Source organism: Varroa destructor, unplaced genomic scaffold (assembly GCF_002443255.2).
Source record: "Varroa destructor unplaced genomic scaffold, Vdes_3.0 BEIS01000001.1, whole genome shotgun sequence".
In the NCBI taxonomy this organism is placed as follows: Eukaryota; Metazoa; Arthropoda; class Arachnida; order Mesostigmata; family Varroidae; genus Varroa; species Varroa destructor.
In genome coordinates this window covers 47,007,220-47,295,577 of record NW_019211454.1, presented here as the reverse complement: position 1 = coordinate 47,295,577, position 288,358 = coordinate 47,007,220, and the positions used below count along the sequence as shown (strand labels likewise).

The 288,358-nt window shown below is 43.0% G+C and overlaps 6 protein-coding genes, 4 long non-coding RNA genes and 1 pseudogene across 33 annotated transcripts in view; 6 read left to right on the top strand and 5 right to left on the bottom strand.

Annotated features, from left to right (window-relative positions):
• The window catches only part of LOC111246944 (uncharacterized), an 85,179-nt gene extending 49,663 nt beyond the window's left edge, over positions 1-35,516 (top strand). For 2 of the 6 annotated variants that reach the window (XM_086977657.1, XM_086977660.1), the window contains 2 exons: positions 23,467-23,620; positions 26,528-35,516. In XM_086977657.1, coding sequence (XP_086833783.1) covers positions 30,958-33,024 — 2,067 coding nt within the window. In that variant the 5' untranslated portion in view covers positions 23,467-23,620; positions 26,528-30,957 and the 3' untranslated portion in view covers positions 33,025-35,516. Of the gene's footprint in view, positions 1-9,105; positions 9,245-9,480; positions 10,098-10,876; positions 10,964-23,466; positions 23,621-26,527 lie in introns of those variants that run through there. The other 4 variants (XM_086977658.1, XM_086977656.1, XM_086977655.1 and 1 more) reach the window with 4 other exon arrangements.
• Positions 35,517-37,635: 2,119 nt separating this feature from the next.
• Positions 37,636-41,169, bottom strand: Cog2 (conserved oligomeric Golgi complex subunit 2). The gene is made up of 2 exons (XM_022797409.2): positions 40,892-41,169; positions 37,636-40,242 (listed from the first exon to the last, which is right to left on the bottom strand). Exon 2 carries the CDS (start codon positions 40,240-40,242, stop codon positions 38,287-38,289), a length of 1,956 nt encoding a protein of 651 aa, XP_022653144.1. The 5' UTR covers positions 40,892-41,169; the 3' UTR covers positions 37,636-38,286.
• A 1,576-nt stretch (positions 41,170-42,745) lies between these two features.
• On the bottom strand, positions 42,746-46,174 carry Droj2 (DnaJ heat shock protein family (Hsp40) member A4-like). Its single transcript, XM_022797424.2, has 2 exons — positions 45,983-46,174; positions 42,746-44,566 (listed from the first exon to the last, which is right to left on the bottom strand). The coding sequence occupies exons 1-2, from the start codon at positions 46,060-46,062 to the stop codon at positions 43,438-43,440; spliced, it is 1,209 nt and encodes a 402-aa protein (XP_022653159.1). The 5' UTR covers positions 46,063-46,174; the 3' UTR covers positions 42,746-43,437.
• A 113-nt stretch (positions 46,175-46,287) lies between these two features.
• On the top strand, positions 46,288-51,241 carry mus81 (mus81 structure-specific endonuclease subunit). Of its 3 annotated transcripts, none has more exons than XM_022797359.2 (4): positions 46,288-46,655; positions 47,475-49,370; positions 49,577-49,735; positions 50,105-51,241. In XM_022797359.2, exons 2-4 carry the CDS (start codon positions 47,516-47,518, stop codon positions 50,869-50,871), a joined length of 2,781 nt encoding a protein of 926 aa, XP_022653094.1. In that variant the 5' UTR covers positions 46,288-46,655; positions 47,475-47,515; the 3' UTR covers positions 50,872-51,241. The 3 variants fall into 3 exon arrangements, with proteins under 3 accessions (XP_022653094.1, XP_022653084.1, XP_086833780.1); XM_022797349.2 differs by having other exon boundaries at positions 49,526-49,735; XM_086977654.1 differs by lacking the exon at positions 46,288-46,655 and adding an exon at positions 46,660-46,720 and having other exon boundaries at positions 49,526-49,735.
• Positions 51,242-52,952: 1,711 nt separating this feature from the next.
• Positions 52,953-91,756, top strand: LOC111251526 (uncharacterized). Of its 9 annotated transcripts, XR_015319274.1 has the most exons (5): positions 52,953-53,256; positions 55,957-56,024; positions 88,549-88,748; positions 90,072-90,447; positions 90,671-91,756. It is a non-coding gene; the product is annotated as an uncharacterized LOC111251526 (long non-coding RNA). The 9 variants fall into 9 exon arrangements; XR_015319273.1 differs by lacking the exon at positions 52,953-53,256 and having other exon boundaries at positions 55,606-56,024; XR_015319276.1 differs by lacking the exons at positions 52,953-53,256; positions 55,957-56,024 and adding an exon at positions 72,449-72,500.
• Positions 57,884-61,135, bottom strand: LOC111255472 (innexin inx1 pseudogene; annotated as a pseudogene).
• LOC147758728 (uncharacterized) lies at positions 66,678-74,951 on the bottom strand. Its single transcript, XR_015319278.1, has 3 exons — positions 74,437-74,951; positions 72,052-73,945; positions 66,678-67,895 (listed from the first exon to the last, which is right to left on the bottom strand). It is a non-coding gene; the product is annotated as an uncharacterized LOC147758728 (long non-coding RNA).
• An 8,287-nt stretch (positions 91,757-100,043) lies between the features above and the next one.
• Positions 100,044-143,967, top strand: LOC147758727 (uncharacterized). Of its 2 annotated transcripts, XR_015319574.1 has the most exons (3): positions 100,044-100,353; positions 142,029-142,105; positions 143,072-143,967. It is a non-coding gene; the product is annotated as an uncharacterized LOC147758727 (long non-coding RNA). The 2 variants fall into 2 exon arrangements; XR_015319570.1 differs by lacking the exon at positions 142,029-142,105.
• A 3,771-nt stretch (positions 143,968-147,738) lies between these two features.
• Positions 147,739-199,078, top strand: LOC111243313 (innexin shaking-B-like). 5 transcript variants are annotated; one of them, XM_086978129.1, is made up of 3 exons: positions 147,739-151,270; positions 151,444-161,865; positions 180,835-199,078. In XM_086978129.1, the coding sequence occupies exon 2, from the start codon at positions 152,051-152,053 to the stop codon at positions 153,158-153,160; it is 1,110 nt and encodes a 369-aa protein (XP_086834255.1). In that variant the 5' UTR covers positions 147,739-151,270; positions 151,444-152,050; the 3' UTR covers positions 153,161-161,865; positions 180,835-199,078. The 5 variants fall into 5 exon arrangements, with proteins under 5 accessions (XP_086834255.1, XP_022644399.1, XP_086834260.1 ...); XM_022788664.2 differs by having other exon boundaries at positions 147,742-151,270; positions 160,773-161,865; XM_086978121.1 differs by lacking the exon at positions 147,739-151,270 and having other exon boundaries at positions 151,277-161,865; positions 180,835-181,688; positions 181,935-199,078.
• A 2,346-nt stretch (positions 199,079-201,424) lies between these two features.
• LOC111243314 (uncharacterized) lies at positions 201,425-218,677 on the bottom strand. Of its 3 annotated transcripts, none has more exons than XR_015318561.1 (4): positions 214,910-215,410; positions 213,473-213,579; positions 213,139-213,228; positions 201,425-202,314 (listed from the first exon to the last, which is right to left on the bottom strand). XR_015318561.1 is itself a non-coding variant. In XM_086976761.1 (4 exons), the coding sequence occupies exons 1-4, from the start codon at positions 218,374-218,376 to the stop codon at positions 202,252-202,254; spliced, it is 321 nt and encodes a 106-aa protein (XP_086832887.1). In that variant the 5' UTR covers positions 218,377-218,677; the 3' UTR covers positions 201,425-202,251. The 3 variants fall into 3 exon arrangements, 1 of the variants encoding a protein (XP_086832887.1); XM_086976761.1 differs by lacking the exon at positions 214,910-215,410 and adding an exon at positions 218,316-218,677; XR_002670421.2 differs by having other exon boundaries at positions 213,139-213,579.
• Positions 218,678-253,101: 34,424 nt separating this feature from the next.
• On the top strand, positions 253,102-270,487 carry LOC147758726 (uncharacterized). 2 transcript variants are annotated; one of them, XR_015318743.1, is made up of 3 exons: positions 253,102-255,948; positions 256,195-256,426; positions 269,981-270,487. It is a non-coding gene; the product is annotated as an uncharacterized LOC147758726 (long non-coding RNA). The 2 variants fall into 2 exon arrangements; XR_015318742.1 differs by lacking the exon at positions 269,981-270,487 and adding an exon at positions 264,889-268,220.
• The last annotated feature ends 17,871 nt before the right edge of the window (positions 270,488-288,358 follow it).

Sequence of the window (288,358 nt, the reverse complement as noted above, 5' to 3'; positions counted from 1 at the left end):
TCCATAACATTCATATCGGTTTTCGTCGATATGTGTCACTGCTCCATGTTTTCCAAATTTTGTCGTTTAAGTGAATCGTGTAACGAAGTTAGTGGCGGTGACACCAAAGTTGAAATAGTTGTGTCATCTCAATACAAGCAAAGTGAGTAAAGTGGTCTTTTATATTTTATCAAACAAACAGGCCATGTTAAAATTACATTTTGTAGCTCGTCTCCGTGGCATTTGCAACCGGCGTCGTTGACATCAATAACTGCGTCGACTGCAATAGTTAAAATCAAAACATATTCAATATTGACCATCGTCATAGGGCAAACCGAAAAATCATCAAATACAGGTTTGAAGTGAATGACGTGTGCACCTAATTAATAAGCCATTATTACACGCACGTCGTAATAGTTAGTTAAATGTTCTAAGGAGGCCACATTTTGTTTTTCAAAGCCTCAAACCAGCATGCTTATTAAGACTTCGGAATTTACTTGTAAGTGGCTATCTCAGGGCAGTCCTGCTTCCCTTCTCAGGGCAGTCCAACGAGCCCAGTAGGCCTGGGTTGCACTGGCTAAGACCCCATTCTAGGTCGGAGGGAGAGATGAGCCCGTCTGGGCATGCGCCTCAAAGCTCCGCAACTACGAGCCCTGCGTGTGCATGAGTCCCTGTATATGTGAGTCTAATTAAGTGCGCGTTGCTGGATCTATTTTTTGTTTTGCGAGTCTACTTGCCGTCTAGCAACGTCACTAAATCTATAATTCGCAGTTTCCTGACAGAGAACGACGTTCCAACACCAGGTGGAGCAGGTTTGCGAAGGCGACCCAAAGTACTGACACGGTGAAGTCAACATATTTGTCGGTCTTCATGCTAGAGTGGGCAAAACGCATTAGAACGAAAGCATTTTTATAGCATAACTGCAACTGAAAACTGTCTTAATAACTAAATTGGATATGTTGTTCCTTGGAATTTTGAACGAAATGATGAATTTACTACGAAACATGATGTGATGATGGTTCATTTAGCTACGCATGTTCTCTACATGTATCGTGCGACGTATGCTTCTAATTTTCGTTTTTCAACGACCTATCAGCGATACGAGTAGATCGTGTGGGCGCATCGCATATTTCAGCTTTCGTGCTGTGCCAGTTAGCTGGCAAGTAAGGCTCTCTTCCTTCACAGGAACCAGCGCCTACAACTGTGGTCATGACGTCAGCAGCTTTGCTAGACTTTCTCAATGAACGTAGTAGAGGCTACGTACCCCACCCCGCGGTTGGCAGGACGGTGACCGCGCGTGACTCCGTTACATCAGCCATAAATACTGTCACCTAGGCCCTTAGCGTTTAATGCGCATGCGTCGTTTTTTGCAGCAAGAAACGGGCCTGGATATTGTAGATAGACCAGCTGAGCCAAGGTGCGTCGACCCCACAGGGCCCCACCAGACGAGAGAGAGCGGCTGCAGTAGACGGTCAAAGAGAGGAGGCTTTTGATAGAAAGGTAAGCTGGGTAGTAGGATGGGTGGGGTGTGTTGGCCAAGTCCAATGGGCCACTAGGGCCTCACCGGATTTATCCAGCGGCTCTTCGTACCCACCTTTGTATGTACCTCCGTTCAGCTCTCGCCAGTGAACTCATAGATGGTAGATCAATCATTAAAGCAGCAGTTAGAGGGCGTTACACTCGCAGAGGAAGTCGCCATTTCGTTCGGGATGGTTCGTTCTCAGGAACATAGCGAGATGGAGCAGGTGGTGATCAACAATTACAATATAACAAAAACATGTCCATCTTGAAATCTCCATGAAATTATGCGTTGCAATATGCTTTTGCAGCATATCTGCGAAAAAATTCACATACTACCCTAGTAAATACAGTTTAAACATGTAAAAGTGAATGCGAAAAATAGATTAACACTGACAGGTGGTTTCAAAATGGTCATTCTCGTTCTCAAGCACAGATCACACATCATCCTTTGAATGCCTCCCATCTCATGATTGTATCGACCCAAAGTTTGTAAACACCAAGCAAAAAGTTAGTACCATGCTAAGGACAAACCAATGGTCTCCACCAAAAATCGCACACTAATTCCTTCGACGAATTTCTTTTCAATATTCAACCCGATCAATCACAATATTTTCCTTTATAGCAATGCGCTCCGACAAACGGAAGTAGCGTATCCACGACATAAACGCTTTGTTGTGAATCGGTGGGAACAGCTACCGGAAAATCGAAAATTAGTATATTTCTGCTCTACGATGAGAAACTGAAACATCTACAAGCAGAGATATTGTTGGACATTCACCATACCCCCATAATGAATACCTTCCTTAAACTGACAACATTCAACATCAGTTATCTGAAGTCTTTATATCGAATTGCTATCTGGTACACTGATTAAAGCGTACAACTTAAAATGTAAACAATGCTCTTTTTACAGCAAACAAATTGAACAGTCATGAATAGATGACGCTATTTTCATTGTCTCAATTAGGTTATGGGAGACATGCCGGGGTCATCCGGCCCAACTCAGAAAGCTAAAGCTATGAAAAGGCGTAAACGATGCAATTTGTTTCCACTTGATGCCTTCCGCTCCGAGATGCAGACATTGTAACCGTTCTTCTAGCTCATCTTGTGTTTAGTCGTCACAGAGGACATCGTGCAGAATACGCTAGGATTTCTTCTGGATACAGAATTTGCAATTAACAATGTGCACACTATAAGACGGAGACAACCGAACATCAGGATCATAAATCGGATTTGCCTGAATCATTCTAAACGTTCTTACCAGCCGAAAGTAAGTGTTCACAAATCAGCAGAAGCAGCGCGTCCTACAGCCATCATCTCTACGTCGAGACTGCGGCGAAGGGCTGTTTACCAGCTTTCTAGTAATATAAGAACGAAGACTAACATTTTTTACAATTTCTGACCACTGTGTAATTAAATTTGAAGCTTTTTTATCTTGTATTTTCTACGGATTGAATTAGAGCTGTAATGGACTGAATGTTTTACAAAACTTCTAAATTAACAACGAGGTATAGGTAAGTTGGTCACAAAAACGCAAAAGTCATGCGTCATTTGCCAACAATTTCGGTGTCTTGGGGTAGACCTATTCATGTGGCCTTACATGAACCTTGAAAATTCTTGTTTGCAGCAGTGTAACCGAGCTGCAACGAGGTACAGCCTTGGTAGTCCCCTATTCTTGTATGTGCAACAGACCCAAAATGACTTTTCGTATGAGTTAGAGCTAGATGAAAGAATTATCCAGTTGGATTCAAGTTCAGATTGCACGCTGTAAAAGCTCATAGTTTCTATAAAAGTAATTCTATACATTTTTGGTTTATTGATTGAAGGTACTCAGTGCACGTTTTTTGTGCCTACGAAACTTTCAGTCAAAACAAAAGCCTTAAGCACTATCTGAATTGCTTAGGCTTATATTTTTACTTATCGAATCTAGACAAATTCGTTTATTTTTGACCTATTTCAAGATTTCAAATAAGCAAAAGAGCTTTTCGAGCTTGGTACCTGTAAAAAAACAATCGAGAACTAGCACCTAGAACTATTTTTTCGCCAAAAAGTAAATAGAGTTTTCCTTGATTATGCACTTCAATATCCACGATAAATATGAGAAAACGATGCACTAAACGATATGATATAAACTACTGTGATTATTTATATTTCATTCATAGTTTTCCTCACTTCAAAAGCAGGCGCTCTTTTATACATGGCAACAGAGCGAACTCGCCCGCATCCTCAATGGGTCTATGAGTCTGTGAAGCATTGTGTCAATCAAAAGCTTAACAGAACATGAGTTCCACAGCAACGTTGAACACTCATAGCATTTCTGTTCACCACCGTAGATAAAGCTGGCGGTGGATTAAAAAGTTAAGAGATAAATATTCCCAACCTACTAGCAACACAAAGAAACTTCAAACGTTCTTCTAAAATAACGTTGTTCCACTTACTAGGCTACGCGTTTATAAAGATGCGCTGGGCCTCAAACCTAAGTAACTTAATAAACGACCCTTACGCTGTCAGTTGCTTTTAGTTAAATGCGTGTTGCAAAAAACGTGCCGGAACTTAGCAGTATAGTCCCTCTTTTGTTTATCTTCGCATAATTTGTATCATTGGATATTTTGCTTATATGAACTTGAGGGACCCGATGGCTAGGTTCTGTTAGCTAGTAGCTTTCTAAAAAGGCGAAAATTTCCAGCAGGCCGATTGAGAGATACTCAACAGAGTTTGGCTTATAAGAACACATCGAAACAGCCGAAGAACATATTGATACATGTATTATATATAAATTAATGGTCAGTCTAAAGGGCAGAACATCACTGCTAATTACGGCATTCAAATAAAATTCCAACAGTCCTTTTAAGATTCTGCGCCTTTTTAGACCTTTTCAACCCTGCACATTTAAGAGCATTGGGCCCAAAACAATCCTACGGACATTTGTTGTATACGGCTTATGTGGGCAACACTGAGACGAGTTTACACTTAACAATGTCACTTAAGACACGATTACTATTAAAAAGTTATTTGCAGACTAAAAAAAGAACCTTTTGAGAATAAGTGGGGTAATTCTTAAACTAAACACGTAATCGCGATGAATAATGGCTACCTAGAACGGATATGACGGTCAAAAACACACGCAAAGAATTTCGTCGAAACACGTGATTTTCTTTAGGTGCAGTCTTAAAAGACAAAAAAAACGTCCAAAAATGCTTCGTTTTCTATCTACATCTGTAGCTCTTTGCCGTCTGTTACATGTTATTCAGCTACGAACCGAATGGAAACCAGCTTAATGGCCAACTCACGTAGACGGTCACTATATTTCATAAGTTTATCCACAAAACGAACGTTTACAGAACGCGTGAATAAAGGAAATCTCTTAAAGTTTGTTTCTAAGCAGCATCAATGGAAATTTTCTATCAGTTGAATGTTATTTGCAAGCTCTTTTCTTACTTATTGCACGCTCGGTATTTCCAAAAACCTTCCAAAACGTCTCTCGGCGGCCCTATGCTGGTTATATCTTTAGAACAATCACTTCTCATTCGATGTGTAGAGACAGCTACGGGTTTGTTCCGATTCTCGTTGCGGCACGATGATCTGCGGGCATCAATATGGCTGGCATTCCGCTAAAATCCAAAAGCTTGCCGCGTACCTAAACGGCGCTACAGTTCGCGCCCGCTTTACTTCATCCGCTCAGTGACCACACGAAAGCATTTTTAGAGACAAACAGTAGTGATTTCGGATGGGGTCGCCCCTTTGATGACGAAACACCCCCGTAGCCTAGTGCAAGTATCTCTCATACCACATGCCCATCCCTTGACACAATCCGTACGCAATTTGCGCTGCCCGTAGCAACAATAGACATGGCGTCGTTTCAGAAACACCGACCACATCCGACCCCAATGGGTGACGCTGGCTGTTTAAGCTTCTTGCGATTCCTTCAAGGGCTAGCTCTATCATATAAATTTTAAAAGCTGAACAGCGTGTTTGGCAAATAGGTTCGCTGCTAACTTTGCGCGTATCATCCTAAATTTAATCTTAAGTAATATGTGTGTAACAAGCAAAATTATGGGATACCTTTGCAATATGTCTTTAACGTTTTTTGCAGCTATACAGCGCAAAATGTGCGTTTTTCAAAAAGTGTTTTTGAATCCGATTTTCCGTCAGTATGAAACGAGGAACGAAAGCGACAATAGTGACCGCGTCTACCAAGACATATATACATGTCCGCATAAATTTAAGCCTGGCTACGATAAACTCCGTTGGTGTTGTTAGTTAGCAATATATGATACGCGTGCGTCCTATCGAGCCGTCGAACGCTGTCGCACAAGTTAGAGGTACGCCGGGGGCCTCCCATTCGCTCGCGAACCCCACAGCGAGCGTATACGTTAACGTCCAAGCCAAAGCCGAGAAAGGGCGGGACGGGGGCGGGGGGAGGCGAATAGACCTGGGGAAGGAATATTCCCGCAAGAATGATATGGAAGAAGAGTCTCTGATAAGCTGTATACACAGTAGTGGCTCCAGCGTGAATACAATTCGCAGCAAAAATAAGCGGCATTCACTAGCGCCACTCCCCTCAAAATTCCACATAACCACCGTAGATCACGACAGGCCCCACTTCAATAGCACTTCTCTTACTGTCTTCTAGCCAAGTTGTCCCACGATTTATCTTTAGATATACACCAAGTTACAACGTAGCCCTAACAGGCAAATACAGCCTGTAGTCGAGAAGATGCGCCTTCCGACAGTTACCTATGTTCACGCGATGAATTTGTATTCAGACCGTTTCTGTCCTCTGCGGGCGAGTGAAAAAAACTAACATAGCGTACATTTCGCATAGCACAGTAATTGGTGTATTTGTTAATACATACTGATAGAGGTACCTCCATATTATGTGACGCATGTTGCAACGCTGGATATGTACCGAACCCGTGGCGAAACAAACACCTTCATCCACTATTTTTTAAGTAAACTATCTGCAAAAAGCTTGTAATTTACAGCTTTTATTTAATTTGATAGTGTCAACAAATAAATAAGAATGTCCTTTTAAAAACTGCCGCGTTGACTATATTCAAAAACGGTAATTTTTCATATATATATATATATATGCAGATATAAAAGAGATTCTCGACTACACGGAATATTGAAGATTAGCAATAATTTAGTTTTCACGGGCTAATTTGTTGAAAGCATAGTATTTTTTAGGAGCTTGAAGGTTGATGATTATGAAAACTCACTACTAATAAGATATATTCGGTTGGTAGAGTGAGGCTTTCAGCCATGCACTTCGTATCAATATTACGTATACACAAAATTAATTTTTTTTCAATCAGTTGTCTGAGGCAAACTTGCTCCAACGTTGAATTGGAACAAGAACGAGGAGGATCCTTGGAAATCGAATCAGGTGTGTATAAGTAGAAACGAGTATGCCTATGAACAGGCAGATGTTAGTGATGTGTCGTGCTCTTCACACACACACCACAAAAGTGTGTTGGCAACAGTCACTTGGTATTCATGGTATATATTCCGTGTGTTTGAATCGACGATCTTAAAAACGGCTACAAAGATTATGGCTATCCATTATGGTGACAAAGCTTGGCTATGTGAAAAGAAAAAAAACATTTGCAATACGAAACCCATAGTTTATTCAAAAATTTAACACCCGGAAAGCCATTGTAAACAATAAAATTGCTCGTGCCAGATCTCTCCAAGTATTTGTTCAATATTTAATACAAATTGTGTCACCCACATACACGTTTAGTTATGACAAATTAAGAAAAATCATATTTATGAATTATTGTCATCGGTAGGTGTACATGTAATAATTGTTAAAGGGTGAGTTGTTCAATAATGCCCGATAAATTGAGCCTTGCCATTATAGTTATTACCACAGATATTCTCGGAAAGAAAAAAGAGAAAAGAAAGAAACTACGGCACGAGAATCTTGCTAACTCTTTGTAAACGAAAGTTGGTTAGAGTCACATCAGATGAGACAAAATAGCGAATGATGCATATCGAACAGCCTGCTTTTTCTGGTTTGCTTGTATAGAGATCGACTAGTGAGGGTGAGCAGCAAGTAAGCTACACAAAAAACGATCGATCATCCAATAGGACCTTCTGGTTCTGTACATAGGTTATATATAATTTGTTGCATAAAACCTTGGTGAGGTGAAAAACTCTATTTCAGGGGTAAACCATAGATTGCGAGAGATACCTATCGGGTGGCTATGACAGCTCGCTTGTGTTATTAAAAAGGCAAATTGTCTAATTGCTATGGCTTGTTTCAATAGGTAACTAATGGGCGTCGTAGAACTTATTTCGTCAAGTGGAATTCAGACGTTGACATCCCCCAGATATTCAGAGAGTACTAGTCCTAATACTTCGTTCCAAGAATTAGACGAGGCAACTCAACTGAAACTACAACTAAATTGTCTCATGGTTAGTTTCAAATGGCTAGTGATGCGCGTTTTGTGAAATTTTTTAAAAACATTATTGCTTCGGTACTCGATATACACACATTAAGCAATTTCGCATATTTTAACCAAACAAACAAGGCTGATCATTGTATTGTGGCTACACCATTGTCAATTCTAGTTAACGAAGGCCGACGCAATCACTGTCTTTCGTTCTTGAGTGCTTAATGCCCCTTGTCGCTGATGGCTCCGTTTTCTCTACTAGTCGACTGAGAAATCGTTGGATGAACCAAGAGGACAAGCGATCGTAACAGTAACTAAGTTGTTGGGCTGACTGTGGGTTTGTGAACGAACGATAGATGTTGCCATATCTAAACCCGTGAACCGGCCACAATAGTGTAACTGGCATTTAATGCTGCTAACCAGATGCTGTGTTCCTCTATAGAGTAGACGGACCATGATAAGATGCAAGAGATCCATCGGTACATCTGCATCGTAAGACGCTTCATATTGGCTTAAGCTTCTTAGTAATCGATAATAAAATTAAAAAAAAAAAGTGAAACTAACGAGATCATGGTTTGTATGGATGGGACTACGAGCCTTAGTACTTTCGGTTGTATCTTTTTTCAGCTGAACGACACGAATGTCAATGCCATATTCAATTCTATAAAAATGTATGTATCATGCAGATAGCGCCAGGAGAAAGAAGAATAACATAATTAAAAGAAATACGTTTTTAAGTTCATTGTATATTTTGTTTGTTGATCCATCAACCAACGGTACGATCTCCCTTTAGCTCACCGCGGATGATAGAAGTGTTAAGCTCCAACCATTTGCTCGGCACCAGCACCGCCGATCGAAGTTCAACCACCGACTGAATTGTCGCTATCGTGGCGGTAGACCTGCCATTATTCCACGAAAGAGAACATCATAAGGGACGTAATAGTGACGGCCATGTTCAAATATTCATCGGCCATCAAACTAGAATGCGATCGTATGATACCAGTATATCATATGTTTGGTGCAATTGGTGCCAAGTGAAACTAAGCATAGTTCGTATCGTGGATGCTATCAGAAAGTACAAACAGTACTGTAGAATTAACCTATCTAAAAGAATACCTGATAGCACGGTACCTGTGTGAGGATCAATGGAGCCTCAGTTTGAAGCCAAACAGATGCTTTTAACTGCAGTGGTCTCATAGCTGGCGTAATCGTGCTAGTGGCAGTGGCATATTGTTCATTATATAAACCCGTTTTGAAGTCTATGAGTTATTATTTATCGAGTTTCGTGTCCGGTATCGCCCTTTCGCGTTCCATCAGACGGCTGGCTCCCAGTACGGAACGAAGTATGTCTGTCCCGGGTTCGAACCAATGCCACAACGTGTCCACAAGGCAAATGCATTACCCCATTAATCTATCACATATGTTGTATATGTGATATATTACGTATTGTATTATATGTTATATATTGTTGTTATAGATATGTTATGGTACCTAACGCTCGCAAACGACTTAACCAGTGGCTCAAATCTAAATTTATCTAAATAATATTACAGACTGTGATTACTGATAACTCAGGAGTAAGGCAGTTCATACTCTGCCAAATGCGTCGGAGATGAGATTAAAGCAACTTCTTTATGAAAAGTAGTCCACTGTCCCGTGCAATGATCGACTGAAACAATAACATTACCTAACAAAGACTAACATCAGAAAATTGCATCAAGTACAATTTTGGTTTCGTTGATACATATTGATACGTAAACCGGGAACAGTTTCGCTAGATACCTATTTTATATAAAAAAAAAAAATAAATAAAAAGAAGTATTTAAATTGGGGCAAACTTTGGCGGGCTATTTGTTGCTATGGCTTGTTTTGGCGGACTATGTTTTCTGCTAGTAGAGAATCAGTTCTGTTTAGAACTCTCACTAACAGACTCATCATAGAAAAAGTACTGGTTTATCTTTGTAATTTAAGCAAAGATGAGGTATCATCCATTCTCATCGTGCTGGACGTAGCGTTAACAGAATTGAAAACGTTCGCTTTTGTTGAAAATTGGTAGACTACGTGATCACGGGCTCTTGTGTGGCTTCTGAAAACGATTTACATAAGTCGAACCGAAACAAAAAAAAAACACTTGGATCTTTAATACGGATATGAGAGTATCAGTTGTAAATTGTGTCATCTAGATAATCTCCCACGGTTAGTCTCATCGAGACTCAATAGCCGTTTTGAATGTTTGCATTTTTTGGGTTCTCGGTCTGCTGTTAACCTAAGATTTAATTCCGCTTGTATATACTAAATTTAAGCGGCACTTCAATGAATGTACACCTATCGACATCACTTGACGCACGATTATTACTATGAAATTATTTGCCACTTAAGAGGAATATTATGATAATGATTACTGAAAAAAACTGAGATAAATATGAATTGTATTTAATTATAGTGACCATAAAGAATTTCACATGGCTAAAATATCTTTTCTTTTTTTCGAAATGACTCACCAAAATGTTTAAATGACCCCCGTTCCATGTATAAGTACGTACACATGAGTAAGATAATGTCTTCAGTGATTTACTAATTGATATTTGATCACGGGTGGCAAACTGCATGAGATTTATTAGGTTCGAGAAATAAGTTTTAAAGATTTCTGTTTTTGAAGGATTGTTTTCATTCAAAATACTAACTTTAGTACTACCCGTTTATAATATATCTGGATTTTTACGTATTCCGAATAAGCGAATATAGCAACAGACGGTATGCCGTGTGCGACTCAAACAGATAATTCTTATTAACACCTAAACTTTCGCAGCATGCATATAATAAAATATTTTGTTATATGTAGCTTTGAGCTAAAAATGCAGTGACTTCTTTATATATAAATTTCTGTTGACGACTAGATAAGGTAAGTGAGATATCATAAAAAAGACATATTAACTGATTTAATATCATGTTAATATCGGATTAATATCTTTTAGGTAAGTGACTATCGCTGGTTTGGCAAAACGGAGTCAGCAGCTGAGATTTGCTTCAAGAATGTCCTGAGTCGTTGTTGATAACCAATGGTAGGGAACCGCCTCCGATGAAGACGTTCACCAAATATGTGACACTCGTTCTGCTTAGAAAAGCCTCTTTGATAGCTGCTATACTTCAGAGGGCATAACATGAAAAATCTGATAATGATAATTTAGCAAACTGTCCAGCACGTGGCAAAGTTAGCTTGTTTGTAGATCCTCTCAAGGGTAAGTTCCGCTCGAAAGCAAGCCGCATGCCGCTTTTCAATGGCAGAGATTTCAAGTGGCGTTCTTGCTTTTTATTTTTACTACTTTTGTCAAAGCAATATTTAGCGTTTCAAATGTGCACAACGCTGTTGAGACTTCCGGATCGCTTTTGACAAAGACACATGATCTATTAGGCCTGTCTCGTTTATGAGTGGGTGGGTGATCTGCTTGAAAGTTACCGTGTCCGCCGTATCAGCTGGGCCGTTAACTGCGCTTCAGATGTGTTTGTGTTTAAGACGTCGGAGAAAATCCGGTGAAATCGATTATAAATAACAACGGCTTAATACTTATGTTATGAGTGATGTTTTTAAAAGTAATTATCATAATTTGTTTGGACTAATTAAGTATACTTGGTTAAGTGTTTTGGGACCAATCCACTCGATTAGGAACTGGTTTTCAAGGCCTTGAATAAAGCGCCTGTTTAAATAAACTATATTTCATTAAGTATATATATATACACATATATATGCTTCTGAAGGTTATTAACAACGCTACAATCTTATTTATGATCTTGCTAGTGAAATTTACAATTGGGGTTACTTAAGTTCGCTTGAAATAATTGTAAGTAGTTGGACTGATGCAGCGTTTACTGTCAGAAGTTAATGACACATTTCCAGCGATAGGCTCTAGAGATAAGTGTTAAATGATTCACAAAATAATTAATACGTAATACATGTCTTCCATTCTCATACCGGAATTTTGCAGTTTTAGTCGATGGGTCGCCCAGTCCATAACAAAACAAAAACCACTGAAGACTAAAGGAATCCAAGATCTTTAATGTTGACATGTTTTAAAGAGTGTATCATCAATTAAGGTCAAAGCTAATAGGCTCACTTGCCGCGTGCCCGTTCCGCGGCGAAATATTCTGATACGTCACTGGGCCTCTGGTTATCTTGATACGTATAAGAATATCCAAAGAAGGAAATTTAAGTTCGATACTTTTCTGGTACAGTGCGCACTTTCTGAAGCTTTTGTCTTACGGAAGTGGTGTGTTAAAATATATTAGTTTTCGCAAAATACTTCATATTCAAGATCTGGCTTCCTAAATATTTTAACTGGGTTGCTTTCAAAATATAGATTATAGTGTGAAGTGTAATAATATCAATATCTAAAAATCACGAATACCTCAAACAAATGCTCTATTCTACTGAAAATTGTACCAGTTGCTTCAGTGACCATAGCAACTTCTCCTTAAATTTTACTCCAAAACTTTTCGAATCAGGAAAAATGAGTGAGCTTGTCGCACCTATAGGGCAGTATTGACAATTGTTACCTTTTTTTTTAATGTTTTCGTAGACATCGCCGGTACAAGCAGTAGTATACCTAAAAAAAATACCTGTAATACCACTTTAAAGAGCAACTGCGATTGACAAAGATCTACCGAGTCTCGCGCATCTGTGTTCTAATGCGTGACCGCTAAAAGAGTAGGGCACTGTTCATGACCGCAAATAGCAATGCGATGAATGACCACTTCGATTTTGAAACTGGTTATGGACGCTAATCGGCAACCGTCTGAGGGTCTTGCCAAGTGACGTAATTGATGATGTTATTACATGCGTGATTATTCTAAGATCTGAGATGAAGGTGTTTTAAAACATTTTTGCAACTTTAACACAAGTTTTTAACATTTGTTTTCTTAAATTATTAGCAAACACTAGTGTCGTTACATAATTAATGAGTGTATTTTTAATCGACTGCGTCCTTGCGGTCTGAAAACTGATTCACCTGATGACAATATCACCATTGAAGGAATGTCGGTCAAATTCAAAAGCAATAACCATCTGGACCTCAAAAATAAACGAATTGAGCCTTCCCACAAAAAAACGGAAGGTGTATAAAGTACATCAAAATATATGATTTCAAATGGAGATATGGTGGAGGTAATGGGGTTGTACAGATGCAGCAGGGTAACGTCTGCGAACAGCATCGAGAGAATTTCCATTCGGTAGACTCTATGTGCTAAAAACATGCCTGGCGTTAACCCTAGACCCTCCCCACGACCAGCCATGGCTTTGGTCGATCGCGCAACAACCAGATGCGGTACAGTTGACTCACTGTTTATTTGAAGGCTCACAAAAACAAATGTAAAAAAAATCATAGGAAAAGGTCTGTGCTTTGAATGTATGTAGGTGCTATGGAGAACTTGGGGGTTGACAAGGCCGTTTAGAAGCTTGTACACCAAGGGGGGAGTCGCACCTGTACAAAATGTGTTACTATAGATTTGATCAAGCTTAACACAAATATATTCAACAAAATATCTAGGTATAATAAGTAGTATTTAGTTCAGAAAGGGCTGATCACGCCTCTAGTGCCAAAGGGCTGTACTGGTTTTTTGTAGTAGTAATGTTTTGGGTGCTGGTGTTTGAATGTAAAAGAACAGAATAGGGAAATTAGGGTAGCGAAGTTTTCCACCAGACAGACGTCCTAACACGTACGCTTAATAATCGCCTCTATGTTTCGAGGCACGCGCTTGATTGATAGCGCGATTCAATCACATCGAAGCTAACTCTGGGGTATTGCCAACATGGCGTATACCAGCTAAGACAATGCACACCAAATATTTTGTTAGGGTGTACCAGTATAGGTATAAAGCCTGGCCGTATGATCTTGTTTTGCAAAGTGGAACGCTTCTCAAATCAATTACAGCTTTGCCTTTGACAACTTGTCTATATAAAGAATACAGTTAAATTGGATGAGCTTGATTACTCCGTCAAAACTCACGGTAGCAGAGCTAATATTTCCCTATCTCTAAAAGGTTACCGAATATCCTGCAAATGTCAAAGGGAAACCAACCAAATAAATATATTTAATCGGGCAACAATTTTCGTCATTATGACAGCAAAATATGATGAACAAGTGGCTCTGCATTAGGAGTTACCTTTGCAAGGTTTCATCAGACAGGAGATTGTTGAGGCTAAGATAGAGGACAGACATTTTCTAGGCACTTCCGCATTTTCATGTGAAGGTGTGTAAGAGGATAAATAAAGCTATGCTGGAAAGGGAAAGATTGAACTTGGTGTTTACCTTGTGCTTGGTTTCAGGTAGCTAGCAAACACATGTGCACATTAAACACAAATTGATTGATTAATATTTCTAATAATGTGATAATAATTCAGCAAAAAGCCAAATTATGCAGTTCTGCGTCAACGCAGGGAAACGGGGAAGGCCGGAAAATCTGATTGCAGCGTTCTGTAGGTAGGATAGCCTTTATGTAAGATGGTATCGACTTATATGACCGCATTGCTTACTTCACACGGAAGCAAAAATGCAAATGTAACCGGCTGATTTCAGATTTGCGTTATTCACGGTAGGAGAATTACGTCCAATCGGCGGCATCTCTCTGTAACAGGCAGTCAATAAGTGTGCATAAACACATTCAACCCAGTTGAAATAAAATTAGGGGTGACTTTAGGTGACTTCTGACCTTACGCGTGTGATCACAAACACTTGACGCTGTCTTCCGGAAAGAAAGCAGAAGAATTTTACGCGTAACTATGACAGTTCAAATGTTCCTTTTGAATCCGGTAAAATAAGGAGAATCATACCAATTCTTAAAAACGTATCACTCTAGTTGTTACAAGCAATCTCTTTGTTCGTTTTACTCTTAAACATTTAGTAGTGTTTTTTTACAAGCAATCTATCAACAAATGTATAAAACGTTAAATACACGTTTAACTTGGGGACACCAATTAGAAGAAATTCGCAGCTTTCCATCCTTTTAAACTCTCGAAGTTCTTATTCTGTATTCCATAGACGAGAGCAAAATAACATGGTAGAGTAATATGTCCAGTCTTCGTCGGGGTATGCTGTAATAGAAGCTAGCTAAATAGGAAGTGCCATTACGCCCAGGCTCGATTAGGGACTTGTACTCTTACTGACCTGCTAGTGCTGTGAAAAAAAGCTTTCGTAAGGAGAACAACTGTTTGTTTCTGTATATCAACATTAATCGGCAACAACAGTAGTATGCTAAATTCTAACTGATGCACATAGCACCAGTGTAGTAGTCTTCTAAACTAGGTAGTCAAGCAGAGATGAAACAACCTGTTTATTTTTTATAAAATCTTATTTGTATTCGAGATACAGTGAACGTGCGAAAAGTGTGAGCATACGTTATTCATTGTGCGAACTCACATATGCGATCATATGCGCTGAACCTGAGGACTTCGCCAAATACCCTATAAGCATGTCATGGCTGGTAAATACTAGAAAGACAGTATCACCTGTCAGGCGTTGCAATTCGTCCCGCCTTTGGCTCGACTTTCCCGCGTCGAGAAGATTTAAAAGGCAAATATTGCGAAAGATCATTATCTCCTTGCTGCGTCGTAACGGTACAACTGGTATCGGCAACTTGACCAGCATAAGTGGCAGAATTCAGTCAATCATGTCTCAGCCAACTTTCACCCTTCATCAGACACATCATAACCAGAAGTACAATTGTTAAAGTACGTACAGCTAATCGTCTTTAGCACTTCTAGCAGCGGTATTGTTGCTAATGGCGATAGCAATAACCGTGGCAACGATGATTAAAGGATGGCGGCGAGTTATCATCTCCAGCGACTCGAGGGGTGCACCGCCGTGACCAATAACACCTATCCTAAACCTGATTGACTATTGCAGCGGCAGTAACAATGATTAATAATCTAGTTGAAAAACAACAGTGCTGGCTGTTTTCGACTTCATCTATATCTGGCAGCGTTTTCTCGTATGAAAAAAAAGTGCAAAAGATGACACGATGATCGATTATTAATGCTCATTTTCATCGCACAATGCGCCTACACTAAAAACAACAAAAACGGCAGTAGCGTCAACGTTGGAACCGTCAAATTACAATGTTATTATCACATCTTAGGGACAACTGACGGCGCCATCGTTGGTCCGGGTTGCATTTATCATTTTCTCGCACGAACACGCGGTAAGACATGCCATTTTTCGTGCCTTTTCGATTCGAGGAGTTGCAAGTGCGAGGTAATGTCACACACAGCGCTGATTTAAATTGTCGGTCTACATGGAGCCAACATTCAGTTCTGGGGCTTTGACATGTCTGTGTGTTCCTGCCTGTCCGTGAGTAAGTTGCTATTTAAGGACTGGTGCTTTATTCGGATATTGTGATATAACTTAAGCGTCGCAAGTAAAAAGAAACGAAATTGCAAATAGTTTACGGGAAAGCTAATGGACTGATGTCAACTTGTTTGACTTGAGTCAAAGAGTTGCCCTTTGCAACCAGCTGCAATTAGCACCACTTACCTGGTCGAAGATAAGCAGACAAAGAAAGAAGGGTGATCCTTCCAGCACTGGTGTAGATAAACAATTAAAAGAAAGAAACGTTAATCGAGGGTGGTAAGCGACCCGGCAAACGTGGATGAATAACCAGCGAATTGCCAATGCTAACAGATATTTTATCCAAAAAGTCGTTTCTGAGACAAACGTTATACCGCACAACCTAATACATCACATCTTGCCACTTGCCAAAGCAAAGATTTATCCTAAAAACCCTAACTACGTTTTAAGACGACAATCAGAAAAGCCATAGTAATTAATATTGTTTAGGATTCGCCACATGTACGGTAGCGACCTGCATACTTGTGACTTAACGTTTGACAGGCAAATTTTATTGCTAAATGTCTTAGACCATCGAGTTAGGTGGTATATTAGACTACTGGCTCGAAACCCAGCTTCGGTGCAATAGGTTTCCAGCGACCGGTCCGTTTCATGCCATGCTTATGTATAGTAGTCAAGCGTGTGTTCTTATCTTTCCCTAGCACACCAGTTAAATGGGCAACCTGACCATCAACGAGAAGGAACTCGAACGGAAAAGGTTATTTTCGAGCAGTTTACTTGTCCATCTTGTTCAAGATGTTCGGCCACCCACATAAAGTCCTGAGAGGGTTTTGGAAGTATTGGACTAAGGATATAAGTCATATTCTTCACGTTCTTTTTCTTAAAGAAAGTGCCATAGTAGGACTAGGTTTAGGATCCTTCAGAACACTTTAATGCGCATTGCTATTCTACTGGGAACGGTCAGCTGGCACTATCTCTGCGTTGACATGATCGAAACGGTTGTATTATTTACAGAAATGATAATTTGTTGATAAGTTTTTTTTAAGATGCCCACCAATCTCCTATACTAGCAGAGAATTATCTTTATCTTGGTAAACAAGGCAGGTTACCCAATCGAGATTTATGCGGTTTAAGTCGTTTAAATAGTACTTATATATATATATATATATATATATATATATATATATAAGTACTATTTAAACAACTAAGACAAATTTCTTGGAAAGCGTTTCAGATTGTGAATAGCATACAACAAATTGTTAAAATAGGTATTATTGAAAATTTAATAGATACCGATATTATCGTTAGCTAACGAAGTTGTGGAATAATAAATCATTTATATAGACTTCTACAAGAGTCAAAAGTTGTACATCTATATCGTTTCTCTCTTTTTGTCATTTTCGAACTCAAGATGGTTCTTTTTTTAGTTGGTTGTTTCTCATCTTTACGACGTTTGTGAAACTAGTGATCACACTAGTTTAGTGCTCGTTACATTTACATTAAAGCTATGACAAGATAAACGAGACTCTTTAAATGGCGACACCTGTTTCACTAAACGTAAAAATAACTACAACTTAAGTACGTATAGAAGGAACACACGATACTATGTACATATAATCTCGATTTAATATAGTTTTCCACTAAATGGTGTTGATCAGAAGATGGTGTTAATTTATTGACAATTCCTGCGTGTTTACCGCAGCGAACAGCAATACTTCAAACAGCTAAAGCGAGTAGATATTTCCTTTCTAAGGAAGATCTTTTTCAACAAGTTCTGCTCACGGCTAAAGTATCTATCGGGATGGAATTGCTCACTTTAGGTTCTTATGCTAAACATAATCATGCAAAGTTAGAAAAATCTTAGTTTCTCTTTTATTTTACTGAACGCTCTTACAGGGCATTTCTGTGCTCTCTAGGTCCAGTCTCAACGGAACGAAGTGCCTCCAACGTTGCTCAGTGTACAGGGCATAGACTTGGAAATATCAGTTGATGTTTCAAGATGGAGATTTGGGAAGCAGGTTGAGTTTAGCTAAGTGGCAGAAAAGATATGGCCTGTAAGGAACGCCAAACCTATACACTATCCATATCGCCTCTGCTTTACAGTTTTCTTAGTTCAGGCCTAAACATAAGTCTATATTGAGTCTATTACGTAACAAATTCTCTGCCCTGAGGCTGCTATCGTTGCTTACTCTGGAGAGTCTGCCAGCATAAGAAGTGGAGTTCCACTCGAAAGTATCTAGTGCGCGATAGGCCTCCAGTTCAGCTAGATATTCGGATCCGTTTTGATCCTTGTCCGATAAATCTAAAATAAACATGGTAGTTGTTGGCTGTAGATGCATACGTCGCTACGGTCGGCGAATTCATAGCTAGCTAAAGATGGTCGCGACGGCTTGTCAAATGAGCTTGACAGATACTGATCAGTACTATTGTCGTATGTGAAGCTAAAGTAAACGAGCAATTGAGCCGATGAACATTGAAGCCACAAAATGTACATTTATGATTTCCTTAGTGACCGTCGACAGGCTGAAAGATGAGCTTTTAGGCAAAGGTCAATTTTACATCTGTCCCATCCCTGCCACACGGTAGACATCGGCTCGCTTGACAATAGCAACAACAACTCGCGAACTCGAAGATGATACGGATCCATAATTGTAGAGATAGATGAGATGAAGAGAAGAATTTCGTGACATAATAGGCTGAGAAAGTAACCAATACGCTCTGAGGGCACAAAACGCGCGAGATGCTAACTGATTTAAATTGAAAACCATTTCATAAAAATGTGTGGCTTCTCTACTTAGTTGCTCTTACCCATTCAAATTGTATGTAGCAAACATGTCACAATGAACTGTATCGCTTGCTGGTTACACCTGTACGTAAGGTCTGAGGACAGTTTATTGATTGAAACCTAGCCTATATGTATAGGTTGATTGTAATTGAAGGATAGCACCAAACTACTTATCGTTTTGATATACAACTTCGACGCGAAAGTTACTGATTCACCTATATTGATTAGCAACCGCCTGTTTGTCAACGGCTCTGCCTATAAACACACACATGAGTATAATTCTGCAGATTTACTTGCAGGATTCATGCCGCGATGTTAAGCGTCACGTTTCAGCGTTCAGTATTATGTACATATATATATATATATATTGTGGTCTACCGTAGAGATCCTTCGGTGAGCCAGTCGAGCAGATTTGTAAGTCTGTCAAGATACCTCCAACATAATCATAAGCTAAGAAAAACTATGGACTTGTAGAACAATCTAGAGTTTAGAGGCCATGCTGTCGAATAACGGACAGAAAAAACTACTTTCTGTATCTTCTATACTAGTAGAACAAACAAGGTCAGAGCATAAGCTCCCCTAATTTCGCACCCTGTCTCTTAAACTGCGCGACAATCTCACTGAAGATTATTTGTACGAAATGAAGAGGCATACAGGTGAAAAACATTGCTTATCGAAACCCTGCGGCCATATTTGAAACATAAACAGTCAAAGCTCCGCTTCCGGTGACTTGATTTGATTTATGTTAGAGCTGATTCCGAGAATGTAAACATAAGACAAAATTTCTAGACTAGAACATAAGCGAATGTTAGATGATTGTCGCTGCGGTCTATTCTGTCGGATTTGTACGCTAGCTATAGTCATCTTTCAAAGAGATTAAAGCGGAAACAACCAAGCAAGGGCTTTGTTAAGGTCAAAAAAAGCTTGGCTGCCAACGGCCCAAAGAGGAAATCGACTGTTCTCCCGATTTCCGCAGTTAACTGTATTCATAGAAAAAAACAAGCGATACCCTCGGATTTCTTCCTTTCTACAAATGCCAGCCAGCTTTCGATCAGTAAAGAAATGTTCACTTGATCAGATGTATACGTATTACTGCTATGCAGTTACGTGTAATCCCTATTGAGAAGTTACCCTATTTATAAAGTGCACGTAATAGTGTTTAATAAAGACATACTCTCATGTAGTTTATACGACAATCATTTCGCATAAGTTGATTTCTCATAAGTTTTGGAGGAATTTCCACTTCACACTGCCACACTTCGACATATGGCTCAGCTCCCTTTCCACCTCTTATTGATTACTCAACGCTTAAATCTAACGCATTCAGCCTATGACCAGAATAAGGCTTTACCTAGTAAAAGAAAAGAATAGTAAACATGCATATAATTACTGAACCTGTAAGCTTGTCACCAAGGGCCCACATATTGTACCCACTATTGGTCTAATGCAGTTTGACGGCCTTTTTCTCTCCACAGGCCACGTGCTCACAATGCCCACGTATGCAAAGAATAACAGTCACATTAATGAGCAATATTTATCAAGGTACTATTTGCAGTAAGTTTTTCGAACACCAGTAAAAAATCAACCAAGCTAGACGCATCCACTGCGTTCTTCACTGTTTGTCTATCAAACGAGCATCTTTTGATATTCAGTCCTACTTTCGCAGCTGTGTTAATTTGAGCGGGTGGAAATTAAACACTACGTATACACTTTCGAACCCTTCCGCATCGATAAGCCATCTAACGTAGCTTTTTCTTTTATATCGATGTTGTTCCTTGTTGTTTGTACGGGACCGTACTGAGTATTCTTTTGCCTCCATGACAACTATCTACTTCACCCTCGTAACCAGCTATTTATTTGCACAAATCAGATGCTGAATTTGATGAAGTAAAGTAGGTAATGCGTGAATTTTACTACTCACTTTTACGGGTTCTTTCATTTCCGGGTATTACAGTGGCAACTTGCTGGTCAGTAACCATCAAACTTTGTAGGAGAATGCTATAAGACTAAGCAAAACATGAAAGCGACAAATCTCCTTCCATTTGCCACAGTCTCGTAATGAGCCACAGAAGGCCAATCTGAACGCAATAAGCCATAATAAAAAAGACCACTTTAGATGCTCATTGATTTGGCGCGACATTTTTGTAGCTTTACAAGCCGCACACCCGACTTACAGTTGAGCCTCCGTAAACCCGAAAAATAAAGTTAACAATGAAATATCTGAGATATAACGTAGTCGTCATTATGGGTTCGCCGCTGTTGGCGGAGCCCATCCTTCGACTATAGACTTGGTCATCTCAAGGATTGGCTTGCTGCACCAAAGAGCTTTTTCTTTCTAATGAGTAACCGCTGCTCGTCTTGTGCGGAGGGTGACGATGAAAAAGGCCGATGAGAATTTCTCAGCAGGCACTAGCAAGAAGTATCTTCGTCCACTAATGTTGGCACATACCAGCTTCGATCAGGTTGTTTGGCTTAGTCTAGTACCCAGTGTTGAATATGAACGAGCATCTTTTATTGCTCTAGACGTCGGTTTTCTAGAAAAGATCAGAACGAAACTTTGATCTGATGTGAGCTGGCGGGCTCACTGAGATTGGCTTCTTCTGGTCGAACAAAACCAACGTAAGTTCAGTGGGACCCGTCAAAAGTAATAATCAATGGATTGAATGTCGAGCGTAAAAAACGACTGTACTACTAACCTATTCGCCGAATAGAGAAAATTACCATTTGAGGTTGAGACTGGCTGTTTCACTGAGTTCATTTACATGGCGGAAATGTTGCTTGTATATCCGTGTAGGATAATACATCTTCTAGATCTACCTGATTCGAATTCAGTTATTCAAAACGCTCTAATAATTCTACTAGTTTAAAGAATTGTTGCCAGCTGAAGTCAATAAACGTTGAACGAATGAGTACGAGACATTGCAACGAAAGCAAGACGGATTTTGCCACGCTATTAAGTGGTTGAGTCTTACTCATCGAGTCACAGGGAAATCCATTGATTTGTTCGGTAACCTTTGCTTACTCCAATTTTACGGTTTTCAGCAAAATTTAACAAAAGCTACGAAGAAATTGTGTTGAAATTCTAGTTTTTGCGTTCTGGTTTCTTGTCAAGAACAATTCGATCCTTTAACTCAGAAACTGGAAAGCTCTAAATATAATAGAAAAATGGTCAGCTACTCTATCTACTATTTCGAATAACACTAACGAATCATAATTGTAATAAACGTTTCTTATGGCTAATGTACGATACACTTCCATAGAGCCTTAGATTTATGTAGGAAAAACACTCAAAATCGATTATGTTTCAAAGCTTCAATCGTTCCAGAGAAAGCAGGGAATAAAAATAACATTGTAACATTTTAGCGCTGTCAGTTTGATTTTGTCCACCTGCGATATAAACGGCAAAGGTTATGTTTGAAATAAAAATCGTAAAACATATAGGTAAGGCGCAGTTGTTTAGACACAAATTGTCAAATCATTATCGGCCACTCTTTTCACAAACTTTCACAAGTTGGAGAGGATAGTGTGTGCAGATGTTCCACTGTAAAAATTCTAAATACATCTACATAGAACGAAAGTACTTTAGGGCAATCGGTAAGAGATGTTCTCTTTTTCTGCGCGATCGACCATTTTACTGTCGCGGTTTTAATTAGAACCAACTATGCATCAGAGTTACCGATATCCCACTAACGTAAAGGCATAGAGGCTTCACAGCATCTATAGTGGTCAGATTGCTTTTTTAAAACTCCAAATAGATACACCATATTTAAAAAATTATGAGTTCCTAAAAACGTCTGCTTTTTTTAAACGTTAGGCGTTCACGTCATCCTTGTAAGTCGGATAATGATTTTTATCTGAGTATTGGTGATTTGATTGTCGGTACTAACTTTTCGAGCTTATCTAGAGTTTGGATAATTATAATAATAACCCTACAAGTTGACAAGTTGGCTCTGTATAATTAGCCACTGTCAGCCGTGAATTTGATTTGGCACGTAAATGGAGGTTATTTATATGCTAATTGTTCATATATTATAAAATGTTAAAAAAAAACTGATGCACGTCTTAGCTTCACCGGAGGAGCAATATTCGGTCTAGGCAAGCATCATTCAGTTATAATTTCAACTTACACATATCTGATTTGTTCGAGAACCATCTGACTCCGAAGCGTACATTCTATTGCACCCAATGCTTGGTAAATTCAGTTGCGACTCGAATATTTTGTCTTTAGATAAGTCATCTGCGTATGTTGTCTATATCATTTTATCTATCTAACCTCCTTTTCCTTACAAGCACGTAAGCATGTGCACGTTTGCGGGTACGAGCCGAAATATTACAAGAACTACAGCTACTGTTTGCTACCGCTCGAAAGCTTAAAGGGAGGATTTTTGCGTTTGAATCGATCCGGATAAACTAATGCCCAACTCGGTATACTTGGTGCTTTCAGCTCTGCGGCACGGGTGCATAAGTACGATTGGATCAAGCTGAGAAGAGACTGTTTTTGTTCTGCTTTTTCTACGTCACGGCTTCTCGTAGTCGCTGTTCATCACGAACAGATTCGCCGGACGGTAGAAGAAACGAAGGAATGCGCTGGTTGCCAGGTTAGACGACCCACTCGATTCTGTATAGCGTTTAGCTTGCTAGGATCTGTTTCTTGGGTTAGGCGCAGGCTAGGGTGAATGGGTCAGAGGGAGTCTTGTAGGGAACAGGAAGGAACGCTTCGGCGTTTCGCGAAAACTGGGACGGTTTTGGCCGCGGCTCAACAGGGCTTTGGCTGATAATAGAAAACGAACGAAGGAGAAAAGATGCCTATAGAGCACAATATTCCTCGCAAGCGCGGTTGTATTTAAGAGAAGACGAGAAAAGATGAAACGAATGCCACCACTGGCCGAATAACAGTACAGTCAGGAGCATTCTGAAGTAGGTTTCGACACTTTGACTATTTATGTTCAGAATGCGCCATCAGACAGCTGAGGTGGTTTTGTTTCGGAAAAAAACACTTTCAACAATTGCAATAACAAAATGTGTGACATGATGAAACTGACTGCACCTACTAAACTCATTTAAAAATCGTTTAACCATATTGGAGCAAATTTCTTGCTTGCTTTGTTAAAACTTACTGGTTTAGCGTTTGGCAGGTTGTGAAATCAGCGACGACACTTTCAGTCATTGATTCATTCATTACAGGTTTAGTGGCGCTAACAGGTCTTTCCTTTATGTATTACTGGTAAAAATTGTAGTTCAACGCTCATACTCAGCAGGTGTATCCGAACGATAAAGAAAGTATGCTAAAATTAAGTTTTATGATTTACACTAATAAAGTAGCCCTTTAGTACTGTTTAATACATAAAAATAAACACCTCTGAATAAACGGCAACTCTAACAAAAGAGTTTATCGATGTCTGAAGAGTCAAGTGAGGCCTCCTAAAGCACCGAGCTTGTAGACAGACGCATGGATTTCATCATGTAGCATGTGACAGAGGAATCTGTTTCAAAAGACAGGCTTTACTGTTAATTCTTATTGTTGGCGTCCACTATCTCTTTCTAAGCAGCTTGAGAAAGGTTTTCCTTGACCTCAAGCAAATGTTCAGATTTGATAGCTTTCAGCTATTTTGCAAGACAAGTCCGTTTAGAAAGACATTTTGCTGTCGTGTCTGAGAACGATCTCCACCAATGGCCGGCAGCAGAAGACAGTTAGCATTAATGATCGACGACGATCGTTGATATATAGCGAATGACGAGCATCGTCCTCTTCAGCTTCAAATTCATTAAACGCCCAAAGCAACTGTTCAATTATACCGCGTCACAGCATATTTCCCTACGATGGAATTTCCGTCTTTATATAATAATAGATCTTAAAAGCCTATCAATCCGTCGCCGCAATGCTTCAGACCAAACTAATATAGCCCATATCCAAAGCGTACATTTAAAACATTCCAGTATTCTAAATACAAACGTTTGCTGTTCTAATATAAGCAAGTTTGCGTTAAACCATGAGCTCTATCAAAAAAAAAAAAAAAAAAAAAAACCGATGGAGGCTAGCCTAGTAATAAGGCATTTATACCATTATGATTATTATTACTAGTTAATAGATTTATATGGTTGGATTTACCTCAAAACATTAACCGTAACAGTTCCAGCACAGGTTCCTACTCAATGTAGAGAAGTATGTGAATAGATAAACAAGGAAAAAAAATGATGTAGAAGCCTTTCGCTAGCGGCTACCGTAAAGAAACCATTTCACAGCTCAAAAAGCAGTAATTACGGAAGAGACGTTCTGAGGAAACTGTTATATCACACATAGCAATAGTTGAAACGGCAGTTTCTTGACGTTTACGTTAATGTCTATAGAGTATGGATAAAGTGCGCAGTAGCTAAATGCGGCGTCAAGTGCTCAAGTGCATAGTATAGAGACCACTCTCGAGCGTTTTTTTTAAACGATCAAGATGCCCCTAAGTATTAACAAAAACTGCCCAAAATAACACACTATACGAGCCCACAAAAAGTGTTCTTTGAGCACATCTTTCTTGTTTAGCCTGAACGCGACTTAATTGAGGGTCAAGGAGATCATATAACGACTGGCAGTTTTTTTTTTCTTTTTGTAATATATTAAGCTGAAACAACAAACGGCTACTTGAAAAGCTCGCAATATTTGTACATATTCCACTGTGCACTACCTGGCTAAATCGAATTATACCTTAAAAAATACATCCGTTTTAATCGCTATAACAAGAACCGTAATTACGTCCCTTTAGCTAGCCAGATATAACTAGTAGCCACGCCTGCTGTCGGCCATGCAGCCACTATTGACCAGAGCCGGAGCTGTCGCCATTCTCTACTCAGTGCTCTACATCACCTCGTATCGATGTCTGTATTACAACATGTTGAGCCGCCGAAGCTATTGTCACGCTTTTTACTCGCACCTCCTCCTCCTCCTCCTCCTCGTAAGTCATGCTTTATCGGCTCCTTCCGAATTGACCGTTAGGAAAGGAGTGGGCCAAAAGTACGCGCGGATGGCAACGCGTCGCCAACAACCAGTCAGCCTGAGCGACTAGACCGATAAAACACCGCTAAAATTAACGCAGACGTTAACGAAGGAACTCGTACATACTCGGGCTAAATATTCGCCAAGTACTACGACAAAAATATCCGGCTAGTGGCTTGATAGGAAGATGGAAGTCACAAGTTCAATCTTTAATAGCAGTTACTATTATATTTGCTAACTTTAACAGTTTTTATTAGACATCTTATTGGTTTATTAATTTCTATTAGAATCTTAATACTACACTGTTTAAATAGTTGATTTAGTCTAATTTTTATATTACTAAATTTAAAAATGTTATTAACTTGACACTTGTTGATTATTTTGTGTCGAGCGTCAACCGCCGATGGTGTCGCTGTGCACAGATTTGTGGCATTGATCGAGTTTCATTTATCCTTATGTACGTGAGCCTTAATTCTGATTTCCTCTTTGTGTTACTGTTGTTTTTTGAAAACGTTGTCGGCAGCCTGATAGCTTTGCATCCTCTTCGCCGATGAGTGATGGCGTGACGTCACCAAACAAACAACGCCGTATGTCTCAGGAAAAACTCGCTTCGTAGAATGTGTTCACACGTTCCGAACTCGCTTTTATTATAGCCTAGCGCACCGTCCCTGCAGCTATCATCAGTGATATTAGTAAGCGCAAGGACACACCGATTAGGAGTGGTTCCGTCCTTGAGCATACCCAAAAAGTAACAAACGGCTACTCAATTAGTATGTATCTAATAACAGCAAGGATGTTATGGATGCTATATATTGTAGTTAGCAAGTCCCAGCACGCATTTTAGCTGATTTTAATCTTTGTCCCAGGTTGATTTCGACTCTCCTCTTATAAAGTTTTTGAACGACCTTTTCTTGGCAAGATTTACGTCTTAGGTGTTGATTTCCTTGATTATTAAGGGTCATATTTACGATTCTATTAGGATGCGACACTATACCAAATCGAATGTTTGCTTAGGTGACAAAAATTACCTCTAGGAGCTTGAACATTTTTCATCGTCCAGAAAGAACGAGAAATCACTTGAAGGGGACATCGACAAGGCAACTCTTTTTATGCCATGTACAGTCGTTAGCATCAACGTCGTAGACCTTTGCAAGATTGGGACACATTATAGATTTCAGATAATTTCATTATAGATTGAAAATTGAATCAGTTTTCGCCAAATAAAAACGACAGCACTTAAGATTGAAGGTAAAGTCGTTTACTATTAGTCAGCTGCTCATCGATGACGAATCCCATGATATGCCCTTCACATTGCGTAGAATTCGAGAACAGTAGCGTAATCACATGGCCTAGCTCGAATTGTCTCTAAAGCAGTACCTTTCATTTTCGCTTAACACCATTTCAATCGAGAGGCTACCCCCATTAAATATACCGACATAGGAAATAGACTTGTAACATGACTGATAGCATGTTTTGAGATGAACGGACCAAAAGTGAAGCATAACAATACGGATGGTTCAAGAGCCACCTAGCAGAATCACGCGTTTAACTCAATAACGTTACATGCAATTTACTACTATAAATTACTAATTGAACAGTTAATAAATGTCACCCTGTAATAATTTGTTTTTTTCTTGCAGCAATGCGGTAAGCACCATGTTGTGGGAAGATATAGGAAATTAACTAACATACTGCTGCATGAATATAATGAAGTCGCCTTATGGTCTAACTTTCGGTCAGGTGCATAAGGTAATAGATTAATCGCATTATTGCAATACCTCTTGGTCCCTTATCATCATATTAATTATTTCTTTTACTTTTTTTGTCGTATAGGTTAATACCTTTCTAGAAGGAATATTATCGCTATGTGGGTGGCAAATTTACTTGGGCTTGCGAGAAACATGGTGTTATTCGTGAAATTTGTAACTCTTTCCCAAAATGAATAACCTGTATCATGCAAAAGCATAGAAGGTCTATTTTTGGTTATCAGATAAAACTGCGTTGTTTAATCAAATGTGTTGCGTCAACAAACCTTCACTCTACAAACCATCTTTCGCTACTAACGGGAGTTGAATGATATGTTTTAATACTGTCCAGACTTAATCCAACTTGTATATTATTTAAACTGCAGAGAAAAAGAGCACATTCGTACTTCACTACGTGAGACTCCAATAATTTCAACATCGCCGGGTGCTTGGTTCAAAATTTACATACAGACTTCCCGCAGACATATGATTGTATTTAGCTCGCATTATTAAAAAAAAAAAAAAAAAAAAAAGACATTCAGAACGGTTAAATATTGCTGTTTCATGGGCTTTGCCTGACGCTTTTGGGCTCTTATTATTCTTAATTCGCAAATCCGCAAACTAATTAGTTTCTTTCAATTTTGCCACAGTCTCCATTAGAATAATTAAATCTTAATTCATCGAACAAATGGTATCTACACAGCGTTATCGGACATGAATTGATATGACATATAAACAATCCAAAATAAGAGATGTCTTTTGGAATGTGGTGCATTTGGGATAAAATTTTTTCTTGTCTGAATTTATCTTTACCGCATAGATGTAAACGGTACATATTACAAACTTTCGACCTCGTACAAGAAGTTCGCGACTTCAGTACTCCAGACGATTGGGGTTCATATGCAGTATAGTTTATATATATAGCAGAATATATTTTCATAGTTGATAACTAGGCTTTTCACATAAATATAGTACTGTCTTAGTAAATGTTATAATGTTAATATTAAGATGGTTTCATAATAAATATAAAAGGTTAAAGCATTTACAAAATAAAATACATAACCAAAGCATAATTTAGCGGTAACGACAAATCCCAAGTGACCTTAAAAGTGAATTATCCTTTCAAGTTATTAGACTAGGGACTCCGCCTTCTTAGGTTTGCTGATTACAATTGTGGCAAGCACCACTCGCCAAGTAATCTAATTGGATGTTTTAAGTTTTTCTAGTGGTTTTGATATAAATGGAGGTCCAAATTTTCTTAACTGTTTTTAAATTAAACCGGTAAGAAAAAGGCACTCGGTGTGATTCCAGTGGGATTCTACCTAAGACATAAATACGACAGAATTGTATTAGCCATATTGATTCAGTGACCTATAATTTTTGCATAAAATATAATATAACCAAATTTAAACTAAAAAAAAAAACCTATTTATCTAGCAGAACGAACATGTAAACGTTGACAGACACGAATTTATTTGGTACGAACCAAACTACCCAGGAATCACCTTGTCGCGACTTAGACACTTTTAAACTTTAGTGAAAATTCGAAAATTAGTGCCACTTGCAAATCCACACAACGAAATTTTCCTAAATTTTGAGGGCAATAACTCCTGTAGCCATTTTCACAGGGGCGATAAGATCTGTACTCAAGCAATTTTTAGGACGAAGAGCGCCAACATTTCTCCCTAAAAGATACAGCAGGAAAGCACTGGCTTACGTCTGCATTATTTGAAGCAATTTTGTATGCCAACTAGTTTAATTCACCCAATGCCAATTATTTCATTACGTTCTAAAATTATAATTCATGTTGATGTATGAACAGTTGCGTGTGCTAAGCTTGTTTTTCTTTATCATACGCGATGCAGCTAGATCAGTAGCCGTCGACACAACTTAACGAAAATAGCATTACGTCAGTGAGAATAACATTTTAGTTTAACTACTTAATATAATCTATTTACCATATTTCAGAATGCAGGACTTTGTATAGCGTAAGGCTTAACGAGATCAAACAGTTCACCTAGCGCGGGTTCTCCCATTTTTAAGTAAGGTGTTATATAAACATGAGCAAGCCATGTTTTGGCTTTAAAAATATTAATTGAAAACAACCACGTAAAAGTTAGCACCTTAGTTACTCAGGAGTCCGTTATAAAGGATTCTCCCTTCAAAACATGTGTACGTTATGCTATTAACGATACAAACCCACATGCACACGAAAGCACAAATAGCCCCAATTAATAAATCGTAACTACAGAGATGAAAAAAAAACAATAAATTATAGATGGCAGCTCTATTAAACATGTTTCTTTTCAAGGAGACCCTTTCGTGTGTGATCAAAATATGTTAAATTTCACAGAATTGTTTTCAAGCCTCAGAAAACTAAGCGTATCTTAGTTAATAAAAATAAACGCCCAGAAGACATTATTATCGATGGAATGTACCCGCAGCAAATTCGAAGACATACAATAAGCATTTATTTTATGAAAATTCCCGCATTTAAGAATGATATGCGGAAATATGAATCTATTGTTAGAATATTAAAGGAGACCGGGTAGACGTCACAAAAATTTGATAAAAATATATTAGGGATACAGGGTTCCGAACTATTGTTCCAGATAAAAAAAAACAAGCTAGCCAGCCGTCTAAAGAGGAACCAGTCTAATTTCACAGTATACTTCACATCAAACGTCTACTAAGACTTAGATAATTTGTGTTGTTCTATTCGGTATGAATAAAGAGACAAAATTCTCGATCAACTGGCATACCATTAGACTAACTACATGCTTAGTTTTAATTTACCAGAATTTTGGTCTGAAGCTGTCTATAACTGTCAAACCTTATTCTCACACAGTGGTGATCTTTTTTCCCTCTTTCAACTCTTCTAATCTAGGCGCCAAAGCAAAATTGCAAATGGCGGCCGCAGTGGAAGCTCGCCTTCCGCGTTTTAGCGCAACTCAAATTGACGGAACTTGCTGTTTACGTTCCAAACAAGATAGTGCTCCTGGTGCTCAAATTGTGTTGTCAGTTGATTCTTGTGATGTGCCGCACAATGTAATGTGCCAGAAATTTTGCCTGGTTCCTACTCCAATCCTCAGTAATTTTGGGATTTCTCTCGCTATGGCAGAATATTGATTTATCGCTGTAGTGACGTTCTGAGGGCTCTCACGAGCCCTCTTCTGCCAGTTCTATAGTAGGTGTGGAAACAATAGCCATGAGCAGTGAACCTGATGTGGCGACAGCCGCCAAAAAGCGAACCCTTGAACTCGAGGCGTTCTCGTCACTGGTCGACGCTCTACGAGCCGCAGGACCACTGACCCCCGAACGTAAAACGCTGTTGCAACAAACAGCTAACGCGCTCAAAATCTCGGCTGATCGATACAAGGCCGAGATCCGTCGGGCACTGGCTAAACCGAATTTATCTGGAGAGATCGACGAAACATCATGGGCAATGGAAGGTCGACGAGACACGTTCTTGCTGCCCCGAAAACCACCTCGAGCAACTCTGGCGGTCCCGTACGCCGCGTATACGACACGGCTTACTCCTGCTCTTGTCCAGCTACCACGAGCGCCATACAAGACTGTGGAAACGCAAACAGTAGCCCCAAAAGTGGCTGCCAATCCAAAGCTCGTTGTAGTTAGCTCACCTCGCTCACAAGGTACCCATACGATGGTATATGCCAAACCTGCTGGCCAACAAAGACAGGTGCGAGTATGTTCCACGCAGCAAGCTGGAACCCCTCAGCTGCCTGTGGTGGTCAGTGCTAAGGCTCAGCAGCAACAGACACCACAGCAACAACCAAAAATGATGACCGTTCCGACTGTTATAAGGTCATCTGGACCCGTTATATCTGTTCCAGTAAGCGCTGTTTCAAGTAGCATTTGTAACAGCAACAATGGCTGTAGCAGTAGCAGCAGCATCAGTAGCGGTACCTCCAGTAATCAGAGCTGCTGTGCTGTCAGTACAGCTACAGTCAAAAGTCTCCAACAGCCTGCTTGCCAGCAGATTGGTATCGGTTCAGTAAGTCATCAACATCACCATGCTCAGCCGCAGTCCCAACAGACACCGCAACAATGTAAGCAGATCGTTATTACTACACCCAATACTGTTCAAGCGCAACATCCTCATCAACAGATCGTGGATAAAGTAAATCTTCGCGCTTCACCGGGTATACAGCAACAGTTTGCCTTGCAAACGGTGCAGGTTCGACCGACAGTTGGTACGCCGGTTGTCACCAAAGTGCTACATCCTAACCGGACAAGCGAATTAAAAGTGCTGCAGAAACCTCGGTTAGCGCAGGTTCGGACAACGGCCACCTCCATAGCATTGACAACGATGAGTCCAACAGGCGTTCGGCTAGCCCCCACGTTAGCTAATGTGACTAACGGAGGAAACAAGGTGCACATTCACCCGACAGCAGCAAATGGAGCCGGTGAATCAGTACAGAGTGTCACAACGATTAAACCGCCCACCAAAGTCATAAAGTCACTATCGCAGTGGAACTACGATGATCATTCAGTAATGGCCAAACCTGCCATTGTTGCGCCAGTCGGCGCGGCCACGACGGCAAGAACAATATCGGCGCCTTCGTACGGCGGTGAGACGATTCTACCATCATCCAGCTCATCGTCATATCCTCAACAATCGCAACAACAGCAATACGTTCACCACCAAAATGTACAACATCCTGCACCAACAACAAAGATTCAGCTAGCGAGCACCGGTGGCGGGACGGCATCACAGACGCGCACGGTTCAGATAGTCCAAATGTCGACAAACGCTCAAGCTCCAAGCACACCCGCGCGGGTTCCGAAATCCGTCCGATTGATCACCCCGTCGCAAGTCAGCGGCGCACCGCCGTCCCATGGTACCAGCGGCAGCAGTAGCAGTATGACGAATAATAATAGTAACAGCAATTATAGTAAAAACGGCAGTAGTAGCCATCATACTAATAACAATAATAATGATAATAACACTGGTAGTAGTATTAATAGTACCAATTGTAGTAAAAGTAGTAATGTTAGTACGCAAGGTCATTTACATGGGCGTGGGCACCACGGAAGTCACCCGCCGGTGACGACAGCAGCGACACCGATGACGACAACTACAACAAACAACCAGCCACGACCATGCGACAACTCCTTAGAGTCGGCGGTCAGCGCCGCAACGAAGGTTGTAAACAGTAATGTTGTCGTACAGAACCTTCCGTATCAGAACTACCAAGGATCGATCTACAAGATGGTCCCAGAAGACGTCATCATGGAAGAGGAGGTCGCCTGAGAGCTCAATGAATGGTGAAACTCCCTCAATGTGAACCTGTTTTTTCTGTTGATGCACGGTAGGACTTCCTAGAAAGGTAGATTTTGTTGATTGAACTAATGTGACTATAGTTTGAGCAACAGACAGTCCTCTCGACTGAAAAAGCAAAACAACAAAAGCGTTATATTTTGTATTAAGAACTAATTGAGTCTTGATAGTAGTTCTAATTCAGTTGCTTTAACAAACCACAATAGACATCTACTCGACTAGGTATCATGCCAGCCCGTGACGGAAAAAAACTGGTTCGACTTGTAGATCTGTAAATGAAACTGTGAAACAAAGCTCTCGCTCATATGAGAGCCGTTTAAAAACTATACATAGTAGATACAACATATATATATATATATATATATATATATATATATATATATATATATATATATATATATAGGTAAGGGAAGCAAAGGAAGCATGAAAAACTAATACATGCATACCCGCCCGGTACATGTCGAAGGATCGAACCAATTAAAAACAAACATGGCCAAGACAGTTAGCTATCTACAAAGTCGGTGGGCAAGTCATTGACAAATAGCCGGAATAGTTATCGGTTCACATTGAAATGAGCATAAGAAGCAATGGGATAAAATAGGCTGTACAGTGTTTTTGCATTATTATAAAAAAAAATCAGTGCGAGATTCGAGGAGTTTGAATGATTAGGTTGGTGAAACAGCGACGTACTCACAAAGAAAGGTATACCAACCGACAAAACAGATTTCAGCATCACATCACCATTCTTCACTTAAAACAGAAATCTGTCATTATCGATGAATGTACGCGAACATTTGGCTATTGACTATACGATTAACACACATGCATACACTCCGGAAGATTTTTGGTCATAAATTCAGTCCGGGGTCCAGAAAACCATTCTCTTCCAAGAGGCATCTATTACAACAAAGAACAGCAGTAACCAGTTAGCCTGGTACATTTCGCATAAAAAGAATTATTACTAGCACACTGTTAGACATACACTCAAATACGAGCGCGAAGTCCTTCTCGCAGAGCTCTCTATAAATATAAAATTAGTATGCACTGAATACGAAGCGATTCCGAGGTCGGTTTGGTTGGCAATTTTGTTGTGGTCGACTGCGAGGGGATTGCAGCGGGAAGTGCGAGAAAATGGGGTGAAAGAAATATTGTAAAGAGGGTCGAAAACGAAGATTGCGGGATAACAGTACTGAGATAATGGTAGGTGATTTATACTATGCGACTCATAACTCTCTAATTATGAAAAATGCGACACGTCTCTAAAAAGCATCGGTCTGACAAGGGTGATAGCACTCTGCGATGCTTCTTTAACTCGTTTGGATTGATGTCATCTGACGAATTTGTAACTCTATGCCGGCGAGATGACGACCGACCCTTTCTTTTCGTTTTGATTCCTTGCCATTGCTCTGTTTTCAAATTTTCGATTACAACATCGTGGTGCTTGCATCCGATCCGGTATAAGTACTCGGTAGTCAATCTGTTAATAGACCCCTAGTGATATAAAGAGGCGGGCATGAGGCTGCTTGCGAAAAAGAATAACGCCTTTAGTCGAGCTTTCATATTTCGAGAAATGAATATTTACGTGCACAAAAATAAAGTTATTAATAACGTGTATTGAACCTACCTGTATTGAATGCTGAAAGCCATACGACCGCTTTGTTATGCTATAATAGTAGTACCAGTCATGCCAGCACATATTGCCTCTCTACTTCTGTGAATATTCAACCAGTAAGAGGAACGATCTAATAAAGGTAAGAAATCGGGAGAATTTTTGTTTCAGAAAACTGCTGTTGAGGTGCTGTTTTGTTTGTGATTCTTTTCTGGATATTCAGAAGTTTACTGAGTAGAGCGTTCGCTCTACCTCATTTACGTTAATAATACTCGGAAAGCCCTTCGCAGTCTTCTTTGTTAGATGGTTTAACACAGTGGACAATAATAGCTAATTGTAATATTATTGGTAAATGACGAAACGGGAAACCCTCTGTATAGATTACCAACCGGTGGAGTAATGACAAAACGATAACAGAGATAATGAATGAATAATATTGACCATTGTCGACTTCGTAAAAGCTAGCTGAGATCATTTTTGTCTCATCTTTCTGCTGATTCGGTGAAACACGCGGCTTGTGTTTGCGGGCACAGAAGAGATGATGCATCGACAGCTAGGAACATATAGACAAGTTTCCCATGAACACAAGAACAACTGCAAGAATTACGTTCGATTAAGGTAATCATTACAAAGAATATTTGTACACTGTATTCGTAATATATATAAAATTCGATGTTAAACTATACAAGATCCTTTCCATTGAGCCCGAAATGGACGCAAAACGCCTAATAACAGTTGGTGGGCAATACATCGGATACGCAGAGTAAATTCTCGTCCCCCTCCGTCGCAAAGTTAAATACCAGTAATAAAATCATTATAAATAAAAAGCATGATGTTCGTTAGAGTCTATATATAACAGGCTATGTGTTGTTAATCCTATAAAGGGAACTAGATATTTTTAAGAGTCTTAATGCAAAAGAAAACATACAAAATATACTTTTATAAAAATAAAATTACGGTTGAAAAAGCAGACTTTTAATTAAAGTGAGAATGGAAATTTATATTAACAGATGCTCATATAGGTATGGAAATTATGGCTACTGGAGTAAATTTATTTTTGTATGGGATGCGACGCTTTTGCGCTCCTTATTGTCTTTTCATTGTCACATAAATGTTCTTGAAGGATTGGTAAATAATACAGAATTCCCTATTGTTATTGACCTTTTGGCATAATTCACTTACGTGTGGTTTCATTTTGACAAATAAGGCTGTAGAGTGGTTCGCCTAATCACTAGACCTGACATAAATTAATTTTTTAATTCAGGGATTTGTGAAAGAGAGAGCCTTTTTTTCAGAAGTCAAGATCCATCTGCAAAGCGGATATTATGGTTGTACCACATCGGTAGTACCATTTGCATCGGTAATACTAAGAAACAATACATTCGTGCACTCTGCGTTACTTACGTCTCTTAGTAACGTCAGGTTTTTCTGTCAGAAAGCAGGTGTATGACTCCTTGTCCCTTTCAGTGTTAACTATAAACTACATTAGCTCAAAAACAAAATCGCCTAAGATAATATAAATAGAGGCTAAATGATGCTTGCTTTGTGTGGCTTAAAGTTGGCGTTAAGGTTGCGAATTTCAGTTCAGCTTTACGCTTCACTCACTCGTAAAGACTTTGTAGCACAGTAGTGGTTTGGTTTTTAAGGAGTAATATGTAACGTTAAACTTCTTTCTTAAACGTGAAAGATACCTTACAGCTATAACTGTGTAAAGTTGAGTTTATCGGAATGTTTTAACAATTATGTTAATGAGACTACAAAAGTTAACGAAAACGATTTTAAAAAGGTGACGTGTGTGTAAGCAGTGCGTTTTTCTCAAATAACATTTTTATGACGAGTTTTATTAACATTTTTATTATAGTACGTTTCTCAGGCGTATTGGCTAAATATTGTTCACTGCAGCTTTATAAAATGGCCTTTCAAAATGCTTTGATTCAAAACAACAAGCGAGAAAGAATTTTGCGACTATACCGATGCCAAACAGGAGCCGCACATATTTCCGGGTAACGTTTTGACGTTATACATAGCTACTTCGTGTCTATACTATTTAGAAAGTATTATCCCTGCCTTATCACAAACCGCTACTTTTCTAGGTTAAAATATATTTGTGGAGTCATTATTTTAACTATGTATTCACCTACTTTCTTTCGTATCCCTAACCGCTTAATAGCATTAACATGATCTTCGATTATTTTCATTATCATTTCTTAAAACATCGCAGCTATCATCCGTAACGTTATTAATAATTATCACCTTACATGATATTGGTCGACGACCTGACGAGCAAATAGACTATCAAGTACGGGGCCCGTGTAGGTCTGTACCATTCCATCAAAGCATTTCCTTAATTATTGCACCTATTGCATTCTTAGCTCGAACACAACAGCCGTTTACGCTGGCACACACTACGAGACGTTATTCAGTACAATGTACTTGGTATAACAGAAGATGTTGTTCAAGCATTACTGAAATGTATCTGAAATTTACCCGCTTTCTTTAATGGCAAATATAACGACTACTTATGTTTATGTAACATATACCTTTAGTAGTACAAGTACCTTACAATAACAGTACATAAGGCTGCGTATTCCATAAAATAATTATTTAAATGTTTGATTTGCCGATTTCAAGTAACACCCAAAGATAAGGACCCTGCGTGAGTACGATAATGGCCAAGTAATTTATAGGAATTTACAGGCGCAATGCAAGGCTTAGAACATTCAACGCGTGAACCGTAAGCGTAGCTTAAATGTGAAAGAAATTAAAACCTATATAGAATTCAAACATTTGCCAGTACAGATACCTCTTACAAAAGTCGTTTGTTTGTTGGACGTGAACACAATCCAGCACTTCTATATATTTAGGATTCAAAGAACTACATTTCCATATAAACAACGTCCAGCTATCGCCCCTAATTTCTAGAAAAGGTTAAGCTACATTCTCTTAAATTCTCCAATCAGATATGCAATAGCTAGTTCAGTTAATGAATTGCATTTTATTTACACTTATGTTTGTTCATGATAAAACACCTTACGGGATTTCGATCTCTCTCTCTCTCTCTCTTACATATATAAATGACCGGTTAACCATTATGGACCTAAAAACGTCTTGCCGAAGTGTCTACGTCTGATCCATCACATTGCATACATAGGCTTGCGTATTCACTATCTTCGTTCACTACTACATGCTTCACCTCGCTTTCACGTCATCAACTGGGGTACATAGCATCAGTATCAATCTAAAACACCACACTTCTCTTATCATTATCATCATGATAAACTAAATTTGCCCAACCCACTTACCGTTTCTTGGTTGTACGCACTTTGATCCTACATTGACAGATCCTAAGATCACTTGTCGTATTCTGCCTGTGTGCGTGGACTATCAGTAGCTACTGAGGTATACTAACTTCTATTATCATGTTATTCTGAATATTAGACATCCAAATATGTATATAAATATATTAGTCCAGCCGTTCATTAACATGTGGGTTCTACTGCTCTTAGATCAATCTAAATTAACAACAACCGTCGACATTTTCAACTCTGTCAATGCTGACAAGATAGCGGTTCGTTCCGATCGAAAAGGTGTCCCAAAGCTTCTTTGCAATCATTTTACTTTTAGTTCTACTTCCCACCGTTTGTTCCGTTCATCATTTGGCTTTTGGCTAGCTTGAAAAGTTCTTCGTAGCACTCTGGAAGCTCCCCAAGCTCCTCGAGCAGCTGCCCGAAGTGTTCGACGTCAATCATGATCTGAAGACGAATTTTGTCATCATCGCTGATTCCTTGCGTGTCGGTAGCGTTCATTTTGCCCTTTTTGAGCCGTCGCAATGAATCCTCCATCTTGCGTACTGAATCGAGAACGTCACGGGTTGTTACTAAGAAAGCTTCGGCCATCCCTTGCGCCATTTGCGCCGACCACTCGGAGTCCCAATAGCCCGATGTCGATGCACGACAATTAAGAACTGGCTTAAGCATGGTGGCCACGAACGCTGACGGCATCTTTGGTATATCGCGATTCGTGCGGCGATATAAACGTGGAATATCAGATATCTGTTTGACGCTATTCTGGGCCAACTGAACAAGCAGAGAGGCGGCAGCTCTCGCCAAGCTTTCGCGACAAACAGCCAACCGCTCGACTGAATCATTGAGACACAAAATAAATAATTCCTTCTCTTCGAATGTTAAAAAGTTGTCACAACAGGTGCACACGGATTCAATAGATACCTGATGGCAGTCAGCGGCCGCTTGAAAAAGCATCAACGCACTGAGCTCGCCTACTGGGTGCGTCACTTTGGCGTACTGCTCGAGAAACGTCGTATACCGGGCCAGTAGCTGAATTGTCAATTTTAAAAATCTAGGCTTTAGTTCTGCTATGTACACGCCATCCGACCAGCAATAGCTAATTTGTTTATAAAGATTCTCTGTAACATTTAACAATGTCTGCTTCTTACTGAAGGGTTCGTTACCCTTCAAGAGAGCAGTTTCAAAATTTGTGGCAATTTCCGTATAACGCAACTGAAAGTAGATACCCGTACTCCATCTTTCCATAAACGCTTTATACGACTCACTAGAGCGAAAGATCTGTACGGACTGCTCGGACATATGGTGCTCGAGCGTTTCAAGGAAACGCAGTGCCTCGTTGTATCGCACGTGGAACATTGTGGCCGAAGTTAGGCTAAACAATGTTGGAATACGGCTTTCCGCCAAGGCTACAAACACGGGAAACACACTTCGAGGGATAAAATTATACTCAGGTGGTGCACAGTTATTTAGCAAAGCAGTATTTGTTGTAATAAACATCACAATCTGATTAAATAAACCATCACTTAGAACCTCACGGAGCACGCGTTCTGTAACAATCTCCTCAAGAGTTGGCTTGACAATGCGTTCCGAATAAAAGGTTTCTAAAAAGGCGACTAGATCCACTGCCACGCCAACCTGAAGAACGTGTTGGAGCTGCGCATCGTCATGACCTTGAAGTGCTTCCAATAGTCGCTCTTCAAGATAGCCTTTAAGCTGTTTGCGAACGTTGCTAATGGCTTCGTCGGACTTCCGCGCCAACGGTATGTCCTTACAGCGTTCCAAAGATGAACTTAAGCTTTGGATTTGGCTGGCTGTACGTTCGACGAGATCCGGGGTCCACATCTGATCTTCCTGCGGAAGTTGCTGAACCCCCCGATATACGTCCATAGCCAGTAGAATTTTCCCCCGAAGTTGACGGTCTTGTTGACGCTGAGCCAGTTTCTCTTCGGTTTCCTGGAGGGTGGCATCGATTATTTCGCTGATTTCGCTAACGTCATCCCGTAGTTTATTCAGTGGCAGCGAAATGTTTCCGATATATTTTTCCAAGCCGACAAGGTTCGATGACAAGTTGACGAAGTCAGTGTAATCATTATTAATCAATTCGACAAGGCACTCCTGCAGGTATTTCAGATGTGAACGAAGATCGTGCCGGAGCTGTTCAAGGCCAACAGCTTTACGCTTCTCGGATACGAACTGGTCTACTGAGAAGTTGGGATTAAAAAATATCTCTCTCTCGAAACACAGCTCATGGCCAGCGTCCTCCAGGAACGACGCCATCTAAAAGGATACAAGCAGAAGAAAATGTCGAGTTGTTTTTCTCTGGATTAACTATTAGATGGACAGTGGTCGTTCTTTTATCGAGTACCTTTGACGTAATACAAAAAGTGCAGCGCCTATGGTTGTTTATTTACACTGCAGTATTTGATAATAACAAAACATTGATTTGATTACACTCAAATTAGGAATCCAATGCTAAAGATAACAGCTGGTATCTAATTATAATATTATAGTTAATTCCACAATCATGCTTGTGCATTAACTTGCGTGCTAACACGTAACTTAGCACACGTATCGTCTCAGACTTCTTAGTAAGTTGCTGTGGTTTGATTCAATTGTTCTCAACAAAACTTCTTTGATACTTTATCAATCATAATTACTAGTCAATGTATACAATTCCTTGCTGAGCTTTGAAAAAACGTAGTACCGTTTAGTCCAAGTTGATCGAATAGTTATTTATCTCCCAAAAAACATTAATATTCATCATGTATCCCATCGGAGTCTGTGTCCTTCATTTCGAAAATCGATTTGTAAGTAAAGTGACAAATATTTTACTGTAATTGACATGTCAAGGTGGTGCTTATTCTAGTATTTCGGATATCGTCAAATCTCAATAAAAAAAGAGTGGTAATATTACAAGAGCACTTACAATCGGGCCCTCCGGCGCTGTTGCGCTGTCCTAGTTCAGATCACATGCAGGAGTTGTTTTTCGTCTACGGCATAATTCTCCGTGTGTACACGTACGTTTTTGCGGATTACACTCACATATGTGAATAGAACTTGCAACGCTGTATACAGTTCACTGTGATACTCCCGGCTGCCAAAAGGTGGGCTAGCCGAGCAGTGTTGACGTGGGAGCAATAACATTAGATAAAAACATTCGAATTTATCGATCACTACCATCATCGTCCTCTTCGCCAAAGCCGTCTGCTCGCCAAATGATCTTACTGACAAAACGTCTTCATCCGAAATGATATCGATGATTTATGGCATCTAGGATGCGCAGACTATGCTTAAGGGCGGTCTGGTACACCAAGCCAGAAAAGAGAGGTATGCCCACACCGACAATAACTGACATCATTTTTTATTTATATTATTAGTTTTGGTTATCTCGGTTTATTAGTACCTTGTAATTGTGAACTAACATGAACTTCTGCAACAACCGTCCTTATATGCAGGATGCATTGCGCATTGGATGTTACAAATTATGCCGTCTTCGCCATTATCGACAATATGCGTAGCATATTACCACGAATAATCCTACTCAGCTCTTTGCTCGTTTTATCCTACATTATGTGTAGAAACCGCAGTAGGTTCATCCGAAAATATATTGAAATTTAAATCATTTCATTGAAATACTAGTGAAAAAAGATATTGGTTAATACTCTAACAGCTGTAGACGCTTAAGCTCAAATCGTGTGGCATGGATGCGCTTTGATTGTCACTTTAGTCGCTATTTCATGGCAACATATATCGGTACCATATTTTTGAAATCAAGATTATTTCACCGGCCATAATTACGATTTGGAAAAATTTTCGTCACCGACGTCGACGAAAAGACATTCGTAAGTGCGCTTTCACGTTATAATCTGTTAGACAAAAAAATCCCGAATCTAAAAAAAATCCGATCGATACCTATTTTTCTTGTGAGTATTCGAATGAATTGCACAAAAACCCAGAGACCAATCATTAGATGAGCAAAAGATAATAGGAACTTTATTTGGCTACGATATTTACTAAAATTTTATTAAAAGTGCGCAAGCGAATTCCAATCATTCTGTAGTTTTCAATAATATTTTATAACGCCGCAGTTCTTAAAAAAAATAAACATTTACGAAATGCATTTTTGGTGGAAGCGCCTTGTAGCTGAGCTGCATTACTACTATCGTTTTCAGCGAAGATAACTTTTTAGAAGATAAGCGAAAAAAAGAATTTTAAAAGTTATCGAAAGAAACAGGCGTTTCTACAAGCCAGTATACCAAACCATTAGTACCAGTAATTTTTGCTAAATTAACTTTCGTACCCCTATGGACGCCCCATACAGTATCTTCCTTATAAGCCCCAAACCTTTCAGTGTTATCAATACGTGTCTTCGAAGAATACACTTTTGCATTGTTACCAACAGCTGTATTAAAGAAAACATAGTCGCAAAACTAACCAATAAAAGTTCTTCAAGAAAATGTCGAATATTTTCTCGTTGATGCTATTTGTCGCTGACGGCGCCCACGAACAGTGTTCGTATCTGTTTTCGTGTACTTATCACAATACTCATTGGCACTCTGTTCTTTATTAATAACCATATGAATTTTAGCTGAAGTAATTTTCTACGTATGTAAAACTGAGCTTAAACCTAAAATTAAGCTAATTTATGTCGATCAGCATTTTTCTGTTGCGTCATGAATAAAGCGAACAGAAGATAAAAACATATTCCGACGCCTTCGTCTCATGTGCCTGCGTCATCTCATATTCTTACCTAGATATTACACAGTAAGTACCCAATATATCGACTTGTATTACATTTATTTCGGAGATTTTTCTTCTATGGGAGTATTCGTCTTAGTCAACACACCATAAAGATTACAGTTGCAGTTTTTCTGCGCCAATCAATTTACATTGATGACATTATACCGGCATCCCACAACCTATCGCAAATATAAATGGGGTGCCAGCTATCGATTGTAATGGGTATAAATTAGACTTTATTTACAACGACCTCCATTGTCAGCTTGCCCACCTTTTCTTGTAAGTCGGAAAAGTCTTTCGACTTGCTTGTTGGGCGACCTAGAACAGTCCTTGTGCAGAATTATCAAGGTACCCTTGAAGATGAATGGTCCATTTAATCACCACAATCATCCCGTTACAGTTGTTATATCCGAATAGAGCTATTGCTGCATATAATAATGCATTAATGATAACAATAATAATTATTGTTATTATTATTATTATCATCGTTGTTAATAATAAAAATGACAATTCTCACAATATCTGTAACATTGTGTCCGTCTAAAGACGAAACATGATACGACGATGCTCGTGCTTAGTGTTTATCAATACTTGTGATAGATACTTGGCCAATCCAGCTTCATGGCCCTTGTTTAAAACAACATCGAGTTCGGATTAACATCTCACCAATTTCCGAAGTACAACATTTAGACGGGCTGGCTTACAATGAATGCATGAAGTTGATACTACTGTTTAGCTCGCCTGGCAGCTAACTCCTGGACCCTGGGGCCCGCCTGCGAACATTCTCGGATGCCCGTCATCTTCATCGTAGTCTTCGCGCATCCGGTTACGCCGCTCGCTCTCTAAGTCGACATCCTCCATGTGGACCTCCTCGGCATCGGAAGTGATCATCACTTCCTCTCGCTTCGGCAGCAGAGCTTCTAGTTTACTGGCAACTATCGGACTGATTTTTTTCGGGAAGATAACGAGGAATTGAATGATGAGTTTACCTTTAACAAACGGATCTCGGTACACTGGCATACCTTCGTTATTAATGCATTTAACATCGCCATGTTTGATCACATCGCCCGGCAACTGGGTGATAACAAGTGTTCGGTTATCAAGCGTTTTGATTGGCTTTTGGAACCCACATAGTGCCTCTGTTAAATTGATCTCTAGGTTCAGAAACAAGTCGTTATTTTTACGTCGGAAATGATCGTGGTCCTTTTCGTCGATAACAAAGATAATATCACCAGGTTCAAGGTCGGGCTCCTGATCACCTTCGCCGGCAAACGTTACTTTTTGGCCCGCTTCCATACCTTTGTCGATGTGCACATCGAGAATCTTGCGCTCCTGTACAGTTTTGGCACCATCGCAGGTGGTGCAACGGTCCTGCGGAGCACATTTCTCTCCTTGACCCCGGCAGTCTTCGCAAACATTTTGAGTCTGTTGGATCAGACCGGGACCAATGTGACGTGTTCGTAGAACCCGACCTTGTCCACGACATGTTCGACACTGTGTCACATTTCGACCACCGCGACCCGAGCAAGCGCTACAAAGGACATTTTTCTTCAAGGCCAATTTGCGTACTGATCCATTATAGAGTTCCTCAAGTGACACGCTAAGGGTATGCACTTTATCGCGGCCTTTGTTGGAACGGCGTGACCCGGACGCAGAGCCGAAGAACAAATTGAAGATGTCAAGTGGGTTATGGAATCCTTCACCGCCAGCTCCGCCACCCTCCTTGAGTGCCTCTTCGCCGCCTTGATCATAAATTTGACGCTTCCGTTCATCTGAGAGAACCTCGTAAGCTTGTGCGATGAGCTTGAAGCGCTCCCCTTCGTTCGGATTTTTATCCGGATGATATTTGAGAGCCATTTTCCTGTAGTAAGGCAAATATGTCATATTAAATTTAAAGGTCAAGCAACAATATTGGTCTTGCTTAAAATCAAAGAACTAATTTAGAGTTAACATACATCTAACGCAAATTCAGTTTCATATTTTAAGTAACTAGGCACAGGATCGTAACTATAAACGATCGTTTGCATGGTTTAGTCTTCAATCCACAAGAAAAAATCAAGAGATCCTTTCTGTTAGCTAGTGCTACTGTCAACAAGCTGTCAATATATGCTGCCTATAAGCGACAGCAATTCTGCACCACTGCTTGCAAAGTCACGCGTTCAATGCCGCCGTTGATCTGTACTAAGGCCCTATTATTGTGAATGTTCTAGTCGGCGAGGGCGCTCCCAGAACGGTATTAGCCGCTACACAAAAAAAGGTTTCCCCAGCATCTCAGAGGCAAGAAAGAACAAGATGGCCCGTGGATATCTCGTTCTGTTTACCCCTCAGTTACAGATGTCGCTATAAGCTGCACAGTATCTTGAGGTTGCTTATGAATATTGCTGCAAGAATTTTTCCTGAGACGTACTTGCTCGACAATTGCGACCTATCCTGTTCTTCGTGAACAAACAACGCCATAAAACAACCCGTTAACACTACCATGACTATTTAAGCAATGCCATGCCACATCAGCATTAAATCACCCGAACAATCAATAATTGGCTACTGTAATATCATTGCGTGATATATTGTACCTTAGCGAAAATGGCCATGTCTACGAAAATTTACATGAAGAGCATTTATGAATATGAACAAAGTTTTGCATTATGTAACAGTAAAATAAATGCGGCATTGTCCAATCCTCACATACATTTACATGGTCCTGCAGACGACTAATGCTTTTTGCTTGCACTAATATGTATAACTGCATCCTATAACACAAAAAATAGATATTCTATTGAGCGTTGATATTAAAGTTAAATTTTGCAGAAGCATTTAACGGCTGTACTCGTATGGCAAAGGGTGAAAAAACGCTGATATCTTTACAAACAGTGCCTTACGAATGATAGCAACCCTTTGCCACTAACCATAATGCCCCTAGACGGTAGCGCCTAGAAGGACAGATCACCTGGCAGACTTTCCAGAGTGTTCGAATACGGTACGCGCACCTAGTGTACACATGTTATATATAGGTAAATACACATATATCGGCAAAGAAGTAGCATTATTAGCGACAGTAAAACTGTCAGCTTAAAGAAAGAGCTCATAATGGCTATCAGGTACCACAGGAGTTAATGATGTTCGTATCGAACTGGAGACGGAGTCTCAGGGATTTGTCGGTGGTTCGCGAGTCTTTACTTTTCATACGGCAGCCCCTCTGGCAGGCAATGGCAAAATGCAAACGGCGACGACCTAATAAAATCAGATGTAATGTAACCTATATTTATTCCCCACTTACTTGTATGCTTTTTTGAGCTCATCAGGCGTTGCGTTAGGCTTGACGCCGAGCACATCGTAGAAAGCAGTTTCCTTGACCATCGTGAACGGGTTCGAAGCTTTAGACCGAAGAAAACACTATACACACGCTCTCACGGAAGCCTTGGCGAAATATGACGACGCCGACCCTGTGCAACGCGCGAGGACTACTAGTTCTGAAGCTTCGAGAAAATTCGAAGATTCCACTAAACCGACGGAACACGGAAAAAACGGAGTGGGTCGGCTCATTAGGTTTAGTTCCGAAGATAGAAATGCTTAATAAGTTCTATGCTAGTACATGCAAAAAGTAAGTGGCATGCGTATACGTATTTGCGGTATACGCTCGTTTATCATTTGTGCTTTTATCGAAATATTCCATCTTTCTCATTAGTCTAATAGAATATCTTAGAACATATCGAACATCCTTATTCGTCGGAAGATCCACTATCCTTGAAGTTTGGAACGTAGGGCTTGAAAGAGAGAGGCCTATTGTGCTGTCTCTGATGTGTGTGGGTTTGTGCGTGTATATGTGTGTCAATGCATATATTATGTTTCAATAGTTTTTTTTGTAATTTACTTCTGCTGTTGTTGCCGGCGCTGTGACACTAACATCTGATCGCATGGGAGCAACGTCTGAATTTGGCAACAATTGACTTGTAAGTAATTAGCGCAATGAGAGTAGTGTATCGATGTTTTTTGAAGTTGTTCGCGGTGTTAAAAGGTCTTGTGATAAGCGATACTTCAAACAAAGAAAAGCAGAAGATTCTGCTAGTCGGATGTTGTATCTAGACGTTTTTTGAAAAACCGATTTTTTTATATTCTTTGATAGGTATAATTATGTGCATGGTTTGTATAAGATTCTTGTCGAAGCTTACTCACGCGTATATATGTCAGAAAGCCGTAGAAACGTATAATATGTAAAATACACTTAAGGTTTTTAATATGTTGAAATGTGTTAGACTGAGTCTTGGCATTGTTTCAGACTTGACAATCATCGTAAAATGTTCAGAACTTCACTGAGTCGTAAAAAGTAATAATGCTAAAAAAAAACTTAAGGATCGCGATCTCTATATATAAATGTATATATATAATATATATATGTCCTCCCACCGTATTAATTGCTATCGCCTTTTGCAAATCTCTTGGTTTCTCGCGCATTTTCTAGACATATATTATTGTAATATCAGTGAAGCTCGTTAATCATTTGCTTCGTGTCATGTATGTTACCTATCGGAGATAATAATTATAGTTCTCAGTCTATTGAAGCGATAGACGGGCTGCTATTTGGTGCTACAGTTATACATCAGGCATCGATACAGAATTGGCACGACGTCTTAGAATAAATATTGAAGGGAAGATCAGTTATCTTAATAACCATGTACAAAATAATAATAGGTATCAAAAGTTTTCTGCCGTGATCCGAGGTTGCTAACTTATTTTCAACATAAATTAACTTCGATTGATTTGGTTTGTAGAAGACACTGTCTGTTTCTGAACCTTGAATTCGCTCTGTGAAATGTCGAGCGATGCGGCAGGATTTTCTCGCAAGCGAGTCCGTCGTGTCATCAATAATCCAAACCCGTTGTTCACACAATGGCTCCGCGAGTGGCAGGACGAGGCTGCGAAAGCTGGCACGCACGCGAAAAACACGTATACAAAGGCGCTGCAATCACTTGCCAAGTTTCCTATACCGCTGTCGAGTGGCAAAGATTGCATTATCCTCAAGCATTTTGGACAAAAGATATGCGACATGTTAGATAAGAAGCTAATAGAATACAGGGGATTGCATCCTGAGTGGAGGCCTCAGTCGGTGGCAGTACCATCCCCAGTATCCAATGGTTCGGCAACAAATGCTAAACTCAGGCAAACCAAGAAAAATTCTCCCAGAAGCCAACCAAGCATTAGTAATGGGTCGGTAAAGGAAGCACTGCTTACTTGTGGAGACGCTAATCGTTCGATAAATACAACTAGAACGACTTCGGCTACGCAGCCGCCGATGAAAAAGCATGCGCATTTTGCAAGTCTTAAGGTTAACTTTAAGCCTAAGCATGGACGTTTGGAAACCGCGAGTTTAAAGCCACCGGGGCTACTATCGGTGTCCAGTCCTCCAGAACCGAATACATTTACCGACGAAGAATATCAGAATACTGGTAACGGAGTTCATCAGCCTGTAAGTCAACAACTACTCGTCGGTGTGGACGTATTCAGAAGGGAAGCCTTATCTTGTGATTTGGCACAAAAGCCAAAATTAACATCGAAACGTCAGAAAACTCCGAAAGAGCCACAAGTGATCGATCTTTGCCTAGACAGTCCAGAACATAAACAAGCATCTGATGATGACGACAGCTTCTTGATACCTTTATCAAAAAGGTTGACAGTTGACAGGATGAACTGTAAGTCGAAGAATCTCGAGGAGTACACTAGTGTACAAAAACTAACTCCAGTATGTCCTCCCCCAGCTAGTGGCAATGACAGCGATTGTGTTGCTCAATATGAGAGTGATGACGATGCTTGTCTCAAAATTGATGAACGTTTAGCTTCGTTAAAAAAATTATTGAGCCCCGTTCTCGTTAGCACAACTCATAAACCTGAGTCAGAATACGTTGAAATAGTGCAGAAACACGAGTCGATTGAACCAATCGAAAATGTACTAACTCAAGAGGATAGTTTTTGTCCTGCAAAGCCTGTAGACAGTATACCCGAAGAATCCATACTTGATATGTCGATAGAAATCCGGCGGAAGCGTCAAGGTTTCCTGGCTGAATTGGACGCGAACACTCCGAGGGCAGCGCCCAGGCCGAAACCTACAATTCTGGACTTAGCTGATAGTCAACCAGCGTCCCCAAGAAATCATGAAAAATTGTTGATCTCGCTAAATCGAAGTACAGACAGCATTCCGATGCAACCGCTTAACTCAGTACTCCACTCGCACCACAATAGCCAAAAAAGACTAATAACTGTTAAGGAGCCTGAAACAGTCTGTATCTCACCTGAGCCGCCGTCTCTTTCATCTCAGCCAAAAACAAAGCCCGTCTACGTGCATCATCTATCTGACAGCGATGATGATTTGCGCCCTTTATCACTAAGAGTTAATCGACAGGTGGCTAAACCTTTTCCTAAGAAAACACTCTCAACACCAGAGGAAGATTCGTTTGATGTGCTCGTCGGCAGCATTGATACTCCGCCTGTATCGCGTACTAACAAAGATGAATACTCCAGCAAATCGTCGGATTCTGAAGTCGTCACTGTTACGGCAGTAAAGGTTAACAAACTTGAGATTATAAGAAAGAAAACAGTTACAGGTAATGACGATATGGGTTACTCTGGTTCAGCTACTGTACCTACTGAAGAACCTCAATCAAGAAAGAAAGGCGAGTTATTTAATGTTTTAGCAAGTGTTATTGTTTTACGTGTGCAAATTTCTTAAAACTTCTTAAATTGGATAGACCTTATCGCATGAATCGCGTGAAGGAAATCGCATGAATCGAAAACCTATTTTTATAATCGTTTTTGTTATATTTGGCAGGCCGTTCAAGGAAGGATAAAGTCGCTTGTCCTTTTGTTCCTTTCCCTTCAGCTCCGCTTCACCTTGAGTATATTCCTGAAGGTTCTTGTCCTTCTCAGCCAGTCTCATCGGCATTGAATGACAGAACATCCTGTTGTCCACTGGCTCTCACACTTTTGCCCGGTACTTTCGAAATAGTTCTCTGTGTGGACAGTTGCGAGGCTACCGGTGGTAAGTAACATTAGCAACGCGGTAGAGTAGTTTAACATCTCGTCTACTATTTGGCAACATCATATTTTATAACCAATTTGAGGTTGATGCAATGTGTGATGATGAGGTTAATAAGTAACTGGAAGAAGTGGGCTTATTTTCAAATGGGGATCAAAATGGGTACGTGCTATATGAAGAAGTGGATTTTTTACCTTAAATATTATCAGCTGAGGGATCTGAATACATTTGTGCTTATTTGTGCATACTCCAACGATAATTTTTACTGGAATATAGTTATTGGTTGTCGAAATAAGGGTGTCAACCGTGATTCAAATTTATCTTTTAGAGCATTATTTTTAGCTAAATAAATTCGTTTATTATATTTTTCAGGTGTGATGTCAAAAAAGAAAGAGGCAATGATTGAAGCCTTGCGCAATTCTGGGGTAGCGATAAACATTAGAAAAATGAACGTAGGAGATTATGCATGGATAGCAAAGAGAAGCGATAAGGATGAGCTCGTGTTGGATTGTATCGTTGAGCGTAAGCGCACCGATGACTTGGCGTCTTCAATCAAAGATGGACGTTACCATGAACAGAAACACCGTTTGGTGACCTGTGGTATACGTCGAAAAATCTTTTTGGTTGAAGAGCACCATCGCTTTGCAGCGGGCGGCATCTCCGATCTTGCGCTGCTCCAGGCGCAATTGAATACGCAAATAATTGGTGATTTCATCGTAAAACGCACTCCAAATGTCAAAGCGAGTGCACAGTATCTAGCGGCACTGACGCGCGCACTCGGCCAACGTTACAGACAGCGGGTCCTGAAATCATGTTTAAGAGAAGAGGTTGGTAAACTTTCTGATGATCACCTGATGAGCTGGCAGGAGTTTAACGAGTCAAGTATGAAGCGGCGTAAGGTGTGCATAAAACAGGTGTTCACACGCTCCCTTATGGTGATGCGAGGAATGTCGTTGGAGAAAGCGCTCTCAATAATTTCCGTGTATCCGACTATGGTCTCACTAATAAGTGCCTATGAGAAATGCGACGAGTTAAAGCAGAAGGAAGCACTTCTAGCTAACGTCAAATGTTCAATAAGTGGAAGGAGACTGGGTCCGGCATTAAGCAAAGCTGTATATAAATTTGTTTCGGGCGAATAGGCATAGAGAAGGAAATCGCATAAAGAAGCACGAGTTAATTCAACTATTATTAAAAATGTGCGTTTGTACATACTTTGTACTTCAACAGGGTGAATTACGATTCTAAAGTGTATATTGGGTCGAATCTGCTTGAGCTGGACGTGGGTATCTCGTGTAATATATAATGTATTAGAGTGATATAGTACATTGTATGTGGCCAACTGTAAAAGATTGCATTTTTATTATGTTTCCTTATATTTCTTATATATTCCTTATATAGACACGGTCTATAGATGACTACAAGGAATGGTACTTTACCGTGTATTACAAAATGAATATATCTATTGTAAGATAATCCAATAAAAATCGAAAAGTGAAGTGAAAAAAAGTAGCTAAAATGACTTTAAAAATTTATAAAGAAAAATGGACTCGTAATTGTAGCGTTTCGCCATATTAACCTTTATGTATGTGTAAGCAAACGCATGTTTCAAATGAAGTGGGCGATTTTACGTAGAGCTGAATTGGTTTATTGGCTTAATTTGCCATTTAGAATTTAGAGCTCAACATTTGATTTGATGCCAGTGTAACTATAAAGTGTGATCTTCAGCTTTGCTGTAATATTATTTTGGTTCTTTTCCCAATGCGAAATAATCGAAAGAAACGTTAAACTCTGGTAAGAAGGAAAAGTTTGACATAGGTTTTTGGTATATTATGTGGAACAAAAAGTGCCGAATTTCACGTTATCACTGCATCATCACGGAGTCTCTGTTCCACTAAGATTCTTGGCTAAAAAACGTTCTGGAGACCTCATCCCGGCAATGGCCATGCAATGCTATACAAAAGTTAGTGGAGAGATTGTCAAACAAGGATGTAGTTGGCCAATAGGAAAAAATCCCGAAACTTAATGGACCCCTCAGCAAAAAATACATATTTATATACATTTCAACGACAATTAGTGCTTACCATAGTAATACGAGCAGCAGTAAAACATAAAAAGTAAAAAGTTCGTATGCTAGCGGCTATGACAGAAGCTAAAAGTACACCTTCCATCCAAAGTTAATGTCAAAAGAGACTGCTTGGAGATTAAAGGTAGTTATTTTTTAAAGTTAGCGAAGCAGTTCAGCTATACGTCATTTATTGCTTGATATAATATTTAATGTGTTTATATAGTAACAGCGAAAATGTATAGTGTTTGAACACTGCAAGTCTGGTTCGTAAAGGTTAAGATCAACAGCAAACCCGGCATTAGAGGTCAATTTGACAGCTTGCGTATTTTCTTAAAAGTTCACGTGCTTAAGCATTACCACATCTCCATCTCTACTTTAAGCGCTATGACACCCTCATCTCTACGCTTCACACCATCAAAATGCCACTTAAATCTTTTTTTAATGATAATAATAATAGTTTAAAAAAAAATCCAACCGCGCGCGGTTATAAGTATACAACAAGCGTTGCTGGATCTAGTATTAAGGACGATATCTTGACTAGCAAGAAAAAATTGCCATTATTTAGTATCTCTTAAAAAATACTCTGAAATTGTTATCGTGAATTTTAAAATACTTTTTATAGTATGATCATTGAAGCACTTTGGATAAATGCTGCCTTTATACCAAAAATTAAGCTTGCAAAACTGAGCGAATTTGGCTTAAGCGAAGTTTGCTTAGTTCGCAAATTCGCCATACATTTTACAGGTCCCGTTCTGGAAAGGGTATTCGACATTGGTTTGCAACCTTTGATTTAATTGTTGACCTTTAAACGAACAAACAAAAAAGTTATAATGGAGCTAGGACAAAGGTATTCTAATAAGGTTTTTAATAATTGCAAACGGATGCTGCGTGCTGTATCAACTCGGTTCTGAGTGTTTACTTTGTAAGCTTCTTTACAACAAAATTGAAAATTGTCTACTTAATTTTTAGTTCTTCTATTCTTTAGAGCCGCTTGAAAAAAACTTTGAGACAAAGTACTAATATAATACTTAAATTATAAGAACACTACATATGTACGGCTATTTCCAAAGAAGCCCTTAAATTAATACCATTCTCGTCAATACATTGCTGATAAGGGTAAGCTACTGAATCGCAAACTTACAAATATTCAGTTTAGTGCTATAGCGCATATTTGTGGCTTTTAACCTCTAAGTATTGTCGGTTGTCTAACATAGATCATATCTTTAGATCATCTCAGCAAGAAAAGCCATTGGCGTCAGGTATGAAGAACAGGCAGGGTATTCTATAAAATCTTTGTTCAGTTCATCGGTTTGGAAAATCCTCATCAAGATATTATTGTGTGACAATTATAGCATGGAAAGAAAATTTGCTATCCTCGCCAGTCGTTCTAAATACATGGTAAAACAAATCACCAAGGTAATTCAAGCAACTAGCACTAGTCGCCGTATCGACAAAACAGGTTGGTTTAATTTATCTTTTCCGTGAAATGCCGTACCACACTGTAATTCCTATTAAGATTACATGGTGTTTCTGCAATTACGCAATTATGTTGATATATTATGTCATTTAATTTGGATCTAATTTCACCTCTCCAACTAATCTTTTCCGAAAACTGAAATTTCAGAAATACCGTTTTAGATCATCTTCATTGATACGTATGTAACATCGTTGGAATGTAACGTTTTTAATTTCAACACCTTAAAACACGATGGATAGTTGATTTACAAATGCAAAGTTCACGCCTTAATTTTGTCAGAGATTTTCGAAATCTTTCGCTTCAACTTATTAGCACTCTTTTAGAATCGTAAAGCTTGTTGGTGTTGTTAGTCTTCTGAAACGCTGTTTATGAACATCCAAAACAGCTTCATCCGTTTCAATTAATTCCGTTCAAATTAATTATAGGTTACGTAATTTGCCTGAAACTTCTCACGATATTGTCTTTACGCCGTTGCTATAGTTTCATATTTTTTGAAATAAATTTTCCATTGAAAAAAGAAAGAGCCATCAGAAGGTTATGAGTTGAACAATACATACATGTATATATATATATATATATATATATATATATATAATTTAAATTCTGAGAAACAATTTAAGGTACTTTATTTTTAACTATTTAACTTGAACCTCAGGAGAAATGTTGAATCGGCCTATGAATACTCAGCTTGAAAACTGTTACCGTTTCAGTCTACGGTACACACACATACACACCACTCAGTTTAGCTGTACGCATTCTAGGATCGCGATTTTGAAATCATCTTTTTTTAGCTGACCTTTTCACGAAAACTTCTTCTCGAAGTCCCATCCATTGATTATATTCATGTTCGCTTAATTTTGTGAATTTGTGAACAACGGGGTCGACTACAACCTATCTTGTTTTCTGTTTATGGTCTACGTTGGCACTAACCTTTTTTCATTCAATGGAAAGAAATCCAGAAAGAAAGGACTGTTAAGAAGCTACCGTTTGTTACCAGGATTACCTTCCTATGAATTCAGATGGTGTTAGATTTCTAGACTGGATATGGCGATGACGCATAACTAATCATTGCTACAGACGTCTTGTTTGCCTGTTTTAGAAAAAAATATAGAATGCATTGCTTAAATACGTATGCTTAAAGTTTCAATACAATACTATTACTCGTTTTTTATTTGTGTAATCCGCCATAATCTTGCGACACAGGCGGCGTTGGAAACTAATTCGTTTACTCTGAAGCTTAGAAAACACAAAACAAATAAGACTGTATTGTCATGTGGGCCAGAAGAAAAACTTCGAAAAATAGGGATTCTTGTATTTATATTGAAATAATGAAATCTATAAGTAAAGTGCTAAAAGCAAGAATATCTTTTCATTAAAAACATAGTAATTTACATGTTTACTGTTTAATCTCTTGAATGTTTTTGCAATGCGTTTTTTTGTTCGAGCACATTTCCTTTTCCACAAATGGTGATTACGCTAACATTATCTACACTACAAGCTGGAAACAACGGAATCTGTTATTTTTATCCTGAAACTCTCTGATGACCTATCATCTGATAGACAAGTGCTCCCAATATCTGCATAGCCAAGTTAACCGCTAAACTAACCGATATGCTGTTACTAGCATTATGGTATTTAATCGCCCTTCGTTTTAAGCGTATTTTATTCAGAGCAGAAAGGAAGAGAGGTAACTAAGCTAGACCGATGATTGTGGCAGTTCTGAAGGTATGCTTGACACCTCACAGGAGCGTGTCTCACTTTCATAAGCGAATAGGCTACGATTTTCAAAAATTATCCTTTTTCATAAAATGGTATTAATGTAATGATGGTCTTTGCTTTATTAGTCGAGTATTGTGTTTATTGTATGATCACTCGATATTGAATATTATTATATTATCGAAATGAGATTCGATTTTGCAGAATGTTAGTGGAAATTTAGATGAATATAGTTATTTTCAATCACTAGCTCGTTATCGGTTCTTAAAATATTAACTTAGTTTCTGTTATGTACTATTAACGCGGCAATTTTAAACGATTTAATTTAGAGGTGAAGTTTGTTAAAGAGTTTTAGCGCAGCAAAAATATTATGCGCAACATGGAGAAGCTTCTGGTTTAAACATTATGGACAAATGTATACTGCAAATAGTTGTTGCTTAAAAAGATACTTATTAGCTTTTTTTTAACTTTTTGGGTAAGTTGCATCACAAACTTTAACACTAAACACAGCAAGCGCTGACAGTACACTAGAAAAGAAGTACGTTTCTTTAATAACGTTTAATGCAAAACGCGATACACAAAATCTGCATTTGCTAATTAGGATGATACGAATTGTATGCTATAATCGAGTAACGTAGCGGTAAATGTCCAAATGGCGACTATCTCTGCCTGCTTGGTTTAAATTTTTTTCTTCTGTAGGCGTCTAAGAAAGTCAACAGTTCTATTCATTATCGCAGTTGTTCATTTAGCAACCGTCCGTGGGACGATTCAATCGTGTCTAAAGGCACGAATAAGCTTTGTAGTTAGCAGTGTTCATCAACTTCGCCATGAGTGTATTGTACCCTAAACGCTAAGTAAAGATATATCTTTGTAATACAGGACATTTTAAGAGCATCCGTAAATTAATCCAGGCTTTTTTTTTGAACACTTTGCACACGGATCTCTTCATTCGTCTTCATATACTAGTAACACGGTTCTTCATCGTTGTGGATTGCGTTACGTCTACTTCGAACATGTTTGGTCCGCTACCCACGGTATGTATTGGAGACAGATGAAGATTGCGGAAATATTTGAATTATATCGATATTGATGTTATTGCGTTACTATCGTTGCCTACAGATAGTGAATCATCACATGCAACGTAAGGTTTAGAAGTACAACCGGAATGTTATAGTTGGCGCAGTCAAGGCTGAGTGAGAGCGTTGGCATATAATTAAACGTTGTCGCCACTAGGGATTGAGTCACACATTACCATTATAGATATGAATCAGTGTATGGAACTTCAGCTTTTAGAAGGATGCCGATACATGAGCTGTGCATAACGCATATTTTAGGGGAGAATGACCCATATACGTGGCAATATGGTGCGAGTTCTGAAAATAGTGCTCTTATAGAAAACAGGTTAATGACTTAAAGTTGGTATTAGCACTATTTCTAGAAATACTGTGATGGTTCCGGTTGTATTTACCGTTATATAAAAGTGTTCCGCTTTTCATCATAGGTCATTTCAATTCAGACTCACCGATCTTAGATATGCGGCGCAGCCGAATCTATCCGAAAAGAGCCTTTTGTTCAAGGTAGATTTTAGTATTAAAATTTAGCAGATGACCATGTTTAGAGAAGACTTCCTCTATTTTTTTTTATCTTTTGTTGTATGTGACAAACTGGTGGATGTGGTGCGACGGGACCCACCAGCGTTATCTTAAAGCGACATGTCGTATCTATAGGTATGTCCGAAAAATCGAATAGCGCCTCATTCAACGAAGTCTTTTATTCTAAACTGCAATTAACAATGGGATTACTGAATTATATCAAATGTATGTGTATTGTGAACTACGCGTTTGTCCACGTTCAAAAAAAAATAATTTTCCTTGTCGGCTTTAGAACAACGATGTTGTAGGTGCGTTATGTTACCGATTTTTTGAAACAGAGTGAAATAGCTTAAAAAGCATTGAGTTATAATACTGAAATTTAGCCCTTCAGTTGTCTTCGGATACAGAGTTATTCCTGTGCTTCCGACGTATCCTGGAATGTCGCCTACCTCAATATTTTGCTTCGTTTACGGTTTCTTTTGGGTTTGCCGTTTTCCCGAAGCCTGGTGAAGGCATCATTGTAACAAAGGGGCTATATATTTGTTGTAAATGGTGAATAATATACACCACTTTTTTCATCCATTAGCCCAACACGCCGATATCTGATGTGATAGTCTTACGTCCTGTGGGAAGTCTTCATTTTTTCTCAGTACCACCAGGTTGTCATCGCAAATTTTCTGTGTAATATTGGGTTCCAGAATGACTTTCAGGCTTGCCCGAACATGTCATTTATGATCTCATGCGCATTGAGGTTGACCAAGTGAGCTTGTGAGATTCAGAGGGTGAATGGCAGGCCTATTTACCGGTCAGCAAAAAATACAGTACTTTGATCGAAAAAAATATCATTGGCCACATCCAGATCGACGTGTTCGCCGTTAGCATTTTGGCCGTACAGCATTCACCACCAGCAAGTTTCATTGCTGCCGTTTCGGACGTCAGGGTTCGACGCCATATGCCAGCAAGATGCAATACATATCTTGCAATTAATTATTTATACTTTTATGATACTTTGATTGCTCCTCCAATGGACTAATGCGTTTAATAGAATCGAATACCGTGTTTCAGGGTGACCTGACTTCTGCTAATGCGATACTTGTCACAGTACGTGCATTTCTGTATGTGATAAAAATGCGTGAGTCGGCATCTCTCTTACCTGTGTCTTAGTAACAAAGCCTGATATAGGTTGTATTTACATTCAGGCGATTGGAAACATGAATGCACTTAACTATCACCATTAAGATATGTGTATATTTTATTCACATGAAAAATAATGCTCTTGAGTTGACGAAAAAAAAACTAAGTAGCCACCCAGATGCCTTTGTAAGAATCGTTTCGGAGGTTTTTTTGATTCTCGAGGTGCTTTTACCAGATCGGTCCTCTTCTGACCTACTTAGTAAGATGTCTCACCATGCCCACTTCGTTGAAAGTGGTACTCGACCGAACGTGTACATGTCGTGGGTTCAGAGGTAATGGGCACATTTGAAATCGCCTTGCAATGTCAAGTTGTTCATTTTCTCGTTGATTCACCTATAGTTACCAGTTTGCCAAAAATGACAAGCATCGATTCGAACAGTAATCGATAATAGTGTTTTAGCGCTTTATTTTCTCACCGTATGCAATAGCTTGGTATCGATACCTTGCCTTGTAGCAGCATCATTAATTACAGCGTTTTTAGCCTGCCAAAACAACCGTAAAATCGGATCCACGGCTCCCAGGATAGGGATACACGAAGACGGGTGGATACATACCGAAAACGGTGAAAATTCAACGAATAGCTCAGTCATATCACGCCGCGTATAAACGCAATACTTTATGGAGAAAGATAAGACAATCAGAGTTTTGGGACCCAACAAGGTTTGTGTTGTTTATTATATTCTAGTTTTTAAGGTTTTTTTTTTTAACTTCGGTTTGTTAGAAAAATAGTAACGATAAAAATAATACTGTTACGATTACAAATAAGTAGCATTTGTTTAACCTAGGTACTCATACGATGTTTGTTTGATCAATATTCATGTAAAAAAGCGATCTCAGGTTACTTCTTGTTATTTTATGAAAGTAGATATATGTAGATGGGTTATCCCATTATGGCGAACGCACGTCATCGAATGACTATTCTAAATAATAGATTGTCACCGCAGTATGTTACACGACGGTCCCAGTAGCACAAATCTAGCGTGTGTTGATGATGAATGATTAATGGCGAAGCAGTGCTCATTGTTGATCTCAGAAAACCGTAAATAGAAAACACCGCTTCATATAAGCTCTCCATGCAAGTTCGGCACTGTTGTTAAGTGCCAGTAGGTAAATCTGTCTCTCTGTAAGGACAGTGATGGTGTGTCACCTGCTAGTTACCACAGTGTGAGCGGCTGAATGCGCTTCAGGGTAACACATGTTTATTCAGATATGTCTCTTTGATGCTTGCCAGGTATAATATGCAAGAACAGCGGAAAGCCTGTATGCACCACGTCGTGGCGGGTAGTCAATGAGTAGGAAGACTGGGGGTGGGCCGATCTGCTCAGCTCTCTGATTACCTATTTGGGTCTGCGCCCACAAAATAATTTGCGTTCCAGCATGCTATCGAGCGTATTGGCCATTTTTGCGTTACATCGGTACTAGCGAGCGAGGTAAAGGCGCAATGGTTAAGTGGATGTCGGGCCATCGTTGTCACCGTAGGAACCGAGCTGAAGATGGCGGGGACCGCTGCCAGCTATTTTTGGATACCGATAAATCAAACTGAGACGCAGAACAAAAATACTTCCGGAGGCCTTCGGTAATGAAATGAAAGTTTTCGGCGAGCAGCACTACAATGCTGGGCTCATAGAGTTGTTAGGCGCCGTTGCCTTAAGTGCGGTTTTCTCGGTGATATTGAATTGAATCCGAGCGTCATTCCGATTCGATCGCACGTTCGGTGTAACGGCCATTTCCCCGATCACTTCGGCGAACAGCATTGAATCGAGGTTGGGACCCATCATATAGAGAAAAAACCAATCACCGATATTGGTAGCCTTCACTATAAGACAAACATCCTCAGGATCGCCGAGGTGACAGCGGTTCATGAGTAGGCGTTTGCGCATCGACGGCGAAAGGAGTATTACGATGCGATAAATGATGAGACCAGAAAAGATGCTGAGTAGCAAAACAAACCAGAACCACACGAGTATGAAGAGCTTTTCGTTGAAGACGTTCTGCGGTAACACGCAGAGCACGTCCCGATGCATGACGTCGCCGGAATATCCAAATTCGTGGAAGACGCACTTTGTCACTCGGGGAAAAACGTAAATCATCGGATCGCCACGCCTGCTATCCTCCTGCGTTAGGACCTCGAGTACGCGAATGCCATACTTCATGAATTCGTAATTAAGGAAACTGTCCATGAGGAACATCTGCATGAAAACGTTAAAAAAGCACAACAGCTCGCAAAAAAGATACTTGTACGTATAGAGATTTCGCCGGCCGAAGTTCCGATCAATCCATAATGTGATTATCTCACGTTTTTTATGTCTTTCCTCTTCGGACTTGACAGTCCCGCCGGTCAAAGCTCCCATAAGTCCACCTTCCCAGCTTTTCCAGCAATAGTGAGGCAAATAGAACAGGATAGCCTGAATAATGAGGGTTAAATACACCCACTGGTAATAGGAAACAAATTTTTTTTTATCATAGTTCGCTGAATTGTCAATACCCGGCGCGGGGACGTCCACACCAATTTGCTTCTTATGAGCGTCAGGTAAAGTAAAGGTAGGATATATCCAACAATAAGCATTAATCACTGCAGGTGGCACACCGGTTAGAGTGGTGCACTCAATTGGTGCTCCGACGTACTGCCGTGCCGAAATAATTACTGCTAAAAATAACAACAGGCCCGCGGTAAACTGCCAGTGTAGACGAAATACGCCATTTTCGACAATGGCACCTCTTCTACGGAGTCGAAAGATTCTGTGAATGCCGTCGAAAATCCCGATCATCCTGGCTCGCTGAGGATGAGAGCGTTATACGATAAATTTTTTTTTTTTTTAATTGTTTCTTACTCATTAGTGCGGTCTTCCGTTTCTGGCGTTGTTTCAAACGTGTCTCCTAAGTTGCAAAGCTTGATTTCTGCTTCATCTATGTGGCCTCTGTGTCCCATATTGGAGGCTCCGCATGGTCCCTTTCTTTTGCCTGTAAGGATCTATGCCATCGCTCTTGCACAGCTTAAATTATCGGCTTGCAACTGGCGGGCATGTTTTATCTGTCACAACGTAGAAGATCGTATTGAACCACCGAGCGGCGGTGCCTTTTGTCGTACGTTACCTGTTGGTGTTCACTTAATCGTACCTAACTTCAGTACGATACGTCGACTCTGGCCACCATTGCTACTGCAACTGCTTGGACAGTCATCAGGATAAGGCGCAATACATAGTCATGTTGAACAGCACCAAGCAGAATTTCTGATAGGACGTGCTAGCAGCCTTGCTGGTAAATACTAGGCTATAACGTTATCGAAGAGATGTTGGCCACCAATCTGTGACAAGCGGAATGTTGTCGCGTCTCAAATATTTCTGTTAAACATGATGGCAGTATGTTTGTTGCCTGAGGGCCAACAATGTAATAGAAGGTGCATCCCAGAGGCAGCCCTCTCCAAAACCTACGATGGCGGCGCCCTCCTGTGGAATACAGGAGCAAAACTGCTGAGCTAACCCACGCCGCAAAATTTCTGCTTGGTGTCAGGGTAGATTCGTTTATATAATATAATAGACCATAATGAGGGATCCCCATACAAAGCTGTAACAGGTAATCAGAGGTGGTGTCTCTATGTCAGTTCAAAACAGACGAAGTAAGAGTCGCCGAGAGATACACCAAAGCTCTTAATTACGGCAAATCTCTAGACGTACGATAGTGCTCGAAAGATCTAGTACAGTGGAAACTAAACGTTTTTAAAGGAGCGCAAGACAAGAATCTGTATACGGCCCAGGTCAAGAAACATTTATAAATGGCCCAGCTTCATAGAATAATTGAGTTTATCTAACGGAGCAGACCTAACAGATTGGGTAAGGTCATGCTTCTCTATGATAGTGTCAAACCACATAAGGCAGAGGCCGTTTAAGTCACCTTACCATTTTGAGTGAAAGGTTATGTAGATCATCCATATCCTGCGAACCTCGTGCCCGCGTATTACCACCTTTTTATGTCACTAACAAATTCATTGCGAAGCAGTACGTGGGACAATTAAAATTGTCTCAGAAGTTGCCAGAACAGCTTCTTTGACACAAGTCAGAAAATATTTCAAATCAACTGAAGGAGCTAAGACCTAAGCATGTAAGGTCCAGGGTTCAATGGATGAGAGTCAGTATCAGATGAACACTCCAGCAGTTAATTCTAGTCTGCATAATGTATCAGCCCTTGTTTTTTTTTAGATAAAAATTTGATTCTTCTTCATCATTGGTTGTTTGTTGCTCTCGCTATTAATTAGTAGTTTTCGCAAGAACTTGGCTGTAAGTTTAATATCAAGAACATTTGATGAGTTCAAGCCACCTCTTGAAATTCATATCTTGTTTAACACAATAAAATAAGCTACATTCCCAGTTAAAGCCAAGCTTTGCAGTGAACATCATCTAATTAAGCCTGTAGTAATCTATATTGTATTCCACGGTCAGTCATAGTGATTCTGATCTGAAGGTGGCCAAAATCATGATGACATCATTTCATCGACATATATCTAGCGGTAAGTTTAGCGATACTCACGATTAAGCTAGCTACATCGGACTACTGGATAGAGGAAATCTGGAACGTAGATTAAAGCGTTTCTTTACTACTCTTTTTTGAGAGGTTCTTATATACATTTTATTATAGCAAATATTATCTAATCACATCATAAAGTGAGCTTATTATGTAATTAGGCGTCATTTAGAAAAAAATTGCCAATTTTAAACTAAGCTAAATCGTAGGCTAAATATTGACGAGTATTTAAAAAGAAATAACGTGTTACTGAAGCGATATTATTTTCGTGTTTTCCACCCTGTCTAGCATACGTATGCTTAGAGCCCTCGAAAATTTACGAATTTTTCGAAATTTACGAAAATTGATTATATTTTCCTTGCGGTTCCCAGTTAGAGAAGAACGCGATACATAAAAGATTAAATATTACTGCATCACAAAGGGTAAACAAGAGTATTTACTGAATAACAATAACTTCAGAAGTAATCTATAATGAAATTTATTTGAACTCCTACTGCCATCAAGTTAACCAGCCCTCTAGTTTTTTTCTTATAATCAAAGTATTGTAAGCTAAGCTGTTTTTTAAGGGTTTTTTCGTAGGTTCTTACCTACGATAACTGTGTATCTCAACCGATAGATTTACAGCAATACTTCGTTGTTAATATAATTAATGAAGTAATCAAATGCTCCTTGTTACTTTCACAAACAAACAAAAACCAAGATTATGCCCTGGTTGTTGATAGTCATTTCTCATTAAACTAAGGTTATTAAAGAAATATAGCATGTCCGATGCGATGTCGCTGCCAATAGTGCAGTGAGCACTTACTTACAGTATAATAATACTAAAATCATGAATTACTACATAATTTTTAACCACTTGGCGTCAACTGTTAGAATAATTTCTTGTGCAGAAAAATGCAGTGATGCATGGCAGTATGGGGTAAAATGCCACTACCTCGTTAGATTATAAAAAAACGCGTTTGGGCAAAGTGGGGGAAGAGCAAATTTCTTGAAGGCAAGGCCCACAGTACGAGGGCACGTGAATAGTTGGCTCGAAGTATCAAAACGACGAGAGGTGTTTTTGCGGAGAAGGAAGTCGAACCGCTGAAATTGCATCGGTCGCAAAACACGCTGAGTTTTGATTCCCTTTATTCAACTTTATCAAATGAACTGTCGAACTTTGAGCTTTATCCAATGGAACCCTTCAGCTCGTTTTATCAACCTTGTAGGATGACCGGAAATTATGCTGCTGATCATCAATCAGTTGCAGTGGGAACTTGACCCTTTGTCTTGCTAGGTGTATGAATGATGAATTTTTTTGGAATTTCACAAAAACTAAATAGATTTAATCTCAACAAGTTTGCAAAGCTTAGGAACCAGGTCTGAGTTCTCTCAACTGAGCTTTCGATGCGTTTAAGGACTCGTGTCGGCATTTGGGCTATGAGTAACAAGTGTTTGAAGGCAGAGTCATCGTGTGACACATTTCTCATACGAAGAACAACTTTGTATCAGATAAAGTATAAAGCGGCGCTACCTACTTGCAAACATATTGCCCGTCGCCCGAATGTCTACAGCACTGCAAAGAAAAATGTAAAAACTGTTAACGCATTGGGAAGCCGAGCCGTTTCCCGCTGCTTAGCTCGGTTCGTGAGACCCACGATCCAAAGCGTGAGAATTAACCGGTGATGATTCCTACGAGCAACATCGTAGTTTGATGTAACTGGACGTCGAGGGGACGCCTATTTAATGGATGTCTTCGAGCCTGGTCAACCTAAAAGTGGGTGGAGCCCGTAGTTGATTGATTCAGGCGCCGAAACAGATTGTTTTCTTCCGAAAATAGGCAGCGGAAACATCAGAGGGTCCTATTTTCATTTCCAATTTCATTAATCTTAACACTTTTGCACAAGGAGTCCGATTGCGTCTTGCCAGAATAATGGGGCAATATGCACGTGCTTAAATGGTAGGCCGGGAAAGTTTGAAACATTTCGATGGCCAAATTGGAATAAGCGACATTTTTTCCCATTGTTTATCCCTTCACATTGTATGTTATTGAACATGGTATAGATAATGTTCCTACTTGAATTAAGAAGCCAACCACTCAATCGACTATGTGACATGCTTCAAGCTGTAGGGAACAATTTTTATTTTCTCTATATATATCTAACTCAATTGCTTCGATCTGTATAGCCAGAATTTATGTGCTCCATGTGCAAATCTCTACCATGAGGCTTCTTCTATTTAGGTATATACAAAAACTCAGAGCGTTAACATGAAGTATGAGCGGCGTGAAACGCATATCGTAAATTCATTCGACCATTGCTAGAAACGTTATAAATTAATAAGGCAAAGTAATAAAACAGCAACACATTTTTACGATAATAGTAAGATGTAATATTTTATGTCAGCGCCAACTCTCGACTATGTATAGTTTATGGCTGATAACGAACAACCTGCTCGAGAAGGATCGTCCAGTGAAGTAGTGTCGTTCTGGCTGTACAAGTTGTGACGTCCCTCGTTCCCCTTTTCTCGCTCTTTCCGAGCCGCCCACTTTGGAAAAGCAACAGAATGTCGCGTTACCTTGTTTTATTTTGTTTAATTCAGCGTACTGCACCTTCAGGCTAGTAGCCGCGTCTGCCACCAACTCCCAGCCTGCGATGTGCTTGCTCATGTCGAAAGAAGGTGACATTTACTTCTACTGCGACTACCATAACTGATGCTTCTTCGTTTTCAACTTTATCGAAGTCCCGTACTGGGTTTTGTGCCTCAGAAGAGATCAGGCAACGTGCGCTCCACGGAAAAAAACTTCGCTGGTTTTGTAAACGACAGCAACAACTGCGATCACAACGTTCTAGCGATACACAAACGTCAAAAACGATTGTGTATCGCTGGAACCAGCGGAGTGTGTGTTGGCTGGTGTCTTCGTTCTCGAGTCTGCTAAGATAACGCTTTTTCCAGTCATTATAGTGTTCCGCGTGTGTCATGTAACGCTCAAACGGATCGAACAAAAATAGAGAACCGGATACTTCCAGACTGTTAAAACGGGGCAGACAGCAGCAGTTCAAAAAGCTGCCTGGTAGAGTCTATTGAAGCCTGTACTCACTGTTCTCGAACTGGATTCGTTGTATGAGAATACACACGGCTTTTTAAAGATATAGGAATCATAGTTTTTTTTTTTTTGGAAATTGAAAATCCATTCATAGGTATAATTTTATATCTTTAACCGAAGATAAATCATTGCTACTATCTGGTAGTGTTGTTCACCTAAAGCGGCTGTCATGGGTGCTCATACACTTATAATAATATATAGTGTAATTGTTAATTCTAATTACACAGCTTTACCCCAGTTCTTTACGAATGGCTAGTGCATCAAGAATATCTTGCAACCCACATCGGGGAAAAAAGCTTTCTTCACCTCGTTTAAACCTGCGTTCAGTCACATGTGTGTTCCGTGTATATATGGCTGTAACCTATATACACTTATATAATCTTGGCGAGAATGAAAGACTCTATGCAGTCAGGTCCTACTATCGTAAAGACGAAATAGATTCATTTCGAACTAAACATTTGTAAAATGTTAATCATTCGATGAAAATAGTATAATACAATTGGAGGTTCATGATGTAGGTTCACCTTTTCTTTATACGATAAGCCAATGTAACGTCGATAAATTATATTTTGGCTAAAGTTTAAAAGGTAGTTTACTGCGACCTAACCTAACCTAACCCAAAATTGCATCCTGGATGAAGAAAAAATAACATTTCAATATCTCTATGTTTCAGAGTTTCGCAATTTTCGTATGCAAATGTACGTATGGGTGTTTTTTAGATGACCATACAATGACTGTGTTCATTTAAAGGGTTAACAACGGAAGCTATACTGAAGCGTAGTGCGTACGTTTCAACCGACACGATTCGGGCCAAATGGAATAGCCCATGCTTCGGGTAGAGAAACTGCTTAGAATCAACTAACTAGAGCCTCTGCCGCTGCTGTTTAAACATCAGGCTACTCAGAAACCGAGAAAGATATTCCTAATTTTTACGTTTTACCATGTATCTGCAGGTAATCCGACATCAAAAAATCTACTGTTCAACTAGATGGATGATCTTGGTTTGATTCTATTGCTATATGTTGTCTTAGCTTTTGATTCAGTCATCTGAACTCTATGAAACTGAAGCCTCTGTATGATAAGCCGGCGCGACGCTGTCCAGTGGTCGAGCATTCCAAGCGCCAAGTAAGGAATAATAATTGTTCTAAATTTTTCGTTACGTCTTGTGGCTCGACCATGTTCGTTAAGGAACCTGGTAACATTATTCCTTCAGGAACATGATTCCCTCAGGAAAACATTACCTATACAGTTTTTTCGAGTTAGATGGAAACGTTCAGCACTGTTGTCGTTCTTTTAATAACACCCTATGGTGGATGACGTTGTCGTCGTCATCGTGCCAGAGTGGCACTCTTAATCGTTTTCTAGCATTAAATAACATTAGAAGACATGATCGTTGCTTTCCACCCGATGCGGTGAATGGATCTATATAAAACGCAAATAACATATATATAAAATAATATATAAAAATAATAATAACAATGCGCTGCTGTTCGGATGAATTAAGTAATACCTCGTAGCGTTTATTTAATTATTTTTAGCAGAGAACTAATTATAGTGCCGTTATTTCCAGCAGAGTTCGGTCAGCTCTTTCCTCTTTTACACAGACGTCATCGGGCAGGCAGCATTTATTCATAACTATTCAGCTAGACTTGCATGAAGACATCTTAAGCCACTTACAACTGACGGATCATCATCATCATATTTGCACCATATTTAAAATTATGCATTAGTACAAAAACATCAAGAAGCAAGGCAGCGCAATATCAGGTGTTGGGTTTTTAAGCGTCACGTTGAAAAGTACCAGGTTACGAAGCCCACTAGATTTGTTAACTGGTCCACTAATAGCCCACTGGATTTTTAAGCATGGCACAATTCAAATATTTCCGTTAGAACCTCAGATCTTTAAACTACGATATTTACAAAAGTCCAATTATTTTCTATCGAGCGAGACGAGCGAATTCTCATAACGAATGGATCCACACTGTCTTCCCGTTCCTCTCTGTCCTCGTGTTCAGTGTTTCCCGCAGTTCGTGGCCTTCTACTGTTACCTGCTAGCTATAGAGATTTGCCTTCGCATAATAATTTATCGGCTTACGGCTGCAAAATTATTGAAGCTTGCTTCGTTGCTAATTCAAGGTTTTCACTATGTCTTCGTGCGAGAGAGGTTAGGACTTGCCGATAGTTTCAACAAATAAAGTTTCTATTGTTACTGTATCTACCACGTTGTTTAGTTCGTCAGTTTCTTCTCCGTTTTCCACGGGCTGATCTGACACCGCCATTGTGGCCTGGCCCCCTTTTTTCGGTTTTGAATGATCCGGCCTGCAAGCTACTATTCTTGCGTCGGTAGTACTACCACGATTAGGCCTTGATTTTTACCTTGTGGCAGACTGCAGTGAAAGCGTCTGTATGTATCCATGAAGATAGACAGTCTGAGTTGCACGTAAAATCCCTGCTCCGCGCCGACTCCTATGCTTATTTGTGCAGAATGGCCAGTGATTACACTTTGATGTTACCTTCTGAAACGTGGATGTCCTCTGTTTACCATTTTGTATTGAGTGATTTTTTTCAGCGTGACTGGGTGTGCTGTTGCGGCTTACGCTGTTGAGTCGAACGAACGACTATCTAACATCAAAAATTATTTACGTCGATAGCCGTACGTAGCGGAAGTATAATTTTGCCAGAGTTATAGCTTTATTTATTTACATTTGCATAGGACCTCTGTGTAAGTTTCCACAATTTGATGATACGACTTCTGTTGTCGTCGTGTTGCTAAACGTTCGCCTTCAATTCGCGTCAAAAAAGATTCCGACGAACAATTATTTAGCCAGCGACACGGGTGGAAACCTGGCTTGCCTTTAGGGTACAAGCATGCATTGTAGTAATTATTTGACGCTGTCAATTTCAAAGCGTGAGCTTTCTTGAGTAATATAGATTTCTGGGTTACTTATAGATCGCTAACATTTTGAGATAATGAAAACAGGGGTGTTTCGTGAGTGAGGAACACAATAATACGCTGCTGTATGGCACAACGATGCAACTTTCCACGTTATATGAGATGGATACGGAATAGGCTTCCGGACGGCCAGACATCTTTTTTTTTGCACTGGATATTTCGACCAGATTCTACTCATCATCATTGTATTGGATCTAATCCAATGTAAGCCTAGGCCTACGCTATCTGAATCCGAACTTTAGGTTATTGTCTTGTCCTATTCTTTAGATCAACTTACCCTAGTGTATACGGGACACATTCTTGCAAAATGTGCTCACTGTTGTATACAGTATCCTTTGGTACGAATCGTGTAAAAAATATATATATATCTGTATTGTTTGCACTTCTTGGAATACTTTTTTAGCCCACTGCATTGCTTTGTCTACCCAGTCAACTTTCTGCAGTTGTGCCACGGCTTTATTTCAGCAATTCAGATTTACTATTTCCGTAACCTTACGTCGATTATTCAATTACCTTGATTCTCACATTATACGGGAATAATTTTATGGTCTTGCAGGATTTGTTGTCATTCCCTCGTGCCCATTTTCCCGTACTCCCACTGCAAGTGGTTCTCCGCTCTGCTGCTGTTCATCCGCTATCTTGTTTGACTTACCTATCCCAGTATTGCAGTTATTCTGCTATCTCTATATGGCATGTCTTTTCCCGTAGAGCCTCAGATCGTTCAGAAAATCAAACAAGTAAGATAAACCGCACAATTTAGGGGATTTCCGGTTGCTTCCTAAGAAAGCCACATGGCCTGATCAAACAGATCGCACTCTTTAATAAAGATGTGTTTGGCTACTTGTTGAAAACGCCTTATGGGACACAAGTGGGGAAAATCCTTTGTTTTGTGAAAATAAGTTTTATGCGAACCGTGTAGCCCTTAGGAGGCTAAGGAACTTCTAAATTCGGATGTTTGACAAATGCTCAACTGTTGCCTGCCACAAAACCTATTTACCCTTTATATAAAACCAATTGCCGTAGTACACCGTTTTTCACCTGTAGAGATTTTTCTGTTCGATTATAAAAATGGCGAAAATCGTTTCGAGTAATACGTTCTTTGTCCAAATGCGGACACCTACGCATTCAGAATGCTGGTTACGTCTAGAACAAAACTTATCTAGTCATAGTTAGCGGTCAGTTGCGTTCGCTAGACAAAAATAAGCGCTCGGATCCGTCGAGAAGCGTATCGGTGACACATCTGTTTTTTTCCTCTTACCGACATACGGATCACCATATCGTGTCTCTGATTCCGTTACGTTTCAACGTAACAACGCGGGTCATTTATACATATAGTATATATATATACTATAACGCTCACATATATATGAGTGTTATAGTATCGAGAGTATTTGAAATATAAGATAAATCACTCTAGTTCGCAGCACATACCTTACGACGTAGGTGAAACCCAAAAAGCTTTTGGCTATTCCATACTCATCATCCTAGTTTCTAGGACGATATAATCTATAATTTCATTGCCAGAGGCTAGATACTGCTAGACCTGTTCGTACTTGCTAGGAAAGTTTAGCTGCCATTCATTCATTTATGGGCTATCTTGTTGACCTAACGTCGTCAAAGTAGCAAGAGTAACCCGCTGTTGCTATTACTGTAGATGGCAACAGTTGTCAATTATCGAGATCAACGATGATCCCTTTCAAAACGGCTACTGCTTAAAAATTGTACTTTTAATAATGCGATTATCAAGCACTACATTATATTCAAAGCTAAGTTTCCCAACTAAGATCAAATAATTAATTTCTGTTTAATTTCAAAAGTACATGGCAAAAGAATATACCTGTGGGTTATATATATATACGCATTGTATAAGTTTATCAGTTATTTATATGTAGCTATATGTATGCAAATAAAAGATTTAAGTTGCTTGGCTGCTAAATGTTAGCGGATACGATTTCGGGTCGCTTGCAAGTGACAGAACTTGAACACGAAGTGGGGCCAGGCATTGGTGCGAAGCCCCAGATAGGCTAAATTGGTGCCACATAGGGCTGAGGTGGTGGTACCATTTACTCTACGTTTGTAGTGTATCATGAAAGGCGGCATAGAATTTCCGGTTGGTCCTTAACGTGCTGCAGCTGTGCCAACAAAGCAGGAATTATCGAATAATCTAAACGAAGCTACTAGTGAAAGCGATGACAGATTCACTTGAAAGCATTTAAAAAGGAAAGCAAAACAGTAATCCATTTGGCGTGTCTACGTTTTTTCTACCTGTTTCTATTGTATTACAATACAATAAATGTATACTTATCAAACCTGCGTGCTATTTCCTATTTTTAATACGAATTTTCTACTCTAAAAAATACACATAGTGAGTTGAGGCTGTTTTAGATTGAAAGGGGTCTTATATGAATGTTTAAATAGTGAAAAATTGTACCGTGGAGTCCTTTCTTCTAACCAGCGTTAATTGACTCACCCAACATGACGTCGAGTCAATGAGGCAGGCAGGTTATCAGAATGATCGAGTTTACATTAGTTGCTTAGACCACTGCGTTAAGCAATGCTGCAAGCCAAACAAGTTGGGCCCGTTTTTTTTTTTTGGCCCGAGGGAGAAACAGCGTGTCTAGACAATTTTGAAAGAAACTGTTCACAGGTTGACATACTGCTCTACTGGCTGTGAAGAACTTCTCACCGCGCAAACATTAAATGAAATTCCAGTATCGCTATCATATACAACTGCGCAAAAATAAGGCACGTGACAACAAGTTATTTATCAGAAAAGCGTGTAAAGTATAGTATAGATATCGGTGTAATCAGTTAGGGTGAACGGGGTGGGAAAAAACGGGACGTTTCAAACTTAACAGGCTGAGCGACCTCCTTAAATTAACTTTTGCGTCATTAAGTACCAGGAGGTTTAATCTGATTACAAAGCTCACGCGCGAAAAACAGTGAACGACTCTACGCTAAACACGGGGCACAAAGCTATCGAATATCTATACGATCCAAATAAGCCTCTAAAATACGCGAAGGGCATTGCGTTTACTCGCAAATTATGCAACTTAGATGACAGAACTGAAAGAAGTATTATATGCTGTTTTAGCTTGTACAATACCTATTACTTTGTTATTATCAGTACAAATCTTTCTACTCAGACTAAGTATTAAGGCTGGCCGTAATCACGGAATCTGTATATATATATATATATATATATATATATATATATATATATATATATATATATACATGTATGTAGAAAAACTGACTCGTTTTCTTATCCAGTGAGAATAGGTGGCATCGGACCAATAGATTGGAAAAACTATTCATATATGTAGTATTCTAAATAGCTATTGGTAGCTAAGCTCTATAAGAAAGGACTGCAGGTTAGCGGCTCCTCTGTCACTTATGATAGTCACTGAACCATGAAATGCCTTAGCACAAAACCTGGTTTTCCCATATATATATATATATATATCTATATATACATACAGCTGTTGTATAGATTATATATTTGTGCTTCACACATGATAACGAACGATAACATTCGTGCGCGTGATGCCCTTTTACATCAAGCTACTCTGAAAAATCTACATATTTATTAGATATGCCTTCCGAGTGTGCGTACTGATTCGTAAATAATTGTTAAAATCTAATCCGGTTTATAACAATTTTATTCCGTTTTATTGTTAAGTATGAAAAACGTTTCATTGCGATTTATTCAAACTCACGTATCTATTGTCCAATTGCAGATATCGAAATCTCAAGCATGATAGTTGCGTCCTGGCTTCATGTCGTGATACTAGCTTAACTTCCTACTAGCTTTTCCCTATTATTGTAAAACCTTTGCAACTCGTACAGGCGCCTCCTACCGGCCAGCTGGATGGATCTAAGGGAAAGAGCACTCAGCGGACATGACAAGACACTGCACCGTCGCCATTATTATTATTATTATCGGTACCAATCGCTGCGTCAGACTGTCGACGGCTATCTACGGCTAGCAACGAAACCGCAAATAGTGGTAGAGGAGTGAGAACGCTCAATCGGTTCAATGTTCGCTTAAGGCGCAAATCATCTAAAATGTTTTGGAAGGAAGGAAGAAATCATAATGACGGTTCTCTTTTTTACAGATTGGCAGCATACTCACAGAACGACAACGAATCTCCCAGGAAAATTTAAGGTGAACGAAAAGGCTCTTTTGAGCGCGGTGTCCCTGTCGCCTTTGCTAGCGTTACGGCTGCTACTGTGTCCTTCCGCTAATCGGAGGGTTCGGCGACGAGGCACCGGCGGTAACGTTGCCGAAACAGTGATGGCCAGTCAGGTAGCTACGCTGGGGTCGATATGAAGTCTCAAAAGAGAAACACGGTTTATAAATCAGTAAGGTATATGCGTTCCGTCTAGTACAAAGACGATCACTACTTGTTTCACCATTGGATGCCAGTAGCGGCAAAAAACACAACGTAAAGAAGCTAGCTTGCTGGAATCACCTGCTGTTTCGAACCCGAGTTGGCTATTTCGCATAGTTCGGGACCCTGGTTGTTCCTTCTATTTGTTAGTTCGTTTGCGTTCGGTGACAATATCGAACGGAAGAAGCGAGCACAACTACAATGGGGATCTGCAGTGATATAAACAAGCAGAAAATTGTCGTCGACAAATACCAATGTGCAGAGGACGTCTAATTCAGCCAGTGTATAGGACTAACGGTCGCAAACATCGTAAATGTGGTTAAGATATTTAATAAGTCCGCTGATAGATGTAATGGATTAGTATCTTTTGTTGCGTTTTATTGGATTGGGTTTATCGAAGGTGATTTTAGATCGACTTTATATACTTAAGTCGCGCAAACTTGTTTCTTCTAAATTGTTAATATCTTCGACTGGGCGCGGCGTCTTAAGGTCTTAACAATGTAAACAATTGCTCTTGAAAACACGACTGTGCAATTTAGGCCTATCCAACTTGACAGGCTGACAAAAAGAAGCTCGATGATGATACGGCGGTTCGAGGTAATACGACGATTCCATTATTGTAAGTATTCAGATCTGACAGTAGCATTAACATCGCTGCTAACGGCCAGTCTGTGATAAATGCAGCCTAAAACTACGCTACAAACTGTTTTTATGACCATTTCTTTATATAACTTACTTAGAAAGCAAATCTCTCTACGCGGAAATAGTAAGACCTCATAGCGTTCACTGGTCTACACAATAAAAAAAAATATATTAGACTCGCAAAATCCTGTATAGCAGGAAACAGTACTGCGTTTATATAGGATAATAGAAAAAATGATAACTGTTGTCTTAAATCTGTCCAAGCTCGTCTCGCCCAAATTGGTGTTACTACCTAATGGCTAATTTTCTACATTATCGGATAGAGCAATTTGTATTAGCAATGGGCGGTGTTTGATTTATCTGCCGTTTGGATGATCACTGTAGGTCGACTGATTGTGTCGTAGGCCTGCCTCCTGTGCGTGCCTTACCAAGCGTCGAACAAGTTTACGCTCAATACTATCAGACTTCGACAGAGGGCTCTGAGCCATTTAAATAGGTGCGTGCGAACGTGTCTGTCGATCTGTGAGTCTACGACCCGCCATGGTCCTGAGCAGTTCGGCTACGTGACTTGTCCTTGCTAGAAAAGTGAATCAATAAACGTTGCGTTAATGTTAACTTGGGGCCAATTCCGATATTTTGGCCTTGTTGCATAATATCATATATAAGCGAACAGAGCTGGTATTATGCCCATCCAGTTCTGTTGATTTTGATTGTAAGTGTGTTGGGGAAACGGAATACTAAGGATAACGGCTAGCTATACATTCTCAGTTGAAACTATCTATCTATTATACCAAATATTACAAATGCGACTCCTATCATGTTTGCCTAAAAACTTTTTCTGCGAAATAGTTTTATATATATAATAGTTATGTATATCGTATAGATGTAATTGACCTTTAAATGTGTTCAGAAATGATCGAATAGTGTTTAAACAAGTGCGCACCCTATCAGCGGCAGGGTAAGATATTTGTTTAGGAAGCATCGTGGCTATAGTCGCAGTTAAACGCTATACGATAGCGAGACGGATACGTGCAGCACATGGAGCCAGATACAAATGTACGTACTTACGGACAAACATTTCAGCCATCACCGACGGCATTATCACCAACGGCCCATAAAAAGGCACAATTATTCACTCCCTGGGAAACTAACTAACTAACTAACGTGCATTTGATAAACACAAACGGATCAGGGCACTGATTTGGTCGAACTACCGACGCAAACACGATGAGTGAGATTTCGCCCTTCTTGAAGTGTCGGCAGACGTGGGCCAGGGGATACGCTAACGTCGAACACCTTGAGCCCAAGTGCGTTTCCTAGTACAAAAAAAGAAGTCACCTTTTGTGCGCCGCTGCATACACTGTTAGGTATGACATGTCGCACATTTACATGTCATTGCTGAGTTCTGTATGCAAATGGCTATATTTTTATTCAGCAGCGCTCTCCTATGACTTCGGTAAAACACGCTGCGTATGATTACGTGACTTCCTGCGCGAACGGCTAAACTTTGTCAGGATTCATCTTCCTTTTAGACACCCATACATTGCTCCTCTCTCTTTTTCATTGGGTCCAGTATTTGTTCTTTTTTCTCCCGTCTGATGGGCCAATGTTTGGGTGGTCTTTGAGTGCTGAACGCAGACTACGAGGGTGGGCTTGAGCCAACGGCGACTCAGTACGGATTTCGGAGAGACTGAAAAATGAAGCGGAAACGCGTATAGAGCAGCCGCATAAACGGTAAGCGAGAATCGAAAATGGATAAGTGTTTCCTTTTCGCAATGATAATAGTAGGGTAAGCATGTGTCTGTATACGTGGAAAGATCATTAATTTCAATATATTCACTACACACCAGAAGCTAGCAGATTTTTGCCCCCACTAGCCCGTGTTCGTTTTCTGGCACAGCCGTCAAAAATCCTCGAGTCGAACAAGAATTGCGCACTTCTACCGTATACTGATATACTGGCTACAGCAAAGGTGAAGGAGATAGACGGAACTGACGGAGTGAACCTGACATAGCATCAAAAAAGACGAAGGCGACGCCATCTACGATACTTTTTAGGACGTCGCTGGATGGCCTCACAATGTTTAGCCACCCAGCATCGTCGTAACCCGAATGGTTCAGGCAGTAGTTAGCGATCGTCCTAGCGGAACGGCCGTCGGCCAAGCTATCTTGTTTTCTATTTTTGTTTTTGTTCTCTTTATTGCGTACGAAAATATGGTTCCGGCTTGTTGTTTTTTGAATTTGTGATGCATGTATTTGAAAGAGGCACAATCGCGTATTGCGTAGAATTATATTTCGTCAATACCTCGTGATTATAGGTATAAAATTCCGATTTACAACACTGTATTTCAATAAGAAACAGCAAAGGGATATTGAATTATTTGTCTCATATAGTGCCAGGATATGATACCACGACTTTACAATGCCACTGATACTATAGCGTAGATTGTTTAATTCCGTTGACGACTGGCTAAGATAATTCGATGATAATATTTAGACGTCAGCACTGAATTCAACCCAACTTTACAACCCTCAGGCGGTATCAACGCTATCTGTAGGTCTGAATAGTAAATTATGAGTAAACACAACATTTTTGAAGGACTTACAAAGTTCATACAATATTTACTCAGCTTTTGTGAATCATACGTGCGCAACCTATGTTTGCACTGGACGTAATGCGTTTTATTAAAATATCTCTTCATTCTGTTATCGCAAGTTCAGTATAGAAATTCATATTGTTTACAAACTTGGTCTACTTTTCCATCACTCAAAACTGCAGTTTTCTTTAATTTAGCCGGATACCCAATGCATCATTGCTGTTCTCCGCAACACTGAAATCATGCATCGCTCATATCGTTGATTTTCCCGGGCGGGAACGGACATTCATGCCATTATAAATCCCCTAATGATAACGCCCATAGGCAAAGCTCCGCAGGACATTCTACAGCTTCAACGATCCCTGCCTTTTACTAATAGTAAATAATCGGGTGCATCGTTGCTTGACTCCTGAAATTATAAGCGGATACATATTCAAAATAGTATTTAAAACATAACCATTATTTGCGATCACTCTTGTTTTCACGTTATGTTTTTCTTTCATCGTAACTGTTAAATTCAAATCAAAGCCGTAACTTTTCCCGTCGTCGAGATTAATTGGTTCAGCTAACTAGACAGCTTGTCGAGCAACGCTGACTCATTGTGCCGTTTATCTAACTATATTTGCATCTAGCCATGATGCATACTGAGCAGCGGTCCAAAGTGATACGTGATTTCATTTATTACGTACCATCAGTTTTTGATAGGTCCATAATATGGTAGGCAAGATATGAAGAGCCGTTGCCGTCATACATCGGGCAGCTGCGACGCCTGCCATAGGCCCAACCAACTCCTAATATTTGAGTCCAATCATGCGGAAGCAATTCGGGGAAAACCTCGATGTCGATGTTCGACGGAAGAGAAGAAGCAGCAGCACCATCACCGCTGCTACTTCGACTACTTCGACTGTGCGTAATTTACAGGAGTGGATAGACAGACAGAGCAGAAGGACCTATGGGGGCGAAGTGCTGGTCCTATATGCTGGTGGTCACAGCGCGCTTCGAGGGCATAGTTTACGGTCTCGACCGATGACCAACAAGCGAAGTTTCTCCTTGAAGCCACGGGGAACTGCAGCTGTAGGCTCTGGCGATAGTCGTTCTAGTCTGGTCTGATCGCTCTGGTCATCTTCTCGCCTACAGCGCCCAAAAACCTCGAGAATGTGCTCGATACATAAGGCCACAGACGACCCCACAAGTAATTTGCCTCAACCCCTACTCCATATCTCAGATTCGTCTTTCGCCGTCCAGATCGCCGTTGAACCTGACTTTAAGGGGGGTACGAAGCGTATGGAACGCAAAGAGGCAGCGGTGGTGGGTTGCTCGTTTATCAAACGACACGCTGGCCCTTTCTCCCTGACCCGTCTGGAGGCGGTCGCTTAAGCGTCTTAGCGACGCTAAAGGGTCTCTGCGTAGGTTGTAAAGCTCTGCAGATAGGTGAACATGGTCGAAGTAGTGGTAGTTGCAATGGCGGTGACCGACACCGGCAGCAACGTAATGTCAGTCTGCTGAATCGCATTGCGTGATTGTGAGACCTATGTCGGGCCGCTTACTGCGGTGATGTTCCGAGTAATGCCAAAGTGGAAATTCGCCAAAGAGATCACCGAAAAATGAAGGGCGCTGGCTCATGCAGTATCGCTAAGGAGGTTAGGTAAAGTCGAGATGGGTGGTGGGGGAGGGCTGAAATGGGAGATTTGAAGCTGTTGTCGAAGAAAAGGAAAATCGACGGGGTTCCTTTGTTCGTGCTTGTGGCCCGAGGCTCATATTACGCCGGCATCGTCTTTTGCTGCGGTGTCGCCCCCTCGTTCTCCTTTAGCCATCGATGGCTGGGTATGTGGGTGACCGGGCGAAACCCAGCGTAATGTATGCTAGGTGCTGGATAAGTGCGAGCATATATTTCTAGAATATTGCTCAGATGTTATGAATGCATATCTCATTCCTTACTTATTGATCCGATCTTTGGCACCTTCGTAGCCTTCGATGCAGGTCGTTCAGAAAGGATCAGCTCCCTGAAGGTGGCTGGCGAAAAAGCTGGGCGCTTGTTGTTAAGATGAAGCCGGTCGTCAAACCTTTCCGTTTTCAAAGCTTCTTCTATTCACAAACATTGCAACATTGTACCGCAATATCTATATACCTTTACCTGTGTGAAAACATACATTTATATTTCCCGCGTGTTACTTGTCTTTAACAGGCAATTTATAATATTCAGTATAACTAATATCGTTCACTTTTTAGAGATCGAAGTTGGTTATTGCAGAGGAGAGCGACTATTAATAAGAAAGTTTCACCAATATGCGGCGGTACAACAGGATATGTAATAAAGATCCTCGGGATAGGATTCGTTTTTTGCGTTAAAAAAATCAAGTTAAGATTATAGATATGTTATAGGGAAGCAAAGATAATTTTGATATAGTCGTCTTAAGCACAAATATCTATCCCAATATCTTTGTTTATGCACTTTCTGGACTACTTGGATTTTCTAAGTCGTGCGCTGTAACCTCTTGTTTCTGAATTTGTTCCCTTGTTTATTTACCTGATCCTGTTTTTCATCGTTACTTGTTCTCTGCTTCGTGGGAGCTGGAATTCGGGGCAGATTGTCTTTTGATACTATCATTATATGATGTCTTGGCTTACAAAATTTGACCTCAAGGACGGATAATACTGCATGAAACTTTATATATTCAAGTTCAGCTTTTGCTTTGGCTTAAGAATCTAATGTCACTTACACGAAACGTGGTTCCGTTATTTAGCAAATACGGTCTGTATCCCAGTTTTGTGAAAGTTGTTAAGTTTTAGCGCTCTTTGGTAATATTTTACTTCATGGCATCAGTTGGCCCTGGTGTTTCTTGCGGGAATTCAAAAAAGGTCTAATTCTAAGGTTCTAATTCTAAGGTAATTCTAAGGTTTAACTTTCCATGATGACGGCGCAGCTGATAAAAAAATAGCGAAAATTGCTATTATTGATTACATACGGTTTAGCTCTTCAAGCTGAAAGAAATACATATACTTTTTTCTTACGTATTTGTTTGCGTCGCAAACATCGAGTAACTTATTTGGTACCTTTTTGCGATTGGGAAGACGCACCAGTTGCTGCCGCGCGTCGTATTTCCTGCGTGCGGCTGTTCCTTAACATTTCTGTCGCAGACGACGGATCGTATCTTTGTATAATAGGTGCTGTAGACCCCTCCATAATTCCGTTTACCCAGATTATACAAGGTTAAATCAACCGACCTTCCAGCCCTATCTGTTCCTGAGTTAAGCGTAATCCATCGAAACTACCAGCTTCCGTTGCGTAACACGTTTTCATTTTACTTCTCCAGGCGCCCATAGAAGCTCCGCACGCTGACTCTTTTTCTCATTTATTTGTTCCGCTGCCACCACCGCAGTCGCCGTGGACATACTATACATAGAGTTCTGCTTCTCTTTTCTTCCCTGCGTTTGCAAACAGACATGAAGCGCGTGAGGGCGACTCCTAGCCGCGCCTGCGTAATGTTTTGTTTTGGCAAACCTACTTCATGTCCGGCCATTGGTTAACGGTTCCGTATTGCTAGCGCGAGCCACTCCGCTATACAAACGGGGGGCAGTCCCAAACCCTTTAAAGACGCAGATTGAAATGCACTGATTTATGAGTGGGAAAAAAGGGCAAGACGGAAAAGGTAGACGAAGTGGCGGACGGAGGGAATGACGTTTACCGACGTGAGATTGAGCAGCTAATGACCAACTGGCAATGTTGCGGCTAGCTGAAAGGGTTAGTGTATACGGGAAAGGGCTTGCCGAACCGACGCTGCGTCTGTAGATTTTACAAAAATTCATAGTCGTCTGCTGTGTGTGTATTTGTTTATGGTCATCTATTGCCGACTGAATGTTGCTCGTTCTAAGATGGTCGCTTTAGCTAACTAACCGACAAACGTGGTAAGAGTAGCATTAATATAGGGTCAGTTATAGTTACTACAACTTATACTTTTTCGATCTGTATGTCCCTCTAGAAACAATAGTTTCTGTAACTTATACATATTGTAAATATACATAACGTCAATAGGCGAGTTAACGTCTGCTAAAATGCTGAAATTTGGTATAGTGCCAAAAAGAGACAAGGGTCATTTGCGAACAGAGTACAAATTTTTATTTCACGAGTAAGTTTAGGTAACAGGCTGCAAAAAGCTGGTTATTGCCGTAATATCGGTGCGTGTTGCGGTGTGAAAAAATAAAGCATGCCGCCGTAATTTAATGTAATTAATTGAGCTCACAAGCGGAGCGTTTGCTCGGCGTTTTTCAATGAAAACACGTTCAGTGTATATTAGAAAGAAAAAAAAACAAGCTGAAATCACACAATTAAGGTTCTACCATCTTCCATTAGGAACCTATTTACGACACACGATGCTCACTAGAAGACAGGATACGTTGAATACATTAAGTAAGCACAATATGGCTACTCGTCAACTACTTTTGATTTGGAAGGAGACCCAGAAGAGTTTTTTTGCATTAAAAGGTGAAGGGAAAATAGGTGACAAGCTGGGAGGGGCAAGTAACTATTATAGCTACTATAGCTAGCTATAAAACAGAAAGCGAATAGAAGCCTTTTTGGGAAGAGAAAAGAAAGAAGACGTATACCTGGTCGTCGCAAACAAGCAAGGGGATGCTGATCAACTTGCAGTATGGTTTCTTTTACGTTTCGTGTGGCCAACCCATCGGTAACGTCAACTGCTGGCTTCTCGGCACGCCAAGTACTGAAAGAGGTACTGCTGCTGATTTCCCTACTACAATCCGACGAGTTGTCGGACCCAGATCGGACGCCATAGCCAATTGGGGCGGGAGCCTGCCCACACGCGATCGTTGGCAGTAGGCGAAAGCTAAAGTAATCAATGGAGTAACGAGACACAGCTGACTGCTGCTCTCGCCTCCATAGCCAATTCGGCCGCATCGGGCGGACTGTGAGCCTTTTCCTTTTTCTACATTCCCTATATTCGCATTAGTGGTTGCTTTTGCCGCCTGGAGAGCAGCGAAAAGTGGATGACAGCATGGAGCCCGCTCATTGGGCGATGTGTTGATTCTGCGCCCGCGACGTTGTTAGATGGATCGTCTAGGTCGACCCTACTTACGTGCGTGCCGAACACCAAGTCAGTTTGACTAATACAAAGAAGGCTCACATTGTACTCCGTTACCAAACCGTAAAAATTCAGCTTAAAAGTAAGCGAGATCTAGAGTCAACTCAGGTAGATATTAATTACTCGATCCAATCTCTGGGTGTTGCGCTTAAACGGTATACAACCATGTTGCTTAACTCGATTACTTTTGAGCGCCTGAATAATGTGTGTCGTGAAGCTACTTCGCCTGCATTTTTACCTAATTTTTGGAAACATGCTCAAATAAATTAGGCGGAATTTCTCTGCAGGCAACCGCAACGTGACGTTTCGCCTGTATATTAAACGGCGTCGTGTATTTTGCTAGTCAACAGAACGCGTTCATGTCTTTGTTGGTCCCACTCGTAACTGTCTATTTATTTAGTTCTTCAATACGATTTGTAGCAGATTGCTTTTGCTTTGGGGCGCATAAGATATATTTTCGTGTGTCATACATATATTGACCCCTTACATACTTACAATCGAACCCATAACACTAGTGGTGCCACCCTCGCCAATTCAATGCGGAGCTGGGTCTCTTGGCTCGCTCGGCGGTTCAGTAAGGTCCTATCGAGTCCACTGAGTTTTCCATGCACTCCATCTTCAAGGCATAGTATCATCTTCTCTGTCACGCCTGTTATTCCCTCTCGCTAGCGGCCGTCTCTACAACGTAACCCGTCATTTACACTGGTGACGCGAGAGATCATCGGAATGATCCCTAAATTACAACCACCCTGCTATACACTAGAGCCCTAAGGGTTCTCCTTGCAGTTCAGCCTCACGCTTGGCTTATTCGTTCGCTACGCCAATAGATCCACCACTACCACCTCCGCCACCTCCACCATCCACCATCCACATCAGAGAGACGGAAGCCAGCCTCTCACCCAGCCAGCCTGCGAGCTAGCGCCCAACGCCGCAAAGCAAACGGTCTCTTTGCCACTGTCGTGACGGCTGTCTCCGTCGTTGACCCAACGGGTTCTCATATGAGTTGCTGTACCACATGCGGCCTGTCCTTACATGGAGGATAAGTAAACCGATGGACGTACGCCTCGTTGCAGGCATTTAGGCATATCGGTAAAGGGTAGCAAGGGGGATGGCAAATGTGCATAGCAGGCGTGCACTCCGACCAAGCGACAACTACCATTTGCATGTCAGCATCCAGACTGAGTTGAGATGTTACTGTTCGGATCATTGTTGTTAAACATCGCTTGCCTGCCTCGTTATGTCAGCCTCGATTTGGCAATGTCGCCGCCCCCGATTGTGAGCTTCATCTATAAGTTCCCAGTCCGTTTCTGCTGTACGTGTCACCGTCCTCTGTCGAACTGATGCTGATTCCCTTGGCAAACCATGCAAAACGTCTCATATTAGGCCGGAGACACTTTGTTTATTGGCGATCGCATTATCGCTCCTGTTAATGTTGTTGCCGAGGTCGAGGGGAACGGCAGAGGTCAGGGTGAATAGCGGGAGCGGCCAGGCACTCATCTCTATTGGGTGCTTTCATCATTAGCAGTATTAATGTAAGCCGAATAAACCCTCACGTCATAGCTAGTTCGGAGACGAGCGAATATACAATCACATAAAAACAATAACAACAAACGTGCGAACGACTTCCGTCATACCTGTATGTGAGGTCTATCAACCATTACGTTCCTATTAGGCAAATGCATATCTTTTTGTTTATCTGTATATGCGTGTGTTTACTAGTCGCGTATGAATTCCCACGCTACATTTTTTGGCGACGCTCTTTCGATTTGTGAAGCAACACTTTATGCTGAATGGGCACATTTGCAGTGTTGGTGGCAACTTTTCACCCCACCAAATTGTAGTAACCTTAGTGAAGTATTATAGACTTGGCGGCGGCGATGCTAACATCAGCGGTAAAGGAAAACGACAACAGCGGTCGGTGTAGATCCCATTGTGTATAAATCGGCTGGTAGCTGGTCGATGCCGTAATGGGACTTGTCGATGACTCAATAACTGTCTTGTCCCTTCCGGCATCCACCTTGGCCTGGAGGAAACGGTGCGGCTTTGGTCTCAGCTGGCCGTCAACAACACCAGCAAAACGCGGACAAGCGAATCAATTCGACAAAAAAAAAGCGGGACGAAGATTAAGAAAAAAACAAGAGCCTGTATCCGACCTTCGGAGCATCATTGGCTATTCGTACATACACAGGTTTACTGATTTGTTGTATATACAGTAGTATCTTATTGAAATAAGAAAGTCGTGTGCAATAGGTTGATTGGTGGAGAATGACTACCTGCAGCGGTTCCGTAGAGTACATAGTGTATGACAGGATCAGTTAAGCTAAATGGGCTACAAGTCTGCCGCGGTCTGGTCAATGGCATTATCGTTTTCCGCGCAAACTAATCCTTGTTCTACGGTACTACATCCCGTTGTACGAAATGTGCCGCCGTAACACGTACTGTGATCAATATACCAAGACTTTCCTCTGCCAAATATGCTTGAGATGTTAAACTAATACCCGATATATGTACAAATATAAAAACTTCGCTACTAATGCGAGTATGGACTCATATAAGCAAAGAGGACTGACAAAGGCGTGTTCCGTTACTACCAGTAATAACAACAAACATGCGAATGACTTCCGTCATACCTGTACGTGAAGAAGCCAGTGCACTTGTGTTGAATACAAATTGGTTCAACTGATAGGCTCAATTTGGGATAGGCGAGATCCAATAGACCGTATGAATCACCTGGAGGGGGACAGGATTCGTGGAGCCAATGCAAGTGACTTAGTAATCATAAACAAGGCTCAGCCCTTGTATCGAGCAGTCTAGATACGAGCTATTGGCCTTCATCGAAAGGGTACATGTGATTTTTAGGACTGCAGTTAAAAATCACCTTCTATTAATTAACGAACGGCTAACAGTACAACGCACGATGCTATTCTTATACTTACATTGGGGCTTATACATCGACTTGGGACATTATTCTGTTAATCATTCTTAATACCATGCGCTTTGTTTTTCTATAAATAAACTTTTTTTTTGTACGACAAGCGCGCACAAGGATAGCTAATCCCTTGCCGCATAAGCGTCGCAAAAAGGAATTGGTTAATGAAACACAAATGAGAGCTTCAGTGTGCTCCATAGCATAGCATTTTACATGCAGAAGCAATACGGCGCGCGTCAGAACCGGAATGCCGTGACACTCTCGGTTCTTTACGCGCATATGATTTTGGTCAATTTAATCGGGTGCTGAAATATTAAAAATCCGGCTTATGAGGCGTTATTTCGACGGTCGGGACCGATCGGCTAACGCTTATAAACGAAAAAAACGCGCTCCAGAGTGTTACTTACCGTTTATCATAACGTAAGATACGGTTACTCTGAAGCTATAAATACTGAGGTAAGGTCAATGCAGAAGTTGTACTATAGGTATAATCAGCATATATGTTATATATTCCTAGAGCCCCTGACTGACGCGCAAACAGTTATGCATACATAGCGCTCATTACATCAAGAACAAAATACATCTAAGCATAGTGGGTAAGCGGCTACCTTCGCTGGTGACGATGACCGTTCACGTCCGACGAGAAGCAAGTCGGCGACAAATCCTTTCATACCCTCCTAGTGGCATGCGGACCGTCGGATCGTGTATCTGATGTCGTTACAATTTGGAAGCAGCAACGATGGTCGCTTCTCGCTCTACACGTACGATTCCTCTGGCCGCTGAGAGCACAGCAATAGGTGTCGATCGTGACGTAAAGAAACAGATCTCATTTCAGGGAGAGGCCATGGCGCCAGGGCCCCTATCTGGCTGACTAGTACGGGACGCCCCGCCTTGAAGCCTCACCCTTGTCTCGATGAGAGCGCGGGTTGAGGAGATTGTGCTCCAAGCGAGATGGGCGCATGTAACCCTGCAGGTTGTCGACGGGGCTGGCAACGCAGCAGGAAGAGCGAAATGCTCCACGACGGACAAGCTGCAAGTCTTCACTGTTCAGCGGCTTCAAGGCGAGGAACAACGACGAACGAAGGCATTCCAATATAGAAGACAGAAAAAAACAGGGACAAACGTGCACTCCTACGAACCTATGTGTGGGGACGACTAGATGAAATGGACCGGTTGTGGTGGTAAGAGACGGAAAGTGTTTGTGAGAAGGGGGCTTAGGAGCGCGCATAGGATGGCTAAAGGTAGCTTGCTGGCAAGGGGGCTGGTAGTCAGGGGCTGCGTCCTATTCTCAGAAAAAAAAAAGAGAAGGATACCTAGAAGCAGCAGAAAGAGGACTGACTGCCTGTCTAGCTGGCAGCACAGGCTGTCTGCCCGGCACGTCTGCCTAACCAGAAACCTCTACAGCTCTTCCTGCCGCCGCTGCTATTGTTCGGAAGAGCGGTGCGATGTCAGCAAAGCTGCTAGCCACTAGAGCAGGTTTATGGCTGCTGCGGCGCTCAGCGCGTTCAAAGCATCCTGAACTGCCTTTGTATTCCACCACGGCCGTTTCAGCCCCTCCGCCAGCTACCAGCAGCTAACAGCAACATTTAGGGGCGGCCGGCAGAGAAGAAGGAAAACCACTAAGACGAGAAAAGTTCGAGGCAAATCCTAGGGGCAAACCGAAAGGGGCCAAAGCATTAGCGAAGGCAAGCGCCCGGGAACCGACTTTGCGAAACAGGGAGCCTTCATCGTTCGTTCACGCAAGCGGGAAGTTAGGTGGAAAGCAGAAGATAGTGGCTGCGCAAAGAGGGTCGGGGTTGGGCAGGCGATATCGAGCCAAGCGAAAGGCAAAGCGGAACAAGATGGAGGAAAGACAATGCTCGTAAATTCTATACAGTATCATCATCATCATCATAACATCTTATTGAATAGCCCATCTGCACTAGGATGGCAGAGCGCGACAAAAGGGCAGAGCGGACCATGGCGCGAAAACGGTGGGGCATAGCGCGGAGTATTGTCAATACTGGGTTCTGCTGAGTGGGTGGTGCTGCACCAGCAACGGATGTCTGTAGCCTGCATTTTTTGGTACCTACAGGTCGCCTGCATCGTTGGATGGAAAGCGCTTTTTCAGAAGAAGACAAAAAATAGAAGGAGATTGGCTGGATAGCTGGCGGGGTCTCAGGAACAGCCGCTGCCACCGCTAGTGAAGCTTCTTCGGGGCCAGCCTGTGCCCTTTCCCAGGTTGCTTGCCTGCTGGCCTATTTGTCGGTGCTTGTTTTACAACAGTAGTAGCGGCACTGGAATGAGAAAAAAGCGGTAGGAACGGCTGTGTTACTGAGAAGAAGATGAAAAGAACAAGAAGAGAGACAACTGAAGCAGTCGAGCAGACGTAACCCCTGCCATGCCATTGGATCGTGGAGAAGGCCGCGTAAAAACACCGCTGCAACTACTATGACATTGCTGATACTACGCCACTATGAACGCGAGAGATGTAGCAGCAGGATCCAGCAGTAACGGCGGCAGCAGCGGCCGATTCTGCAGACAGGCTCAGTTTGGCAGGGCGGCAGTCCGCGATGGGAAAAATATAAAACGATGAACAAAATAAGAGAGCAAGACCCTGTATCCGCAAATGCAGGGGCTGACGAAGAAAGATGCAAAGAGGGAGGGTCGCAAAATGGCCGCTGCATAGCCGCTATCGCATAGAGGACGCGACCACAGTCGTCGACGTAAATTTTGAGCGGAAGAGTGGTTACGGAGCGCCTGAAGGGTTGGTCAGAGAGCCGGAGAACAGCGGAGTTTGAAAGGAAGCCTATAGTTGCCAACCAGCAGCGACACGAAGGAGAAGAATTGGGAGTGCTGAACGTTATTCAGAGTAGATGACGTTGCGTCGTCACCACCTTTGCGGCCGGTAAAGGAACATGCTAGATGTTAGGGAGTGATTCGGGGTCTTTAGCTAGTCTGGTTGAGGCAATGGACTGAACTTCAACGAGGCATCCTAATCGGCCCAGTGATAATGGCAGACGACGGCGATGGAGAGAAAATGCAAATAACAATAATAACAAAGGCTGAGCTGTCAAATGGTAAAAGGTTTGCCTGGATTATCGAAAGAACTACGACGTTTAAGAGCCAGCAAAATTATTCCATAGAAGAATAACGTAAAATCTTTAGCAAACAAATGTACACCACTGAAACAAGGTGGTGAGACTATAAATCGGCGTTTTGTACATACATTATTAGAATAAGAACCTATTTCGTTCAGGGTAAAGGGTTGCACTTGAGAGGTGTTGAACTTACCCAGATCATGTAGGATAGCAACATTAGCTATGTACAGCTTAGTGCAGTTTGGTATATCCCAGCTCTACGAGCACAAACTGAACTACCTAAGATTATGTGGTACCGCTTTGATATGGAATTTTTGCGCCGTTATAAGGACAGGTATGTATTGAAGGCAGCAGTAACGCTAAATGGTAATAATAATAATAATGATTATATAATAGAAAGATAGAGTGAAAAACGGTAAGATGAAAAGTAATTGCTTAGAGTTACATTGTTGTTGAGTTGCCTATATGATACGGCAATGCTATAAGTTTAAGAGGTTAAAAAAAAACAACCGAGAAAACACACGCATACGTTCACACTTCTAAATGCATTGGATAAAGATATAATTAAATAAAGCAATAATTTAAAGAACGAACACTATCTATCTGTCTATTTGCATAGAATCATTGGTTATTTAATATGATAGTTTTTCACCTTAGGCCAATATATATCGGTTGAAGACTAATCGATGGAAGATCAAAATTACTATTGGTAGATCTTACGTGGAAGCATTAGGCGGCGCCAAAGAAGACAAAATAGAGAGAGAGTAGTCGACTTGTTGGGTGCAGTGAGATGTAGGTTCCAAAAACGCAGGGACTTCAAAGGGCAACCCCACTAGGTCAAGGTCTGGAGGGAGCCGCAGTTGAACGAAAGTGTGAGCTCCTGCATCACAACCGGCACCTTGCCAAACAACAGGTCTTTATGACCATTGAGTCCTGCAGAACCTACAGGCCTACTGCATGTTTTCTAAATCCCCATCAGTAAGCCAAAAATGGTAGAATTGCAAAACTTACGGTTCTAAAAAAAACGTGAGATCGAAGAGGAGCTTCATACATATTATTACCTCCATTATTCCTCGCACTCACACGGTGTTATGATGGCAACAACAAAATAAAACACATGACTTACTAAATTTTTTTTTTCTAGTTAAAGATCGAAACGTTCTGTTTCTCGCGCGAACAAAGTGACTGTTTAAAGTGACACAACATTTTATTATCATCGAAACTATTCAATGTAAACTACTGGCTGCATTGACTAGGACTATGAATTTGGTGGCAGCGCCTCATAATCGATAAAGTATTTTTCTGCAAAACTCATCTACAAAGACTATTCGGCTCCATTTTCGATTGGAACATAAGTTAAATTATTAGAAAATTACTTTATAATTGTGCTTCTGCGGTTGGATTCTATATATTCAAAGCAACGAAATATTTAATCTACTGATAAGCAACTATGTAATTTCCGTCTGTAAAGCGCAGGTGATGACCTGAAGTCAAAACATTGGGATGAAGTATGAAAATCGTATTACCGTCCGACGCGTTCAATGACGTTACAATACGCATAGCTATACAGCTGCGTCGTCAGATTGTAGAAGGCGTATCAATAACTGTACCTCGACGTGTGGCTATGGCGGAGCGACTCTTTGTCAGAGAATAGATCTCTTCAGATCGGCGAAAAGGTAGGACGTTATATAGTTGTGACGGCGACTGCAGTACATCATGAAGCAGATCATTTATTGAAGGCGAAGCAAGCGGATGAAGGTATCTGAAGGCGACTATTTAGGTATCGTGCTAGCTAATAGAGCTGTTGATATGGCCCTTTCTGCGGCCTCATAGCCCGGTGTATGTCTCCCACGTAACAAAAGCAACGCTCCCCTTTAATACTTTCCAATCCAACAGCGAATAGTGACCTAAAAATATTTTTTCGATGTAGTAGTGTGGTTGAGGGTTAAATCGACGCAAAGCGTATTTGGTTGATTATTTTTTCCGCCGCCGCTGTGTTAACCAGATGAGAGGTGCGTCTCAATTGGGTGGTGTCTGATCAAGTGCTTAGTAGTAGTTGTATAGGGAAAATAATAGGGAGATAATGGGCGTTTTGTGTATTCAGAGTATTCGAGGTTTAATCCAGATGCAACTAACATTCTATGAAGCAATAAACATTTCTAGGCCAAAAGTGGAACAATGTGGCTGAGTGTAGGTCGTAAGGAGAATGCAACGTACGATTATGAGATTCTGGGCTCAATCCTCAACTGACGCTCAGTCATGTCATGTCATGTCAACTAATAGACCCTATTTATAGTGGTGACCTAAAACAAAAAACGGTCACTTGCCACTAGATCAACTGCGTAATAGGGATATGACACATATCAGGCAATCCCATAGCTCCCGATTGCTAGATGGTACCCTTGCAAATACAGTCCCAATTTCGAAAACAAACTACGACACTTACGCCTCAGCAATTGTTTCACCTGTCTCAATAATTCTGCTGATTCACATATATATTGATATAATCTCAGGACACATTTAGCTAACTAGAGTTTTATGTCAGCTACTGTCAGTTGTGAATAGTACTTCTGCCTATAACTACTTCGGGGACCAACGGTAAACATATATACTATAAAACGTGAAGAAAATACGTTGTGGAGGAACGTAAAATTTTTCAGAAATGACTAATACTTTCTTTTAACCAGCCGTGTCGATGCCGCTGCCAACATCAAACTTTAACTTCTCGCTAACTCGCCTTTATCACATACGTGTACTTGCAAAGGTACAGCTCATTCTGGAACGGCGTTATGGACGACTCAAGCTATCCAATATTGACATCCAACCTCATTCATATCGTTGACTAGGAGTTTTGGCCTGCAATTAGGATACTAGAAAACAAATGATAAATATGTAACGATCTTTACATAGTCTATATTTAATTGTGATATCAGTTTCGTTTTAATGCACCGCGTATGAAAAAGATTTACTTGCATTGTATGTTTCGGCCCATGGAAAAGATTGGCAGGTGATTTCCCACGCAACGAGGAACCACAAGAATGTCGTGAGAACAATGTGCATTGGAAAATGGCTTAAGACCATGAATTTAGAGCCCGCGGACGATGTGAACAGCCAGAAAAGGCCACGCAGAGGAAATAGCAGCGCTCGTTTCGGAGACGATTGTCAGCCTAGCTGCGGCTACTCATGCCATTCTAAGCCGTAAAAGCAGTAAAAACGAGAGATAGCCGCTGGATAGAAAGATCCACTCATGCGTGCTATACGTCGACCTACTGATCATGAATGGAAACGATGACATCAACAGTATAGGATTGAAGAGGTGGCAAGACACATGTATCATGGTCGGCGTCCCGTTCGCGAATCTTCGACGCCTTCGAGGTATTGCTTTACCCCCTATTGTTGTTCATCATTGCCGTTCTTGGCTTTGCCGCTGATGGCTAAACTCGACTGTTGTTATGTCCTGCATGCCCAGTAAAGCGCTTGTTAATCCCTTTAACGGACAGCAGGTCCGCATAGGCAATCTGTAAATGCCTACACGTAGATAGATATACTTATAGACGGATGCATCTTGCGTACACACTTCGCGAATTGTCGGTTACAGGGCATCAACAGTTACCGGCCAGCGAAGCAGAAACAATGGTTCGAACATGTGGTCGAGGCGACAATGTTGCGACACATCGATTCGCTCGACAACGACAGCTCTTAAGACTACTACCACGAATGATGCTTAGACATGTTGCAAAAGGGTGACCAAAAATAGGCAACAGTCAGGACTGTGACGCCCGCTATTGTCACTAGCCGCAGACCTATAAGAACCGTCTCTCGTCGAACCAGACTTCATTGTAGAAAAATCTACAATTCTTAGCTACTAGTTGTGAAATATATCAAAGATATGGTTGCAGGTGAAATATATCAAATGTTAGGTTACAGACATGACCTAAACTATTGCTTCTTCACGTAACGAAGTTCGCTCACAAAAAGGCGTCTACCTATTTTAAAATCGCTCAAATATTTGGGGTCTAATATCAATATCGTTCAATGAAGATGGCAAAAAAAAAATCAACGCTGCTGAATTAACTCTAGCTTTGTATCTCTACATCTGATGCTACTAGTTGATCAGTGGCAAAATGTCAGCTGAATAGGAGTTGGACCGCCTACCTAGCTAAACATTTCGGAGACTGCGTCGCCATGACGACGCGCGCGCGTTTCATGGCTTTCGCATAAGTAATCGTGTTTACGCAGACTGGGCCAGAAGTTGTTAGACTTCCCAGCTCAAGGAGGTCAAGAAAAAATGCATTGACTTGATATAATGAGCATAAACGGCTCTAACATTTTTACGTTAATAGAGTTCTAATAAAATACTCAGAACTCCCTACAGCGGATTCGTTGTAACCATTCTGAAATTATTCCGTATGCGTTAAAAACTGAATACAATGGGTGATTAGGCGGTCTCTATTGAAACAAATGATTAACACGCAGTTTATAGTCGTGAGGCTTAACGTTGTTGTTGTTGCGTATTCAATAGGCCTCCTTGGCCTGAGATGCGAGCAATGTACTATGCATATAATACACTTTATCCATATGACTTCGTGTCATGTTGAAATCCTCTGGTAGATGTCCTTGTTCAAGGTGAGTGATGTTTTTGCTTGGCAACTTTGATAAATAAACCTTTAAAGTAATTAACAAATATATTGCTATAATTTTACACATTACAGAATACAATAGTTGGATTATTGTTTCTGTGTACGTTACTTGTGTAACGTGAACGGTCAGACAATCCTAACTTAAATAGTAAACGGAAATGTTAATTCAAGCACTGAATGCCTGCCAAGATCTGCTGACTTTGGTGTGTCCTAACAGCATTAGGAAAAAAAAAGCTAAAAATCAAGCCTTAATTCAATTTACCAGTTAAGTCTGCATGGTAACTCCATTGCGTTTATGAATTATTCCTCTTAATAAGCACCTGCATAAGTCTGAGCGTACTGTGTGCAGCGCACGAAGTGCATCGACAAGTAGGGCTACTAAGTTCTGATCGCAGTTCGCCAAATCAAAGATCCTTATCAGCGACGCTTTAACCTAGTTAGAAAAAATTTGTCGAATTATGACACGAGGATACTAGATATCGCCAGGAATTCTCACTAAATACGAAGACAAGTCACGGCAGCTCTGAAGTCGATACACCATCCTATTATACCGCACCGCATTTTACGTATTCTATGTATATATATCCGTATGACATTTGTGAAAACAGTGAGTTGCTTTCAGCGTAGAGTGCATCAGGGCAATCAATGCTTTATTAACCATCTGGCACGTAACGGAGTCCGATTATTCTCACTTTTCTTATATATACACATATAACTTTCGAGCTACGAGTGAGATTTGGCAGGTCTTTCTTGTGAGAAAAAGCAATTGATTTTATCCTAGAGGAAATTAGTTTAAAAGGAAAAATATCTTCCGGTCTCAGAAATCAACGTTAATTGCTCAAGTTTTGGTTTTTCGAAAACTATAGCGCTGCAAAAGTACGTTAGGGATTAGTGAAGAAGTCTCAAGCGAAAGCACAATGCGTGAATGGTGCGTATACTTTAAGGACGAAGGGTCGAGTGTTGAAGAGCGTCGAGGAGGTAAGTGACAAGATGTCGGAACCCGAAGGACAACATCGCAATACCTCAATCGAAGAAACTTTCTACGGAGGAGTCTAAGAGTTAGCACTTCACATGAAACATGTTACAGAATTAAAACTCACATGCTAAAATTCAAAATGTATGAGTAAAAAATGAGTCTGTTCTAAATTGACTTCAAACGAGTTTGAATTGTTCCACATGCAATGTGCCATAGATAAGGCATAATTCAATACATATTACAGACCCGAGAGGAACCAGGCAAAAGAATGGCATCTCCTTGGAGTTTTGTGGCGGTGCCGAGTAGGTAATTCGGATGCAAGGTGATGATAGTGCTTACGATTCATATTAGAAGCATCTGCCATTATGAAATTGTTGCCGAAAATAAATCAATGGATGCAGCTCATCATTACGAGTTTTTCAAGCAACTCATGGACCGTTAGTACGGCAACCGAAAGCAACGCCGTCTGATTGCTCGATGATAATGACAAACCTCGTCGCTATGCCTCAATCTCATCTTGGATTGAGCAAAGGAATGTCCGATGTTCACTTCAAACGACTCATCCTTCTGACCTGGGCCCGTGTAATTATGGGCCTTTCTATGCCTTAAAAAATCAGGGTGGTGGGTAGGTGTAATCTACTATCGACTAACTCCGAGAAGTCAAAGAGAAATACATAAAAAAAAAAAACGAGAATAGTGGGCATGTGGCTATTTAGAAGCTGCTAGAACACTGGAACAGGTGTGTAAAAAACAAAGAAAAGTATTGAAAAATCACCGTTCTAACCCAACTAACTCCGAAGTTATTCAATTGAGAGTTCATCAAATTCACTTGTAGCCGCCTTCAGTCTACCACTAAAAAGGTTTAAAGGTTCAAACCTCATTCAACCCTGTCCAATAATTTTGGCATGGAAAATACAGAAATCGAATTGTATAGCGGACTCGGATATTTATTTAATCAAGACTTCAACTAAATAGTACTCAGGTCTGGTTAGTAGCTCACACGTTCATCGCCGGTATCGGTTTGTTGCGGAGATGTTTTCTTTTATAATATTCTTCCCTTTAATGACACGAAAAAATTACGCATCATGTTCCGCAAATAGGATGGAGTGAATTGTCTTTTTTAAGGCCGCTATAGTACCTGAGCAAAAGAAAATAAAACTAGAAAAAAAAAAAAAAAAAAAAACGATTTTTACTATTTAGGAAAGCTTGTCTTAAATTGCGAGAATCGACATGCAGCTCTAAAGAGTACTTTAGCAGAGTAACACCATCCATATTGGTGTCATTTTTCTATATTCTAAAATAAAAGTAAAAAGCTTGTATACAGACAATGACCATGCTTTGAAACATTGCGAATGGTTTTTGTTTTTTTTTTTCTATTTGAGTTGTGTGAATAACAAAAATATAGTGTTAACCACGATATGCCTGGCAAAAATCTATATATTAGAAAATATATTAAAAAAGTCTCACGTAGACATATGTAAACAGCTGCAAATGGACCTCTTCGGCCAGCTATCTCTACAGCGGTTGAAAATTTTTGAAATGTCCAAATGCAAAAATATCTTACCCTTTCTCAACTCTACACAACAGACATAAAATTTATTTATAATAATATCATTTTATTTTTCATTTGGTACCATGAATTAAAATATGGCACTTTATCAAAACAACTGTTAAGGCCCTGAAAATGTTATCTTTTTAGTTTATACAGCGTCCTGATACTTAAACCTAACCTTGACAGGTGAAGTTAGTTTCACCTTGAAATGGCGGAGTAACCATCAGAAAATATTTGGTCAGCTGAGAACGAGTGATGTACTTCTCTGCCGTTCGAGCATCGGCTCACCGGGTGACACAGAAAAATTATATACCCCTCATAAGGTCACACAATAAAGATGCTAGTACAAAGTTTCGATTACGATAAGTTTGTGTAATCGAAACCTTACTTAGGTAAGCTGGAACAGAACTGATGTCATTACTAAGTTGAATTTCTAGAAGAACAGAGTCATGAGATGACTCGGATAAAGCCGTGCATTTGCTGAAAAAGATTACTCAGAAAATAGCAACGGTGATAGGATAACAGGCACAACATTAATGGAGCGACAGGCCAGTTCCAATGCAACGGAAGAACCTCCTAACGCATTACCTAGTTGTGTCCCGAGTTATGTGTTCGGGTTAATAGATTGATTTAGGCCGAAAAAACCCATTTTAAATTGATATAAGTAGCAGGCTAGTGCTAAATAGTCTGCGACGTGCCGCATCAAACACGACAGGAATAGTTGCACGAGCCTCGGTACTCAGAGGTAAACGTGCACGGATGTTGTGCATGCATTAAGCGGTCCACCAGTAGGCACGCTGAGCGGCGACAGTCTATCGATGGTGAAGTTTGTCTCTATCATGATCGTTATTGCGCTCAGGATATTCGAGGACCTTTTCATGGTAAAGCGAACGCATGAACCTGAAACTCAAGCACCTTGTCGCTAATTATATAGTCAATTTCATAGATATTTCAAACGGCTCCTTACCGAATCCGTTGCAGTAAAAACACAGTTCATAATTTACCCCGCATACCGTATACAATATTGATTTGTTTTCGTATTGCTATGTAGAAAGAACTTTCCTCGAGAAGTTTCGCTTTTGAACGATGCGTGGATGCATTTACATATACAGACACGCGTTGTACCTATGAGAAAAGAAAAAGAGGACTTCACGTCTTGTCTGGCTGGCATGCGTGCATGTATGTATGTATGTATGTATGTGCGTGATGACGACCGTTGGATCCATTAAGTGGTGAATTCGTATCTTATATGAGTACGTTACCCGTGTGTATGTTTCTGAACGCAGCAAATCATGAGCTCCATGTTAGAAAGACGCGACTAATGACATATCTCTTCGGGTAAATGTGGAAAAGGCCGGTTGAGAGGTATGCAACGCCGACGCTATGCACGATGTCTCGCGGGGAATTGATGCTCCTTTTTCCAGCAACATTGATACAACAATATGCTCAACATTGAGTTGAGCGATCCATCGCGAACCAAGCCTGCTCCGAAAATTTATTTCGTGAGAGCCATTCGCTATGTATCAGCAGTTTTCCCGTATCTATCAACTCCGTCGTGTTTATCGATGCTTGACATACCTAGGTCGAACCAGACGAACCAGAACAGAAAACGGAAGGGAAGCTTTATATAAGATGGTAAAAGGAAAAACACTTAAGGATCGTGTCGTTTGCTTCATATCAGTTAATTTAAATGGTACCAGTCTACGTGACACCGTTACGAAAGTGTCGATATTATCATTTTTTTTAAGTTTTATCTGATGTAGGCGCATTTTCGTAACGGCGGTCTGAGTTGAAAATATCGGTTCTGCTGTGGTTATGAGCCGGGTAGGGGACTGACAGTGCGAACAGGGGGATGGCGTTGTTCAGTTCAATAAAATTGGTCCACAATTAAGATATATACAATAATATTAACAATAAATGGAAATCTTTTTTACTCATACTAATTATATAGTACGTATGCGTCGTTGATGTGATCCAACGCGACGACCACTAATCACTCTTGAGCCGGCCGTCCATGTATTTAACATACGCGCCATAGATACACACATTGCTTCATACAATTCGATTCGTGAACAGCTATTCGATGAAAATTAACCTGTAGCAGACGACACTTAATCGTAAATACGCAACAGGCGAACATGTAGATCCAAAATGGCTTAAAGGCGTAGAGAATATCACAAAAAAAGCAAGATGTCGGAAATCAACCAAACTCATCAAGCCAGTGCCGACGCACGATCAGCAGAAACTGAATATACACAATTACATAGCTATCTACATATCAAAAGCTACTTAAGTACACAAAGGGACTTTGAGTGAATTTACTAATTGCCTAACAATAAAGGTACATTGCAGGACAGCGTAGCTTTATCCTGAAGCGTAATTTAGCCAAAGATATCCGGATATAATTACCTTTCGTGAAGAGAAAGTATTATCCTATCGAAACGCCTGAACAAACAGAGTTATGGCTATGATAGAAGTCGGCCGATAGTAATTTCATTAGTATGATTGATTCAACAGTCACAAGTTTCAGAGGCGTATCTAAAGCAGAGTTGAAAATCTAATAGTGTGCGCCGCGAATCGACCAACATGCTTCTCTAATCACAGCAAACAATGCCTGCAATTTCAGCCTTTTTCATTGCTATATCTCTGTCCGCTTATTGTGAAGACAATTCGCCAGGTACGCCATTGCTAACGACCTGAGATGGCAGGCAAGACATTTTAGAGTAATGTATGTCGGTGTGTTTTTGGCCAGAACTACCTTTTACGATCAGCATCGTCATGTGTCCTTTAGAGGACTTGCAGCCCTCGTCTCCAATGCCAAATATTGATATCCTTTGCGTAGTTGCTTAAGCGACGTTTGCCTCAAACAAAGCGTACGTGATAGTCAGATCAACTACGTGCATTCGTGTGGCTCGAATACTAGGCCTTGGTCTTGTTCAAGGGAACGTTCATGTTACTGAATTGAATTATAGATTGACTTTAAAGGACGCTCTTGCAACAAACGTAAGAATGACCATCGAAACGTTCGTCTGGCACCATCAAAGAGCGTGTACGTGCTTTCCTATGAGAAAAGTAAAGTCTAAAAGTCACCACTGCTCTACTTGGTCTTTACCCTCGCGTCCCCCAGGGCTGCCGACTGTTCCCATCACCAACCGACGAAAGCAACACATAGGAAAAAGAGGGGCCGTAATGTATTCCACGGCCAGTGGCACACATGAGTATTCTGCCATTGGCGGACACTTAGACGCCAAGTGACAGGACAATCAAGCCTGCTCCGAAGCAGTAATTATAGCAGCAAAAGGTGCTATGCCGGTGTGCTTCATGAGGGAGCGGTCTGTAATGTCCTCAGACAACAGTAGCGGAACGGGGCTAAAAAGGCCGTCGCCTGAAAACCAAAGATGTCAAGCAGGAATAGTTGGCTGTACCAACGACGCTGAAGTTGTGGGAATCCGTTGAAAAGGCGACAGAGCAGGAAATCAAGGGATAAACGGACCGAAAGTGATTGAGCGAACAAGTGGATGATAATGTATTGTAATTTTCCTGCGCATAGAACCGTGTGTTATCAGTGGCACTCGTTGTTGCTGCTACCGACACCGCAACCACTGCCGCCGCCATCAGCGCATTTACAAACACTTTATATATATATATAATTTTTATTTTTATAAAAACATAATTATTTGTTATATACGGGCTGAGGGGTGGTAATCCAATTTCATTCCCTAATCCATCTAAGGCAATAGCCACTGGAACTGTAGCACAATATCGGCTGGATAGGATCATTCAGAAATCTGAGGTCCAGCTTTTTATTACTCTATGCACTTGTCACTGCCGCAGCAGAATCCGCCTAATTGTGGCTGCAAAGAAAATGTCAATTGCCTTCTCTCAGATGTTTTTTTAAAATGGCGAAAATGAAACTATGGATGTTGATATGACGTCGATGTGACTATGATGTTATTTAGTTCTGTTTTTAGGGTCTTAATACCAGAAATTTGCAAACTTCAATAGAGTTTTCCGGAAATACCTTATTCAGTGTCACTTTTGTTTTGAAGATATATTAGATGTAAAAAATTGTAACGCATAGACATAGATATCTGGAGACAATCGAGCAGAAGCTTTGAATGCTTTAAAACTAAGTAGAAAAATATCTAGAATTTTATTTGGGTAGCACATAAATCGACAGTAAACGGAAATGAAGCTGCAATCAGAAAACAGCTTTACCGATCTGATTAAATATCTAACGAATGATTAAAGCTCGCAATTTAAAAATATTTTTTAATTGTTTGCCCACTTTCTCTCAACGTAAATAATTTTCTTCTTAGATCTTCTTAGCTATATTTATCGTTTTCATAGATAGTAAACAAACCATATCAGCTCTTTCAACACTCTTTAAATTACAGATGGATAATTGGATGCTTAGTCCCGTGATCAAAAATGCCCCAACCTTATAAGCAAGTGGTACACGCCCTTCGTTCCAAGTAGCCTGTGGTATTAATTAACGAAAATTCAAGCTGACACAAAGAATATAGAATAAAAACTTGTAATCAGTCATGTGAGTGTTTGGATCAAGAGAAGTTCACTTGAAATATATCTTGCTAGAACGCGACTGTAAATGCAAGTAGAATATTGTAAGTGATGGTCGTCCAGATCAAATCCAAAATGAACTAGATCTGAATATTTTTACTACAGCTACTCTCAAAATGGCGTATTACTAACAAATTTCTTGCTTTAAGCATTCAATGTGTTAACCAAACACATTATATCTTTTGATTGCATACACAAAACAAACTAGTGAAACATAAAATCCTTCCGGAGAAAAACGACAGAACGTCGTTCTCTCTTTTTTGAGCTGCGCGCCACTCCGCTATACTATCCTGACTGGGAAAGGGTGCCACTGACGCTGGTGCCAATGCTGCTGTTGTGTGAAAAAATGGCGCACGTATTTTACGAGAACGTCAGTCAGCCGGCAATCGACCGAGCGAGAGGCCAGCCGACCAGAAAACAAAGCCCAGCGATGTGAATAAGGGGAGCATGTTGGCAGGGGGGCATTCGGATGATTTTCAAGGGACGAAATCTAGAACACGGAAAGGGGACCATCTATCAGAGAGGCAATCACAGTGTTACGGCATCCTTTTTTTCTGCCTCAGGTGATTTACTTACAGCACACACTGTACATGGTCCGTACGTACGTGCGTGCTGTTTATATTCAAATATGATTATACAGCAATTCATACATATATAACATGTAGAAAATAAATATATTCGTTGTCCATTATAATTGCATCATTACGGCGTTCGGCGGATCAGCGGTCAAAAAAAGAACACTGTAAGATTGTCAAGCGCACACATGTACATCGTTTAGTGATGAAGGCCAAAAGGTAACGTATTTATGCGTAAGTTGAAAAAGATGGCAGAATCAGATGCGTAAGTGGTGCATAGTAAATGCAGGTTGTGCACCCTCAATTTTGTATATCTTCCTTTAAATGAAATAACAAGAACACAAATATATAGCTAACAAACGATAGTCTCTACTTCGGCCAGTAGCATTTGTATTTTGCATTTTTTTTGCTTCTTTTCTATGACACACATTATATTACACATTTCACGTACTTTAGGGCAATGACGTATCACTATTTGTATTTTGTGAAACTACTAAATTGTACTTGCAGTTGAGATCGACTTCTCATCAATTTCTTCTCGTATTATCATATTGTAGATGTCCTGAACGTAAAATCAGGCTATTTAAATTTATCGCGCGCCTTTGCCATGTGACTACAAAAATATTCGACACTCGTTTGAATCGGATATCCTTCAGCTGAGCTGAACTCGGTCGACAAAAAACTTTTTTTTTAATCTTAACTGAAAACTATTTTGCCTTACAGTCTGTAACGGTTCGGTGTAGGCCCCATTTAGGACCGCATTTCTAAAACGCGGTAATAGTCCGCTATGGATCGGTGGTGGAGTCGCTCAGGCAAAAGGAAGGAGGCCGCACAGATTCATTAAAGTTCAAGGAAGTGCTTGCATTCGTTAGTTTAACATCATCTTTAAAGACAGCCGATACAAATGAATTTTTGGCGTCGTCTGAGTTATTGCATATTCACAGAAAAAACGACTCGGTAAGTTCTTTTTTGTCTTCTCGCCTTTATCTTAGCGAAAAGCCCCTCGAATGCAATCAGCACTTTGAAGCTTCGATCGCATAGCATCCTGTCAGCAAAATCTGATTAGAAAGAGATGACGCTGCTACATTAACGTTAATGGGTATATGATGATATCTTCCTCAGCTTTTCTCTATGTTAATTAAATTTATATATCCCCACTGCTTTTAAGTTTTTTTCCAATCTTATGGATGGGCTAATCATGTCATTAAACGCGATGTTTGCCTTATAAGATCATGTTTGCCAAGTAGATCTTTTCGAGGCATTCCATTTATCGTGCGCGAGTTTTTACCCAGTGCAAAAACAGCGCTTAATCTTTAATCTTAAGCGAATATTTTACGACAAAAAAAAATGAAAATTCTAGTACAGAAAACCAGGGGCCATCTTGTGTATGGCTAACACACGTGGAATTCTATCTGTAGGAATGAGAATTTATCAGATGCATTACAAGAAGTTAATGTTATTTTATTGCTTACCCAAAAGTGCAAGAATAATACCTAGGACGTACAAGCAAGCTAGAACGATTCAAAACTTGCTAAGAACAGGAATTTCAATAGGGGTTTGAAAACTGTGAGATACTCTACAGTTTCCTCAATGTTAAAAGCGAGGAAATCTGGTAGACTTATTTACGATTCCCATTTGGGGGGCTTAGGGTCAGACACTGGTTCAAGCGCAAGTAGATTTGTATCACCCAATTAAGATCGTTCATTTAGCTTTGTCCTAGTTAGGATTGCATACAAGTCTAACGCACCCGTGTGCAAGTGTTATTCCGATTTAAATTCCGCAAGTCACCCGCGATCGACTAGTTTTCCATGCTAAGAAGACCTTTAGGTTCACTTTTTCTATTTAGTAGGGAGAAACAGGTGTTTCCCACCACCAGACGAAAAAGATACTTCGGCCGTGGGGGTATTTCCACGAACCTCCGCACCTATGCGATAGGAAATCGATACCATTCTTGTTGTGGCTAGAACAAATACCCTTCAATAGGAATCGAGCGGAATAACCTCCTGGTTAAGCAGAATCAATACTCATCTTAGGAAGATATAGGAACGCCTAATCCCATGTGCAAGAAAACAGAAGTCTGCTTTCGTTAGCTAGCTACTGGTTCACTTTATTTATTACAGAATTAGTTTGACAATAGACGCAGGCATCTGTCGAGTCAAATCTGTTTTTCTATCTTTCTAACCTAATCGGTATATAAATCTGTATCGTTGAGTTCAGATTGCCAGTGTTGCTCTCTGTCAATTAAATCAAATATCAGATTAGCCTTAAACACAAGCAGGGCAGAACTAGATCAATGATGATTGAAAGAATCGTATATCCTCCTATTACACCGCGTAAGCTCTTATGCTTTTAAACAAATCCCTCGCAGACTTTTTCGAAGTTTACAAAAAGTCCTCTGTTTCGTCAGATATCTAAAAGATCCTGACACCAGTAATATATAAACATCTCTTTCAAGCAGCAGAAACTCTCTCTGTATGTACCATTACATACTGCTTTTTCTAGAAGTTAATTATAAATGTATTCATGTTGGGTGTCGAACAAATGGTGGACACCATCTGCCTCAATGCCTAGGTAAGAAGCTAACTTATTTGTTTGATAATCCGTATTTCGTTGTTTTTGTTAGCATCTATGGTCTACATTATTGTTAGTTCAATACATTAACAGGGGGTACACACAAGTTGAAACAAGAGAAACAAACAAAACATTGATATAATTCTATATGTTGCATGCTCAAATCGAATTGAAACAGTAGTTAATTAGCTATAACACTCATTTTCATCATCGCTGCAAGATCTGCCCAAGAATAACGTGTTATGAGAGTGAAGCGGGGTCCTTTCGTATTTTCTACGGGATTGCTTCAATGTGAGAGACTGCCGCATATACCAAATGTTTAAGCAAAGCCTTATAAAACAGGCTCATTCAGCAAATATAAGAAAGAAAGCCACTTAGTAAATCAATTTCAAATCAGACAGCTGATGTAAAAGACAGCTGTATATTGACAAACGGATGCAAACTGTTTAACAACGTTGACATGAGCTCACCTTGGCTGTTTTATTAACTGCTGGGTATTTTTAGGCCACGAGCATTGTCATGCAGGTGTTTCTAAGTTCTGTGATGCTTCTTTGTTTTTTTGGATGCTATTCTTCGTAAAAAATTGAGAGAGGCTTTACTTACAAATGAGCTCTTCGATCTAGAAAACCTAGGATAGGGGCTACTGGTTAGGTGACCGCTACGTGATGAACTAATGTTTGAACTCAGAAAATTGAAAATCTACGTAATCGGTGCTACCATATCTAAACTAGCGATAGAAAATAATTAAAAATAAAGCTTAGAATAGGACACGATTTTTTTCTTCTGTTCAGAGTCGACTTGAAATCGGTGCTATGACAATTCATGACACGATTTTGTTTATTATTTTTGTATGTTATATGCTGTGTTAACCTAGGGAAATATACACAGCATTGAACGGCACAGCCATAGTCTTGTATTCGTAGCGAATAGTAATAACAGCCTTGATAAGCAATCGCCTATAGTGCCTATTCACCAGCACATAGCGAACCATTAACTCAACCTCGAACAGAACATTGAGTAGAACGTTGTCACTATCTAATGAGTTGCGGCAAAATATCACAAAATGGAAGTCCAAACGCCTGTTCGAGCTTGGCCTAGTGTCAGCTGAACCTTGCGGTTGGCTGAACAAGTGATAACCTTAATTTAGCCATCTGTTTCCCCTTTGGCCTTCAACCGCCGACTTCCCCGCAATCTCCGAATTGGGTCATGGGTTGGAAGAGCGACGTGATGGACAGTCGCAGGTATCGACTCCTGATGGAGCCGCTATCGGTAAGAACTGCCACGTGCAGCACGCTTCGTGCTCTGCGCTGTCAAAGGTGGTTAAGCTAACATTTCTCAATGTCAGTATCGGACAACTTCATTGCGCAGTTGACTATTGTGCACAATACTGAACACGTAAATTACATAAAAACTAGAGGACATCGACTTCGATCTTTGCTAAGTTTTCAAGTAAAACCTCGTAATAGCTAGCTGTCTATTTCAATGCATATCTGCAGACGTTAGCCTATAAGTTGACAACGCCACGCAGCTAATATCATAGAAAAAGACCAACTTTTTTTTACTCACAAAACCTATCTACTTTCTATGTTGTGGTCATAAAATGTCAAAGTTTACTATTTGGTGGGAAGCCGTTAACGGTAGAGGAAAAAATGATTGAACTGCGGATCTTTTACTATGCGATCAGAAAACTTACTGAGCCAATAGATCACAGTCTTTCATAGTAGCAATAATTTCTGTCTCATAATTTCATTGTTGACGAAAATATTGAAAATGGCGTCGCGGCAACATGATTGTCCACTAGAAGGTTCTAAAGAGCGGCTTGCTTGAAATATAGAATTTTTACGGGAAGTTAATTGCTCATCCGCAATACGTTGTGTAGATTGAGATGAATTTAATGGCTCGTCATATGGTAAGGTAAGCTGTCCTAGTGCTGCCCAAAGTGTCGAGGGACTGGAGACTCAAGTAGCTGAAGTCTACCTAGAGAACATCTATGCTTCGACTTTTACGCCCGGTACCTAAAAACTTGTCACCCTACTTGTACTTTTTACTTATACCTGGCCATTTTAGAGGAGAGACTAGCTACTCAGAGCAAATTTTTTTTCAGGCACAAAAATCACTAGTTTTTAGTGATGCCAAAAATTCTTCGCCATTGTCACTATTGCTTCACTACAATATATATATCGCCAGCGCCGGTGTATATACATCCAACCTATTGGCACCCTCAGCTGGAAAAGAAGACGGTAGAAGCGAATGCGGATCATAATTGTGGCACGAATGATAGGTGGTGGGGCTGTCGCTGTTGTTATTCAATGTCAGTGGTCAATTAGTGGTGTCTACGATGCCAGAGCGCCATACCCTCTGGTGCAGCAATGAAACGCTACCCAATTCCCAGCCAGTCGGGGAGATGGCTGCCGACAGAACACGAGAGAGAAGAGTATTCCCAAAAAGAAAAGCAACGAACTGTATAGGCCATACGGCGCGTGCTTGCTTTTAGAGGTGGCTATAGAAAATATATAAGGCTGGAGGTATGTTTCCTATTCTTTTCCATAGTCTGCGGCCGAAGTAGATTCGCATCCGTGCGTACGTTAGGATCAGGATGGCCAGAGCTGCCGTCGTACTACTATGATAAAGAGAAAGCTAACAAGAGGAAGTAAAAAAACAGAAAGCATTTACTGCTCTCCATATCACTTGGGTAGGATTTCAGCGGCGACGGTAGCAATTTGACTCCCACGAGTGAGCCACGATGAAGGACAAATGGCCGAGCGGAGGCTGCGGCGGCGGGGGTGCCAACCCCTTGGGTGGGCACCCGCTCTTAACACGAGGGTAGCAGCAGCAGGAAAATAAGTGCGGTGTCTTTGGGCGAAGGCGGCCTGAGTGGCCTTGGCGGTGGTAACGGAAGATTCCTTTAGAGACGGAACGCCACAGAAGAGTCACAGAGCAGCCGTGAATGCTAGGTAACACAATATTCTACTTAATGTTAACAATATTTCCGAGAGAATGCCAGCGCTCCGACTGCCTCACTTCCTCCACTGTTGTCTCCATCGCTAGCACTGCCTCCCTTCAATAAGTCAGATTGCCTATATTGCAGCAGCGACAACGACGTTAGCGAGAGGAGTCGGAGCGCCCTTAGCCATGGTATTATAGAAGCATATACAACTGAGAACCGACTTAGGGCACACTACTTCAATTCAAGGTAGAGCGGAAAGAACAGTAGAGCTGCTGGTACCACAGGGCCTTCCGGCGCCACTAGACTCCTGTTGGTATAACCAACGAAGGCGATCTTCTCTCTCTGAGCTTTCGCAGCCGGATCCCGGTACGTCCTTTATCGGTCTTCCACTGGAGTTTAGGTCGGTTGAGTGTTGATCACTACCCGTTGAAGTCGCCGCGGGAAGCCTTTGTTAAAAGAGAAGCGGCTACATCCGTTACCTAGCACTAATAAACGCGTTGCGTTTTCACTGGGTTGTCGTTCTAGCGGCTGTTATTGTGAAGGTGTTTCTGTGCCTGTTATGTCTTCTGCGTGAACCGGACCAGTGATTCACCGAACACCCAGTTCGGCGTACGCAGCCTGCGCGACCAACTCTGCCCTGTTTTCGTTTGTGTCGAATGAGGGAATCTTTTTTTTCTTTATGTGTAAGACTGTTTAGGTTCTGCTGCAAAGGAGCGAATGAAACCATTAATCCCTTCATGGTTTAGCTACCGTCGCCTGATTAACCGACAGCATTCAGGCATGGTTTGGAGAACCAGAGAGAGAATGCCCACAACTTCCTTTTTGGTGGGCTAGAAAAGGAGTTGCCAGCCGCGTTACTCCGATTTAGTGCACCGGTTTTCCGGTCTGCCTGTCCACTGTTACCATGCATCCATCTAATTTCTAGCGATGGATTGGTAATGTAGCTCCATGCGATGCACGTCCAGGCAGCAATGGAATGTGCCGATGACCGACGAGCGCCGAACGGACCGGCCACTGCGACAGTTGCTGCATCAAAGCCGTGGATTCACCACTACTAGGCACACTTCGGAGTGGACTCAGCTGAACCAAGACAATGTGGGGACGGTCATGACGACTTGTGGATCATGCGGAAGTATTCAATAGATTAGCGTACCTAAAATAGCTGGCTGCCCTTCGAAACAGCGACGAGGAGGACAACCGCCGGCCGAGGCGGACATGAAGGGTACTATGTGCTACAGCGGTCTCTGCTGTAAGTCAGTTGACCGTAGCACATGGAGATGGACATAGGCCGCGATAATGACACTCATATCGTAATCTTGTTGCATATACACAAACATGCACACACACAAAAGTACCAACATCAATGTAATACATGACTCTGTCTGAACACATTTTCAATTGTCCTTATCTGATTGTCGCCATACACTGCTTGAAGAGCTTCACGAACTTACTCACCTTGTCCTCCTTTGGGGAGCACTGATAATGGCTTAATCGGTAGATAGAAACGGTGTCATCGAAATTCTGGTTGTGTTCCGTCGGTTTGGCAAAGTATAAGCTGCGGCAGATTTCCACCAGCAGCAGGAGCGGTAGTGGTTGCAGTAGTTCTTTGAGGTCGATTGGTAAATGTATGTTAGTCTATGTAGCTATTTGACAACATTGGAGGCTACAGTGGTGTTTATAGTTCAGCGTATCGCAGCTGTAGTTGCCCGCTGCTAGTATTGTGTCTGTTCCAGTTTCTCAACCTGTAAACTTTACTATCTGAGCTGAATATATCCCTTCGCTTCTCCAACTTTAGTTAAAGTTACGCACATAATATTTATACAACGGCTAACAATACTTATTTTAGAATAGATTCTTCCGAAGGTCTTCCGTAGTACTAATAGCTGTTTGTTATTGGTTGCCCAATTGTCCTCTAAACCCCTTCCTTTTAAAGTCTTCATTTCCAGCTCCTTTCTCACCGTACAGCATTGTACTTAGGGAATCGCATGAACATCCTATAAGCTTTAGATATTTGGACTCTATTGCGTCTTTGGCAGTGCGCTGACGCTGCCACTATTTCAGGAAGAAAGGCACAATGCTGCGATAGACACAGTAACAATGCGGTGATGCCCCTACCTTCCTTTAGTAGTCTGTCATATAGCGCGAATTGCGTCAGTTTATTTTTTCCGATTATATGCCCGATTTGGTTTTTCGTGATACGCTCTATCTGTTCGTGCATAAGCCTCTTTGTTCGGTGATTTTGTTCCTCTGCCATAGGCACGGGCGATTGCAGCCGGATGGTCGACTTTAATTTGTCTGCGCTATGGAAAGAGCACTGTCGCATGTTATTGTGCTTGGCTGTCCTTTCATCCGTCTACCAACACACACTATGCCCCCGTGGCTTTCACGTGATGTCCGTAGTTATCATCGTAGCTGGCGTATAGTAGAAAAAAATAGCGTAAGTGCCATGAAGAAAAAGAGCGTTGAAGACAAGGGGCGTCTCGTTGCACAGTCCAGCGGTGGCAAAACGCGGTCCTAGACCTTGTGCACAAGAATATGAGGAGAAGCATGTATGGTAAAATTTCTCCGGACGAGCGTGATTCGTCCCTTGAGTAGCGTGCTGGTCCACCTAGAAAGTACTCGCGGACACGCTTGGCCTGCTGTCGACCAGGACTTGGTTGCGCTTTGGCGGAAATGAGAGGATATCGGGAAAGGGGCGATCGCTTGAAAACGCTACAAGCAACGCCACGGATCATACCGCCTCGCCTCAACCCCAAATTCCTATTCGTTTTTTTGGCTGCCTCCTTCCTTCTCTGGTATTTTCCCTTTTCTCATATATTTCTTTTTTTTCCTGTTTTTTGGTTTTATCCTTTGAACGCATACCATCTCCACCGCTAAAGGTTGAATACAGCGCTGTCGCGCACACCTCTATCTTCATCCCCATCGGTGAGAACTGAAGTCCATCCCACAAAAAATTTGGCCTAAGCAAACCCCTCTGGGTTTTCATTTCGAGCAAGCAGCGTCCCTGTCGCCTAACTGCCTCAGACCGTTTTCAAACCAAGCTCCCTGTTACCCAACCCTTAGATAGCTTCGTTGCCGTCTTTCCAGCAGCCCCTGCGATGATACCTTTTGTAGAGGCGAACGCAAGCGGCCAAGAAAGGAAGAGAAAAGGATGACGACAGTGGAGGTGGGCGTACCGTAGTGCAGCAAGGACGATGAACCGAAAAAGAACTATGGGCTAAGAAGCGGTTCTAGTGGCAACGGCGGCCTGCGACAACCACAGCAGAAGCAGCACGTCTTTTCTCAAAATGATTCACTTCCGTGGAGAGATCTAGGAGAAACGAGAGGCAGTAAAGACAGTGCCCATTTATGTCTCCAGTGGTCGCTGGCTTGCGAGAGAGAAAGATGCACACGTTCCATGTTCGTATTTTTTTTTCTACAGACCCCTACCGCTCTTCTCTTGTCAGCTGAGGCATCTCATTGGCACTTAGAAGCAGCGGGTTAGGACCCGACCTGAAAAAGGACCTCTTACTTTGTATAGGAAGAACGTCGGAGGTAGTCGAATTGAGCGGTCTCAGCAACAGCAGCGACGGCACGAATCCTCTTATAGAACTGCGCTGTACTGAGATACTCGTGCCGCTTTGGCTGCCGCTACTGGTTTTGCTACTGCTACTGCCACTGACCGTGACATGGGTGCCACTCTATGTCTTTCTCAACGCACTGCCGCTGTTTTCTTAATGGTGGACAAAGGATCGAAGAGAACTTGAACAGGACGAAGGGACGTTCGAGCTACGTCTTCACAAAACGGCCGAGGGAAAGATGCTCCGTCATACCATCAGCGCGGCCCAAGACCGTTGCTCCCAAGTGTTTACCCATTTGCAGCCTTCGATGGGTTAGTCGTTCTTTTCATCATCGTTGTCGTCGACAGGAAAAGGTTTGCCTAAGCTGCCGGGTCAATAGTCAACAACAACAGTAGCAGCAAGCAGGCAAAAACTCACAAGGCTGCGAATCTACGGAAAACGCAGATTCAATAAATAACAAAGAAGGCAGCAAGCCGCGATTCGAATTCATCGTCGTATTCAGAAGTTCCGAAGCCAAGTCTGACGCCAAACAGGAAGGTGTTGAGAGTTGTCGGGTCGCGGCAGACCGTATAAATGCTCAATTGAAGGATTGAGGGGAAAGCCGCTTGTGCGGGCGAGAACGGCCTACGCAGAAAGGCTGGCGGCAATCTCTGTTCGCTCCGCTGAAAGGGGCTCATGTGGACTAAGTGTCCTTTATGACATCCTCGCTAGCTGGAGGCACACGGATCTAATGGTCTCATTTGAGGCTGCGCGCTAGTAGGTACACTCGTGCTTGAAGATGTCGTGATTGCTTCCGCTCGTTGGCGCTGCTCTCTCCGCTGTGAGATTGCCACACCGCTGACTTGAAGAAGGAGGACACATTAAGGAACAACCATGCACGTCATTAAATACAAGTAGCAGCCGACATCGGCGAAATGTTGTTAAGATGTTTCAAAATGTCTTTGAACAATAGATCTAGAGTGCACATAGTATATAATTTGGATTTTGACATGGATAAAATTACTCGTCGCGAAACAGATTGTTTTTCCTTTGTAAAAACTTTATTAGTATCGAGAAGGCTTAACATGCCTCGCTTCAAGTAAATAAATTGGTATATTATACTTGGTTGTAAACCATTGATCTTAAACGGTTTCTGACGTTTGGCAATTCCGATCATAACAATTATGGGGTAACCGCTTCGACTGAAAATATTCAGTCGAGTCCTTTGTCAAACGAATTAGCTGACCCCACGATTGCACGTGTCACACGCGTCAGTGATATCACTTCTACATTTTTCTTACTACTATACCCATATCTATGCGTCTCAATTCATTGAGCAGACCAATGTGGAATTGTTTAGGAAAAGGTCTTCATGCAGCATAGTCGAGGACCGAGAAATAGATCCATAGTTTAGAAAACATTCTATACAGTAAAGGCTGCTACACGTAAGTGATCACTTCTATGCCTTGATTCCTTACAATCTTGCAGTATACGTGCACAGCTAAATCAACAAGTTAAATTTTAAATGCAAATTCGTCGTGCACCCCTTAGCTATTAGAAGGACAGTTTAGCGATTCCAACTAAAAGCGTTGCGTGTTTTTCGATGGATATCGAATTCAAGTCAATAAGGTACGATCGTCTTTATATTTTTCGCAAGAAGCGTACTTAGCTACTGTTAGATGCATGCCTGCAGCTCTATGCACATATTTTGCATTTCCTATTAATATGTTATGTACGTGAAGCATTTATCCCTATCAAAAATGCTAGAAGACCCACCATAGGGTTCTGTGCAGTATCGTACACTGCTCATCTTCAAGTTGCCAATACGATAGCCAAGCGATAACAGCTTTTATGTTTTCTTATACATAAAATGTGTCTAAGAGAGGATCGAGAACTGAGCGCTAAAAACGAGAACGTCATCATGCGAAAGCTATCTGTTACTCTCTCCTTCAAGGGCACCAATCAAATGAGGGTTCCAAACATTTCAAGAAAAGAATTTGTGGGCCTTTTCTCAGCTCTACTTCGCTGTGAGGTACGGCCCGCTTTTCACACACCTCTTGCTCCAACCATCTCTCCCGGACGATTCCCTCAGCGTCGCAGGAGCGCTCGTCTTGCTAGCCTTTCTAGCGAAAGAATAATTACGCTGCGCGTGTCATTAGACTTGTGTTTATATTTGCTTCACGAAGGAACAACGGATGATACAGCGGTCGCGTTACGGCACACGGCAGAAATAGCAGCAACGCCGTCTATCGCCATACACCTTTTCTTATTTTACTGCTGGAAGTGTGTACCCCCCGACCGCCTGCCTGCCTTTGTTAGGTGGTAATCGGAAGCGTCGCGAATATTACGGATGGGGGATAGAAGAACGAACACGGGCGGCGTTGGCGGCACGCCCAACCGAGACGAGAGTTTAGCGACGGCATGCTGCCCGACTTTTTCCGCCAGGGCGAGTTTCTAGAGCTTAGGATATGTCGTTCCACGTTTTTGGCTCCTTCCTCTCTTCTTCTTTTTCTTTTGACCTTCAATGTTGTCATAATCATGATAGCGGTGCGGTCGGAGCCGACGCTCAAATTGTTCCTTAATGTCCACATACATGGTCTTCCATAGACAGGCCGGTGGCGAGCAGTCATTACGACGCCACTGCTTGCTGCTTTGACGGTTTCGGCCCTGCTGCTGTTGCCACGATCAGCAAATTACTTCAACCATACGTAGCAGTGGCGATCAACATTTTATCCCGCTACACCGCTTACGCTTACTTTCCATTCGGTAGGACACGAGTCCAACCGAAAGCATACAAAAAAAGATTAAAATACGCCTCTCGCTAAAGAAATTAACAACGGCTTGCCACATACGGTAGTAGCACTAACGAACAAACGTCCGTATTCTGACCGTGTGGTCGGATCGACGTTGTTGATGTGTGTGCATGACATTTAGTAATAGATAACAACGAGGGCATAAGCACCTGTGATACTGTAATGGTGACACAAATAAAAGCCTTTAATGTTCTATCTATTCTGAACAATATGTAATAATATGGTATTTCACAGATCCTCCTAATCTCGCGTAAGACGCTTGCATCTACAGTTTGCCCTAAACGACTGGTGCTAGCGAATGAAGTGTTGCTGGTGAGAACCGTTTGTTTCATATTTGTTGCTACAGTTCGGATACGACGGAAAGACTGACTAGGCCTGCCCTTCGAATGCCCCGCCAGACATCATTTTAAAATCGAAACTTCCGCGAAATCTTTCATCTAACGATGTTGTTCCAAGGATTTAAGATCGGTTGAAGTTGTCGATTCAAGCAGACCTTCACTTCTTGCTCGTGGCAAGATATGTGGCGTGCGAGAGGTAGATTTCGGTAGCGTGCATTAATTATTGCGGGATACAAATTAGATCGTCTTAGGCGATAAAGGATCAGTACAATAATATGATCTCCTTTACTTTATTCAAATTCATCATTTTTCTATACAGTATTGTATATATATATATATATATATATATATATATGTGAAAATTTTAGATTTAGCTGAACTGCGTATCATGTCTGTTACATATATTGATGATAACGAAAATAAAGCAATGCTTTATGCTAGCAATCCACTTGATGGTCCTATTATTAATAATTGTCACTGCATAATAGTATCTGTTAATATCAGCGAGCTACAAGGTGCACGGTTTTCTTGCCTATATATGTTTTTATTTGTCTGGACAGAGCACGAATACGCGCTTGTTTTGGACAAGTACCTTGACACGCAACACCATCGCCCCTAAGCTGTGTGTTCTGCTCTGTGTGGTGTGCTCTCTTTTTCCGCCTTCTCAGCTCATCAGTTTGCACCCATTACGAACCGTTTTTTGATCGGTCATTCTTTTCGTGTAGGGATATTCTGTTATGTCCCGTACACTCTGTCATACGATGAATGTAGACTTGCTTTTAGTCCATTGAAAAGGGAAACTGCTCTTGGAGCAGGTGGCAATGTTTAGACGACGGAAACTCTTCCCCTTTAATCTCACTGGCCAGTGGTTCTTCACTGGTCTTGGTGACCCACTCACCAATCTAGACTAGTGGTGCCCAAATGTGCTTCAGTTTAGGGCACCAGAGATTCCTTGTTACTCGGTCAACCATGGCCTATGTTAGCCTCGCTGTAGGTCTGTAAGGGATAGGATCGAAATTTGCTATGATGTCTATCCAGATGACACGATGTATTGTGTGCGGTTCTATTATCAAAGGCCTTCGGGCCAGGCACGGCTGGCTGGGCTGCTTGCCGCTCGGCGGTATTCCGCTGATGGTGATAGCAACGCAAACGACTGTCGACTAAAGAAACACTGAAATTATAGGCCGGATCCGTCTAGGCCATTGGCTATTCGAGGGGCAGCCACATATGCTATATGGGCCAGTGAGGATGACCGTAATATAGAAGGCTCCCTCGACACCTATTCTGGGAGCTTAACCGACTACGAGTCGGGTAGGGCGAGCTAGCGGCTAGTCGCTATCCACTGGCCTCTATCTCCTGGCTATGCGTGGACAGACCGGTTTACCGCTTACCCTCGACGATAAAGGAAGGCCCGCTGCCGAACCGCCCTCTGTTAGAAAAATAGCGTCAGAATGAGTGGAGAAAGAGGGAGAAGCAAGGTAGCAGGACGAGTTTTCAACCTTGCCTTGCAACGGTTGTAAGACGGTGTAATGCCACGGATAGCACCAATACATTGTTTTCGCAGTACGTCTTTTGGCCTTTTCTTGCCCTTGTCGCTGTTGCTGCTGGCGCTGTCTACCGAAGGTCACATATGCGCGTGCTTAAACACACTGATCTAAATATCTACAAGAACTCGCATCGTCTGAGGCTACGTTGCCAATGGTCGGGATCTGGCTGCGATGTTTCAGCGGAACAGCCGTCACCACAGCTTTTCCATTTATGGCCCGCTTTTTCTCGATATACTCTACGACTAAGGCGCAGTACAAAACAGGAGATTATAAGTGAGTTCGACTCAATGAGTAAGAATTGTTTTAGCCATTCGGTAGTTTTTATTACCATAGACGAAACTGTGTCTAGAACAATGATGATGCGAAGTTCTAGTCACGTACGTAATTTTAATACGGGGTCATAACAGATATCGATATTAGAGATTGCGTTTCTTAACGTTTATCGGGCTAAAAGGCATCCGGTCATATATAATCGGTTATGTACAGCGTTTGTATTGACGTGACATACGAAGTGATGTCGTTCTCGTGCGGCCGTTGCTATCGGGTTCACCTATGAGGTGGTTGCACCCCTTCGCTTTTCTCTAAGTGCGATTTAACCTGAAAGATGTTGCGTCTGTAGTGGACTTAACGTTACGTTAACGACGTCAGATGACACCAACGTTACTGGAATAAGCAAATGGCAGTAAGGCCAGTTTGTCACTGTCTATTAACAAACTCATTTTGGAGTATTCGTCTTTTGTTTAGTTGGTATACAATAAACAACTGGTTCTCCTTACTAGACAGCTTATAGTATACTTTTATACATAGATTTTTTATTTAGCTAATTTTCTATACGATGTTAATAGTCAAGAGTGCAATCATTATCTATTTCGAAATAATTCCAGTCTGTGCTACTTCTCTGACTAGCAAAATACAATTTTCTTTTGCCACAAAATGGGATACTCTGTTCTATAATTATGTTCTTTTATGGAATCGATCGTTTTTCAGTACAATAACAAATATCGTTAACTCCGTCTAAAATCCACTGCATCTCCCTGCATGTTCCACTATTTCCGGAAGGAATCACTATTATTTAAATACGCATTTCGATGAAAAAATAATAACATGCTTTTCATAGTTTCTGGCGGATCAGTTCACAGTAGGTTGATAAATGGCATTTTGTACTAACATACCTAAGAAATAACGGCTGACAATTAAAGCTATTATAAGCAGGCATCACAGTCTAGACTGGACTTACGTTCCGAGGAAGCTCCTTTTCTTCTTCATTGCCAGACTAATCAGGTCCTGATGGAATGGCAGGGAATGATCGACCAAACTGGAAGCTGAAGCAACGTCGAACGACACGAACTAGCCCGCCTGCCTTCTCCACAATTTCGCTTGACCAATGTTCCTACAAGGGTTTTGAGCTAGAATAGAAAGGATGAGCTCAAGTCGGGATAGTAGCCGCAGTGCAAGTTCTGGCTGCGATGCCGTTGGACGCAGTCGCAGCAATGCTGCGGGTTGTAATAGTCATCATAGTATGCTCCTTCCTATTTCACCCCTTCTTTCCGCTCGCTTTCCCTCTCTATCTCTCTCTCTCTCTTGCCCGCGCTGCGTTCATCTTAGGCGTCGAGGTCGGCCTAGCGTAGCAGTTTTGACACACGACGAAGGGAAAAGCCTAACCATAGTATTATGATGATGATGGGCTGCCGCTAGTATGTGAAGTAGGTTATGTGGTTGTGTATGGTGTGCGGTAGCAAGGGGATGGGGAAAAAGGCGAAAGGGGATGCAGAAAATGCCGGAAGCAGGTCCAGATATGGCTGAACTGTACGGTAAGCTGGGTTAGCAGAGACGTTTACGAGCACTGAATTGTTGGGATCTCAGTAGCTCAAGGGTAGTGAAGGGCCAGCGGCAGCAGGGAGGTACGACGAAGGACCCGTATGAAAGAAGGCGACCCCAGTCGACCAAAGCAGAAGATTAGAGTAATCATTTTTCATCGTACCACAGCAAGTTTCTCGGCGCTATCCCCTTTCTGCGTTACCCTTCATCGTTGTTACTACTGCACTGCTATTTTCTTTGCCCCCGCAGAGGGCGGCCACGGTTCCATTTACTGCTTCTGCTAGCGGTGCTACTAACGCTTCCGCAGCTCCGTAGAAGCTACTCCTACCACACTTGGAGCACGGCTCGTGGGCGTAGGGATATGGTTGTTTCGGAAAGTTAGGAGGGCAAGGGCAAACGGAATACTGGAGGCAATTTAGGGAGCAGTGCGGGCTGCCACTCCAATACCCTTGCAAGAGTGGATCATCTTGCGGCCAGCATCGTCTAGTCTCAGGCCGCTGCTGTTGTCGTCGCCGGTGCTCGTTCAGGTAGCGTAACGAGTTGAGCTGCCCCTTTGCCAGTCAGCAGCTGAATAAGCGCAGCTCTTATCATTCTATTGGCTTAGTTTTCCCACCTGCTACAGTACCAGTGGTCGCCTCTGTTACCGCAGCTGGTAAGAAAACAGGTAGCAGTTGTGGCTGGATCGTTGCTCAGCTCGGTCGTTACGCTCGAACGTCCGTCCGGCGTGTCACCTGCTTACAGCGGAAGAAAGAGGAAAAGAGCCGGCCGGCAGGCCTCGGCCTGTCCTGACGTGCTTAGGCCCCTTCACGATACTGTGGGACCGTGTGGCATTCCTGCACGGGGGTCGTGAAGGTAGCATGCAGACAGGCAACTAAGCTCCACAGTTAACTAGCCGTCTACCATAAAGCCAGAGTGGCGCTTACAACACGCAGCGGAGCCAGCTCGCTAGATTCTGTTATCCCCCGATTCCCTGCACGCCTGTTCTGGGGAGAAAGCTTGTAACCTCTCCTCTTCTTCACTCTTAGCACTGGTCATTATATCATTATACTCATATTATAATTATAAGTCCATGAGTTAAAGCGAAACGTAATAATAAGCCACCTATTCCCGTATCTGTTGTGCTGCGGCTAACGACGACAACAGCTGATAAAAATAAAGAAGAGAGACCATATGAGAAGAAGTAAATGAAGCCATGGAGCCAAAAAGGGAAACCGGTGGATCAGCAACATTAAATGTAAGAACGATAAATATATGCCTGACTTTTCTTAGTTAGAAAAAAGACTGTCTTTGAATGCGTATGGGTAAGCTTTCAGTAGCCTGATGAAAATCATGGGTTTAAGATGAAATGTGACATATTGACTAACAACGCTATGCACGAGGTAAGAGTGCCGTATTTCGATGAACAGACGGTGTTTCGCCCTATGTATTCGGTTAACCGAATTAAAGTGTTTTTGTAATCTGTTCACCTTATTTTAAATAAGATAATGTAATATTCTATGTATGAGCAAGCCAGTTTTACAAATTTACGAAAAAAAAAAAAAACACAATTTTTCGATAGTATGCGAGATTGATTGTCATGTGTAGGATAAGTAACGTGTCACCACCAAAAACTCGTGTGTATAATATACAGAAATCATCAAAATTTAAACAATAAAAAAGAATATGTAAAAATATGAATATGAAAGGCTGGATAAAAATCTGAATTAGGGTTTAAGTTTGTGTAACGTTAAAGGATTTCAGTGCCACTCCTCTAAGTGGCCCTATAGAGACGTTCTAGATGGCACGAAGTAGCATAGTTGGTGTGTCAATGCGGCAGCTAGAATCCGAATTCGCGGATAGTTAGAAATCTTTAAGAGGGGAAGTTCTCACTACGGAGATTGTCAAAGGCGAGGGCAGATGTCAATGTGATTAGTTGTACAACCATTTTGTAGATAATATATAATTTGAACCAATATAGGTTCAATGACTTAAAATGTTTCAAGCGCTTCAATTGGGAATTACGTTGAGATATTGAGAGGCACTAACTTAACACAATAGTACCTTTGAAAAGAGGTATTTATTGCAGTACCTAGTGTTTGCTTTCGAGGCATCTGGCCGCTCGTACGTTGACGTAAAGTGCTACGTTAAGATATTATGGCGTGTCCATATGTACTCGTCTGCGTTCGCTATCACAGACGTCGCCTTCTTGCTGTATAACTTAAACGATATTTTTATATACTTCTGTATGCAATGTATTAAGATCGGCGTGTGTGAATACCATATCCTAGTGAACTGTATATGGAACTCACACTTCGTTGATTTTTCCCTATGTTCAATGTCGTTGAAGTACCAGTGAAGTATTACGTAGTAATAATAGCTACATAAGGTAACATTATTCTTTCCTTATTTGATCATAATGATTATGATGTTACTAGGCATCGCAGGATAACGATGCATAGCAATATCGATATATTCGATCGATATATACCAATATATACGATCGGCCGTTCGATATGTGCATCATTATATCATTGCCATCATATATCAGAGAATCTAAATATTTAGGCTTATTGTATGCAGTTGAGGTTACGATTTGTTGTAGCTGTGGCGTATTGAATTTGCCCCGCATCGGTGTTAAATAAGGATGCCTGCCTGATTTGCATCCCAATAGCTCGTTCAACCTGTTTAGCTAATGCCCAATTAAAGCAAGTCAACAAATGAACGACTTTCGTTATCATCCGCCTGGCTATTCATCTCTATCGGTGATCGTCAGAACGATTTTATCTCGATGAAATTATCCTATCTATATATTGACTCTATTTTAACTATCAGGACGCCATTATTATGACAGTAGGGCCTATCGAAACTCTATGTACCGATTCATTATTTAAATTTTAGTAGGAAGTTACGCATGCTATAGGATTACAACTCCATTCGGGGCAAAAAAGGGAGTTGAAAAATTGTTCCTGTTTAAATAAAGCTAATTTAGAATCTACTGCAGGAGAAGGACAGAGGTGTCCTTATAGCTCGAAATCACTGAATGAATAAATATATAAGCTCCTTAATCCGCATTTTCTGCGAAGAAATTTGTTCATTTGATGAAGCATACTTAATTTTTCATTATGAACATATGTTAATTTTTCGATCATTATGCTCTATATACGCGTTGTCTCATTTTATATTGAAATGGCGTCCAACTCAGGATGTATCTGACAAAAAAATCGCATCATTTGTGCGATAGCTGCAATCTTTATTGAATTTTTTTTTATATTATTTTATTATGTAGGAGATAACATACAACTCGCCTTCGGAGGAATACAACTTTTAGCATACAGATATCACAATATTTAAATTTTATTGTAGTCCAAAGCTTCTTCCGATACTTAGATCCATCCATCTACTGAAGGCCCTAGAATCTTCTTTTAGCGCTTTATAACATCAATGTTCTTCTATTTAAATTTCCACCATCGTGCACAAACAAATTTAAGCAATTTAACGAATTTTGAAAAAAGCTACCCTTAAATAAATGAAAACTTGATGGGTACACACTCCGTAAGGAACTTGTATATAAGTTGACTAATGTAAAAGAGGCACCTTGTGGTTCAATACCCTATCTATTCTTGATCCTAAATGAGCTGGTTGTTGTAGCACCTCCGCGACCGATTCGGTTAAGCGAAAAGTTGCGTCCAATTAAATAACGAGCGTTTACATTATGTGCCCACCGCAGATGGGTTGTCAACGATGCGTACCCCATGTCATGCCAATGTAGCGTCTTGTAGGGTTGAATCAATTACTTTGATATAATCATGTACTATTATCTTATGTTGCCATCACAGCCAACTCATGAGGCAGAAACTTTGTCAAACTTATTGCCCGTTATGGTTTTCTTTTTCGAAATAAAGTGGTGCTCTGCTAAGAGATATAACTCATAAGATCTTTTTTCTCATCCTTTGCTAGAATTCCCTTTTTTTTTTTCTTCATAGAAATCGATTAGCATAAACGAACAATATCAATAACAGTATGCGTATTCCGTAGTTGGGTCGCTCCGCGCCAGATATAGGCATCGTGTTGTACTCGTTTGTTGTTTGAAGCCCAACTGGAGCTTTTCGAGCAAGCCAACGGTGAAACAAGGCCACGGCCCATTGGAGTCGAAGCCCTTTGAACAGGATCATGCTCAAGTGACATCACTTTGTTAGACGGTTTTCGCTCGATAATTCAGATTATGCGACAACTTCAGATGCAACTTCGCCTTTATAGAGTAGTTGCCCTTACCTCTACTGATAACGAACACAACATTGGACTTGACTGTTTCATAATTCCCTGTATTGAACGCAAGCACAGTTTCGTTCCCACAGTTCCTGGTACACTGTTTCCTAGCACTAGTGAACCGTGATCTGAAACTGGCGGCGATAGCCACAACGAATAAGTAAAAATAAGTCGGGCAGGAAGGAACTAGAGGATGGTGCCACATGCAGGATGCAAATATGTCATTTCTAGGTCTATTCGAGGATGGGTTCATGCGTTTGCCGTCACCAGTTTGTGTTTAGTTCGCTTTTCGGCTCGTCCATCCATTTCGTTTAACGACAAGTCGTTCATGTCCTTCCAATGGGAGTCGGATAGATAATATTACTATGTTCGGTGGCAGCAGCTGCGGCCATCGTAGGCTGCACGAGCTGAATACGGATTTGGAAGCGGTAGGGTATATAAGTGGAAAAGGATTCAATAGACGTATACGTTTTCAGACACGACCACGGAAGAACTGGTCCGTAACGGTGTATTCAGATTTAAACTTGACCGTGGCCGTATTTGTTTGCGTATGGTGTTTGTTTGAGGCGTGTGGTGTACTTGCGCCCGTGTACAGTATTGAAATGGTCTAGCAAATTGGTAGTTTTGAGTTAAGGTTGTAATAATAATATGGTGGTGGTACGCGTATGAACTGTGGGAATAAGTAATATCGTGTCACGCAATCTGCCAAGTGCTCCCCGCGCTTGGCAAAGATCAAATGGAAATATTTCAGGTACCCTGAGGAAAAATTATGCAATAAGCCCCAGTAACAACTTTGTTGCGTAACATTTGTTCACATATACGACTGATCAGTCGGTATTTTGTCGTCGTCGTTATCCTAGTAACAAAAGTCGAGAAGTTAAACCGAAACACGGTATTCAATCATATTTTCGTTCTGTGCGGACATTTTGGCTGTTTGGCTGTTTTTAAAGAGAGACTGTCTTGGGAAGGCGTTGGAAACCACTATGATATATATATTATTTTTTGGGTGTGAAGCGAAAAATACATGTAGATAAACATAGATATCACGACAGCAAATTAAGGCATTAGCTGCGGCTCATAGAACGCTTGTATAAGACCTTTTCCATGTCTCAGTGAAGCCAACGCTTCCCTCGGTAAAAACTGTTTGTCATGAAGCAGTCGAACATTTCCAGAGGCTGTATTGTCTTTATAGGCAACAAACAAATATTCCGTAGCGTGCCGCTAAGTGAGATATGCCAAAACGTCCGCAATTGTTGGAAACACCCATCCCATAAACATGTAAAGCTTAATTTGAAGACTGAGTCACATAAGCGGTTCTAAACGAATCAATCTTTCATTACGGCTTTTTAAAAGGTACTGAGAAAACAATAACTGATAAATGTTAAACAGGACTCTTGTTGTAAAGAAAACTGTGTATGTATATACATATATATGCGGTTGCAGATGTGCGTGTGTGTCTATACGTTTGCGAATCACGCTGCCAATTGATCTAAATACTTCAGCCGAAGTTTCCGCCAGACAGAAACAGCGACTCGTATGATTACTCGTGTTCTAGTCAGAGTTGAAACCATTTTTGTTGTCACCGTGGAGCAGCTATTTCGCATTACGTTACCACCATGAAGCAGTTCCCTTGTTCCCTTAAGGGGCTGACCACTTCCCTTGTAACCGCATCAACGACAATAACAACAGCGGCAGTCTGAAGAGCCGTCGCAATAGCAATGGTTAGAGAGTGCCCTTTTCCCGCGATACTCCTGCAACTACCGCTGCTGCGGCGGGGGCGCCACACCTCAGAAAACACGACATCGTTCTTTTCGCTCTAATTTGCTCTCGGTACTATTCGCGAGATAAATTACCTGATTAAAGTACCGCTGTTGAGCTTTTCAGGGAAAGGCTGATGCTTCGTCGACTAAGCGTAACAGCGTAGTAGTTGCATTAGAAGACTTATCGCTTCCTTGCCAGCCGACAGCCGCATAAACACCTGATTTCATATGGCCTCTTTTGCCACTGCTGCGTGTGTTTCCCAGCTCTCTAACCGTATTGTGCTTCTTCTCCCGGAACAATATTCATCTTATGGCAGAATGTCTATTGTGTCGTTATTGGCGGCGATGGCGGCGGCTTCCTCACAATTCGCATTTCTATCTTTCTGAAATGTCGATGTTTTTCCGCTCGAATATGTAGTGACCGCCCAGCAGTGACACGTTCTTTATGCTGTCAGTTCGTTTCCACCTTTACTCGCCATAACACATACGTAAGTCAACGAAAACCCAACCATTTCAGTATTAAAAATATTATTAAGTTAAACGAAGCGAAATTAAAGAGAGGAAGATGTTTTTAGAATGTTTTTTTTATTTTTACTTTACATAATGGGTTGATGCCCGCTTAGTAAGCTAAGTCAAACATCGCATCATCAAGTCAAGTCGCTAAGTCAAGCATCAGACAAATATAGTGACGGAGAAAATACATTGATACAATGCAGACAATTCATCTTGGCCCTAAAAGCGTGACTGCACGTGGTTATATTGACGGGAAAACGTTTTTCCCTTAACTCCAGGACAGTATTATATATACGTTAGGCACAGATTTAAATTGAGGCGGTCGTTAACGGACTTTACTGAGTCCTATTCGAAATATCGAGAGTCCTTGTGAATAGCATTATTTAACTCTCCTTCGAGGTCTCGTAGAGACCTCTGTCTCGTAACCAGGCCTGTATTTGGTTGGGACAGTGGATGTTTCGTCTCATCGATGCAAACACTACCATACCTGTTTCTTTCCATCTGCGTCCTAAGCGAGACTTCTTGCTTCTTTTTCTCGCGAACAAGAATAGTGCGTCAACTCGCAGGCATCTCATTAAGTCTTTCTGTCAGGCTCCCGTGGTACCTAAGCAATGCCACAAACGTTCTAGGCATGAAATATATTTTAAGCAATTTTTATACGGATTTCGGTTCTCGATCAGTCCTTGTTCGACCCAGTTCATATCTGCTCCGGCCAACCAGCTGGTACCTAATTACAGCTTTCGCACCTTCACTATTTCACACTGGGTTCCTAGTCTGTGCTGGCGGGCTGCCTGGTCGGTACGTTCTTTCCTTTCAGCTTGTATTTGCAGTAGTGTAATCAACAGCCGGCATAGCAAACGACCTCGGCATACCTCAGAATTCTGTAGTTCAGTCCTTCTGATCTTCGTTTATTCTAGTGTAACGTTCCTGTGCAGTTTGCTCCATCACTAACTAGGTTCGCTATGGCGCAGAAAATCGGTAGTTGCGGCGATTGTTGCAGAAAAAGGTGGCAGTGTATAGCAGAAGAGGTGGATTTTGGCTATAGGCACCAGACTGTCTCGAAAACGCAATGATTGTCTCATTCAGCTACAGCCGTTACTTCAGCCCTACACATACGTTTCGCCTTTTTCCATTTATTCTGCCTGCCCTGCTGTGACTCATTAAGGCACAATCTAGCCGGCGACGCTACTTCGTTAACCGCTAAAGCTCCTCGGGGTGTAGTTTAGCCCTCGGGCAATCACCACGCGCTCTTAGTGGTTCGTTCTCGTGAGCGTCCCTCAGAACGGCTTGCTAGCTTGGTGGAAGCAGAAGCAGCGAGGCCTTTCCGACTTCTCATCCAGGTTGCGTTCCATGCTAAAGGAAAGAACTGAGGACTCAACGCCTGCCTAACTACATTGCTGTTACTGCTTCCGTACTGGCTGTAACCGCCAGTTAGCGCGCTCTGCTGGAAACATCAGGAGAAACGTTCTATGTGAAGCTTGCCGGCGGTGGCACTGATGCCAACAGCAATGTGGCCATGACATTAGCAGCAAACAGAATAGAAAGACTTCTTTAGCCTTTTTTCGCTGGCCCCTACGGAACCATAATAGTTTCTCAACTTTTGCTTCCCCCTTCGCCTCACACGCCCATCTTTTTCCTTAGCTCAGTGTGTGTCCTTCTCGACACTTGCGACTGGCCAACCGCGGCGTTGCAGTCACTGCACAGAGAGAATTCGTAGAGTAACAGGGGTTATAGGTAGTATGTGATAATAATAACCTCGTGCTAGGTCTCCTTTCAGGGGGATTGGCCGAGTCAGCTACCGCTACACTTTGTTTTTATGACCCTCCCAAAAGCAGCGTCCCCCGATCTTTCCTTTTGATCCTTTTTTTTGGCCGGTTGGTGTCGTTCTCTTCTGTGGTCATTCTTCTCTACCCACTTTCTGTCTCTCTAAGCTTAGCCGTTCTTAGCTTTGCCATCTTGCTCCCTCATCTAGCTCATTCTGCTCCTCCGACATACGTGGCCTCAAAAACCATCTATTTCTTTGTCGTTTAGCCTAAACGGGAAACGAACTACAATCACTGGCGATGTGCTGGATAGTTACGAACGTTCCCGGGGCTCGCATCTTTTCAAAATGCACTTAGCGTCGGTGGCATGCACGCCAACAAATGTGTACATTTAGATAAACACAAACTTACCTGATCTATATATATATATATATATATATATATATATATATATAGATTAGCTTTTAATTTGTTTCGAGCAACGTGTTTGGGTCGGCTTGGCTGGAGCTCGGCTGCTTGTTCTCTCCATACTCCCTGGCCCTGTGTCCCCACCGACCGATCGCAGGTCGTAGAGAAGATAGGATTCTTAGAGAGGCGTGGGAGTTAGAAACACACGCAAGCAATCAAACGTCGTAAAAAGCCAGCCCCTAGCCAACCTGCAGAAACCTAAATTCCCGATCGCCCACACAGACGACAATTAGGGTAATGATTTCCTCGAAAACCTCGCCTCAGGGGATAATAGTGCTGGACAAGTTCTTTACAATGCGTTGCGAGACCACTCTTGTCCACATCGAGCCTTCCTCTCTACCTTCTCCTCTTACCTAAGAGACAACAAAACCAATAAGCTAGCCATTGATTCTCAGCACAGCTGTCCTTTCGTTCGTAACAACATCGCTCCTCGTGTCAGGATTATCTGGCGTGCAATGAAAGCTGACAAGGTCACCTACTACTATAATCGATCAGGACTCTTCAGCTGGCTAGACGAAATCGCTATCAAAAAAGAACGCGTCAAGCTTGCTAGTCTACCTCTACACCTATATATATATATATATATATGGCTAGTTATGTTGTAAAGGAACGTTCTTGTGAAATATACACATTCGTTGGGGTTAACGTGTCTGTGCACAGTCGTCACAGAAAAAAACGAAGGACTGCGCGGATTAAAAGCTGTTACCTATTTATAAAAATTAACGCTGTGCCTCGCTCTACTTGATTTGTAATTGATTGATGACAGTGTGACAGACCACAATGCATGTGTAAGCCTTTTTGTCACTATAAACAATGAGTCGCAATGCAATTAGTATATTTCTTCCACGGAGTAGACGGCTAGACAGTTCACCACAATATCGATATCATTGTACGCCTTTTTCTCCGCAACTGGGTCCAAGGTTCTATTAAAGACGATTTTGAATCAACGATCGATTTAAATGTTCTTTATTCCTCCTCTTCAAGCAGTTAGCAGTAACGTGTGTAGAGGTCACATAAAAGAGTCTGGCCGGCCGCCCCTGCTATTAGCTATTTTAGGCCATCCTTTTTGCTGAACTCTCATCCTGTGCCCAGTCGATTTTTCTGAGCAGTGATATGGTCGGTTTCAACTTGATCCGATTTGGAGCCATACTCTTTTAAGATCCCGTCGCCAAAACACATAGTGTCAACCTGTTAGATTCGTCTCCGATTCGCTACTGCGGCTACTGATCTACAAGAAACGCACTACGATGTATACCTGCTTTAGGAGGCAGTTGCACAAAGAATTAAAATCCGATCAGCTGGAGCAGGCTGTTGACTGGATCGGACCAGCAAACATCGTTGCAGCACTCCAGGATTTTCTTTCGGTTTATTTTTCCTCTATCTCGAACCTTTTAGTTCCCGATTCAGATCCTTTCCTGAGCCTGTGTCCATCTTAAAGCTTCGTTTCCAGTAATACTTTAATAAAATTACGTTTAATCACCTGGTGCTAAACGACTAATAAAGCATACTTTTTGGCATTCTAGCTTGACCCGAGAGAGGCTTTCAAGCTTATTACTGGTAGCAGTAGCAGCTACAATAGTTAGTTGGCCGAAAACCTTCCCGGGGCTACAAGGCGAATAGAATTTATCTCTACCCTTTCCCCCGTTCTGATCTATCGCTGTTACTCTAGCCAAGGTTATGTTCGGTTAGGAGAGCCAGCCACCTGTGCACGTGAGTGCAAAAGTGACGTCTCCCACGACTATCACCTGGGAGATCACGTAACTAGAATTAACCGCTCCTATGGGCCGTCTAAAGTATATGCTCTCTTCTTTGCATCACCAAGGATTTGCCAGCTTGAACCTGTTTTTATTGCATGTATCATCATGGTCGCGCATGACGAGAATTTATCACAGCCGCTGCCTTTGCTCCAGCTATTGCTGATGCTGCTGTAGTCGAAGTGTGGTAGCGGCAATAATGACTCAGAAGAGGAAAATCATTTGTGACGCATCGGCGCATGTTATTAGCACCTGCTTCCCTTTAGCTTCTTGGGCCCATCTCCGATATTTCTGGCAATACTTGCTGTTTACAGGATCTAACTAGCAGCAGCAGCAGCAGAAAAGGCGCCGCGACCGGGGAGCTTTGTGCGAGAGATTGCAAGGCCAGCTACAACAGGGACTTTAAGAAGAAAGAAAAGGTGCTAGACAGAAGAGTTGGCCGAAAATGGAATGGGGATGAGATATACAAAAGCTTGAACCTCAAGCCTGTAGCCGAAGAATGACTTGCGTATTGCGAACAGAGGCGATGGCTGGCAATATTTGACATCTTACACTGAGCAACTGTATTGCTTAGATATTTGCCGTTCTTTTCTAGGTTTCTGCCCTTTAACAGTTGATGATGGTGCAGTTACGTCGTCACCTACTTTCGACAGTAACGGTTGCGATGGTAACGGCTTGACTCCGCGTCAATATCATCAACTAAAACACTGCACGCAGGCCAACCGGCCTGGCGCCTGCCTATCTTCCAGTTCAGTTATTCATGGTAACTGGGCGATAGTCCGAAACGGGACAAGCTGTGTCGAGTCCCGCCAGAGGAAAAGAAATTCACACATTTCGATTGAAGAGAAGCGGCAGCAACGGCGAAAACCAGATCTCACCGGTTCGCCTTACTGGCTGGGACGATCCGGCTGAATACACGTTGTACCGAGAATGCCGTCTACTATGTGCGACGACTGATGGCTGCCTTTTTTGTTATCCGCTGCTTCAATGGTATGCCACTGTTGGTGTCGTCGGAAACAACACGATGGTTGGTGGTCGGCCCACCACTAAAAGAGAGGTAGCAGCAAAACAGAAGGACGAAAAGGGGCAAAAGACAGGAGGCAACATTACAACTAAGATAGGCGTCAACTTTTTTTGACTTTTTAATATACTGCTCTCATGGGCAATGCTCTCAGGATCATGAGGTACTGCTGCTAGTAGAAACAAAAGGAGTGCGAAATGCCTGCGGTAGTCTGCAGTCCGAAAACAGGACCTTGAAACTGCTCACGCCACTGTCTCTCACATTGCCTCGCAGTGCTTCTTGTCAAGAGTATCATTTTATTTACAACCTCTTATGCATTTGCTTCTTGCAGTCCTTTCGTCCTCGTCGTTTTCTCCTGCGCTGCTGGGGCGACCACCCTGCCATTCGACGCTACCGTCAAGTCGATATACATATATGCACGCTAGTCAAAAACTATTCGTTTTTGCTTAGCAGCTGCTACTGGGGCCTCGATCTACAGCACGCCTGACGCCCGACGCGTGCTATTAGTATGCCACGTATGTACCATTCGCCTGTTTCCTCGGTGGAAGACTTTCATTTGTTTAAAAAGTTTATTGCCCGCTACTGCTGTTATCAGTGTTACCGTCGCTGACACAGTTGCATCTCAACCGGTCCTGATATGCTGGGGGGTCTTAGAGAGATGGAGGGCAGGCCATGTCCGGTGAGAGTGCCGATTGCTTAGTACTGGCTACGTTACTAGTACAATTACGACTAAAGCTTTTGTGCTGTCTTATTTCCTTCTACTTTTGCTGCTGCTGGCAGTGCCACGACTATTTGATTAGTCATCACAGGTAACCCTGTGTAGCGGCAGCGGCCCCGTAACTCTCACGCAAACGGCTGAACGGTTAAACTGAAACGATAATAAATTAGCCCTGACAAGACTACCGGGCTAATACGGTCCTCAGTGTAGGAGGTGTTCTCCCAGTTTCGTCCTATTCCCGCTGACCAGCCATCGATCAGAATATTTCGTGTTCCAAGCTATTCCAGTCAATTGCCACTTGTTTCCGTTACGGCTATTATGGAAGACGGTAGATGTCTGAGGATGGTCGTGTGCATTTGTCGTTGCTTGTAACACTGACTTTTAGCAATTTATAACTTCACGCTATCTATCTCTATTTCTGTCTCGATCTCTATTTCTCTCTCTCTCTTATAACGTACCGTATCAGTTACTCGATAATTCTATTTGTGGTTACAGTATGAGTAAGAAACAATGTTGTTGTGTCCTGGATCATTTAACCACCTACTCATTTTTTACTCAGAGGCAACGTTATAAGCGGCGGAACCATCGGGTTGTCAGTTCAACCGTTCAAGTGACCGATGCCATTTGCACACGTTGACAAGTTATTGGCCCAACGTCTATGACCGCGTTCTATATCAGTATTCACCGCAGTTCCCGTTTTGCGCGCACCAGGTCTACCGTCCGCCATCCACTAACCTCTGTTCCTCGTCTACTATACACAATGTTCACCCAGTCATGCACACACATAGACGCCTACACACGAACACGCATGCATGCTATGAACGCCAAGCTCTTACACCCTTATTGTCTTTTAGTCCTTCTTTGCTGCTGTCACTCCATCTCCAACCTTGCATCTGTATTCCTGTACCTTAACCAGGATGCTTGAACCTCGTCGGCTTCGTCCCGATGATAGGATCTAACGTGGGCGCTGCCGTAACGTTAGCTGGCTTAGTTTGGTTGGTTCATTTATCGCCCCCGTCGCTACCACCGTCACTCTCTACGTATTGCGCTCGTTGCGGTATTCTGTTTCGCTCTGTTCTTCCGCAAAGATCTACTGGACAGTTTTACTTCGCCGCTTAATAACATGTTCCACGTTCCGTTGTTCTTTCGACAGTTGAGTCAGGCCCGTTAGCCCGCCTCGCTCTTTCTTAGTTTTTTCTTTTTTTCTGTTGCTACAACTTCATAGTGGCTGCGTCTTCCCTTCTTTGTCGCATGCTGGCGGTGAGACGCCCTTGGTCGGATGCCCAACTGACTTGCTTGTTCGTCTACCCGCCCACTTTCGCCTGCTAAACCTGCAACATCCATGCCTCGACAAAATAGGACCACATACATTTCGTTCTAGCACGATCAAGTAAGCCCCCGTCTTGCAGATTGTCCTTACGGGCTTCGTAGCAGCATCCTTTCAACTTGCGTCAGTAGCGTGTAAGCGTAGCGGCAACGGCGACGACAAGCGAATGGGTGCCAGGAGCCGGTTTCATACAGAAGCTTTCTTGATGCGAGGGCCTTACCGTCCCCAAGGGTTGCAATGGGCCGGTAAGCGAGAGGAGTCCCTTCTGTTTGGCTGGACTGGCGCAGGTTGGGGTGGCTAACGCACAATAGCGCTAAAAGCTAACCCAGCTGAGCTAAAGCCCTGTCAGACTCTGGCCTACGAGCCTAACGTAACGTTGAATCTCTACCGCTTTCAAACGTTTTGAAGCTGGCTAAGTCTCCGGGTTGTTAGCGTAGCGAAGATTCGTGTGAAAAAAAAAATTAGAGTAAGGAAAGAAATGTTAAAAGAAAAGAAATATTAAAGCAGAAGAAAAATGAAATTAGAAAAAAGAAGTGACATTCTTCTGCCTACACGTTCTCAGGAGGCTTAAACCCATTGGCCACACCAAGCAATAGAAGGGGATGCGCTTCTATCATTGCCATTACTCCTTGTACGGGTCTTGTTCTTACCGACACCAAGTTATGAATTTTTGGCGAGGCCTTCATCTATTCTGCGCTGGAAATGAAAACATACGTTTGTAGCGGTAACGACAGCAGCCACAGCAGAGGTTATAGTGGTAGCACAGCGGGCATCAGCAATCGCAGCAGCAGCAATAACAGAAGCAGTTATAAATCTTTGTAATAGATCGAAAGCCTGGCAGTCACAATAGTTCTAGGGCCAGGCCATAGTGGTAGTAAATTTTAAACATTGACTTCGTTGTGCTGTTTAATCAAGATGCCCGCCTGACTTTTGCGTCGGTGACTAGCTCGCTCGTTCGCCTTTTGATAGTTTGCCAACTTTGTTCAGTTTATGATCTTCTTGAAAAAGGTCAGTTCAGCAGCGGGAGATGAGCCTTACTGTGCTTGCGGGAGATAGGGAGCCGTCTCGATACCATCCCCCGCGGGTTGGAAAGTATGTGAGCAGTCTTTGTCAAATTTTACCGGTTTAAACAAACCATTTTCTGATTTGCCACTCTCACCGTTCACTCTTCCTTTCTCTCATTCATGTCCTCTCTGTCTTCTTACTCGGAGTACCTCTATATCTGTCTCTCTCTATATATATATCTCTAGGTTACTTGCAAAATTTGAATTGTGGCCAACCCTCTCGCTAGATTTTCTGGAGTAATAAGCACAGCAGTCTATAACGGAGCAGTTTTGTTTTTGGATCTGTCCCTCATCTTCTTCGCACCTCTTCGCGTACATCGTTCCTTCCTGTTAGGTTTGTGCTCTGAGTCTAGTCTTCTTTGCTTACCTTATCCGCTTAAAGCAGGGAAGGGGTCTACTACAAATGAACAGCCTTGCTTGCGTGCTAGGCTTCTCTCTACTCCCACCGAAGTATTCGAAACTCGAGACTTGACGGGTCGATACTGAAAAAATCGGGGCTGGAGGTAGATAAGCGGAGGGTGGCCTCTACTTCGCTGGAGTGCCACTGTTGAATCAGATTATCGGCAGTGCGTTTTTAATGGAATCTATACCGTCTCACGCGTAAACGTTCAGAGTTCAGAATATGAAAAGTGGAAAAGAAAAACGAGACGTCAGGAGGGAGCGTCGCTTACGCGCGCGCCAAGCAAAAAGAGAAAAAGATAGAAAAGGAACCCACGGGGAAGATGCATCTATCCCTTCTGTTAGTAAGAGCTGCGTTACTGATATATTTCATTTCTTTGTCATCGGCGGCTTGCAAACCGCTGCTGCTACTGCTGCTATTCCGCTATACTTTGATCAAGCTTCGTTTTCGATTCATTGGTTGGTCCTGATGAATTTGCTTCTAATATCGAGGCTGGTTCTAGTGCTGCCCTTGGGCTTCCTGCAAGCATCTTCGGCATCATCACGACTGCTACTACTCTTCTCAAAAACGTCCAACCTATTACGAAAAAAAAAAACGAAAAAAACTAAATAAGAAAAGAAAAACGATAAAGACTACAGCAGCAGTATCACTTGAAGTCGATGTTTTTGTGAGCTTCCATATTTTCGTTTATTGCTTGAGTGCCCACAATTATAATTCGTATCTCTTCAATTTTTCTTCATCTATTATTGTTATTATTGCCATCATCGCCATCACTATTGGCATATCTTTAACGTCAGATTCAACAACTAGAGCTGGTTTGCACAGCAAAATTTACAAAAAATTGGTTACTTACACGAGAGGATAAAGAAAAAACCGCAGATTCGTTGTCATAAATACCAGCAATAGTAGCATCACCCGCTATTAGACCGTCGTCTGCTGATCGGTAGCTTGGTGGTTCGGTATCCTCTTATTTTACTGGACATTATCTTCGCCTAATTCAGTCCAGCTGGCCCCTTTTCCATTCTAATCCTGAATGTTGCACGAGTGTTCGGTCGTCCGCACCTATGCAGCGTCCAGTGTGGCCATCAACATTTTCTGCTTTGGCGAAATCAAGCAAAGGCTTTCAGTTGTCCTGTCCCGCGCTGCTACTTATCCCCGAAGCATTCGAGATACCATTTTCCACGATCCCCACTGTCGGCATCACCGCTACTGCTGTCCATAGATGGTTGGGGTGTCGAACTCTTTTGGCGATGGCAGTGACAGGCGCCTCCGAAAGCCCCTAGGTCTTCCTTTTCATGCCTTGGTAGACCTCTTGTCGCTTTCCCTCACCACTCCGTGTACCGTGGTCTTTTATTTCTGCCAAGAAAGCTCTGTTAGGCCGGCAAAGCCAAAACAAGCCAAGCCGACAAGTCTAAGTCTCTGCCGGCACTTTTCCAATCAGATCTATGGCGGTAACGCAATTGCCGTCCGCCCGTCAGTCCACGCGTTCACAGAACAGCGTTCACACACACATACAAACGCCGGCAACAGATAACACCGATTTGGTTCCAAGAGAGCTACACATACCTTCTACTCCTACACAGCGCATAGTGTACTATACTTGCCCCACAGTTTTACTTGCAGACTACGCAACAGAGTCGCAGTTGAACGAATGGAACGGCTGGCAAGGATTGGATGCCAGCAAAAAGAACAGTAACAACAATGTCCTGAAGCCGTTCGTATCTTGTTCCTTCCTACAAATAGCAGCAACAGTACGGAGAACACCCTTCCAGCCGAAAACTGCCGCCTACGCCTGACGTCCCGACGCAATTGCAATGGCGATTTCTAACCTGACACGTAAAAGCAACGGTTCAGTAGAAATGGAAGTCTTTCGTCTACTTCTGGACCTTGGAAGCCTTCAGCAGTAGCAAAATGAAAAAGTAGCCAAAGCTTGATTAAAAACAATAATTTTTGAAGTTTTCATGGCCGTCGCTCTGGAAGAAACGGCAAGAACATCAGCAGCCATGGTAACAGTTAGCAAGCAGTCCACCTACATGCGGGTAGCGGACAAATGGGGCACTGCGCAGTCTGAGTTGGCTGGTTTGAGACCAGTTTTTGCTTCGTAAGAAGGTGTTAGAGAGCAAGAGTGGCCATATTGGTGAATGGGCACGTCGGCATAACCTGAAGTCCTGCTAACAGAGGAGCAGGTGGCAGTGTTGGTGGATAGGTAAGCAAGGAACTCAATTTAGCTCCCTCTCTCTCTCTGTATATGTTCTTATTGGATATCTAAAGCATCAAGTATTAATGATCGAGCTACTAATCAACGGCAAAACACGAGTTCCTTTGCATCATTGGTAACTCGTGGCTAAAAAAAATCTAATCCGGCCTTTAGCGTTGGCAGACGCCTACAACGTATTTGTCACTAATGTCAGGTAAATTCATGGCCCCTTAATGGACTGCTAAGTTTAAAACTCGAAACACTAGTTTAAGCAAGTTAAAAATACATGTGCCCACAACATTGTAGATATCAATTTAATATGAGCAACAAACAGATATAAACGTTTATGATATAGGGTAATCATATACGAATTGTTGCCTACCATTAAAATTGTTCCCCATTGAATAGGTGCATGCATGGTCCATAGATGTTTTCCTTGCGAGAAAGTTGCATCTATACTTAACGTCTCGACGAGTGTGCTTACCAAGAACCATTACACGTACAAACTGCAAATAGTATCAAAGTTTTTTTCACACGATAACAATATTTGACTGTTCAATTAGTACATTTAAAAATGTGCGTGCCTTCAGGTTAATGTAATCTCTAATCGTTTTATGAATCATATACCTACGATAAGTTAAGTTACAAGTTCCAAAATTTTTGTGTTACAACCGATGTTGGCTGGTTCAGAAACGATGAAGCTTTACAAGCTCCAGCGATACAAGAGATTTCCGGCGATGAAAAAGATATTCATCCGAAAAATGCTTAAAAAATTATCAAAGAGTCCTACATTTTCTAGTTCCCTCGGCATCTTAAGCTTATCAATTTTATCTAACCATCTCGAAATAGAGTTCATCCCACTCTAGATCACATTCCTAATTTATTTTTATTAGTGACTTCATTCGTCCAACCTGCGGACAATCTTCTGCGTGTATCTCTTGGTACGGACGCCATAATCGATAGCAACGAAGCAGTCTTCTTTATAAGCTAGCTTCACCTTGTATTACGCGTTGCAACGGACATATCAACGGGCATAGGACATTGTAAGAGCAACTGAAGGACTGCGCTCGAAGTATAGGAACACGTAATTGATGCAAAAGTGAGAAAAACATGCACACCACCCAGATCAACACACCTACAGAGCTACATCGCAGCCCTCCTCCAGGGTTCGCCGCTGGATCGACGCTCGCGGCTAGCTCTGCAATGACGAACCACAAAGACACTGATGATTATCTGCGTTGAGCGCAATAAAAGTAATTGTTCTAATGATATTTGTGCGTGTAAATCTCGGCGTGTGCCTGTGCAGCTGGTGCCGCGCGACTGTTACTGTAGAAAGGCGTTGTGCCGCTGCAGCGGAAGACTCTGCCGTGGTGGCGCCGCCGCCGCCACTGGGTTTCACTTAAGCGGTCCAATTCTCCCGATATGACACGGTGAAGCGGAGGGGGTTTGCTAAAAGACAGGGAACAATAGAAAAGTTGGGGTATCGTCCGAGAGTATCGGTGTAAAATGGGCAAGAGGGCTAGCAGAACTGGTAACAGGAGCTTTTAATTTACCATCGCCGACGAAGCCGTCACCGCTACAGCCTTCACCGTCGACCTTTTGGGGAGAACCATTGGCGTAGCTTGACGAGGCAGCAGGCCCGCCCGACCAGCCAGTCAGCCACTAGGCAGTCTCCACAGCAGAGGTGAAAAGTTTCTGATATTGGTTTTGGAGCGGGAGTACCATAGGTCTGTTATCGCCGACCGTCGTTTTCCCAGTAATCAGCTAGCCACCCAGCCATGCACTCAGCTACTCTACAGAGACGAGCAAGCCCAATCCAACTGAAAGACAGCCGCCACGCTTCGTTATGTGCAATGCGCGTTGACAACAAAGATGATAGGGTATATGTGAAGAACGGCCACGGCTATGGATCAAAAACTGTGAAGGAATTGTGCAACGCCCCTGCGACGTTTGTTGTGGTAATAATATAATGGAAATGATCACTTCCTACGGAAAAAAGAAGAGGGTATTTCTGATAACCAGTGCGAAAAACACTCCAATCGACAGAAGTAACTTGTTGAAACCTTTTGATGCAACGACACACTTGAAAGGTTTGGCAATTTTTTCTTGATACTTCTTTGCTTCCACTCTATCACAGGGACACTAATGTCTGGTAATTAAAATGCAAAGCTGGTGTGGTTATGCAATATGCTTATGGATGGATATGTTTTATTGTTTGCTAGGCTAACATTAGGACCTAACACGTTAAAGTTTCTGGTAGGCCTTACGATAAAATAGCTACATATTACTTTGGTGCAAACGTTTCAAAACCGAATAATAAATGTACTTTTGATATATGTATACTAAAAGCACATGTCCTAAATATATACATATATATCTAATGACCTGAAACCTTGCCGGAAGCTTTCCTTTTCGTCGAATCCGTCTTGTGGAACAGAAAGCGTTTCAAAGAACTATGGTCAATCGAATTATTCAGAAAAAATAAAAACACATTTATCTCCTAGTTGCATTTCTTTTTCGTTGAAACATAATTGTCTCTTCCGACCATTTTATGTTCCATTCCCACACAGGTCTAAGGTTCCAGCCCTGTTTTTTTTCTGGTCATCAATCAGCCAATCTCCAGCCTCGCTTGATCAATCGATACGCGTTTATGGTTTCTCTCACGGCTTTTACGCACGTATGTCCAGTAGTTACAATTAAGAGGAAAGGTTAATATTATAAACTGAAATGGGAAAAGATGATCTTATAGATAGGAGCGGAAATATTCGGTGGGTTTTGATTGGATAGCGTTGGTTATATATCATCATGCGTAGCACGTGTAGATCCGCACACCTCATAATTTTTGTATCAGAACAGAGAGTTGTGAAAAACTTCAGGGTTCTGATTTTTTTTCAGGCATACCATATGTCACCTAACGAAATATAGTACGATATTTTTGAGGATGACAACTCAAAGAGCAACTGTGTACTGACAGAATAAGGCAAATAACCTAATAGGCGTAAAAGAGAGGCAATTAGAGGTGTAGCTTTAGCAATGGCGTTGGAGTAGGAATTCTGTAAGCAAGCTTATAGAATTGTCTTTACCCGGCTAAAGATAACTAACTGATAAACCTTTCTGGCCTGCACCCATCACCCACTTAACACTGCCAGTGACCTAATTTGATAATTTATCACTAGCCTCATTTCTCTACGTCTTGGTATCTACTATCGCGAAAGCATCCATGACACTGCTTTATTAGCATTGTATTTGTATTCCTGCTGCATCCTTATGTGCGCCTATCTGATAATTGTAGTTGGCAATTGCAACAGGAGAACGTGCCTGCTTCCTTTACCATTGTTAATAGCTGAAATACTGTGACATCCCCGACTAAATGGAAGCGACCGAGGCGAACGAAGAAATCGTTGCATACATAGTAAGCTCTTGAGTCTAAGCGCGCTGTCGGGTCGAAGCCATAAAGAGGATATGTTTCCTTTGTTCTTGCGATCTCACAGAAGGGCCCGCCGATTCGGCTATATGGCCGGATATGTGAAGCAACGGTTGTGTTATAGTATGCAAGGATAGGTACCGCGCAGTTGGAGGCAACTAGGCGTTAGGAACTGCCCGAAAGCTGCTGTTATCCGGAAAGGCCACACATCGTCTGACACACAGACGAACCCTCACGGGCATACTTATGCTCAAAGATGTTTTTAGCCAGCACCATATTGTGCCGTGTCCAGCTGCCACGTTGGTCGCTCGGTGGGCAAGTGGACGGCTGGTAAGCATAAGCCCGTTCTGGCAGTGGACTACCGTGCGGGCTGGCGTATCAAATGACCAGCCCATTTGGTCGAGTGTCACTTAATGGCAATTTTTATGCAATATACCCTGTACCAGTTTGCTGGGCTGTTCACGGAAGCCCCCTGGGCGGCTCAATAGTTCGTTGACTCAATTGGTACAAGCCCCCTTTTCCGTTCGTCTCTACTCGCTTGTCCGATTGGTTCTTTGCATGGTAGCACGACGAAGCGGTTGACCGGCGTAGCGAAACTCCAATATCGAAACCCTCTGGCGGTACCTGCTAAACCTTCACTGGGTACCCCCACGAGCTGAAAGTAGGCGCCAGTCCTGGCCACGGTATGTCAGTCGAAAATCCATACTTGAGGGTTAAAGTCTTGCTGAAGCCTCGACTCAGTTGCATGCTTGTCAGCTCAACAGCAGACCCAGCGTGTTCAACAGAGAGCAAGGAAAGCACTAGAACTCAGGACTTGCCATCGGGACGAGAATGTGATATCTAGAACAGGCGAACAGTCTCCTCGCTCGGAATTGCCTCCGGCTAACGGCGACCAAAATGCGCCTTCAATTCAAAAACAGGTTAAGAATCAGGGACCTAACCTACCCTCTGGATGGTTGAGTGAAAAATAGACCGGGCCAAACTGTACATATATATGTGCGTACGACATACGCAGCACATAACACTATGGAATGAAGTGTTCGAAGATCACATATCGATAGTCTTCCATGCATAACATGAAGATCTAAAATCCGAAATATGTAATACTACAATTAAATTAAAAATAAACGCAAGTTCATTTAATTCACTTTTCAAGTTTTGTGCATTGCAGACGATTTCGAAAGTACAAACCCTATCCAGATACGGTTGTGGTTGTTCTAAACAGCTAATGAACATCTTTATTCATTGGTATGATTAAAATCGAAGGAAGCTTAATTATACTATGTCTTATGCAATAGCGAACTATCAAACTCAATAGGTATTTTGTGCAAGTTCTTGTGCTGATAGCAACATTCGCTGGTTCTTGCCCTTAGCGTAATCCTAAAAGTTGATTTAGCTGATTGTGTAACTGAAACAATATGAACGACGCAATCTAACAGATGTCAGCTTTATGGATGCATAGAACCACAGAAGCACCCAAATCTACGACTGGTCTGATGGTCAACTTCATCACTATTGTTATTGAAGGACACGGCTGACTTACGCCTTTTTCTTCGTCTCGTTACCTCCAACTCGTGTCCTCGTGGAAATGGTAGAGCACTCGGGGAAGAGGGGGGGGGGGGGGAGGCAGGACAGATTGAAATAAAGATCCGCCCAGAGAAAAAGAAGCTGCCTGCTATAGAAAAGGAAAAGGAGCGGACCCGCTTCTTGAGTGGCTTGACTATCTAGGCTGCCATAATAGGAAGATGGAGGACTTAAGAGGAGGTGATTCCTCTTCCAGACGATTCTTTTTTCTGACTGCTAAGGGGTCGCCTCTGACTGTTTGTACTTGTTCATGAACTTGTAGCTGGGGGTTCGCTAGCAGTTAGACGATAGTGGTAACGATAGCAGAGAGCGTGTGAAGAACGTCTTAAGTACCCCCGGCCTATTTGTCTTCTCACAGGACTTTTTTTCGCAGGCGGCTTCATACGGAAGGTCAGTAGCAGTAGAGCCAGTGTGAGGCTTCAGAACCATCGGTGAGGTAGCAGGCAAGCAAACCAGCCAGCTAGTTTTAAGGCTATGAAGCCTCTTTACTCTCCGGATGACTGGCTCTCCTGTCCGTTTACACGTCGGATACTATCGGGTCATAGAGGAAGGCCAAATGGTAGACAAATATTTTCAAGGAATCGTGTCTGATGACCAGTCGGTCAGTCGCTCGGCTGTCTGCTGGGTGAGTTTGGAGCAACGGCGGAGGCAAAAGCGCGCCAGCTATGGCAGCAGCGGCCTGGCTGACTGGCTGGCTGCCTGTTCGTTGTCTGCTGTACTCCGCTATTGCGTGAGTGGTCGACGCTTCGACAAGCTAGAAAAACTGGAAACAGCAGCACAGCTTCTAAGCCCATCGTTTCCACGCTCCCTGTGTACACCACTGAAGATCTCTCTGTGTCGGTCGGTCGTTTGCCTTCGAAAAATCACCATCCTAATTTTCACCCAGTGAGGCACTACCTCGATCATAAGACTAAAAAAGAACAAAGACGACGAAGAAAAAGCCAACGTACCGCTGCCATTTAGCCTCTGAGGAGGTTCGATAGCGGTTCGATGGCGGAGACTAAATCCTTTTTTCGGGCGTCAACACAAAGCGCGTCATCCAGATATTGATGGGACGCCTCAGCCTCGGCACTAGCAGCAGCGGCGGCGGCGGCGGCAGCAACAACAGTCAAGGCCGTGGAGGCCGATGGCAATGGTAGGGTGCCTGCACCTTCTTAAACCCTAACAGCAGCAAGGCTTGGCCCAGCTGATCTCTGCAGTTCGGCCGTTAGTGGTGCTGCTGCTGCTGTTGTTACGCTATAGTACTGGACGAACCTTCGTAGAGTCAGTGTAAGGCGGATTGGACTGATTAACTAGCTGTCTTTCAGAGAACATCAGCCGGCACTTAGAACTCTAAGCAATCATTCTATCTTGTTCATGTATGAGCATATGGATATACAGACATTACGACAAAGACCACCATGGGCACCTCACCCGTTACAACGTACTCCTCATCGACACCGAAGTAACAGAGAATCATGAGCTGCGGCCGGCAGAAACAAGACTCGCCATTCCTGTACGTTACTTTCTGGATAGAGCCAGTGATTCGTGAAAACTCCCCTTCACCTCTTGGGTTTTTAGGAGAGGACGCGAAAGATTCACCGGTCCACGTGCTATTTGTTCGCTGTTTGTCGTTAGCTGTTGTTTGTAAATACACTCGTACGTCAAGAGAAGGGAAGCTTTCGCTGTTGCTGTTATTAGCTGCAATATTTAAGTTATTGTGTACGTGTTAAGCCGAAGAAGGCGATAAGGATAGGGGATTAATTAAGCGACATCTAAATGCACTATGAAGTTAGTGGTATGGCGATTGGCCCATATGTGAAACAGTCATTTATCCGAGTAACTTGACAAACGGCCACGGTATCTATGCACACACGCTGATGACGTTTCTAAGCCGCTAACATTGAGTGCTATATAGTAGCTAGCAATGGACTACTTTGGCACATACTTAATTATCATGATACACACTGAAAGAAATAAAGGTAGTGGCTGAACTTCTTCTAAATAAAATACTACAAAGGTGAGAAATAATGAAATCATTACTCATTTGCCATATCATATTTGGTAATGAACACAAACTATTTTTTTTTTGCCGCCATATTTCATTTTAATTGGGTGGAAAGGGTTTCTAGAGTCCAAAATTCTAAGTTGAGCACTTGAGCGCCAGCATCGTTCGAAAATGAACCGTATTGTAGAAAATCTATATATATATATATATATATGTATGTATGTATGTATGTATGTATACATATAGTACTTCGCTCGTGGCTTGTCCGAGACCGTTGTCAGTATAGCTGGCGACGATGGTGTCACAAACCGAAACAACGCTAGCCATATTATTAACGATAAGGACTTAGCATTGATCGAAAGGGCAAGCAAAGCCAATTAAAGAGAATCTTTGTATTTGACATGACTGGACATATGCAGTTATTAAACACAGTTAAGAAGCTGAACTTTAGGTTAAATTAAAATTAAAAAAAGAAAATCGCATTCTGATTCAATATTGAGAGGATCTAAACCTGAATGCTGAACAAATGGAGCTCGTAGGTGGGGTATGCGTGCGGACCTCGGCTTGTAAGTTCACCAATAACGCTTGTCATTATATCAAAGTGTTCTTTTTTCTAAATACGTTCCAGTCATGCAACAATATATTTTTTACTCATGGCATATGTGCACAATAAGGACAACATATAAGGTAGCTGCTTGTTTTAGCTCTTGCCAGTAACAGCGTCATTGCGGAGACGAATATAACTCCCATAAGCTATCCATTATTAATGCGCTCTCAGCCAGGCTCAATAGAAAGTACCCGTTACAGAATTATGTCTACGTCATGGTCCATTAGAGCGTACGAATCAAAGCGTGACCCAACGTCCTGTTCGATGGTAATGAAATATATCCTGATGAAAAACTGCTCTACCGCTTGCGTGTTCCAACTTTTTGACCTACAAAATAGTGGAGGGAGAGATATTGAGCATCCTCTCCATTCAACAAACGTTATCGGATTGATGGATTCCCCTAGATAGTCGGTGGATGGATAACTATCACGTAACGTTGCCTTAAAGGCACCCAATCAGCAATTACAGAAGCAAACACTTTTTAACGCGAATAAGCAGGTAAAGATAGAAAATCTTACTAGCTAACTAAAAATGGGCATTACTCGCTGGAAAATGTATGATCTAATCCTTAGCTGTAAAAGTAGATTGTTCCAAAAAAAGGAAACGGGTTTTTTTTTAGCGTTAATTAAAGTACACGCTAGTAATTCGGACGCTCAATTTAATCAACACATCGGCCGCTTTAGTACTCCTTGGATGCACTGACTAACAATGGATCGATTTTAAAATAGTCAGTTAGCACGATCTCTTTAAGATTTCTATATGCTCAAACGAAAACGCGTGGCTATTAACGCAGGCCCACCGTATGTATGCCATTCAGTAAGGAAGATGATGCATACAGGAAAGTTTATAGGTCTAAATGCGTTTGTCCTATATGTAAAACATCAACGAAAAAAATTAGGGTTGCCTCATAGTACGAGTTTTGCCTTATCTAACTCTTTCACTGCCGTCACAGTAAACACACGGACTGGACCCTGCCTAGCTTGATATGGGCAAAGTCCTGACTGTTAGCAGGGAAACACGCTATGATATATCATAGCGTGTTTCCCTGCCGGGAAGCCGTCTAACTCGGACTGCTACTTCTACAGGTCATAGTCAGTAGCCAAACAAGTCTACGACAGTGAGTATGCGTGCCTGCAGACTGTTTGCCAACAGCGCCACTCCAGCCCACAAATCTGCAGCAAGAGTTGCATGCCGCCACGTTACAGACCTAGCCCATCCCCTGCGAGAACTGCTTAAGCCGCATCGTTCTATTCCCGACAAAATCAATCTCTTTTGAGGAGGTCTTCGCCACCTTCTCTCGACTCTAGTGGTCCCATTCCGTATTCCTCGGCTCTTTTCACTGTAGAACTGGCCAGTCACCTTTCATTTGGCAAGTTTGCGGCAGAGCGCTCCGCCTGGCCAGCTGCCCGTCCGCCAATTAGTCCTCGCCTTTCTCGCGCTCAACATACACCTGGCACGTCCCGTTGTACGCTAAACCCTCCGGTTTGTCTCAGCCCTGCCAGCAGGCTAGTCCGACATTAATGGCCGCTGACCAATCTTTGCCCACAGAGTGCGTATATATATATATATATATTCGTCACTTTCCTACTTATAGCAAATAAAGCTGCGCCTCAACCGACCCACCCACCAATAGATCCAGGAAGGACAGACATGTGAAGCTTCGAACAAAAGTGAGCGGGATGGGTAGAATAGGACGATCGCTCAGTCAATGAAGATATTGTGATGACGGATCATAATATCCGATTTCGAGGCCATTACCATTGTGGTAGCGATGCTGAAATTATGACAGCGCAGTCCACCTGGAGCGCCATATAATTTGTACCTTCGTGACTTCGTTAGCCGAGTGACTTCAACAGGCTCCCGTTCAAAGGCTACAGTCTGACAAAAGTTGGCTAAAAGGCCCGATTGTGGAGCTATGTTTGTACTTGCACGAAAAAGAAATCTGATAATGATTCTCGTTTGTTGTTTATGTCGGTGCCATAAACATAGTGTCATATGTCTACGTTTGATTATCGTACAAGATATAGCATTTGGCCTACTAGACATAATTATTCACTCAAAATTTAGCCCAAAACGTATTATCGACCATAAGAATGGAAGTTACGTAAACCGACTTTCCCACCGTTATTATATCCGTACTTGGATAATAAAAGAGAACAATAAATAAAACCACTAATGCGCGAGTTTGGAAGATAACATTTAATTTTTTTGCTTATGTGGACTGAAGTTTTAGAGTTCAATAGTCTTGTTAGACCCTTGTCGTTCGTCACCTGGCATTCACTCATCGGAGCATCTGATGGAAAGGTAGCGCATGCGCTTTAATCACTATGAATATGCTTGCGGAGAGATAAACTCTGTGTAGAAAAAGATCTCTTAGAACCCTCTGGGATCAGACCAGGGACGTTATTATAACAACTTTTGTTTGCCGCTTGCTTCAATGTTTCCTCCACACTAGGAGTTTTGATGGAAATCAATTTCTCGAAAATAAACTATTTCGTCTTCTACAATACCAAACATACCATACGTGCATGCACGTTATTGTGAAAACTTTTTTTTTTAGCATAGCTCTTAACTTGAAGTTCTTGATTAGTACTCGTAACTACGCCGTGCCCTTCAAGCTTCAGAACAATCGGTTTTCAATATAAAAACTATCAAAATGATTGTATGTATATACTAGACATACTGAGACGAGATATAGTTGGATGTATCGACTGGCAGATCAAACAGGTGTACAGAATTTATGATTACAATCATTCAATTTTTATTAGCTCTGCTTTGTTAAGTCGTTGAAAATCTTTTTTCGAAAAGTTTTTTTTTTGAGAAGTTCACAACCTAACTAAACTACCAAAGATTTTAACTTCAGTTGTAGTTTACGTTCGAAAAAGCTTACATTCGCAGATTTTCACATGGGTTTCCTTTCAGAAGAAAGGCTTTCAGCTATATTTTTTCCTGTCTGTTACTCTTTATGCGTCCGAAACTTCCCTCTTCAAACATTTTAACTTCCCACCAGATGACCTTGTTTCCTAACTGACGTATTGTAAGTGAGACGAGGAAAAGCAAAATCAGCCGTTGGGTATGGCCACAGCTAGTACATTGGGTTCCTTTACCCTCTGAAGAGTAAGAACTTCGTATCTATTGTATATGAGCTGACGATTACCTTAGTTACGATGCCATATAGTACTACCAGTCACACATACCTATTACAGGCAGAAGCTGCTCTAACCTGTTCCGGTATCGAGAGATTTACAATCGAACTTTTCTTAATTCCAGGTAACCAAATATTTTCCGTGCTGGTCCCAGCGACGAGGGAACTGGACCTTACTTTTATGTCTGCAGTGAACTGTTTCCCTAATGGAAATGAATTCCAACTTGCTCAGTCTATTTCGGTGCTTAGTTAAGGGTTTGTCCCTTAGAATCAAACGTGTCCCTAAATTACAGTCAGGAATTTCTTCACAATAGCGTACTCGTAAGAAGATTATTTGTTTTAAAAGACACTCAAGTTGAAGCCGTTTGCAGGCTATACTGTTAATGAGTGCAGCTTTTCCAAACGTTTTTCCTTATGCATTCATTTATCCAAGTCGGTTCCTAATTACGGCTATGTAAACTGACCTCAAACAAGCTACCTTTCATCACTTGAAATGAGGTCGTGAAAAACTGTGCTCATCTGCGTTTCAGCGAAAGGACGTTAGGCTTCAATAGAATTGGAAGATGTTGTTGGGACACCGAGAAAAGTCGAATAAATCGGTTACTGTTAAAGTGGAAATTTTCCTTGCTATAATAGGCCGACACAACACTGAATAGCGCTGCTAACTTTTATCCTTTGTTTTCTATACATATGAATCCTTGTTTACACATTTCATGGTTAAAAACGCTAGGCCCAAGGCAGGCGTTATATTGTTCAAGGTTTGTAATGTTAATGCAATCGAATGTCTGTAAAAGGTTATGATGGCGTTCGTTGCGGTGCAAAACTGCATCGCATTTTCGGTTCAGATTATAGTGATTCTTACCTGTCACGAATAGGCCCGAAATAATTTAATATTTGTTTTAACGGGTTTATTCAACAAGCTTTACAAGAAACAAGTGCAACGGGTCAACTACATCACAATGAGGTGCTGATCTGACTACAGAAACGTTGAAGTAAACCCTTGTAGCCACCTTAAAGCGTATATTTTTGTTTTGCCAAAACCTGAGAGTTTATAACATTTTACTGTAATTTTTAGGCTATTTTTACGGCCCGTGGACAGTTCTGTGCCTTAAACACTACTCCTTTGCGCTAACGTCCACTGCGAGCACTAACTTTTGTTCATTCAGTGTTTTTTAAATCTGTTCAACCAATTATGTGTGGCAAATTTACCTAAACCTGACAAAAAGAATGTCTTTTCTTTTAAAGAAAATTGGCTCGAATTTGGTAACAGCGGCGGTTTGAAGTTGCTGAGTAACAAGCCTCCATAGCTTCGAAAGTCTATGCAGAAAACGGAAAACTTTTCAAGTTAGACCTAATTCAGATTGGGTCTTTTACCACAGCATAGGCAGACAGCGGATTTCAAAAAGTCATGTCCTCGACTTACAGTTGTATTTTACAAAGTACATATATACGCTGACAACTTCCCGAAATCTCTACGAGTCACGAAATTCTCATAAACCGATTCAGCTTGGGACGAAATGCAAAACATAGGTACAATACCAATCTAAATGTCCAGCATCACTTCTACATTTTCATCTTACTATACTATGAACAATGGTAAATATGCGCCATTTTTGCGCATAATGTATCGGTAGAGTTGCCCATATAATTGTCTTAAGTTCAAATTCGTCACTTGCTTTCCGCCAAAGCATTCTAGTATAAAAGCTGGCCGAATGACTTTTTTGGGATTAACTTCCTTATATACTAAGCCCTCTCAAGGGGAAGGTACTAAAGCCGTAGCACTAGAAAGAAAAGCGTCGGACCAAACTCGATCGTTCCCATCCAATTTTTTTACTGAACGCTGCCCCCGGCTGCTGAGTTAAATGATCGACTAAACACCCCAAATGAAGGCGATCAAAGGAATAACCACACGGGCGAAGGAAAGTTCTTTCAGCCCATTAAACAGCCCACAGGCGCATACTGCGCCATCTTGTTGCAAGCGTTTCTCGTACTGCCAACACGTGTGGTTGGTATGACGCCAATCGCTTCCTTCGCGCCCGATTAAAGCGGGGTACTCTTGTTTATCATATGACGCTTTTTTCTGTACGATGGCAATGTACGGCCGAGGATATAGACCACCATGGCTAACGTCAGCCCGAGTTTGCGATACTGACCACGATTTCGCCGTTGAACTGCTGCTCAACATTTCGTCCTTCTGCGTGTTCGGCTTAAGCGAATGTAAGTGTGCATCATTTGTACATTTAGCTTTTCCTTTCTGTATCTTTTTCCTGTAGTAAAGAAAGGATCATTTCCTTCCAAGTTCCGATTTCAAACTCCTGTCGATGTGTAAGACCCAAGATGCTCATCTGTCCTTCTATTCACCAAAGTTCCAACCAAGTGCTTTTGCACAAGCCTAGAACATGAACATACGTTTACGATCATATAAACCTACCAGGCTTCCATTTGAGCCCTGGTACATGTGTGATATTACCTCGAAAGCTTGATGAGCCTTTCCTTGTGCATCTGATCAGCTCAGGACCAAGAGCTCTACTTTTTCTCGTGCAAGCTCTGCTCGGCGCCACAAAATGTATACGTACTATCTCGTCTAGATAATTCTCAACGGCGACACCGGCATAAACTATACTGCAACCTGCAGAATATGTCGGCTGTTTCCAAACAAGGTATAGCAACCTGAAGACGAAGGGGAGTTCGCTGAACTCTTCGTCAAGAGCGCTGTCCTTGACGCTATATTGCTCTTCCGCGCCGCAAACAACAACAGAAAGGAAAACGAAGATAGGCATAAATTGCATGACATAAGAGCTTGCGATGGCGGGTGGGCCGCAGTGAAGGGCTATGATGGCATCATAATGAGCTAAAGCGATGTTTTCCTTTGCTGGCGCCGCTTTTTTTTGCGTGTGACTGTGTGCGCGTACGCAAATATGCGTAGTACCTTATTATATATATATATATATGTATATATATATATATATAGCGTAAGAGGGAACATATTGTCGACTCGTTACTCTTGCATCGTGCTTTCGTATTCTGTCCCGTGTTGTTAGTATACAACTCGCTGAGTTGCCGCAAGCTCAACCGCCTAATTCTCGCGGTTGTTGGTTAGATTTCAGTGTTTACGGTGCACAGGGCAGATGACCGACCGATGCGGTAATAGCAAATGTCTAGCCAGCCAACCCTCTGTTCCAGCAGTGATTGGTCTACAAGCGTTGTCACGAAGCCCCGAATCGTCGATTAAATATCTTAGGCCTTAAAAAAATATAAAAGCCTTAGGCATCTACAGCAACAGCAAAGCAAAGGCAAACGTTGGTAGCATAGTCCTATTAGCTAAGCAGCAAATTGGTGCGATCGTTGCCGCCGCGCCGACCGTCTAGCCGCCACTCGCCTCCTTAACAGGAGGGTTAGTGGGCGTCGGTTACGCGCTTGAATAGTCTGCCGCTGCGACGGATGCTGGCATTAGCTGATTTGGAGCGGTAATATTGATCTCAGCAGCGACAATTGAGCAGCAGCTTGATATAGTTACAGTTCCTGCCGGTGCAGTGCAGTGCTCGACGTTCGAACCCGAAGCAGGCGGCGTCGCTGTGCCGCAACTGATAACCATTATAAACCCGCTTTTACGTCCTCCTCCCCGACACTTTACGACCGCACCTTATGGCAACAGCAGCGGCAGCGATTCTAACTACAATTTGGCGTAACATGGTAACGAAGGTGTAGGCACCATTAACACGAAGGCCGTGCTTCGTATTAGAACAGTGGGCGCCTGCTTTGCAAAGGAACAGATATCTTACCTACCCAGTTTTCAGTAATTGCTCATGTTTTCGATGTTATTCAATGCTCGTCCGAGTTCTCTATAGACACCAATGTGTGTAGGACCGTAATGTTGTGTTTTTCGTTACATCAGTCTTCCTATCGTTTATGTATATCTACTCCTCAAACAATTATCTATCAATAAGCATATCATACTTCATAGGCAACGCTGGCATCGTTTCTAATTCCGGCCTGAATGCACGCCTTCCTTGTTTGCGCATCTATCGACTGGGTCTCTATAGCTGCACCAATACAGGTATCGAATAGCTGTCAACACTCATCGTATTGGACTATATTAATTCCCGTTCTCGCTGCTGCTGTTGCTCGCATTTCTTTCAACCACCCCTGGCCCCATCTCGGCGATTGTATTTTGCCATTTACCACACCTAACCCCATCCCTACAACAAAAAACCTCGATCCCCCCGTCGCTTGTGCTTGAACGCGGCGACACAGCCTCATACGACTCTCGCTTAAACGTCGCTCGCCGCACATGCTTTCCTCACAGTAGCAATTGTCGCACAAAACAGGACTTTAAATGTGAGCTCCAAGCAGGTGTGGTAAACTTCACTGCTTCTCTCTATCCCGCTCCCCATTGGCTCGGTTGTTCGTAGCGATCCCCACTGCGGGCACTCCTCGAAATTCGTGAAAAACAACGTGGCAAGTTCACAATAAGTGTCAGCTACTGGGCGCGCTACAGGAAATTGTAGCCAGTCTAGGACGTGCGGCTCATTCCTGTATTGTGCGCTGCTTCGATCTGCGTTGCGCGGGCCTGAACCTGCCAAACCCGCGACTACTCTAGCATCTAATATCTGAACGGCTCAGTTGGTAGGCCGGCAGGCTCCTCATCGGTCAGTAGGTCACAATGTTGAGCTAGGCAAGTTAGGCAGGTTGGTAGAGGCTAGCCAGCCAGGTCAACCTTTTCTTGTTCCTGCTCTCTGCTGGTGCCAGAAGCTTTGGTAGTAGTTATCGCGGTCGCGGTGTCCGGATCTCTTTCTCTCGCGGTCCGGAAAGGGCAACTTCCCTCGCCTTCTTCAGTTAAGGCAGCACAGAAATGTGAAAGGGTCGACATGGGTTCGAGCCTATGCTACTAATAACTAGCAGTTTAAATAGGATGGCGGCGCGCATCGTGCGGAGTGACCATGTGAGAGCGCGACTGTTCGTGCGTGTGAGAAAGGAAGTTGTGCAGCTGCGCTGGTGATAGTGGTGCGAGTGCAGGATGTGCTGATGTGCCTGGGTGACCGCGCGCGCCTCACTTATTGTACATTATGAGATAAATTTAGTCTTCTATATTTTCTCCCAGTCTTCATTATAAGTAAATTGAAGCAGGCAAATAAATAAGAGACCGTAGCAGCTAAAACAGCAGTTGTGTGTTGCCACGATTGTCATAGAGTGGCGAGCACACGTTCGGATGCGTGTATGCGTTTAATAGATGATTAGAGTATACCTGATTAAAACGGAAACAGCAACCGACTAGTTCTCTTTCGTTAATACTTCTACTACTAATCGTTCCATCAGCCAGTATTCACGCCGGCGACACGGCCCGAAGCAATGGCTTCTTGTTCCTCCGACGCTGTAGTAACAGTGCGTCGTTCGAGACGCAAACTACGATCGGTCAATGTTGGCGACGATGACCTAGAACGACATCCTAGTCACTTTCAGGAACGTCGGCGTCAGTGAGCGTTAGCGTGTGTGGGGTGCTGTCGGAAACAGCAGGCGGTGACGGCGACGGCGACGGCGACGGCGACGGCGGGGACAGGAAAGAAGTTCAAACAAAGAAGCGAAGTGCTCCGCTAGTGAGATCGGTTGACGCGCGTCTAAGTTACTTACTGGGTCACCGCTGAGTGTGCTACTATGATTATACCCCCACGACAACGTTCATCTTCAATCTTCTATAATCGTATGCAAGAGTGCGTGTTCTTCCCATCGTGCGTTGATGAGCCTGAGTGCTTTGGTGGTTGAAGTGAAATTGTTCTCTGTGTGCTCAGCTGTAGCCTGCTAGTATCGCACCTGCTAACGAAACTCAATGGAAAAAAGCCCAGCCAACGAGAATTACCTATACATTTATATAGATATACGTATCTATCGGCAAAATACTACTACTGTATTGCCACCTATTTACAGTACGCCCAGCCAATAAGAAAATAGATGCCGTTGGCGTCTACCATCAGCTAGCCAGGATCAGTTCAGTCTTCAGACCAATACCATCCATTAATTAGAGCCGGTTAGTCAATTGGTATTCTACAAGCAGAAGACAAGCACCACCTTCATGTATCTCAAAGGCAATATTATTAAAAAATCGAAACATTAAAAAGCACGTTATCATTAACTGCACCCTCTGGGACAGAAGCCATAGATTGGGGTCTACGAAAACTGCCAACTGAGTACAACTATCTAGGAAAGCGTTATTACAAACACATGCAGAGATTGCAGAAACTGAACGCCGTACAATGATCGCAGTAGATCTGCTGCTAAAATCAGGATAATAATTTCCAACGCAATAAGTCGCTGTTATCACGAGCAGAAAAATTCATTATTGTGCCCTTCATTGGTAGTCGCACAGGCCACTATGACGAGACGTAACTGCTGACATCGTTGCTGCTCGTGCTATTTGGTCCTATTCTACATAAGACTTCGATTGGTGCGCGAGGCCCACGCTGTTGACTTTTTCATTATATTGTAGCGACTGCTGCGGCAATTCTAATCCGTTTGTCCCGTATTCCCGTCTATTAAGCGTTCGCTACTGACGAGGCAGTATTTAGGCCACGATTAATTTCCCCTTACAACCTTGAGCCTTGATCTCGTCAACGAAGTGACGTGATGACAGTCATATGGAGCGGTCACCGACGCCCGCCCGGCTAGGGCAAGGTTATGGGGGGCTGCGCGCAAGGCTGAGGTGGTGCAGGAGGAGACGTCAGCAGGTACGCGGACCCCGAGCTTGGCGGAGGCAAGTGGAAACAGGCATGAAGTGAGAACCCTCGATCAGGCCGGTGACGATCTCGAACTGCTTCGATGCTATCTTGGGTCCGCTACCTCGCCAGGGTCGTCAGGACTACTCGGACTTCTGGACACCGCCAGATCTCAATGGTAACAGCAACAGCAACAGCAGAGGACACTACCAATAGTAATAAGAAGAAGAACAGACAAACGATAGAGGCAGCTAGTAGCGAGAAAATAACAACAGCTATATACAGAGCTCCACCAAAAGTCTCGTTAGAACCAACGACGAGATCGAAAGTAACGATCACAACGCAGAACGTACCGCAAATAACAACAACAACAACAACAACGAAGACAAATACCGAATCAGAAACAGCTGTGTCTGTGTTAAGGACGTTTGCGAAGTCAGAACAACAGGATCAGAAGCAATCCGCAGTGAGCGCGAGATCAGAACTTCGGTCGTTTTCGTTACTACTACAAACAGTTACAGCTCAGCAGCGACTTGACTGTATGTTCCGCTCTCGCTGTGTCCACGACGAAACATGTCATGTTCACACGGCACCCAGTCGAACATTTGCTGGTGGCTGACGCGTTCCGTTTGCAATGCTACAATTTTTACAGGTCACTACTGTTATTGTCATTACTATCTACATCGTCACATTCAAATTTCTACAATTCAAACTACCTCAGACACCGACCCTCAGCAAGTACAACCCAACAACGACAGTTATTACCAATTGTCCAACAGATATTTTTACAACCAAAGAAGGACGAAGCGAAACAGCGACAACGGAGAACAACAAAATCTCAACAGCTACAGACAACAGCAGCAGCAGCATCAACAACAGAGACGACAAAACAACGACAAACCAAAAACAGAAACAACACTTTTACTGTCTATCAGCAGCAGCAGCAGCAGCAGCAACGACAGTACTGCTACTGCAGCCCGAACAGCACAAGCAGAAACAGCCGAATCAGCTATTACCGCTGTGATAAGTGCTGCTACGATTATTTCGGCAGGGGTCACCGCGAAAACAGCAGCCACAATATCAACTACAGATTACTATTACCGACGTTCGTCAGCGAGGCAAACTGCGGGAACTGTTACTCAGGCAACCATCGAACGTATACTCGCGCGGTCGGTATTAGGGCACTGTTCGAGGCGACACCAGAAGGACCCAGGTGGCCTTCGGACGCCTCTGTATCCCTCGGCCGCGAAGCGGCCAGCCGATTGGGGGTCGGCCTCAGCCGTCCTCCAGGCGCCTGTCCAAAGAAGCTTTCCCCAACGAAACAACAGGCAAAGGCAGCCAAAAGAGCAGCACAGAAGGCGCAGGGGCTGCATCCCGGCTTCGGACCGTGCTCCGGTCGTGAGAGCAGGCCGTGTAGGTGGAGACGCGAATGTGCAAGCGGATTTGAAAAAGCTCAGAAACAACAGCGTCACCATTGGTGCTGATGGTGGCGATGGTCAGTTACAGTGCCCGCGACGACAGAAATCTGTGACGCTGATAAGCGTTCACGACGAAAACACGCGACTCACCAAGTGTTGTCAGTATTTAGGCTGGTTAATCAGTCAGTCAAGTTACATCGTAAGTGGTTATTATTACAAATATTATTATTATTATTATTATAATTATTATCGCTACTCATATTATAGCAATTATTGCAACAAAATAATAACAAGTGGTGGTGATTGTTACACAAGTGGTTACGAAAGTGGTCATCAGATATTGTTACATCGTCAAACACGCCCTAAAAACAGGTTGGAAGGAAGTCGGTGGGAAGTTCGTTCTTATTGTGGTCAGGAAATCAACTACGAAGATAGAGAGAAACAGCAAAATCGGCTAAGTGACGTCCGATCGTCGCCCATAACGATCGGTGGTGGTAGTGCTGCGCCAGTCCCGGAGGAACCGGGTCGCTATCGGCTCTGCCGTCGTCGTTCATCTTATGTCTGCTGTATCAGTTTATTATTAAATTATACAGCTGAAAAGTCTATTCAATCAAGCCAGCTGAGTCATAGCAACCAGACAAAAAGAAGAGGTCAAACCGATAATACTGATACAAACAACAACAACAACAACTATAATAACAGAAATAACTATAACAATAACGAAACAAATTGTTGCCATTGCTATAAGTGCAGCAGTTGGAGAAACGAGCGCAGCTTATTCTGCAAGATAAAAAAGCACCACGACGAGGAGGGAAACGACAGCGATCAGAACACCCTAAACGAACTCCGGAATAGGTGGGGCCGCAGTAGCTGCGAGACTCTTTGGTGGTCCCAGAAGCGGGGTAGAATTTGTCGGTGTGGGCCGCCCCAGCTGCTTCGTCGGGCTCCACCACCGGCCGCGTCAGAACATTCGTCAGCCATGCTCGATGTTATACGTTCGGTCAAGTCTCTCTTGAAGGTATCGCGAGTACACATCGACAACGATGTGTTCCGACTGCACTACACCGCGACCTGTGTGATCCTGCTTGCTTTCTGTATAGTAGTCACCACGAAGCAGTATGTAGGAGATCCCATCGACTGCGTCCGGTCTGCGGAGGTCCCTCAGAGCGTCATCAATACCTATTGTTGGATCCACGCGACCTACTCGGTCAAGTCGCTCATGCATTCGGGTCACCATAAGGAAGTTGTCTATCCCGGTGTGGGCTCAAGATCGTTATCAGCGGACTCTTCGCCCAGCGACCACAAGTACCACAAGTACTATCAGTGGGTGTGCTTCATGCTGTTTTTCCAGGCGACACTTTTCTATATTCCTCGTTGGCTATGGAAGTTATGGGAAGGAGGCAAGATACAGACGTTAATGATGGACCTGGATGTAGGAATGTGCGGTGAAACGGAAAGAAAGCATAAAAAGAAGCTTTTGGTCGACTATCTCGTCAACTCATTACGCCAGCACGATTGGTACGTAGCGAAATACTTCACGTGCGAGTTTATGGCGTTCGCCAACGTTGTCGGCCAGATTTTCCTCATGGACAAATTCTTCGATGGAGAGTTCCTCACGTACGGACTGGAAGTAATCCGCTTTATGGACCAGGGTGACGAGGAACGCATCGATCCCATGGTTCGAATCTTCCCGCGCGTCGCCAAGTGCCAGTTCTATAAGTTCGGTCACTCCGGTACTATAGAGACCCACGACGCCATTTGTATATTACCCCTCAACATAGTAAATGAAAAGATCTATATTTTTCTTTGGTTTTGGTTTATAATCCTGTCGATACTCACGGGGTTCGTAGTTTTGCAACGAGTCATATTGACCGCGTGTCCGCCGGTACGCGTCTACTTGCTGAACATGCGGTTCCGGCTCGTACACTACGACCACTTTCACACCGTGGTTCGACGGGGCTCTCTTGGTGACTGGTTCCTGATATACATGCTCGGCCAAAACCTCGATTCAATGATTTTCCGCGAAGTCATCGCCGATATGGCCAAGAGGATGACGGCTGAGCCTAAAGATTCATCATCGGCTGCATGACGACACGAGTTCCGACCGCTCCAGCACTGTCGGGAGGCTCCGCCACCGCCGGGGATGGTCGGCCTGGGTACTGCAAGAACCAGCTTCGCAGTACCTTCCCATCAGGAAGTCTGAAGTACGGCTAAGCTATCCGAGTCGCTAAACCGTCGCTTACTGATGCTCAAGCGGACCCTTCTTCGATCCACGCGAAACCGCCCGCCCCGCGAGCGAGGCCCCGTTCCCAACGGAAGGCCCATTCACAATGAGGTCATCCGAATACGATCACTCTCGCTCGTTCAGGTGCCTTACTAGTCGCGATTCCATTTTAACTAGCAGATTCTGTTCAGCCCCTCAGAAACAACCGTCCACCCGCACACGTGGAGGACCATTAGCTGTTAGTGGGCACACGCACAGCGTAAGTCTTGATTTGGTTTGCTTCGACGAGAGAGAAAAAATATCAGGACGGCGATAACGACAACGATTAGGTAGTTTTTTTTGTCTGTTATTATTGCTGATAGTTACGAAACGGGAGAAGCGCGTGGAGTAACACAGGGAAGATGGATGGCGCCGTTAGGCGTTATCCTGAAGCCGGAAGTAAAAAAAGTGCTCGTTGATTTTTGCCATATAAAGCAGCAAGGAGGAAAAGTAAATGGCTATCTAAGAGAATGTACGGAGGATAAAAGTGTAAGAATCACCAACTCGACCTTTGTCGTGATGCTCTCAAAACAACGGGAACGTACGCATCGCTTTACGTTAGTTGGCGTGTATGAGAGCAATAGAACATGCAACAAAACTATTGTACATACAAATATAAAGGCATAGAACGATTTTCCAGTTTCTATACCGCCAACAGGTTTACGGTTCGAAAGCAGCGTGTCATATCGCCGTCTTCATCGTATTGTTAAAGCATTGTTGATCATTGTATTGAATCAATATAAAAAAAAAAAAATTTGCGACGAGCGAAGTAAACGTGCTTAGTAATCAAAGGCAAATATTTAAGCAAAAAGATCGGCTTCAAATTGTTCTCAACTATTCTTCCATTTGCCGCTAGTTGTTTTTCTCCTGTAATTGCAATTAGCGTTTTTCCATTATGACTATTAAACGTATTACGATTGTGCCCTGCGTGTCAAGTCGCATCTATATTTATACACTGCAAACGTACGTCGTGTCATGTATATGTGCCGACAAGAAGCAGCTTTAGCTGATAATAATAAGGCAATATTGCAACAACTACTACTACTTCCTATATGAAGGACAACAAAATGAAGTACGGAATCAAGATAACTGCGTGTGTCTGCAAGTGCTTTGTGTTGTACTGCCCCTTCCCTTAGTCTCGTCAGCCGAGCGAATCTTAATATCAGGAACGTGCGTCAAGAACTTACTCTGCCGCACCGCGTGACCGAACAAACCAGAACACTGCGAAAGGACGACCCGCTGTCTGGCTGTCGCACACTGCCACAATTGTCGGCCTGCGTTAAAAAAATCTTCAGAGGAAAAAAGGAAGTTAATGAAATCGAAAAACGAGCGAGGATGCATTAACCAATATAAAATTCTCTAAAAATCGAAAGAAAGGCCTGGCCATGATGCGTGAATGCTCTAAAGAACAGCCAGGCGGGGAAGACGAAGATAAGAGTGTCAATGTTTAGAGCGATAAGGATAATTTAAAAAAGACGGGAAACAAAACAAGGACAAGGACAGTTCGAGAGAAGGAACACTCTTCAAGGAGTTGCCAGCAATCTATTATTATATCAGCTGACAGTGAACAAGGACCGAGCTTCAACTATTACAAGAAAAATTCAAGACTCTCCTAAAGCTCGGGATATCGGTCTTCGATAGCCTCTTCAATACTAGCGCTCAGGATGGTGAGAGAGAAGGGAGAGAAACCGGGAGATTGGAGGCTGCGAAAAAAGAAAAAGCTGAAATGATCGGATCAAGTGGTGGATCAAATTAGCGACTGATTGTAAAACCAAATATGGAACATGCAAAAATCAAATCAGAAGGAGAGGATTCAGATGCGACGCTGTGAACGCAGGCGCCACAATATAGGCTTACACATAAGTGGCATCTCGTAATTTACCTCCCGGTTTTTCTGACGAACGGTAATTTCTGAGAGTTGCCTTAGCCATATCAGACAGCTGGCAGTTTCCGTGAAGTCTTCTTCTACAGATAAATACTACGTCCGACTGAGCGAAGTAGTGGAACTGCATCGGTTGGGCTGACCTGTGCCTATGCAATTTCTCGTCTCGTATCTGTGACTATGCCTGTAGCTGATCTTACTACGCCGACCATCTACTTATGATTGATTCGTTCACCCATCGTCCATCTGTATCACTGTGTATCTTATACAGAACAGCATTTTTTTCCAATTGCATCACGTGTGGACGCGTGTCTTGCCATTGTCACAATGACGTTTTAGTGATTTACGAACGCTGCGGAGACACGTTTCTCGTGTTACCTGTAACAACTTTAGATGTATAACGGAAACGAAAGTAATCGAAGCGATTAGGCGTCTTATGTGCGTAATACTTGGAATGTACATCATGTAAAAACAATAACACATTGCCAGAAAACACTATGAGCAGTGTTGATTTTTCTGCAACGACTCGAATTGATACGAAAAATAGACTAAAGCAGAAACATAGGTCCGTCTGCTGATCAAGACCAATAAAAGATAGTGTGGCATATGGCAGTGTAGATTCGTTTCTGTTCCCAAGTCGTCCTCATGCACGCGCACGTACACACACACACACACATACACCGACCCATCCACCTTCTGATATCGAAGAAGTGAGAAACAAGGGTCAATCAATTGAATTGATTACCACAGTTTCGTGCATACAGCAGCTACTGCTATCGAACAGGATAGCGTATCTCGTGAGTCAGTCGATATGGAGAAGGGCTGCTACTGTCTTGACCTGAAGAGCTGTTAGCACCGCGTACCACAACATTCTTATTCTGACGGAGCGTGTAACGGAGCAACAATAATACGTGTTACGTATCGAACCGTTAGCGCGTAGCGACATCCAACAAAGAAACAGACCACAAGATGAACAACAGATCGAAACGAACGTATGCTAGACACAACGAGAAACAACAAATTGTACGTACTGCATTCAGCACCAACTAGTACTACTTCAACGGATGAAGAAAAGAAAAAATTAGATGAATTCATCTTCACGAACAAGCTTTGAAGACACAGTCTCCGCCCAACGTTGCAAGCTGCCTGTTCTTTGGGTGGAAACTGTCTCACAGAGAAACAATGAATAGATTTGTATATCTGTCGATATTCGGACAACGGTTAGCGTTCATCGGAGTGACGTGACAGGGAAAAAGAGAGCACCAAAATACAGGCGAAACTGGAAGATATTTGAGCCAAATCTCTTTGGAAATTACTTTCTTAGCGTGCTCGTCATTTACGTGTATGGTATTATGATAGACAGAACTACCTCAGGACAGTATATAATAACAAACGCATATTATTATACAGAAGATAGATGCTATACATATTTAAGCGCGTTACTTTCTAGCAGCTCCATGAGCCTAAATGCTTCGTCGCCGTTAGCTCTGCACAGAAAGCTTCCATTACTACTGCTACTTAATATTTACAATAACCGAAAGATACTGGTGTTCTATGATGAACTGATCGGCATTAGAAGTATTATTCAAATTCGCAATACCTATCTAGAGACGGTGATCAATCGAGGCAGATAGAAGATGCGCGACTGCACAGAGGCTAAAATCAAACAATGGAAAACGTATAGAATAGAAGCAACAACAACAACAACAACATCGGCAAAAAAAATAACAAGGAAACGATGGAAGTCATTAATTAGAAGAGCTACGATGACAACGATTTATTATTACGATGATCAAAAATAACAATCGGGAAAGAGATTAGACCGTGACGGAGAAAACGTCAGCCACAAATGACCAAGAGTTGTTAGACATTTCTTCGCAGAAGCTCCTACTCTAGAGTGACGACTTATGCGCGTATTCATAATAGATAACGATTAAGATCAGTAAGTGAAGCGCCATTCATAATTACTAGTGAAATCGGTGTGTGACGGCACATCGAAGTACGGCATCGTCGACGTAGACGATGCCCTCAGCTCGAACTTTATATCTATTCTATATTTAGTCTATACTTGATGCATAATAGACTAATACTTCACTCGTCCATAAGTGGGTTTATGGTACATAAATTCCCTGCTGTTATCATCGTCGCGGAGCTCAAGCTTGAACAATGCTAAATAACATTAACATGATTTAGCATTATTTTCCCATCGACGCTGCCGTTGACAGATATGCGGGCGGACCTGGTATAACTTTCAGCGAAAGTAACTTTACTCCGCGAAACCTGCCAGTGGCAATTTTATGCCAATGTCCTGCTTCCGAATCCAAAGGCGCCTCAGTTATTAAAAGCGGTCGTTATCGTCACCAACAGCAGACGCCCTTGCTGGCAAGCACGACCTGTAAACAGCATTAACAATGACGACGGCAGAGAAAAATTCCGCAAACAACAACTGACAGACTCTCGCATCGCGCGAACTTACCTGGAAGAAGAAGGGGAAGGGGGAGAGAGGGAAGTAAAGGTCGAGAAGTACCATATCACAGCAAAACTGTGCTTATAATAACAACAAAACCTTGAATGCCAATGACAAAACTTAGGACGAAATCAACCATCAATCCGACTAATACTGTTAATATACGGCAGCAAGCAACATGTAAAATTTTCCTAATATCTACTTTTCGTAAAGCGCCAAGTACAAGAAGTATTTTGCTTCACCTTTCATCCTCCGTTGTAGCTATCTAGCGACTTATTGCTACGACTGCCTCTCGTTATGAGCTTCAACGTAGTACTACTACAAACACTGAGGGGAAGGAGAATGATGATATATGAAGAAACGTGTGTACATGAAGAGGCCAAACAAAATAGATGATGAAGAGGTACCCTTGTATCGTTAGAAACACAATGTCATGGTCATTCCCTCTGATTCACTTTCGGAATGACAGTTGATTTCGGATGTTTATATATATACACATACATATATGTATATGCGTTATAAAGATACGGCGATATAATATAAGTAATATTGTCGGCGCTAAGCGCAAAAAAGACGAGGGAAAAGCAAGCAATCCGAAACGCAAAACCCAACTAGAAATAACAGTAATTCATATATAAGATGGAGGAGAGATCGGAACACTGAGATAAATGAATAAAAGCAATTCAACTACAATGGGGAATGACATGTTAACGGCAGACAGCCCAACTACGAATCCGTCTAAAGATTGCTGTCACCTCTGTAGGTGTCCATTGGTTTTGTTGCGCGCCCATCGACCGAACGACCTTCACCGTGTTATGCTTCGTGAGTACATCTGGTTCGTCGCCGCCCGAAACGGTAATATTAAACTGGCGAAGTAAACAGTCAAACCGAAATTACCCCCCCCCCCCGCCCCCCCGCGTCTCTTAAGACCACACGTCTCGGTGCACTTTTACCCTCACGACTTCTACTATTTACATTGTAAACACAACTGCGACAATGTCAGCATTACGAAGATTGGAAAAACATAACTTAACTGTAAGGACAAACATAACGTACGGCTGTGTCGGATTCAAACCAGGACCGAGTCAGCGTGCGTACAGATGTCGACCTGCCGCACTTACCTTAATTACTTGCGGCTATCATAGACAGGACGACCTCTAACCGACCACCTACATTTATCGACAACTTTTTTACGACAGTCAGTATCAATGCATATATGTACCTCATAACCTCAAAAACGCCAGTAATTTTGACCAACCAGCTTCAAGACTCTGATCGCGGCGACGACAACAACAATGCCAAATTATTTTTATCACTATTTTTAATACTACCGATTCTAACTGTTATCTCTAAGACAACAACAGTCAAAACTCAATCGGCATAATGAGTATCGGTCGTTACCGAGGACCGTTCCGAGCTAAGCGATTCCTACCACTTCATAGCTCTAGCAGAAGCTATCGTAGTGTTTTCTTACTACGATAACAACTACCTCTACTGATCCACCGCCATATTTCTGTCTTCACACAGCACCGCTCGTCAGTCTCCAACGTATAAGGAAATTAGGTGTGCTAAGGATTATGTAACGATAGCATTCGGTGGAATGGACGTTTCGAATCATCTTTATGTCGGACTATTCTATCTGGATAAATGTTGGAACTGTCTACGCTTATAGGAAAGATAAAGTCGAAAGGCAAAGAACAAAACGCTCCTGGCTTTTCAAGCCGCTAGACCAGGTCTTTTTGCCTCAACAAGCTCCATATTTGAATGTCGAGGTTAAGCTTACGATGAATGCTTTCGGTTCTCAGCTTGTCGTTTATTTATTACAAGAAGAATAATGATAACAATAATAATAAAAATAAGTATTAACAACATCTACTTAAAAGATGACCAACACCTGCGCACGTTGCTGACGGAAGATCTGACCCGAGGAGATTCACCATTGTCTACGATCGGCTGGACGTCATGCTAACAATGGACACAGACACCCTGATCTGCATCGATTTGGTGAGCGTTCTGGTATCTCAACGAAGAGCCAGCGGTCTCTTCGCCCCCTGAGATGAGCATCAAATTGTATTGAAGAGTTAGTGTGAGGCAGGAAAGGTAACGCGTATTGATTATGATGTGAATAGTATGCCAACGATTACCTAACACCGGCAGAATCCATCGGGACGGATTGGCCAGCCATTTTAGATTTCATCTCATTTACTGGACAGCAAAGCAGATAAAAAAAACTGGCCGTGGTATCTAAAAGGTGAAACGCGGTTTCTAACTAGGGCCCTTTAGGGGGGTACATACTTGCGAGAGGATCAGGACTCCCCCAAATGGAAACACCGAGAATGAGGATAATGATTAGAATGTTGAAAGAGATAGCTAATTCACTAAGCAGTCGATCCACAACGACAACAGAAACAACCAATGAAACGAACAGATAATTAAGAAAAGCACGCATAGTTTCCATTAATGCAAGGCGTTGGTCAAAAAAAATTACCCTGAAACATGACCACAGTTGATTCATGAACAGGAATCATCACATAGTATTGACTATGATGACGATAACAATAAATAACAGTAATAGATAGAAACAAACTGATACCACGAACCACTGCACAAACCTAACCACACGAATACAATTACCACCAATAGGAGCTGAGAAACGCGGAAAGGAAACCAAAATTACAATTGTCAATCAAGCACGACACTTACCGTACGTAACGGAGAAACGTGTGCAAGTTATAGAACACGATGAAAGTATGGCTGATAATTGACGAATTACGCAGAAAACAGAAGTTACGGAATCGTGATATTTTACCGACGCCAAACTAGAATAGCTATATTTGAAAAAAAAAAACAAAAATGAAAGACAGTGAGCTAGAAAGATGGATGATAACTAAATGGGAAGAGTGAAATGGACTTTGAAAATTTTATCCACCGCAAAACAGCAAGGATACCAGTAATAATTGATTGATACGTGTATGAAGAATTAGTTAAATGAAATCGTATGACGACGGTGACAAAGAGTGCCGATAAATATCATCACAATTATTATACATATGGAATAGTAATGATAACAATAAACGTATATGACACAGATGATGATGATGATGATTGTGGACTGCGAATGCTGCCGGTAATTGTTTGATTAAACGTTGATATAAACACGTACGATAGAACGAAAAGGAAGGGTACACGTGTGTGACAATATCCGTCACGACTGTAATAGCGTAATTTGTCGCTCCTTCGCGCCGATGAAAGTCTTCGTCAGCGTCAGAAAGGATTGCGCTCGCACGAAAAGACGCAAACTCCGTCGTTGGCCGAATGCCGCCAGTGGGTCGCACAACAGTAACGTTAGGCTAAAATGTGTGGACCTAACAAAAAAAAAAAAAGAAAGCTCATCTGTGGTGATAAATTCACGACGATAATCCTTTGCGAAAAGAAGAAACAGACTGTCACCAGAATAAGTGAGCAGATGACGCTGACGACGACGACGACGATTACGGCAAAGTGACGACGGTTTCTCACCTGTCTACGCATAAAGCAGAAGGAGTAAAAAAACGGAGAAAGAAGAATGATGGGGTTTCATCCGTGCCATATGTATAGAGGCGTATGGACAAAATGAGGCTCACACAGACACCAGCTAGAACATACTCGACAGTTATTTCTACTGCCACTTTAACGGCTTCTGCTCCTACGACTGTTTTACGTCTGAGGAAAATTTCGAGTGGAACATGATTCCTGTCGAATTCGGGAGTGCGGAAAACAAGGCCTGTCCCAACGAGAAAATAAACAGTTCTGTAGTATGAGCTTACCAAACAAGTGACCTGCTATGTACGAAACGAGGAAATGAGCAAGTCACCGATCGAAGACGCCGTTGGACGATGAGCCGATGTGTTTCTATGTGGCCTAATGTGGCCATAGAATTCCTTTAATTGAATAACGAATGAAGGGGCATGCAACAAATGTCAACAAACAAGGAGGTTAAAAAAGCGTATGCCCAGCTCGCCACAAAGGGCCAACATGACACAAGGAGATATCTAAAACGGCCACAAGACCGAAAAACCTTTAACGGTATCGAAGAATAAACAATACTCTTCCAAGTAGCGTGAGACAAACATATATGAGGAGCCAAGTCTTCATCATTTTGGGTTCAATTACAGACCTTCTGGTATCCGATCGATACACACGGTAAGTGGCACCCTTTTAGTTATTTCGATAGTTATAAGCTACCTGCTGATAGTATTATATACAATGAGTAGATGATATTATGTCCTTATAACGAAATAGTGTAGTCTATGTTTGGTCCACTTCTGAGCTAAAATTGGGTGTATTTAATCAGTATTTTATGCTCGATACTAACTAAATGTGAATTACGAAACTAAGAAATCACGAGAATTTTCTTGAAGGCTATAACTGGTTTAGCTATATAACTGGGTTTCAAACGGGATGCTCATAAGAAAAGTCTGCTCGTGTATCACATGGGCCTTATAAGGTTAGGTTGGCCTAAACTGGATTAAAGACGTGCTACTCGTGCGGGCTGTCATTAGTTTGTGCAGGCAGGAAGGTCAGTGGAGGCTTCGCGTAGTAAAGACATATCAGGGACCTAACCTTAGCGAATGGCCAACCCGGGACAGGTTAGGCGGGATGAAGTTCAGTTGAGTTCGGCAAGCCAGCTTGTAGCATGGAATAAATTATCGGCCTCGGGAAGTCTGTGAGAATATCAGCACTGAATACCGTCGACACCCCGTGATCTTTTGTCGTTATTTTATGTACTTTTTTGAAGCGAATATCTGCATCAGCGGCAGAAGCAGCAGCCGTGACGACAGACAGAAGGCACAGGCACTCATTCTGTGCTAGCATTTATTTGAGCTCTCCTTTGACATCGCCTATGGCCTTGCAGTGATTCAGCGGAGACTACCAACAGTCGAACAAATTTTTCTGTCGTCTTTCTCCCACTTCCCAGACTAAATAGTCCCTATTACTACTACTACCACTGCTACTGCTGCTGCTGCTGCTGTTCGCTAAGGCAGTATTTCAAGCTCTGGTGGCCCAGATTACAAAACCGTCGTTCTCTTATACAGCGCCACTGCGTCTCAACTTTCGACGCATTAACAGCAGCCGGGTAACGCTTAATGTCACTTAAGCCACCCTATGCCTTTGCTATGCTGCATTCACCATGTTCGAATGACGAACGGAACGATATCGCACTCCTATCGGCCGGGAGCTTTTCCGTACACTGAAACAATCTGTCTATTTTCTTCGTTTCAATCTCGCTGTGTCACTGTTCCGTTCTCGATATCTTTTTTATTCTCTCTTTCTCTTTCTCTCTCTTCAGCTCACTACTTCGCTGTCCTTTCCATGTGCACATGGTTAAAATCACAAATGCATGGATTAATTGTACTGTTGGTCCTCGTTTAGATTCGAGAACTTCCCTAGATTGTTCTTTGCTAGACCCGCCCCGATCCCTGCTCTTTTTACACGACGACGTCGACACTGGCGCCCACTGACTTGAACGAAGGAAGCCATCTCGGTTTTCGGCAGCAATATCAACTAGCACGTATTTGCATAGCAAGGGAAGCCTGGCAGGTTGGTTGTTGTGGCGGTCTTCAGGACAGGAGCGGCGGCGGCGGCGGCGGCGGCGTTGTCTTTTAAACCCTTAGGTGTGGCGATCCTGCTAACCGCAGAGGGTTTTCTGTGTGTGCCTTCGCACCATAAGCTACTTGTCTCTTTGTTTTAGGGAGTGCCTGTCACTTAGGAAAAAAAAAAGAGAACAGCAAGGTAGGGAACAATGGCGGACGAACGGGGGTGCCTAGGGGTAGGGCCCTATCATGCCATGGATAAGGTGGACGAACATAGGGGGAGCCGAACATGTCGGTCTAAAATAGGCTCCGCTTGGACTTTCTAGATGGTGGCCTGGCAGCGTGGCTGGAACCTGCTGGTTGGTTTGATTGTGTAGCCGCCTTCGACCGAAACCGAGCGAGCTTGTGTTAGTTCCACTGTTCCTGCAGTCTCATTGCTGCTAGGTAAGCAGCACATACCGGAGTAAGCTGACTCATTGAAGTGCACATACGGGCAGATGGCTAGCGCGCCAAGCACACAGACGCACTTCAATGGGCTTTGGTCACACTATCAAAACCTCACACCATTCCACCGTCGCCGCCACCTCATTTTAGCGATTGCGGACAGGACAGAAGGGGACGTGACGAGCAACAACCTTTAAGGTAGCTCGTAGAGAGGGCTTAAAGGGAAATAGCGATGGTATCTCGTTATGTTACCCAGCCGGTCAGTTCGTTGATCAAACAGCCAGCACGAAGCAAAGAGGAAGCCAGACACCAACCCATCTGGCGACTCATTGCTGTTACTCTTCTGGGACTGTTCCTTCTCATATCTTACTTTTTTCTCTCTTTGAAAATTCGGCATCAACTTGAGGACGGCACTGCTCCGAGTTTGAACTTCGAGTGCTCGTGGCCGACCCCTTGTCCTGCTTGCTATCCTGATATTCGGCCACTCGAGAACATATTACAACGACGACCGGCCGCATTGCCTAGCTGCTCAGTGATTTTGAAGGCTAACCTGTTTATGATGATGCTTAGTGGTCGTTTCTACCACTGCAACCGGGACGAGAGAGGGAATTTCTCTGATACACAGCCACTATGACTACTGCTGGTACTGCAGCTGCGATGACGCAGCAAAGGCCATCCAAGCGATCGTATGAAATCCGCTCTGCAACTTCGAATGCACTCTGCACATTAGGTTCTGTCTGACATCGCTGCTATACACATCGTTACCCCACTGATAGTCCAGCACCCAAACTGCTTCAGTCAGTTTGTACATGAGCGGTCGTAAAAGCGGGCCCACGACGGCGCTGACATGCGTATACTACGCAGAAAAGAACAATTTATTTTGTGCGTTGTTTGCACAGCTTAATTTGCACCTCCGCCCGGTGATTTTCGTGGCCATAATATTTGACAAATGCACTAGCAGGGCTACTAACGTGCGACGTTTCAAAGGCTACAATGTCGCCTTTGCCCCCTGACGTTTTGTTAACTGTAGTGTGAGCATGCAGTGCAATAGAAGTCTGCTTAGTTTCTAGAAAGCAACGAACTCGCTTGCATTGTTTACTGGAAGGTGTTCACTAGCAGGTCATGAAGCAAGAAACAATGTTAACAGAAACGCACGCAAACGTAGCAACGCTACAGTTCGTAGTAGATTTACGTGGTTTTGCGTTGATCGTGCACGAGGCCACTGTCGCGACGGGCCGACGGCGCCTATTATATTTTCCACTAAGACCGAATTTGTTTCTAGATAGACTATGGGAAATTCAGAAAGGCCCTTACGTGTCTAGAATATGTTTATACCTATAAATATAGGTATGTTTTTCACTTTCGAATATATACGAATATTAACGAAAAACAGGATTGTCTACGCAGTTTATATATATTTGATTGCGTCTGTTTCATCGATCACAATGTTCAGCCAGAGACGGCCCACAATGACTCTTTATACCATGTATATTGAAGCACGGTAAAATATTAATCGACAACACAATATAGTCGTTTATGTATCTGCGTATTCTAAGCCGGTAGAAATGCTATCAGATAGAAGCGGTACAAACACCTGTGTACACTATTGCGTTACGAAAATTGTTTAAGTTCAAGCATGACTTAGATATTGAGAAGTTTGCCCGTTTAAGGTTCTCTAACATACTGAAGATAAACTAATGACTGTACGACAACGATTACTCTGGCTCGAAATGTCCTTTCTTCTGTGTTTGCTTATATACTTTCTTGAATTCACCAAACAACGATGTATATAAAATACGAACGTATCACGACGATTTTTAGACGACCACAAACAAACAGTAACGGCAAAAACAATCGCAGAAATTATTCGCACATTTGGTCCATGTTGAGATTGAAAGTGCCTATTTTAAGTGTTCTAGTCGCTCGGAGTCGTTTGCCACTTATCCGGGTTTCCGAGGCATGGTCGTGTTATGGCAGCAAGTAAGGTAGCTAGATAAACATACTTTATGAGACAGCCTAACGAAAGTATGGTTTGGTAGATCGCAAAGCTAAAGCTATGTCCGTCGAAAACAGAATGTAGAGACATCACCTACGAGCAAAACTAGCTAATCGGGCCGTAATGGCGAGGTAGTCTCGTCTTCGAGTCTCTTTACATGGCTGCGCTACGAGATTGTATTGTCTCTCTCCGTTGGCTAAATGAGCTTTTGCTGGCCCTGCAAGACCCTACGTCCTAATAACGGCTTCGATCCCTCTCCATTGGCCTAGATGGATCTTGTATCGGGCTAAAGATGTCGCTACCTTGACCGTCTCCGTCGCGTCCATCGTCAGTGTCGCCCTAATGGTGCTCTTGTGCCGTTGCCCATCCAATTCTAGCTTCTTTCGTACACTAGGACGAGGTCAGCCAACGGCGGCTAGACGCTCCGGTATCCGCTTTTTGCTAATCGGGTATCTCACGTCAAATCTCTGCAGCTACTGAACTACTACGGAATGACATGGAGATGAGGCTATTGAAAGAGCTCGAATGCTGTGGTTTTCCTAGTCGTTTTCACTGTTTCGGTGGTTTGACAAATTTTTTGAGATTCTTCACTATGACAGGATGATATAGTATCGCTGAAACTTCTACTACTGTTGTTTACTGCAGTCATCTAAACCACCGTTATCAGAAACGCTTCCTAAGAGGAACAGCAAAAAAGACAAGCAAAACTGATCGACGATCATACGTCTCCGTGTACCCCGGCATACTTGAGACGTTGTACTTTCCTCTTCATCCTTTCTCTTCCTTCGAACGCGCCTAGATGGAACGCGTGGTTAGTGGGCACGTGGTCATCTCTGGTTATAGTAGGCCGATGGCGCTTCAATCGTATTGAAAGAGCAAAAGAAGGCGCGTACAACGCTTTCTAAAGCACTGAAGGTAACGCCTACTCCTGTACCGTTTTGTCCAGCTTTCATCTCAAACCACGCATAAGTGCAAAAAATGCTGTTAAAAATTGAACACTTTTATTGTTTGAGAAAGTGCGCATACAAAGAAACGGAAGCGAGTAGAAAGCCACGCCGCGTGTAATGGAACAATGATCTTCATTGATTTTCAAAGGCTTTTGGTAGTTTTTTTTTCTTTATTCGAGCTAGGCTGAAACACACGACCAGTCGATCAGCTCAAACATAAGCATGTAAGTCTAAATTTTGGCGTATCTACATTGGGGCGTTGTTCCAGAGCGTAAGATTTTTGAGAATACTGCTTTCAGACACAAAAGAATTGTTTGACCTACTTGAACCGTACATAGTCCACTGGCTGTGAAATAATACATGATGGTATGTTAAATTAGCCAAAATGGCGTTGGATTGAAAAACTAGTGCAGAATATCCAGGTGACAGGAATTCTCATTATATAGTCTCGGCTGACCTAGACAAGGGCGTCATCTCGATCAGGTCGTCCTTTCTTTCTCCACCTATTTAGTCACCACTACGGAAATAACAGCCCGAAACGAGACCACTGTGCGAGAAGATGCCTGTCGGCGTTGGCGGCTATCCAGTGCAAAGTTTTACCCAACACTCATCAAGGGCCATTTGCTGCGCCCTCTGGCGGACTGGCTAGTTCGCCTTCTCTCAACCAGTTGCTGCGTCTCGGCAATATGAAGTCATTAAAAACAAGCAGACATCAGCAATAGTAGCAGCAGTAGAAAAACTACCTTCAGTCAGCGTTATCACTGATCTGCTGCTGCATATTGGTAGGGCGAACAGCAGTAAGAGTTAGATAGACACTTTACCCTTGTTGCTGCCGTTATTAACTACTACTTAGTTGCTAACCTAACGTCTGTTTGGTTTTGCCTATACACCCCCACGGCCAATTGTGCTTCAGTATGCTTGGCCAACGACTCACTTTCCATTGTTAGCTACTTGTCACAACGCAAAACTTTCGTACAAAGGGAAAGGGACAACTGGGCTTCCAACGGTTGTAACTTGACCGGAGGTAGCGTGAAAGGTGGACGAAGGTAGAGTAATAGCAGGAAGGCACTGGCGTGGAGATTGGCGTCGTTTGTCTTAGCAGCGCCGTGGATTTGATTCATCCACGTTTAGGCAGTAATATGTCGTGTGCATGGTGCTCTTTCGCGAAGTAACCGTTCGGTTGATCTATGAATTCGTAATGCCACGCAACATTATCGATCTAAAGGGTGAAGGAGAGGTGGAAGGATTGGAGGGGGGATGGGGCAAATGCAAAAAAAAAAGGCAAAGAAGCAACAATTCAACATAAGCGTCGTGTTTCCTCCTTTTCCAGCAGTTGTTTAGCCAGCTGACTTTTTGGAATCGAGGTCGCGAAACCAACCCAATACTGTTATTCAAGCGCTTTAACGAAGAGGATGGTCGAACAGAATGCCAAACATGGAGGAACACGGTAAGAAGGGCAAACGGACAGCAGCTCGGGTTAGCCAGCCTTTTGCTTTCTATCAGCCTGCTGTTCTATGCTGATGCTGCGTACGTGGCGTAATCACACAACAAATGACGACGAACACATGCTAATGACGCAGCCGGTGTCGCCTCTGGCCTTGAGTAGTAATAATCATTGCACTTAAAGTGATGCAGCTGTTGTTTCTGCAAACCCTGTGCACAGGGAGCTATGGTGCGCGGGCAGCCAAGACAAAAGAGATGAGGAAAACGCAGCTGCAGCAGGTGTTTGTGTGGGTCGTAGCAACAGCATGTCATAGTGGTACTTTTCTATCATGCTATCCGTATCTCATGCTGTCGACCAGGCTTTGCCATTCGGCTCCCTGCCGTGTCCGTCTGGTTCGTTTTGTCTGATAACTTAGTCTGCCTATAAGCACAGTGGGACCATCATTTCGGTGTCGTGCACATGGCCATGTGGTTTCATCGACGCCAGACCAGTCTATTGAGGAAGCATAAACGTTCGAGTGTTTGTCTGTAAATAGCAGAACTATAGCAGTCTTCGCTGATTCAATCACACGGCCGCTGCCGCTGTCACCACATTTACCGCACTTCACACATGAAAAGAAGGACGTTGGCGCAGGTGCGATGTCAATTATTATTGTTCTGCTACTGCAACTGCTGTTAGTATTGCTATCAATATTACGATCTCTGCGACCGCCAGTGAACGCGTAATTTGGGTTTCCATGAAGACCGTAAGTGGAGGTCATGACGAAGACATCCAAGGTAAAGTCGCCTAGCGGAAGAAATAGTCGATCTACGGTGCTTCAGTGACTGTATCGACGTACCCCATCAGTCCTACACAGAACGTGGGCACACGACGAAGCGGCGATGGTGACAGTGTCACTGCGACGACACCGCCGAATGACTGAGAGCTTGGTCGTTTACTTAGAGAGCCCCTAAGTCTCGAATCGATCTATCGAAAGACAGCACTAGTCAGAGATAGAAAATTGTACGGCGAATAAGCAATGCCTACCCCCCACATTTCTTACTCGTGCTTTATCTGCCTTCATTGACTTCTCCTCAGCAGCAGCACCTCCCTATTCCCATAGGCAACCACTACTTTATGTGCGCATCGCACGACGATGACAAACGTAAGTTGACGGATAAATATCTACGGGTGGAACTTTACGGAATACGTAGCTTAATATAGTAGAATGAGCAACACTCTATGGTTTGACAGTTCTGCCGCTAGTAATCCTACTTGGCGCTCAGTAAGAGAGCGTGCGGTATAAACAGAATCATCACATTGGACAATCAGCAGGAAATGAGTACGGAATAAATTATTTACTTTTTTTTATTGTTACAATTGATATATTATTGCAAGGGGCACTCGAGGAGCTTGTGCTTGCTTTAAGCTCAGCAACGTGAATCAATGAACTTAACGTCGCAAAGTACAAGGTATGCAAAAAAAATCTACCTTTTTTTAGGCGCGTTTGCTAGTTTGCCAATTGCCAGCCAGTTAGGCCACTGAAAGAAGCTTAGCGGTTTATCAGGCGTTTATATCCTATCTATGGGCAGATGATTTCGTTATATCTTGTTAGCGACCTTGTGACATCATCTAGGGGCTCTTTATCTACTGGGTGGTAACACGATTAATATTAATCACTATTACTAGTATTCTGATAAGTATATCCATGTCAATGTTTCTTGAATGTAGGGTGTGCAGCAGACAGAGAAATATAAATCTAGACAAATATTTTCCCATCACATGATTGAACCAAGATGACTGCTGCATTAAGGCAAACGATCAGTTTGTTCTTGTGAGGAAACGCGGGCGGTAGGATTGCAGGAGCGCGGGTGAACAGGGACCTGATAGAGGGTGAAGGTGGAAACAGGCAACCTGCATTTTAGGCTGTTCGATGGTATGCTGTTCCGTGGCCAGCCAGGATAGAGAACAAGCGAGTCTCGTCGAACGGACGTGATCGGAAAGCTAGTGCTGTCTAACCTGAACAAATGAATACATTTTCTATCAAGACGGCATCGCCATCGACGGTATTCCCAGGGGTCTATGGAGTCAGTTTGGCCACAAAGACACTCGTAGAGGACCTGCTGTAATAGAACGGGGGCAACGTGAGAAACCAGCGAACTAGGACGGTGTAGGCACCTTGTCAAGTAGAGGTGAAACGATTTGGGTGGAGATGCCCCGCCGCCGGGAAGCCGCTGAAGCCGAGAGCCGATGCAAGGCTCTTCTGATCGAATCAAAACAACCGCGCGACTGTCCTACGCTATGGTAGTCCAACTATGTCCCGCGATTTGACCGTATGTTCGTCATCCACTGTTAACAATAGCCGCTGCAACTGCCGATAACGGTGGGCGTGCTACTGCCTCTTCTATAAGGCATTGCTTCGTTCGTGCTTCATCCCATATGGCCGGTCTAAATGCGCAAAATTAATGCGTTGCTCCCTGCCATGCCAGTCTCTACCTCTCTTTCGTAGCGCTTGTACCATCGTACCGCCAGCAAGATAGCTGGCACTCGTTATTATTTAATATCGGTTTCGCCACGGCGTGGATGACACTGCATCTACCGCGTGGCGCTTTTCTCTGGCCATTTTCTCGTTATCCGGCCGACTTGGACTGTCCCATACAAAGGCACGTCTTTATCCTCGAGTCCTTAAGGGGATATGGGGTACTTGGCCTTGTAGCTTCTAGCTACTAGATAGGTATAGCCCTAGGCGGGGGGCTGAATTACTGAATTAGTTTAAAGAAAGGGCTGCTGACCGAGCTGGAGAAAACTAACGGAAAAGTAGAAGCTTTTCACCTCACTCCTTGCGCCTACTCATCGGCAGACCAGGAGGAGGAGTGAACAGAAGAGATTTAAGCAAAATGTGAGGTTAACCTTGATCCAGAGCGCGTCTCAAGTCAGTGTAAATCTGTTGCATTTGGGCGTAGCTGTGCAGTCAGAGCAGGCGCAGCTTTCAAAAATGAGTATGAACATTTGTGTTAGATCAAGTGAATGACAGAACGAGAAAAAGAAAGGCTAAAATAAAAGTCACAAGGATGGAATCAAGAAAAAGGCAGGAAAGTTCCGTTGAGGATATCAAGTCGCTTGGCATAGCCCCTCAAAGAGCCCCGCTATCTTTCGGCTTTGTTTTCTAGGTTGGTTTTACGAAATTCCTCTCGATAACACATGGCAGCGTGTTGTGAATTCCTTGACAGCCAGGGAAGCATCTGCAGTTGGGTTTTTGTCTCGAATTTTCTTCACTACTGAAGATTCCCGAAACAGCTCCAGCTCCTACTGGCGCGACAGCAAGCGTTCCTCTTAGCTGACTCCTCTCATTCCTCATTTGAGGGTTGCTGGATCAGAGGTAGACTGCATGTGCGATTGTGTCTATGCCGAGTGAGTGGCGGTGTATGAGAGCTTTAAGAAAGAATCAGGGGCATTATGGCCGCCCGAAACGGCTCTTTGATGGCAAAGCTATCTTCTATCTGCCGACCCCGAGGGGCAAACAGGAAGAAAAGTAAAGCTAGTAAGTAAGAAGCAACGTCGGGATCTGTTTTTCCTACACCGATAATACACGAGTACTGTCATAGAGAATTTCTTCCTTTCTAGCGCGAGCTAACGCTACTTCTTAGGCAGCGAATGAGCGACCGACAGGACGATCCGCCATTCGTTAGCCCACTCACCAAGTGGAGCAACCAGGGGGTCTCGCTACCTTCCTCTTCCAGCATAGGATGAGTGCAGATGCAGAGCCGTTCTCGTAGCAAATCGTCTTGCCTACTCATAGCGACGTCGCTAGCTTGGCTTGAAACAAGCTGCCTTATTTATCGAACTGGCGTACACATGCCAGGCCGGCTAGGGCAAAAGCGACGCCGATACTAGCAAAGACAAAGCTACTAATGCTATTAAAACAAGGCGAAGAGGAACAAGCTAAATTCAAGAACAGGAAAGAACGTCTCATCATCTTGGAGTGTGCGGGGCAGGAAGGACAAAACTAGTGGCAGGACGAGCGGAGACGGTAGCAGCAGCAGCGGCAGCAGTTATGAAATCAAAAGCAAACAGCTGTCTCTAATTCGTCTAGTGTAATCTTTTTGTGAAAATGAAATCAAGCGAGTGCGTATGTAGCCCGTAAGTGTATGCGAACATACTGAGGTGAGGTTGAGTACAAAAGTTGAGAAAAAAAAACTTCTAATTTTCTTTTCAGACTAGGGCGAACTAGAATAGTTCTTTCCAAGGTTATCGCCCTTTTGCGCCGAATTGAAGCAGATGGCGCTCCTAAAAACGAGTTTTGGCAAGTGGTTTTGGCTGGTCAACCTCTTTCTCTTTACCGTATAGACGGCAGACGAGGACTCTTAGGCTTGGCATGCTGATGTGGTCCATTTCTCTAGTTTTCTTTCGAATTTTTTCAGTCGTAATTCCCAAGGCTCTGCCCCAGGGATTATACATGCTTCCTTGCTTTTTAGTCTTTGTCTTTCAATAGAAAACGATCGAAAATCGTATCCTGAAAATCTGCCTTTGTCAGTTGAATATAAGCGTTTTCTGTTGTGGAACAGATGAATGAATAAGTGAGCTGTTATAATCTCCATCACGCATGACTGGTTATCAAGGCGCATCGCAATCTAGTTAAGGTGCCATACGGTGGAAATTAGTTGTCCAGTGAGTAAATGCGATACTAAAACACCTCGTCGGGCAAAAAAGCAAACATGATAACAACAATTGTTTACCAAACGCAGATTTTTTGTAAATTGGGCTACTATCTCCAGGATCCCATTGTCTGTTCTAAAATTCCATTTTGATGAATGAGTATTTTACCTTTGTGGCTGTGTGATGAGCTATAAATAAAGAGTAATTTTCCGCAAAGAACTGCGTAACTTGGTAACAGTGGGTATGGAGTGAATACAAGTATTTATATACATATGTATAGCTCATACACTTCGCAACTCATTCGCAAGCACATGGTCGAAATGCGTGTTTTAAATAACTGAACCTTAATTAATAAATTTACCCTTTAATACAACGTTCTTAATAATTAAAGCTAACGAGTGATAGGACCTAATAAGCAAGCCATAAAAAAATTGAATGTGGTGCACATGACATGGGCCATTAATCGTTTGCCTTCCTTCATTTTAATAACGGAGGCTACCTCAAGCGGATCCAGCCACGGATATCCATAACCTTCAGTACACATTTGAAGCTCTGCATAAGCTTGAAGTAGCACTACCGGTGAGGTTAGAGCAGCACTGGAGTGCCACATGGTTTTGAGCGTAACCAGACGTCGGGATTACTCAGTCGGACCTCGGGGATGCTGACTGGCCATGGTCCTCCAAAGGTCAATCCTACATCCTTTTGTCTGTTGAGCTCTTTTTTACTCTTTTTCTCTATACCACACCATTCACAGGATACTGTCGTTTTGGTTAGGACGACAACTGCATTCATCTTCTAGCTTTTCCACAGGATTGTAATGGTAACAGTGGCAATTCGGTAGATGGCATGGTTGTGACAGCCACTCATGGATAACTGCTGCTTCTCGTCTTTCTGTCCTTCCCATGGAAATTTGCAGTCACCCTCTCGTGAAAACGTTGCTCTTAAAGCCCCTAATACTACCGCCGTCACCTCAGCCGCGTGTCCGTGTACAGACAGCGAGCTAAATGCAGTATTATATATGTAGTAGCATCTAGTGGAGGAAAGGCAAGCATACATTCCTCGGAAACAGATAAAATAACTGCCAGTGAAGGTCCAGTAGAGCCAATCATTGGAGTGAGCGACTGAACGGGTTACCAACATCAAGCGACTGTTGTTTATTTCATAGATAACAAAGCAATGCCGTTACCGTTGCTCCTACTGGCGCAGCGTTAAGGGCAACAGAGTATGACCGTGATAGTCAATGCATCAGAGTGATATTGTGCCGCTGACCTTCTTTGAAGTGCTCTCAAGAGGAAGCATCATGACAATTTCGAAGAGACGAATGCCTACGCACCGACGGATAGGGAAACAGAAAGAAAAAGGTTACCTGCCTGTCCTTTTTTTTAAATTTGGCCACCGATCGCGACGTTTAGCTAGCCACTAGTAGATACTGAACCAGTAAGCTCACATCTTTAATTGAACTATTACACCGTTGTTGCCGTTCAGATGACTGTTCAGAGATAAAGGGAATCATAGAGAATTCGCTAAATCGACAGACTGGCAACTGTGTTTTTTGGTCCAAGTCTGTTTATACAGCGGGCGCCTTCTATCAGACTGTAGTTGCGAAACCGCCACACTTATCCCAACCGCTGACAGAGGTTACTTGTGTTGTTGGTGGGAGTGGTAATCGACTTAGCTGGGTCCGCAGCATTTAGCGGACATTCACCGGCGCCTCGATAGATCTCGCGTCTCTAGGTTTATCGACTGTTGCTCATTCTGGTCCATGATGTGCTAATGTTGGTTGTAGCAACAATGGCCTATCGACGTGACTGCGTCTGTCAGAAGCACAGCCAATAGCACTAAGACACTCTCGGCTGTTGCAGTCACGCTGTTCAGCTTTTACCTGACTAATACGAAGAATAATAGCGATATCTACGGGTCACTCTTTGTCATCTCCCATCATTTCCACCGTGATGTCGCCTGTTGCAGCTCTGTGTTTGTTGACGCTTACTCTATAGGTGGCCTTTGCCGCGTAAAGTTCACCTCCCGTGCCACTCGTTGATACGTATTACAGATTTAAGTCATGTGTGTCTGTCGCTAGTGTTTAACAAGTCAGTAACCATCCCTCTACTCGCTCGATAAGCTTTGCTTCCCCCGCTACTACTGAGAAGATAGTAGGAAAAGCAGGCCAAGCGGCAGACGACGAGAGTGTTGCGGAGTGGACTGACCCGCGTGTAATCTGTGTTTCTCGTTTTAGCTACAATGTCCAGTATTCCTCAGATTTCAAGCAACGCTACCCGCGGTCAGGGCAGCATCAACGATAGCAGCAGCAGTGATATCATCGGGTTAGCCAGAACGGTCCCGACAAGATCGGCGAACCCAGGCACGTTGTTAACGCCACTACATAGCTTATTGCCAGTAGTAACAGCAGTCATACTTATATTGTTTGTGAGTCTTTCAGTTCTTCGATTCAGCTCTGCGAACTGAGATTCTGTACCGTGACTCGCTGAAACGGTAGTAGTAGTATATCCCTAGCAGTTGCTGCTCCTTCCTGCTGGCGCGACACGCCAACACGCTCGAAAAGCTCACTCTGCTGATCGCCTAGACATGCCGACAAACTGGGCTTAGCTTCCCAAGAAGAGCAACCGGACGCAAAAGACATAGAAATAGAGACGAACGTGGCAACAACGAGCTTGCTAGGGCCCTCGGAACGAAACCGCAAAAAGGCACTTCGACAACGACAACCACCGCAAGGGGACGGACCCAACCAGCATGTTTGTTCGACCTTCTGACCCAGTAGCTTTGCCTACGGACTACTTTGCCCGTCTCTTGTTTATTAGCAGGAAGAGAGAGGCAGTGAGAGCAGAACGGCCCGGCGACAAGACTAAACCTACATAAATGCCGCCATTGCCATCATTTCTACTATATCCGTAAGACGCTTGTAACGTTTCCAGTTACACCCAAGGCAATTGCATCAACTGTAGCTGCCGCCGCTGCCCGTAGACGCCCGCTGTTTTGCTGGAAAGTAAAAACATGTATTTCATCTTATTACTGTGGACGATATTAGTCAGCTTGTTATCGTATTTCTATCATCTACAGGATAGAAGGATGAAGACGACGACATTATTGCAGAATATCCGGGCTAGCAAAATCAAATGAGGCGCAAAAGAGAGAATATGTACATGCATAAGTGTTATGTAAATGTAGTCATAAGATCGGATTGCAACAAGGGAACGTGAATGTTTAGAGGAAACAAAACGGCGGTTTATAGGTAAGAGTAAGTTCCGGAAGCTGAAGGGGGCATAAATGCTGGTGCTCTGCAGCGGTATGTTCTTATAGAATAAAACAGATGTGTAGCGTGCCTCGTTGGAGCAAGTTTCTGCTACAAGGGCAGCACAGGCTGATTTTGGACCAATTTTCTGGGGAGACGTCGGCCATTCCAACAAAAAGGGCGAAACAGATTGGGGTCTACGTTCGAGGCAGGTCAGATCAGCGGGCCCGGATCGACAAGTTCTGGGACGCGAGCGATTATCTAATGTGCACCTTATCTCCGCCTGCCACGTTGCTCATTACTTTCTAGATATCTGGGCTAGGTGCTTTAATTTTCGTATGCGCTTTGCGGGAAAATTTATGAAGCATTACCAAGTTCCCTAGGGCCCATTGTTGACTGTTAAGCCATAACCGTAGTTATATATGCAAGCGCCAGTCTCCGTTCATCTTTCTGCTAAAGTATAACCTTCTCAAAAACGACGGGGAGAGAGAGAAAGTGAACAATGATAAAATAAAAAACGATCAGCCATCGTCGCAGCAGCAGCAGCAGCAGCGTCAGTCAAGGAAGCAGCAGATGACTGCTCCCAAAAAACAAGCGAATAAACGTGCAGACAGCCTTCTCGCTAAGCAATCGCAGACAAATGATGAATTGTGCGATGTATATATAGAGATAAATCAAACCGGTCTTCACCATAAGCATGTGCTTCGTCTGAGGCAGCATGCAACGGATGATTGCTAGAGTTGTTGGCCACAGGTACCACTAATGTTCACTAACCGTGGAGAACTGCAGACACCATTAGAGCAGCTAGCGCCGGCAGCTATCTACAGCTTGTTGTTGCTGAGAAGTAATAATTAAATAATGCCAACATTCTATTGAATGAATATCCTAATAACAAGGGACCTAAGCGCCTACAAAGTAGTTCCTGTCCGGTGTCGTATGTCTGTTTGTGATCCTCAGACGGTGAACCTATAGCTTATTTCGATTTCGTCATAAGCAATTGGTTTGTTCCGGCCATGTTACACATAAATGCCTCAATGCGTTCATAACTGTGTATAATATAAATTCTGAAAAAAGGCCCATTTTCGAAAAAATAATTCTGTGGGTTTGTATGTCAAATCTGAACCCAGATAATGTATGAGTGATGTCAAAGCGTAAGGTAATAATTATAAGAAAAAGCTTATTACAATACTTCAAGCTCGCTTGTGAAACGTGTCAGTTGTTGATATCATTTTATGTATTTCATTAATAAATAGCAACTCGTGACTTCTTTCAAATGAAGAAACATACACGGAACAAAAGTGTCTAAGAGTCTATAGAAAAGTGAGTTTTCTTTCATATGTTAGGCTAATGTCGATTTGTCCTGCTCTTTATATTTTTCGGTCCAAAATCGCTTTTTGAGAAGCGTTCAAAATGTTGAAGTGATTTTAAATGTTTAACAGCTATCACAACAGCTCATTTCATAGTTCCCTACACGCGTTTAGTAAAAGCAAGTGATCTCGATCGCATCGGAATATATAGCTCGCTCGTACAGTTGGTTTTATCCCTCTATAGGTGAACTTTACCCATTCTGGAACAATGAGCTAGCTTCATCACCCACAATAGCCCGTAACCTAAAAGGTTTCGGGGTACCTATAGTGCGCACAGACTTCCATGCAATACAAACCTTATACACACGCGGAAGTTCTCTCCACATTTGTCCTTTCTCTCCAGCCCATGTTGGCCATAGTCAGCGTCAACAGAGGTCTAGAGATGAATGTGTGCATTAGGTAGAAACGAGCCCGTCTGTCTTGACCTGTCGTTACATGAAGGGGTCTGTGCGAGGACGCTTGTATGTTGAGGACACTGATTCGGTATTTGTGTGCGGTCCCCGATAAATATTGAGCCCTGACGGTCCAGCTCCAGCCATATCCCATTAAATATTGTAGTCAGGCGACAGTAATGGACATCGGTGCGGACGGCGTATCACTCGTTTATTCGTCGATAGCCTATTGGGCACGCCGACAAGCCCCATAATAGACGGGAGTTAAGAGCGGGGCTGCTTAGCCGCGCGGTGACGGCGTCTAAAAACCAGAAAAGAAGAAATGACCTAATACTAGCTACCTGAATAAGCGCAACATGGCAGAGTTTCTGGCAGGTTATCAAAGCAGATCAAACTATGTCGAGCCAGATCTGACGCACAAGGCGGAATTGGCAGAGAATATGGCCAACCCCAGCAGTGCCACTCGTATACAGCCGCTCCTGTTATCACTGCAGCTGCTGTTGTGTTAATTCTAGTAGCAGCAGCAGTCAATGAAACAGTTTGCCCCACTGACGGCGTAAAATCCCAAACGAATCGTGGTTATGCTCATCGCCTCTATTGTAGCCGTAACACTTCGTTTTTCCGTTCAGCATTTTCTAGGCTCTACCCGCTGGTAACAGAAGTGGTTCCTGAAAGCACGTCGCCTCAGTGAGCAGCATCGTATGGCGCTTCATTGCCTTTCCCGCTGCCACGTAGTTGTCTGTTTTGACCCTAGCGCAGCTCCTTCCACGTTCGCCAATAAACCATAAAAGACTGTCTGAGTACTTCTGCTACCACTGTTGATGCTAGTAATACTGCATTAGAGTCGGATACTTCAAAGTTCCACGTAACCATAGACACACTCACACACTGGTTAGCCGTGGGAAGCGGGGACATAGTTTATCGCCCTAGGCGCTATCCTAAAAAGCAGGATACCCATTCTTAGCGTAATTATGCGTAACTGCTGCGAAGGCAAGCTTTTTCATCCTGGTAACCATTCCTTGTCTTCTTTTTTCAGCGGTTCCTTATTACTTAGGTTGTTGCTACTTTACCGTAGTCTACGGCTCTCCTGCGCACTCCGTTCTCTTCTGCAGCCGCGTCCAACGATAACTCTAACGTAAAGGGCAGAAAAGCAGATGGCAGTTGCGACACGCGGCTTTCAGGGGTCGGCTGATTGCTAGAGCTTTTAGCGTTGATAACTTTGCAACGATCGCCAGCAGCTGAAACAAATAACAGCATCCCACCGTCTCTGCCATCACCTCTTCGTCGTCTTATCTCGTCTTCAAAAACGGCCGTTATGTTGGTTTTATGTTGGTACATGTTAGTTGCCCTGCAGAACGTGGAAAGGACGGTGCAACTAAGAACAGGGGATAGATTGAATTCGTTTAGAGGAGCTAATAATAATAGTAATGATCGTAATCCAAATAAGAAAGATAGGATAGCTACTACGAAGGCTTAAAGTAACGCCGTTGTGTCTCGTCATCAGAGGAAAGTACTTATATAGCATTGACAGTTCTCTCCACGCGGAAGATGGCTGACATTGAGACAGCAAAAATTAGGTTTGCTGATCAGATGCAATATATATTAACGGAATACTCGGGTTACGCGATGACTTAATGTGGTTCACGTGTGTCGATGGGCTGTAAAGTACTCCATTAAGCAGTTGTCTGCCTCTTTGGACAGATGGTCGGTGGGGCTTCAGAAAAAGTAGTTTCGTTAGTTTTTTATAAGTACTAGCCCTACGTCTTCTGTGGAATATAAAAAATGCTACTTGTCAGAGTCAGGTAGCTGGAACTGCAAGGGAAAAGAATACCATAGATCGTTTCGCTGCCTGAAATGGCTAAATTAGGTTTGTGGCGATACTTCTCGATGCCGAGGTAATCTTGGAGCCTTAAGCAACAGTAAGCGACAACGGATCATCTAGTGAGGTACATTTCTTCGCAAGCGACTCTGCTGTTTGATTGCGCATGTTTTGGCCTTTACCTCGTTTATATTTGGTCCCGCTTGAGACTTTCTGCTGCGTTCCATTGTGACATATGGAAGCTCTATAAAATAGCGACAGTATACTGCTTTTCGATTTCCAGCGCGCATCGATGCGAACAGCAACATAAAGTCATAATCGTTTTCACCGTTGACCTCTCCTGGAGTATTGTTTTCATTCAGAAGCAAGTCTTTAGGATTGGTTATATAGGTACTTGTTTATTTACAACAGAAACAAAGTACGATTCGCTGCGCAAAAATTTTCAACTGTTTGTTTAAGGCATTACTTTCCTACCGGCAGCGTCGTGGCCGAAATAGGCCATTGAAGGAGAAATAGCAAAATCTAGTAATTCAGTCACTAATTATGTTCCTAAAAAGTTACTCGTTGCTTCGGTGATAGCTTCTCGTATCAGCAAATATCAATATTTGGAAAGCATTCGTAAGGTGAAATCATATGGCTGGCAGACCGGTATTTTGGCTCGAACACGAGCTCCATACGATGTCGTTGATGTCGTACCCAGGAGTTACGGTTCTAATCGACAACGTTCAAAACGGAACCGCTTGCAGAAACAATGAATACGCATACTATGTACAATTATTGATATTCCCGTATTCGATACTTTTCAGAGTCAACTGCCTTATTAGGAATAGCTTTTGGCGTCATTTTGTTACCTTTGTTGGATACACAGTAATTCATGGCCATTGTGAAAGGTGGTACCGGCATTTGATCGACAAGATACTGTGCAACCCGATAGCTTACATGGAAACTTTGCTTGGACTTGCTTTGGGTAACTCGCCATAACGTTTTCGCGACCTGAAAGTTTGGCCGGCTATATTTAAGGCACTATTGCCTCTAGACTCTGTGCAAACAGCTCGTTGTACAAGAAAAGCTAACGCGCGTTTAACTACTAATTAATTTGAATTAATTTTACTGCCTATGTTGTACACGCGTCGTCACAAAGAAGCCACGATTAATTGAGCTATCGTGACTATCTCGGGACTCAAACCGTTTTTGTTTACGTCGATATTTGAAACAAAATGCACTAGCAGTAAAAACAGTAGTAATGTTAATAATAATAGTTTGTTCTCTGCGTTTTTTTTACAGGAGGGGAATGGACGGATCTGGCCGTGCTACCTCGTACGCATGCGCTGTGAATAGAATGTAGATTTACAAACAAGAGGAAGCAAAATAACGCGAGAGAAAACGATACGAGGCAACTTACTTTTACGATACACATACACGCACACCCATACACTGCTGTTCTAAAAAGAACCGTTTGTTGCGTTCGGTGTCCTCGATTGGAGGCGCCTGGGAAACGACGACTGCCTGCGAAAAGCAACGACTACAAATGGCTTCGAGCTATATATGATCTGCAGCTACCCTTAGACTGATCCGCTTTTTTTTTTCACCCGACCAGCGGAAGATCGCTTCAGCGCGGTGAACGGGTCGATAGAAGAGTGCCTATTTGGCTGGCCGGCCGGCCGGCAGGTCAGTCACCGTTAACAGCTGCTCAACATAACGCAGATCAAACAAGATAAACGTTTGCAGTCTTACCTATCCATAAACCTCAGACGCTATCGCGTCACTCCGATCCATATGTGTTTCACTGCTTCTTTGTGTAACTTCGGTGTCTACGATGAAGATTCTGCGCTGACTTAATATGTTCGATACGTCAACTGGAGAATATGGAACTTCCGCCAGTGTTCTGATCCCTCTTTTACTAAAGTGGGGGAATTCGATCACCAATGACGGACAAGCGTACAGAGTGACGGAGAGATGAAGACAAGAGAAGATTAACACAACTGACGAATACTAATGAACGCTATGTAGTAATAAAGCAAAGAAAAATCGAGTGTATTGAGCAAACGCGAAGAACGAAGTTGAATGACGAAGCAAAGATAACCAGTACATAATAGCGACCGCAAAATACGGATAAAAAAGAAGCCAATTTGGCACTTGTAAGTTAGAAGCAATTATCATGCTAATGATTATTATGATACGCTAAAAAAACAATGGTGATGTGAAGAAGGGTACACTTGGATTGAAATAGCCATCTTGTAGATTACGCCACGTTGTCATGAAGTGTTGTCACTCATACTATTGATAGTGATAATTATTATTATTACGATACAATATATAATTACAGCAGTAATAATATGGATATTAATAATAGGATAATAATGCTCTACTAATATTAATAATAGCCTCAACTGCCTTCATTCGGGTCGCCCACTGCCGTGACACCGCCAATGGTGTCCGGACCCAGGATGGCGGTCCCACAATAATCCGCAGCATTTCGGTACCTTATCGTGGAAGAGAAGCGCATGCAGATGGTAGTTTGGTGGTGGCTTCAAGCTCAACAAACGACGAATACTAATAACAGTAATAATGATAATGTAATGAAAATAAACAAGCAAAAATATACACATCAGGCTATATAATTTTTGTTTTCGCTATTCGCCTCTTTCGTTTGAGTTCAGTAGATTGGTTACCGTTTTTCCCCTAAACCCATTCGAGTTTTTAACAGAACAGAAAACATTCACAAACATAAATAATTTATAAGCACAAATAACATGCGAACACATACTAAGAAAAGGTTGTATTCATCGCATGAGAAGATTTGGCCCGTTCTCACCTCGTTAAGAATCGGCAGAAAACGTCGACCATTCGAGAAGAGTCGATTTCTGGTCGCATCTTATTGGCCATTTGCGATTTCAAGAACCTATCTTTGGTGGCGGCGGCGGCGGCGGCGGACGGAAGTCGAAATGGAAGAACGTTACGTCGTGTGGACCATGAGTGTAAGTTGGTGTGCTGTGTGTACACGTTATATGTGTGCAGTCGGTACTGTGTGCCATGACCTCGCCCTTGTCCCGGGTAAGGGGAACAGGATTATTTTTTTCCTTCGATCGAGCCCTAACTTGTCTTGCGCATTACACTGGGGAGTTGAGCGAGTCTCATGCGATTTCCTCTTTTCCTTTCCCCTTCTTGAGTCGTACCAGGCTGTTTCACTTTCCGACGAACCAGTGCTCTCCGCTTGATATCAAGGAGAAGCTAGTTAGACCCATTCAATCGTACCTCCCGCAAACCTCCTCTTTTCTTTTACATTTCCCGTTCATACCCCCCCCCCCCCCCAAAATGTGCCTATCCAATCGAGATCCGGTAGTAAGTGTACTTCCAGCAACGACAAAAAAATCATCGTTGTCGTCGCTAACCTAAAGCAGCCTGGTGTCGAACTTGTCGACCAACTCTTTCACGAGACCTTAGCCCTATTACGTAGTAGACGGCTTCCCTATTCAACATAGGCCACTTATTACCAGTGAACAGCAAATTATTCAACTGCTCTTCGATATTCAACTCATTCAGAAGGACCTACCAAGCTCCACTGTACACCCTCTAGCCTATAACCGCCGGTACCACCATGGTTATATATATCGAACCATATATTGGTTCGACTAGCTCAACAGTTGTAAGATTTGCCTCGTCCGGCACCAGCAGTTGGTCACTCAAACGATTTTGGAAACCGTGCCTGCCACCGCCGGCCACCCTTCTTTCTACTTTCAACCCACCAGTCAGTCTTTTCATATTTCCTGTGTCATTAAAACATTGTTAAGAGGCTTGCCTTGCTTGTCGCCAGACCAGAACTCGGAACTTTCGTCCCCATTTTTCTCAAAAACTTGACCATCTCTGTCGACACTGTGCTGTAATTGTTGCGCTATTTCGCATGGCGAACCGTACCGTAGACACTAGTTGCCACCAGTTCAAGGTAAACCGTTTCGCCCCGGTCTCCTTCCCATTGGATGAGTTCGTTCCTTTAAAGAACGAACGCGGAAGACAATAAGACAAGAGAACGGTAGGCAGACGAATACAGGAGACTAAAAGAGGGTCTCTTCGGACGCTACGATATCAAGGAGGAAAATGAGGGCACGCTCCACTAGCTAAAGTATCGAATTTGAAGATAAATTGCGAATCCTTCTCCAATGCTGCCCAGTAGTAGTGGTAGGCCTAGTAGCAGCCCTAGCAGCAGGAGAAGAGAACGCCTTGATGCAGAGATCTGGTTTTCGGCTTGATTGTCCTGCACAAACTACCGCTTGCCCGTAGAGGCAGGCGGTAGTCTGTGAAGAGGACTCACAGGATTTGCTGATCAGGCCGCTCGTCGATGGAAGCCATCGCGGTTGCGGTCGTTGGCTACGGCTGTAGTAGCAACAGAGAGGGTAAAGCTCTGCAGGTCATTTCCCTCACGCAGAGCATGAGCCAGCCACCGAGTGAATAGCAGATGCTGCATGGCTAGTTGGTGATGTATTACGCTTTAATGATAGTTTTGCTTCGCGGCCGCGTGTCTTGAGAAGGATACAGACAAGCGGCGTTTGCAGTGGGGAAAACTGAACCAGACGAACAATATAAAAAGCGGAACAAATCGAACTGCTCGTCGCAGAAGTTAGCCATGCAGCGAATGTTGGATTATTTTGGCGGCAACCGCGGCACTAGTCGGCCAGCAAAGAACGAAGAACATGAGCCGCTGGCGGAGTGAATGGTCGTTTGGACGGCAATCGAGCACTGAGTACACAGCGGCTTGCTTGTCGAATCCCAGGCGAGCGTTGGGCGAAAATGTTTGGGCAGGCAGTAAGTGAACGGCTGCCCGCTGTCTTGCGTACCTGACCGCCGTTATCGCTGCTGCCTGAGAAGCGTATCTCACTTGCTCGTCAGTTGAACCAGCGTTCTTCGCAGGTACAACTACTGCCATCACTGTAAGCAGAAGAAGCACGTTGGTCTTGTCTACCCGACCCCTCACTCTCGCTTGCTCAGATCTGTTAGCCAGTTTGAGCGTCTAGGGAAATCGTTCTACCTAGACTTCAGCATTGGCACGCGGTATATTGAGATCTAACGTTACTAACCATCATTCTATCAGTCTCGGCGGTTTTGTCGTTTGTGCCGCCTGTGCCCTAGAAGAGAGACGACTTCGGCACCTTCGTTTTCGCGCCGTTAGCCGTGCCGAAAAGCAACCTGCTACAGCTTGTCGTAAGGCAATGGGCCCGATGGCCACCGTGGGACCACGGATCGTCGAAATATGACGGTGCAGCGACCAAAGTATAGGACGTCGGCCACTTTCAGTTAGATCAATCCTGTTATCCATAGTAGGTACTTATGGGCTCACAAGCACATATGGGCACACCGCGAACTCCACTCCGGTCCCATATATACGGAAATTCGCTAGCCGATGATTATAGACAGATAAAAGAAATCGAACTGAAAAAAAACTATATTTAATTTAAATTTTCGTATCGCCACGAGAAATCACGGTAACCATGATATTACTTTCCGTTGATTTCTGAACTTGAGTCATACGAATGTACCTGCATAGTACTATATAAAACCTACATAAGGATATAGAAATTAAGAACAAGAGTCTTCTATGTGTGGCTGCGGAATGATGCAACCAAGTTACTTGCTTTAATGAAAGAACAGGAAATACACTAGTCATCAGCTTGCTTTCCACCAACTAATAATACGCATTGTGTCAAAGGTCAATCATTATTTATTGCACTTTGCTGGATGATCTTTAAGTTATAAGCACTGTCAAAAGTTGGCTCAACGGTAGCCTCATTTCTATGTTAAACCCTTTTAAATTGAACTGGAACGCAGGTAAAAGCGGCACAATTACCCGAAGAAGATACGAATCCCTCTAGTGATATCTTGGGTTCTTCGCCTTTGTCTCGCATTATTTGTCCTGTCCTACGCTGTCCGATCTTTTGAATCAGAGCTTGATCTGTCAGTTTCGGGGCCTGAACTATTGCTCTCATTCCGGATCAATTGGCCTGCTCAAAGATTAAACAGTTCGGATAAAGAAGGACCTGGCAGTTTACCTGGTGCACCTAGTTCAAGCCACACGTAAAGCTATTATAGACACGTTATCATTTATGTTAGCTCTAAAAATCTTACATCACCGACTTGACCTTGTGAAAACTTCGTCTCGATTATGAGTACGCAAGTCCAAGTAAGAATTAACCAACTAGTACATTTTCAGATTTCTTAGTTCTACTAGTGCACAGCCTTATTCTTCGATGGGATGGACGTCCATCCATCCTTCTGGCCCTTTGTTCTGTGTTCATTGCGAACGCATCCTACTTCCATAAATTTGGATCTATTACGAAGCTCGTATACGAATTATTGTCTCACAGCATAACGTCGTAAAGCTTGTATGACAAGTATGTGTGCGCGGAAACCTTTAAATTACAAATGGCTTCGATCCTATGAGCATATGAAATTCCTTAGAGGTATGTGGATATCGCTGCGCGGCGGCTTGTTATTAGCGGCCAAGCCCCACAATGGTCATTGAGGCCGTTCGAAAGGCTAGGTGGTGGCTGGCGGCTTATCCCTCATCTCCGCTGTTAGTCTTTCCCCTTTATTCGACTCAAACTCAACCAGGTGGCGTATCAACGCCGTGGCATTTTCTACAGGAACGAATGAACGTTGTGCAGAAAGCAGTGGAATTTGACTGTGTACAGTCACGTCGTCTTATACCTGTGCCAGTGTTATATATTACCAATACTATAGTATCATCCTTCTAGCTTCAACGTTTGTCTCGTTCATCGTCCTTTCACAATACTATCTGTTAATAGGCGGTAAAAATACTCAGTGCGTGAATATATTGTATTTAGTCAGTGTTAATGCCACAACGAGCCAAAAGGATAACGGTTAAAATGAATCCTACGCGAGCGCACGGAACGTTTCCCTGAAATTAGAAATGTCTGTCCAGAGTGGTTGTCGGCGATAGGTTTTCACAGATGATTTATACTTGTGACACAAAACGTGAGTATATTATTATAAAAAAATTCTACTTCCATTTAACCATTGTAGCGCGTATGAGCAGTGCCCCTGAAAATAAGAGTGAGCTGTCATAGAGCACGTTGGAGCCAACACGGTCCGAAGACAAAAAGGCCGACAATGCTTGAGTACCGAAGTACGTATATAGGATACCTGACTCTTCACTGGGCGATAAAACTAAAGGGTATCAGAGATGCATGGACTATAGCGCGTTATAGGTATGTAGACTGCTACATGCCTTGCACTAAAACCAACGCTCTCTAGGTCGACGCTCCTCGAGTTGCTTAACTTAAGCCTGCATAAACTCATTGATCCCTCCGCGATCTTCTAATATACGTAAAGCATATCCCCTAAGCAGTGTTAACTAATTGGCTTGCTGAGTCAGATGCGCAACCACTTCTCTACAATACATAACTCTTCAAAGAATTCTCGTCACGTCACACTAAAATCGCATCCGCAGTATAATGCCAGCTAGATGTTGCTTAAATCCGTGCGTTAAGAAACAATATCAGCTGCGTTTTCATATCCAAGTTCGAAGAGAAGGTATTGGAAAGGACTAAGCAATGGAAGTGGAGCAGAACTGCGGGACAGTCAAAAAGCAAGCCGGCAGCCAGACCAAGCCAAAACAACCTAGGCCAGGTTCTTCAAGGACGAATGACCTCTGTGCACTCATCCGGGGAGATCGGCGTGTCGAGTGGCTGACTGCCGGACTGTGTTCCGTGGTGGGAGGTGATATTTTTTAATATTGTTCTTGACCGTCCTTTTTTTCGTTCTTTCTTATCGTACCCTGCCCACGAACAATTCGATGCGAGCTGACGCCGCACCCTCTTGGGAACCTTGAATTGCCCCTGTTTGTGTGGGAAGAGACGAAGGGCAAAGGCTTTCGCTACCTACTCACTGCTGCTAGATTGGCCGCTGTCTGGCCGGCTGGTTGACTGGTACTTTCGGCCTAGTTCTTCTTTTCGACCTTTTCCTCTACTGTAAATAGAAACAGCTTCGCTGTCGTGCCCCTCTTCATCGCCATCTTCGGTAGGCCGTTTCCTAGGTTGAGAGCCTGCCGGCCGTCCTCCGTTTAGTTTTCAGCTCTCTTTAGTGTCATTACTTAGCGCCGCTGCGCGGCGAGACTTTTTTTCTGTTCTGCTTTCGCTACGTTCCATTGCACCAGTCCTTGCGTCCTTCCTTTCCCTTTGGTAGTCTTATTGTAGACGCCACTATCGCTGCTGTTCGGCTGTCGCCCACAGCGATGATGACGCCCTGATTGTATAGAGTGCGCCTACTTTCTTTATAAGGCTGCTTATAAACCGGGACCCCTTTTCCCCATCGTTCTTTCTTCGTTCCTGGGACATCTTGACAACCTTCTCCATCTGCCGGATGTAGTGACCAACGCTATCAAAATCCAGCAAGTCAGGTTCCGGGTCCTGGAACGTTAGTACCTAGCACTGCATAGAACCTGTATATATGCCTCTCCTGCGTCCGTCCTTAACTGTCCTTGATTTCTCTCCTCCTTTGTTTTTTTCTCTGAGATTTGCTAAAAGATTTAGAATTTGTTTTTAAAAAGATGCTGTCTTCCTTTGATGGCCTTTCTTCCAGCAAATGCATATATGACTACTCAAGAAAAACGACGCAAGTCGAACGAACGCTAGTTGCTGTTGACTGCAGTCCATCATGGTATCGCGGCCATAATTTTTGGGTAGCAGTGGCAAAAGTAGTGGCAAGAGCCAACGAGACATTGCCAGTCTCGTCCGGCCCAGTGCTCCGACGACTACAACATGGGCATCGATGCACTGGTAGGCTACGTCTGCGTGGTCAAAGAACGTCATTTATCTCAGGTATCCTCCAGCAGCTACAGAGCCAATATGTTGTCTAGAAGGGTGCCAAGCTCTGCTAGTATCGATTGAAAGCTGTCATTCGTTTTAGAGTCGTCTGAAAGGGGTAGAACGTAGAGCAAATGTCATGTTAAATCGTTGGTTATGCCATATATGGCAGCCGGCAAGTACGAAATTTGAAGTACAACTAAGATTGAGATCACGAGCAGAGATGGCGGCGCCAGCGCTGCGCGAGTTAAACTCCAACTGCTACCACACCACCACACTACCGGGAGCTGTAGCTCTCCTCTCGGTCAATGGAAGAGAACGAAGACCTTTATTAGAATGTTGCCTGAGCAGGCAAAAAGATTTATTGCGATCGGATATCGACAGATCGCCAAGAGGCAAACATGGGCTAAGGGACACTGAGAACACCAGCCTGGTGCCAGGCATCTACCCTGGTGGGCCACCAAGGCCAGCAGGTCATTCAGCTTGTATAGGGGAAAAAACTGGCAGCAACATCCAATACAAAAACAATAATTCCCGGCACACATTTCATCAGGCCAGCACACGCCTTTGCTATCGCCGTACGCTCTCCACGACGCTAGGTCCTCCTGCCGACGTCAACAGTGACGTCATTGAAAGAGCAGCAGCTGGCAGACTTTGGGCGGAGTAACTCGGAGTTTAAGGCGAGTTGCAGGTGTCATTGTCGCTTCAAAAACGCCTTCACCTTTCTTGCCCACATAAAATAAAGTCAGATAGCCCTGCGTCGTGGAGCCAACTACTATCAGATAACATGGTGAAATAAGTTTATACGACAACCTACAATTCTAAAAATAGGATGGCTTGCTCCAGTTTGTAGTCCACTATTAATTTCCTATCATTGAAAACTCTACTCTTTTGTGTGCAAGTGTTGCCCAAAATTACGAACTTCTCATAAGCATTGCATACAGCAGTCTTGCCACTCGGTTCCCCCACCTATAAAACTTATATATTTTATCTTGTTTGTCGTAAAATAGCGTGCAAAGTACAGCAACAGATCCACCAAAAAATGTCGTTTCCTATTACGCTTGCTGACTGTCTAGAAAAAGATACAAAAAGTTCAGTTGGCCTTGAGAAGCATATTTTTTCGAAGCTGACTCTTCTAACGCGACAGAAGTGGCAATGGCACTGGCAAAAGTCTGAATCTGCGTATGTAACATATTTTTCAAATAGAAAGTTCCATAGAATGTGGTTACTTCTGCACTTCTGTGAATCGATTGTTGACAGGCCGACCATTGCCTACCTTGACGAAAGGGTTTCTTCGAGCTCAGATGCTTGGCACAGCGAAGGTAGCACATTCTTGTAAGATGAAGCAATGGTGCCTTCCTTACACAAAGTTTGCTGGGGCGGCAACTGCTGCTGTCTTGCCTTTTTCGCAGTCTTCCTACCGCTCGTGTTGACTGCATTGTCGAACGTGGAATGAATGAAGCAAGGTAATGAACGAGCGTCGACTAAAAAGAATGATTTTTCTGTCGCGCATGGTACTTCTCCTGCTTCACCTGCTGGGCACGCATACACTCGTCTTGTCTTCGTAGTCTTGTGTCGATTTGCCTGTCTGTCTGTCGGTCAGTCGGTCGATCAATGGGCCGGCCAACGGGCGTATCGCCGTGGACGGGGCCAACTCGAGCCTAATCGAGTTGGCCGTTTATCCTTTAGGCCGTTGGGGTTCTCTCTCCCTTGATATCGTCACGTGCTGCTTCCCAATGTATTTTCCTTTTTTCCGCTCCCTTTAGTCAACAATAACTTGTAGTTATGGTCGCTGCCCCGTATAATTGCTGCCATTTCAACTTAACTATTACTTCAATTATTGCGGGTGCGAAGGGAAAGAACAAGCGAATAACCATACTCACAACACATATACCCTCGCCTACGGGCAGACAAACAGCCATTAGTCACAGCTACGGAAGTCCGCAGTACCCGTGGACAACCCCCACTTCTTCTGTAAATCTTGACAGGTCGCGTGTCAACGTCGCATGAGCATAAACTCCACGCCTGTGCTCCACACGTTGGCGAGGAAAACCTCACATGCACGCATTGCAGTCCATACGCTGTAGGCTTATTGTGTGCGACACACGAAATGTAGACCTGCGCTTGCCCAGCCATGAACTTGCTAACATACGGGATATAGCAAGCAGCAAGCTCCTCACATAATCCAGCGGTTGATTCATTAATTTTTCTTCATCATTTTTGAGCTGTTCACATGCTTAGCGGTGGACTGACGAAAACGTCACGAGCTGAAGACTTCGCCAACCGGCACACATTTATAAGGTGCAAACAAGCACATGCAATAGACGTTTAAGTACACAGAAGCACACGGACATCCACAGACATACGCCGGGATGGATGAATGATCATGAATAAATTTGGCTGAAGCTTGGCAGTAGAAGTGATTGAAAGCTTCGACTATGCTTTTACAATAATAGCAACTATTACCTACATATATGATGATACATATACGAACGATCGTGCTTGCAGCTGCTGCCGAACGCTACCGTCACGAAGAGATGTAAAGTACAAGGGAACAGTACGTGTTCATTGATTGAGCAAGTTTGCGTGAATATTTGTGTGTGGGTGTATGGTAATGAGAGGTGCCCATCGAACCAAAGCGCGCGATGGGTGAAGATTTGAGGAAAGACGAATCTTCGATGAGAGGATGTGATTGTCACTCTTACCAATACAAAATGAAAGCGAGACAGGTTCAATTGTTTGTCAGACTAGCTGGTGAGACAGCGACGTACCGCAGGCGCCATGAAGGACGTAGCATGTAAACGGCCTTACGCTGTCTAGAGATACGTATTTCCTATACATGAAATAAATTGACTGTTGTTACCACTTGCAGCCAATTACAAAGCGAAGGTAGATAACAGCCAATGGATGTAGATAAAGATGATGGCAAACACTTGTCATCGTTCACCAATCAATGGCACAAAATACAAATAAACAGTTTAGAAGAGATGCGAGTAGTTGGACGTATTTCCTGTAACTGCTACGATGTTCCAATCTTCTTCCTAATCGTTGCCACTTTTAGTCTTCTATGGAACCATAAATGAAAACTTTGGATTTTTGATTAGCTTAAATAGCATTTGTTCGACACTGATCACGCAATCGCGGGCACTCTATGACAAGATCTCTATGGCCATACTACAATACTGTTTTGCTGAGAAATCATAAATGAACCGATCGAGATTTTTACGTGAATACGATTCTGACAAATGGTCAGTCACTCCACCTTCAAATTATACCAGCCATTATTCAACGACTAGTTTAATAGGGATCTTCTAGCCTTGTATGAGTGTTTGCTGCTCGCTTAATATTTAATTTAATTCAATACAAGTGAGAAAAACGAGATATCGTTCCCACTGGTTCTACGGCGTGAGTAACGACGCTGCAACGGTCCTGTATTCTCAGAAATCTTAGATACGAAATACAGTGAATGGTTACTACTCAAGAATTTTGTGATGGCTACAAAACAGCCTTTGTCTGGGTTTGATGAACGATCGTCTCTGGGTTATGTGTGTTTACCGTGTAACTGAGGTGATTGCAGTAACTATATGCGAAATGGAAACAAAGTAAGTTGTTTATAGCTGCTTTGATTGTAACTATCCGTTGCAAGTGTCAACTGCTTTTGCGGCTGTTAGTTTGTTCCTTTATCCGTCATATCATTGTTATGATCATAACCGTGTATGGGAAACATGGTCATATAGTATTACTGATATCATTTAACATTATTATCATTGCCGACACAAAAGGTGGCAAGAAGATTTCTCCCGAAAGTGTTAGTTCCGAAAAGCAACGACTACTAGATAAACAAAGGACCGTTAGTCATGGAGCTGAAGGAAAAGATACGTCTAATAGGACAAATAGAACGGAATACGCTTGAAAAGAAAAGGTTAGAAAGCTGAAGAACGAAGAGCGAATATATACGGGAACGTTGTTCACTGCCAAACGCCAACCATCAATGACAAAGAATGAGGTTTAACAAAAACAACAATACAGACAAAAAGTAAATCAATGCCAGCAATATATAACAATGCTGCTCTGATATACATATACAGAGACATTAGTTGACCGATTGTTGATTTCAATATCATCTCGAAGATTAACGATGAGAATTGAGCTGTGGGCCGGTATTTTACGGGAGTCATCTTGGGCTACTAACGACGATGTTAGTCTGTGCAGTGATATCTACTGCATTGTGAATAGAGGGCGCGCACACAACGGCGCTGTCACGACACGTTAGCAACCGTTGGAGCAGACGATTCTGTCCAGCGCTGGCTGTGAGTGATCCGCAGAAGGGTGAAGGTTATGACTTTAAAGAATCAGCAAAACAAAAACACTAACAGTGACAACAATCAACTCTGACGTATCATGTGCTCGAAATTAATTTATATGAATCGCATTTAACGTACCATTGGCGCGGTACAAGGTTTAGTGGTATGTTCATGCTCGAGCGTTGCCATAAGGCCCGAACTCTCGCAAAAAATGACCGCCAGCAGCCGGACATTCGTGTCCGTATTTGGCTAAATGATTAAAATAGTGCGTTGTGAGATCGCGCTGTGAAAAAAGAAAAAGACGAAGACGGCAACAGAGATTCTCTACTACGGACGCAGCGCGAAGTGCATATTGTTCGCAGAACGCTAAGTTTGTCTTGAGAAAGGGTCGGCAGTAGAAACTGACCTTAACTTTAGGCGTGCTTTGATTTGTTTCAACATTTACATATCAAGAGATTACTGCTTTAAGCTAACACGTACATCGTCGCTATGACTGTCGAGGTAGTCGTCATTGGCCCGTTTAACTTCACGATAGCAGCGTGTTAAAGCTGCAGGAGCGTACAAACCAGTGCACCCGGGTAAACACGACGAGTCTCGCCGATCATACGACATATAGCTAGCCAGATAAAAGGCAGAAAGGTAAAGTTTAGGTGGAATAGGGATAGGGCCAACAGTGACAGGCGATACGACGCTTAAGAGACGCTGTGAAAAAGACACTGAAAATAGGCGGAGGAGATCATATGCTTACAAAACGCATAGTCACATGCTCGTACAGACAAAGGGGTAGCAGGCATTCCTATGCTATAACATTTAACTGTATGTTAGCAGGACAGCTGACATGGCACAACAAAAGCCATATAATCCTTTCATTTTGAGCCATTGAATTTTAGCAGACACAGAAAGAAGCGTATATATTTTCGGGCAGATACATGACAGGAAGCGAAGCGTGGACAGCGGTTTACGGGCTACCGCCCACAAATACGGCAATGCCGTCCGTCACACGTGCGTGAATCAACCAAGGGCGCCAGTGAAAAGAGACTCAGCGATTGTTTGGATGTTACGTGTACGAGGAAAATAGAAACACGTTTGGTAAGCCCGAAAGGTTTGAATGGGTATGCAACTTCGGGGTATGCGTGAGGAGCATATATGGATGCAAGCTTAAACTGAACAAGCAGACACAGTACCAGCCGACACGGCTTAAGATAAATAATCCTGTGACTTAATATATTAAGGGTTTTTTTTCCTTTCGTTAAGAGCTAATTCGGAGAAGAAGAATTGTAGCATTCGTCAATATTACTTTTCCTTTGTCCACGAACAATATCGATATACAATATTAATTGTAGTGTCCCGAACACAGGACTGACCGAATGCTTTACATGTATATAGGAAAGTAGAAGTTGCAATAGTATATACCGAAATATGTGTCATTCTTTGCACAATATAGCGGAGTAGTCAACAAGGCTGGCTTTCTATAGAAAAAAGTTACGATGACGACGACGACGACGACACACAAAGCTACAAATGGCCTGCTGACGGTGGCAGCGATGCAGAAGTAACAACGAAAACACATGATAAGCTACTTAGAAATAGCAAAATTCACACAAAGAAACACAGCAGACTTATAAATGCCGAAGACAAACTTCGAAAGTTGACGCGACGAGAGATGGGAATGAAGAACATTTTGTGGAAGCGATAAATTGTTCGTCGTCGGAAGCAGGAATACGATCGACAAAGTTGACCTCCTGTAAGCTGATAGTTACGTTAATAGTTCAACGGGTATATATATATATATGTATTAAAAGGAAGCTTAGCTCGGCTAGTAGCGCCGTGATATATGCAAGGAGCTATTCAAAATGTAAATAATAAATCTCTACTAAATAATAATTATGAAGGAAATAATCGTAATGCTGATGCTTTATTATGACGTCTTGTGGGAAGACCGAAAAGCCAGAGATAACAAGCACAACAACGGAGCACTCAGTTAATCCATCGTCATATGATCGTCACAGACACAGAAAGGCACACACAGAAACAAGCGTCTACATGAAGGTAACATCAGTTACAACGCTGATAGGCAGACAGACAGACAGACAGACAGACAGACAGACAGACAGACAGACAGACAGACAGACAGACAGACAAGCATTGACAGAGACTAGCTAAAATTAACTACATAATAGATGAGATAAAAAACGAAAAACTCTCAAAATGAAATAATACGATAGTAATTTTTAGCAAGAACGATTTACTACAACAAAGATAAGACGGAAGCAAGCGATACACTGTAAAAACTCGGCACACCCCCCGCCCTTACTCCCCCAACGAATGACGCTAATAAGCCCAATCGTTGCTACTGATTACGAAAATAAAAACGATAATTGTAACATTGAAGAAAATGAGCGTTGAATGAGCGGGTGTGCGCGCAAATGGTAAAAACCTTACACATACAAACGCCGACAGGCAAAGACGTCAAGAAGAAGCACTTTAAAAGATCGCGGCGCAGGTTGGGAACCTCGAACCGAGACTAGGAGGGGAAATCGAGACCCATATACAACAGTGACATTTTAACACAATAACATAGACATACGTGAAGCGTTGCGCTGCCAGTTCCTTGAATATTGTCTAGTGCCGAATAATAATAATAACAACCCTCGTTTTATAATTAATATTGATACTAATAATGATAATTTTTATTATACAAAACGAATATGATAAGAGCGGCACCCGAGTGGTGCGCTCCAGGCGGCAGAATCAAAACACAGGAAGCCGCACCAATAGGCTGACTCATAACATGAAACAAACCAATCTTTGTTAGACGAAAATTCTCTTATATTTTTTACTCACTACCTCATCTTTGTATATACACGTAACGTATGGAAAGGCGCACAATGCAGAAGACACACGACGAACATCCCATGATCCATCTGTTCGGCATCGGCGACTGACTGTTGTCTTTTAGACAGTCGCGATAATAACGGTCCTTGCTGTTGACGATGAAAACAGTAGCAACAAACAATAATACATGTATAAATAATAACTTAAATTTGCTCGACGTTTCCAAGGGTCGTTTCTGCCAATTGCAGTTGCGTTCCTTTTGCGACAGATAATTTCGTAGTAGACGACGGTAACGCTGCGCGACGGTTGATAAACGAAGCCGGTTATTAAATGGCACTTATTCGCGCCCATCTCTACCAGGTCGCCGTCGTCACGCGGCGAACGGCATAGGTTACTGGGCAATTGATCATTGCTGAGCGCAGGGAGGAAAGTTGGCAAGGATATGAATAAGCGAAAGGTGAACTTGTGGAAAATCCGCCGCCCGTCTTACATGGCGTGCCTGGCCGTTACACGGATTGATTGATTGATTGATTGATCAATCAATCATTTCTTGAATTGCATTCAGTGATGAAAGAGTTGACGTGTCATAATGACGAATTGAGGTCGATAAGCAACGGACGCAAATGGACACCGACCGACTCAGCGAGAATGAATTAGGAAAGATACGATAAGTACCAAAGGAGCTAAGAATGGCGTATGACAAAGAATAAAAGGATTCTGTCTGTTCAGGAGGCTGTCTGAGGTTCTGGCGTTGGACGCGGGCCATCAACTGTTTCAGCGAAAACGAACAAAAAGACGATAACAACGATATGATTTGAAAAGATGCTACTTCGAACAAGACCACCCAGATACGACGACAGCGATTATGATGATGATTATTGTGATGACGCTGATGACAACAACGACGAGGGCGATGTGCCGAAAATGTTGAATGGTAAGAAAGCCAGGGCATGATACGCCAGAGGAGTATGAAAAATGACTGGTGAGTGCCCCACGACCGCTTAATCCAGCCGTTCAGCTGCTCATTCTCGAGCTTTCCAACTCGAGAAAAAAGGGGAAAATACGACGAGACAATGTAAGCGTGCAATCACCGCCCGGGGTATGGGCCAAGACGCTAACTAGAGGTAGAAGAAAGGAACCTGCACATTACCAACATGCAAGGCAACACCCCACATGGACAGAGACGAAAGCAAATAGAAATGATCAAACAATGTAAGCGACATATCGGCACGCTTTTACCCACGCACGCAATCGGCGTTTACAAACACGCCCAGCGCAAAGGGACATTCCCAATCAGACGATGAGTGGGGCAATTGACGAAAGTACGCAGATGGTTGGTCATGACGAGAGATAGAATCAATTAGCCACCCGCGAGGCCAACAGGACAACGGAGCACTTTTCGGCTCGTTTATTTTCTCTGATGAAAAAGCAAAAATTACCGAAAAATATGGGCATTCTTCATTGTTGGAGAGAGTAATGCTGCGCAGCATTACGTCCTCCAATGAAATATTACAACAATCTCCAACAAATATTACAAGGTCCCAGTATCAATAACTGAAACAGGTCTGCACGCACGGGCTGGTACGAATAAACAAAAAATAACTAAGCGTCCATTTTCTGCGTATTTACGCGCCTCGAATGAGACTGTTTGTACGCTGCTACCTCGCGCTATTTCTGTCGCGTCTTGCCAACGACCGATGACATCTACCTCTGATAACGTCTCCTGAGAATTAAACGAAGAAAAGTATATAGGCAAATGTGCAAACATGGAATGGATTGCACGCGATCAGAACCGAAAGTAACATACGAACAATCGTTACGCCTCTGCGATCGCTCTTCCCGTGTATTGAGAACGTCTCTACGATTTACAAATCGAAAGCCACTATGAAATGTCGTCGATACGTACATGGACATACACATGCACACAAAGCACATATATATAATATAATACGTGCAACGCGGACAAGACAAAAAACCTAATAAATAAAAAAAAAAAAAAAAAAACTGACTGTACCCGAATGCAACGATGAGCGGGGTTGGTTTTGCTAAAAAAAAAACTGACTGTACCCGAATGCAACGATGAGCGGGGTTGGTTTTGCTAAAAAAAAAATTTAAGTATTCAGACGGTTGACTAACTGATGAGTCGACTTACCGGAAGTAGTAACTGCAGAGATGAGAAATGACTGAGATTCAGACGAATACTCGATTAGATACAGCTACACCCACTAACGATTTTGCTCTTTGGCGTCGTTGAATTGCGAAGTTATCATTTACATCTCTTCGAAGCTAGGTAGCAGACGACGCCAAGATCATAATACAGTTGAAAACAATAATATCGATAGGGACAACGGATTTACGATAACTAAGGGACAGAATAAAGTTAGCGTGCAGAATTTTTGAGGAGAACATTCACGATAGCGATAATTATACGAATAATTATAATAACAGTGTAATGGTACGATGCTTATTATGATAGTGCGATGGGAATGATGAGGGTTGACTGGTTGATGGACGTTTGACTAGGGATACTTGCGTATGACGAAGTGTTGATGACAGCGCAAATACTATATGATGCTAATGATGATAACAAAAGCTAATATCGACATGCGAAACAATTCCAATAATAACATCAACATTACAGACAGAGATTGCCTAGTATTTTGATGGTGTTCGTGCCACTGAAGTGTGGCGAAGGAACGCGCTTGAGCCAGAACGTTGACTTAGATTACGGATAAGACACACAGAGATAGGCAATAGAAGCACAAACAGAGCCGATCATAATGTTCCATTATCCATCTAGCACTCTGCCCGTGCAAAATATAGGATAGACGAGGAACAGTCGCAGAACGACGGTATTTGGGCCTGTAACAACAATTGTAACAACGAAAAGCAATAGGAACACTGATGACATACACGTAACGATTCATAACAGTTGTCAAATAACAAACATTATAAATGCTATGGATCATTTCCTTGGTCACTTGCCGAGAACTTGATGACTCTCACTCAGTCCCTCGTTGACTCACCCGTGAACGAACCAAGTCTCTATGACGACGCTGCGGGGAAAAGCCAAAATAAAATTGAGACATCGGAAAACATGTAGAGGCCTGAGGACAGACAAACCAAAGGACAGAGCCTGCAAAAGCAAAAACTACATAACTCATAATACGTTTCGATATAGATACACATACAAAAAAAATACTGAGTTACATCAATGCTGATGCATCTGATGATGATGATGATGGTTCCGACGCATGAACGGAAATCAAGTAGCCTAGGGAAATACGATTAATAATAATGAATTGAATGTTGCTGCTGATGACGATGATGATGTAATGAACGAAAGACGAGCGAGACGGAAATAGGACAGAGGAAGAAAGGAGAGAAAGAGACAAGTGTAGTCTCTGAGGGAGGTCAGTGGTGGCATGCCTCTTTGCTAGGAGACTTTATTATCAATACTGTTATTGATTGAACATAAGCTATATAATATTATATTGTAACTACTTTCCTCTGAGTTAATAAAAAAAAAAAATAAATAAATAATTTAATAAAATTATTGAAGGTTAATACGTACATGCCGGTTGCGTTTTTACTGAATAGTTGTGTCAGAAAGCATGGAACAGAAAAAGAAAAAGATCGAAGAATAGGAAAAGTAACTCTCCAAAAAGCGTTCTTAAGCGGAGATGAAAAAGGACAGAAGCCAACAACCCCTCACCACTTTATACAGACCACACCCCCATTTCTGGGTCGTCGGTCGGCTATCAAGTTCAACATATGTAGCAACTTCACCGAGGACGACTGTTTCTCGGACCTCTTACTTTTGTTTAACAAAGCAAAGTCAAGATATCTCCCTTCGCGAAGACAGGATACGCCAAATAACGATACATCAGTAATAAAAACGAAAACACAAGTTAGGTAGCTCGTTCTAGATGCTAGGTAGATATTAACTGACTGCTATGTAGCTCAGTTTGACAATTTGTTTGATCGTATTAATGAATTAATTGTTAGAAAATGGCACCAGAACTAGCTGGTTGCATCTCTGAATTCTTTCCGAAGTTTTCTTCATAACAGTCAACCATTCAATTGCGTATATTTATAACGTTATGTAATGGTGCTTTTCGAAAATATTGCCTCACCTATTTTTCCGTCATGATCGTGTTCGACGCATTAAAAGACTATTTTTTAGGCAGAGGTAGCAGTATTGTATACTAACTGTTTACTTGACTTAATCCATCAGCCCATCCGTTCAGTGCGGGACCTAAGACCCAATGCGCGTACTGTAAACCGTAACCATTCGTGGCCAATGCGCGCTTTGATTCCGTTGTAGGTAAAATGACGTTGGTCCTAGATGGGCCCGTTAAAACGTGCACCCCATTTGTGGTTTGCTTTTTGCCGTAACGGTAACGTCGATAGCAACCCGCGGTGAGGTAAGCAGGAGACGGCTGCAGCTTCCGCTGATGGGCCCAGGGCCCTTCCCGGAGTCCAGCAGTGCTGGCGGCAGCGCGACCAAGTAATAGTATTGCCATGCTGTGACTATCATCGATAAGGAATATAAACCTTGGGTGAGGGTGAAATAGCTATGAGCAGCCTGGTCGGTTACTTACGTCGTCAAAGCTTCGCCGTTTGGTCGGCTCGCACCGTTGGATTCGCCCGTGTAATCTCGACTCTGCTCATAGTCCCTGGCCCCTCGAATCGGATAAGACTGGCGTCATTGTCGTCTTGTTCTTCTTCGTCTCGTTTGCTTCCAGCACGGAGGCAAAGAACGAAAAGTGTATGTTGCCCAGGTGACGGGGCAGAAGACGAGCATAGACTGAGATCGGGGTGAGTGAGACAAAGAAGCTAGAAAGGGCAGTACGCTGGCTGACTGAAGCGGCCATTAAAGACCTACTGCCTGGGAGGGCAACTAAATGAGTCAGAGGTGTATCAATAGCTGCGGAAAAGACCTCGCCTGGTTAGATCCGATTATGGAACTTCTGTAAAGTGGCTTTTTGGTGGCACGGTGATATTCCTCTTGCAATCCTCAGTGTAGAAATGTACTGCGTTCGGTAGCTCGAGAAACGCAGTTCCTTCACGATGCGTGTAAGCCGCAGTTTAAGACAATTCCTATAATGCTAATGTAAACAGCAGCTTTGTTGCTGCCATCGGAGATTATTTTCGATCGAATACAAATCAACATTAGATGGACTGATATTCAATCTCTTGCGACGATTCATTAGATTGTAATGAGTAAAAGCAGTATTAATCAGTACCTAACAATAACATTGGCGGGAAGTAGGTTTGCGTTGTAGCACGAAAAAGATCAGCATTTTGGACACGTTCGAAAAATGACTCTTAGCGGTTCTGGTGCAGGCCTAGCTATAAGATATGTATCGTGTAGAAACGAGGCCTAAAGCAAATTTTTTATTCTGATATTTGATTTCCTTACAAAGTGCCCTGATGGGGACTTTGACCTTAAAGCATAGTCCATATTAGATGGTTGGTATAGTAATGTTTAGCCGTCCGTTGAAAGTACCTTGCTAAATTTACACCGAGTTTATAGTGTGGTGAAAGACCATCTTTTGTATAATGAAAATCCCGAAATTCTGCTTCAGTTTGGCATACTTTACAATACCTTAGTATGCATTTATAACTAGGGGGGTCTTACTTAGCACAAGCCTCTCAGAAGTCCTTTGATGTAATCTTTCTTCCTTGTACCGCAATAAGCTTGAGTATATCATTCTATAATCATAGCAACCGGCAAATGTCAGCAATCAAGCGATTGTCTCGCGGTTCAAAAGGCAACACCCAAACTAGCTTGCATTACTAGGCACAACTCTATTCAGTTTTGTTTGTTTTAAACGAAAAAATAACTTTCTTTACAATAGAACCTCATATATGTGTATATATATAGAGAGAGAAAGAGAATACAGATCTGAACAGTTATATAGATAGAGAAGCCTAGTAGCGGCCTGTGAATCGATCAATTTCAGTCCCCTATAAATATATCGCGAATTTGGTGCAAAGCTTTATTTCAAGGAAATAGAAGCTGATTCAATCGACACTTAAACACAATGTTACCTTCAGGTTTGATCATTAAAGAAAGCATTTTCAACTATCGGAAACGTCTCGAAATATCTCTTAGGGAAATAAGCACAGAATCGGGCTTTCATGCTTGCGACAAAGCAGATGTAACCAGTTGATCAGCGCGTCGACCGAAAGATCCAGTGAGAGGCCAAGCTTTGGTCATCTGCTCTGGACTTTTCTCTATCGGGCGCGCAGCTGCGATCAATATGACGGCTTCAAATCGAACTCTCTCTAAGACAACATTCGTAAAGTCCAAGATTGTGAGGGAAAAAAAATTCAGGACTGGAGAAGCGGCAGAAATTCGGGGCAAAACTAATGATTCCCCAGAACGAATGCGATGAAGCACAGGAAGTTTGAAATAGACCAGTATGCGCTATTTGTCGACTGAAACCCCGACAACCCTTTAAGCCATTCTGCTTCCTTATAAATCCATGCTTCCTAAAAGATTCGTTCTGTAAGCTGAGACAAATGGAAAGACCTTTTCCACCAACAAGCTTAAGTTGACTCAGAACGGTTCGAACGGATTACCGGCACGTTTTCAGGAGATTGATTTCTACGTCTTCTTTCGTACTACCCTAATACCGTCTCCTCTATATTCCAGCAACAATGACGAAGCCCTTACCTGACCTGGATGCTACATGTAGGTCCCTTTTATTTTTTCCCGCGTTGTACTGCACCGTAACTCAAATTGTGTTTCGAATACATCTCAGTGGTAGTCGGCCTGTCCTTAGTGCCGCTAGAATTGACTGTAGATAAACAGAAAGGTTATTTGCAGGACTGCACAACGGGCGAATAAGCGGTTGGGACACGGGGTAGTGGGAACATAGTTAGCCAAGCCATAGATAAATAGGTGATGGTGCTTAAAACACGAAACGACTAGGTATCTTTTCGCTCCCCCATTTATTAGCAAATATATAGCCGATAACAAGAGCTAGTACACGCTAGGAAGCATTGCGCCACTTATAGTGAGACCTCGGACGAGCCTTTACGAGTATCCCTATTGCTCATTGCGGAGTTTAGCTCAGCCCGAAGTAGCTGACACATCTCATCAAAGTTAAAGCTTCGAAAATACAGGAAGTCTAATGTGTTAAAATCATTTGTGCGCACAACTTAACAGCAAGTTCTTTCTTACTGCTTAGAACAAAAAGCTGTTTGATTATCAGGTATTCATGTTTAATAAGTACGTTTTGACAATGAAAAAATTATCCAAAAAGTATACAAGTTTCACAGGAGTCGTGTCAATAACAAGTGAATTGCTTAGGGTTTAGTATTCTGTTTATCTGCACAATTGATACCCTGGCTTGATGCTGCTTTCATTGTGATCTCGATTTAGTAAACGGAGCAATCTCATAGTTGGTAACTGATGTAAGGTACCGTGTATTATTTATTATATATCACAAATAGAATGTAATGAAATATTCTTTTGTCCAACGATTTATTGTCCCTTCGTTTAGACCTCATGTTAGCAATGACAAAATAAAAATGAAAAATGTCATGACCATATATGACCCATATAATAGCAACTGTCCGGGAAACTCGAATGCTACTAGAAATTTACCACACACTTCCTCTTAGGTATATTTAGTCTGCAGACCGCTCACATAAGTTACCCTTAACAGCACCTAATAGCAGCTAGGTATTTATTTATAATTTGTTCATTATTGGCTACTTTTGTACTGCTACTTCTGGCCACTGTTTCGATGATCCAGGGTACACATTACTGATTCACGTCTCCGTGGTCCTAAAAGGTTATATTATGCGCCCATCGGCCGCTTGGCTTCACCGTCTGGCCGTCACCTACTTTGGTTTGCCGTTCGTTTCTGTTACCAGGTGTCTGCTTCTGGCACTGAATACGTACACCTTTGATCAGAGCAAGTTTGTAACTTTCTCTCTCACAGGGTGTATGTCGGACTACCGCCACCGCTGCTACGCCACGCTTATCCCTAACCGTACCCCGGCAAAACGCTCTGGGAAGAAACCAGCACTGGTCGGTTAGTTCGTCGCTTCGTAGGTCGGCAGGTGGGTAAGAAGGCTACTTCTCCAGTTTGTGGTGGTTGTACTATCGTCAAAGAAACGGAAGCGATCGGTGTCCGTCTTTTTGACATGGCACCGGTTGCACTTTCTCGACTCCTTCCCTCTGTTTCGTCGTTTCCATAAGCTTGTCCCGACCTGCCACGTCACAGCATCTGCCGTTATGCCTCCATCTGCCGATTTACCTAGAGATTTTGCTGGCATCCTATAAGCAAAGCTTGCTGAACGACGAAGCACTGCCATGGTGGTTCGTAGTCGAAATAGCTTAGCTACTTTGTTAGAACGAGCGAAAACGAGAGGCTACTTTTACTGCCAGTACGGTAAGCAGCGCCACCTGGTGAAAACAGGTAGCAAAAAAACCCAAAAGGCTACAACTATCCGCAGCCCCTCTTATTCTTATTCTCACAATCTCTCTCAATTCTTCACGTCAGGCAAGCTGAGGCAGACCTCAAGCAGCCCAGCATCAACAACAGCGGCAGCAGTCGAAGTTTACCTGTGGAAAATGTCTTGTCTGCTTTTATTTCGTGGAACGACCGCATTCACCGGTGCCTGCCTAGCGAGCGACGGAAACTTCGCTTGAGTCGAGCTCCGTACTGCTGTAGCAGGCTTGCTTATCACCTCTTCTATCTCGGCTGTTTAAGCCCCAGAGGAACCTCTCAAATTTGCTTTGTGCATATCTGTAAATCAGTCCTCACGACGCTATTATAGTACATTGCAACGTGAGGAGAAATAACTGGTTTCTTTCATGGAGTTAACCAGTGGAGTAACAATGGCAGCAGCAGTAGCAGGTTCTAATAGGGACGGCCCGCCGCAAAACAGAACCAGAGGACCAGGTCGTGCAAGACTGTCGAGCACACTATTTTTATATTAACAGCATTACTAGTCCGTCCGGCTGTGGCTATATTTCTGCTCCCCTCTCCACTGCTCAAAGCCTACAAAACATGGCAGCGCCTTTTTTTATTCGTCCCCCAGAACCCCATCGGTGCCATTAGGGTCTTTCTCTTTTTCACAGTACCGCCACTTTTGACTCCTGGCAGCTGCTTGACCACAGCCATCGAAGCTAAATAATAAGTGATCGCTATTTGTTGTCATGGGTTTGCATTGGAAAAGAAGACGACCACTGAGCAGTGCACCGCATGTTCTTGCTACTCCTGTTGTCAGCGGTATTGTCTTGTCATTGAAATGGTCCATATCTTTCTGGTGATTTCGTCCTACACTCCGACGATGGTGGGGACAAAATGGGGCGAGAAGCAAGTAGACGGCTGAGGCCTCAAATAGCCTTGTCTCCGCCAGAAGCGTTCGAAGCTAGACTTGTGCCAAAGCCTGTTTGTAAGACTTGAGAGAGAGTCTTTGTAAGCATGTTTGTGCGAGCCTTAGAAATTCAAGTGCAGGTGGCCTTTAGTTTCTATACGAGGTATGTAAGCACCACATTACTTAATCGGTGGATATGATAACCGCATTTTATTTGGTGTTGGGAAAAAGCCAATGTTCGAAAGCTTGTCACAGTGTCCTTATTTTGTGCAGTGTGTTCTCCTCCTTCTTACCGTTTCCGGCTGGAAGAGAGTGGGCGGCGATAGAGGCGACCGCGTGGGAAAGCGGACTTCTAGAGAGGATTTTGTTTAAGGCGTCAAGAATTTGTGTGGCAGGAAAACGAGCTTCACTGCGGGCGGAGAACTAGCTAGGGCAATGTCCCATACGATCTTTCATTCTAGTAGACCTGTTTCTTATATGAGAAGCAATGAAAGGTCTGCGCAAGCGGAAAAGCTGAAGACGGGGCATCTACAGGAGGCTGGACAGCAGACGATACGCACAAGAATTTCTCAGATCTCCCGAGCTCCGACTAGGAGGTAATGCAACCAATAAATGACAGTATCGGCTTCGATTGCTGACGCTTTCGCCAGTTCTTAGTCAGTTTTAGCCATCCTGTCCCCCCACGCCTCTAACACTGGACTGGAACAAACACAGCTAACACAAAAAAAAAATAGAAGCAGTGAAATTCCGATGAGAAAGACGACTGACCGAGTCGATAGACTTCAAATAAACAACCGGCATCTTCACCTATTTAGGCAATTATTTAATTTGTCATTCACTGATAGATTGTGCTTGAGCTATTCTAGATAAAAGTAACGCCGAAATCCTCATACAGTCTGCTTTGCCCCTATTCGCAAAACGCACGAGTCGCTCATTCGTTAACACTGGATCGAGTAGAGCCTGTCTGCCTAAAACGAGTTGCGGGCCTCAACCGTATCACAAGGAAACGGGTTGTCTAGATGTAGGCAGATGCACTGCTTTTTGTATAGGATCTAAGGAAACAGCACGGGCTACTGAAAACCTAACACTACAAAAGGTACATGAAGTCGTATGAACGCAAAGTGACTTGTATCGACTCACAGTTTTTTTTCTGCAACGAATAAATCGTAATGAGTGACGAGACCAAACTGCCACATAGTCACTGAATATGCAACACACGGATTTCGCTATATGTTTTGCAAAACAGAAGGTGACAACGGCCCAGTTGATATCTGTATCTGCAGCCCATTATATCATGCAACTAGTTGCCATTTTCTCTAACTCGACCAGTGACAACTTCGAAAACCTTGGCGTGCTTAGACCAAGCATGATCTTACATATTTATGTTTGTAACTATAGGATTGATTTAATTTCGAATAAATTCATCATCATTATTACGACGATCACATTCATTCTACAGAAGCCTGTAGAAAGGCGGTCACTGGACCAGTACTAGGGCAACGGCAGGTGTCGGTGATACCGCGTTCCATTGCTCTCCATTAATTTAACTGGATAGGGTCCGAACGAACACATTCACGACGGTACGCGCTCACTCAGAAAGAGCCAAGTGCTCTTATATCGTCAATATTTACATGAATTAAGCGGTCAACTCTAAAAGAACTCAACATCAAACACCGAGCCCTTACGTTTCACTTGAATTGTCCTAGTCGTCCTGCCGACGCTGTCTCTTGTTGCTAAAATATGGTGACTGTGCATGCATCTCGTCATCGCCAATATCATCAGTATCAATGAGCGTCGATATAAGTGTGTCAGGATCTAAGTAAGGTTTTATAGTAATTGTGTACATACACCAATGTCGATCAGGGGTAATACCGGTGTTATATTTTGCACTGCAGTATAACACTGCGCCCTAGCGGTCTGCCGCAGCAGGCTCGTCTATTGTATGGTTCTGTAAAAGCAAGTCAGCTACGTCTTTGACTCACTGTGTTGTACGTCTTTGTGTGTATGTAGTTTTTTTTCGAAAAAAAAAAACGATCCTAAACGATAGGTGAAGACCATCAACGCTGAGCGAAGACGGCTGGTAACACTTGAATCTCAATAAAGAGATTTTTTTCTTCTTGCTGCTGGTGCCATTATACTCCACTAAGGGTGGTACACAGATCAACACCAGTGGCATCGTGCAGCAGCTGCGTTTTTGCCTTCTGAGATGCTGTAAGTACCCATTGTTCATTGTATGGACGACTAACGAACAAGCCAGTTCGTCAGCCGAAATGAATTTGGAAATAGGAAAGGAGCGGTGCGAAAGGATCGCATATGGAAATAAGTGTGGAAGGCCGCTTGCGATGAGGCGTTTATTTCGACAGCTTTGAGCAGGGGGTGCTTATAGCATTGCTTGAAACAAAGTGGAAAGCGTTTGAATGAGAAAGCGAACAAACGGTATTGATAATGCACATGAGACCTTAACCAAAATTGAAGGAACGTTGAAAGCGACGTGGGGTCAACGCTAACGGAATGGTTAAATAAATATAAAAGATTTAATCTCGAAGAGGAAGGTGGCGGAGGAGGGAAACTGTCCATTACTTCTATGTTTCACTACCGTTTCGAGGACTCTCGAATAATTCGGAGTGGCAATCGTCACCTAGTCTGTAGTTAAGAGTCGATGTCTTCGCTGAATGATGTAGGTAGATTTACGGTTACGTCAGTCAATAAACAATGAATTCTAGTATATATACATATCCATGAGCGATAATAGTACGTGTTGAAAAAACGAGGAGGTAAAAAGGACTATAAAGACCAGTAGGGCGATCCAGCGTAAAACAAGCAGATGTTTCTTTACGTTGCCATAATCCGACTAGTCTCATTTTTCTGTCGATTCCAGCTTAGCGACAATGCTGAATAACGCTATACTAATAGTACTACTAATAGAAAGAAACTGCTGCCGGCCTGCATCGTTTTATGCTCTCTGCAGAAGGTCGAAACAGGCCCGATTTATTGCCTTACTGTGGACTTTCCACCTCCTAGCTTCCGTGGATAGGGGCTGCCCAAACGAGCGAATTTATTGATCCGATCGCGTCTCCAGTGTTCAGTGTGCGAGCCTCCTCAGAAGCGATCGTATGCCATTGCGACAGTCTTATACAGGAACGAATGTGTTGAAGTGTGCTGGTTCTATCTACGAGTGGCCAATATTTATTTAAGTACCCCTGTTCTTATTTTGAACACGTGACCTTTACAAACTGAACGGAACGATGCAAATATGTAGCTAGAAATTTGCGTACACACTTAGACTTGTCTATTTATTCATTTAGTCGTAAACCATGTAGCGACACAAAGCAAAATCGAGAAATGACCAAATAATGAAAAGCTCAGGGTTATGGGGATCGCGTGAATATGAACCACTGAAAGCTTCGACAAGACGTCTCAGTAATATTTGGGGCATATTCGTCAGGGCATGTAAGCTATACGTTCCTCCAACAAAACAGGTAAAAGTACACTTCCTATAGTCCGAAATTGTCCGTCCTAACATCTCCATACGATGTTCGTTGTCCATTGTGCAATGATAACTATGTGTCTACTGGCCTTCGTTAAACTAGGCCCGTCTGTAGTGTAACAGGCGGTAGAAAGCGTTCGCCAAGGGATATCACACGATAATACGGATGACTGTGGAACAATTATTGACAATCCGTACGAAATGCAGTGTGTTGTTTTTATGATTCGCATATATATACCTATAAGGGCTTCGTGTCGTGGCACAGTAGGTGTACATTACCAGTGACGACGATTTTTACAGAGAATTGTTCCTTTACTCGATCTAAGGATAGTCAGAATGAACATATGATCAATCAGTCGTTGGTCCCCTATTTTACTTAACAGTAGTTGCGACGACAGTGGCGACGCACGTCCCCGTACGTTTATCCAGCACCTTCTAGGATCGAGACCAACGGATACCCCGTTGTTGTCATATAGATTGTAATATAGGAACCAATAAGGCATATTCAAGGTGTAAACAACAACAACAAGCAAACGACAATCTACGTAGCGTGGCCTGATGATTCTGGAGGTTGTTTTGACGTTTGAGCTCGTGCCCGTGGTTATAAGAAGTATTCAGCATCAACATTTACATATCCATATATTGGCCGCGTGTCATTGAAGTCGTAGTTGTTGCGTATCACAGGAGTAATCTTAGAGGGCGGCCATAAACCGCGTCAGCACTAGCGTTGTTCTTTTTTAGCTCGTCTATGCTGCAAACTGTGACCGGCGGCGAACGTCCGCCTAACGTAGTATCGTGCGATGTTCGACTGATCCTCAGAGCCTATCATAGTACATGTAACGGAAATAGCCCAAAAAGCGAGTTTTGTTTGTTGTTAATTGCTCGGGCGGTATTCGCAATGTGAACTGGGTTTAGAATCTAATTTTCAACCCAATTTACACTTATAATATAAACAGCGTTTACGAAAGAACGATATTTGGTACAAAAATATCAATCATTTTCTGCGGACGCCAACCGCAGAAGCAGCCTTGTCTATGGTTGTGTTCTGTGCTCTCGGGCTAGAAGAATGGAGCTCATTTTTTTTCGTTGGTTTTGCCTGCTCTGAGCCAGTCGACGCACCAACACCGATTCTCGAATATGTCGCAAGGCTGTTGCAGATAGATCGTGAAGACACGACCGACGCGTGCAAGGGCCACTCGCGTATTCTGTGCAGTGCGGCCAGCTTCCGAGCCGAGAAAGCAGACCCACCTGCTTGAATCGAGCTACAGCATTCGACAACATTGCTTAGGTCTCCCAGCATCGGCGTTTTGCCTTTACAGCATCCGACACACACGTGTATAGGCAAAATACCTCAGCATTTCGTGACGACTGCGGCTGTGCCAGTCAACGGTTAGAACGACACTGCACGCCAATATCCACGTGTCCGGTAGCTTCTGACAAGCTATTAGCCAGCGTAGTTGTCTAGGACTGCTATTGTCCTGTCGCGTCGGACGACATGCATGCCCCCTGCCACCTTTGGTGCTCGCGGTCGCTAAGTCGTACTACAGAGTAACCCTCTATCCCTTAGCGAGTATAAATTACTGAGATTTTACGATATATTATCGTTGTTTTGCTTACGATTCTATGCAGTTTTCGGTACTTTACACTATAGTTAATTTAGAGTAGAAATTGTGCCACAATTCGAATGCCGAGAGATGTTGCTGCAATTTTGTTCACGCATTTGATCGCATCTAGGTGGACTTAAGCGTAGCAAAACACGTCTTTAACAAAGCATGGAGTACATTCGATTATATTACGGGATTGATCATTTAGGTCTAAATAAGATGCCAACGTATTTTGCTTGCCGTGCACTATTCTATTTTGCATATATAATAGGAACAATCACAGAAATAACATTTATATATATTTCTCATCCTTCACATCTCTATACTCCTCATATTTAGCTCGGTGCACGCCTGCCAAGGTCGCGCACAGCAAAAGTTAAATTCTAGCTGCAAGTAAGTTTGACGGGCTTCATCGCGTACTCAATAGTGTTATATACGCAGCAAGCGCACACTCGACCCGGCCGTGTTCAACTAGTTTATCGGCTATTGAAGTTTAGCCAGCTGGGTGTCGTCCATTCGTTCGATAGCATTGATAACTTCGGTTCTAGTAGCATATCAACATTGTACCTTGACATAGCAATGGTGACTGCAATGCTGGTAGCGGGCCGGTAGGCAACGACTCAGTGATGGCTCACTAGTTCTTCCATACAGCCACCTCAACGAGCCGAGGACACAGACAGCCTAACCGACCGAATGGTATAGACTGTCGAGTCCGCAGCGGCAGTTAATGACGGACGAAAAGATCATTGCGGCTGCTATCTCCACACGGCGGCAGCAGCAGCTTACAGCCAAAAATTCAAGCAGAGAGTCAAACAGCCTACGTCTATTGCGTTCGCGGTGCATAGTGGTGGTGGTAGTGTCCTGAAGCCATGGCTGAAGGCAAAGGGCCGATCGCGAGGGTTTACTGGTAGGCAACGCCGAAGGGATGGGGAAGAACTCGGTGTGGTCTGATCCACTAGCAGACTCAGAGCAGCGGTACCAGCAGTCCAACAGACAGTCAGCAACGTACGTGCGCCAATATGGTGATCAATAATGTTCTAAAAATAATATTTGCGCCGACCTTGAACGACGGATAGGCAGGCCAACGCTTGATAATGGTTCACGCAGCAATGAAAGCGGTGGTCGCACTACATCGACAGATATAAGCTCTTCGTTAATTGGATTTGCTTGGCACGTGGATTGTCTAGTCGTTCCAGCTCGTGCGTCATCGCTCGTGCTGCTGTCACCGACACTCGAAAACTGAGCAGGCAGAATGACTTAGTAAACCTCAGCCTTTTTCAAATTAAAGACCCGAGACCCCACGCTATCAGGCCTCACCTAAGGCCTCCTGAGTGCCGATTTCGTCAAGGAACAGCCGAATATTATTGACAGAGCCGCTGTCGTCATCGTTACCACCAGTCAAGTGATATCGATGCCGTAAATACATACGCAACAGTTTAAGCTTACACTCTGTATGGCGTAGCGGAGATAGTGACGATAGCGATACGATGTCTACAACTGTCAAACATCGAAGAACACGCTGGCAGTACATCGGCTCAGGCTGGCCAAACTATCTCACTACCTACAATAACTTAGGCATAGAATTTCGTAAATGAATATGTTATTGCGGATACGCGGCTTCCCCCGCAAGCGGTGCGAGTTACTCGAGGGTTGGCTTGAAACGCGCGTGGCCTTTGCAGCTGTTATTGGTTGAATGTAACTCATGGTTCCTCCCTTTTTTCTGCTAAACAGTGGCCAACATTGCTGTCGACTTCTGCTTTAGTTATTTATAGATTCGAGTCGAATCGAATAAACCGTATGGCATAACAAACTAAAATTATACGTGTTACCATGAGGCAAGAACAATTCCAATATCGGTGCTAGTTCTCTAACTAGCAGATAGTAGAACAATTATCACAGCTAAGAAAATACGTGAATTCATTATAAGCTGTATCGAAATGATGGTGTGTGTGAATAAAAAATGAATTAAGAAAAAAACGTTTACTTTGTAATTTGTCCTTTCCTGCCAAGATTAAAAATTTATAGGTGTCGTTTGTTCCAGTTCGTATGCACGCATAGCTTTTTATGTATCTCTATGTGGCCAATATAATACGACAGGAATACTAGCCAACAAGCTATAGTGGCAACCTGTCTTGATGTCAGCTTCATTCTTACCGAGTACGTCCTTTTTGGCCAAGAGACTGAGTAGTTAGCGACCCTTTGGACCAAAGACCAATATCATATAACTGCATTTAGTTCAACACTACTGCAAGGGGCGTCTTGTTCAATGGCAATGGTGTATTTTGGTGCTCGATTATCTTCGAACTTGCATATACAACCCTGCGCTAACTAGCTCGACTGACTCAAAAAGGTGTCGGCTAACAGAAAATCCATCGGAACAAGACAGGATAAAGACTGAAAGATCTCCAGAACAAACATCGCTTCCTCGTTCAAGTCGGTGTTTTGACTCAAAACGCTTGATAGGTTCCTTGTTGATGTACTCTCCATTGTGTATAGATTGTCAGGCACAAACGGCCAACAAAACTCGTACGCGTGTCTAACCTAATGAATCTACGTATAAGCTACGGCTAATAACGGCCTATGCTGACGGAAGGAGCGATTTGTAAATGCCAGCAAATGAAAGATCCAGACGTTCCGAATACTATACATTGTTTCGTTGTATACAGTGTCTAACGAACAAGGCAACGGCCTTCGAGCTTACTGGAGAAAAATCAACTGGACGTAGATGTTGTCTTGGAAAAAAGAAAAAGGAGGGACCACCTTGATCAGGACAACTCCGAGCGCCGAAAAAAATATTATTTCATAAGTCTAAATGCATTAAGCGAGTCATTACATATTGGCTTTCCCGGACGTATTTAGTAGTGAAGCTACCTGGCATCAACAGAGGAAATATGGTAGATATTTACGTTTGGGTATTTACTAACATTAACTCAAATCAATGTTCAACAGGTAGTGTTTTTTGAAGACAAATTTATTGAAAGTTAGTGAAAAGACCGGAAGTAAGTGTTTGAAATAACTAATGCAACCGCATGAAACAAGAATGGAGAATAACTGTAAATGGAAAATAATTCCCAACTCTTACAAATATATATAAAGTAACTTCAAATAATCAGATCCATATAGACGCTCAGGCTGATGCCAGATTATATATTCTGTTAAACACGTTTTACAAACAACCTCTCAATGTCATATTATACCTTTGATTTCGTAGAGTGCATCCGGAAGCACCATGTCCAATGGCATCTCGAATGCAAAGACTGTGGAGGATGTGATCTCAGGCGCTTGACCTTAAAACAATTTGTTTTAGTCGGATAAGTTTTTCAACAAATCGTGGCATAAACAATGCTCTCTTTCTGTTAACTCTATATAGGATCCTTTGAAGCACATGTTTCAAAGAAATTACATTGGTAGTGCCGACTAAATTTAAACAGACTAATTCTCACGCTCGCAGTGGATACTAGGGACGTATGTTATGAAAGGGAGACAGTTAATGCTTCCAGATATCTCGAAAAGCCTTCTAGACGTAGTTACTTGACAACACCGCACGGCTTCATCGCCATTTAGCCTAGATCGTGCGAAAACTCCGGCTTCCACATTCTCTAGATTTTGAGTCCTCGTAAATTGGAGTGCTTCCCCGCCTTAAAGAGAGCGAAACGTTGATGTGAGGTAGCACGTCCAATCATTGATTCTATCAAACCAGTAAACAATAATAAAATTACATATGATAACGCAGTTCACATGTATATAGTTGTTGAAAAGCGTTGACGTCCATCTGTGCAATCGTCAAAAGATCTGATCTTATATAGTTCAGAAGTTATTATTCAAGCTTTTAGACCCGCTAAATAGCTCCAAACAGTCTAACATAATCATGCTACAAATTACTCTGTATCTTCAATGGAGCATAGTACCAAACCGTGCAAGAAGTATAGGCTTTTCTTTAATGGAAAAAGTGTGAACTCGGAAGTTAATTACTCAGACAACAGTTGACACTAGAGGATTTTTTGTCTTGCTGCGGAACAGATAGAAAAGCCCTACATCCCCTATCAACAATATTAAACTTGCTAGAGGAGCATGATCTCTATCGAACTAAGTGCACCATCGAGAAGGACGTAGAGAGCTTCAAAAGGACGCGCTCTTTTGTTTCGTTTCTGAACAAGCGTTCTATTTAACATATACACACACACACACACACCCACGCAAAAAGACACATGCACGCAAGCATGCACGAGCATTTACACATGCACACCCACACACATACACGCACGCGCTATTTTGGATACGCAGTGGAAAGCGCTCGGACCCTTCGTGAAAGGGGTTGAACCGAGAAGCCAGCGGCGTGGTGAGCAGATTAACTTACAGAGCGCACCTCAAGTGAAATCATTAAGCAATAACACGAGTTGGCATACGACGACAAATAAAAGGAAACGTGTTTAAGTTGTTCTACCAGAGGGAACGAGAGCAGTGCTACTCTTAATTACACTTACTACAAGAAATCATTGCTTAGGGTAAAAATGGACAGCTTATGGATGGAAAAAACAGGATATGGAAAACCAGCACTGGCTAATGTGTATATATACGCATCTCCATACTTATAAAAAAGAACCAATTTTTGCCAAGTGAAAACTACTAACTACATAAATAGCCTGCAAGTTCCGATAGTAGTTTTTCAACATAATCAAAAATGTAACTTGATTACGTGAACACAGCCAGGCTGTTGTTGTACATCATCTACGCCTTGTTTAAAATCCTGGATTGGTCTAGGTTGTGAATTTACAAAGAAATTTCAGGTCGAAACGTATAAATAATTTGTCAGAGACGCAACAACACAACATAGAGAGATATAAGCCGAAGTGATCTTGATTTCCCCTCCGTTTTATGCCCGTCACACGTATATCGAATTCATATCACAACGACTTGTATCAATTCGGATTTACATAAGATAATATATAGGAAACTTCTCACTGTTACCTGATTCGACGCGTCTACACTCGACACAACCCCAAGAATGCCTCCCATGATCGAAAAGTTCTCCGTGAAAATCTCCTCATTAGCATACTTGAAGAGTAGGAAGAGAGGGAGGAGGAGGGGGAAAAGGAGAACATCCGCGTTGAAAACAGCAGGCCTGCTGCTAGCTTTGGTCCTAGCTGCTAGCCTAGGTGGTCAAACCATGATAAGGCTGATCAATGACTTTAAGAAGAGGCAAACGCTCGGCCACGATTTACCCTTGCCTTTAACAACAATGGCGACAGTAGTAAGAGCGTAAGCTGCTGGACAATTTTGCAGGCGAGAGAGAAACGCAGCGTAAAACTGAGTTCCAAGGCAGAGGTTAGCGATTACAGGGCAGAAGTCAACGCAATGGTAAAGAACAGCGTCGTTGTTGGTGATATTGAGCTTGAAAAGCCGCTGAGGAAAGCAGTGCACTGGGAACAAACCCGCGAGCAAAGCGGGGACAGCCAAAGAAGTGGGAATTCGGCCAACCCCGACCGATGAGTGCATCTAAGCCACATTTACGTTTGTCGAAGTTACTTCTACCGCGTTGCTTTGCTTACTCCAGACACTTCTGTCGTTTTGCTTGTTGTCTACATAGCAGTATTTCCTGGAGCTTTTACGTTGTCCTATTGTGGTCAAACGGCGACTGACTAGCAAAGAGCTGTTGCTGCCAACGTATGACTACCTTTCGCGGCCCTACACCGAAGGTTGTGCTACCTCTTCTAGTTAGCCAACCTGCATCGAAAAAGAACAAACGGCAGATGGCTAACCACCACAGGGGTGTTCTATGGTAGCAACAGCAGCAGCTTGGCGCTCTATGGTAAGCTTGCTTCCAGATTCTTATTGCCTCGATTAGGACAAAAAGGACAACCGAACATTGGCAGCTGTAATCCGAGTCTGCTCGGGTGAATGGTATCGCCAAGTCGCTGCGTGGCCGCATGACTGACTGGCTGGTTTGTTAAAGACCGAAAACGATGTCGTTCACAATTAATCCTAATAAATGAAATAGGCTTTCTCGATCAACGTTAAAGATAAGGAATACCGCTCGGGATAGAACAGCAGGACAGGATCTAACAACGGCAGCAGCAGCAATTGCGACGACAGCAGTTGCAATGCCGTTCCTACAACGACTGGAAGAGTGACAGCAACATCAATGGCAACCATAAACGGAGAGCTTCAACAGCAACAGGAGTAACCTCCATCGCCAGTGAATACTGTTCACTTTTTCTTGAGGCTTAAAGTCCTTCTTAGCGGGATCAGCCTAGCAGCCGAAGTTTGTCTACGTTACTTATGTAGTTGCGACGATAGTAATACGTTATTCTATAGTGTGGAGGCATATGTGAGTATGGGTGTGCATCACTACAGGGCATTTATGGTACGCTCTATCTGGTCGCTGCCATTGTGTCGTTGTTGCCTGTAGTTGTTTTCCGCTCGTCTGCCACCAGAGAAGCTCTAAGCAAACCAAGTATCGAACCAGCCAAACAACGAACTAGCTAGAATGGCTACTCTCACTACGACCGTGACCTTTTTTCTACTAGCTAGCATTCTTAAATGCAAGTGCGGACTATTAGGTGTTATGTCGCCAGGTCGAACGGCCGGATGGATGAACGACGAGTAACATCTCCCCCTTTAGGCTCTGCACTTCACTACTGTCACCACCTCTTCTGCCTGTTCCCTGTTTCTTCAGAAAGAGAAAATGCCCCTCAGCCGCCCTGTTCCTTCGCTAGACACAGCGGGAAACTAAGCAGCGGAGAGATAATCTCGGCAGTATAACAGAACCTTAGATGGCTATGAGGAGACGTTAGCAGGAAGCAGTTCCAGGACAAGTCGTCAACCTTCGCATGTTTGGGAAGTTGGACGTCTTGCCGACCGGCCCAATTATTGCTGTTCTGTGGTCTTGTCGTACCGGCTGCTACAGCCGTTATGCTTCTGCTGCTGAATACTCTGCTCCTGCTTTTCAGTCAAGGATCTCGTTCCCGCCATCCCATCCAAGTCGTGTTCAACTTCGTAGCAGCAGTAGCATCAGTCGGCCATTTTCCTGCTGCCACTGATGCTATTGCGTTATGGGCATACTCCATCTAACTGGCCATGCATATCGTCTCCGGTCACATATGATAACGCCCTCCTCATATCTCACACAGGGACGTTGTTAGCCATTTCCGCTGGTCTCGCTGACCCTGTCGCTCTCGATCCTGTCCACGGTCTGAGCAGGCCAAGCTGAGCGGACCGACAGATGAGTTAGACTGAAACATCAATCAGTATAGCAAAGTCATCGTCGCTGTTACCGATTCTCTGTAGCAGAAGGTTGTCGACATATGTGGCCGAGTGCTTGTGACTGCTAGAGCCGTTGCTACTAGCGAGGCAGGCCGCCACGTTGCTGTTGTTGCTGACAGAACGCGGAACGGCCGTCGCAGAATAGTTCGCTACCACGTTCTTGCTGGTTAGATGGCGTTCAGTCGTTGGCTTAGCAGGCGGCCATCTAAAGCCCGACCAGGCTGTGGACACTTTCTGCTAGTCCACTGGTGCTGCCGCTGCTGCCGTCATAGAATAGGCGGCGACAGTAGCAGTGGCGGAAATATTGGCAAGTGAAAAGAGTAGGGCGAACGTTAGGATTAAAGTAAGATCGGCTTATGCTTATGGGATTAATTTGCTACTACTATAGCAGCCGTTGTAACCGATGCTGATTAGCCGAAAAGTCCCTGAAGAGAAAGAAGAAGCCGATGCTGGTTTACTATGAGCAGTAACAGACGGTCATAGGCTGAAAGGGATAATGGGGCCAGAGCGATAACCCACAGGCTGTGGGTTGGCGGAGCTGCCTCTAGCGGCAGCAGCAGCTGACACAGTCCGCTCCGCCGATCACGCCATACAGCAAAAGTTCCTTCATCCGTTTAGAAAATTCACCGTAGGCAAGCCAGGTCAAGTCGCGCCACCATGTTTTAGCTAGCGCCGATTGAGCTTCTGTTTTGTAGCTTATGCTGTCGCTGCTGCAGTCATCTTTATTGTCGTACCCGATGCTAATATCGTTTTTGTTGTCGTCGTTAATAATGTCGAATCCTGTGAGTAACCGTTAACAGCAGGAAGCGAAGGGACAAGCGAGCAGTTCGCTGGCATACGTCTTCGCTATTTCTTATATACACATCAGTGGCGTCAAGCAGTAGCAGGATATGCTAGACTGTTCGCTACCGCTCGCTTCGTCGGTAACTCCGCCGTCGAAGCAGGCAATAGGAAAATGGAGTGATGCTGATGTGTATGTGCTTGTGCTTATGGGAGAGGAAAAAAGGAGAATAACGCACAAAGGGTTTTGCTAGACGACAAGCAAACTGCGAGAAAGGCGGGGCTCTAGGTAGGGCTACGTACAATCTAAGCTAGGTTTGGACCTACTAACCTCTTTCCTGGTGCCGCTGCTGCGGCCTAAGGGTTGAAAATACAATGGACTCGTTACTCATGCCGACAGGTTGCGTGAGGACCGACTCCACCTCTGGCTCTGCACCACGTCACTGCCGCTGAATCGTGCGTGTTGTCCCTGGGCGGGCGACTTGCCAATCACCCGAAATAGCGTCACTCCTAATAGTCGCCGGGAAAAAGAGACAGAAAAAGCAAGTTGACGAGACAAGGCTGCCTGGCTTCTGCCGGCCAACACAGCTGTTGTCTGTTTCTGCTGCTACTTCTGCCGTTAGTCCTGTAAACAGCCTACCAGCGAGTCTGACTAGGTAAGCAGTCTTACTAGGATAGGCACTAAGGAAGTCTGTTGTTTTTTTTGTTTGTGCGATGTGCCTATCCAGGACGCCGGCTAGGAAAGGGACTACAAATGACGGCCAACAGTAAGCAAGGCCACTGGTTCTGATGGCAGAAATTATGCTGAGATAACGAGGATTGGTGGAACGGCGAAATCCGTCCAAAACAGATGAGGAGAGCAGCAAAAGATGGTGGCACGTCGACAGCTGTTCGCGCATCGGCCTTCTCATCGCCAGTCCTACTCTTCGACTTCTATGATATCTTTGTAGAATGCAGGGAAAGCTAAACGATGGCCCTTGTCGTTACCGAACCAACCGTTAGCCGCGTTAGAGCGGAGTCAGAGGTGGCGTGGTGGTACAGCAAAGAAATCTTCATTGTTAATACTGCCACGCTGGGTTCTATTCGATTAGAGAGTGCGACATCCAATGATCCACATGAACAATGGAACAGCAGGCGAAGGACAGTGTCTGGTGGAAGCGGCTTGCGATTCCGAAAAAGGACAAGGGCCGTCTCGCCGCAAAGGGCAGTGCTAAGGTATTAATTATTCATTGACTGATGAGCAGGTCGTCCCACCTTTACGTAGTAGTGCGTCGGCGGGCAATGGGTTCCCACGAATCTACCGTCTTTTCTGTAGTAGTTGCGCGGGCAGGCTCCGATGCAATCCATATCGATAACAATGGTAACTGGCACGACAACAACAATAACTAGAGCAATAAAGAGCAAAGATGGGAAATTCAGGCACGTGTTCATCATCCCTTTTATGCCGCCAGTCATCAAACAACCAACAGTACTGTTCAGTAACCCGCTGATGAGCTGTGTTCAATTTGATCAGAGGTATGGCCGCCGTCGGCGATGACAACAAACTTCTACCACATACAAAAGTACTCGCTTTACCGCAACCTCAGACACTTCAACGGGATAAAAGTAGACCTGTTAGCTTGCCTGTAGAGTTCACCCTGTCCCCTAGTTTGGTGAATGTGAGCACATCGTACATTCACGGTGCTAAGTAAAGTAAGTGATGACGGTTACTCCGAAGGCAACCAGTCAGAGGGAGAGCCAACGAGAAGATGGCTAGGAAGCTGTTGGCGATGGTTAGTGACGCTGATGTCTATTGGGATTCAGGCTTTCCGTTAGCTCTCAGTAACGCTTGGTTGCTGGAATGGAGATCTTGAATGTGAATATCTAAGTGAAAGAAGAAGAAGTAAGAAAAAGAGAAAAATAATTTATTCTAGAAATACAGAAAACGAAAAAGGGACCATGAAGAGGAAAGATCAGCTTGACAAAGCGAGTTTGGGGTTGCTGTCAGGGGGCGTGCCAGTTGCGAGGGATCAAATGCTGCGAATGCCGTGACCTAACCTCGAGCTGCTGCAAGGCAACGACGTGAGGTACCACTCGAGAGTAGACAAGCTTCACAGGTGAATTTTCGGCGAACATCATCTAGAATTTGTATCTCTCCCCTTGATATCCACCATTGATTGTTATACTGAGGCGCAAGTAGAAAAGAGTAATATTCAAAAGGCGTACTGCGCGTTTGATTGCAGGACGACGTGATTATAGATTCGACTTCATGGCTACGTATAGCGATGTATACTTGAGGATAGAGGGTGCCTTCAGATCGTTGTTTGATTGGTTAGTTCGATCCAATAGGGAAATCGCACTCACATTGCCTAGAATAAGTGACACACCGCTTATATTCAAATAGCTAGTTTTCAACGGTAACTAGCATATCACGCATTTACAGGCCAATAGCCTTGTAGGAAGGTAAAAGGTATAAGGATAAAAAAGGACGTTTAAACTCAAACTTACATAACATGAGCTGGGGAATACAAATCAAATGAGAACGATGAAATCCAATGATTCCTAGCTTGGTGTGCCACTGGCCAGCTTCTGAAATTCGGCAAAATCTTCATTATTTAAGTTTTTTAAACAAAAAATAACTGCGGCAATGATTTTAGTGTAACCCTACTCTTTAGATAGACGAAACAGTAAAAATGAAAAAAATATGTAAGTGTAACTTACATATAGGTTCCAAGATTTTTGAAGTTGCTCGATAATCAGCAAAATGAAAATTTTTTATGTAGCTTAAGGTAAATAAATTTCTGAATAAAAGCAAAAGTATTCTGAATCGCGTAATTTTTTTCTTGTTACCTGTCCTACTTTCTTACCTATTTAAAACCTCTCGTCATTGACATTACAGTAACATAGGCCATTTCAAATATAACGAGCCGCAGGTATATTGATACATGAACATAATAATTAGCTTTGCTAAAGAGCTGAACGGTTACACACTCATACGATTTAATCATAGAATAGCGGTAATTTAACTTGCGACATCTCAGTATTACATTACTCAATTTATACTCAAGCCAGACATCGTTACCACGCCTTGCCTGTTGTTGAAATAGCTAGCAGCTATTGGGGCTTTTTGTAAAGAAGCGCTAGTTTGAGAACTTGTCGATTTTATCGGCTCATTGTCAGCTGCGCCATGGGGCCAATCTATTGGTCGGCTGGAATAGATGGTGACTAACGCCGCGGAGCAGAGGTGCATCATCGACCAAGCTGGGAGACCACATAGCCAAAATGGGTTACAACCGTTGAGACCGGGAACACTGTAAGATTAAGGACGAAGAGCGCTACCGTTTAGCGACGCGATACTGAGGAAAGCCCGTGCTGTTCCTGACACTATAGTCCCTGCTGTCTTTATCATTACTGTCGCTAAAGCTTGTCGTCCGACCTATCCTATTCCAGCGGACGACATTGCTGACTTCATACTAATGAGCGAACGCCATAACAGCCTGAATACGCAAAAGGGTAATGAACGCCGTACAGTTAGCTGCCTGCAGCATCTGTATCGTCGTCGAGAACCACTGGCATCGCTGTCACTGCTGCAGCCCTTGTTACGACTACTCTTACACTAACTATCAGTCCCGAATTCCATGCAGTCGCTGCCGTGTACAGGCAGAGGAGCTTGGCTCGACATTGTTTCAATACATACAAACGGATCGATCAAGCAATCTGGCAGATACCTTCAATCGTTAACATCAGCAAAACATTATCTGTCTGTCTCGCTGTAGCCTCGTATGCCTCGAGGGCCTCGTGAATCTGACTGGATTACCTGCTTCTAAGCTTTTGCCTTTGCTAGCCAGTAGTTCTAGCAGCTCGCTGTTCGCAAGCGCCGTATGTCAATGCGTGTGTTTGTGTTTACGATACAACGACACCTACGCCAAATCTTCCAAATTTACTTCTCCTTCTTATTGATCCACCACACTCTAAAAACGCGTCTACGAGTCCCTCAAACCGGTTTAGCCGCTGCCTACGTCATCTGTGCGATTCGAGACAACAGGCGTTAGACTGAAGCTACGCGACATACTGCTATGTGATAACTAGCCGCGTATCCTTCTGGTTTCCTCGACTCGGTTCCTACTTTCGTTCCGTTCTGTTTGCTTCGTTTTGTAGTAAAGTTTGCGTACGTAATCAAGGGGGAAAAAGGTACGGAGATGTGGGCATGTCGAAAGAAGCGCCAGAATAAGTGGGTTACGTATCAAGAATACACACACATGTGATGCACAGAGTGCAATACAGCAGCTGCGCCAGCTACGGTACAGGTCTATGACGACTGTTGAAACGTCTGGTAGGGAGCGTTCTTTCTGTCTGTCGAGTTGGCTGTACGGGCCACTTGCGGTCATTCTCTGACCTCCAACTGGGACAGCATAACGAGGTCGATGGATGCGCCGATCTGATAGAAAGAGGATGGAGTGAATCTGGTTAAAATTAAGAGAAGCTCAACTGCCCAGCTGCCTATTCGCCAGAACGCAAGTTCATCTTAATATAAGCAGCAGACACGCTGTTCCTTCTTCCTCTCAATGGCAAATGGATGACGATCGGAAGGATAATGAGCAACGGCTACCGCTGTTGGCAACAATGGACGTGTACTCCTAACTCTCTAGTAGACTCGGTCTCTCGGTGGGTCGTCCACCCATCAAACGTTGCTAGTACCAGTGGGTAATGCAATGCAATGGTAAGCCAGTGAAGCAGTCGTGGCGCTTGTGATAGTTGTGGTCGACGATAGCTACGGTTTAGCAGCAAAGGCGCCAACGATAGGCAACAGAGACGACCACAATTGGAGGCGAGTTTGATTCCGAATTAGCTGCCTACTAGCGAAAACCGCTAGTCGTCGTTGTTGTCGCCAACGCTTCTATTTGTCTGACGGTTTCCCTTGCGCATATATTACCTTCGGTAGTTTGTTTCTATAGTAGCATCACCGATGCCGGCGTTTGCTGATAATTCACGATCATACGGATTCGCCGTTTGACCAGCAGTAGTAATAGCAATAGGCAAACTGAAGTTCGCCCGTCCGTGCACGAACATCAACGGGCGATAGTTTGACAGACGAGAGCCGAAAGGGACAATAAGTGTCCATTAACAGAAGTAAGCAGGTGGATGACAACGTTAACCAATCCAATAACAACAGCGGCAATACGTCAGAGAGTCACACAACTGCCGGAGTGAGGCTTAAGGCCGGAATGGCCGCCTAGATATTTTACGCAGTTAGTGAAAAGTTGTGCGACAATACATGAGCAGAAGGCCTGTTTTTGCCTTAAAAAATACCTCAAAACCGATGATCTCTGTTATCATTTTTATCCATACCCAAAGCATCCAATACACTCAAAAGCTACATACGGAATACTCATAGCAAGTCATCAAATAGATGACAGAATAACGAGGGCACATTGTGATATTAGTATCAGGAAAAACGAAAGGAGAACACGGGAAAGCAAATGATGGCTAGAGATCAGATGTAGTTAGGTAAACGAGTGGTCAAATCTATGTCTCGGAATGCCTTGTAAGCAAAAAGGGAAATCCCTTTACACGTTAGCCCGTAGTCTTTACCACCAAGTAAGGACCAACGAGGGGCAAACGGACAACGACTTCCTCCCTGTAACAACATTGAGACAGGAACTTAGCTAACAATCCGCAGGAAATGCGAGCCAAGCGAACAACAGGACGGATCGGGAGGACCCAGCTGTTTTCAGTGGCAGAAAAAGCACAAAGTGGGCCCCGTCCGGTGCTTGCTGCAGGCCTCCCTGACCCCGCCTACTGATTTATCTACAGGGACGTGTTCTTCGACGTCCCCTACCAAAGCAGCCGCAGCTTCCGCCGTTGCTGCAGTACTCGCGAATCACTTTCTCTAGCTGTAGCCTTCGTACTTGTGATCGTTGCTTATATACTACAACAGCCGGCGAGCAGCGATTGACCAACCAATAAAAAGAGGAAATGTAGGTAATAAGCAGATGCGGTAGCACCTTAGGTAAAAGCCTGATGCAGTCTGCTAATAGAATACTATTTTGTTTGCTCTGCGTATCATCTAGGCGAACAAATAAGCAAGAAGGAAAGGATCGCTCGTTTTTTGTGGGCAGGAGATTGTTTTCTTAGCTATTACATCGCAATAACCGAAACGGGCCAATTCGGACGTGCAACGTGTCTATTTCTTGCCTAATGTGATGTATGTACAAGAGGCGCACTGTGTATATCGAACTAACCTACTGGGTGAATATTAAGGAAGTGAAAACTCTGCCATGATCTCGAACCTAATTGATTTATAAAAACAAAACCATCGTACACGGATCATTTTAGCTTCCCAAAAACAATAGTAAATAATAAAACTTAGCTTAATCTGATTATAGACACACCCAAAGTCATGCCACCGAAACCATCGCCACTGTATCATGCTCTATCCAGGATCTTCAGGCAGCCTGCGATGTACTCTCAGTTCGTCGTAGTGTTACCGTTACCGCCGCCGGCATCGCCACGTCCGTATCTGCATACGAATAAAACCAACAGCGAACATCGGCTTGTCTTCGACGCTAAGTGGCGTTCCGGCAGTGTTTGCACATCCCTACCGGTCTATTTATTGCTCGCGCTATGGACAGGCAGCTATGGACAACAATGTGAAGCAGGTACACATACACTGACGCACAGAGGTTTGCAGACGTTGGCTTCCTTTCAGCGTCCAGTATCGCTATGGTTTAGCGGTTGTTCTCTTGGCTTATCCCCGTTTCCCAACCGGGAGCTCTGTTCGCCTCGGATTACTTCGGATTACTTTCGTCGAGTCGTCCTCCACCGACCGATTCCTGATACTTCCTCCTTGGCTCCATCTTTCCGAGTACTCTCTTTGCAGTAACGACAGTGGTCGCAGTAAGAGGAGAAATGGGACAGTGTTCTGCTCGCAGCAGACTCGCCTGAGCTAAGCCCGGCATTCCGATGAGCGAGCACGAGCACCGACCATCCTGAAGTGGCTTGCACCTTATGCCTCCTAAACTCTAGTCGACTAACAGAGCGCCGGTAGACAGATAGACGCACAGCATTTCGCCTCGTCCTGTGACGCAGCCTCGAGGTGAATAGGCCAGGCCATCATTCGGTAGGACAGTCGGTCGCGTGGTCGAAAAAGTGCTCGAGATGTCAAGAAGGTCAAGCAGCATGGGGCACCCGGTTAGGGTGTCTGGCTTGCTAGCAGTCGATCATACGCAAGAGGCAAAACAGTAGCATCTGCGTACTTGTTAAACATCTTCGTCGTCCATATCCTTTTCGCTCCTCTCTATTCTTGTCGTTCTTCTTATTAGTTTTTCAGTCCGCATCACCCTTCCATTATGCCTCCGCTTACTACTTTGCCCCTTAGTTTTGATCCTTACTCTATGTTTATTACCCCTTTCACTGCCCACTCTTCTTCCTTGACTCCAGACCTTTAGTACAGCCCCATGGTTTTGTCTCTAAAACCATTTTTCTTCTACTTCTAGCTAAATGTTTCGAGTTTTACGTCCAATACCGCCGTTAGGCATCCTATCAGACGACTGACTGTCAGCTAGCAACGAGGTGTGTTTATGCCAGGATTCACACGTAGACCACCACGTTTCCCTCGGGTTTCGCAAGCAAACATGCTACCCATATACCATCACACATCCTTCTACTATTACAATTAGTACCACCGTTGCCGTTACTTCCTGGCTCGTATCTGCTTCACCGGACCGCTCGTCACGGCGGCAGAGTCTGCCGTTTCGTGCGTGGTTGGCCTGCCGGCTAATTAGCTGGCTACGTTTAATATTATTTTATTTAATAGACTGCCATATGTCGCTAGATAGAAAGAGAAGAATAAAGAGTAGATGGAGATGAGCACGAACCCAAAAGATGAAAACAGGAGTGGGGCAAAGAAATGTGAGAGACAACGGCTTTTTCGGAAAATCTTGCCAAAATCCAACGGCTGTTTTCGTTAGGCTCGAACGTGTGCGCATGAAAGGTGCGAACAGGAAGCGCAAGGCAGTTACTTGCCCCCTAAGAAGGGGCGGTCATAGTGACACCAATTGCATATATACTAAAAATTATCCATAACGAAAACCTCGTAAGGCCACACATTTGTGAAATTTAATCACAATTTAGAGTAGTTACACACAAATGTAGTAACATTCATTTGTAGCTCAACATATATATATATATATACATATATATGTTATGAGATAGGTAGGAAAAGGAAATCAGTGTTTAAGTTCTTCATCGATCACCCATTTCTCATTGTTTACATTTCATATTGCTTATTGTTATTAACGGTAGGTTTCTCTAAGACCTATAACATATCTATATGACGTGTGCTAAATTTGAATGTCAATCCGGCTGGAACTGCGGCTGAGACTGTGTATCGTGAGAAAATGGCGTTTTAAGCCTGAGTTGGATATCGCTATGTATTCCCTCAGTGGTGAGCACGTAAAATGGACGGTTAGCACACTTAATAGTACCCCGCTGAGACTCAAGCGGTACAAACTAAGGTTGCCCGATGTGAATTAAGCTGCTATCGATTGCTATCCACCAGGTGTGCTTGACGAGGGTAACGTCAGCATCGATCAACGTGGTAGCAGCGTTAGAAATAGTTGTGCTGATGGCGCTCGTCGTAGTAAGTGTGGCGCTGTAATGCTATGCAACACGAGTTGCACAGCACCACATAACTGTGCAAGATTCAAGACTAAAATCCCCATTTACCGACGATAAATGTGTCTATGTAGACGTGCGAGTATTTGAGTGTTAGTGGCCGTCCACAAACAATTGGCTTTCTCCAGCTGTTTCAGCCTACCGAACCCCCAGCGACAACCGTTTGACGCTCGGCGACCCCGTGTGTACATCGAGCCAGTTCTGCAATGAAAATCACATATAGGCCAGTGGAAAATAGAGACCGTACGAGGTCAACATGGAGCTGTAACACTAATAATGCTAAGACATAGAGTACCATATATCTAGATATTACGTGCAATGATATGAGGCGCACCTGCGGCAGGACGGGAGGAGCCGACTACTGCGAATCTGCTGTCAGTTAATTAATCTATTGACAATCAGAGCTTGACAACAGAATATTTTCGAAAAAAATCTTTCTTTGTCTTTGTTTTGCCTAACATAACTGATGGAAAGTTGTTCGTCGTAAAGGGATACGATTGTGATGTAATTAGAAGTGTAAACAGTTCCTATTGCCACTCCACCGAGCAAAAATAGCCTGCATATAAACCGTGCTTCTTGGCTGTACCCGCATTATATAACTAGGATTTTGACATGCATTTCAGGTGTAGCAAAAGAAGGCTTCGTATATGCGAAACACATACGTGCATATGGGGGTTTTGAAAAATATCCGGGCACCCCGACATGTTCGTCTAAATTATTAAGTATAAGTAAAACGATTAAAAAGCATTTTATTTTTCTGGGAGTGACGAACACAAGGCAAAAATTAAAAAAAAAACCGTATAAGTTTTAATAAGTTTATGCTGCGGCTGTATGGTGAAGGTAAATTGTTGTCCTAAATGCAGGATAGGTATTTCTGAAAATGTGCTTAGTCAATCAGCAATTCGAGGCAACGAAATCCCCAGCCGCTCCCTTTGACTCCTTAATTTGCAATACAGGTCAACTGGTTGTAGGCTATAATAGGATATTCCGGTGTAAGCTTTTCGTGTCGTGCACGTGAAACCTACATTTCGGTATTTGTTGACCTAATTCTGCAATCTCGAGAGCACTTTGTTAGAAATTCTCGGTAATGTCCATAATTACGGACTTTGCATTCTCACACTGGCGAGGCCGAAAATCGCTTATGTCTTTGCTGTGATTTTTGAAAAGCTTTTATTAAACGCTTGATAGTTATTCTACAGGTTTGAGCTACATACCTGCCTATTATATCACGCTAAACGACAAAGACAAAATTTTTGGACTTTGTTACATATTTCAAATAAGCGCTCCCCTCGGTTGAGTTCTCTTAACAGAATCATTATGTGTAATGATCGCCTTCTACTAGAAAAATATACTTACATTTTTCATTTATTAATATTATTTATATATATATATACATACATATATAATCTCTATATGTATAATCTAGACAAATATATCTGAAATAAACGAATAATCAAATACTTACAAGAAGCACTATACACATAGAAGTGCATACTGGTCAGGCGGACGTACGTTGTAGGGTAGGCCATCAGTTTGTTCCTTCGCTAACGTTGGACCTTCTTTTGTTTCCTATACCTCCGTACCCGGATCCCTATCAAGTAAAAGAATGTGGAGCTCAGCTAAAAGGACTGTGTAACTACGAAATACTTGTGTGCAGCAAAACAGATTTAAAAAGTGAAAGTTGAATAGTTATCACAGAAGGAAATTTAAGTCTGTAAGATTATAATGTCACTTCATTAATCAACAACTACAATAGCTATTATTAATTAATAGTTATTTTTTACCAAAGGTGGTCTGACGAATTTTTGCTGCTAAATAAATTTCCAGCTGTAGTAAAGTGTACTCAGTTTTTTACTGCTTTGTCTCGATAATGATTGAGTAGTCAAGTGTTCAAGGGTTAGGCCTGCGAAACCGTAACAGCGCGTTAGAGACATCATGAAGATGCAGTGTCGTGAGCAAGGCATAATTACGATGAGTTCGGTAAAGAGGTGAATTATCTGAATCCCAATAATGGTGCACTGCCGGGACCTTTGTTTACTAAACCTAGAGGTTCGAAACCTGATGAAGATACATCCCGCTTTGTACTGGAGGGGGCCAACTGTCTAACGGAAGGTTTTATGGAACGCAAAAGTCGAACCATTTATTTATATGAATTATCTGAGCACTAAAAATTCGAAAAGACAACCGACAACGTCCACATAATAAATGGCCCTTGCACTATATACTTTAAACTATCTTAAGACTACGGATCAGCGCAATTATCATCCTTATTGTTATTATTATTAGTTTTTTACGCTAACAAACAATCAGTAGTGCCTAGCATAAAAAAGTTCCCTTTTAAAGTTAAAATTTTGACTACGGGGACTGGAAGAGAGCTGGAACTTCTTATTATCAATACGGTTTCATTGCTGAAAGTGTCGACATCAATCTGGGTGTTTTTCCTCGAGTTAAAGTTTCAGCTTCTGCTTGACGTAGTGATTTCGACAGCAATATTTGTGGAATAGCCTGTATTCGTTCTAGCCTGTAATTCTTCCCAAGCTGGAGGACATGTTCTAGCAATCCCGATGGCGATCTCATTGTCGATTCCTATCTCGTTCCTACTTGAGCAAATGTCAAACTATTTTTCTTCCGATTTTATCCCTCTAACCTTTTTCAGCTACGCTTGTACAGTCCTACAATGTTATCTATCTTGCTACGTTGTCCTCCTTTAATTTTCTCCATTGAATTGAAAAGGCTGACTATAGCGAGTATAACAACTATCACTACCGTCGTTGCGTTTGCCAACGATCATTTCTGCAACGGGTACTACCTGAGATAACTAGTGGTAGGGCACTAAGCATAGTGTACGCTAATGATGCTCCTACAGTGTTAATTAGAACGACATTTAGCGTCGCTCCATCCAGCTTTGGCTGTTTTTGCCTTTTCCTCCGACTCAGATTGCTTCGAACCGTCCTCCACGCCTACTGAGCCTTAGGACGGCAGAAGACTACGGGCCACGGCTAAAGGACCAGACCGTCCAGGTTAGCGAGCTGGTCTTTGTCAGCTCCACTGGTACTGGCTGGAACCTCCAAGGCTGCAGTGGCGCCATGTAACGCAGGGAAGGCTACGTACTGAAGCAAGAAGCCATTTGGCAGTATCAGTAAAGCCTTCAGGCTCCGGTCCACTCTTTTATCCCGTTCCAATTTAAGCTCAGTTTAATATTACGCTGTGATCTTCTAGGGCTTCTTGGAATCCTGTGCAAAGTGACTAAGTGGTGACGTTCTTATAGTATCTAGTCATAGCGAGTAGTTTATATATGTATCATAGCATAAAAGCAGTATGAGGTACGGCATAAACGCGATAGGAGTTTAGATAGAATGCTTGCAAGCCGGCTAGTTTTCGCGTATTTTTTCCAGCAAGAGTTTGCCTCTTTATATAAAGTTGTTAGCTAAGTTCGGTAATTTCATTTTATGTGTTATTTAACAGACCATGTCTATATGTATTATATATATGAAGTCTTTTTGCACATACATTGAGGAAAGCAGACAATGTATTTCAATAATTCAGAAATGGCGTTCTAGCATACTATTATATAACTTAGAGCTTAGCCCTAATGCAGCAGTTATCTAAAAGACTCCCAAAATCGAAACAAGTTCAGGTAGAACCAAGATAGAAAATTCCCTGGAATACTCTCACACGGACGTAGACAGCCATGGTTGCCGCTGCCGTGCTATAAAAGAGCCCTCTACCGTACGTCGAAAAGGGGTAAATTAGGATGCCATCGTCCGGTTTATCTCTTGCATACGACCCCAATAGAAAATTCTTAGTGTATTAGACCATTACATCAAGACCCATCTGTCAAATTTTAAATAAAACTGCCTCGAAAGAGCAGTGTTCGTGAGAACGTGAGGCTTTTATTACGATACAAATACGATAGACTACAAATAGCTGTGCTGTGAAGGCAGTATCAAGTGGTTAATAAAAGTCGATATATACCGCATATATACTATTCACTATCTAGTTTCCACGTAACGTAAATAATTACGTATAACGTCTTGTTACTATTATTATTATTATATTAAACATATTTTCTTTATTGCTCAGTTTTATTATGATTCAGCATATATGTGATTGCTTGCTTTACTAACACAGTCTGTATAACACGTACGTTTCTTCATCAGAACGCTAGTCCTTTTTTCGGTCTAGTTGTTATTGTAAATTGTTTATTAAAACGCTTAGGCCAACGCGCTGAAGCCAATTCTAGCAGCTTGGAACTCGTCAAAAAACGAATGTCCACGGAAAAAACGTGCCTCTGTCACCTTTGTCCTAATTTAAAGTGAAGAGGTCGTATGACAGTGAACTCGAATCCATTCAGGGACCTTATTCGTTGTTTTGACTAAATAACCTGACAAAATATAACCCTTGGCCCTTTCGACTTTAGCTTGGTAGGCCGGGCCTTCTTCAGCATAAAAAGGACAATATTTCAAGCATTTGAAACAACATTGATTTTGATTCTTTTTTTTTTTTTAAAAAAAAGATGACGATGAAGCTATGAGTACATAAAAATGCTTTTTTTTTTAAAACTAACGCGAAATATTTCGAACGGTTTCCGATTGTTAGGCCAGTTCTCACGATTCCCTATTAGCACCATGTTTTTGTTAAGAGTTTTTGGGTAAATGCGATTATACCAAATTCTGCCCGTTAGCTTCATGCTTTACATGGGCTCTACCGTATAGAAACAAATATAGCAGTCAAACAATGGATGTTGCGCAGGGTTTCCAATTGTATACGTACTGTAATGCAAAATCGTTTGATGTAACGTTCTATATTAACGGTGTACTAGCTAGCTAGTTAATTGGTATAAAAGAAAGAAGTATATATTTTTAAAATGTCGACTTTGTGTTGCCGTCAAGCATTGTTTTGTGTTTTTTTCTAGCATAATATTAAGTATATCTGCTCTTTGGTTTTTAAACCTAGATCACTTTACATATATCTCTAGAAGTATAGACATCTGCTCTTACTTGAAACGTAAATAAGGCAAAGGAAGTCTCACCTTTGGTATAAAATGTATAATATCGAATTAAAAAATTTCTCCATTACTGTTCCTCAATATCGATAGGCGTAGACGCTAGTATATCCACTCGTTGACAGCGTAAACATCCTTTATATATAGCGAGACGTTTAACAGCAATAAAAGGAGCCGGTGCGTCGAATATCCAAGATGTCGCAAAAGTCAGCGTGTCTAAGTTATTAGCCTTAGGTCGTGTTCAATTCGACTTTCCTATCGTCGTCGTCGTCGTCGTCGTCTTCTGCGTCGTCAAGACTCACGACCCTTTCATCTGTTTAGTCGAACGCATCGCAGTGCCTCATTCCCCTTACTCCCGAAACCCCCCGTTCTGTCCTGCTCCCATTCGTCTCCCCTGATTTCAACCCAAGCTCGCCTCTGTGTTACTTTGGCGGAGTGTCGACATCGCTTTGATTTGAGACTGACCCTTCTTGTTGACCGCTTGTTGGTCTAACAAATGAAGAAGTTTTATGTCAATGAGTGTTTTTGCGAAAAATGCAGTCAAGGCAGTCGTTGAAGTTGCTGCTGCAACTGCCTCCGCCGTCGTTTTCCCATAATTTCGAAAAACCCTAACCAAAGGCGAAGGTGTTATTCGTTTTGAGCTAGCAAAACAAAGCTACACGGGCAATTTTATTGGCTAGCGACGGCGGATTTTCTCCGATCACGTATTTCAAATCTTAAAGGGAAATTTGCATTTGGAAGCATTTATTTTTCGAGTTCATGAAAGGATCTATTTAATTTGGTTTATCCATTCGACACCATTAGTTATACTAGTAAGGTAGTATGACTTATAATGGTGAACATGTAATGTCATACCTATTATTATTATTATTATCGATAATATTAAACCTTATCATAATTCAGCTAAAATAGACATTACCAGTGATTCATAGTAGTTATCTTGTCCTGATTCGAAGCCTGTCTTTTTGGTAGCTTTTGTTCAGTCGGTTAATTAAGCTCCAAGTTACGCCATTACCAGTTAAACCGAACTCTTACTAATGTGTAGCAGACTGCATTGTTTCTCTATATCCCCGCATCGAATTTTATCGATCCGTATTACATGACATTATTGGAACTGTATTGAGAGGAAGCCGTCATATCGATGGGAACGGCGTTCACTAGACCGTTTCTATACTTAATATCACTCTGCACAATGGCACGAAAGGGCAAAAGCAAAAGTCATTATGAGAAGCAACAGCAATGGCCTTAGTTGTACTAAAGTGGATGGGGTGGCAGTAGCCCCAGCAGCGGACCAGATGAACCTAACGTTTTAGCACGAAATACGAACAAGGAGCATGTGTCACAGAGGTGGTGGCGAAAATCGCGTTTTAAGCCGGCTGCTGGACGACCAGCGTCCCGAAGATTCGATCGTTCGATAGAATCGGATTGCTGCATCGTCTCTGCCGCTTCAAATGCTTCAGCTGTTGGGTCAGTTTCTTTCATTGGGCGCCTGAAGAACGCAGAGGATAAAAGCTGTAGGAAGTCGAAGAAGAAAAGTGTAACGCAGTCAAGCGGTAGCCCCCCATTGTGTTTCGCTTTCATGATTACCAGCGACTGTGGGAGCAGGATGAGATTATTTCTTGACGCAACGTTTAATTTTTTGAAGGTGGAAGGTTACTAGTGAACCTTCTTACAACAACAGTATTTCGCAGTTATCAATAAAATGTGTTTGTATTATGAAAATGTCGCGGTTGATTTGTGGAAATATTTCCTCTTTGTACTTAGTTAATAACACAATGTAGCTTCTCATACAGCAGTTTTACAGGTGATGGCTTGTGGAACGTTTTCTCTTCACATATCGATCATAACAAAAGTGGTAATTGTCTCCGATTATTGTGTCATAAACCGCTGTTTATCGACGACGACAGCCTTGCTGTGATAATGCGTGTTAGTATGGGAAATACACAATAGATACAACTGACTGGTGCAAAGGCAAGCTTTACGAAACTTGTTCGCCCACTGTCCACGACACTGTGCTTCGTATGGGAAAGTCTGACACCTTACGCCATATCGCCAAGTCATTTGCCCACTCTCGCAATATCTTTGACAAGACCGAACGATCTCGTGCCATTGTTTCTTTACACACTGGACAAGCAGCATGGTTTGAGGTCAATTTGTAAACACATATATATATATGAACATTTTGAGTTTGACCGATTTAGAAACTATGGGAGTAGGTTCATTGCTACATGATACGTGATATGTGCCAGCTTTCGTTCTTTGGACCAGCCATTCCTTCTTTGGACAATGGACAGAATGGACCCGTATTACAGCACAGCAGTCGGTCTAGTAAAGGGTAACGCACCCTGGAAAACCTCAGTCTTTAGGCCCGGTTGACAGCCTGCGTTTCGAACCGGCAGTATTTTTATAATAAGACTAGCTGTAGTCCCTGTCAGACCCGTCAACCTTCTTCGTGGATCACTTCAAGTTTTTCTTGCCCTGGCTTACGCCAGAGCTCTTCTAGCTTCTTCCAGGTTGGCGAATTGACCTGTGTTCGTCGACTACGACAATCAGAGGAATAGAGACAGAGGCGTAGGAATGCTGCGCGGTCGCCTCTTCAGGACAAGCTGACTGACTTGGCTCAATTCTCAAGTGTACATTGGCCTGCTGGACTTACAGGGGAAGTTTGCGGGGAATACAGGGGGTAGTGGGAAGGGACAACGTGACCCAACACCGCCGTTGATCCAGCCCACGGACTAACGATTGGTATTCGGTGACGAAGCGACTATTGAACGAAGCTTTGTGGTGGTGGAACTAGGAGTAATAGTTATTGGGATTGGGGCCTTAGTAGCGACTCTGCTACTGCGAATGTCCTGCGTTGTCCCAGTGAGATAGTGGACAGCAGCAATACAGAAAGACGGTGAAACCATGGCAACGGTGCCATCGGCCGCGATTGCGACGTTTGATCGCGCTTACTAAAAGCGGTGGCGCCAGTCGATCGTGGCGAAGGGGTTCGTTTTTAGCCCAATTTTAGTTTCGTAAGAAACCTGCCACTAGAAGCACGGGCTAAACTAACTGTTCAAAGTTACTTGCCAGGACATCGAGAAAGTCGCAGAAAGCTAGTTCGCAGCGAAAGCAAAAAGCGTTTTGCGTGGCGGTACCGCGATCCATTTCATCCACTGCACATGCCAGAAGGACAAAAAGAAGATAATAGTATTAAAAAATTGACTTACCGTTGGTCTGCTTTACTGTCACTGGCAAGGTAGAGAGCTCCCCTGCTGCTGTTTCACCGGCGCTATGACGCTGCTGTACTTGCACAAATGACAGTGATAAGTTTGCTAATCCATTAGAAGCTCCTAATGCGCGCGCATTTTCAATCACGGTCGCTTCATGCATCTGTAAGTCTGCACAACCAAAGCTGACCCGCTTGTTCGGTCCCACTACAAATCTACAAATCGAAAGCTGACCAATGCGGATTGTATACGACCAGCAATGGTCTTCGATTTTGTCCAAGTTACATCCAACCAACGTAGTTTCTTCCGGAGGTTTTTTTTGTTTTTACACTGCACTGAATCGCCACGAATGGATCACTTCGCCACTTGAGGGACAGCGGACATCGGCGGCAGAAGAAGCCTAAAAAAAAGTACCACTATTAAGTGTCAATCTCTAAAAATTCGCACCGCTGTTATTGTTTCGGGTTCTATAGGTTTCGACAAATAATAACGGCCAGAATGATCTGATGCTTCAACTATTTATTTTTTTATCCACCCGCTACACGCAGCTTTGAAGATAGCTGGAAATGTGTATGATTTAATAGTCTATCCGATCCTATGTTCGTGTACGTGCATGTGTATACGTCCATGCTTAATTGTATGGGTCTTTGTTTTGTCCTTGATGTCATCATTTCCCAGCCATTAGCCGACAGCTAGCAGAAAGACCACTAACTTGCACAAGAACTAAGAATAGCTTTTTGTAGATTGAAATCAGTTTGCGGTACTGGGGAGGACATATGAAAGTAGCAGTTGGGCCTGATCAACTAGGGAAGAATTGTAGAGAAAACGTACTGATCGTGAATATGGACCGTCTCGAGGACGGCTTGTCGCGGCGCTGCCTGTCGAACAAAAAAAGGCTTCATTCTGTTTATGGTTATGCTGCTTCTGCACATGGAGGAAAATAGCTGGACTTCTAGTGGCCATTTTCCAGCCTCGCTGCCATCCACCGCTCCACGCACCAGCCCTTCCTCTTCTCTTTTTTCCTCTCTCAGTCATCCCCCCCCCCCCCCAACGAAACGCCTCGACTTCGGCTTAGTTAAGCTCTCTCTGTCTGCAAACAGTATTCTATTTACTGCCTCACCTAATAGCTCTTGCTTCCTTTGATTTCGCCATCCCTGATACCTGCATATCCGCCGCTTATCCCAATCTGCCTTCCTCCTACTTCAAAACGCCGCAAGAAATATTCCTGACGTCTCAGTCTGTCCGCCTGCTCGCACCACCCACCCTGAATCGAAGACCTGCACTCGGCACTGAATCTTTAATCTTTGGTTGCCCTCTTCCGGGATTGGCCTGCTACTGCCGCTGCAATGTTTAGAAAAAGGACGTGCCTGCTCAAAAGTCTACCACCGCCGTTCTTCCACTTTTTTTCTTATGCTGCTTCTCTTGCCATTTGCTTGTTGATCGACGGCACGGAAGTACTAATACCAGACACTCTATGAGCTGTACCAGCAAACTCATTTCGTACTAATGAATATCTCCTTTGCCACACAGAACATGACGAGGCGAACAAAACAGAACAAGCTGCCCCTACCTTCGAAGCAAAAAAATGAATACAACAATGGTTGCAAGCGATGAAGGCTTACATTGCAGCCACAGTGCTTACGAATGCCCTATTCCGAGAAGCCAGCAGGGAGCTACCAGGAAAACCGGCAGGTCTTAAATCGGCAAGAGAAAGAAGCAAACCACGCGGACAGTGGGGCTCTTGCCGAATGGGACGTTTATCTCTATCTCTCCTTTAGGCTCGCAGCAGCGGCACCTACTCTTTGACACTACTACTAGACGAATCTTTGTTGGACCCCAAAACCAGGCGACTGAGCTCAGAGGCTCAAAAGACCAGGCCAGCAAGCCAGTAGGGCTACGAAAATGGCGGTTGTCTGCGCTGAGATCTTTTGCGCTCTCCTTCAGCCAGCTGGCAAGCAGAGGACAATCGAAGCAGACTTTCTTTCTTCGAGATCAGCAATACCATAGGCTAAAGAAAAGACAAGTGAGAGAATCGCGGAAGGCAGGCAAGTAGAAAAGCTAGATAATATGATTGTAACCAGACACGGATGTATTCTTTTTTTACGTAATGTCCGTCTTTATTCCTGGACGGCTGGGTAGGCGCATCAAATATTCTAAAGAAGCATTGCATTTCATTTTGTTATTTCATTATCATTACTTCTATGCACGTTGAATGTAAATAACAAGCATTTCATAGTAAAATAATCAGATTTCGATTAGTTTCAACTTACAGGATTAACAGGGTAAACTTGTCGAAGAAAACTTGTTTTGACCATTGTATTGGTCGCATTTCTTCTATACTTTGATAGGCCTTGCGTTGCGAAACAATACTGAATAAGTAATACAGGCCACCTGTCTGCTCTCAGGCTGTTCAAATATAAATCTAGTAAGCCAAATTCAAGTGTTGACCATTGGCATGGTGGCCGCAGGATTGACTTCCTAATAACCGAAGCACGTTTATATTTCTTGGCTGAAGATGCCTCTGTACATTTATGATACTGGTCAGTAGGTCGAGGCACGTTAGGAGCTGGAGAGTAACGTCTGTGGCCTGTACCTCCCCTACAGCAGCAGCAGTAGCAACAACCTCTATTCTCCCCACTGCCAAACGGTGAAACGCTGTCGTGTATATGGGTTCTACTTTTTCATTCTGTAACTATTTCGAGCACTTATCTATACGCCAGTCGAGTCTGCCCCATCGTTCACGAGGCAAACCTCAAAGACTATGATTTTGAAGAGGGTATCGGATTATGCGGTAGCTGTCATGTGATCAGATCCTCTCCGCAGTTTCAGTCGTGTTCCCAACGGCCAATTCCGCGCTAACCAGTTTCTCGCTTGATTGCACAATCTTACACAGTCCACTTAAATAGCTAAAAGTAGCTATATTGGATTCAGTGCGTAGACATTGAAATGTTAACAGAGGCAGCGGCGTGTGGACATGTAGCGCCACCATTGAAAACACTACCAACGCAAAGACGCCGCAGATATACCCGTAGTAGCAACGGTGTATTTGAAAATTCGTCGGTAAACTTTAGCGATTTCAATTAGAATCGTGAACCGGGAGCGACTTAAGCAGTACAGCGCATAGTCATTGTCGTAACTATTGAAGTCCGGAACGACAGCCATGAACTCGACTAAGGCGACAATTGCGGCAGCGACCGTTGTTACTGGCGATGATAATGATGGTAGCGATGATGATGGTGAATAAATTAGCAGTTGAATTTAGGCACGTTCGTTCGAAGTTCGTTATCACGTTTTTACTCTGCGTTTCGCGAAGACAGTGGGGAGTGCAAACGAACGAAGAGGGGGGTAGATGGAGGAAAAAGGTTCCGGCGGCTCCAAGTGTAGTTCCAGTCGACAGCATAGGTCCGTAGTGCGTCCTTGATTTCACTATCTCCCATTCAGTACTACCAACGCGCACATTAGGGTATTGGCACTTGTTATAGGTTACAATGTTGATAATTATAATGGCAGCAGATACCGAAAAAATAGTCGATGGTATGTTGGAAAGCATCTAGAAAAATAATTAACTATGTAATATTTATGCAGCTATGGTAATCTTTAGGCGACAGTTGATGGCACATGCGTATATGCACGCACAAGTGAAACAAACTGTAATATATGAGGTTTGGGCAACCAGTACTTTTACTAACTCTAAGAATTAAGGAGCGCTACAGCTTATACGCCATACCATCAGGATCGCCCAGAGCTAATAAAAAAAAAGCGACTTGAGCACTGGAGGTCTAACATAGAAGTTTAAGGCTACTTTCACCACAGACGTCTTTACTCTGTCTATGTAGCTTAGTGTGGTGTTAACTCCTTCCGTTTATGATGCGGTTCTTTTAGGCAGTTTTTTTCATACTCTGTGCTGTCTCCATCAAATGTCTTCGTCTGATACCTTTCCTCGTTCAGCAGAAGGCAAATATAGCTTCTTAAGACAACCTCAATGCTGTGACACTACCGCCCTGGATGAGGGCTGGCATAGAGTTAGAGGTGCGGCAGCAGCTTGCACTAGATGAATATGTCGATTTGACCGTATTAACGGTATCATGGTGGACACTTGCTCGAGGTGCTGGCCGACGATTTACAGTTTCGTTTTCCTGCAGTGTTTCGTGTCGTCTGGCCGTGTAGCCATCCTGCTCGCTCCATCCTAGCTCTCAAAAGCAGCACACTATCACTTCGAACGGTTCTTTCCTATTCCTATAGAGAGAGAGAGAACAAGAGGTGTAACTGAGAAACAGAAGGTCAAAATGTTGGTCTTGAATTGGACGGGAAGGGCTTTGAGGATGGGTGACTCAAAGAGGGACAGGAGATCTGGCTGCAGGTGGAAGAGCCAATAGGCCTGCGCAAAGATTCACTGACATGCGGTAGCAAAATGATGCTGGTCGTATTTGTTGCCATCAGATTAGGACCTCCAAGTCTTTGCCCCCCCCCCCCCCCCCTCCCCCTCCCCCAACGCTTTTCTGCACAACAGCCGGATCCTACGTCCCGTCTAGTATAGAACACGCGGCCGCAGAACATCACAGGGGTGAAGGGTTGTAGGCAAGTGTGGAAGAAAGGAGGTCGTCGGCGTCGACCTCTGCCACCCATCACCTTACCTCTGTCCCCATACCCTTTAAAGATTTCGAACCCCTTAGAGATGGGAGCTGGGGCACACAGATGAGGAGGAGCTAGGCTGAACGACTGCATGACAGGCGGCGCGGGGCTAACAAACGAGGAACAGCAGACGGATGATGCCGTCCCGGGGGTCACTGGGGAACTAAGGCTGCATCCTTTATACAACGTACGAAACTACGAGTCAACGCAGTCGTTCGCTCGTTCGTAACACGACGGCACCAGGCCCTTTAGGAGCTAGTTAGTAGGTAGCGACCCTTGGACCTCCCCCGATATCAGCCAGGCTTCTTTCTCACTCCGGCTCTGCTTTCCTATGGGGAGGCTATCCCAGGAAAGAAAGGCGAACCGAAGATTCAAACGAAGCGATGGAGCACGGCTAGAGAAAGAAGTAAGCATGGGGAGTTCCGGGAAAATTTATAGCGCTTCGTATAGACGACAACAGGACGAATGCGTCCCCCAGCTGACACGCCTGCTTGGCTTGCTGTACTAGGTACCTCGCTAGTTGGTTGGTTTTCTAACCTTCGCTATCGTGCACAGTTCAGTACAGCCACTCGGCCAAGCAGCCATCTGAATTCACTGCATTTCCAATCCCCATGCTCGCGACTGTGTACGGGCCATGAGCGTAACCAACGTAGCCAGGCAGGGAGCTAACGCAGAACGATAAGCAACGGTGTGGCGCCTTTCCTGCATACTACGACGCCGCTCGGTCAAAAGAGGTGGTTGGATGCTATAGAAGCAGGCTAGCCAGCATACTATATGGACGCTGGTGCCTGCCTGGCTGCGAACCGCCTATATTTACAGGTAATATTAAGATGTAGGGATGATACTATGAAATGGAAAATATTGGATCGTGCGATGATTAACATTAAGTAATTAACTCGTTTTGATACAATCAAAGCAACTATGATATTAGCAATGTACACTCGAACGGCTTATTTATTTGGCAGCTGACTTAACGCTACTCAGAGCTTAAAGTTGGATCCAATAATATGGTGCCATCTGAATAGCTCGAAATATAATACACCTATATGAAATTTGAAATAGATTAAGTCCATATATTATATGCACGTGAAGCTGGAATCGTTTTGTTTGTACTGCAAGATCCGCCTTTTCAGATGCCCTCTGTATGTTACCTACGGGCAGCGATGTCTTACTTTTTGCCAGTGATTGATTTTGCACCGTTTTCAAAATTGGATCCGCATTTGATATTTGTTATTGATATGAAGAACAATTCCACGGTCTTTGACTGGATACACAGTCCTTGAACAAATCGTTTACGGTTACATTTCAAAGCCACCGCTCCGACTTATGTTTTGGGAGCATCCGATCAGTGGACGACATTTGCGCCCCAAAGTGGGTCTAGAGAAATAGCTAGCACAACAAGTGACGTAAAAATACTGCAGCTTATTCTATTTTAAAGAGGTTAACGACCAGATCATTCAGTTAGTCCTATTTAGTTTAATTAAGTAGAGTACCAATGCACTGACTTATACACAATACAATTTCAGTTACGTTTACGCAGACCTTCAAGTTATCGGGTGGTATAGTATATCCGATGATAAACGCTGGCCCACGATATGCTGGAATAGGTAGTACGTAACTACTACGTGAGACGTCTCGTTATGTTACGATCTGCCCATCTACGAGCCGCTCACTACGCTCAATCGAAATTCCTGACAATATAAGTCATAGCTTTTATTCTATGCTCGACCCTACTCTGTTACACTCTCGTCAAGCTCATTTCGAATGCCAAGATTAACAATCAGGCAAGACCGATAGAAGGAAATAGACAAGAATCGATACTAATACGCTCTATTGGACGCAATTGCATCGGCGTTACCAGCATTGTATCTTCGAAAAGCCTATTTCTCTGCTTCGCCTAACTAGGACATACTGTTAGTGTATTTGCACAACGATGGCGCCATTGGTCGCTTCCCTCTTTCACTACATCTCGCTAGTGATCACTACAGTCGTGTTGCTATACGCTGGGCACAAAGGACGCAGGGGTCCCGCAGTTAATTCACATATTATTATACAACTCTTAGTGAAGTGCAGTATCTGCGTGTGGCGACTGTCCTTTGCCGCTGTCTTCAGAGCTTACAATCAGGACTGCCAGCAGGAGGTACATTTATCGAGCATAGTTGTGAACTTTGCTAGCGACGCCAGCCAATTCGAGCAATTACAGAAGAGATAGTCTTAGTACCCTATAAGTGCGTTGCAGTCAGATGTTGTCGCCTATTGTTGAAAAGGCTAAAGTGTCAGTAAAGGCTTCCGCAACTTTAATATTCCTGACTGAAAAGACGACCCTTCTCATTTTCGCCTTGTATCCACTTGTAGTCACCCTTCATGTCGGCAGGTTTGTTGCAAACTAGGTGATAATACTGCCGGTTAGCCCCTGCTATTCGTTGCTGTTGCTTGTTCGCTATCTACTCCATTCTCCTACCAGTCATCCAAACGTTCGGTGTTCAGCTTTCGTCTTTGCGCAAGCGCTGCTTATCGACGGCGCTCCGGTTTCGGCCAGGACCTTTGTTACGACTACGAGAACGCTGCTATGCTAAGTGAGTTCGGTTGGCAAAATAAGGGCAATTATTGGCCGGAGGACACTTGAGAAATAGCGCGCACAGAGATTGCTCCAAAGGGGGATGCTGGAAAAGAACAAACAGGGGTAAGGTGGGCAGCTTGTTGGGGAGTCCTCGGATACATACAGTCTTCGAAAAGGCTTGTGACTCCTTGTACGGAGTGTGAGATGGGGCAACGCATGCCTCGCACGCACGCGCTTCTACGTCAGCCCTGGAAAGACTCGTCGAGACGTCAGCACCAGTAGCATCCATCCTGGTTCTTCTACCAACACCATCATCGCCGATGCGACTACCAATATCCCAAAGTTACTCCGTTAAGCGACTGCTATCGCCGTTACTATAGTCGTAGACCACTGTTAACCAACCAAGTACATCCGTTAGCGGTTCGTGCGGTTGATAAAAGTTTTATTCATGTCTCTCTGCTTTCGGCCACTTACAAAAGTTTGGTTGGCACAGTGCGGCCTGTTCAACTTGTCCCTATTGCAGACTGACCATCCAGGCAAGTGTTGGCCAGCGTAGGCTGCTTCGTTGCGTCCCAGTCATTGCGATGCTTTTCCTGGGTATTTGAAGATGAAGTTGGTTGTTTTGGAAGCTTAGCAGGAGTAGCGATGCCAGGAATAACAGCAGCCGGAAGATGCTCGTAAACATGGGCATCCAATAACGAGCAGAAAACCTATTAATAAAGACGTTGACGGTAACGAGGTTTTGGAGCTGGCGAGCAGCTGGCACAAGGAAGCGACAGAAGGCAGGGTAACGCTCAGCACTACAGTATCAGCAGCAGCTTGGGATCGTATCACGGGACCAACAGAGACTTAACTGAGCAAGACTCTTTGCAACCGGAACGGGTCGATAATATATTCAACCTGCTGATGTCACTGATAGTGACAATCAAAAAATAATGTATATCCAAACCAATCGGTAATAATTGACCTAACTTTATTTGCGCATATAAATTCGCTCAAGTTCACCAGAGCAATAAGTAGCAGACTAATTAATTAACAAGCATAATTCAACAACAATGACGTATTGTACGTGTCACAGGAGACAATCATTGCGAAACTAAGTCGTAGTCGTTGCGTGCTCAAAAGGGAACCACTTAAAGGAACATTTTCAGTTATCTTACCCGCCTATCTCAGGGACAGCAATGCCCTTTTATAGGCCGCTGTGAGGTCGCCGTGACCAGTTGTATCATTCTAAGGCTACCACTGCGCAGTGTATACTCTAAACTGCAGTTTATCTATGCTATATTATCGATGGCCAAATGAAACAACTTAGGGTTCGAAAGGCGTCGAGCGACAGAAACAGACGTGCCGGTCCATAGACCGGTAGATTTGTCCATCGGCTGTTATTTCCCCTCTCCTGCTCTCTCGAAACTGTGGTCCTGTTGAAGTCATTGAAGTAGAAAGTGGTTCCTAGACATTGGCTACGGGTGCTGGGCATTCAATGGGTATGTTGGCCTTCAATGTAGGAACAGCAGCAGCACTCCATATGAGTCGTAATCATCTAGTGAGATTACTATCGCAAAAGTATCAGCCGACGATCTCTGATGGCCTAGGTGAAGAGGCGAATAACATAGAAGGAGGGAAGGGAGATAGTTGAACCGGTCAGCTGACTCACGCAGCCGAGTCGATTGGAACAAGGCCGCAGCTTCATTCCTTTCGCTGCTGGGCATGGATTCGCCTCGATCCATGTAGGGACACAAGATCATGCTAGTATTACTGCTGGCAGCGGTTACCGTATCCGAGGCGTTCGACCGATCAGAAAGCCAGCGAGCTACTGGCTAACGTTGGCCAGCAGCAGCTGCAGCGTCTACCGGAAAGCAGTGCCGGACGCTGTCTGCAGACGGTGAGAGCTATGGGTAGACAATGGTGGAAATTCCTAGTCGTGATAGTAGCATGGAGCAGGATGTACACAGGAGATTCAGGAAAGAAAATGTCATTTGGCTCCTTTCGATAGAGGGCTGCTGCAATGGCAGACTGCTCTATAAGGACATGTGCATGTGTGGATCTATGTGGCCAGTCATATACGGTGAGGGTAGGTGTCTGTTATGTCCAATTACGAGTCAGTTACTTTTTTTTTTTTGTTTTACACTAGCACATTTCCTCTGTCGTGTCGTTCTGGGCAGAAGTAAAGCTTTGGGCTGTACGAAGATCTCACCGTTTACCACAGCCTGTTAGTCCACTGCCACTTCCGCTTGTGGCGCCCATTGCTTCTGTATTGTGGCTGGGTATGCGCTCCCCTGTCTCTTTGTTCGCCCGATTCCCTGCTCGTAGAACCTTTTTTCTCCATTCTTTGGCTTCTAAGGTACTGCGTCCGATTCTTTCGCTAGCCAGCTGGCAATATGAACGAATGAACGAGGGACTAATAGCCCCCCTTTCCAATCATTCGTACTGTTTTGTAGTCTAAATCTCTCTGCTAGCCGCTTCCAGCAACGATTCTAGCTCCGCTGGGCGGTGCAAGGGTTTAAACACGGAGTGTTAGCTGGTGAACACTGCGGCGTAGACAGCAGCATCGCGAACATGGAGATTCTGCGTTTGCAGGCCACCGCCTGGCCTGGACGAAGCCTTAGTAGCAGTGATAGTTTACACTTCATGCTTGCCCTTCCTGTCTGCCTTCTTCAAAGCTTCCATGTTATTTACAGCTCCTCCCACCAGCAGATTTTTTCCGTTAACCGATTCTTCATCATGTTATTTTGTGTCTGACCTTTTTTGGTTCTCTCAATTGGCGCCTTATTCAAAATGAATCGTTAATGACACTTATCTATGAGGTTGACGACCCGAAGGTTGTTGGAGTGACGCATCTATAAAATTAGCATTGCTCTAAGAGTACACAATACCAAAATGTTCACTATCCGTTTCAGCGGCTCAGTTTGGCCACATGTATTTGTCTGTGTTAACGTGTGTGAATAGTATAATATGTAAGACGGAATGAGGATGCAGCTGTCAGCCTATACTTCTGAATATAATGCAGTTATTTAAGGTCTGAAATGCCTCAGTACCAATGACCGATTTGGTATTGTGTCCTAGGGCATGGCGGACATCACTGTTAAATATAGAATATTAATGAAGACTCATGTAATGATATTTATGTTAGTGTACAAGTATTTATTGCAAATCTATCAAATTAGTCAATACGGATAGCAATTCACCCGTACTCTAAATATAAAAATTAAACCGTGCCAGCATTTACTTTCTGCAAAAATATCTTTAGCAAATTATTACAATGCAATCGTACAGCGGCGGCGCTGCTGCAAACTCCAAAAAGAGTTCCCAGCTAAACCTGACTTAATGCCAAGTGAACACCAAACAATTCTTTGATTCTATGATTTACAGGAATGATTTATTATAAAAGGATCACTACATACTGTAAGTATACTGCTGTTCACGGTATATACACTTGGATATTCGTTATAGCCATCAGTCGATCTGCCTTGTCATGTCTTGCCGGCTGCACCAATCCTAGCATCAATGTTATATGCTATATATGCATTATTTACATCAGATATGTCTTGGATAAATAATTATACTATTTTTTCTCCGAGGCCGATTGCTCAGCGGCACTTTTTGCCCTCTTTTCATTGGTCCTAGGACGAAAGAGGCGAAATTAAGCTGACCCCTTAACTGTTCTTATGGAAACAGCGATAATGGGTCCTATGCGTTTATGTGGTAATTGATTGCTTGCCTATACACGAAGTGAGTCAGTGAGTTAAACAATGTAGGTAACACGTCAAAGAAGTGAGTAGAAGGTCAGAAAAACCGTGGCAAAAAGGACACGATAGAGTAGCAGGCAATGGGCTAGCCAATAGGAAATGACGATGTAACTCAATTGAGAACTGAGCAATAGCTTTCGATAGTAAAGAAATCTATACAAGGAACTACTGTAGGCATACGGCCCCCCTATACTCTGTTTCACCTGTCGTTTTCGTTGTTTTAGACAACGCTGTTGTTGATGTATTCTTTTCCTTGATGCAGTTTGCCAATATACAGTAGCAGTAGAAGTAGAAGTAGGTCGACCAACCAGCTGCGCAGTTAGGTATGGCGTCTGCGTGTGTGTGTACGTCTGTAAATATGGAAGGCTACGAATGTTGTCTCGAAGCCTACTTAAGCAGGTCATGCGGGGTAGGCTTGGTTGCTGGAGTCCTCAGTCAGTATCGTGGTAAGGATGATCCCATAGGACTAAAAAATATACTACGTTACGTCACGGTATGTCGTTCGCTTTCCCGCTACAATTCCGTTCCTGCCACTTTCAGTCCGCCTCTAGCGAGCCAGGCAGCCGGCTAGGCCGGATTCAGTATGCGTGTGACACAATACTGGCTGGCCGCTATGTCAATGTTTCCTACGACTATATCTCTGTAAGTTCTGCCACTGTATGTCTACTCTTAACCAAAAAACGTATATTATAATGTAAAGTACCAGCAGGTAGTAACAAAGGGGTATACTGAAATACTGGCATATGTTCATATATGTATGAATCAGGAGAGATAACACTGGTAAGGGAGAACCTAGAATCAGCTTTTGCGCATTTCGGTGCTCGTGCCGCATGGCATTGGATCTCCGGATGCAAGATTTCGTGCAATACACAGCACGATGATGAGCAGTATGAAATCTGGAACTGAGTAAAGCAGAAAACTTTACCTTTTTGTCCCTCCGCTGAAGCGTTGGTTTTGAAAACAACAGCATCGCCATCTTCCTTCGTCAACATTTTGCTGCCAGCAGGAAAAGGAGACGCAAGCATTTAGGTGTCAGGACGCGAAGCTGAAACTGTCTATTTTTGGGTTGAATATGTGTCGATGTCTTGCTAGCGGAAACGTTTCTAGATTCTGGTACGGCGCGCTCACCGGTTCGCCAGTGCCATCCGCTACGAGAGAGATTACAATGATTTAAGACGTTACGCTTCGTCCCTTGACGATGGCCTCCCCAATAGATAATGTTTAGCGTATTTAACAAAGGGATTACTTGCTACAGTAGAGTCAGGCCCGCGGCAAAGTAGTCGGTAGTAAGCTATGCGTCCTTTTGTACAACCAGAGGGCAAGTGACCGAGCAAGTCGCAACGCCATCGTCGCCGTAGCCACCCTGGTCAACACCCGCTCCTTTGAGCTCTTAGCTTGAAGGCAGGCTCTGTGAGCTCAGAAGTGCCGGCCTAGCTCTACCGTACCCCTCTGTCACTCACCAAGGCTGTTCTCAAGAGCTCTCTGATTCAGAGCTCTGAGCTGTCGCACACCTGCTCAGGCACGCCTTCGAGCAGAGACACTCTATAGTGCACAGACATTTACTACAGCGAAGGCTGTTGTGTTCGGTAACCAAGTGTTAAAGGAGCCATTTTCCATCTCCTAGCCCCAGCTCCTTTGCCACTCACCACGTATAAGAAGCTCGCGAAGCAATATGATGTCGATGCTAGAAAAAGATGGACCTTCAAGGGCTTGAACAAGCTTGAACTGCCTGATTTGGGTTGTCGCACTACTGCTACTATTACTAGTAAGTAATCAGTTAAGTAGGACATTTTTGCTACTGCAGGCGCCCCTAGGGCTCTTGCTGTTGATATGCATGTGTGCATGGCTTAATAGGTTACATTGGCATGGCCGCTAGTCTACTAACCAATGTCCTGGAACTATACTTCGCCGCCGAATGACATCGAGACAGAGGAAGTTGCCTTCGGGTTCTACATGACGGCGGCCTATCTTGCGAGCCAATACTTTTTGTTGCATATTACTTTTTTATTAAGTTTCCTTGATAGAAAAATCAGGGAGGGGCGGAAAGGCCACTACATAATGACTACACGCCCCATGAATACTGTTGCGCAACTTCCGCCCAATAGATGACAGGCACAAGCCACCACACCTAACTCCTCTCGTACTATGGGGGTGGCTAAATCATTTGAGGGACTTCACTATCAAGCTGCCAGAACGTAAAGGCACTGCGCGAATAACGTGAAAAGACGTTTGTATCTGATGTAGGATAGAAAAAAGATGCGCGAATCATTTTTTGATTAAATTTTCTAATACAACCTCTTCTTTAGATTAGGTAAACGACACCTGAGAATGTTTAGAAGTATGCAGAATTATTATATACTTATACTATCGTAAATTAAACCGTAAACGAACTATCCGATAGATCTATCGCACCTACGTAAGTGTACATATGTGTCCATGTTGACTCAGGTCGTCTGATTCTCTACAAAGTCGCTAAGGATTCTACTTTAAGAATGTAGGTGTATGTTACAGGTAAATATGGAATGGTCAGTGTCGAAGATTATACGTGATCTGGTCACCCTTAGCGACTAAGAGAAGCAAGATGCGGTCAAGGTTATACCGACTTTTGCAGATTACGGTTGATGGTAGGTAAATTAACATAACATACAGCTTATAAGATTATTACCTAAACAGAGTAGAGCATGTCCCGTTGCCACGCACAACCACAATATATGACCTGACACGACTGGAGTGTGATATCCAAAAGCACAAAAGCTATATTTATGCCTGTTTTGCGCCTTAACGTTCTAGTGCTGCGGCTGCTCTTGAAAACACAGAATGTACGAGTGGTAAATGCTAGAGAGGAAGGGGTTTCTATCGTCATCTGTAATGCGTCTCTTGGCTTGCAGTGCAAGAGCTGGTGTCCAATATGAGCAATATCTTTTTTCTGTCTGCTAGGGGCACCAGCAACGGTGCGGGTTAAATTAAGAAGCTTGCATTGTACGTGCATATGTGTTTGCACTAAAGAGGTATTCGGTCTCTCCTCCTTTCTATCTCTCTTGTTCTTACCTTTCATCTGGTTTGAGCACTTCCGTTTACTACGGAATGGATGCCCACGGATGCCCATTCGGCATCCGCGACGGCGTCGTCCCTTTCCCTCGGATGTTGGACGATTGTACAGTCAGCCGCGATTCGCATAATACTGCCACCCTCAGCTCTACTGGCACCATGTTCTACCATATGCTAGTTAAATGAAGTAACCTAGTCGAGTAAGGTGGTAATGTGGCAGCGGAAATCTCGTTTCAAGCATACGATAAGGCATACGATGCGGCCGATTTGAGCAGCGTAGGGCTGCGGCACGGTACCAGAAGATCAACGTACTATTCTTATAAATGCTCTTATGCTTTCTGTGCATAGGTTACCAATGAAACACCTGATGTTCCTCCTTTTAAACGACAGCGCTGTCATATAATAGAGCAGAGAGCAAAGCCAGTGGTAGGTGGTAGGCGGGTCGGGCCTCTGCAATTGCTACCGTTGTTACCTTCGAGCCAGTGATCAATACCGAATGATTGAGAGAATAAAAGAAGAGGGAGGGAAGGTGCGTCAAAGACGCTAGCAGTGAGTAAAATCCAGTAAAAAAGTGATATATAGAGACAAAAACCAGAGAGAGATGGGCGCTTTTGCTATCAAGGCGAATGATGTGCTGTGGTAGAAAATAACTAGTTGCTTTGTTGCCTTCCACTTTTTGCCCCCAAAAGGTACTGCCCTGACCCCCCAGTCGCTAATGGCGACACCTTTTTCCCCTTCCGTGTATGTCTTATTCCTCGACAGTCGACAGTGTCGCTCCATCCATTAGAGAAATTTGCTAAAGCGACGAAACCAAACATCGGAAACATCAGCATCCCAAGAGTAAGAAGTATCCGTAGCAACAGCGGCAGCAGTAATAGGGACACAGGAGTCTGAATTAGCAAAAAGGCTGATGCGGTCAAAAAGCATCAGTTCAGGCTGTGTAAGGAAAGGCCCTCCTAATCCTTTAAAACACGGGCTGAATGATAATTGTAACGTCTTTGGATCGCGTTTTTTCACTCGGCCGCTGTGCTCACTCGCTGTCCAGTCAGGGCACTAGACTTCCTTACTTCCGTAAGCCTTGGTGCTCCTGCTGTGCTGTTGTATTTGCGAACGTTCATGGTTCAAGCTGGGGCTGAATTCAGTCCTGTCGACCAATCCTGCGTTAAGCAAACGCTACATTCACAAGCAATCTGACTTATGTTAGCTAAAGCAAAGCCGCTTTGTTTTTTTTCCTGTTCCTTACAAATTGCGTTTGCCACATGTTTTCAAGCATTGTCGTGCACGCTTTGTATGCCTCGAAGGCACTAAAGATCGATGGTGCTGCTCCTGGTGACGAAAGATGCAGCAAAATAGAAACAGAAGAGAAGAATAGCTGACTGGCAGGTTAGAAGATGGGATCTAACAGAGCTAACTTATCGCTATTACAACTAATTTCCATCGCCATGAGTAACTGTATTTTCGAGAACAGCTTTTTCCCAGTCATCGTCCAGTGACGGCTGGAAGCTGCTAGAAGCGAGCGACGCCATTTGCCACGACAGTCCAGGGAGTTATCAATGAAAGCAGCGCAACAAAGTAGGTGCAACAACTAACTCTCTGAACGGATCACGACGCAGAACCGATAACGATTACAACGATATCGAACAATCAACATTGGTCTGCAGAAAATGAGCAGGAGGCATTTAAAACACAAGTATAGGAGGGCGGCGACGGGATTGCCTTCCTCCAACAATGCTAAGCACACTCTGCCAGCGCACTGGACAGCTATAGCAGGGAGTCGACGGTCGAAATAGTGCCGTTGGCTTTGCATAGCGGCAGTCCTTTCTCACTTTTTCCCATAGTCCCCTTCCGTAAGCGTCTATTTCCACAGCGGATCTCTGGCTTCCTTTAACCGTCGGTACTTTTTCCTTCTCGTCTATGTGTAGCGAGACGAACAGACAAGCAGCCATGCAAGCATGGAAACAGCAACTAGCAAAACGAACTCGCTAATTTCCGAAACTTTCTAGTCAGCAAAAAGCAGATGAGACCAGTGAGAAATAGCGGCGACAAAAGCACTAATTACTGACGATTGCTTTGTGTGCCTGAGTGCGAGCGAGAGTCAAGCTGCAGAAATATTAAATATGGCGGCGAACGCATGATGTGGACCCCGCGCGAATCAGGCTAGCGGCCAAGAGGAAGACAATCATATTTTTATAAAATGACGCCTTTGCCCAAGTGACAGGGTCTCGAATACCCGCTTCTGACTCGGTCGGAATCAAGGCGCTGACTCTAAAAGCATTAGCCATGACGAGTTCGTAGCATCTCAACTAGTTAAACATCGTAGGTCTATATAGAGAAGCGTATGCAGAGCAGCCGAGACGGTCACGATATCCTCTCCATGTCATCTTTTGTCGCCACATCGAAAACGTTGTCGGTATTAGGAGCTGCGGTTTTGCGCAAACCAATGGCGATAATAGCGAACGCCGTAAAAACTTATTCCAGCTAGCTATGACATTCAAAGGAAATAAATATGACAGCTCCCCGGTTCCATTTAATCTGCAACTCGAGCGAAGAAAGCTTAGTTCGCAAGACGGAATTACGTAGAGAGGAAATGCTTTGATGAATGATGCAGGAAGATCACTCAGGCTTCGACAAAGATAACTTAACTTGGGCTGCCAATCGACAACCGAGCTAGATTATCTCTGTTAGCTCTAACGAAAATATGGTTCTGTCATAGTTCAACTTACACAAGAAACGTAAACTGTCTATTGCGTGAACAAGGAAGCTATTACAGGTAAGACCCTACAGCAACAGGTGCACACTGGCAGATGCTAGCTGGTAAGTGGGACTGAGGACGCTCAAAGCAAATATAATGAATTAAAGCTATATATATATATAATATGCGTGGAGAAAAAAGTTTTTTTTTTTAGCGAAAATCAAGAACGGAATCTGGAACGCTTGCAGGCGTGACAGTAGATAGCTGCAAAAGCAGATTTTTTTGAGACGTTTTATAGTTACACCTTGCCAAGTTGTGATGTGTTTTGTGTTTGCTGTTACAGCCCGCCGAAATTGTTGTTAACCGTATGTGTCACGTCAGTCTCATAATAAAAAAAGATGATCGAAAATAATTTAGGTTGTACCCGCCTCTCTTACCGTTAGTGCTAGTAGCGAGCGTACTTTATACATAATACTTAGTAAAGATATCGCTATTAATGTATGGTGAAATGTATAGCTATGGGTTAAAGCCTTACTCGCAAGCGTTTGCCTGTATAAGTAATAGGCCAAGAAATGAGGGGCATGCTATGGGGCAATCGCACTTTTGCTTACCCCGGTCAAAACATTAGTACCCCTAGCGTCTTCTTTCTGCTCAGGCTGGTGATAAAATCTTTCCTTTTTTTTTTGACCCACGTCCCTTCAGCATCGTACTAACACTTTTGCGATCCTTGTAAAGTGTGCACCCACAGCTTGCTATCTATCTATATCTCTATATCTGTCTCTATTTATCTAATCGCCAATCAACGACTTTAACTTAGATAGGATAGAGATAGGTTTACATAGGAAGAAGAAGGATATACGTATCGTAATAAACGTGTCCGTTCGAAGGAGGGTACTTCAGATAGTTCGCCTCGAACGGCGATTCGGGCTAGAGCGGTGGGCAATTGTATTGCTATAAATACTAACAAAAGCTTGGGAACAAGGCAGGGCTGCAGGCAAGACATGCCCGCGCAATCAGTACAATCAGAACTATGTTTCCTAGATCCGTGTTACTACGAACACGAAATAATTGGTTTTCGCGTTCAATAGAAATAAATGGGGGCAAGTATTCAATGTGTTTTTAACTAGGATTTGTATTCGTTCCTATACGATAGTACACAAATATATCTCAGTCGTTTTTTTGGTGGCTCAGGCATATTAATTTATTGCTAAAGAAAGTCAAGCTGTCAACAAGAAGCTTATATGTGTTCGGGCTCTCATGTCGCATCATGCGGGATCTTCAGTTGTATGAAATCATATAAAAGTTGTGCTATCTGCTTTTGCACTGATTATAATTATATGTAGATTATAGAATTAGGATTTTGGATAATGTGCCACGAGTTCAATGGTTTAATACGTCTGTCGTTGTCGCAGCTTTCGGTATACGCTTAAGTGAGACCTTGATCGAATGGAGCTTGATTGCATATAACTAACCATTTTTCGAAATTAATCTAAGTAGTTAGGTTGAAACTTCTTTCAAATCGGAGCGTTTAGATTGACAGATTCTCTTTATTAGTGTGAACCCATTTCACAATACCTCGGTGTCAAGATCGTGTGCATGTAGATTAAAAATAATAAAGCTTTCTCTTGTTGTTTTTTTATTGGTCTCGACCTAAGAATCTACTCGCATCCTGTTCGAACGTTTCAGAATAGCGTTGATTGGCTGGGATACACCCCAGTGCTACCTGGCAGGACAGCTAGGAAACGGAGAGTGTACGCCCGTGCCGTCCCCCGCTCCAGCGGCCCCTATAGAAGGCTTTAAATTTCCACCATGACGACGCCGGAGAACAGGGTTGCCACGAAGCGCTTTTATTCGCCATTGCTGCTTTTGTGATCGCGGCCGCTGATTGTCCATGAGTACCCACTGCAGTCGGGGAAGACCTGTCATTTCGAACTCGAACGTCTTAGCTCGTTGTGAACTCGTCTCAATTTCCGGTTTGTCTGCCGCTGGCCATCTTTGATCTGTCGATTCGCCGTTCACTCGCTTGTTGGAGCAAAATGGGGGAGGAATTTGAGCTACTCTCGTGGGCTCATTATTGGGCACTGATTGGGTGTGATTCAAATGAGCAGGAAATATTTGCCTCGAATATAGCCTTGTAGAAGGGAACATTCAGGGTGCGCTCGAAATTTCGGCCAGACCTCGTTTCACCAGGCCTCTATGCCTTTTTTCGTGACGATTCCTTCGTCCGGTCATAGATCCACTTCATATTTTCTTTTTATCCTTTTTGGAAACAAATGAGACCTAGTGCTCATTGATGCCCACACAGCTGCGGGGCATGAACCGCATGAGCGATCATCAACTGAGCTAGCAGCCGCGCTAGCGGGTCTTAAATGCGATGCGTTTGCACGTATAGAAAAAGGCTGTCTTTTTTTATTCGCGTATCTATATGAAGGTTATGCCGAACGACAAACTTTGACAGAACCTTTGCCTCCTGAGGATTCCCTAGTTAGCGGCGGACTCGCAATGGTTTCACATGGACTTCTCTTCAACTGCCAGCAACAGTTATCGCTATTGATGATGCTTCATACTGAACTGGGCATATACTATCAACACCGACCAACGATTGTACTGTCTCTATCGTGATTTCGCTCGATCTTACGAAACTAGCGTCACATGGTTGTAGGTGCCTAGGCTGGTGTGCACTATTTCGCCTACATCAATATTTAGACGTCGTCTCGAACGAAGTCGCTCGTGGACACCGCAACGACTTTCTAATGGAATTTCTCTTGATGAGACTATTCACTACTAGCGAACTATTCCACGCAAACAAAGCTTAATTTGATCGGCGCCAGTAACCACTATAATCGGCTTGGTCTTAGGCCAAAAAAAATTTACCTATACGAAATATGAAAGGAGAACATAATCAAGATGCCGACTGATCGTCAATCGATTTCTGGAACGGGCAAGATCGCTTAGTAACTCCTACGACCATTGCCCCTACTGCTGCCATTTCTGTTCGTTCATATCATTTATTTCGCTGGCTATTGTTTTTTAACGCATTCGACCCATCACCTGTCATTCGAGTATGTACTCCAAGGAGCTGTCCTGACCACACAGCAACACGGCAACACTCAATAGTGTCGCCCCTGTTTTGCTTCCTCTTTTCTGCGCAATTTTTCCTCTGAAAACAGAGCGAAACAGAGCGGCAAAATGAACCCAATGGCTAAACATGCATTTTTTGGGTACAAAATTGTCGAAAGAACAATACGCCGTCGATATATGGAGCTGCACAACGATACAAGAGCCATTCCCATTGCACCAACATAAAACAGACCATTCAACCGTTTCTATCGCGCAAAGAGGCGCAGGGAATGACCAGCAGCGAAAGTCTAAGTTTCTATTGGTTTAGAACGAATAAAAGAAGACAAAAAAGAGATTGCGATGATGTGATCATTGCGTGAATGTGGCGGGTCAATAGTGCGACCACACTTCAACCGACGTTACGACAGGTTCTTCCGGCTACCTACACATACACACATGCATGCATGCAGATAGATGCACGTCCACTGAATCAGCCAGCGGCAGTCCCTGAAACAAAGTTACGGGCGACGATTGCCGCCGATGATAGCACTGACGTCACCTGTATACCGTCGTACCGACATTAGCATTCATGTCCTTTTGCCAATGATAACGATCTCACCACAGGAGGATGATCTTTTGCAGCGTTTAATAGCGTAGATTATAGAACGCTTTGACCGTTATATGTATATATATATATATATATAGACACGGTTAATTACACCTACCTATATTATTGTATTATTCAAGTATCGATAGCAAGAGAAGGCTGCGAAAACTTTGCGATATTATAAACCTCTTTTCGACGTAGACCACAGCGAAAACGTAATGTCGAGTGAATGCTACCCAAAACCCCGTTTCAAGATTGTTCCCCTGCTCTCGGTCGTATGGCGAACCCGCCAGATCAACACGTCACGTCGTTGACGTACGTCAATTTATTTGCTATCGCTGTAACAGGTAGAAATCAGCCACATTTGAAACGCAGAGTAGTAAAAGTTATCGCAAATGCTTCTCTACCCTAACCATCAGATATCTATAGGTTTTTGCCAGTCTAATTCATACGGATGCCCAATTTATTATACATGATGGCAGATAGTAGCGTATGTGACACGGGTACCTGCTGCTTCATATCGAGCAGTAAGACCAGCTTTCAGAGCCTAGATTCTGCGAAATATCGCGGATTTGCGATTATTGCCAAGTTATTGCCTTACTAACTGTTATCCTACAGACGTGTGAACAGTTTCGTACGGCGTTCTTCGTTTACGTTACTTTTTAGCCTTTTATTTTTCGACAGACACCATTGTCTTCCACACCTGAAGAAAGTAAACCGTTTATAGAAGGAGTCGCTGTAGCGAAGGTGAGCATTCACGCTCGTTGTAACAATAGCAAAGGATTACTCTGAGAAATGTTTTTAATATTATTTGAACAAGAAAATAGGTGAGACTGGTACGTAACTGAAATAAATTAAGCCAGAGAATCAGTGTAGAAAGTGTCGTCTGTTCCAATGCTTTAGACGAATATAGGGCAATAGGGGCATCGTATAGGAGAATAATAACAACAAAAAAATTCTTCTCTAATTTTTTTAACTGCGATTCGAAAACAGTGCGTGCGGCATTGATGACACATTTTGATACCATTCTATCAATCTGTTCATCTTTGCGCCTGATTAAGACACGCGTGTCCGTTAGCACCGGTCTGAGGTACTTTGCGACTTTAAATGAAGGCTAAGGCAGCTCTGCAGGTTTAGCGGCGGCTGCACCAGTGTTGACGGGTGCCAACGCGTCAACCATAGAGCTTCGAATTGAACCAGTTAAACAGAGGGAACCATGAATAAGGTAAGTCAATTATAAACGCCGAATGAAGGATCTGCTGTTGGCAATCTGAATTTTCTACGCTATTTTACATGGTCACACATTTATGAGTGAGGTAGATGTCAAAATTAAATGAGTAACATTTATAAAGTGCTTAGCTGAGCGAACTTTACCCATAAAACGTTTTATCGAAGCTTACTTGTAGCACTATGCTATAGGTACCTTCTAGACACTTTTTGATTTAAATATGGCTACTGTCAATTCCGAAGTCAAATAGCACGATTATTCTAAATCTCCTCTGCCCATGTTTCTGTTATTGTATCTCGAATTTTACTGCCCTGTCATACTACCGTTAGCCATCGCGTCTGATAACTTTCGATTAACTCTAAAACGAAACAAACTGTGCCTACTTTTGCTTTTAAATCTAAGCCACCTCACATGTTTTCTAAGGCCCCGTAGACAGTTGCCGTTATAACGCCACGTCTGCCTGCCATACTTAAGGACGAGCGGTTGTTTAGGCTCGAACCTAAATGAAGACATACTTTGTTTCGTTCTGGCAGCCAGCCGTTAAAACAATCACTGACTCTAATAAAAACTAACAGTTTATATAGAAGGCGTAATTGTTTAATAAACAAATAGGTTCAGTAGACAGATCCGTTGCTACTTGCACCATTACGCAGTGCATGATTTCTTCTAATTGCTAGAGAAAGTCAAATTTAGTTGGAGTCAACGTGACCGTAGCGATAGATAGAACTGGAACTGATACAACCAGCGACAAAAAGAAAATCAGCGCTAGTCGATTATATAAAAGCGGAAGGGTGTGCGGATCTGCTGTCGCTTTTCGTTGCCACTCAGGTTGTTATTATCGGCGCAGCCGGAATAAAACCTCATCAAGTACGCAAACCTTTCTTGCGACCTAAGCAATCAGCGTCTACACAGTATAGCTATGGGGCAACGTTATCGTTGTGCCAGCGTTGATAGTGGCGATAAACAGTAGCGAACTGGTAGGCGAGGCGGCCATTATATAGTACAACCAGACAGCCCATTTTTGCTGGTTATGCACTGTGCAAGAGCGGTTGATACTCATGTACGTTGTGGGTTACCTTTAGGGTGCCAGAAAAGCAGTGGGGGCCCGAGGCGGCTCTCGGCTTGTATTTGTGTGGGTGTGTACCCACTGCATCCAGCTAGAAGCGGGCCGCCCGTTTTCATAGGAATGTCCAAGAACCCAGCCAATGAAGCCACCTCGTCCCGCCTTCTTTTTGTCACCTCCAGTGAGTTATCCACGGTGAATTCTCTCTAGCTCGTGGGAGGTTTTGCTGTGTGTACCCGGCCGATGAGACCCCCAAGGGCCTATGTATATCCCCAAAGCCCAGACCACCGACACTTACATTCCCTTCTGCCCCTTTACACTGCCCAAGGAAGTTCACCGCGCCGCGCGTATCCTGCACGGCTTTAATTAGGTTTCCCTATTTGTTTTTCGAGGTTAAAGTGGTACAGCCAACAGGTATCTGCCATGCTGCCCCATTCCTCGTAGACTCAACGCGGACACTTGACCTGCTCTAGGACATGTTTGTTCTATGTCTTCAATTGTACATCCGGTATCGCCGTTAAGCATTCCATTAGACGGCTGGCTTCCAACATGGAACAAAATCTGTCTGTACCCATGATCGAACCTGGATCACAACGTGCCCCCAAGGTTAGTCGGGAAATATGTTACCCACTAAGATATCACGAGAACTGGGAGCCAGCCGTTTGATAGAATGCCTAACGGCGATACCGGACGTAAAACTTGCCTCTACATCTTTTGCTGCCACTCTCTCCGCTGTGACATATGCTGCTGGCCAAGTGACCAGCCCTTTAAACAGTACCCATTAAAGGTGATTCCGTCAGCAATTCAAGTGACCCCGATTTCACGGAATTGGGTCTTACTAAACTTGTACGCAGCGCTCGGCCCTATTCGTTGTTCCCATTAGGTTGTTAACAGCAAAACCGGAACTATTCGGTGGTAGTACTGATGATGGTGTTGGATGTCGCTGCGATGGGCGTTGTCATGATGAGGATGAGTGAACGCGGCATTTTTTTGCTATTTCATTCACTCGAACTTCTTTGTCTTAGTCTTCGTGACCAAGTTCAGACCAACGTTGCAATTTAAGTAGGTGCTGTGCTCAGTCTCAATCGCTAAATATAGGGAAGTCGACTCTTTGCGCCTACTTGGCCGACCGTCTAGCGCCGGCGGCGGCTCTTGAAACATCGCCTCTAGTTCACAGTTGGTGGCGACAGGGCTAAGTTCGCTCATTTCGTCGACACAATAGCCACCGTGACAGTAACAGCTGGCTTTTTCTGCTCTTCTTCGTCCCACCTTTATTTAGTTCTATCATTCAGTCACCTAACGCGCTGCTGATATAACCGCCATCGCTAGCGTCAAACTCTGCGGGACTCCTTTTTCCTCACATAATAAGCTACCGTCGTACGTTGTCGTTGTAGGAATGAAAACGCGTATACGCCTGTAACCAGGCTGCAGTTAGTTTTCTAAAAAATCACTTCCGTAGATCCGAACAAGCGCCATGAGTAATAGGGGGCAAGCAGCATGAGTACGAGATTGGATTGGGCTTGAAGAACCTGCACAGTCTTACGTTTCCGTCAGTTGCAGTAGTGCTAACACGGCTACACATCCGTTGTACATTTAGTAGCAAGAACACAAGAGTAAGAAAGTGTGTTAGGGGTCGTAGGCACGGGAACGTATCCAAGGAGTAACGGAAGATGTGGAGAATGGGGCAGAACGCATGCGAGGATAAGCAAAGACTACTGCGTCTGTGCCTGTAATATGTGAGGGTATCAGCAAACTCTGTTCCCTAATCTCGTGCTTAGTTCACTAACTCTTTCCCCTATTCTTGGGTAGGCCTGTTGCCAAACAGCTTCTTTTTCCTCTACATTATTCTCATCAGTTGGTTTGCACTTGTTTAGCTCATTGATAATTCGTTAGTTCGTGTCCTGCTGGATTAAGCTCCAGTTGAGCTGCACGGTGGCTTCTTAGCGGCGGTTCGCTTGTGAGTTCTTCTTGGCTTTTTTTTTCTTAAACAGAGATCTTCCGCTAAGCGTGCCAAGCTCATACGCTTTTCTTGCCTTCTCGCTTAGCGTTTGTCGCCGCCACGTGATTTTCGTTTCGGTAGAGGGAGGAAGAGAAGGTCTGTGCGATGGGAGGTAGGCGCGGGCGTTTGGTGCGAAACCAAGAAACGCCTAGAGAAGAGAGTGCTAGGTGTTTTCCGCTTCCACCATGCGCGGCGGATCCGTCTTCTGCTCTTTCAATCCGCAACTCATTCGTTGCGACTACGTCTACGAAAGCGTATATAGGAAGAAAGGCGAACTGATTTTTTTGCAATGACTACTATCTTCGCTTTTAATGGGACAGCAAAGTGGAGAGCAGGAACACGGATGAGACTCTCGAAAGTTCATGCAAAAATATGGAAAGGTGTAATTTGTCGCCGCGGCCAATCTTACTGGTCATTCTTTTGTCTTTAAATTTCACTGTTTGCAGTAGCGGAGGAAAACAATTCTTTTTGTTAACTGAAATTATCGCATATCGATTATTACTTTCAAATAATAAATTTTATATAGATTCAACCTAATCGCATCGAGTGGTCTCTGACGAAGTTCTTATACCTTTATATGTTAGGAGACCAAAAAAAAATAAGAAACCGAATGCAGGAAACTTTATAATATGCCACCATCCGGACATAGCGTCGAGTAACCTTTGTCTATGACTTGCCCACTCCTTCATGTATATAGGCATGTGAAGGGCAATAGTATGAAGACAAAAATGAACAAAAAATTAGGCAGGGTGGCAATTAACATGCCAGTAGAGATCTAGATACCAGAAATGCGTGCAAGTAATATTCTGTACCTTCTACTAGAAGGTATGTATGTTATCTTATGTTGGTGGCGATACGCCATTATTTCCTCATTTCCCTTCATTTTTGCACACATATTTCTCAGGGTATAGAGTTCGCTGCTATTATTGGCACATGCTTTGCCTAAATCTATACATAATCCTTTTATCGAGCGCCGTTATGTATGCGACTGCAGAGAAGTTGAAATCGATATGAAAAATACGAGATGCAATAGCCAATATACATGAAATAAGTGAGTACTTATTGAGCACCGGCGTTTTAACCATATGTTCCGATATGTTTATTGAGTTCGAGAGAAGTGCTGTACTCTGTCTAGGCAAGCAATAGACAAGATGCAAATTTTTCGAAATCAAAATTTACGTCGTAACCGAACGAATTTATCAACAAGCAGTCAGCCCGTGGGCAGATAAGACTCAGAGGAGCAGCTTTCATAGCCATTAGAACTAACGTTAAAGGATTTTCTTTTTTGGCTACTGCGGAGAGCATAAATTTGACGGAGGGCCAGGGTCCAAGCATGAGACGAAAGCATAGATTGTTGGTGCATGTGGGTAGACCATTAAAACTGTCGAAGTAGGCACTTCAACTGAAGCACTAGTAGTATCCATTCGTAAGTCTCGAGAACAACTAACAAGAACGTGTTATCGCTCCAAACGTCTACGTGACTCGGTAGCTATCGCTGCGATGATATTAAAGTAAAATAACAAACGCCTTCCGTCACCACCAACACTGTTATTTGCCCATGCTTATTTCTAAATAAATAACAGCTGTATACATCCCTATACGTTCTTGTATCCTTGTGAATTTTGAGACTAAAGGTCATACGCCGGTCTTCTAAACGACACACTATCTCTAGCGAGAAAGACTAACTTGTTAAAAGTTGCTAAAAGCTACAAAAACACATTGTCTATATAGTGATAAGGCGAATGGATACGTTAGATTCTTACAGGATTTAAGAGGGCTTCATGCTAGCATCCGGGCTCTGCTGTTTGCGTTGCCCTCTCCTATCAGATAGAAAATACAAAAATATCGTTAAAACACGTGTCGAATACAGAGGAAATATGGCGGCTGTCAAAAATGTGACGTAAGCCCATTATATCTAGTTCTACTAGGTGTGTCTAAAGGTTGGTACTCGTTGTCAACGTACTTCGTTTTGTGAATAGAGGCATCTGGTAGAGGTTATCTCGCAGCCGGGTTCCGCCTCCGGTCTAATATGGCATACTGTCAAATCAAAGCATTTCCTGCTTTGAACACAGTTCCATATATCGTATTTTATGAATTCGAGCGCAAAAGTATTTGTACACTGTGAAATACGAGCAAACTCTTAAAACTTCTAACGCCGTCTATGTTAGGTTGACGTGTGGACATTCATCATTGTCTTGACGATATTTTAGAGCTGATGATTTGAGTGGCTATAGAAGCCGCACGCTTCAGCTGGATTATTAGTGGTATGCACCTAAATAAAATGCGATGACACTAATGTTGGCAGACCGATAGATCCTATTCAAGGTAAGGCCAAAGCTAAAAAGGGCAGTAGCAGAGCCTCCTAGGTCTGATCTTCTCACTGTTGCAATCGCTTCTATTGCAATGAACGACAGTAGTCGGAACGGCCCGACTGTGTCGTCTCCGCTACGACTGCCCACTTAGGCGGTTGTCAGATTTTTAATTTACTTTTCCTTACCTGACCTTAACAGATGTCAAGAGGCTTCATCGCCTCTCGTCTTCGCTGGTTGTCCGCCCGGCCCGTCTACACCCCCGGATCTCCCGCTTTCTTGTAAGGTTTTTACTGCTCTCTAGTAAGGTACCCACGGCTCGGCCGGTCCTAAGCGTCAGCCGGGCCACATCGGCGATGCTGGCCTGCCTCTTGAGAACATAGACGACCAGCGGCACCGCGACAAAACCTATTACTGTAGCACAGCCACCAGCGTCGCAGCCGCTGTCTTTGGTCAGATTTGCCAATCCGTTTGATCAGGCGTGACGGCCGCTACTACTGCTGCTGCTACAATTACTACCGCTTGTGTCACAATTGTTGCAGACGATTTCAGTCCAGTTTTCTCTTGTCGTTTTATTGGTAACCCCTTGCGGGCAGCAAGAGATTGCGCACGTAAGCGCTCACATATCTCATTTATAAGTAGGAAGGCCGCTGTAGAAGAAGGAAGTGACGCTGTACTGGTAGCGGTATTAGCAAACGATACAACAAGGTTATAGAAGATAATGGGTTAGAAAAACGGAAAACAATTCTATAGCTGGTAGGCATCCGCAGGTACTCCGGGTTACCGATCCCGCCATTGAAGATTGTGAGTGGCAATGCCGCCTGCTGCCGCAATCAACGATAGTATTCAGAGACGCTTCAGAAGCACGATTGCATTTCGTTTGACCTTTTCTTTTGCTCGATACAATTGGGAGAAACACGGAGGGTACGACTGTTCCTGCATTCCTTAGCGGTCAGCTTATCGATCGTTGGTAAACTATCTGATACAACCATTTTTTAATAGGAAATGGTGTTTCTCCTTCTATGATATAATTTTTATAAGCGAATTTACGTGCATAGCTGGGAAACGGTACACGCGCGAATGCAATCCATGGTCGTTTTGTTATCTACATTGTTCAGTACACGCTGGCAGCACAAGTTGCAGCACACTTAAGTCGCTAGAAAGCTATTGTTATACTCGGTGACGGTTAGAAACGTTGGCATATTAGTCTAGCTACAGTGATTTGCTTCTCCAAAAAAAAATGAGGTGTAAGGTGGGTTACTCGTACATGAAAAATTTGTAAATATGAAGAAGATGAGTTCAACCGGTGCCACAGGCATGTATTATGCACATATCTCCTGGAGTACCTCGAGTACTCATATTAAAAAGAGGAGTACAATGACTTTTAAGCTCTTCAAAATCATGGCTTCAGTCTTTACTTACACTGGTTTTCTTCACAAACTTGGCCAAACTTTGTGATTTTTGTTTGTAGGGGAGAGCTTTGGAACCAGCAGCAACAAGAGGTGAACAAAGCTTTTCCCTGCTCCTCCCGTGCTATTTGTAATGAGGCTTGTGCGGACCAGTTGCAACACATGTAAGCTAAGCTGACCTTTACATCATGTGGCATTTACTAGAATTAGTATCAGTTTTCTTCCAGCGGAGTAAGTCTAATTATGCCTCTGCATTGAAGTGTTTCCATAAAATAAAGCAGAACATTGCAACCATATCAAGCACCGACATACAAGGGGTGGTTAGTGCGCTCACATTTGTATTCAGAAATAATTTGATGTTTGGACACTGCATAGGATATACCCGTACATGAAACAAGTTAGATATAAAACCATTTATCAACTAACGTATTGTTTGTTCCGTTAATTTTATGGTTATTTATTAGAATAGGAAAATTTTTGAAACACTACATTAGAAATTATGCAGCCAATGACATTGAAGGTTGTAGGTCACAAGCCAGCTTAAGGCCATCAAGAGGCTCGAAGCCAAACCAAGATGTTCTGCCAATAACATTTTTTAATATAAATTGTTGTCGTTCCGAAACTACTAGCGTTCCTAGACGCAAATGCTCACGTGAAAATGTTTCAAAATTGATATAATAACAATAATATTATCTTCAAATATTCATGATAAATCATCAAAGAAGGGCATAAAGGTGCTACCTATGTGGCCTTGCTAACCGTGCTCCTATCGTCTATAAAGTACACGTGTACTTACGTCTTTATAGCAGTGATATGCTGCGACAGTGGGAGCCAGCTGGACGCCGTGACGGACCTCTTCCCTTCTGTGCTTCCTATAAGACAGGTTCTCTAATGAATTGGTTTAGGCTCCCGGCGACCAACTCACAAACAAATCAGTTTGGCGGAACAAATGAACAAAATCCGATCCTAAACTGTCGAGCGTCAGTTGCCACTCTCGATTGCCCCATATATCTATATATATATATATATATATATATATATATGAAAATAGGACAGGTATACAAGCAGAAAGGGTCCAAAAACACGAGTGCCGATGGGAACGAAAGAAGTAAAAAACTCGAACCCTACTGGCTCTTGATAGATAGCTTTTCCTCTTTTTAGGATTTCATTTTTTTCGGCGCTTTCTTACCCGATTTATACCATCCACACGGGTGTTTCGAGCCAGCTTCCGGTATGACCTAGCCGCGGTAGTGAACACGACCCGTCCTCAATATATGCTTATTATTATTATCAAGCTTCGCAAGCTTATCTTTATATAAACCCCTATGGAATAACGAAATGCGAGAAACAGGCAGGATACAAAAAAAACAACTTGACAAAGAATCTAGTTGTAGCTAGCCAGCTGGCCGCATAGCTTTTTAGTTTAGCTGGTCGATGGGCGTCGTTGTAAACATCAGTTAGGGCGGAATAAAGTGTTAGTGTTAGCTCTTCCTCTCCCTATATATATATATACATATACAATTGTGCGTCAGGTTTTTATTTTTTTTACAATAGTATGCCGGTATAGTTTCATAATATAAAGTCGTTGAAACTGCGATGGCCTGTATGCGTGCGGGTCGCTCGATGGGGCAAAAAAAAATAGAAAATGGTAAGCAAACAGCAGTTGTGGCTGGTTGCAGGATAAGAGCAGCAACAGCAACATTAAATCGGCTCCCCCGGGAACATAGAAACGGCAATAGAACACGAGATAGCAGAACTTTATCCAGAAACAGCAGCAAGGAGTACAAGAATGGACAAACAGCAGAAAGGAGAAGGAAGAGCAACCGTAGGACTGGCAATACAGCGAGATGGAAAATGGTGCTATATTTTCGATTGGAAGTGACGGCTGCTGGAAAAACCTGTCACAGGGCTGGTTCTCATTTGATTCATACCTGATCATAGATTGTCCATTGTTACACTAAGTAACCGCGCTCGTTTCATATCTGCCTCCACGGTCAGCTGTAGTGGTCAGTGCTCGTCATTCTAAACTCTAGATACATATAATATATATTTATACATATATATATATATATATATGTGAGTACACGGTGCGTTACTAATGCCAGCTTCTGTCTTATTTTACATCTTCGATCTCACTGAATCAGGCAACAATAGCAGCATAAAGTAGAGAAGCTTTTTAAATAGGTTAGTCACACGTGGGGTGATTTTATACTTCCTTAATAGGGTCTAGTTTTTCGAGAATTAGAGCACAGACGGGCCAGGTTTCTTTCTAATAGTTGTCTGTGAATCTTGCTAGACCCATGAAACGGCATTTTAACAATACGCCATAATAATTATCTGCTGACGCTGAAATTTAAACCACTTATGGCCGCGTGCTCATGGTTATGATCGCAACGTACTGAACGATATGCCCATTGGCCACCCGGACCACGCCACTTCAACACCGCACGGGCTGAATACATACATATATTGATGCCTTGCGTGCATCAGACTCGTTTTCTTAGCTCACTTGTCACTTATATGCTATCTCACTCCGGGATATTATAACTCCTATTATAAATATATTTATATATATAAGTACCACATGTAGAAAATCGAACAGCATGTTTCAGCTTATACCCAATTATAGCGGGATCCACAATGCTCCACTTCATTTATTGCGTTCTCTGTCAGTTATGAAAGTGTTAACTTTTAAGTAATGAGCTTTTCTAAGGCATAAAAGTGACCATAAACGATGACATTTTTCATAGATACTGAAACGACACCTGTGGTTTTATTTCTATGAGATCGTTCATAATGCATATGTAAAAAAGGCACTGTTTTGTTGTACCTGTTGCCTTTGCTAGATTTTGAATTATGGCGTAAAATGGTGCTTTGTTATAGGGTCCTTAGTATGAAAAGGCCTAGTCAGTAGTAAACTGCGAGTTGACCTTAGCTGCACTGGTGGTCCGGCGTATAATGCTAAGTCTACGAAAATGCGAAACCTGAACGTTGTGGCTGAGTGAAAACGTGGAGATCTCTTCCGAACAGCACGGTTCTAACAACAAAATTATCAAATGGAAGGTATTGATGTCAAAGCGCTCCAGCTTGTAACGCAAGCATCGCTCAGTTCAGAGATTACCGACATTGTTTCTCTAGTTCTTGCTTCTTAACCCTGAGGTATATAGATGACCCCACTCTGCTTGCACTACCTTACGGACTTTACATTAAACTTCACGACAAAAATTCAAAGGTGAAGAAAGGAGCGTTGCCAAGAGAAGACGTATTTTTACATGTAAATAATTTAATATCTAAATTATTTCTCATATCAAAAAACATATCTAAATGAAACGATCGACGAAGCTCATTCGAAAAGCTCAGTCGTAAATGAATTCATTCAAAAACGACCATTGCCGCTAAGCTATTCGGAAGATATTTTAAATTTCTTACTTTTTCTATCAAAATTTGTTAGAAAAAATACTTTTGTGCCTTGCCTATTCATTTTATTATCATACGAAAAAAACACGTTCGTTTTTCCTTGTGCTACATATAAAAATAGATTGATTCCTCACACAAATGCCACACAAATGCGGTATCTGGATAATCGCTCCTATTAAAGATTCACTGTACATACAGAGGTTCACAAGGGGCTCTAACCCCAAGCGTATATTTTTTTTCTCTACGCGGTCCAAGTATACTCGAGAACAATGTCATAGACTCTCTTGCTAGCTTGCGTATTAATAATGAGATTCTCAGTCAATAGACTCCTTCAACGATCCTTGCCTCGTTTACTTATAGCTTAGCTATGCCGATTGGCGGTCACTCAGACTCCGTTAATAACCGACGAATATGTGGGATGATCTAGATTCGTAAATTTCCAAATAATAAAACACACACGGCCAGCGAAGGACTACCCGAGGCTCAGTCGGCTCTACCGGGTAGACTGCTAAGCGTAGAGCACACTGATTGACAGTCAGGTAGAATAGAAGTGTCGTCTAGGTAAGTCATGGTAAACAATAGGCCGCTAGATTTGCGATTGCTGTAGCTTTCTCTTTCAAGATGTATTTGGAACAAAACATTACCATCAGAAGCAAATGATCGGCAGCCGCTGTCACTGCCTTCCAATCTTGCTGGTTACCTTTCGCTCGAGACCTATCATTGCACTCTACCCCTCGCTTCTACCCGACGAGCCACCGATCGCTAGCGCCACTGTAGATCTTAGCATTGTCGTGGTACACCTGGATCCAGGTTCCCTAGCCCCTTCGAGCTCCTCTCACAATCGTTCAGCCGTCCTAACGTCGGATCGATGTGGCATCGCATAGAGAGGTAGCACTGCAGGCAGCAGGAGTCATAGAAACAAACTGTAATGATGGTGGTAAAGGCGGCTGCCGCAATCCGTGTTCTTGCCCCGCTTGATCAAAAGCGCAAACCCGCTTATTGGCTTTGAATGGTTTCATAAAAAGACTTAACAGTGGCAACGAGACAATGATTCAGAACGTGCATAGGGCCGCAAATCCTACAGAACAAAATATTAGGTACAGAGAAGTTTGGACAGTGAAAGGGGGACTCATTAGGATGTGCAGTCACTTGGGTTTGTCCATTGAATACTTCGGATACTGCTGATATCAAACCAATATCGCGGCACAAAAGCATATATATATATATATATAGGTACTGTGTAAGATAAGATTTAGATGAGGCCACGATATTGATACGTTTCGAATTAATGTTCGCGAAAAATTATAGGAGCATATGTATTGTATAATCCTCTAGAAGATGTTAGACGTAGTAGACATACATATGTAATGTATGTCTACTACGTCTAATGACAAATGTACATTATGGCGGATCGAATAGCAACCATTATTGGCTTTTATGATTATAAAAATTGACCTTTACGACTATAACAAGGTGTATTGAAGATTTGTATGGTATAGGAAAATTAAATTACCTTTTACTAGAATTACAGTTTTAACTTTCGTTGGTAAACAAATGACAGGTTGTAAACAATGTACAAGTATCTAATAATAAAACTGTGTATAAATATGTATTGAATACTAAGTTCCAGATGTTTAACAACAAATATACATATTTATATGTGTATCTACATACAAATAATATGTATATATGTGTAGATAACAAAGCTGCTATTAGGGATTTATTCGGTCTCAAACAGCCCCTCATATGTAGATTTGGGCTGCATTCATCTAGGATATTTATTCTTATTCTAGGATATTTACATTCAACCACGCTACCGCAGTATGTTTTCCAAGATACCACCATATTTTTTTTTCGTTCACGGTCAACTGCCGGTCGCGAACGTTGCAACCCAGCTGTGTGAGGTCACTAAACTCACGATAGTAAATAACCCGTGGTAACACGGCTGCGACTTTTTGGAGAATCCTGATGTTGCCCATTCGACCTTCACCAGTATCTTCATACCATGCTCGAACTCCCACGGGGCAGACATTTCTTGTTCATTCTTTCATGTGCCGTTGTCGGTTCCGGAATAATCTGTGTGCATGCCGGCGCAGTTCCGCAACATCCCGCCTTCCGGCGTGCGCGCACCTGAAAGTTTCTCCGGGCAGTATGGCCCAGTTGCCAAAAAGCAATTCGAACTGTGGGCTTTTCAGTAATCGCTCTTCGATGTGTTGAACGAAAGCGCTACCCTGGGGCAGCTTCGGGAGTGAGCTATGTCCTGTCGTCATTAGAGACCTCAGCATTCCCGTAAAAGCACACGCTTGACTAATCGTTGCATCGTGGGTGTTCGACAGTCATCTCGATGTGTCCGATCTGGTTCTGTCAAAGTTATACTATAACCCGTCGTCATATGAAACAGGTCACGTTGTCCATCATGAGGGGCATCTGGAAGCAAATCTGGAAGTTGCCCAATGATCAAAGCAGCATTGGGCAGCTTACAGTAACCGGACCTTGTCACCCTCTAGAACGGCACGAGCTACAGAAAACAAGTGCAGTAGTCGCGTAACACCAACATTTAGAAAGCTTTACCGCTGGGGCCTTTGAGAAGCCTTTGAAGTCTACCCCCACCTTCTCCAGGTAGGCATTCCAAAGCTGGCACCGAATGAAGCGCATCGCGCTATTCTAGATCTCAATTACATCATACCTACCATACCTCTTATCGGACCTGCCTTGTGAATTCAGGATCAACAAAGAACCATTCTTCAATGCGCCAGCCCACATGTCCTGTCATCTCCCTGAGTGGAGATAACAGCTTCCTCTGCCTGAAATGATAAAACATGGAGCTGCATTTCCTTCCCTTTGATCGGGCAAGCCAGACTATTTCCGAACGCATATGCTGAGACGCGAATCCTCTTAATTTGGAAATTATCTTACGGGGCCGAAAGTCCTCCCCCTGCGCCTTTTGAACCTCCTCAAGCTCAAAGGTACCACTCTGTACTAGCGGTACGATCAGGTACGACAACGCGCCTGCATTAACGTTGGCAGAACTCTTCCTATGGACAACTTCGAGTCAACAACAATAACTCGTACTCCTGGAAGATTAAAGGCCCTAAGCTTCGACAAAAGTTCGCCTTTCCTTTCAGGTACTCTAGAGCAACGCTGTCGGTAGCAACCCTGAAGTGTCGCGGACCAGACTTGCTTCACGGTCCATACTACCGCCAAGCACTCGGTCCCTGAAGGGTCGCATCTAGCCTCGGCGTTAATCAAGCGGCCGCTAGCGTAAGCGACATTTGACTTGCACCTGTCTTCTGCCTGAGTTACTACTGCCCCTAGCCCGATCCCGCTGACATGCGTTTGTAACCTTGTTTTCAGATTCCAGACAGAGCAGGCTCTCCTGTAATCTTGTATCGCAACAACCGATAGGCCCCGTCGTGGTCGGCGTTCCAAACGTTTCACGGTTTTTTGCGTTGATCGCAGCCCAAAGCGATCTGCGTAAAATGAAGCGCTGGTAATAGGCGGCTGCGCAGAAGGCTTTTTAACTCCCTAACCAACACGGAGGTAAGTAGGCTTTCTTATGACCTTGGTGCAGCATCCCTTTGTTTATGAAATGCATTTTTGTTTTCAGCCACAGGCCAGCGAAGGCGCTGGCTGTCAGTACTTCTTTTATGAGTCATGTGGATATCGAGGTCCGGTGAGTAGACCATGACATCATCGAGGGAAACGAGAGCCGTTTGATATTTCAGAAGTTCAATAATTTAGTTCATCAATCTTTGGAACTTCACGGGTACGTTGACAAGACTGAAGAGTGCCCTCCGGACAAATAGAGCCCCTCCGGCAAGCAGAATGCCGTTCTCTCATTGTCCTTCGGACGCATGCTGATCTGCCAATATGCGCTGATCAGGTTCGGGATGTTAAAATAGCAAGCGCCTGCGAAGACATCGACAGCATCGTCGATGTAGAGCAGCAGGGACACTTTCCGTTTCGTGGTAGAGTCCAGCTCGCGGTAGTCAATACAGAAATGGTACTGTTCCGTCTTTCCTCCTCATTAAACTACAAAAGATGTCTATGAGCTAGAAAAGGGTATAACGATGTCGTTGCGCAACATTGCTTGAATCTCATCGTATTCGCAGGTGCGACTTGTGGCTGGAAGTAAATTGCAGGTGAATCGCGTATAAGCAGTTTTACGAGGCAGTTGTATTGCTTCGCTGTCAACCATGCAATCTAAAATATCCTAAATACGCTGAGTTTTCATCGAGGGAATAAGAGGCGCCCCATTCGTCGATGTCATCCCTGTATACTCTTCAGGCTGGCTGTATTTACCCAGAGCAATCCAGTTCCTTATCGGGCACAGCGTAAAACCTCGTACAACTGTTACATACATTGCTACCCATGACGGCATAACGTATCCCCCTATGGCCCTATAGTAGTGATGCAGGTAATTATCTTTATTAAACTAAAGTCTCCTCGTGCCTTTTTGTTGTAGGGAAAAGATCCTTTGCGAGAAGGCCGACGATAGAAAACACCGCTTCCTAGTCCAGAATCATCAGCGGGGTGCGTTGGATATCGTACAGGTATATGGGCTCCGAGATGTTAGGATAGGAGATACGGGCTATGATGTTCGGCGGGCCCAGTTTATCTACCAACCGTAGAGAAATTGTGTTTACGTCAAATCCCACCAACCGTAACGAGATTACGTTTACGTCTTCCTTTTAGTCAGGGAGTTTGACCTCGAGCATAACTGTGGCACCGGCAGCCCGTTCATATAAGTTACGCACCAATGGAATCCAGGCTTCCGGCATCGATTCTTGAAATGACTCTGCTCTCGCAGTTGAAGCGCCTGCGGATGCTTGCTGAAAGTTCACCGAACCTTCTATCACCACTGACGAATTCGAACCTACTCCTACTCTCTCATGTTTCTCAGTAGTAGTTTGGAAAGGGTCGCGCAAGCTCTTCGAAACTCGCTTGCGCTGCCCGAATGATGTAATTGACGAAATTGTCATTCTCGCACAAATTGTTGACGTCTTCTAGAAATATCTCTAAGGCGTATGGTAGCCCCAATCGGTTCATTAGGCCACTTCTAACACAACTTTGGCTTAAATCGCGTTCAGATTGAGGTCGCCTTGATGCCGCCTTACATTGTTACGTTTTTGCCCACTCTCACACCAATCCGATTGCTACTTACCAGACCAGATGAAGAAGCCAGCCCTAGGCATGGGCAATGAAGTAACTTATAATTTGCCAGGTGCCTTATAGTCCATCTGCGGCAGGTCGAGTGGAGGGCCAACGGTGGAGCGTTCTTCGCGACGTTTGCGAACAAGCGAAAAACAAAAACCTCAAACGTGGGGTCTGCTTCTGGTAGGTCATCATTGCTTGCGTTCAGGGACCTCCCCCGACTCGGTTGGTTAACGCTTCAAACTTGTTCGTAATCGGTGTCGAACGTTGTCCATCCGGCTTAGCTTGTTATCCTAAAATAGATTTGCTTTCGCAGCAAAATGCTGCGAACGGTGCTTCTGTAATGAATATGTTGCACGGATAAATCCGCTCTCTATTTCAATACTGCTACTTTTACAAATCTGAAACAAAGACTCTCCGACTACTGTTGTCTTAACTTATCTATGTGTCTATATATTGTAGATCCGCTCTGCTGCTTGACAAGGTGGTACTCACTCATTCAATTTCTATCTCAGCACATAATCCTAGTGCCATCTTAAAATACAATTTTATCCAAGCGACAATTCGAGTAATTCAATTCATTACTAATCACAATTTTTAGGTTTCATAAGGTCATCGTTGTCCTAGCGTATGTTTCTTTTTGTTATATACTTGTGCAATATAATCCTACGCTCTTGGCATATACATACCCTTTATTTGTACAATTGCCTGAGCATAGCAATGCTTACTCAGATGGGAACTTTCGTCTAAGGCTAGGTGGTCGTATGACAGTATGAAGAATAGCGGGCAAGTTTCGATTTTCCACACAGACACCTACACACAGATACGTGGAATAGCTTTAGATAGATTTGACATAATGTAGGGTATAGTTGCCCCTCGAAAAAGCGGCCGTTGTTTACCGGATACAGCAGGAGAAGATACCGGATACAGGGGTCTTTACAGCAGGAGAAGCATTATAACACATATGACATATGATTACATATGAACACACACACTTGTAAATGCAGTAAAAGCTAAAAGCCATATTTGGATCACGACTGGAAACTTGAGTGAACTCTAGTTCGTATTAGGTCTCAATTATATCTGCATATGGTAACGCTATAGTCGCCTGCCAGAGGCAAGTTTGAAATGAACGTGAAACGCACGTGAACCTTGTAGTAATAATGAATACATATAGACGGTGTCTAGACTTTAGCCTCATGATGACCCATAATGCCGTTTATTTGCTTGCTAACTTTACGGTTTTTAAAAAACAAGGTAATCTATTTTCTGGGAGGGGGGTCCTCTGACACGAACCATTACTGTTCCGTTTTCAAGGCTCAGGGCTACCGGACACAGAGGTAACAGCAAGTGGCGGGGTAGTACAAAAGCAAACTATTACAGAACGGCTAGGCCCTCGAAGAGGAAAATTGAAAACACCCATTGTGAAGCGTTGAACAGCTTTGTTTTCGGATTGTTTTAGGTAATGCATACATAATTTAAAGGCCGAGACCCCATTGCGCTAAAGCCGAAAATGTTTTCTCCTATACTTGAATCCTCCAGCAACAGAAACAATCAATCGAATGCTCAATTGTTGACATTTTTGGAGAACTGGTGACAAAAATGCCTGCGCGCCACAGAACACACGATAATGCCCGGGCCATATAAACACGACTAGTTGTTAGGTTAGGTGTCGCTGCTGCGATAACCACTGTTGTGAGTGTTCGTTACCGCCCTTAGGGGCATCGAACAGATGACCTTTTTATTGGCGTAAACAGTCAATTAAACGGTAACGTTTGTTGTTGCAGTTACAGATACTGCTGCTGTTGCTGTTACCACCATCGACAGCTACTCGGAGATACAAACTGATAACTGCGAGATAGATGAATTGAGTCTTTTTTGACTCGGGAATGCAGTGCCAAGACCCTCTCTCTGTCTATTTCCTATCTATTTGTTTCGTTTTATTGGGTTCTATTTTTGGTCATTCTCCTCTCACTGCAAATACTAACGCCGTGTTTTACCTGTGTGTCTCACTCTCTCTAACACTCTCCCTGTCTTTCTTCTAAGCCCTGTGGGTTTTATCTCATTATTTCTATGTGTCCCTTCGTTTGGTGTTGGCAGATCACTCATCCGATATCTGCGACTTTTGGCCTTTTTCTGAGTAGATCAATACAATGCTCACAGTGGCCGTTGGCCGAGTACGTGGTAGGCAACCCACAAGTTACCGAACGGCAGTAGTAGCAAAACTAGATTTTACCAGATGACTTAGTGGTCTTGCCTGTGCTACTATTAGCGGCGTTGCTACATCGTTAATACAGCACCTCCCCAACAGCAGCAACGACAAAGGGAAATAAAGTGACTCCTTTTTGACCAAGTGGCTTCAGAGAGACCAATAAGAGGAAGTACACTTCTTGGAGGTCGTTGCCTGCCGACCTGCCTACCCGCATGGAACTAGTGGACATGAAAACTGCGCCAAGGAAAAACCGGTCAAATAACCATCGGAAGATTCTGGCACGGACAACTAGTAAGCTATTGCCTCCTTTAACATCGCGCCACGAGCAATGCCCACGTATCCCAAAAAAAGCTTCCGCCGAGCAGCTGGAAGACACTGACTATTTTCTGGTAGCTAAGAGAGACAAAGACGGGAAAGACGTTATTATCGACGTTAGGAGACAGATGGAAAAAGTGGAGAGAAACGGACAGGCCACAAAAGAGCAAAACGCAATAAAGCTCGGCTGAGTTTTTCCAAAACTTTCGAAATCCAACCCTTTTTCCTTATTGAAAGCAATCGACAAATTTTAGAGCTGCAGTCTAAAAGCATACCTTACACCCGCCGGGATGGAGGAGGAGCAGACACAGCTAATCTAGTACGCGAGACGGCGCATCATATAAGTGTGTAAATTAGGCCAAATAAATTATATACATGTATATTTAAATTTTTGTCTGTCGGTGACGTAATAGTGCTTATGATACGGAAAGAAATACGTAAAAAATACTAATAGGTCATTTCAGATGACTTCACGGGAGCATAATCGAAATAATGACACACTCTAATTTCTCATATTCAACTTCATTAGTTCTCTGATTTCCGTCGAAAGCCTAATAAATTTCGACGATGTTCACTTTTGAGCCTTAGTGAGAGAACCCGGTAGTATTTCTATGGTTTTAAATGATCCTTTTGATCTCAACATCGTCAGAAATTGGGGCTCGAGCGCGATGTATTTGATGATGATATAATCTGTGATGATTAAGTTACGAAGCTTCATTCATTTGAGGTGTCTGGAAGGCGAAAACTAAGCACGTCCTGTGAAAGCATAACCCACTGTTTTTGTATTCTGTAGAAACAGCTTCTTTAGACTGATCCTATTTGCGAGCGGCTGATGGATCGTCGGAAGATTTGTCTTTTTTTTTCTAGCGAGGTCGACCCAGGATTTAGGAATGCATAGTCTGATATTTTCGCTAATAGTTGCTGTTCTGGATAGTAGCCTGGCAAACGGATGTGTGAAGATACCAGATGGTTACCTCAGTAATGTCGGATCATCTTCAAAAGTGACTAGCATCAATCAGAAAATTTATTGTCACAATTAATCAATAACGTAAATATTTTATTTGAATCAATGAAGCACATATGACAAACATGATTACCTGTAAATGTAAGTTCAACAAACTACGCTAATATCGCATTGTACACATCATAGACCGTGAAGACGATGGAGGACGACAGTTTCGACGTTCATACGTGTAATCTGTGTACGTTTTTTATTGTCGTTCTAGTCCTATTTTAGGCTAAAGCTATCGAAAACAATAGTAACTAGGTGCTCTTTGAGTGTAATTCTGTGTTGATCGAGGACATTTTAGTGCATGAATGGTTAAGTATATACCCGCACGATATCCACAAGTCTGTGTGGTGATGGCTAGTTTTTTTAGCTGCATTAGCGACAATGGTTGCGCTTCAACTTATTTTTTGTTGTTATTGGACTGTTACCCAAAAAAAATAACCAGAAAAGTAAAAAAATATTTGTACTTTCAGGTAATGACCGTAGATTTGGGGTAGCATGTATCCAAAAATGTTTTTTAGGCTTTTTTTTTTAAAGAGAAACTGTCCTACAGTTAACTTCGACAAAGGTCTATAGCACATGAGACCTGCAGTTATATTTCTCTAAACTCTGAAATTTTTAATGCATATGTCGCTCTCAATTTTTTATGCATCTCTTCAGTTTATAGATCCTTTTAAGATTAACTCGATATATCATAGCCGACTGTCTAAATGTATTGATTTTTACTGTAGAAGAATAACAACATTTCCTTTTTGAACGGTAAGTCGCTGACGCGGTCGAGCAATGTGGTCGTATGTGGTTTCTCTGTTGTTATCGGTGGTTCTTGGTGCAAAATGCAAATGTCTTTAGCGAGTTGCTCTATTTCGATACCAACGCAGGGCTTATGGAGAGCATTTAGGTACCATACCAAATGAGATGAGCCTAACAAAAAAATCCTGCAGGAGTGGGTCTTTGTTTTTTTGGGTCAGACCTAGTTCCATCCGAGTTCCTTATAATTTTTTCATAATTATTTAAATATGAGTTGATAACTTTTGTGGTTGCTTTGAAAGGAAATAGTCTAGGCTAACTAGACGCTTCCTGTTGAATGCCATTTTTTAATTTAAAAAAGTACAGATACTTTTGTTCTTATTCTCCGCACCTAACCTCTTCTATCGCCTCTGTCTGTTTTGTCATACCAGGCATCGATTACGTAGTAAAACAAATTGTAAAATTATATAGCAAATACTCCATAGAGATATTTTACTTACGATCGGGTCAAACCCGGCAAATCAACCCGGGCTAATCATGATATGTATTTTTATAGCTACATCATCCATCGATGCGAGTGTTACTTGCCTAGGCAGGAGGTTAACTCGTAAAACGACCTGTTGAACTCCTACTTAGGCGTGCAGAACATTTGATTATTATCTCAGATCACTTGAAAATTCAAACGTCATGTCAGAGGACCAGGCGCTTCTATGCGAATTATTTTTTCTACCGCGGCATTCACAAGACTCGAGTGGTAAATGCTGGCGGATAACAAACCGTTGTACTAAGTTGATTTCATATGTTTATACTGTTAACGTTATTTAGATCAAAGGAAGTAAATATGTGCTTTAGATGCCATTGGTCTTACTTTGATTTTAGTTAGATATGAGATAATGGTTCGAGCTAAAGATCAAAATTATACTCTACCTTATTCTACTAGATTTCAACCTTACCCGACTATATAAACGGTGTGAACGAAGCAATCTTCCCGTGTCAAGTATATTTGTATCTATTAGAAATGTTTGTATTGGTTGAATAGCAAGTAATCAAGCGCCAAGTCGATTATAAAGTTGAATGTTTATTGTGAGTATTCGTATGAATCATGTTCTTTATATGAGTCAGTCAAAAGAGATCAAGAGCTTGTCGACCTTACTCGGCACGCTGTCTTGCTTCTTGCGATCAGTATAGTCGAGGCAGCGCCTGGCACAGGGTAAATGAGCGTACGACAAGCGACGTCCTTTTCATCCAGGATTAAGAGAAACGATTACGCCACCTTAGTATTCTACGTACCCCGAAGAGCAGGTGGCCATCACTAGCCACTGCTATTAACGGCCGTAAAGAGGTCTAATATGATGAACACAAGAAGGGGGTCTAAATGCTACCCCATTAGGGAAAATGCTGGTTTCACGGTAAACATTTAAGACTCTCACGTACGAACGTGTACTCAATAAAATACGTTTTCCTAATGGGTCAGGTTTTCTCTTATGTTAGAAAATTTTTGCATTGTGCCTTGTACTGCAAAGCCATATCTTAGACACAAATGAGTTTATTTATAGTCCTACTTACTTCGTTACGGAATGACGCGCCTACACAAGTTTCTCTGACCGATTCAATGTACCACGAAGGATATTCTAACTATGGTGCAAGAGATGTTTCGGGTAGAAAATAAAACCCCTTTAACGCATTACAGCCAACGTATTATTTACTCATAACGGACGCTCGAACATAGATACCGAGCCCTTAAGTGTCTCGGATCACGAACGCAGAATATATCCGTATATTCCTGAATCTGAGATAGGGATGTCCTATTTTCAAATAAAGCAAAAACTGTTCATTCATTTTGATCACAGAGCCTTTTGGTCAATTGTTAGTAAGACAGATAACCTGTATGATTTTGTACGGTGGCTTCTATTAGTTTTATTTAAGACGAACAAGTTTACAATTTAAGCTTATTTGCAATTAGAGGCAGCTTTAGTACAAACTTCATTGAAGTAAAGACCTGAGTCGTACTAATGTATCACTGTTTTGCATTCTATGGCATTTGTTGATAACTTCATTGGGACAATAGTGTGTATTTATCAAATAGTCTTCGCCATCAGAATTCGAACCTACAAGGTTTCTTGGGCCATTCAGCCAATTATTTAGTAAGAGCGCATTAAGCCGTAATATATCGATTGAAATTGGATGGTAACGTTTTTTCAGTTCTATTGCAGGTAAGCTTCGCGCACGTATGTTATATACCACGAACTGGTTTCACCTACTCACTTGCCATTCGATGTTTGCGTTTTCAAAATGATCCGCTTACAGATACGGTAAATGGGTGGGCGGTACATGTATGAATCTCCGTTTGGAGATTGTATCAGTTCAATTAGCTGGACCCATTCCATCATAAGGGCAGACTCTGCATCAGCTGATCGGTCGGCAGGTGTTGAACGACTATGAACGAGATTGCCTCTCGATAAGATGCCATGAAGACGGCCCTAATGCTTACACTGAGACAGACAATAATTACGCTGGCGACATGCAGTGAGATGATGGTGTTGCGATAATGTAATATTTTCATAGAATGGATGTGGCGATATCGACGGCGGTTTATTTCCCTTGCGCTCACTAATGGCCCCGCACTTCTAATCCCTCCAGCGTTTTCCCAGGGATAGACCGTTGATAGGATCCGCGCGGCCGAGCCTAACGCCAACCAGTTCAGATCCTTTTTCCCTTTACCGTGTCCAGTCTGTGCGCATCGCACCAACGTGATCTGGTGTATTGGTCTGTGTGTATTCTCTCTCCGAGCCTTCTTTATCTTGCTTTGTCGATCTTCCCATCCTACTTGTCTCCATCTGTCCGGATCTCTGTTTCACTTTCCATAATTGTAACATGTCTTTCAAGGCTATGATAAAACGCGCTTGTCGCCCACACAGCGAGCCAAGCAGCTATCCATCTCATTACTAGCTGGTGGCCACCCCCGGATGGAAGGTGGACGCGTACAAAAAGTCGATATTCTCTTCCTCTTCGTCGACTGACCGACCGACCGACCGACCCCCGGATGTCGTCTCTCTTCCTCTAGTTATCGCTTAGTCTGTCTATTCTGCTCCTGAGTATTGCGCTTTGTTCGCGCCGTCAGCTTTCTATACATGGTACACATACATAGTGCGCATCGCCACCAGGGCTGAGTTGTTGCCGTCACACTGCTAACGATAACAACGGTAGCCCGTCATAGTGGCTTTGCTGCTGCTTTTGCTCCCGGTATAAGCCATCTTCACACACTATAGCTCATAGCAGCACATCATGAGCACTGCTACCTAGTAGGCTACCATGATGCCATCCCGTGCAATTTACCCACCTACCGTTATGCCTTTGTCGCTGCGGAATTGGTCATCGACGTCGGCGTCAGCGGCAGCGTCGTTAACGGTAGAGACCACGCTCTGCAACTTAAGTATGTTCGGTCGTAGAGTAAATTGGCGGCAGCTTTCACAGGGTCGCCACCATTGTCGGCGGAAGAGCACGTTGTACAACGCCGTCATTTTCCTTCATGTGGGCTGAGGAGTAGCGCCGGTGGCGATGAGGGCTGCGACGACGGTCATCACATTGGCCGGAGCACACGTGTATCGTCTGCATAGTCAACCCAGCGGCCCATCGTAAGCAAACAAGTTGGATTTTTTCCTTTTCCAACTTCTGATTAGATCTTCAATAGCCGCAAACATATACTTGTCGTCGGGTTTCGGATAGGCAGCTCGCGAGCATCCGTCAGCCCCGTAAATGGGTCACCGCCTCTTGTACACTCTATGCATATCCACAGTGTCACTCTGTATAGTGTCTTCTACGTATCTCGTCACACATGGTCAACCTACGCACGTAACAGAGCCCCATTTGGACACAGCGATACATTTTATCCCGCTGATCTATTCTGGCATACTGCTGTTATCATAATAATGATCATCACCGGCGTTGACGTTGGCTTGTAAGACATTTAGCAAGAAAAATGAAATTGCTTACACGCACGGATGCTCTCATTGGCTGATGAACATGCACAGAAAAGACACACTAGTAGAAAATTATCATACTTCAACACATATTGAACGAAATGCAGGGCTACAGGCCCGTAACAAAATAATATGTATTACTTATACTGATGCGTATACTGTATAAAATAGCCCATTCATATAAAGACTGATATATAAGCATGCCGTACGTTTTTTTCTTTGTTTGACTCCTGTACGGACTAAGCTATACTTTTAGCACGCGCGGCGTGTCATAAGAGCGACTCATCGGGTGTAGAAAGTGGGTTCATTCATGGCGTTGGGGTAAAGTAGAAATCGAGTTGACCGATGAAAAGGCAAATGGCTGTCATGCCAAGACGAAGGCAATAAGAAAAAGAGGGGTGGGGTGGGGCCTATTTTAGAATCAACTGTCTGTCTCAAAAATAGAAATCTACGCGGCATCACTACGCGAAACGCAGGGAAAAATTCGATTTTAACGTCTTGGAGCACTATCGCTGCATGCGCGAAAATGCTAGAAAGAAGACGAAGAAACGTGAGTAAAAGCGCGTGTAGACTTAGTGACATTCGGAGCATGCAAACTAATAGGTGGCAACGAAGTACAGACGAGGCGAGAACCTCTGGTCTCCAGACCCCAGCAAAGGTTCAATCTGTTTGAGCTTTGTCTATCATCTTGCACCGTGGTTGAACTGACAGCGCCGCTGAGTAACTTATCATAATTTATCGATTATAATTGGAAACGGTCTGTTCTACTTTGAGGATAGCACAATAGTCAAGTCGGATGTACGAGACTCAGCATCATTTGCATTTACGCTTCAGGCATTTAGTCTAGCGGTAACATAACAAAGAACTTCTTCAAAAAAGAAAGCAATGACGGTAAGAGATAAACGGGGCAGTCAGGGAGACACTCGAGTCAGGCTAGAGGCTGACCCGTTGGACCAGTGACCACTTAAAACTAATGGCTATTATGAAAACAGAGGACGCGGAATAGAAGTGGCGAGATGTTACACGAACAGATGTGACGAGATGTAGGTACTGACATCTAGCCACCAAGGGATAAACGTTCTGCCATGATTCAGTGAAACGATTAGCGCTCATCAGGTCTTCATCAGTCGATCTTATCGTACAAGATCTGAGTTATGCCAGACAAATAACGGTAACGGTAGCATGTCCACACGAAACATGTTGTTGAGGTCACGCTAAAACGTGTATGACGCAAAAAAAATACGAGGTGATTCCTCCTGTGGAACGGAAGCTTATTTTGCCCCTAGTACCACAGGATGGACCGTCGTTTAGTCGCCCAGTTAGTGCCATATCTGATGCAGTGCAGCGAAAAATGGCTACGACACCATCTACTAAGAGGAACAAAACCCATACACACTGTGATCATAGTAAGTAGTACGATATTCGAAAACCTCTGGTAGCATTATGGTCAATATCAGCGCAAAAGATTCCATCAAGCCAATCTACTGACAAATCGAACTGACAATGATACTACTTACATTTCACTGCCGCCATAGTCATTGTATGCCAACAAGTTCTGAAATACTGATTTGGGACGCACTCTACCTACCAGCGCCTTCCTCACGCATTTTCGCCAAAATAGACCGTTTTTCGCTAACACTAGAAATTAGCGTTTTCTGTGTGGCATGAGGTGTTTGAATTCGCTTCGAGGCGCAGCGCAGGGTCGTTCAGGTGACGGTCGTTCGAGGCAAGATGATCCAGCATCACCAACAACCGGAGTGATTCTCATGGCACCGGATTGGTGACGACCCAAATGTCTCCTAGTAGAACCTATTGGGATCGCCTTAAAATCTCTTTTACAGACCAATATTGAGCCTAATGAATCAACTGAGAGTAAACGAACAGCCAGAAAACGCATCGGTAGAAACAAGCCCAATCTCCGTGATGAAATTGCCTTGTAAAACTTCTATTTCTAGTCAGTTCAATGTAAGTTCTGTTGCTTCTGCGAAAATGAATGGACGAAGAAGCGCCAGTGAACGATCTTAAATAAATGAATGTTCAGTCGGACTCGTTAATAACATCATACTAGGCTATGGTGCCATTCAACGCAATCTGTACAATCTAAACATTTTGTTATCATCTGAAACCGAAACAAATTCGCACCCCGTCGGATTTTATTTCGACTCCTCATCATCATGGATTTGGGCAATTCTAGTGTGCACTGAGCGTGCAAAGATCTTCTTTTGTAAAGCGTATCTCACCTAATTGTATCGTTCACTTATATACATCTATGTATCTTATGTACTATCTATGTATTGGAAAAAAAATCTTTTTATTTAAAAATTTACTTTAAACTTATTTTAAAAATGAGATCGCGTAGAACGTTTCCTTTAAATTTACAGATAGCTTTATATATCGTTAGCTAGACTGTGTTGATAGCAGAGGCTCCTCACAACTATAATAACACTCCATAGTGAAATGAAAAGTTAACGAACGACATTAATATCACAGTTATACGCCTACGCCGTGTCTCATGTTAATAACACCGCTTTCAACTGACGACCGTCACAGCCGTCACACCGTCACAGGCGATCGATCGTTCTATACAGGTGCGAGAAATTTCCTATATCAATATGTCAACTCTCCGATTGTATACAATAAACTACACGAAACTGGAGTATGACAAATGCGACAAACGCAGCATAACTGTCCTATATTGCATTTGTAAGTGGTTCCCTGAGCCCTACTCATACATCTGACGTCTGCGAAGAAAAAAACAATTTAGAGTAATCGGACAGAAAAACCAGGAAGTGCACCTGCCGTCGCCTTGCTCAGGTCCTCCGGAGTTAGTGCAGGCGACAGAGTCTATGATGTTGTGCCACTGCACGTATATATATATATATATATATATGCACAAATATCTACACAACTGAATACGCGTACGGCACCCATCTGACGTGTTCAATGCGTAGCCAGTGTGCGAGTCGTATGCGGAATGCCGACGCCTGTATGGCGCTGGGCAGAACTTTTGTACCAGCAAGATAAAAAAAGTCGAAAGAGAAGCGTACGTCTGGAAAGAGCTCGAAAGGAAACAAGAACGTCTGCGCTATGCCAATGTGACGAGCTGGGTTTACGCTCGATTTAGATGCAAATTCAGAATGCCGCGCAATGTACCACGCAGATGTTCCAGTAGGAGGTGTACGCCTTGGGAAAATGTCTTTCAAAACCAAGTGTTTCACTGATCCTGAGAAATCGCGAATTGTTCAGGACCATCGTTGATCAGTGGTCCTAGTGAAGTTTAAGTTTTGGTTAACAAAGCAAGTGTCCACTAAATTGCCCGTATAATTTAGCAAAATGTGATTTGTGAGTGCCGGCAAAAAGTAATTTTCCGATGTGCAGGACACATATGCATATATATAAAACAACTAATTCTGAAAAGTACGCGCAACCTCTCGCCTGTACATAAATTTTAACATTCAAGAGTACATTGTCTTATGCAGGTACCAGCTTCTGTTCTTTGTTTCTACACCATCTTAACCGTTTTACTGTTGAGCATATAGCGTCTCCACAGAGATACGTCCTAGATGAGCTTTTGTATGGCCGATTTATATCATATAGATAGCGACTATTCTTTGTCTCGGTCTGTTAGAATGATCTCATTAAAACACAATTACCATGATTTCCGCCAGGTTGGCAAAACATCAGCAGTATACAGAACGCTACAACCACTATCGCTTCAATGTATTCATTGTCTATGGCGACTCGGTCCTCAACAAAATCATACGCACACGCGTAGGACATTCTCATCAGGTTCCTTTTGTATAATAACAAATTCATCTCTTTATTATTAGTGCTCTAAATGAAGCATTAATTGCAATATGAACACAGTTACGAATCGTGTCATACTATATGCCTAGTAGCAGCTAGAGCAGCAGAAGTCAGAGCGAGGACCAGGTTCGAAGCGATTAAAAAGCACCCACGAATCGTTTGAACAACAGGGCTGGCTCACACGAGGTGCAAAATGGCCAGGGCAGCTCTAGCATATATTTGTCAGTGATGATCTAAACAGGTTAACTGTACTTCTGACATTAACAAAAGAGGGGGCAAAACTTGACCCTTTTCGCGTAACGCAGTCACAGTGGTACTCATCTTTGAAGTAGCAAGGACCGCATCAATGACAGCAGGACAAGTCACTGTAAGAGGACTTACTACAAGGGCCTGAAAGTTCTTTCAGCAAATGAAACGAGCGGCCGCAGTTCGGCGGTGGCTGTTCGCTCAAAACAATTTATTGCCCTTCCGCGTGTGGCTCTTTCGGATCGCTGAGGCTGAATATGACGTGGAGCAGACAGCCAACGTCCATATATAAGTCGGCAATCGTGGAGCTTTGTGACCCAGCAGTGTATGATGCGGTCCCGTATGAACAAATGTGTGTTGAGATTACGCTTCCACATATGACTTAACGCGATTTCTTTCTTTGGCCTAAAGCACAGTAGAGCCGACAGTCGTACGGGGTAGTTTGCGCGCAAAAGGAAAAGCTTATCGTTTGTCCAGAAGTCTAAATATAAATCACGTAAGCCATTTGGCTAGCTACCCAACTATGTTTTGAACCCCACGAGTCCAAAACATGCCGTCAGTTAAACTAGCGTCTCCCTTCATCAGCCGCTTCTATATTGCGCAGTTATGCATGTGCTAGTCACAAAAAAGAAACGGTTACGCACTTTCTATCATAGAACTCTACATATAGTTTATGCCAACAAAGATGGAACAACGTACGTGACCACAACTAACAGAGACATACAGCCGAAATTCTATCTGGTAGTATTCAAACTCAGTGTCGTCTCCTGCAGCCAGATTGACGACAAATCAATTCAATAGCTTAGACTAATGAGCGTCCGAGGCTGTGAAGAAAAAGACCAATGGCAGAGCGCTTCTACTACCACTGCCCGCTGTTATATTATAGTTGCCTACTCAAATTGAACTGCAACCCCTATACGTATAGCCGTAGTCATAGCCGATGTTTCGCTCACAGGCGAAGTAGAAGCAGGTGTAGATAGAAGAACTCTTATAGAAGCTTCCTCTTCGGTAGAGTTCCAAGAGACTCGCTTAGATAATAAGGGGCAAACATCCGGAAATTGAAATTGACACTTACCAGTAAAGTCAATTCTGCCACTGGGAAACAACGAAACTCGATTAACGTTCGCAAGAGCCGTCGCGCAAACGTTGCAGTTTTCGTTGGCCGATCGTCTGCTGCGCCTCCGTGCTAGGCCCTCTATGTACTCCTGTGCTACGCTTAAGGGAGCTGTGTTATTCCGTTTCCTATGTAGATGCTCATTTGTTTCGTTCATTCATTCATTATGTCTCTACTACGACATGTAAGATGAGGATCGAATCAAAAATTTGTGGTCGCGTACTTGTTATAGGGCGTATGTGTGTGTGTATGTGTATGTGTTATTAATCCTTGAAAAACAGTGTATTCGGATGAATCATTTTCGCATCGAGTAGCGGCTTCCTTATGATTATGATTATTATAAATATATTGAAAAATTAACATGAGTACAACCGATTAATCGATGATCACATATCGATTTTAGCTTTTATCCTATGAAAATATACATACACTGCCCAGTGATACGAAAATGGCTAAAAGTTTAGTTATGTCGTAGCTCATCACTGGAGTCTCGTAACGTGCGCGTTCGTCTACTCTTCTACACTTACCATAGCTTCTACAATGTCCTCCAGTGTCAATGTGTCATACGATTTCCGAGCGCCCTTTGAGTCGTTTGCTCATGGCTACATAGTCGGCCTTCCTTTTCTAGTGATGTTCACCTCTTTAACTAGTGCATACTGATTGGGTCGTGTGTTGTAAACAAAAAAAGAAAAAATATACACATACGCTCATACACACACACACACACCATACCCACAGTCAGACAGGGCGTCAGGCGAATACAGGCCGACGCAATACACTGAGTAACTGCGTAAAACGTCTGATAAAAACCAACAAGCCGCGCGAGCACGCACAAGCGATCTAGAATCACTATGGGTTGTTTTCCCCGACATCGATGGGTTCATGTCGGCGCTGTTGCTATTATTATTATTATTACTGGAATATATTATAACCCGTAAGCTTATTCAAACAGGACGTACGCACTTTCTTCCTAGCCTGGCCTTTGGCGGTCAGGCTAACGAGAGTAAGGAGAGCCCGGGCAGTTCGCGAGCAAACGGCTTCTGCCGACAGAAACAATGATGGCATCATCATCATCATCACCAATGGCAATGGAAGCATTCGCTCTTTAGTTAAGAGATCACTGCACAGTATCTGGTCGTGCTCGCTCAGAAAAGATCTTCCATCGAGTACATCAAACACAACTAACAAACATTCCCGTCAGACACGAGAAGAACGCAAGAAGGCTGACGGCTCACTGGCACTGTCTCGGAATGCGTGCCCTACCGCGTAGCCATATGGATGTCCGACGAGCGTTCGTTAGCTGCCATCGATATCCTCTGAACCCTGTGTATGCCATCGACAGTATGGTGTTAAGTGGGTCGGTGCGCCCGGCTGGTGGCTCCTCTCCTGAAAATTCGCCCAGCTCTACCCTATCTAGACAGGTATACTATTTAACTCTGATAATATGGCTTGAGTGCTTCCTGCTGTTACCGGCTTGGCGGTCCCGTAGCGACATGCGGAAGCTTCTCCGTTCAGTAAGTAGTGAACAACTAACGATATACTGCTGGCTGGATGAATATGGTCACCTAACACGAATTAAACATACAGACGATCAACATGCGTGCATTGTAAGTCATACGCACGGGCTAGGGATATTGTAATGTTAGCGATTTGTTTACAAGAAGTGTTGTGGTACTCGTCGAAAAATGACGAAGTCTATAAATATGTGTACGTACCCGTAACGCAAGAAGTCGATCGGCTTACGAAGTCGAAACTCGGCAAGACGCACGCTCGAATCGAGCTAAAACAGAGACCTAGCAATATGTAATAGCTACACAGCAACACGATAACCTGAACTCTGTTAAACACGGCTCATCCAAAAGCACAAAGGATCAAACGAACGCTACTTGCTAAACAGGCAGATGGACATATGCAATGATGATGCTGCTCTTGTTTGCACCAGGCATGCTCAGTACGTTCGTTGTATGCGTCGCCAATCCTCTGGCCAGTCGGTGGTCGCGTATCGACACACATAAATATATTTCTATCTACATATAACTACTATATGTACATATATGGACGGCTACATATAGGAATCTGTGTCTATTTACTGCAGCTCGCGCATATCAAACAAATAAGTAAGAGTTTGCATGCCTGCGGCGGCGGCCGCCGCCGTCGCCTCATAGGTAAAAAGAAACCAGCGAAATCGCGGCGCAGGAACATCAGCAACATCAAATCATAATAGCAAGTGGACGTACCGTCGGTCAACGTGAGAAGGCCAGCTTTTCTAAGGCAGAGAAGGCTATCATGCAGCGAGACGGACCTCACATCAACAAGTTGCACAGATAGACTAACAGCAGGATAAGGTTATGTTTGTTCTACGAAGTGGGCAGGCCAAGCACACGTCGCCTGTGGTGATATACGGCACGAGTTCTACGACGATGTCGGCCAGTGTCGGCTCCTAAGCAGTCAGTGAGAACTGACCTCAGTAAGCCGCCAACGACCAGTTACGCTGGTGCGAAGGCATATCGAAATAAGATCGTTCAAGGTGCCAACAAAGTTTAAGGTCCCATTTCTCACTCTTAAGATACGTTTGAATACTGTAAAAGCTTCTTTTGCTGCCGTCTTGTTTGTCGTCATCATGCCTCCAGTTCTCTTTGTCATAGGGGTGATCCGAGAACACCTTGCCCTGATCTAACTAAGGTCTCAGCAAAACATCTAAAGCAAGAGAAATAGAGAGAGCAGTCGAGAAACTGGTTTCATCAACCTCAGCGCTTCGATACTGTAGATGCGACCGAGCGGTCGAAGCATTTGTTATTGACTCCGCAGATGATAACAGATCAAATTTGTAAACGAAAGGGACGAAGTCGAGTGACCTCAATACGAGAGCCCTATAAACCGAAGCCAATAAAAATCTAGGACGAGAATCATTCGTGATTCTCGCACCTTTTCTCAGCCCCGTTCTACCTGCGTTGCATTTGCAACTTATCCATTCGGCTTTAATAATTTTATAGTAAATTCATAGAAATGCCAACTTTATGGATATTGCCCTAATATTGAATGTGACCTTTTCTGAAACCGATCTTTACTACATATATTTAATGTTAATGTGCCTCAATTGAAGTGTGAAGATTAACGAAGAATATCTATCGAGCATACATAAAGTATA

Bases quoted from the DNA above. Each gene is read 5' to 3' on its own strand.
- LOC111243313 (XM_086978129.1), top strand. From the start codon at position 152,051: ATGCTCGATGTTATACGTTCGGTCAAGTCTCTCTTGAAGGTATCGCGA.
- Droj2 (XM_022797424.2), bottom strand. From the start codon at position 46,062: ATGGTCAAGGAAACTGCTTTCTACGATGTGCTCGGCGTCAAGCCTAAC. The intron at 44,567-45,982 runs GTAAGTGGGGAA...GCCTTACTACAG, and splicing joins GAGCTCAAAAAAGCATACAA to GAAAATGGCTCTCAAATATC.
- Cog2 (XM_022797409.2), bottom strand. From the start codon at position 40,242: ATGGCGTCGTTCCTGGAGGACGCTGGCCATGAGCTGTGTTTCGAGAGA.
- LOC111243314 (XM_086976761.1), bottom strand. From the start codon at position 218,376: ATGAGTAACGAGTCCATTGTATTTTCAACCCTTAGGCCGCAGCAGCGG. The intron at 213,580-218,315 runs GTTAGTAGGTCC...GCTCTCTTTAAG, and splicing joins GCAGCGGCACCAGGAAAGAG to GCGGGGAAGCACTCCAATTT. The intron at 213,229-213,472 runs GTAACTACGTCT...AATTGTTTTAAG, and splicing joins AAGCCGTGCGGTGTTGTCAA to GTCAAGCGCCTGAGATCACA.
- mus81 (XM_022797349.2), top strand. From the start codon at position 47,516: ATGTCGAGCGATGCGGCAGGATTTTCTCGCAAGCGAGTCCGTCGTGTC. The intron at 49,371-49,525 runs GCGAGTTATTTA...TATATTTGGCAG, and splicing joins ACCTCAATCAAGAAAGAAAG to GCCGTTCAAGGAAGGATAAA. The intron at 49,736-50,104 runs GTAAGTAACATT...TATATTTTTCAG, and splicing joins CAGTTGCGAGGCTACCGGTG to GTGTGATGTCAAAAAAGAAA.